This window comes from Dama dama, chromosome 11 (genome assembly GCF_033118175.1).
Source record: "Dama dama isolate Ldn47 chromosome 11, ASM3311817v1, whole genome shotgun sequence".
In the NCBI taxonomy this organism is placed as follows: domain Eukaryota; kingdom Metazoa; phylum Chordata; class Mammalia; order Artiodactyla; family Cervidae; genus Dama; species Dama dama.
This window is the reverse complement of record NC_083691.1, coordinates 89,166,870-89,434,474: the sequence shown is the minus strand read 5'-3', so window position 1 is coordinate 89,434,474 and position 267,605 is coordinate 89,166,870. Positions and strand designations below refer to the sequence as shown.

General features: G+C 45.9%; 4 protein-coding genes across 4 annotated transcripts; all 4 read left to right on the top strand.

Moving 5' to 3' along the window:
- The first annotated feature begins 53,469 nt into the window (after positions 1–53,469).
- CD207 (CD207 molecule) lies at positions 53,470–59,178 on the top strand. Its single transcript, XM_061155662.1, has 6 exons — positions 53,470–53,886; positions 53,984–54,100; positions 55,471–55,845; positions 56,405–56,556; positions 57,169–57,287; positions 57,769–59,178. Exons 1-6 carry the CDS (start codon positions 53,811–53,813, stop codon positions 57,917–57,919), a joined length of 990 nt encoding a protein of 329 aa, XP_061011645.1. The 5' UTR covers positions 53,470–53,810; the 3' UTR covers positions 57,920–59,178.
- Positions 59,179–66,262: 7,084 nt separating this feature from the next.
- On the top strand, positions 66,263–78,020 carry CLEC4F (C-type lectin domain family 4 member F). The gene is made up of 7 exons (XM_061156315.1): positions 66,263–66,375; positions 67,188–67,304; positions 67,608–67,703; positions 69,482–70,603; positions 75,446–75,597; positions 76,889–77,007; positions 77,610–78,020. Exons 1-7 carry the CDS (start codon positions 66,300–66,302, stop codon positions 77,752–77,754), a joined length of 1,827 nt encoding a protein of 608 aa, XP_061012298.1. The 5' UTR covers positions 66,263–66,299; the 3' UTR covers positions 77,755–78,020.
- A 13,349-nt stretch (positions 78,021–91,369) lies between these two features.
- Positions 91,370–105,236, top strand: FIGLA (folliculogenesis specific bHLH transcription factor). Its single transcript, XM_061156314.1, has 4 exons — positions 91,370–91,645; positions 94,569–94,721; positions 96,313–96,466; positions 105,182–105,236. Exons 1-4 carry the CDS (start codon positions 91,370–91,372, stop codon positions 105,202–105,204), a joined length of 606 nt encoding a protein of 201 aa, XP_061012297.1. The 3' UTR covers positions 105,205–105,236.
- A 9,233-nt stretch (positions 105,237–114,469) lies between these two features.
- ADD2 (adducin 2) lies at positions 114,470–228,085 on the top strand. The gene is made up of 16 exons (XM_061155661.1): positions 114,470–114,762; positions 174,587–174,701; positions 180,703–180,919; positions 182,610–182,748; positions 190,808–190,959; positions 191,386–191,466; positions 194,670–194,819; positions 195,981–196,124; positions 198,001–198,099; positions 202,617–202,793; positions 211,285–211,542; positions 212,444–212,563; positions 213,583–213,672; positions 215,656–215,803; positions 217,744–217,869; positions 224,437–228,085. The coding sequence occupies exons 3-16, from the start codon at positions 180,737–180,739 to the stop codon at positions 224,742–224,744; spliced, it is 2,175 nt and encodes a 724-aa protein (XP_061011644.1). The 5' UTR covers positions 114,470–114,762; positions 174,587–174,701; positions 180,703–180,736; the 3' UTR covers positions 224,745–228,085.
- The last annotated feature ends 39,520 nt before the right edge of the window (positions 228,086–267,605 follow it).

Sequence of the window (267,605 nt, the reverse complement as noted above, 5' to 3'; positions counted from 1 at the left end):
ATCTTTGTTCTGCACGTCAGTCTTTCTCCTCCGTGATTCTCTCAAGTTTATTTTTATTATTGAAGTAAGACGTGTCCGGTGTAGAAAAATTCTAAGCAGAAAGCAAACATTCGGTGGGAATCTTCCCGGCCCGCAAATCCCCTCTGTTCCCCGGGGCCTCGTGGGAGGAGGCCCGGGTTTCTGTTCTAAGAAGAATGGGCCAGCCACCTGCTCAACCATACCGGGTTTTGTCTGTCTTCACTCCGCTAAATTGTATTTCATGAAGGGTGGCTTTCTGTGCCAGTAATTCGGGTCTCCGCTCCGGCGTCCTCTTCAAAGGCCGTAGATGGGCTTTCGGGAATGCGCTCACTCCCGGGGCAGCCGGCTCCTTCTCCCGGAGATGCCGGTGGCTTCCCGAAGGGTCCCGTGATCCCGTGTCCACGGAAGTCGGGCCGACTCCCCTTTCCTGTCTGCGGGGAGAGCCCGGCAAGGAGCATGGGAGGGGGCTACAGGCCAGCTCCGGTCGACTCTTGGGAGTTCGCAGTCTTCCGCTCCCGCTCTTTCTTCTTTCTTCTCCTTCCCTCTTGGCAGTCTGAGGTTTGGCATCCCGCAGGAGTCCCGGCCCTCGCTACACTGCAGGCCTTGGAAGTCGGGTCCCGGCCTCCGTGACTGTGTGCGCAGGGATCCAGTGAGGAACGTAGAGCTTTTGCGCGCTGAGGCACAGTTTGCGTTGGGGGGGGGGGGGGAGTGTGGGTGTGGGTGTGGGGTGGGGGTGGGCTGGATCTCCTCACCAACCTCCTCTCCAGACCAGCAGAGACCTTGGCCGAGCCGAGCCGAGAGCCTGGGCGGCCCCTAAACTCAGGCTCTTGAACCGGGGGCCGCCTAGCACCCTAGCTCCAGCTGCCCGCCCAGGAAGCGAGTCCTGCGGGGCCACGGGGCGCCTACCCGTGCCCTGCTGGACTGCCTGCCTGGAATCCCAGCGGAGGAAGGCTGGGAGCGCCAGTGCTCCGCGCGGGAGGTGTGGACCACGCAGTTGGATCCTATACAGTAAGATCGGCCTTGCTGCGTGTGTGTATATGTGTGTCTGTGTGTACACATATACAGGTTGAAACGCTGGTTCTGCCGGGACCCTCCTGCAGGCTAAGTGGGATGCAGAGCTCCAGAAGTTCTGAGTCTGCCTTGTGGGAATTTTCAAGGATCCTGGATTCCTCACTTGACAGTGGGGGTGGGGGGGGGGGCGGCATTGTCCTGCGCCTGCTGCCTTCACCCTCACCGCTAGTTTCCAACCACCCTGTGACCATTTTGTCCTGGCCAAGACACTAGGAACCCTGAGAATTTACTCTGCCTCTCTGCCCCCACCCCCACCCTTTTTGTAAAGTGATCAGAGAACCTTAACTTGGGAGGTGTGGGGTGAGCTCAGAAGATAGAGGGCAGGGCGATGACCTAAACTGCTTTTTCAGGAGCTCATGCTCTGCCTTGGCTGAACACAGACAAACCCTAGGTACTGATCCGGCCCTTCCTGGGATTTAAAAGGCCCCCCGCAACTCAAGGCCCAGCTCAATTCACACTGTCCATCTCCCTTCGGCCTCAGCAGGTCTGGGGGATTAGTGACCTAGGGTGTTGGGGGATGTGCAGGTCTGGGCACAAACTGCTGAGTCCTGGACTGGAGACAAGTGACACCTTGCCACTAGGAGTTCCTGGGAAACTTGGTGGTTCAGGTTCTCCACTCACAGATGGAGTGTGGAGAGGATCCTCAGGAAGGGGCCACCAACCCCAGCTCCCCTCAGATGCCTCTTAGGACTAGGTTTCCAGAGAATTTCTTCAAGGAACCCTCTGAGTTGGGAAAAGAACCCCCTTGCCTGGATCAGTACCATAAGTCTCCAATTCCTTCCCACGCCTCACTCCATGTCAGGGAGTGAGCCTGTTCTACTCTTTCTTCAGGAACATTTCAGTCCCTCCCCATCCACCTTCTCCTCGCCTTTTGGTGTCTCAGTGGGTGAGACTGACTTCTGGAGCCTCTGTGTTGAGAGAGCTGGGGCCCAGTCACCTGTGGGTAAATAGTGGTTCTTTCCCACCAGCAGCTAAGGAATCCACCTGCGATGCAGGGAGATGCAGGGAGACACGGGAGATGCAGATTTGATCCCTGGTCAGGAAGATCCCTGGAGAAGGAAAATGGCAACTCACTTCAGTATTCTTGCCTGAAAAATCCATGGCTGGAGGAGCCGTGTAGATTATAGTCCAAGGGGTCTCAAAGAGTCAGACACCACTGAGTGACTATGTACAATCATGCACCCACGCTCAGCATCAAGGATTTCTAGATCAGAAGTGGGGTTCTAGGGGAGACAAGGGGTGTATGTAGGTGGGTGGGAGTCAGAGCCTGAGTTCCCCCAGGAGCTACTTATACCTATCTGCCCAGGCCCCTGGTCCTCCAATGCCAGTTGGCCTGCAGCTCTGGACTCTGGCAGGAGCATTCAACATCCTATTCTGGTGCTCAGAGCCTGCAACCTCACAGGTTTGGTCTTGACTCTGGTTGTTCCTCCATCTTTCATATCCCTTGGGTGCTCTGGCAGCTGGACAGGCCAGGTCTCCAGGCCTGGACCTCTGGTCCCAGCTCATCCCACTCCCTATGGCCTTGCCCTTGCTGAGGCTGGGGCCAGGCCACTCCCCCAGGACTGCTGGGGAGCCTCGTTGAGCTTGCAGCCAATTCAGGTGCCTTCTCCAGCTGGCTTTCTTTCCCATCTCTACCAAGCCACTTCCCTCCCTCAGCCTGGGCATCCCTCCAGCACATTCCCCAGTGCCTATAGGCTCAAGGGGTCTGGCTTCCTCTGCCCTGTCTGGATCTCCTTTCCACCTACCTCCTGGTTTGGGGGCCCTACCCAAAGGTCTGTGGGAGATCCTGGGCAGCACTTGCTTTGCCCCCTAGGGAATCCAGTCATACAGGTGATTGAATCTACTCAGTCATCACTGCTGGAACAGGGGTTCCCCTATAGCTGAAGGGCACTGGTGATCTGAGGTGAACAGGGAAGAGCATTTTGCTTGCACATTCAGCTGGGGAGCACAACACCTAGCTTGTAGAAAAAACCCATTCATCGCTTCCTTCCCCGAACCCACCTGTACCCCACCCTACATACCTGGGAGCCAGACCTCTGCACCTGCACATGAAGGAGGGAGCCACTGTCCACCGTCAGGTAAAAGGGATTGACATTTTAAAATGAGAGAGATGGGATGTTCTTGTTGATTTTTTTTTTCCTAATAATGAGATTATTATTTTTGTAACACAATCAAATGTATCTTTTCTGAGGGGATCAGCAGTGCTGAAACCCAAGGAGGGCAGTTCTAATGATAGGATGCTGGGACAGGTGCTGGGGGCAAAGTGATGCTCTTCATATTCCAGTGGTTAGGCCCCTCCTAGATCTGTAACCACCCACAGGATCAGTCACTGCAGTGTCATTGACTTATTCCAGGCAACGCAAGATGACTGAGGCTTGTCTGTGCTAGACGCACTCTGAGAATTGTTCAGGGAGCAGGACCTTCAGGGTGCTAGAGATGCCCTTCGTAGGGGTGGAGGTCACCCGGTATGGAGAAGAGGGACCCCAGTGGGCTGGGCCGGGGTGAAGTACAGGTGAGGTGGCGGAGATTCCAGCTGCTGCACTGCCTTCTGGGGGCGCCTGTCCAGCCAACTGGCATTTTTATTCCTGGCACCAAGTTGCTGCCAGTTCCAGGCCACTAGGATGGCTGCTGAATCCTTTTCCCCACCCCTGCCTCATCCAGTTTGGAGTCCTGGGGTATGGCCTGCACTCCTGAAAGCACCTTCTAGGCACAGCCTGGACCCTCCCCCGCCTCAAGATAGCACTGTCCTACTCCTCTCTGTCCTCTCCTCTGCTTGGGCAGGGACCCCAGCCAAGCTGCTGAGCTCCAGGGCCATCAGGATACCCACCCCAGTCCTGGTATATCTCACTGATGCTCATTCTGAGCCTGTGAGTCCAGGGTTCTATCGGGGAAAGCTGCTCAAGAGGAGCTGTGTGTTTGGCCAGAATGTAAGCAGGGCCTCCTGGAGTGACCCTCCTCAGATACCTACCTTGAAGGGCAGTTTGGTGCCAGCAGGGAGCTCCTGCCTTGAAGAAGGCCTTGGCCCAGGGCCAAGAAGGCTTAGGGGAGGAGGCAGAGGAGTTCTCAACATCTGTCCTGTATTAAATTACCTGGAAAACTTAGGCAAACTTGTGCTTGGCCATGGACCAAATGGCTTAAAATCTGGTTCCCTGAGGGCTCCCTCTATTTGAAAGTTTTCCAGGTGAAGCCTTCTTGTAAACCACTGAACTGGGCCAAGAGTGGGGGAAGCAGGTGTTGCCTGCCGGCTGAAAGAAAGGCAGGAGGAAAGGTCTGGGTTGGTCTTTTCTGTTGCAGATCTGTGCCATGCTTAGTCGCTCAGTCAGTCTGGTCGCAAAGGCTCTTCTGTCCATGGGATTCTTCAGGCAAGAATACTGGAGTGGGTTGCCATGTCCTCTTCCAGGGGATTTTCCTGACCCAGTGATCAACCCAGGTCTCCTGCATTGCAGGCAGATTCTTCCCCATCTGAGCCAATGGGGAAGCCCTAGTAGCAGGTCAGGGAGTAAGAAATAGTTGTTTCTGCCAAGACCTCTGGTGAAGTGGGGGAAGGGAGTTAGCAGTGCTGGGGGCAGTTTTGTGGAGGGGATCAGAGAGGGTGAACAGGCCTGGACAGGGCACAGCTGGACCCAACCTGAAGTGTCCAACTTGATCTGAAAACTCCCCCACCGGTAAGACGGTAAGACTCAGGGTTCTCTTGGGTAAGGCCACCCAGGGGTGAGGGAGGGGACCTAGTAGGACTGGATAGGTGCCTCGAGGTTCTAGGATAGGAAACTGGATTTGGGGGTCTTCTTTTCCCATCTGCTTTCTTCCGGACAGATTCCACCAAGAATGGTTACTTGACTTCCTGCATCTCTTCCCCAGATATTTCTCTGTGACTCTTCCTTGCTCCCCGCCCCCAACCTGAAGGTTTTGCAGCCTTTTCCTTCTCCATTTGCTTCTTTTCTCCTTCAGGTTCTCCAGCGTTCTTCCCTCTCTGGGTCATCGCTCCTTGCACTGCTCTCCTCCCTACCAGGCCAGCCTCTGGACCACAGCAGTCTCCCTCCATCCCCTCTTCATTCTCCCTCCCACCTGCTCTCCCTCTTCAGAGCCCTTATTTTCCCTCTTCTCTTCACTCCTCCCCTGCCTCTTCTTCTTGTCTGTCTTTGGAAATTAGGATCCTGACTTGCTCTTGGAGTTAAAATCAATGAAAAGAAACCAGAGACTTGAGAGAATCTTCTAAAAACAAAACAAAAGACTTCTTTCCTAAAAAATCCCTTCACTCCTACTACTGCATCCTGATTTTATATGGATCATCCCCTAAGATGATTGCACCTTCATTTGTTTTCTAGCAAGGGACATGCGGCTAACCTTCTGAAGGTGTGCTAGATTCATACTTTGATGAAATAGTCACAACTCGTAGCGTGGTGACTCGGATGCTCCATTTTGAAGAGAAGGAAATGGAGACCAGGATCAAACAGTGGATTCAAACCTGGGTGCTGGATCTTGGGGCTCTGCCAAGGCAAAAATCTCTTCACTCTTCCTTCACACTGAGAACCAGGCTCCCCTTAAACACAGATAAATAAGTACTCTCTGGGCCAGAGTTTCAAGGTTTCCATCCCCCAGCACAGCAGCTGGGGAGGTGCTTTTGGATTGAGAGGCAAAGCACCCTCGCAGGAAGCCTTAGCCTCTGTGGAGACTGGAGGAAATCAAGACTTGGAGGACTCAGGCTTTGAAAGAGCAGAGCCTCAACTGATGTGGACAGTGGACTTACCGCCTAGAACCCTGTATGTGTTATTTTTTTGTTTGTTTTTCCTGTTTCTCAATAATAGCTTTATTGAGGTATAATCAATATATCATCAATACATTTACAATTCAATGGTTTTTGTACATTCACAGGTATACCAAAATACATAGTTTAGGCACAGTTATACAATGTAGCCATTACCACAGTAAATTTTAGAATATTTTTACCACCTCAGAAAGAAACTTGTTGTTGATTATAATTAATAATGAGCTTAGTTGTGTCTGACTTTTTGCAACCCTGCGGACTATGGATTGTAGCCTGCCAGGTTCCTCTGTCCATGGGATCCCCTTCCAAGAATACTGTAATGGATTGCCATTTCCTCCTCAGGGGATCTTCCCAATCCAGGGACAGAATGCATCTCCTGCATCTGGCAGATTCTTTACCGCTGAGCCGCGGGGGGAGCCCTTGTATATAATTAATAAAGCTGTATTGTATATTTGAAAGTTCCTAAGAGTCGACCTTAAAAATTTCCATCCTAAGAAAAAAGTTGTACCCATATGTGATGATGGATGTTAACTACACTTATGTGGTGATCATTTTGCAATATATACAAACATGGAACCATGTCTTTATACCTGAAACAACTATATGTCAATTATATCTCAGTTTAAAAATGAAAAAAAAAAAAAAGAAAAAAGAAAAGAAACTTGTACCCTTTAGCTATTACCCACAACTTCCCATCCTCGCCTCAGCCCTAAGAAACCACAAATCTACTTTTTGTTTCTATGGATTTAGCTATTATGGAACTTTCATATATATGGAATCATATAATACATGATCTTGAGTCTGACTTCTTTCACTTAATGATTCGAGTTTGATTCATGTTGTAGCATGTATCAGAACTTCATTTTTTTTAAATGGTCAAATAACATTCCATTGTATGGTTATACTACATTTGTTTATCCACTCATTACTGATGGACATCTGATTGTTTTCATTTTACTTGTGTGAGAATGTGGGGGGTTCCCCTAGCTCAGGGTTCCCTGCTTGGCCAGAAGAAAGAGGAATTTTTCTGAGAGCAGATGGGGGAAACTGGTGAAGCTCAGGGAAGAGGCTTCCATTGACTGTGTGTCCCCATTGAATCCATTCCCTTCTGGATGCATCCTTTCCACTTCTGTCTAAAGAGGGGAGGCTCAAGCAGGATTGGGAGGCTTGTAGGAGTTACAGGCTCTGAAGTAAAGATTCAGAGCCTGTCTCTCCGCTAGGCAGGGCTGGAATCCTGGCTCTACTGAGACTAGTTCCTAATGGGTTGATTCATCTCACTGTGCTTCAGTGTCCTCATCTCTTAGATGGGGATAACATTAGTACCAACCTCCTGCAGCTGCTGTGAGGAGTCATCTAGTGCATGTGAGCACTTTATCCAGAATCTGGCACTCTGTGGGTCCTGGAGGAAACAATACTGACGCTTCTATCATTTAAGAGTTAAAGCTGAGAGCGCTGGGGGTCCTGGTGCCCACACTACTGAGCTTTACGTATTTATAGTTCCAGTCGTGCAATGTCTTAGCTCCCAAGACAGATTCCGCGGATCACCAGCCTCCTGGTGGCCTTTCCCAGGGAAGAAGGAATCAAGGATGTGAGGAACAGTAACCTGAACTGAAGATTCAGAGTCCTGCCCAGAGGCAGGGGCTTCATGGTGGGCAGGATTCAGGCCCTTCACCCTTCCCCAGGCATTTCCCACGAGGTGTGCCTTGGAGAGTGCCGGCAGCCAGAGGGCTCCCTTTTATATCTTTTGACATCTTTCCAATTTGTGGGATGCCATAATTAGAACGTACCCAGAGAAACAACTTCTTAAATGTTGTTGTTAGAATAGGTTTGAAAGCATTTTGTTTCCCTGCTTTCATCAAGGGCAGCTGCTGTCTTCCCTCCCCGAGTCTGTGCCTCGTGTGGCTGGCTGGTTGGCAGTGACTTACCAAGTTGACATGGCTCTTTTTGTCTTGACTGTGCCCTCCACCACGGTGCACACTCAAGGTCATCAACCACCCCAGTTCCCAGTTCCCAGCACAGGGAAAGCCGAGCATCTTGGGTCAAGTTGTACCCCAGAGTGGTCATTTGTGATCAGCATTACCAGCAGGCGGGGCTCCAGGCTGAGCTTGGTAGGGAAGCAAGGAAGCACAGCGCTGCTGGCACCCCATCAGTGGTGACCCTGGTTCTGGAGTCTCCCCTCCCTCGCGAGCCCAAGGCTTCCTTGCTCTTTGGGTCGGGTTGGGTCCAGTCAGGAGTGCCGTGAAGGACAGGATCACCTAGGGCCAGGGGTTGTTTTGTTGTTTGGTCACCAAGTCCAATCTGACTCTTTCGCGACTCAATGGACTGTAGCCTGCCAGGCTCCTCTGTGCGTGGAATTCTCCAGGCAAGAATACTGGAATGGGTTGCCATTTCCTTCTCCAGGGGATCTTCCCAACCCAGGGATTGAACTCATGTCTCCAGCATTACAGGCAGATTCTTTACTGGGCAGAGAGGTAGGGGGAGGCTAGAATTCTCCATCACCTGACTCAGGGCCAGGACATAGGAACTGCCTGGCAGTGGGTATTGGATTCCTGGAGCTGGGGTTGGGGAGGGGGGATGCTGGCAATGTCCTGACAACTTGCTAAGATCCTCTCGTGATCCCGTGACTGTCCCTTAGGGAGCCTGTTCCCCTACTCCCAGATGTTGTCAGGAATTTATACTTACTAAGAACAGTTTCCGAGAGCTGCTGTCACACTCTTTGGAGTATCTTCATTCAACAACTATTTACTGAGCTGCTACTATATGCTGGTATGGTGCAAGGTATTGGCGGACAGTTGTGAAGCAAATAGAGCCAAGTCCCCGAACTCAAGGTAGGGGACCTTGGAGTTTGATTTGCGGGGCCAGTCCACCTGGTGGTTCACAGAGATGGGTATGCCAGCGCGACTAACCACAGATTTGTTTTCCTGGCTAGAGAACCCTCTCTGAAAATAACTCTCCTTAAAGAGACTCAGCACAGCCTCAGCGGCCCAACTACAGTAAACGGAGGGCCAAAAAGGGAACGCATTGCCTCCTGTTAGGTTCAGTTGGCTGACAAAACAACAAATAAGCATACAAACAAAAACCCCCAAACATGCGGACCCACACCTTGGTTTGTCAGCACATACCATGTGCACTAATTTCATTAACTCTTTAAACAATTAGTTTTATTTTTATTTCCTAAAAGGAAAACATGAATCTGAGGGGGAAAAAAATCAAAAACAGCAAAAAGATTATAAAGTGCCAAGCAGGTGTCTCCCAGACCCCACTGTTCGAAGCCCCAAGTTGTAGCCCCGTATGGGACAAATATCAACCCTTCCTTCCTTCCCCTTAAAATAGGAATGAAGTCACTCTGTCCTCTGTTCTAGATCCTGCCTTTTCTGCTCTCGCCCGTGCCTTGGCGCTTACTCCTGGCAGCCGGGTCCGCCTTACCCTTTCTGCGCCCTCTCTGCTTGCCAGCCTCTTGTGAACGTGCCGGCTTCCCTACAGCGTCGCCAGTATGGGGTGTTACCTGAGATTTTGATCTTTGTGGGTCTGGTAGATTTTTTAAAAAAACAAAACAAAACAAAAAACGAATTCATCTAAGAGGAAACAGGGGAAAGCAAGAGAAGGGGAAAAAATGCTCGCAACACCGGGTCGTGACGTTCAGAGGGCGCGTAAGCGTGGGTGCCAGCCATGCGGGGCGGTGGTGGCCCGCGCATCACCGCCCCAGACGATCGGAGGCTCGCAGCCCTTGGCGCGCTTCAAAGCCGGGCAACAAGAGAGTGACGGCTGGGCGGCTGGGTCAGCGGGAATTAGCGCGTCGGGGCCGGGGCGAAGGATCGCCGCTGGGCGAGAGTTCAGGACAGGATTAGCGGGTTCAAAAGCAGGTCAGAGAGAGCTAAGTGAGGCGACGAGGTCCGTGGGAGGTCAAGGTCCTCGGCAGAGGCGCGCTCCGGGCCGGGCGCGGGAACGGCAGCGGGCGGGGACTGCGCACGCGGGCCGACTAGACCGGGAAGCTGAGGTCGGAGCGCGGAGGGGCTGGACAGCCTTCCGCGGGCTGGCCTCGTTCTAGGGCGGCCGCTGGACTAGCTCCCCCCGACCCCCACCCCGTGGTGTGCGGCCGGGCCTCGGGGAGCGAGCCGGCGGAGAGGTGAAGGCGGGGAGGTGAACCCAGACACCCGCCAGAGACAGCGTCAGTGAACACAGAGCAAATGTATCTGAGCTCTCTGTGCGCGCACGTGTCTGCGGAACAGGATTAGCCTACTTTTCTCTTAGATCTGTTCTTTTAAACTTTAATCCCATTTCTTTCCCTTAATTTTTTCAAAAAAAATATTTATTTTTGGCTGTGTTGGGTCTTCCTTGCTGCTCAGGCTTTTCTCTAGTTGCAGGGAGTGGGGGCTACAGAGAGTAGGTGCTCGGGCTTCTGGTCGCGGTGACTTCTCTTGTTGGGGGAGCACGGGCTTTAGGGAACACAGGCTTCACTTTTTGTGGCAGGTCGACTCGGCAGTTGCGGCTCCGGGGCTCTAGAGCGCTGGCTGAGTAGTTGTGGAACAAGGACTCAGTCGCTCCACGGCATGTGGGATCTTCCTGGATCAGGGATCCAACCGGTGTCTTATGCATTGGCAGGCAGATTCTTCACAACTGAGCCGCGGGGGAAGTCCTTTCCCTTAATTTTTTAAAAGAACTCCCCCCCCCCCCCCCTTTCTGGCAAGGGAAGAAAATCTCTTACGCCAACAGTTCGACAAACTGTACGGAACTGTGCTAAGACATTTCTTGCGGGGCTCTGTCCTTCCCCGCGGAAGATTTCCGTCGCCTCTGCTGCGGGACGATTGCGGAGTGTCAGGCCAAGTGTGCAGAGATAACCGCCACGTACAGCCCACACTTCTGTGAAGCCTGAAATGTATTAAGGGAGAGCAGGAGGGACAGCGCTGCCCCGAAAGAAGTGAGTGTGGCAGGGGTGTGTGTCCTGTGAGCCTCTGACTTGAAGTGGCTTTTTTTAGAGGATGAGAATGTGTTCATATACTACTTCGCTCTCTTGAAAGAGCTCCTCGATACTGATGGGGAACAATCGTGGGACTATCGCAAGGTGCGGAGTGGGTGCTCCACTCTGGAATTCTGGCGTTGATAGATAAGCAGACCACGGATGGCTCTCAGCGTCACTTGGCGGAGGTGACCCGGCAGGTAGCCGTCTCCAGTGTCCCCACCCACGGTCACTCCTTCCCCAGGGTCCTGCTTTTCCCTTCCCCGGCCTCGGCCTTTCTCCTGCCCTCCCCCGGGGGCGAGGCAGGCGCGGTCGGGAGCGCGGGAGCCAGGATGCTCAGGCGTCCGTCTCGATCTCCACGAAAGCAGCCAGCCTCTCTGGACTGGGCCCCTCTGCTTTTCCGCGGGGGAACTCTCCTGAAGAGTCCGCTTGTCGGGGCAAAGTTGGCCAGTCCTTGGGGTGACGGTGGTGGTGAAAGTCGTGTTGGAGCCCGGTCGGGGGGTCGTGGTGATGGGGGGCGGGGGGCAAGAGTGAAGATGGCAGAAAGGGAAAGAGCTGAGCGGGTACTGAGGCGGTGGGAAGGAGAGAGAAGCGGAGAAAACCGGGTCCGCGGAGCCCGGGAGCAGGAGCCGGAGCCGGGGTCGCCGAGAGGGGGAAGGGGCGGGGCCGGAAACCCGGAGGCCGCCCGCCGCCCGAACAAAGCGCCGCCGGCTCTCGGCCGGCAGTCGTGCGCCTTTCCCGGGTTTCTCCCGTCTTTAGATCGGGTCGGCAGATCTGCTGGTCCGGGTGGGGCCGTGCAGGCTGGGGAAGCCGGTCTAAAGGGACCGATCCCCGGAGATCGGTCCAGGCCAGCCGGCATTCAGCTCCGCCCAGGCAGGCTGCGGTCACCCGCGCGGGGGAGGTGGGCAGCGGGCGAGGGGCCCCTTCCTCCGTCCAGGTGCACTCGACGCCTCTGGCTTTGTTCCGAAAGACCCCGGGAACCTCATCTCCCGCTGCCTGGCCCCTATTCGACCGTCGAGGTGCAAAATACGTCCCTGCAGCTGAAAATACTTCTGAATTGAAATCGTATAAACAATGCTGAGAGTGTTCTCAATGCGGCTTCCAACCTCTGCACCCTGTTCAAAAGTTTAGAGCAACGATAATAGAATTGAAAGAAGGGAAAAAATATCCCAAGTGCTCAAACCTAAAATCATCACCCTCGTTCCTTATGAAAAGGGGAGAAAGTGTTTTTTTTTCACTACACACTTAATTTACATAATTTTAGTCAAGGTGAATGAATGTGTAATTTTGTGTTCAACCTTTGCTACTTCAGGTGTCTCCTACATTATTTGTCAGATGCTATAGTCCATATAATATGCTTTTCAATAGCCGAGTAATATTATGTTATGTTACTGTGTAAAATAATCATTCAATTGCTAGCTATTTCAGCGTGCCTAGTTTTGCAGCATTAAAATAATGCTCAAACCAAAACGACCAAATATATGGCTTCCTGATTCCGGGAGGATTCTTTTTTCAGGATCCTTACTGGGTCAACAGGAGAGGGACATTTTCATTGCTCTTAATATATTGCCGAATCGCTTTCCAAAGCAACCTGTACGGGCATTTATTTTCGGGTCATTATGGGCTGGTCGTGGTGCTGGCGATCAGGCCTTAGATCTTTTCCCCTGTGAAGAAGGGGAGCGCTGGGCTAGGGAGAAGACCGGGGTTCCTTCCCTTGCCTGGAAAAAGCCAGATAAGGTCTCACAGTGGAGGTGAGGGCCGATAGTCTCAGATAGGGCTTGCCAAGTAGAAATTGAGGGAAGGACAGCGTGACCTTCGCCTGCACCCTCTGGGCAGTGGGAGAGCTTTGCGGGTTTGGAGAGGTAAGTGGTGCCTTATGTTTTGCCTGGAGTGTCGAGCGTGGGTGGGAGAGCCCAGCAAGGTGCAGCTCGCTACCCCTCCAACGGAATCGGAAACCCTCATCGCTGGGCATTTGCACTATTTTAAAGGGTTGCCATCTATTAAGAGAGGCATACTTACATAACCATTATATTTAGATATTGCCTGTTTTTGAAAGGAGTTCACATTTCCTTATTTTAAAATACCGATTATCCTTTAAGAAACAATTCCTTCTCTTAGCCACAGTAATATGTATCTTAAAAGCAATAAATATATTACCTGATTTTTTCCATAATAAGAATATTACATGTATTATACGGTTAATTGAAAATCATAAGTTAACACAAAATTATTGTAAAATAAACAGACTGAAGTGTATACAGATTCCTCTCCTTAATCCTCCCTCAGAAGTAGTATGGCTGATAGTTACAGTGTTGCATATACAAACTGTAAGTTTTTTGTGGCAATGATTCATATTATCCTTGCTACTCTACAAACTGCCCTTAAAAAAATTATCAATAGGCCGTGTCATTCTTACATGTCAGCGGACCATAGCTCTATCTCATTTTTAATAGCTGTTCAGCATTTTTCCTCTGCTTAGAAACTTAGATAAATAATACATGAATGTCTTTTATATCATAAAACAAATCAAACAATGCCAGAATATAAAGATAAAACAAGAAACAATGTGGCTTTTTTCTGATGTTTCCCTTCTTCATACTTGCCTATCCCATTCCATTCCTCAGAAGTGTGGAGTCTTTACATTATTTTCTAAACCTTTATTTTAAAATAATTTCAAACTTATGGAAAAGTTGCAAAAATAGTACAAATAGCTCCAGCATACTCATTTCTTAGCTGCATTTGCTTTATTATTCTCTTTTCCTATGTACTTACAAAAATATTGTTGAAGCATCTGAGAATGTGACAGACACTATGCCTCTTTATTCCTAAACGCTGCAGTATTTCCTAAGAAAGGAGACCCTCACCTACATAACCTCACTATGATGGTCAAAATCAGAAAATTTAACACTGATTCAGTGCTATTATATAATCTTCAGGTCTTATTCAAAATTTGCCAATTGTCCCAATAATGTTCTTTATGTTATTATTTTTTTCTGCTCCAGGATCTAATCCAATATCATCCATTACACTTAGGTTTCAAGTTCTGGCTAGTCTCCTTTATCTGGGAACAATTCATCAACTTTTCTTTGCCTTTTGTAACATAGATTTTTTAAAGAATGCAGACCAGTCATTTTATACACATTATGGTTTCTTGTTTTATTTTAAACAGTCTGAAACTTACACAGAAGTTGTCAAGTATAAAGATCTTACTGCACCCAGGACCAATTTGAGAATAAATTTCTGACATATTCTTTATTTTGTATTTCCAATACAAGGACATCCTCCCCAATAATCACAATACTATCATCAAAACCATAAAATTAACATTATTGCTATCAACTGCTGAGATCAATTAAGCTTATCAATCATCCTGACAATGCCTCTATAGCAAAAGGATACAGTCGAGTTTGTTTGTTGCACTGAATCGTCATTGTCTATTCAGTCTCTTTCAGTCTGTAACTGATCATCTTGTCTTGACTTCCATGGCCAGTTATCATGTTGTAGAATGTCTGACAGTGTGGTTTTGTCTCATGTTTCCTCATGATTCAATTCAGATTATGAATTGTTGGCAAGAATATCACTTAAGTGATGCTGAATTCTTCTCACTGTATCTTAACCAAGTGGGGTATAATGATTAATCCCATTACTTTGATCAAACGAGTAAGGTAGTATCTGCTATGTTTCTTCCTGTAAAATTTTTTTCCATTGTAATTAATACATATTTTTCAGGGAGGAACTTTGAGACTATGTATATACTCTGCTACTTATAAAATTCTCTATTCTTTGTTTATGAAAAAATTCAATGGCATTTTATTGTATTAAATGAATTATAATTTGTTACTATCATTATTTGCTTCATTATTTACTTACTTTGCAAAGTGTCCCAAATGCAATCCGTGGGAGTCCTTTCAAACTGCCCTCTTCTTTTTTATTAAACAGTTTATTAAGATATAATTCATATACTGTCACCTCCTTAAACTATACAATTCAGTGATTTTTAGTATAGTCACAGAGTTCTACAATCAGTTCTAGAACATTTTCATCACTCCCTAAAGAAACCTCATACCCTTTAGCTATCTACTACTAATCTTCTCATGTCCCAAGGCCTCAGGCAACTGCACATTAATTACTTTCTATCTCTATAAGATATGCCTACTCTGGAAATTTAATAGAAATGGAATTGTACAATATGCACAGTCTTTTGTGACTGGCTCTTTCATTTAGCATAGTGCTTTCAAAGTTTATCCACATTGTAGCATGAAGCACTATTTTAATTTTAGGAAGCCTCTCCCAAGTTGGAGTCCCATAGCGTTTATTTTATTTTGAAGTATAGTTGATTTAAAATATTATGTTAGTTTCAGGTATACAGCATAGTGATTCTTTTTCTTTTTTTTTCCCAGATTGTATTCCATTATAGGTTAATACAAGATATTAGGTAAAAACTTTATTCACTTTTAGTACTGAGGGATATTTCATTGGATGCACATACCACAATTTGTTTACTCATACATCAGTTGATGGACATTTGGGTTGCTTCTACTTTTTGGCTATTATGAGTATTGCTGTTATGGATATTTTCATAAAAGTTTTTGTCTATTCAATATCTTGTATTAAACTATAATGAGAAAGAATCTGAAAAAGAGCATATATGACTTTGATGTACACCAGAAACTAACACAACATTGTAAATCAACTGTATTTCAATTAAAAAAAAGGTTTTGTGTGAGTGTATGTTTTAATTTCTCTTGGGTATATATCTAGGGTGGAACTGCTCTATCAAACAATGACCCTGTTTTAACTTTCTGAGCAAGTGCCACACTATTTTCCAAAGTGGTCACACCATTTTGCATTGTATGAGGGTCCCAGTCTCTCACATCCTGGCCAACACTTGTAATTACCTGTCTTTTTGTCTGTAGCCATATAGTCAGTGTTTAGGGTGTCTCACTGAAGTTTTGATTTTTGTTTCTCTGAAGACTAATGATGCTATCTTTTCATGTGCTTATTGGCCATTCACATATCTTTGGAAAAATGTCTATTCAGATCCTTTGCCCATTTTTAAATTGGGCTATTTATCTTTATATTAATGAATTGTAAACGTTGTTTGTATAATCTAGATGTAAGCCCATTATCAAATATTTCTTCTGGTTCTGTGGGCTGTCTTTTCACTTTTCTGATAGTGTTCTTTGAAGCACAAAGGTGTTTACTTTTGCCAAAGTCCAATTTATCTATTTTTTTCTTTTGCTGCATATACTTTTGGTAATGTAGTTAAGAAATCATTGCTAAATCAAAAGTCATGAAGATTTAGGCCTATAATTTTAGCTCATATTTAAATCTCATTCATTTTGAGTCAATTTTTGTATATGGTGTGAGGGAAGAATCCAACTTCATTATTTTGCTTGTGGATATCCAGTTACTCCAGCGCTATTTTTGTAAAAGACTACTTTTTCTCCATTGAATTGTCTTGGCACTCTTGTCAAAAAGTTCCTGTTTCTTTTTAACATGTCCTTATCTGAGCATTTCCTTACTTTCTAGCCTAAAATGCTTCATTTGCACTTTGTACTTTTCCATGCTCTAGCTCTTGAATCAGCCATTTCCCCAAGGAGTTCTGATTCTTTAAGTGGAAATGTCATTTAGAAGCTGAGATCTGGGTCCTACTCATGGCCGTTGCTACTGGGGGGTTGTAGCTACAAGACCCTCTTAGTGGACAGAACCAGGGGATACCTGAATGTACCTATAACACCTTTACACTTAGATTTATTGAGACCTATACGTTCACATCAATAGCTCCAATTTCGCCCCCACATCATGGGGCTCTCTCTAGTTTTCTTTATTTGTAGCTCCCTTCTCTGAAATGACAAACCTGGCTCCTAGTACCCTCAATCTGTTTATTTGATCACTTCCCTGGTGTGTAACCAGTTTCCTGTTGCCACCTTGCCTTTCCCCACCCCTGGTCCAAATGCAGGGGCCCTTCTCACCCTTTGTGGGCTCAGATACTCAGGACTGAACCACTGAGTCTCCCTACTTGGATCCCAACCCCCACTCTGGATCACTGTGGCACACACTCTGCCTGTGGACATTTGTCTTTCTGGGCCCCATCTAATGGCTTTTGAGCAGAATTTTCAGGAAGGAAGCACAACATGGTTTTAGAGATCCATCTCTGTTGCTCTGTGGACACTTAATCTGTTGCTTCAGACTGCTGCATAACACTCTGTGGTGTCTGACCATCGCATTTTAGTCATCTACTCTTCCAGGGAAAGACAGCCAGGTGGCTCCAACTCCCCTGCCACCTCAAATAATGCCACAGTGAATATCCTTGTGCAGTTTTCCCTTAAGCATCAATGGGAAATACCCTTGGATACCAATGAGTGAAATTTCTGGGTCACAAGACAAGAACATCTAACTTGCCTAAATACTGGCAGTTTGCTGTCTGGATGGCTGCTCCAGTTCACACTAACGAGGAGGGCACACAGGTTTCTGCATCCACATATCCCTTCTGCCTCTAACCTAGCGTGTCTGACTCTCTAGCTGCCAGTCTATGACACATTAGTGGATATTTTTTTTTTTTAATCTTTTTTTTTTTATTAGTTGGAGGCCAATCACTTCACAACATTTCAGTGGGTTTTGTCATACATTGATATGAATCAGCCATGGATTTACACGTATTCCCCATCCCGATCCCCGCTCCCACCTCCCTCTCCACCCGATTCCCCCGAGTCCTCCCAGTGCACCAGGCTGGAGCACTTGTCTCATGCATCCCACCTGGGCTGGTGATCTGTTTCACCATAGATAGTATACATGCTGTTCTTTTGAAATATCCCACCCTCACATTCTCCCACAGAGTTCAAAAGTCTGTTCTGTATTTCTGTGTCTCTTTTTCTGTTTTGCATATAGGGTTATCGTTACCATCTTTCTAAATTCCATAATTAGTGGATATTTTGTTTTGATCTTCATATCTCTGATTATCAGTAATCTTGAACATGTCTCCTAGTGCTTATTGGCCTTTTGACTTTCCTAGGTATGTCTGTAAGCATTTAGCTATGTTGGGTCTCTTTTCCCTTAAGACCAAAATAGATCTGACTCTTCATATTATTCTCCAGCTTTCTTCCTTCACTTAAAATATCTTGAGAATCTTTTTATCAGCCGCATGAAGATCTCCAGCTTGGGTGACTTATGAGGTGGTAAGCCATTTCCTTATTAATGGGTATCTGGGCTCTTTGAGGAGTTTCCACAAACAAATGCTTCCATATCCATCCTTGAATACACATCTCTGCACTGTGGCAGAATTTCTTCAGATGACTTTCTAGAAATGTCTTTGATTTAGAATGCATTTTTGAAGACAGCGTATTTAGTGAAGGTTTCCTTGTGGCTCAGACAGTTAAGAATCTACCTGCAATGCAGAAGGCCTGGGTTTGATCCCTGGGTCGGAAAGATCCCCCAAAGAAGGGCATGGCAACCCACTCCAGTATTCTTGCTTGGAGAATCCTCATGGACAGAGGAGTCCGCTGGGCTACAGGCCATGGGGTCTCAAAGAGTCAGACATGACTGAGCAACTAACACACACACACATAGAGGTGTCTTCAAGTCTGTAGTAGAAACTTGGGACTCAGTCAGACACAAGAGTTTGGGAAGAAAGGTGTCACGAGAAGTGCTCCTGGTTTGGAAAATGTGAAGGGACAATGAAGAGTTAGGTGGTGAGAACTGTCCCCAGGAAACAGACCTGAGCACACAGCCATAGTCAACCGTCTTGGACAGGGTATGCCAGGCAGTGGGGGAGGAGGTCCCCTGACAAGCTTCCTGAAACTGCCCAATAGACTCCATCAGGTCCAGAGTCAAAGTCTCTGGAGAGAGCCATGGGGAGTTGGGGCCCACAGATGGAAGTGACAAATGTTATATTTTCCCTCTTCCCCATTTCCCTCTTCCCTTCATGGCTCTGGAGTGTGAAGGTAGAAAATAGACATCTGCCTGATCACAGACATATTCACAGTCTGAATTTCTCTTCTCCATGGGGATTGGCAGGATGCAGTTTTCTGCCACGCATTGGGGTAGTTTGTCCACTGGACAAGGTCACCTGGCCCCGAAAGTAAATGGGGACTGAAAACCAGTCTAAGCTCATTTTCACAGAGGTGCTGAATGGGTTAGAGGGGAACCTGCCTCTGAGCCAAGACAGCCAGTGCCCAGGGCTCCATGGCCTCAGGCCAGACACATGAAATTGTCCAGGGGAGGGTCCCAGGACCTCTCTGTCACCAGCCATCTCTTTCTGAAGAGTGTGTCCCTTCCCAGCAGTCCCTAAGGGAGGGCAGCCCAGGCTCTCTGGGGGAGATCCCACCCTGTGGGGCCTGAGTAAGGCTGTGCAGTGAAGAAAGGAGGAGAATGTTCATAGGCTGCAGGAGGAGGCAACTGGGTTAGGAGCTTTCATCTTGCTTTCTTTGGCAGAGTTGAGGAGGACTGATTATATATACCAACTTCTGGCGCTTGAGTTAAAAATTAGAAAGAGATGGTGCGTGCTTCCTCTTCATTTTTTGGAATCCACAGCCTGTGACAGACACAAGCACAGGCAGGGTTAGGTGGAGCCAGAGACCGAAGTGTGTGGAGACTCAGGTGCAGGCAGAGCCCTCTCAGGTGGACCAAACAGCCAGTGTGGGCTCACGGGACCACTGGGGGCTGGGGGAGAGACCATCCATCCTTTCACACAGCAGGGAGGCTGGGCTGCCTGGATAGAGCAAAGCTCTGTGGGACTGGAGTGTTAGGGCCTGTCTGATTTGAACTGAGGTCTGAGCAGGACTTTGTAGGGCCCTATGCGGAACTCCCATAACCTCATCCCAACTCAGTTGCTTGGCTTCTGACTAGCTTACTGAATGGTTATTTTTACAAGGGCTGGTGCTGGGCCAGGTAATACCAAGATGACTGACTCCTGTCACCTACCCAGGGGAGCTCTCAGTGTGAGCTGCTGCGATGGGTCTAGTGAGGGGTGGAGGAGGAGACAGAAACACAGACAGGCAGTTATGATGCAATAAGAAAAGTGCTGATAAGGGCTAACATTATGATAAGCACTCATCATAGGCTTGGGAGCTCCATGGCCCCCACCGCCCTGATTTAATACACGGGGAAGCCAAGGCTCAGACAGGTTCGATAACTTGCCCGAAGTCTCACGGTGAACAGTGAGACTGAAATTCTCAGTCTCAGGGCTGTTTCCTTCGTCTCTGCGCCGTAGGATCCCTTGCCATACGTTAGTGACAGTGGGGCCAGCTTGTAACTAACTAACTACTCCGGTCCATGTGTGATGCGGACGTGCGCCAAGCATGCACACCACCGCGCTGTCTCGGGCCCCCTTTCTCTCTTTCTCCCGCCGCCTCAGTCAGGTGGCAGCCGGTCCCGCAGCCGGAAGCCGCACGCCCGTCGCCACCCCAGGGAAGCGGCCTCGTGGCTCCCCCTGCTGGCCGCGGACTTACAGCCGCGACGGCGCTTCCCCAGCGCCTGGTTCCCTGCGCCTGCGCTCTAGGTGGTGGGCGCCTGCCTCTCGGTTTCCCAGGACACCCCTCCTCGCCCTGGGTCCACGGTAGCCGTGGCGGGTGGGGGCCGGGGAGTGGGGGGAATAGCTCGGACAGGGGCCAGGCACGAGCAGCTGGTCTCCTGTCTTTGGTTTACTTGACTCTGCTCAGGGCCGGGCTCCACTCTCCCAGCTTCAGTCCCCCTCCCGAGGGGTAGGCTTGGGCCGCGACCAGGGGCCCCTGAGGACCCGGAGCCCAGAGGTCTGTGGCCCCGCGGGGAGCGTCATATATTCGTTCTGGGTATTGAGGGTCCAAGGATGATGGAAACACCCACTGTGACGTAGTGAACAATGGCAGCCCCCACCCCCGGCCGCCCCATGGCCTGACGTCACCGCCCCCCTCCTCTCAGGGACTAGAGGCCATTTTGAGTGTCGAAGAGGGGAGGTAGACGTCGCAGTAAGTGAGGCTGAATGACATATAGGAGAATAATTCTGGGTGTAAAGTACAAGCCTGGTGCTAGGAGGGTCGGGGTCACCAAGAGGTTGCACCTGAGCAAAGCTCTGCAGCATCTATTGGGGCCCACCAGGTGGACCTTCCCTGTGCAGAAGGGCTGGGGAAAGAGAGATGGTGGGGAGCAGTTCTGACATCTGGGTCTGCTCTGTTCCCGGCAGCAGCGCCTGTTTCTTTCCGGAGCTTCCGGTCGTACATCTTGGCACAGGGTGGGCAATTAGGTCCCTCAAGACCGTGGGGTGACAGTTCTCTACTGTGTTTGCCAACTTAAGAGAATCATTACCTTCACCTGAACAGATAAAACATGACAGCAGGAATGTGTCAGGGGAAGGTGGGTCCCCTTAAGGATCAGGAGGACAGGCTTTCCCAGACCCTTCTCCTGTCTTGTGGGAAGGACTTTTCCTGGCTGAGGGCTGTTGTCCAGAACAGTCGCAGAGGGGAGTCAGAGGCTGCTGCTGTCTTCCCTCAATCTGGCCACCTCGACTATTGCTTTCTGTGGCTCAATCTTGTTGTATGTGCAGAATTGGAGGACATGGCCCATGACTATTAATTCGTCGGTATATCAGAACACGGAAGCCTGGCAGTCCTCAGGTCCCTGGTCTGGGATGTGGTATGCCCCTGACCAGGACAGTGGCTACCAGGGGACATTGGTATGGCCAGATGTGTGGCTTGTGTGAGTGGGAATCATCTAAACTGAGCCTGGAGGATGCCGCTGGGAATTGGTGGTGTTTTACATCCAGGACCCATTTTAGCATAAAATGGAATGCTGTATTCCTCAGGGCCAAACGAATGACTGAGCAGGGGCCATGACAGATATGCTGGTAACTAACAGGTGGTAGAAAGTGACCAAGACCTTTAAAACAGTTGTCCCCAAAGGGAGCTGAGAGTTCACAGGAGAAAGGCAATCTTGTTGTGTTCAGAGAAGGCTGAATGAAGGATGTGGTGTTGTACTCATTGAGACATTAGTTGCAAGCTGGGCGATCCCTGGAACCTAAAGGTAAGACACTGTGTGTGTGCTTGAGATATTTATTAACTTGAAAAAGTCATATTTTAAAATAAAAAATTACCAAAAAAAGTTTTAACAGCTTAAATGCTCTACCCCAGTCGTTAGTCATTCAGACACCCTCCTCAGAGGCATTCAGTGTTACTTTCTTGTGTAACCTTCCAGGAGTGTCTGGTACATATACAGGTAAATGCACATATACCTACGCATCCACTCTTTAAACAGACAACATCATACTGCACTGTTTTGTACCCTGCTTGTTCACTTATATTTTGAGGATGGTTCTGTATTAGTACACGAAAAGCTGCCTTGAACTTAAGGAACACTGGGAGCATTCCTGCTGAAGCCAAAGACAGGGCTGTATGATTTTTGAAGTGAACTTGGAACTACTCCTTCAAACCCTGACATTAAAAACCTGCAAGGGAGTGGAGGTGTCAGTTTAACTTTGACAGACTATTATTTTAATTTCCATTTGCTCTGCCCCCACCATGATGCTTTGGGACACCACTGTTTGTTCCCTTGGTCTGTGAAAATAGCCCATAAGTCTTGGCAAGTGTCCATGGGGGTACTGTTAGTGCAGAACACAGACCTTGCTGGAGTAATGGGGAAAATCATTGACAACTGACTGGTCTCTTGCATTTATCCTCTATTTCAGCTCAAATGGTAAAGAATCTCCCTGCAGTGCAGGAGACCCAGGTTCAATCCCTGGGTTGGGAAGATCCCCTGGAGAAGGGAATGGCCACCCACTCCAGTACTCTTACCTGGAGAATTCCATGGACAGAGGAGCCTGGTGGGCTACAGTCCATGGAATTGCAAGGGATCGGACACAACTGAGAGACTAATTTTCACTTTTTTCTCCTCCTTCGCACTGCCTGGTCTCAGGAGAGACCGCTTTTGCCCAGTGCTGCTTCTCCATGGGTCTGAGGTTCAAACCTTGACTTGAGCAGTTTCCTGGTGGGGTGATAGAAAACAGACGTGATTACCTGTGGTTCTGGTGCTCAGAACTCAGGGCTCATCTGCTTCCTTTTTGTGCTCACAGGACTGACCGAAACTAGGGTCTGAGCTTCAGTTCTTCTTCCACACTCACTATCAGATGGAGTAGTTGGCATTATGTAGGCAAGATGAGCTCACAGGTCAAAATTACTGGACACCTGAGGAGAACAACTAAATCAAAAGAAAATAACAAATTAGACAATACATCTTTTGAAAAATTAGAATAGATGGACAACCAATAATTTAAAATAAGCTTAGGGTTTCCCTGGTGGCTCAGTGGTAAAGAATCTGCCTGCCAATGCAGGAGACACAGATTTGATCCCTGGTCCAGGAAGATTCCATATGTCTTGAAGCAGCTAAGCCCATGTGCCACAACTACTGAAGCTTAAGTCAAAGTACTAACCTCCCTTGGTGAACTTGGGAAAAAAGAGCAACTTCTCTGGACCTCAGTGGCTCCATTTTACATTAGCTAACTAATTTAACTAATTAATTATTTCCATAAATATTTGACTAGAGGATAATGGGAATAATACTAGCTAATAGTATAGGGCTGTTATAAAGAGTAATGCGTTAAAGCAGGTAAAATACTGAGGACAGTCCATGGTTACACTGGGCACTCACAGTATATTTGTTACTGTGTTGTTACTGCACTCTGAGCCCAGTGCAGAGCAACATGGTGAACATGATCCAGTGACTGAGGGAGATGCAGGTGGTACAGTACAACCAGGGCCATGCTGGGGGTGGCCTGGGAGATGGGAGAGCCCCAAGGGGAATCTGCCCTGATGAGGATTAGAAATATCTAAGCAGAGGCATCCGTGTCTAACCTGAGACTTGGATGATTCAGTGAGGTGGTGAAGTGGGGCAGTGAGGTTAGGCTGCCAGAGGCTAAGAGGCATTTCAGGCAGAGGGAACAGCATCTCCAGACACCTGGGGCCCAGGCAGTGTGTGCAGAGTGTGTGTGTGTGTGTGTGTGTGTGTGTGTGTGTGTGTGTGTTGAAAGCTGTGAGGTATGGAGCAGGACTTGACCTGTTCTGGCTGCTGTATAGAAAGTGGATAGAAAGCAGGGCTGGAGGCCTGGAGACCTGGACCAGATGCTATGACAGGAAGTGGCGGCCTGACCTTGTGGATGGAGAGATGTGAGTGGGTCCATTGTGTGAAGCAGGTAGAATTAAGTTAGAATGTGGGCAGATGGGGAACACATGTAAATCCATGGCTGATTCATGTCAATGTATGGCAAAAACCACTACAATATTGTAAAGTAATTAGCCTCCAACTAATAAAAATAAATGAAAAAGAAAAAAAAAAAAAAGAATGTGGGCAGAACGGAGGAGTGGAGGAATATCAGTCAGTTGAATAATGTCCCTTCCAAATTCATGACCACCCTCAACCTCAGAATGTGACCTTCTTTGGAAATAAGATCTTTGCAGATGTAGTTAAGGCAAGGATCAAGACAAATCACCCTGAATTCAATAATAACCTTAAATGTAAATGGGTTGAATGCCCCAACCAAAACACAGATTGGCTGAATGGATACAAAAACAAGACCCCTATATATGCTGTCTACAAGAGACACACCTCAAAACAAGAGACACATACAGACTAAAAGTGAAGGGCTGGAAAAAAATATTTCACGCAAACGGAGACCAAAAGAAAGCAGGAGTCGCAATACTCATATCAGATAAAATAGACTTTCAAATAAAGGATGTGAAAAGAGACAAAGAAGGACACTACATAATGATCAAAGGATCAATCCAAGAAGAAGATATAACAATTATAAATATCTATGCCCCCAACATAGGAGCACCACAATATGTACGGCAAACGCTAACGAGTATGAAAGAGGAAATTAATAGTAACACAATAATAGTGGGAGACTTTAATACCCCACTCACAACTATGGATAGATCAACTAAACAGAAAATTAACAAGGAAACACAAACCTTAAATGATACAATGGACCAGCTAGACCTAATAGATATCTATAGGACATTTCACCCCAAAACAATCAACTTCACCTTTTTCTCAAGTGCACATGGAACCTTCTCCAGAATAGATAACATCCTGGGCCATAAATCTGGTCCTGGAAAATTCAAAAAAATTGAAATCATTCCAGTCATCTTTTCTGACCACAGTGCAGTAAGATTAAATCTCAATTACAGGAAAAAAATTGTTAAAAATTCAAACATATGGAGGTTAAATAACATGCTTCTGAATAACCAACAAATCATAGAAGAAATCAAAAAAGAAATCAAAATATGTATAGAAATGAATGAAAATGAAAACACAACAACCCAAAACCTATGGGACACTGTAAAAGCAGTGCTAAGGGGAAGGTTCATAGCATTACAGGCTTACATCAAGAAACAAGAAAAAAGCCAAATAAATAACCTAACTCTACACCTAAAGCAATTAGAGAAGGAAGAAATGAAGAACCCCAGGGTTAGCAGAAGGAAAGAAATCTTAAAAATTAGGGCAGAAATAAATGCAAAAGAAACTAAAGAGACCATACCAAAAATCAACAAAGCTAAAAGCTGGTTTTTTGAAAAAATAAACAAAATTGACAAACCATTAGCAAGACTCATTAAGAAACAAAGAGAGAAGAACCAAATTAACAAAATTAGAAATGAAAATGGAGAGATCACAACAGACAACACTGAAATACAAAGGATCATAAGAGACTACTACCAGCAGCTCTATGCCAATAAAATGGACAACTTGGATGAAATGGACAAATTCTTAGAAAAGTATAACTTTCCAAAACTGAACCAGGAAGAAATAGGAGGTCTTAACAGACCCATCACAAGCAAGGAAATCAAAACTGTAATCAAAAATCTTCCAGCAAACAAAAGCCCAGGACCAGATGGCTTCACAGCTGAATTCTACCAAAAACTTAGAGAAGAGCTAACACCTATCTTACTCTAACTCTTCCAGAAAATTGCAGAAGAAGGTAAACTTCCAAACTCATTCTATGAGGCCACCATCACCCTAATTCCAAAACCAGACAAAGATGCCACAAAAAAAGAAAACTACAGGCCAATATCACTGATGAACATAGATGCAAAAATCCTTAACAAAATTCTAGCAAACAGAATCCAACAACATATTAAAAAAAATCATACACCATGACCAAGTGGGCTTTATCCCAGGAATGCAAGGATTCTTTAATATCCACAAATCAATCAATGTAATACACCACATTAACAAATTGAAAGATAAAAACCATATGATTATCTCAATAGATGCAGAGAAAGCCTTTGACAAAATTCAACACTCATTTATGAAAACTCTCCAGAAAGCAGGAATAGAAGGAACATACCTCAACATAATAAAAGCTATATATGACAAACCCACAGCAAGCATCACCCTCAATGGTGAAAAATTGAAAGCATTTCCCCTGAAATCAGGAACAAGACAAGGATGCCCACTCTCACCACTACTATTCAACATAGTGTTGGAAGTTTTGGCCACAGCAATCAGAGCAGAAAAAGAAGTAAAAGGAATCCAGATAGGAAAAGAAGAAGTGAAACTCTCACTGTTTGCAGATGACATGATCCTCTACATAGAAAACCCTAAAGACTCTTCCAGAAAATTACTAGAGCTAATCAATGAATATAGTAAAGTTGCAGGATATAAAAATTAACACACAGAAATCCCTTGCATTCCTATATACTAACAATGAAAAAACAGAAAGAGAAATTAAGGAAACAATGCCATTCACCTTTGCAACAAAAAGAATAAAATACTTAGGAGTATATCTACCTAAAGAAACAAAAGACCTATACATAGAAAACTATAAAACACTGATGAAAGAAATCAAAGAGGACACAAACAGATGGAGAAACATATCGTGTTCATGGATTGGAAGAATCAATATTGTCAAAATGGCTATTCTACCCAAAGCAATCTATAGATTCAATGCAATCCCTATCAAGCTACCAACGGTATTTTTCACAGAACTAGAACAAATAATTTCACAATTTGTGTGGAAATACAAAAAACCTCGAATAGCCAAAGTAATCTTGAGAAAGAAGAATGGAACTGGAGGAATCAACCTGCCTGACTTCAGACTATACTACAAAGCCACAGTCATCAAGACAGTATGGTACTGGCACAAAGACAGAAATCTAGATCAATGGAACAGAATAGAAAGCCCAGAGATAAATCCATGAACCTATGGACACCTTATCTTTGACAAAGGAGGCAAGGATATATACAATGGAAAAAAGACAACCTCTTTAACAAGTGGTGCTGGGAAAGCTGGTCAACCACTTGTAAAAGAATGAAACTAGAACACTTTCTAACACCATACACAAAAATAAACTCAAAATGGATTAAAGATCTAAATGTAAGACCAGAAACTATAAAACTCCTAGAGGAGAACATAGGCAAAACACTCTCCGACATAACTCACAGCAAGATCCTCTATGACCCACCTCCCAGAAATATTGGAAATTTTATTGCTTTTATTGGAAATAAAAGCAAAACTAAACAAATGGGACCTAATGAAACTTAAAAGCTTTTGCACAACAAAGGAAACTATAAGTAAGGTGAAAAGACAGCCCTCAGATTGGGAGAAAATAATAGCAAATGAAGAAACAGACAAAGGATTAATCTCAAAAATATACAAGCAACTCCTGCAGCTCAATTCCAGAAAAATAAATGACCCAATCAAAAAATGGGCCAAAGAACTAAACAGACATTTCTCCAAAGAAGACATACAGATGGCTAACAAACACATGAAAAGATGCTCAACATCACTCATTATCAGAGAAATGCAAATCAAAACCACAATGAGGTACCATTACACGCCAGTCAGGATGGCTGCTATCCAAAAGTCTACAAGCAATAAATGCTGGAGAGGGTGTGGAGAAAAGGGAACCCTCTTACACTGTTGGTGGGAATGCAAACTAGTACAGCCACTATGGAAAACAGTGTGGAGATTTCTTAAAAAACTGGAAATAGAACTGCCATATGACCCAGCAATCCCACTTCTGGGCATACACACTGAGGAAACCAGATCTGAAAGAGACGCGTGCACCCCAATGTTCATTGCGGCACTGTTTATAATAGCCAGGACATGGAAGCGACCTAGATGCCCATCAGCAGACGAATGGATAAGGAAGCTGTGGTACATATACACCATGGAATATTACTCAGCTGTTAAAAAGAATTCATTTGAATCAGTTCTAATGAGACGGATGAAACTGGAGCCCATTATACAGAGTGAAGTAAGCCAGAAAGATAAAGACCAATACAGTATACTAACACATATATATGGAATTTAGAAAGATGGTAATGATAACCATATATGCAAAACAGAAAAAGAGACACAGAAGTACCGAACAGACTTTTGAACTCTGTGGGAGAAGGTGAGGGTGGGATGTTTCGAAAGAACAGCATGTATGTTATCTATGGTGAAACAGATCACCAGCCCAGGTGGGATGCATGAGACAAGTGCTCGGGCCTGGTGCACTGGGAAGACCCAGAGGAATCGGGTGGAGAGGGAGGTGGGAGGGGGGATCGGGATGGGGAATACATGTAACTCCATGGCTGATTCATGGCAATGTATGACAAAACCCACTGAAATGTTGTGAAGTAATTAGCCTCCAACAAATAAAAAAAAAAAATCACCCTGAATTTAGGGTGTCCTTAAATCCAACGAGAAAGATTGCCTATAAGAGAAAACAACACAGAGAGACACAGAAAAGAAGGCCATGAGTAGAGAGACAGCAGAGGTTGAAGTGATGTTGCCATGAGCTGGGGAACACGTGGAGCCACAGGAAGCTGGAATAGGTAAGGAAGGATCTTGCCCTCAGAGCCTTTGGAGGGAGGGGCCCTGCCAACATCTTGATTTCAGATTTCTGGCCTCCAGAACTGAGAGAGAAAAAGATTCTGTTGCTTTAAGGCACCCAGTTAGTGGTACTTAATTCTGGCAGCCCTAGGAAACTAATAGAGGAGTCAGGTGGTGCTCAGGTTTCTGGTTTAGGTGACACGTGGGACATAAGGGCAGGGGCAGACTTGGTGGCTGGGGCGGGGACAGGAGCCATGGTAGACAGATGCTGAGGTCTGATTCAGGTTTTACTGCCTTCAGAGAGTCTGTGTGATAAGCAAGCGAAGGGAACCTTGGTGGCTGGATTCACGAGTCTGGCTTACTGATTCAGATTTAGATAGAGTCAGGGAGTGAGGGGAGAAGAGAGGAAGTTTACTCAGGGAGGATTTGTGTGGAGAGCAGGGAAGAGCATCAAGATTAGACCTACATGGAAGACCTACGTGGGGGAAAGGTGAAGGAGAGAGAGTCGTGAAGGTTTCTGAGTAGGAGCAGCCAGGGAAACAGGAGAAAAGCAGGAGTACGTGGGGCCACAAAGGCCGAGGGCACAGGGAGTTTAAAGGGGGTGGCGGCGGGGCGGGGGCAAGAAGGAATGCCGCAAATCTGCCTTTGCTTAGGTTACTGCAGCAGAAAACCACAGACTGGGCAGCTCAATCAGTAGACATTTATTTGAAGTCTGGGAGACTGAGTCCAGGGTACCAGCAAGGTCAGGTTCTGCAGAGGCCCTCTTCCTGTTGACAGACAGCTGTTGTTTCTTTGGGCCCTCACATGGTGGAGAGGGGGATCATCTTGCATGTTTCTTCTAATAAGGGCACTAATTCCATTCATGGGGCCTCCACCCCATGACCCAATTGCCTCCCAAAGGGCCCACCTGCCAAGAACATAACACTAGGGCTTAGGATTTCAACATTTACTTTTTGGGGGACATCAACATTCAGACCATAACAAAAACAAATGGGTCAGTTTTTCACTGTGACCTTGGCAAGAACAGCTTTGGTGGAGCAAGGATGTGTGTAGTCCCATCGCCACCTGACTCCCATTTTGGGGGACATCCTCACAACAGGGTGCCCTGGTGTTTTGTTTCTAGAGGTTCTAGATTCTCAGGACTGAACTTGCCAGGGCTTGGTGCTTTTAACAGTTGGTGGGAAAGAGGCCACCTCTATTCTGGCTAGGTCCCAAAAACCGAGACTGATCCTCTGTGTCTGCTCCTTGGGGATAAGGCCAGCAGCTATTTGTCTCCCATGAAGCCAGCATTTGTCTCTCTGTTCAAAGAATCTGGCAACCCTATCCTTTTACTGATGTCTTAATCCATTTATGCCCCAGGAAGGGAGGGGAGGTTTGGGATTAATAGAATTACTGGCCACATTTATTGAGGGGTCTGGAATCCCTGGAAAGCCAGAATTTCATCATATCTATCACTCAGCCCCACAGAATTGCAAGGAGGACCAGATTCACACTTAAGATATTCCTCTAGACAGCAGACAGTCCTGCTGTGCCCAGCCAAAGGTAACAGTGCCATCTATGGGTCACTGGAGGAGTGCGCCTGGGTGTAATTGTAATAACACAAAAGGAGTATCAACGGGAGGGCCCTCCGGAGCCCGATTCCATGCTCTTCTGTTGACTAAGGAGAAGTCAACTTTATAGAGGTGTGATTTTTGTTTAATGACCAGATGTTTGAAAGAAACACAAGAGATGGATGGACCAATATGTGAGCCTGAGTGTGCATTAGGGAGGGGAAAGATCCAGCTTGTGGATGACTGTGCCCTGCAAAAGTAGAGCTAAGTTTTTCTTTCCAGAATATGACAAAAAAAAAAAAAAAGTGATGGAGATGGGGTATGTAGGTGTGTGGCAGAGACAGTGGATCACAGCTTGGGGAGAAGTCTAGGGCTGGATGCAATCAAATGCAGCCTGAGAAATCAAGTCTGTGCAGCTCAGTTACTTAATAATACCCCATACTTGCTTACCAAGTGACAGACATTCTCAAAATGTGTATTAACCCTCACAGCAACCCTGTGAGGTTGATGATATCTTAGCTCCCATTATATAGAAAGGAATTAAAGCACTGGGAGGTTAGGTAACTTGTCCAAAGACACACAGCATGAGGAAACCAAGACTGCAGCTCCAGCATTGTCCAGTGTCCTTGATGTCTGCACCAACGTCTGTTGTTGTTCAGTCGCCCAGTCATGTCTGACTCTTTGTGACCCTGTGGACTGTAGCATGCCAGGCCTCCCTGTCCCTCACCATCTCTCAGAGTTTTCCCAAGTTCATGTTCATTGCATTGGTGATGCCGTCCAGCCATCTCTTCCTCTGACACCCTCTTCTGCTTCTGCCCTCAATCTTCCCCATCATCGGGGACTTTTCCAATGAGCCGTCTGCTGTACATCATTCTGAATGCATTGCCTGTTCCTTGCCTTTCAAACGGGAGCAGGGGGAGCATAACGTAAGCTGGTTTTGATTAAAGTGTTCATCAGCCAGGACAGCACTAATACAGCACTGAGTCCAGGGTCCGCTGAGGGGTGGCCCCCAGCCACAGGCCTTTTGGGGCTCTTGAGTCTATTTTTTTTAGACTTTACCCCATAAGGGATGGAAAATATGGGAGAATTTTAAGCAGGGGAGTGCCATGGTCTGATTTAGGTTTTAAAAAATGAATTTAGGTCTTCTCCAAGGGTGATGGACATGGGGATTTACTAATGACTAGGAATCCAGGGTGGTCTCCTGGCACCAGTTTGTGGGGGGTGGTTCGTGAGTGAGGAGGAGCAGAACAGAAAGAACCCAGGTGAACTGTAGTCAGATATCTTCTCTCTCACTCTCTGTCCTCTGCCCCCAGTGCCTCCTAAGGTGACTGTTCTGCCAGCATGCTCCAGAAGACAGCGTCACCTGGAGCCTATTCTCCATCTTGTTTCACTGGAAGAAGGACTAGGTGCTCGGTAAGTGGGTTGGGGGATCTGGTGATGTTCTGCTCAGTGGAGATGCACCATTCCACTTGTGCATCGCCCACATGTGGCTGACTAGGGATGCAGGGGATGGGGGCAGGGCCTGCCCGATGGAGCATGTCCTCCTGGCAAGGGCTGCTGGGTATCCTAGTGAGTACCTTACCTCCTAGTCCTGTGGACACCCCACTCAGCTTGGACACCCCACTTGAGAGAGTGCAGAGCCCCAGGCAAATGATCCTGTTGGTCTTTCTAATCTTGGAATGGGAACTAGGGTGGGGGCCTCCTCAGAGCAGCCCAGTACAGGGTACAGCAGACCAGGATGGGGCCACACTCAGGAGGGGAGCCTGGTCAGGTCTCCCTGCTCCTTCCTGAAAGTGCTCCCAAGGCATGTTCCTTCCTTTGGGACACAGCTTTTCTCTCTCAGCCCTTCTCTGCTCGGTAGTTATCTGCTCCCCTGCAGCTCCGGGGGAGCCCACTGGGGAAGATCTGGGTCTTTGGTTAAGCATCTTAGCAGCTGCTACCTTAGTGCTGGGTCCAGCTGGGGATGCAGAGGAAGAGGAAGCAAAAAGTGCTGAGAAGCGGGAAGATCATGAGAGGAGGGTGCTGCTGACCTCAAGAAGGATCTAGCAGCAGCTGGGGTGAATTCAGAGGAAAAGGCCTTTTGTAGGTTTTCTTGAGGCTCTTCTGCCCATCTAGGATATAGATCCTAGTTGAGGGTGGCAACCGTCTGACTGAGCTTCCTCGTCAAGTGCTTTTGGTCTCCTGGGGAATATGGACTCCATACACCTGGGTCTGTCCTGCCCCGGGCATAGCCACAGCAACATCTTGCTGGCCTGCAGGCAGAGAGCCAGGTGAGATGACCCATAGGTCCTTTCTGGAACGATCATCTCTCCTCTTTCTTTTTCTCATTTTGTTGCATGCAGCATAAATCTGAAACAAATGAGACCTTCAAGAAAAACGAGGAGGTATCTTAATTTGGCAGAAAGATTCGAGTCACCAGCTTGGTGAGAAGCTCACAGCAACCTTCAGAGAAATTTCATGCCCTTGAAGGTTTCTGCAAGACCCATTTTACCCCTTTTCCTCCTTAAGCTCCACTCTGCTAGACCTGGCCCATGGTGATCATGAAAATGCACCTGTCAGATCTTCAACTCCAGGAGGGTGATTGGTGGAGGTCCTCAGCTGCTGTACTCTGAATTTGTCACCTCCTTGGTGTTGAGGCCATGCTTCCCACCGTGGCTCCCAGTCAAAGGCAGAGTGCATTGGGGATACTAAGGCAGGACACCAGGGGATGCCTGGGAGATGTGAGTCTCCTTTGATGGGTCACTGGCTCCAGGATTGCCCATTGGCTTTGCCAAACACTCTTGGATGACCAGCATCCTGGGATAATTTCACCCAGCCTCCCCTCTTCTCTACTTCACTGGGGTCTTACGGCTCCTCAGCCTCTTCCAGCTCCTCCAGATATCCCCCCACAGGCATTTCACCCCATGGGCATTTCCCCTAATAAATTTATTGCTTGTTTCATTTTGTTTTGACATCTACCTCTTGGAGAACTCATTCTAACCTACTCCCCTTGCTCAAAGTGGGAACTCCCTGGGGCTTCCCTGGTGGTCCAGGAGTTAAGAATCTGCCTTGCAATGCAGGGGGCTTGGGTTCGATCCCTGGTTGGGGGACTGGGATCCCACATGCTGAGGAGTAACTAAGCCTGAGAGCTGCAACTACTGAGCCTGCGCACCACAACTAGCCAGTCTGTGCACCATGGTGAAAGATCCCTCACGATGCAACAAAGATCCAATGTGCTGCAACTAAGACTTGACAAAGCCAAGTAAACAAATGAACATAAAAAAGAATGGGGACCCCCATTTGGACTCTTCCTTTCTGAGTTGCCCATAGTCACTGAGCTGCTGGCAGTGAGGGGAGACAGGGATCAGGGGAGGCCTTTGAGGTACTTGGTACCCCAGAACAGAGGCCTGCCCTCCAGCCTCCTTCACTGGGACCTCTAAAGTCGGGAGATTCTCCATTCCGTGAGACAGCTAGTCTGTGATGGCCATGGCCCCGAATGGCATCAGCAGTGCATGAAGGACAGGGATGTTCATTGGCTCGCACTGGCCACTGCCTTCCCCTCATTCACTGCTCTTGGGACGTCAGTCATCCTCCCAAACGGCCTCATTTTGGGTGGTAGGTGTATGAGAGACAGGGAGGAGCTATCAGTGGTGTCTGCACTCCTTCCCCAGCCTCTCCTTCCCCACGGTCAGCTTCCCTTTTGTGGCCTCACAGGAAAGATAGTACTCAAGTAGCCTCAATATCTGGGAAAGCAGAGAACTGGGAAGGGCTGAAATTCTCCCACAAGAGGAAAGCCATGATGGGTAGCAGGGAGCCTTCACTAGCTTCGTTTATTCACTTATTTTAATTTTTAACACATTTATTGAATGTCTATTGTGTTAGACACTGCTAGTCATTTTTGCAGTCTCCACCATGAAGCTTTAAAGTCCAGGAGATAGGTACTATTGATTATTAATCCCACCTGGCTGAGATGACTTGCTCTGATGTCATAAAGCTGGGAGATTGGAGCCAAGATCTGAACAAAACTTGTCTAACTTCAGAGCTGCTTATTCATTTAACATATTTATTGGAATGGCTTACAGAGCTTATAGAACTTAGAGTTGAAGCCTTATTATGCTTCACCTACTGTCTTTGCCAGGAAAATCATTGATTTCAGACTCAGGCTGGGTTTGAACCTTTGCTCTGTCACATATTATCTGTTATCCTGGGCAGACCACTGGGACTCTGCTTCAGTTTCCTTACTTGTTCAAGGGGACCTAAGTGGGTCCAGCTTTGAGAGGTTGTTTTGGATGGATAAAAGTGAAAGTGAAAGTTGCTCAGCCATGTCCAACTCTTTGCGACCCCATGGACTATACTGTCCATGGAATTCTCCAGGCCAGAATACTGGAGTGGGTAGCCTTTCCCTTCTCCACGGGCTCTTCCCAACCCAGGGATCAAACCCAGGTCTCCTGCACTGCAGGCGGATTCTTTAACAGCTGAGCCACGAGGGAAGCCCTTGGATGGATGAGGCCATGTAATAATGTGTGGTAGGCTCTCAATGCAGATTGGACATGTCCTAAATAGTACATAAGACAGAAAGATGATTTTCATGACAAAGTGCACCTGGGGCACAAGGCTGGGCGTGGTGGGTGGAGCTCACGTCGCACAGTAAGTGTTGGTAAAAGCGTTGGCCACACTGGGGGCCTGGCTGGCCAGATAGAATACTGCCTGTCTCCAGTGCCTGGTGGTGACCTGGCTGGCATGTCTACATGGATGCTGTCATCTCTTTCACTTCTCCCCAGGGCTTCCTCTGCTGTCCTGACCGGCATCTTGGAAGGATCTTCATCTTGGCTAAGATGTATTTAAAACCCTTGATAACGCTGATCATGCTAATTTGAGCAATTTGACTCTGATGTGCCTTGGTGTAGCTTTCTTTATGTTTCTTACGCTTGGGGTTTGTTGAACTTAGACCTGTGGGTTATAGTTTTTAAGTTTGGAAAGGTCTCAGCTATTTTCCTTCAAAATTTTTTCTGTCCCCACTCTCCTCAGGAAATCCAGTTGGCTGCTTAAAGTCTAAAATCTACTGATGCTCTTCTCATTTCTTGAAATTCTTTTTTTCCTCTCTACTTCATTTGGGATTCTGTTGCTATGCCTTCAGGTTTACTAATCTTCTCTTCTGCAATGTCCAGTCTTTATTAATCCCATCTATTTGTGTGTGTGTGTGTGTGTTTGTTTGCTTGTTTAAATCTTTGACATTAGAGTTTTCATCTCTAGAAGTTTGATTTGGATCTTTACTTCGTGGTTTTTTTTTTTTGGCCAAGCCTTGTGGCTTATGGGATCTTAGTTCACCAATCAGGAATTAAACCCAAGCCGCCTGCAGTGGAAGCATGGAATCCTAACCACTAGACACCAGGGAATTCCTTCTACTTCATTTTTAAACATATGGAATACAGTTTCATGTCTGTCTTAATGTCTTCCTCTGCTAATTATAAGGGCTATATCAATTCCGGGTTGATTTTAGTGGGTTGATTATTCTCCTTATTATGGGTTTGGTTTTTCTGCCTCTCTGCGTATCTAGTAGTCTTTGATTAGATCTTGGACGTTATGAATTTTTCCTTTGTGGACACTGGATATTTTTACATACTTGTGAGTCTTCTTTGCTTTATTCTGGGGGTGCAGTAAAGTTATTGGGTAACAGGTCTTTTCAGATTTATCTGTCGTGCTTTGTGAGGCAGGTCCAGAGACGTGTCCAATCTCTACAGCTCAGACCACAACTTCCTGAGAACTCTCCCCAGGGCCCCGTGAATTAGGAGTTTTTCAGTCTGGCTGGTGGAAACAGACACTGTTACAGGTTTTGTGTGCGCACCACCCACTTTTCCTTCTAATCCTTTCTCCTGGCCTCTCCCTAGCCCTGTGGGCTTCCCTCCCGCGTGCGTGATTAGTGCTCTGCTGGGTGCTGCCGGGGGTCGGTGGTCTGCAGGCCGGGCGAGCTCTGTCTGTGCAGCCCTCTCCTCCTGGGTGCTCTGGCCTGTGAACTCTGGTGGCCTCAGTCTTGCTGAACTCTCAACTGTTTCCTCAACCCAGGGAGTCTGCTGGCTCTGCCTGTGCTGTGGAAACTCTCAAGACAGTAAATTGGGGCAGCCTTAGGCTCACTTCACTTGTTTCCTTCATCTCACAGATCACATCCTTCATTGCCTGATGTCCAGTGTTTTAAAGGCTGGTGTTTCCTGAATATTCTCTGCCCACCCCCTACCCCTTCTCCTCAGGAGAGGCAGGAGAGTAAACATGGACTCTGTTACTCTGTCTTGACCAGCAGCAGAAGACTTCATTCAACCACTTTAGTCTGAAACTAGACCTAGCCAAATTCCTGGATGGCTAAAGACACCACTAGAAGATCCTGAGCCATCTCAGTGGACTGGAACCCAGCCCCTCAGAGGTCACACCTGAAGGCATCATCCTCTGCACACCAGCTGGGTGTGGCTGGTATCACAGGCATGTGACATATCTGGTTCATGGTCTCACAATGGAGACCTTAAGCATACACCCAGGGCTGACACTGGCAAGAAATAATCTCTTCACCTAATAATGGGGCATCTTCTTGGTCTTGGTGAGGGGTCCCCAGAATGTGGGCTTTTGTATAGAGCTGCTTCTTACTTTCTATGTCCTCCATCAAGACATGTTTGCCCCAGGGCTCAGGTATCACTGTCAGAAGACAATAAACACTTGGCCCCAGGAGCTCCGGAGCACTTGTTGGCCCGGAAAATTCTTTCGTTCCAGCTGGGAGGGTTTAGGAGCAGCTACAGGGTTGAGCCCTGCAGGGAACACCTGCAGGCCAGGCTAGGCCACATCTGATGCACACATCCTGGGTTCCTGGTTCAGTCACCTCTCAACATCATCCCCAGTAGGGGCTGTCAAGTTGCACTGACAGAATTTTTTTTAAAAAAGAAAGCCATAACTTGAATCTAATTATGAGGAAACAATCTGACACATCCAGAATCAGTGGTGCTCTATAAGCAAGTGGCCTTAACTTTCTACAGTGTTAATGGCATGAACGATCAAAAGAGGTGTGTGAGTGATGGTGGGGGTGGTGAGGCTATTGTATGTTATAGGAAACTACAGAAGCATGACAGTCAAACACAATGAACCAACCTTAACTGGATCCAAGAGTCAGGAAACTCCCCTGTACAAGGGACTTTGATTTTAGACATTCATATACAGCTTAGATATTGCAGCCATGCTATATTCCTTGGGTGTGGCAATGGTATTATGATTATAGAGAGATTGTATTTATTTTTAGAAGATAAGTACTGAAGTATTAAATAATAGTACAAGGCTGAAATTTACTTTCAGATGGTCCAGCAAGAGAAAATATGTATATATACATACGTACATGGGTTTCCCATGTACGTATGTAGTACATGGCAAAGAATCTATGCAGTGGCAAAGAATCTGCCTGCTAATGCAGGAAATGCATGAGATGAGGGTCTGATCCCTGGGTTGGGAAGATCCCTTGGAGAAGGAAATGACAACTTACTTCAGTATTCCTGCCTGGAGAATCCCATAGATAGAAGAGCCTGGCGAGTCACAGTCCAGGGGGTCGCAGAGTTGGACACGACTTAGCACGCACACACACACATGCATATTATGCATACATATCAACATATACAATTCAAATCCAAAAGGAAGAAACAGGTTTGACATGTTTCAAAACATAAAGAGGGCTGGGGGAAGGAATGGTGAGAGATGGGAATGCAGAGACAGACAAGTGTCAGATCTTGAGTGGATCTGTTAGAGATGATAAAGATTTTTTATTTTCTTTTAAGGGTAATGGGCATCAAGGGAGAATCCCTTTGAAGCAACGGACTTGGTCAGATTTATGTTTTAAAATCCCATTATGCATCTCATTACTCCCCATACACCACAGAAATGTCCCCGGGCCCTTGAAGTTGCCACACCCACAGAAAGGGTTTTTGTTTCTTGTAGTATGTATCTGGTTCCTCACCCATCTCTCTGGTGACCAAACATGGGGCCTTTGTGGTCCTCATGGTTCTTGTCCCTGGAACCAGGGGCTTTCCTGGAGCCAGCACCCAGGAACCAGGGGATTTCCCTGCCAGGTCACCGTCTCTGGAGAACGTGACCAGACGTCACACCAAGGAAAGGGAAAGATGCCCACATCAGGCAGTGGTCAGGGTAGGGGGAAGTGCAGCCAGGGAAGAGAAACGGTTCTTCTGGAATCTACAGAGAGAACCTAAAACAAGCAATAGCACATTGTTGGCGGAAATTGGTATAAATGGACAAATAAATTCTAAGAATGGGGACTGGTTTCCTCTATTTTATACTGAGTCTTTGCATCTTTTCCCCACTCTGAGTCTCCTTGATGACATTTGACAGTATCTCTGATGTTCTGTCAGACCTACATCTGAATCTTCCCTTTTCCTTCCTGGAAAGCAAGGTTAGAGAAAACCACATAAGGTAGCGGTGTTTGTTGTAATTTTTCAGTCTTTAAAACTTAAGTTTAGACTGAATGACTGACATGTCTGACTCTTTGCAACCCCATGGACTGCAGCCCGCCAATCTTCTCTGTCCTCCAGTATCTCCTAGAGTCTGCTCAAATTCATGTCCATTGAGTCGATGACGCTATCTAACCATCTCCTCCTCTGCCACCCTCTTCTCCTTTTGTCTTCGATCTTTCCCAGCATCAGGGTCTTTTCCAATGAGTCAACTCGTCACATCAGGTAGCCAAAGTATTGGAGCTTCAGCTTCAGCAACAGTCCTTCCAATGAATATTCAGGGTTGATTTCCTTTAGGTTCATGTTCTTTAGGGTTGACTGGTTTGATCTCCTTGAAGTCCAACAACAATCTACAAAAGTAACTGGCAAATATTATATAAGAGAGTTTCTCCTCTATAACCAGAGGATCAGTTGTTAAACATCTATGAGCACAACATTATATATTCTATTCATTTGAAATTCTCTTTTACCCTCCCCCCTTCAATATTGAAGTTTCTTAGAATTTTCCTTTTCTCCTGGGCTAATGAACTTAACCTTGACAATAAGTTTAACTTTGAGCATGGTGCTCATAAAATAAAGATCTTGGAAATTTAAGGAGACAATATTCCCTCCTACAAAACTACAGGAAAGCAGACCTAGTTAACGTGAGTCCTGATAAAGAGATGTATTGAGAATATTCACAAAGAGCATTGGATTTATCCTCCTGCCAGTGAGAAGACTTGTTGAAAGTGTAGAATGCTGTTTTCATGTAACAAAGGAGTCTTTTAGGATGCTGGACTTCAGAGACTGTTATGCACTTTAACTCTTTTTAAAAAATAATTTTATTTTTATTTATCTTTTTATTTTTGGCCGTGCTGGGTCTATGTTGCTATGCAGGCGTTTTCTCTAGTTGCGGTGGGCGGAGACTACTCTTCACTTGTGTTTGCTCGGGCTTCTCATTGCGGGCTTCCTCTTGTGGAACATGGGCTCGAGGGCGCGCAGGCTTCAGCAGGTGCTGCATGCAGGCTCCAGAACTCGGGCTCAGTTGTGGTGTACTGTCTTAGTTTCTCTGAGGCAAGTGGGATCCTCCTGGGTAAGGGATCAAACGTGTTTCCTGCAATGGCAAGCGGATTCTTTACCGCTGAGCCACCAGGGAAGCCCTAACCTTTAACTCTTGAAAGTCCACTATCTAATTGGTTGTCACTCAATAGTTTGGTGCCCTGAAAACAATATTTACACTGATACGTGTATATATTTTTCTGAGTGCATACTTGCAAGGTTTTAAGTTAGTCCAGGGAAGGGCCTTTGGCATTTCCCTGCCTGCCTCCGTGTGTACGTTCCTTATTCAGAGGATCTGAGAGCGTATGAAATTTACAGAAGCACTTTGGACCATAGGCTGCTATGAGTATGTGGTCTCAGAGCTTGCTGTTCCGTTTCCTCGTCTCTGACGAATTTCCCCTTTCATTCTTCTCTGTTGTTGTTCAGTCACTAAGTTGTGTCCAAATCTTTGCCACCCCATGGACTGCAGCATGCCAGGCTTCCGTGTCCTTCATTAACTCCCAGAGTTTGCTCAAACTCGTGTCCATTGAGTTGGTGATGCTATCTAACCCATGTCATCCTCTGCCGCCCTGTTTGCCTTTTGCCTTCAATCTTTCCCAGCACCAGGGTTTTTTTTCCAATGAGTCGGCTCTTCATGTCAGGCAGCCAAAGTATTGGAGCTTTAGCTTCAGCATCAGTCTTTACAATGAGTATTCAGGGCTGATTTCCTTTAGGATGGTGGTTTGATCTCCTTGCTGTCCAAGGGAACTTCGAGAGTCTGCTCCAGCACCACAATGAGAAAGCATCAGCTCGGCAGTGCTCAGCTTTTTTTATGGTCCAACTCTCATTCTCCTCTATGCTATTGTAAATACTCAACTGCCTCTAAGTTTCCTGTATTCAAATCCAAGCAGATGATCTTTCTTAGTAAATTCCAGTAAATGATCTTTTCCTTCTAATTCATCTAACAACCAGAAAGGAGTGAGAGATAGTCACAAAGAAACTTGTGGTTTTCTAGGAGCCGAATAGTTAACCAAACCCACTGTCCCCAACCAAAATGAACAAAAGTAGCCTAAGGTCACACCAGCAGTGTTGAAAGTAGGAAATGCCGGGAACTTTGAAAAGTGTTATCTGGAGGCAACAGTTTGGACTCTAAAATTGCAATGAGATTATACAATCCAACGTGATTCTCCTGGAGAGTGTTGGTAGGGCAAAAGCAGGCCATACAGCATTCCGAAAAATTTCATTAATCCTGCCACACACTATACCAAACCCATTACCCAGTTCTGTTAATTCTGTTCCTAAATATATCTGGAATGCTCTCAATTTTACTGCATAGCCATATTTTCAATGGGTTATTTTTGGTATACAGGAAAGTTATTCATGTGGACTATTTTTGTCCATATGATTTTTAAACTCTCTTTTCAATTTAGATAAATCTTCCGGATGCTTATTTCCCATTTCATAGGTAAAAATGATGTCATGCAAATAATAATTCTGTCTTCTCTTAAAAGAAAGTTGGGACTTCCATTAAAACTGAAAAATGTTCACTGACAGATATAAAGAGAATAGAGAAACTTCATGTACATCTCAGTATGAAGATTATTTTTAAGGATACCAAATCTTCCTAAGTTATTTTACAGTATTACTAAAATTACTGAATTTACTAAAATTCAGCTTTGCTTAAACTCTCAATAGGACTTTGTTTCTGTAACCTGCCAAAGATAATTTGAAAGAACAAATTAAGAATGGCTAAGAAGGAGAAGGAAATGGCAACCCACTCCAGTGTTCTTGCCTGGAGAATCCCAGGGACGGGGGAGCCTGGTGGGCTGCCGTCTATGGGGTCGCACAGAAAAGAAAAAAAAGAAAGAAAGAAAGAAAAAAAGAATGGCTAAGAAAAGTTTAACTAATAAAAATGTTAATAAAGGGGGCCTGCCACATTTTAAAATATTGTGTAAAGAAATGATTAGTTTGGTATATTGAAAGAATTCTTAGGTGAATGAAACAGACTAGAGAGGCCCTCAACAGACCCCAGAATAAAACACTTTATTAATGTCAAACACAGGAAGCATCTGAAATTAATGGTGAAGGTACATATTAGTCAACAGAATGATGCAGATATTCTCTGCTTAGCATGGACACTTGTGAAGGGGCTAATGAGTCTTTCTGTAATTACACTGGGGAAGTGACAAGACCTCAGAGCAAACTAGAACTTGGAAATCTGAGGGAACTGGAGTCTCTTTCAGAATCTTCCTTTCATAGCTTCAGGGCAGTGTTTCTCAGTGAGAAGTGTCATCCATCAAGTAAGTGTAAAAGAAAAATGGTAATGGAAATTCTGGTATGAACAATGTTAAACAGCTTTTCTTAACACATAGTGTCTCAGAATCTTTAATAAGATCACAGTTACCATGAATCTCTAAGAAAGCCACAGAGCATGGAATATTTACCAAACTTACTTAATTTTGGATCCCTTTTTGGGCAAAACATATTTCTGGGCTAGTGTTCTCTGCAACACTTTGGGAAAACTGGATCCATCTTAGGAAGAAAGGAGCTATTTTGACGGGTATGACACTCAGGGTTCTTGATGGGAAACATAAGCCCATGTTTACATAATTTAAGCAGAAAAGGAATTTACTGGTAGGGAGGACTCCCCTGATAGCTCAGTTGGTAAAGAATCCTTCAGCAGTGCGGGAGTCCTCAGTTCTATTCCTGGGTCGGGAAGATCCCCTGGAGAAGGGAACGGTTACCCACTCCAGTATTCTGGCCTGGAGAATTCCATGGACAGAAGAGCCTGGCAGGCTATAGTCCATGGGGTCACACAGAGTGGACACGACTGAGCAACTTTCACAGCACAGCAATTTATGGGATGTTTGTGGCTCAGCTGGTAAAGAGTCCACCTGCAATGCAGGAGACCTGGGTTCAATCCCTGGGTTGGGAAGATCCCCTGGTGAGGGGAATGGCTACCCACTCCAGTATTCTGGCCTGGAGAATTCCATGGACTGTATAGTCCACAGGGTTGCAAAGAGTTGGACACGACTGAGCGACTTTCACTTTCACAACCCCTTGCTCTTAGATTCGACATGTGGAAAATGGGGCAGCATCAGGGAGGTTGGCTATGAGAGGACTCCCAAGATGTCCCTTGAAGACTCTCCCGTATCTCTGAAACCACATATTATGGTCTCAGTCACGGTGGTGGTATCTGATTGGCTCTGGTGAGAGGTTCTGGGTGTGTTTTTGATTCTCTGGGCACCTGTTTTCTTCTCCACGTGTGTGACTGACAGGCTCTGCGTCCTTCTCTAGACCCTTGCAGCCTTAGAGCAGTTAAACTACTGAGGCTAGAGGTTGGTTCTTTTGGCCACAAGGTGGCTCTCTTCTTTTTCCAGTTCTGGTTCAAGACCCTTAACTCTGGACAAACGCTGCCAGTCATCTTCATTCAATAATCATCCAGACTGGGCAACTCTTTCTTTTTTCTTTTTAAAGTATATTTTCTTTTTTATTATGTTTTTTTATTTAAGCATAGTTGCTGTACAATATTATATGAGTTGCAGGTGTACAATATAGTTATTCAAAATACTTAAAAGTTATATTCCATCTATAGTTATAAACTATTGCCTATATTTCCCATGTTGTGCAACATATCCTTGTAGATTATTTTATACCTAATGATTTGTGCCTCTTAATCCCCTGCCCCTATATTGCCCATCCCCTTCTCCTTCTCCCCACTGGTGACCACTAGCTTGTTCTCTGTATCTGTGAGTCTGCTTCTTTTTTGTCATATTCACTAGTTTGTATATTTTTTAGATCCTGAATGTAAGTGGTAACATACAGTGTTTCAGACTGGGCAGCTCTTGTCACGCGGCACTAAGCAAGATGTTTCCACACAGCATTATCTTACTTGATTTGAACTGGCACAGGTGATGGAGAGGGTCCCAGATCACCCACCCAACTAGGAAGTGGCAGAGCCAGAGTTTCATCCCAGGACTCATGATTTTACACTGGATTGATGGTTTTCAAGCCTTGGCTGCATGTGGGACTCACTTCGAGTTAATAAAGATATTGATGCCTGAGTCCCAACCCAAACCAGTTAAGCCAGGATCTCTGCAGGTGGGGTGCTGGCATCTTTACAAACATGCTCTGAGAGTGGGGACCACTGCCCTAGATCTCAGATGCACAGCTCTCCTTTTCCTCCATCGCTCCTACAGAAGAGAGCTCTGGGCGAGGGCAGTGAGCATGCAGTTCTCCTGTGGTTGAGAGTCAGATATATAGTGAGAAGTAGATTTATTTGTAGGAAATGCAAGCATGGACCTATATCTTTATACTATGTTTTAAATAAAAGCAGTTTGGAAAAATGCCATGTTTTACACCATTTCAAGCTACATTTTTCTTTTGTCACTGCTTCAGGCTTAATCAGGGATATAATTTATTTTTCTTACTTGCAAGATACCAAGAATTATCCAGAGAGAATTGCACTCCCCTACAGGGCAGGTACCATAGCTGTTCTGTTCAAGGTTGAGTTCTCAGCATCCATCACAGAGTTTGGTGTACAGGCACACGATACATTTCACTGGATGGATAAATGGATGCCTGAATGGATGAATGACAGGCAAGCTTAGCCACTTCTCTGGGGATGTTCCCCTTAGAAATATGATGAAAGACACTTGTTCTAAGCATTCTAGGTTGAAGCAGCAGTTTCAGGGACATCTCTAGTGAGCAGCAGGAAGCAAATGAAAGTTTTAGGTTCTTTTGGTGAGACTGACCCAGCTGAAGGGCCAGCTGGAGAGCTAAATGAGGGAAAAAGAAGTTGGTAACCTCAGTAAGATGGGAAAAGAAACTAAAAGTATAAAATTGCTGCCAAGAGCAGTTATCTTGTTTACATTCTGAAAAGTGCCCTTCAGAATGGAAATATTTGGGAAAAGAAGCCTGTAGTTAAGGTTGAAAAAGCAAGTTGGAGGGAACCAACTTGGTGTATAAAGTGAACTGTGTTACAATTTATGAGAATGTGGCCATACGTTGGGATTTTATCATTTCTTGGCGTAATGATTTTAGTTTGTGGGGGACAAATGTCCCTTTGTGGTATTAGAGATATTACCATGGAGTTTTGGTTTTTTGGAGGTCTTGTTCTTTTTTTGTGGGTTTGGGCACAGGTTTCAGTAGTTCATGCAGCACAAAAAAGTCCCGTTAAGACAGAACTGGACACTTGCTGGATTTTACTTACTCTGGATACTGGCAATTTTACTCCAATGGCCAAGCAGGATCCATGAGGTGAAGTACTAAATGATTATTGTACAAGTTACTTATGTATTATTCATGGAGGTGAAAGGTCAGCTCTCATTCCATACCCCCTCGCTTCTGGGGGAGGGGACCTGGGCAGGAGCAGTGTGAAATATGGATGAATAAACTATAAAATATGTGCCACAGTTATGCTGTTGTTGTCGTCACAGTTCCTCAGTTTCTCTTTGCTGACCAGTTAACTAGTGCTGACTGGTGATTCATTTACTAGTGCTAATGCCTTGTCCGTGTGGTGAAGGGGACAGTTTCGGTTCTGTGGATTCCCTTCTGCGTGTTCCTTCTTTCTCCACATAGGCTGAGGCTACGTCCACTTTCACTTCTTGTCCTTTCTCTGTTCACGGCGGTAACTGGTGGCTTTCCATCATAGCTAAGTTTTTTTTTTTTAGCATATGACAATTGTTTAATAGCCTCAATATTTCAAACATGCTTACAAATCATGAAGATGATAATAATAATAAACTCCATCCACAAAAGACAATAACATGTCGGAGAAAACACATGAAGTCTTCAGTAGTCTCACTAGTGATCAAGAAAATGCAGTATAAAAATTGACTATTATGTTGGTCCATAAAAAGGAATTACTCATTCCCACTGTTGATGACGGTCCAGGGGAAATGAACTGTTCTGTTAATATTGTATACAAATTTTTTAGAGCATTATTTGTCAAAACTTATCATAAATCTTATTTGTTAAAAGATATATGTTTTGGTCCAGCAACTATGCTTGCAAGAATTTATCCCAAGGAAAAATTATGGATACAGTACTGAGACATTACTGAAGGAGATTCTCTGTAAGGCTGTTCATAGTGCTGAGCGATGGAAAGCATTCTGATTGTTTACTAACAAGGAACTGGTTACATAAATCATTATAGTTATAATCCTAGGGATCTATTAAAAATAATATACATTTTTTATGGGAAGGAAAATACTCAAAATTTAGTTTCCATCCATCACCATACAGTGGACCCCCCTGACCCATTTCATCCTCCCTCCTGGCCCTTCCTCTCTGGCAATCACTACTCTATTCTCTGTGTCTGTTTGCTTGTTTTCCTTTGGTTTGGTCTGTTCATTTATTTTTTGTTTTTGTTTATTTTTTTCACCCACATATGAGTGACATCATATTGCATTTCTCTTTCACCGTCTCACTTATTTCACTTAGTGTCATCTATGTTGTTGGAAATGGCAAGATTTCATCTTTTATTTGGCTGAGTAGTATGCCATTATGTATATATTTATACCACATGAAGCTGCTTTATCCATTGATGGCAGTTAAGTTGTTTCCATAATTTGGCTATTGTAAATGATGCTACAGTGAACATAGGGGTGTGCATATCTTTTTATAATTTTATTTTTATTTATTCATTTTTGGCTGTACTGGGTCTTAGTTGCTGCATGTGGGCTCTGTCTAGTTGCAGAGAATGGGGGCTACTCTTTGTTGTGGTATGCAGGCTTCTCCTTGGGGTGGCTTTTCTACAGCATGCGCTCTAGGTGTGCAGGCTCAGTACTTAGGGCACACAGGCTTAGTCGCCTTGGGGCGTGTGGGATCTTCCTGGACCAGGGATAAACCTGTGTCCCCTGCATTGGCAGATGGATTCTTAACCACTAGACCACCAGGGAGGTCCTCATATATCTTTTTGAATTAGTGATTTTGAATTCTTTGGATAAATACACAGTAGTGGAAAAGCTGGGCCACATGATATTCTATTCTTGGTTTTTGGAGGAATCTCTACATTGTTTTCTGTAATAACTGCTCTAATTTACATTCCTGCCAATAGCCTATTGGCATTCCCTTTTCTCCTTATCCTCACCAACACTTGTTATTTCTTGCTTTTTTTGATAATAGCCATTCAAGGAGATCCAACCAGTCCATCCTAAAGGAGATCAGTCCTGGGTGTCCACTGGAAGGACTGATGTTGAAGCTGAAACTCCAATACTTTGGCCACCTGATGTGAAGACCTGACTCATTTGAAAAGACCCTGATGCTGGGAAAGATTGAGGGCAGGAGGAGAAGGGGATGACAGAGGATGAGATGGTTAGACAGCATCACCGACTCAATGGACATGGGTTTGGGTGGACTCCGGGAGTTGGTGATGGACAGGGAGGCCTGGCATGGGGTCGCAAAGAGTTGGACATGACTGAGCGACTGAATTGATTGATTGATTGATTGATTTTAACAGGTATGAAGTGATACCTCACTGTAGTTTTGATTTGCATTTCCCTGACAAATAGTGATGCTGAACATCTTTTCATGTGCCTGTTGTCCATCTGTATGTCTTATTTGGGAAAATGTCTGTTCAGCAACTCTACCCATTTTTTTTAACCAAGTTGATTTTTGTTATTGTTTTTGGGTTGTATAAATTCTTTATATATTTTGGATATTAATGCCTTATCAGATATATCATGTACAAATATCTCCTCCCATTTGGTTACCTATCTTTTCATTTTGTTGATGATTTCCTTTGCTGTGCAGCAGTTTTTTAGTTTGATGTAGTTCCACTTGTTTATTTTTGCTTTTGTTTCCCTTGTTTGAGGAAACATTTCTGGAAAGATATTGCTACGACTGAAGTCAAAGTGTGTACTGCTTATGTTTTCTTCTAGGAACTTTATGGCTTACAGTTAAGTCTTTTAATCCAGTTTCAGTTGATTTTTACCTATAGTGTGAAATAGTGGTCTAGTTTCTTTCTTTCTTTTTCTTTTGTATGAGGCTGTCCAGTTTTCTCAATATCATTTATTGAAGAGACTATCGCCTGGTATAGACTACCCACTTCAGTGTTCTTGGGTTTCCCTGGTGGCTTAGATGGTAAAGAATCCGCCTGTAATGTGGGAGACCTGGGTTCCATCCCTGGGTCGGGAAGATTCCCTGGAGGAGGGCATGGCAACCTACTCCAGTATTCTTGTCTGGAGAATCCCCTACAGTCCATGGGGTCTCAAAGAGCTGGATACAACTGAGAGACTAAGCACACATTCTTTCTCTTATATGTTCTTTGATTCTCTGTATAAATTAATTGTCCATATATGTGTAGTTTATTTCTGGGCTCTCATTTCTGTTTCATTGATCTATGTATCGTTTTCCTTCCAGTAACATGATAGCTCATTTCTTTTTAGTGCTGAATAATATTTCATTGTTTAGAAGTACCACAGTTTATTTACCTATTTATTATCACCCACTGAAAGCCTTAGACCTTTCATCCACATGTCAAGTATCAGACTCTATCTCTCAAACTTCAGGGATAAATACCAAACTTTCTGAATGGTTCTATTAAGGCCACACTAACTTAATAGAGGGAGGAAGCTTGGTAAGTACAGTAATGGCCACAAAAATGTCCACATCCCAATCTCAGAAACGGGAAGTATATTAAGTTACATGGTAAAGTGAAGCTATGGCTGCTAATGAGCTGGCTTTGGGAATTCCCTGGAGGTCTGGTGATTAGGACCTGGCGTTTTCACTGCCTAGGGTGTGGGTTCAGTCTCTGGCTGGGGAACTAAGATCCTGCAAGCCATGCTGCATGCCCTCACCCCCCCAAATAAATATAATAAAAAATAAGCTGACTTTAAGACAGGGAGACTATCCTGGATTATCTGAGTGGGCCCAATGTAAGAGGTCTTAGAAATGGAAGCAGGAGACAGAAGACTCAATGTCAGAGTAATGAATTGTAATAAAAACTCAACCTGCCAATGGATGCTGGCTCTGAGCCAAGCATTGTAGGGGTTAAGAAGGAGGCATAGATTCCCAAAGGAGGGGGAACTAACTCTACGTATCAGAAATGGAGATGGGAAGAACGCTGGGGAGAAGACATAGGAGCTGTCTATATATACTATACTATATAAATATATATATATAAATATTATATAAATATATGCAAGTTATAGTTGGATATCACTATGGATATAGATTAGGGTTTCTTAGGTGGTGCTAGTGGTAAAGAACCCGCCTGCCAATGCTAGAGACATAAGAGACTTGGGTTCGATCCCTGGGTCAGGAAGATCCCCTGGAGGAGGAAAGGGCAACCCACTCCAGTCTTCTTGCCTGGAGAATTCCATGGACGGAGGAGCCTGGCGGGCTACAGTCCGTGGGGTCGCAGAGTCGGACACGACTTAATGACGAAAGAACAGCAACAATAACGTGGGTACAGATGTAAATGAATCTACATATACATGTAGATGTGAAGAATGAGCTGTGTGTATACCTATGGTTTTTTTCCTGTATGGTAGATAATTTTTTTTTTCCCCTTTTTGCTCACCTGGTTTATTTTCTATAATGAGTACCATTAAAAAAGAAAAGATACAAAAATAAGATTTGCATACTTTTCCCCAGAGGCCGTTTATAGCTTTGAATTTGTCCTTCTCACTAAAGTCACAGGCAAGGGCTCTTTGACCTGGGTAGTTGAGAGCAGCCTCCTCTGCCTGGAACACAGTCATCCTTCCCAGCAGCCAGGCCGCTCACCCATACCCATACCACACTATTATGATCGGGCCAGATGGAACTGTCTGCTTACTGAGGTCTAGCCATGGTCACTGTGCCAGAGAAACAGTGCCCTCATCCAATGTTCTAAAAAAGAGGAGCTCATTCCCAGCATCAGGGGGGAGCTGGGGAGGCCCTGTGCAGTGTCTGCAGCCATTTTCAGTCTTGAGAGACTCTTCCCTTCTCCCTGTGATGATAGACGCTATGTTTTCCCAAGAGAAGCACTGCTTCTGAGGGACGGGTCCATGGCTGGCTTTCTCCTTGCAGCTGGTGCAGAGCAGGCATTCTAGGGGACAGGATGCATGAAGGGCCCCCCTTCCATTTCTTTCTTCTTGGTTTCTCTGTCCCATCCCCTGTTCCCAGGGCACATGTCCAGAGGATGGCATGACATCTTTTGGCATCTGGGATCAGCTGGTCAGATCCCTCATCACATTACACACAGGAGTCCCCTGTGAAGCCCGTGGAGCAGTCTGCTCAGCTGTTGTAACCATCTGCTTTCTCACTTCATTCTCCCCTCTCCTCCACCCCTCCTCTATTCCCCCATCCCCTCTCCCTGGTTTGATGTCCACTCTAGTTTCCTCTGTGCCTTGGATGGAAGGACTTGGATCACCATGCCTTGGAGATGACTATCAGCATTGCTGGGACATGTCAAACGGCCCGAATCTCTTTTCTACTCCCATTGATTATGCCCACAGTCCACCTTCATGCATGAGGAGAGTCCCAGCCAGAGAAGGGGAAAGCGATCAGACTGTTTCCTTCTTCCATTTTTATCCAGAGAAGGTCTTAGAACCCTGGGAGCATGGCAGTGGGGAAACAGAAAGTTGAGCACCGACTTCCTGTCTCTCATCACTGTAGTGATTTTTGGTCGCTCTGGACCTGACCCAAAACTCCTCCTCTGTTTGGAAGAGCAGGGATCTCCTGAGTGTCCAGGAGAACAGCCTACTTTCCTGGCTGGAAAGTGAGGCTGGGGCACTTGCCTTCTGCTTGGTCTTTTCTCTTCCTCTTTTCTCCTCTGGGCTGTTAGGCCAGGAGAGACTTAGGGCACCCAGGGAGACCTTAGGAAATACCTGCGGATAAGCATGATTAGAGGAAGGTAGCTCGTGATCCACAACTTTCCTGCAAAATGAGAAATGAAACTCCTTATGGCTGAGGCTTTTACAGAAATTGTCTCTGAAACCCCAGAGGGCCCACAAAATTGTGGTTGCTTCTTGCCCAGCTTCCTCATGCTGGATCAGCCTTTTGTCTAGCGATCAGCAGAACATCTACCTGCGGCTTCCATTTCCACCACTCTGAGTAGATGCCCCCAATCCCAGCCCCTTCTTCTCTACGGAGTCCTGTCCCATCTTGGCGAGGCTTCCAGACCCTTTCCTGGGGCCACTGGGAGGGCACATGGGCGTTCCATCAATAGCTCATGCTATGTACCAGCAGAGGTTTGAGGGAAATCAACTTCTCAACAGAAAGGGAAATGGTCAGACATTCCCTAGTGTTCTGTGGTAGCTGCTCTCTCTCAAGTGCCTCGGAAGGAGACCAGGACCCCAAGGGCACTTTCTACCAGGGTCTTGAGTAACCTGGATTCCTCTCCGTCTCCAGGCCCTGGGCTGAGGATGTGGGGCCAGGAACCAGGAGCAGAAAGGCTGAGGGAACTCTGGGATTAGACTGGGGAACAAGCAGGAGAGCCCAGAAACAGAACATTCTCACTCCTGCTAAGCCCTGGTAGAACCAAGGCTCTTCAACTAGATGAGCAACTTTAAGAGAGTGGGCATGGTTATCAATGTTCAGAGGCTGGCAGGGAGTTAGCTAATGTCAAAGCTTAGAGCAGACAGTGGGGCAGGCCTGGATGCTATTTGGAGAGGGAGGAAGTGAAACAGAACGATAGGGGCACAATTCTGTGACTCAGCTTCCTTCCCAGCACTTGGAAAGTATGGTGTGGAGTCCTCTTTGGTTTCCCTCAACTGGTCAGAAACAGCTCCCGTTTGAGGCCTTCTCAGCCTGCAGAGGGAGCTGCAAGGGGCCTATAAGTGCAATGAACTGGTCAGACAGGGAGGTGGGATCCTCTCAAATATCAAAGGCATCAGAAGCCCCTGCAAGTAGAGTTATTTCCTTGGTCCTGATCATTTAACTTCCAACCTTGGTCCCTGACACCAACCTGTTCTCCAACTCCACCGGCTCAGAGTCAGTGAGGCCAGGTCAGCTTCCTAGTCCTGTGGCCAGAGTTGTAGGCATATTTGGATAAGATTTAAAATCACTCTTGACTCATGCTTTTACAGTTGGAGGCTGTAGAAAAATGCAGTGGCTTCCAAGAGAGAGATTCCAGTCCACAGTCTGGAATTTCAGAGTTGAGTCATGATTAGCCATCACCTATTCCATTCATTTCTCTTTCATGCATCCATCCGTCTTCCACCCACCCATCCATCCATCTACCCATCCTTTCGTACATCCACTTTCTGTCCATCCATTCAACCATCCATCCATCCAATTATCTGAACTTCCTTCCTTTTTTCTTTCTCTTCATCTCTTCTCTCCTCTCTTTTCTATCTTCCAGGGAATATTTGTTTAGAATATGTTTTGTACCAGGTTTCTCAGATTTGCCAGACCTCTTCAAAGTATGAGAGGCTTCCCAGAAGAAAACAGTCCCTCAGAGAGGGGCACCGAATCATCCGCTCTCTGTCCTGGGCATCTCTCATGAATGAAAGAACAGCTCCTGGTCTGATGTTGCTGATCCTTCCCACTTTGTCTGAGACCCTCACGAGTGCAGGAAGCAGAGAGGAGAACCCCACTCTTCCATGTACTTTTGAATCTCAAGTCCCATTTTACAAAGGGATACTGGCTTCCCAGGTGGCGCTAGTGGTAAAGAACCCGTCCGCCAATGCAGGAGACTTAAGAGAGGCTGGTTCAATCCCTAGATCAAGAAGATCCCCTGGAGGAGGACTTAGCAACCCACTCCAGTATTCTTGCCTGGAGAATCCCATGGACAAAGGAGCCTGGCAGGCTACAGTCCATAGGGTCGCACAGAGTCGGACATGACTGAAGTGACATGGCACAGATCAACTAAGATGCCTTAACAACAGAAAGTTGAACATTTTATTGCAGTGGTCTCCTTACTGGTCTCCCTGCTTCCAGACCCCCCCACACCCTGATCTCTGCTTCTTACCGTAGTCAGAGTGATCTTTCTTCAATGTTCCTGTCCTTGTCTCTCTACTGCCTAAAGTCTTTCACTGGCTCCACATCACCCATAAGCCAGAGTTAAAGCTCCTTAACATGACCCAAAAGGGTCCTTATGATCTGACCCCAAGTGCCCCCTTAGCTCATGCCCTCCCCACTCTAGTCATATACTTTACACTCTAACAGTGCCAAACCACTTACAACTCCCCAGGCACACCATACTTCTGAATATGCTAGTCTCTCTACTTGGAACGTTTTACCATTGCTCCAGTCTCTGTACTTCCTTCGATTTGTGCATATTCTTCTATCAGTAAGTTTATCACCCTGTGTGTGTGAGCATGTTCAGTTGTGTACGACTCTTTGTGACCCTATGGAGCATAGCCTGCCAGGCTCCTCTGTTCATGGGATTCTCCAGGCAAGAATACTGGAGTGGGTTGCCATGCCTTCCTCCTGGGGATCTCCCTGACCCAGTGATCAACCCGCATCTCTGGTGTCTCTTGCATTGCAGGCAGATTCTTTACCACTGAGCCACAGGGGAAGTATTGTCATTTATTTGCTCAGGTCTTTCTTTTCTGGCTTCTCTGGTGGCAGAGACAGTAACGAATCTGCCTGCAGTGCATGAGACCGGGGTTTGATCTCTGCATCAGGAAGATCCGTGGAGAAGGGAATGGCAACCCTCTTCAGTGTTCTTGCCTGGAGAATTCCATGGACAGAGGAGCCTGGTGGCCTACAGTTCGTGGGGTCCCAAAGGGTCGGACATGACTGAGCAACTGACACTTTCACTTTCTTTTCTACTAGACAGAATCGAAGGGAAACAGAACTCAGAGAGGAAGGAGAAAAAGGACACAGGATGAAGATGGGTGAACTGTTTGAGTGTAAGGGCCATGATTATTCAGTTTTGTGGCTCAGTCCTGGTCCAGTGCCTGGTACATCGAAGGCACTCAACATGTATTTGTGAGGTGAAAGGATGGCTGGCTGGATGATGGATGAGGGCCATCTTATAAGAGAGAAAGCTTAGTCTGAGGACAAGATGGTTAAAATGTCCATGTAACAGATACCCAGAGAAAATGATGGCCTCTTCTTGCGAAGTCAGACTTCTGAGGAGCGGACTGGTCTGTAGCCTAGGAGAGGCAAGGTACCTAAGCCAGGAATGGGGAACTTTGGGATGACATAACGAACTCTGGGGGTCACTTCCCTTTTTGTCTGGATAAAAGGTCTTTGGGGAGACAGCTGGCTGGGAGCACCTGTCCCACCAGGGTGAGCGTGCAGGATGAAGACTGCTGACAGCGAGGTCCTTGACGCGCACTTCACAGTGGACAAACAGAACGTCTCCCTTTGGCCTCAAGGCAAGCATCAGCCTCTGCTCAGAGCCTGCTCAGGGCTCTGTGGGCAAACTTGCAGCTGGCTGCTCCTTCACCAAACGCTCTCCTCTGCTTCCTGCAGACCCTCCTCCCAAGACATGTCCGTCCCAGGTTCTGGGGAGACTCCTCACGGTCCGCACTGTGGTCGTCTTCCTGACGCTGGTCATGGTCACCTCTGTCCTGCTGCAGGCCATTCTCTGTAAGTCCCCAGCTTTGACCTGGCTCGGTCTTCCCCCAAGGCCAGGGGTCCTTCCCCTCTCTGATGGGCTCTCCCGCCTCTGGCTTTTTCATGTGTCTTGTTTCCTCCTCTTTCCATGTGCAGTCAGAGAGTTGGCAGTAAGACCAGCTGCTTCTCCTTCCTTTCCAATTCCGGGGAGATTTTCCTCACTGGGATCAGCATGCCTGTGCTCAAAGGTATGCTCTTTCGTTCCCAGGAAAGGTTCATCCCATCTTCATCCTGGGTCACTTTTCTCCTTCCTCTCCGAGCTCTGTGTCCCTTTGATTCAGAGCCTTGTGGTGAATCCCCAACAGTGAGTATAATGATTGCTGACCCCATGAGGGGCGGGGTCCCAACTGTACCTTCATCCCCAACTGACTAGGCCAGGTTAGGGTTGGGGAACACCTCCCCCCACCCCACAGGACCCTTTCTTGCTCTTTTCACTCTCCTGCTCCCACAAAGATCATGTCAAGGGAGATGCCCTACTTCTTCACTGGATGTGTGACTTATCTTTCTTCTTCTTCCTGCTTTGCCAAGCCTGCTTGGCCTCTGCTACTGGTAGAAGCTTCTTCCTCTCATTAGGTCTCCAGATAGCAGACAGAGGGAACATCTGTCTTCTCCCTTCAAGGCCCCAGGACACACTTGGACTTGGACTTAGAGGCTCTGAGTAGAATCTCCCCTGCTTTTAGTCCACTGGTATACTTTGGTTTCTTCTGTGGCCTGAGCCTGTAGCCTGAGCAGACAGTAACAGTGGGTAGGACAAGGGAAGAGGAGAAGTGGTTTCATAATTCTCCCTTCTCGTTTTCCTCTGGAGAAGAAATCACCTCCAGACAAGAAGTCTTCATGGCTGGCCCCTCTGATGGCCGTGAGGGACCTATGGACAGTCATGGGGGGGACGGTGCTTCCCTAGCTGTTGGGCTCTGTGGGGGTCTCTGGAAAGAGAGGGCTGGGAGTCAAGTGATGGGGCCCAGCGTGACATGAGAAGGATGACAAGGGGGTGACTGGAGGCATCTCATTACCAAATGTGCCTTGAACATGCAAAGTAAATATAGGACTGGATTCTAATCCTCTCTTCTCCTTACCTATGAGAGCCTCAAACAGAGATCCCGTGATTTACCAATCTTTGCATGATCTGCATCTGCCAGAGTCCCTGGCACATGGAAGGTGTCCATCCCATGTTTGTTGAATGAATACATTGTGACTGAATAGAGGGTAGGCAGCTGCTCCTTGGGCTGGGTCCTTGGGAAGCTTGAGCCCATACCTTCCCTCCCCTTCCTTTCATTACCCTGGGAACACCCCACTCCAGTCCCTGAGGGTCCCTGCAGCTGACCTCTTGACTTCCTCAAATTCAGATCCCTGGTTCATGGGCACAATATCAGATGTCAAGACCAATGCCCAGTTGCTGAAAGCTCGTGTGGACAACATCAGCTCCCTGAGTTCTGAGATCAAGAGGAACAGAGGTGGCCTGGTGGCAGTGGGCATTCAGGTCCAGGTGGTGAATGCCAGCTTGGATCGCATAAGTTCTCAGATCCGGAGGTTGGAAACAGGCTTGAAGGAAGCCAGTGCACAGCTGCAGGTGCTAGCAAGTAGTTGGAAAGCAGTCGATGAGTTAAATGCCCAAATCCCAGAGCTAAAACAAGATTTGGATAAAGCCAGTGCTTTAAATGCAAAGGTCCGGGAACTCCAGAGCGGTTTGGAGAGTATCAGCAAATTGCTTCAACAGCAAAGTAAGTGACCCAGAAAAGAGCATTGCAAGTTGGCCAGTAGCCCGTGGGACCTTATTAATCTCAGGCATGATGCCATTGGGCTGGTGTGTGTGGAGGAAAGCATGGGCATGGCTGGAAAGTTTAGAAGAGAGGGGCTCAGCACTGGAGTTGGGGAGGGCTTGGGGGCTGTTCAGGAGAGAAGGGACCAGGGACCAGCCGGGGCTCCCACACCAAGCCACAGAATATGAAGACATAGGGAGTCTCTCTGTCTGGGTCCAAACCTCACCATTTTCCAGCAGCTCCTGCCTAGGGCTCAGGGGCTCAGCCACTTGTGATGGTCAATGGAGAGACAGGTTCTTGATCCATCCTCTCTCACTCTCCCCTCTCTGAGCCCAGAGACTCTACCAATCTCAGACTTTCAGGATCTGAGGGACTGTCCCCATGCTCCTACACAAGGACCAACGGACCCCAGAGCCCAGCCCCATTCACTGTATGTCTGGGATCCTGCTCAGATACTCCCACCCACCCAGCACCAGAGAAAGCAGGAACACCAGAGTTCACATTTCACCCTTGTTCCCAGATGACATTCTCCAGGTGGTTTCTCAAGGCTGGAAGTACTTCAGGGGGCACTTCTATTACTTTTCTCAAATCTCGAAGACCTGGTACAGTGCCCAGCAGATCTGTATATCCAGGAACTCCCACCTGACCTCGGTGACCTCAGAGAGTGAACAGGTGAGTGCTGTCCCGTGGGCACTAGGAAGGGGGTATATTGATAGCTGTATCAGACAGGATGGGCAATATGATGCTTCATTGACAAATATTCCCAAATATCAGTAATTCTTCACAATCACTTCTCACTTACACACTCCGTGTCCACCAAGGGCCAGCAAGGGGTTTTGCTCCTTGTGGCTACTTAAGGGATTAGGCCAGAGGAGATTTCGTATCAACACACGTTTCCACAATTGCTGAGGTGAGAAAAGGGAACATGATACACGTTGGCCCTTAAAGCCTGGAAACAACACATTTCATTGGCCAAACACACGATGCAGTATTTGTAGCTTCAAAGAGGGCAGGATAGTGCAGCCTTTCCATGTGCCCAGAAAAATAGAAATATTTGTGAATAGCCTTAATGACACCATCTAGCCCAAGAAATCTTCTACCTGGTGAGACAGAATATTAAACAAGATCCTTTCATCTTAAGTGGGCCAGCAGAGCGGGTCAGAGTCAGAGTCAGGATGGAGTCCCAACCCTGTGTCTGAGGGTGCAGGGGCTGTGGCCGAGGGTGAAGATGCCCAGAGAGACAGATGCTCTGACGCCTTGTCTGTGCCTACTGTCTTCCTGCAGGAGTTTCTCTACAGGACGGCAGGCGGACTTCCCTACTGGATCGGCCTGACCAAGGCAGGGAGCGAGGGGGACTGGCACTGGGTGGATGGCACTCCGTACAACAAGGTCCAGAGTGAGAAGTAAGTCCTCAGAACCCGCTGTCCCAGGCTGACTTTCTTGGGCTGGGTCCGGGGCACGAAGAGTGGGGGGAGAGTCCCACTGACCCCAGGGTTTGCCTTTCTTCCTGTCCTTGATCAGCAGGAGCATTGACCAGAGATCTAGCTGATCTCTGCCACTGATTGGCTGTGGAACTGGGGACAAATCCACGGCTTCTCCATGCCCTCTGGGGTTTGGCAGCACGGCCGTGCACTCAGCCTTGGCAGGGACCTCATTCTAAATCTAGGTCTTTGCGCTGTGGGTTCCTCTAGGGCCTTGAGGGTGGCGGGCTGGTGTGGCCCTAAGCTGGGGGGAGATTGCAGGCTCAGAGGTTGACGGATGACTGGTCCTCTTCCTCTCAGGCATGAAAAAACTTGCAACCCTACCACCCTAGCCGAAAACTGGGGTTGAAGTCTCTTATTCATTCCCTGGAAATGCATTTTGCTTTGTTTTTTCCTTTGGTAGGTTCTGGATTCCAGGTGAGCCCAACAACTATGGGAACAACGAACACTGTGTCAACCTAAAGACTTCCGCACTGCGGTCATGGAATGATGCCTCCTGTGACAATACATTTCTTTTCATCTGTAAGCGATCCTATAAACCATCAGATCCATGACCGGACTGGCCCCTGTGCTAGCACTTTAAGCTCCAATGCTCATTGAAGTCAAGGAAATGCTCCTCTCTCCCTTGTCCTCCAAGGTGATTTTGAACCTTAATTTTTCATGCTTTAAAATTGTCCTGAAGGCATCCCAGAGTCCATCTGCCTTGGCTGGGAATTCTCTGGCCTCACAGTGGATATCCTTTCCCAGAGTCCATCTGTCTTGGCTGGGAATTCTCTGGCCAAAGGATATAGTGGATATCCTTTCCACTTCAGCTTCAAAGGCAGATGAAGTGGAAAGGATATCTTGGGTTGAAATGTGGAGGTGAGGGTAGAGAGAATGAGAAGTTTGCACTGCCCCAGTGAGATGGACCATGATACACCATCTGGGGCAGCACCCTGGGCGGGGGGTCTGTCCCTTTGGAGAAGCCTCAGCTTCACTGGGTGAAATTTGTGTACGACCATCCCAGCGATTCTCCAGAGACTGAGACTCTGGGCATTTCCAGCTGATACCCCAGAATTCCCAGTTGCCTTCCTAAGTGTTCTCAGTGGGAAGAGCTCTGCTCTTGGTAGGCCCTGTTCATGCCTTGTACCCATGGCCCCCGTCATCCTTATCCTCTGAGACCTGAGCCCCTTCCTCCCTGGGATAGGCTTGACTGGTTCAGGTCACGGGCTGAATGGAAACGTGTCTCTGCAGACCTAGACCAGTATCCACGTGCTTCTCCCTACCCATCACTTGCTGGGTGCTGCTCCCCGGGTCCCAGTCTGTCTGCCCAGCTCCTCTGCCTTGGTCCCTGGGCCTTCTCTTTCTTCTGCATCTCCTCTCTCCCCAGGGGTCGGGGGAAGCGGCCTTCAGTGGAGAGGGTACCCCAGCTTCATTAGAATAAAATGCTGCCTGGGAACATTTTCTTCCTGGGGGTACAGGTGGATGTGTGGGGTGGAGGGGACATTTGCTCCACTGGATATGAAGTTCTGGGGTGTCCTCAGGAAACATTTAGGGGTTCAAATAACAGTCAGAAAGTCCCAGCCCTGGAAATGCCATAAAACATGAGCAGTACTTATCTTTGGTTTTTACTGAAATGCAGCCGAATAGGACTGCAGTGTCTGGTGTGTCACCACCCTCTGGATGGTCTTTCTTCTTAGACATTCGTAGACCAGCTTCTGTTCTCTGGCTTTGCACTGGATGGGGAGATGCGTCAGATCTCCCATTCTTCACAGAGACCCTGATCACAGCCACCACGTCCAAATCTGCCATCCAGGGGCCGAAGCAGGAATCCAGGCTGCACCAGAGTGGAGCAGAGAGGAAGCAGAAAGGGGTGCTCTGTGAATGCATGGCAGGCTCAGCAGAGTGGCCCTCCTCTCCTTGGGGTCCTCGTTAGATGCCGTCTTTAGGGTCCTGGGCAGGGAGGATGTTTTTCTTCAGTGACTGTGACCAGCAGAGTGGTGTTATGGTTGTGAAGAGGCTGAAGTGGAGGGATATTAGGAGGAAGCTTGAAGGAACAGGGGGCATATGGGCTTTTAAAAAATGTGGTGATGATGAGGAATGAACAGTCAGTGATGGGGCTCATATGAGAGCATTTGTCCAAAGCTCCAGGGACGTCTGAAGTCTGGGGGGTAGGGGCACATCAGGGAAGTGAAGACCGGCGATCACACAGGCTAGGCTGTGTGGGCCCGGAAGGTATCTGCATCTTCTCTAAGAAATACTTGGCTGTCCTTACTCTTCATAATTTGAAGTGGCAAATTACGGGAGAATATTACTTCTTCCCGGTGTCAACTACCTGCTCACAGCACTAGCTGATGGAGAGATGAAATACAAGCTGTAGGCTCAGAGCTGCCTCTAGGGAACTATCCCATTGTGTTTCCAAACCCGACTCTGCTCTCCACTCTACTGTCACGCCTGACCTGTCAGTCACCATGTCTGGGCTGCCATGTTTTGTGTGTTCTTTATAATTAAAAATTTTAAAAAATTATTTCCTGGATGACTACTTTTTATTCACTTTTTGATGTGGTTTTATTTCATTTTTTAATTAATTTATTTTAATTGGAGGATAATTACTTTACAATATCGTGATGGTTTTTGCCACACATCGACACGCATCAGCCATGGGTGCACACGTGTTCCCCATCCTGAACGCCCCTCCCACATCGCTCCCCACCCTACCCCTCTTGGTTGTCCCAGAGCACTGGTTTTGAGTGCCTTGCTACATGCGTCGAACCTGCACTGGTCATCTATTTTACAAATGGTAATATACATGTTTTATTTATTTGTTTACTTTTGGCAGTGCTGGGTCTTTGTTGCTGCACACAGGCTTTCTCTAGGTGAGCGGGGCCTTCTCTCTGGTTGTGGGGAGTGGGCTTCTCACTCCGTGGCTTCTTTTTTTTGGAGCATGGGTTCTAGGCCCACTGTGCTGTGCTGTGCTTAGTCACTCAGTCATAGACTGTATGACCCCACGGACTGTAACCTGCCAGGCTCCTCTGTCCATGGGGATTCTCCAGGCAAGAACACTAGAGTGGGTTGCCATGCCCTCCTCCAGGGGCTCTTCCCACCCCAGGAATCGAACCCAGGTCTTCTGCATTGCAGTCAGATTCTTTACCATCTGAGCCACCAGGGAAACCCAAGAATACTAGAGTGGGTAGTCTATCCCTTCTCCAGGGGATCTTCCCAACCCAGGAATTGAACTGGGGTCTCCTGCACTGCAGGCAGATTCTTTATCAGCTGAACTACCAGGGAAGCCCGAGGCTTCAGTGTTTGCTGAGTATGGGCTTAGTTGCTCTGCAGCATGTGGAATCTTCCCAGACCAGGGATTGGACCCGTGTGCCCTGCATTGGCAGGCAGAGTCTCAACCACTGGATCACCAAGTAAGTTCCTGAGCTGCTGTATTGAGTAGCCTGTGACCCTGCCCCACACTCCAGCTTCCTCCCCAAGGTAGGCACTTGTCACTAGGGCACTGGATTCAAAGATTTGCATTGTAAGACCTAAAATTTCACTTATTGCCATGACATTTTTTGGGTCTTGCTGCTGCTGCTGCTGCTGCTAAGTCGCTTCAGTCATGTCCGACTCTGTGCGACCTCATAGATGGCAGCCCACCAGGCTCCCCCGTCCCTGGGATTCTCCATGCAAGATCACTGGAGTGGGTTGCCATTTCCTTTTCCAACGCATGAAAGTGAAAAGTGAAAGTGAAGTTGCTCAGTTGTGTCCGACTCTTAGCGACCCCATGGACTGCAGCCTACCAGCTTCCTCCGTCCATGGGATTTTCCAGGCAAGAGTACTGGAGTGGGTTGCCACTTTTGGGGTCTTACAGGGCCCCCAAAGCCTAACTATGGGTTCCTCCACTCTCACCAGATGTGTTCCCTGACCTGGCCAGTTCCCCTTGACTGGACCAGCTGATCTCCATCCAGTTTTCAACCTATTGGGTTCCTCTAACCTGCCAGTACAGAAATTATTCAAACAAGTCAGTCATGTCCTCTTGCAGGAACCAGGGGCACCTTATCGTCTTGCTGCTGCAAAGCCTGCCTCCCACAGCCCTTGCTGGTTCCCTCTGGTTTCAGGTGTAACCCCATGTGGCCTGGCATGGTGTCCAGTGTCCTCCTCCAGACTGTGACTATGTGTGACTAATAAGATGCTGTGAGTCTCATGTGTCCGGTGTAAGATGCCATGCGTTTGGCCACCTTGTACTGTCTGGGGCAAGAAATGCCTCCCTCACTGCTATGGACTGATTGAACCCACTCCCTCACAATTCTCATGTTAAAATCCTAATCCCAATGGGATAATGTTAGGAGATGGAGCCTTTTGGAGGTAATTAAGTTATGACCAACCTAGATAGCATGTTAAAAAGCAGAGACATTACTTTACCAACAAAAGTCCATCTGGTCAAGGCTGTGGTTTTTCCAGTGGTCATGTGTGGATGTGAGAGTTGGACTGTGAGGAAAGCTGAGTGCCGAAAAATTGATGCTTTTGAACTATGGTGTTGGAGAAGACTCTTGAGAGTTCCTTGGACTGCAAGGAGATCCAACCAGTCCATTCTAAAGGAGATCAGTCCTGGGTGTTCATTGGAAGGACTGATTCTGAAGCTGAAACTCCAATACTTTGGCCACCTCATGCGAAGACTTGACTCTTTGGAAAAGACCCTGATGCTGGGAGGGATTGGGGGCAGGAGGAGAAGGGGACGACAGAGGATGAGATGGCTGGATGGCATCACCGACTCGATGGGCATGAGTTTGAATAAGCTCCGGGAGTTGGTGATGGACAGGGAGGCCTGGTGTGCTGCGATTCATGGGGTCGCAAAGAGTTGGACACGACTGAGCAACTGAACTGACTGAAGTTACCAGAGTGAAGTCCTCACGATGTGATTAGTGCCCTTATAGGAAGAGACTGAGAGCTTACCTCTCTCTGCTTTCTACGTTTACAGTAAGAAGGCTCTCTGCAAAAGAGAAAGAGAGCCCTCCCCAGGAACTGTGTCCACAGCATCCTGACCTTGGATTTCCCAGCCTCCAGAACTGGGAGAAAGAAATTTCTCTTGTGTAAGCCTCTTAGTTCATGATGTTTTTGTTTTAGCAGCCTGGGTCGACTGAGACACTCACCACTGGGGTAAATAAGAAACAATCAGAACAAGGGTAGCGAGGAATCTCTGATTGGTTCTGATGTGAAGGGAGGTGTGGGACTATCTGACCACTTTTCTAGGAGAGAATTTGAACCTGGAAACACCTGGGGATTGAAGCAGTTAACAGAGAGAAGTCAAGCTGGAAGGCCCTGAGTTAGAGAAAGGCTGGCGGGATCACCACGGGGCAGCTGCAGAAACTCGGAATACGCAGAGGCTGTGAGGCAGAGAGGAGGAGCACACAGGGAATATATCTTGCAGAGAAAAGAGAAAGGTGCAGAGGTGAGGGTAGGCGAGACACAGAGGGTTGAGCAGCAGAGTGAAGGCCGGAGAGCCTGGCTGCTGAGGTTCCTGGCGCCACCCTTGCGGCAGCCAGCCAGCCTGACACTTCTGGGAGGGGCCCGCCACTCCCAGCTGATCACCCTGTGCTGTCAGGGGTTGATATGGAGGATAGAAAGCTTCTGGAGCATCTGAAGCTAAGGATCTGCATCTCCAGGAAGACAGCCCCGTACCACTCGGCAGAGACAGGGAAAACCAGTGTGAGAGGTCCCCACCGATGAGTGGCTCTGGTGTTAAGGGATCAGATAGCCATTTGACTTTTTCTGGCCCGAAAGAGAGAAATACTCTGCAAGGATGTAGTAACTTCTTGGTGCTTCTTCCTGCTGGCAGATGATGCTCTTGTAGGAGAAATGAAAGCTGGGAGCCTGGAGTGGGAAGGGCTTGGGCGCAGGGGAGGGGGTAAGAGGAGGAGTCCTGCTGACCAGGCCTGGAGGACTATGACCCTTCCCACCCCAGTCTCCATCCTTACAGCTGAGCAAGGGCTCTCTACAGTTCTGCTTTGGAAGCTCTGTCAGCTTCTCAGTCCCAGGAAACAGGTCCTGAGTTAGCTGATGTGGGCCCTTCCTGTATGTGGGGAAACAGAAACCAAGGCAGGCCCTTTCTTTTCCACTGCCACCCCTGGACGTCTGATAAGGCTCTTGAGGGTACCTCTAGCAGCCCCCCTCCCACATGGACACTCCTGGCGTCTCAGGCAGAGCTGGTGACTGACTTTACATTTTCCTGTGTCTTCTCCTCTCTCCTTAGCTTTCAACTGCCAGGAGGTGGCAGGATGGTGGATGGTGGATCTGCATTCTTCACTCACACATACACCACCCAAACACACACACATATACATACATATGCACACACAGCACACATATACACACATAAACACACATACACATATACATACACATCACCTACACATATTCACAGGCATATAAACATATGTGATCAGTCACTTCAGTCACGTCCGACTATTTGTGACCCCATGGGTATCTTGCTAGACTCCTTGGTCCATGGGATTATCCTGGCAAGACTGCTGGAGTGGGTTCCCACGGCCTCCTCTAGGGGATCTTCCTGACCCAGGGATGGAACCTGGGTCTCCTGTGGCTCCTGCATTGGCAGGTGGATTCTTTACCATGAAGTCACTTGGGAAGTCCATATGCACCTAAACACACATAGGTATGGACACATACACACATCCATATACACACACAAATATACACATACACACATATTTCACACAACACACATATCATACACACACACACATATCCCCACATTACTGTGGCATCATGAGCTGGGCATAGGCAAGCCCTCCTCTCCTCACCCTGCAGACGGGCTGTGCCCCTGGCTGGCTGTGGCTGTGTGGACACTGGCCATTGATGACACAGGCTGGACCCAAGTTGCTCTCCCGGCCTGGCCACAGGAGGAGGCACGTTCGGCCTGGCTTCTCTACCATGGAAGCTGGATACAAGGGCTGAAGGTGAAAATGGGAAAAAGCAACACAATTGGGATGGAACAGTCCATTTACAAGGTAACTGACATCTCGTAAATGGCCCACTGGTGAGATAGGGGACAAATACATAATTAGGTTTTTATATGTTAAAGAAAATGTGATCCATTTCAGTAAGATGGTAACCCTCTGAGGTGATGGGGGAGTGAGCAGTGAAAATCTACTGTCATCCTCAGAGCTGACTTCAGGAGGCCTGCCTTGACCAGCCAGGGTGGGTATTGATTCTGGCTCATTGGTCACCCCATGAGGGTGGGGACTTGGGGCTGAACAGCTCCCCTGGGACACCTCACTCCCAGGTCTTGGCCCTCAAGCACAGGCACCCTCTGACACAGTGTTCGTTTCTCCTGGGAGTTACAGGTCTCATCGTAAAGGGGCACATTGGCTTATAGAGCAATTTTGGCGAAGTCAGTCCTGAGCCTGATCAGCTCAGGGGAGCATGAATCCAATCACCTAGGGGTGAGATCTTGGATCAAGCTGGGTCCTGTCTGGTATTTTCTGACATAACTTCTGACACCAGATGTGTGGTGTTTTCTGAGACCAACCAGTTCTCTGACATCAGCTGAGTGTCTACTGCTGCTGCTAAGTCACTTCAGTCGTGTCTGACTCTACCACTCCATAGACGGCAGTCCACCAGGCCCCCCCGTCCCTGGGATTCTCCAGGCAAGAACACTGGAGTGGGTTGCCATTTCCTTCTCCAATGCATGAAAGTGAAGTCGCTCAGTTGTGTCCGACCCTCAGCGAGCCCATGGACCGCAGCCTTCCAGACTCCTCCGTCCATGGGATTTTCCAGGCAAGAGCACTGGAGTGGGGTGCCGTTGCCTTCTCCGTGGGTGACTACAATTCAATTCAATTCTGACACTCACCCATGGAGTGAGTTAGGGGCTCAGTCCCACAAGACAGCCCGAACTTCAGATACCTCGTGCAAGCAGGGTCTCCAAGCGACCACACTTCTGCCCAGCAGACTGCAAATCTGGGGGACCCCGTGACCCTTCCCAGCTTGATAATTCACTAGAATGACTCACAGAACTCGTGAAAACACTGTACTTACCATCACAGGCTAGACGGAGGATAAAAACAAAGAGCCAGATGAGGAGGAACAGGGGACAAGGTGAAGGACCCAGAGCATGGCGGTCTCTGTCCCCATGGAGTACGTGTGCAGTAGCCTTTTGGGTAGCTGGGCTTGTTCACCAGCCAGGAAACTTCTTGATGCTCTCTTGTCGTTTATGAGCTCTTATAACCCAACGAGAGAGGTGAGGGATTAGTCTTTCTAAGACTGTCTCCATCTAGAAGCTATCTAGTTGTCTGAGTCCCCTCATCAGCATGAACGCAAATATGGTTAAAAAGGGTTAGTTTTGGATAACAAAAGACATACTTGTCACTCAGAAAACTCCAAGGGTTTTAGGAGCTCTGTTCCAGGGACTGGGACAGAGACCAAATAAGTGTTTTATTCTGTTATAATCCCTTTCCCATCACGCCCGCTGTGAGGTCCTGAGTGGGCAGAGAGTCACCTTAGCCCTTCCCGTGACCTGCAGACACCTGCTGCGCCGAGCCAGCCTCCTCCTTACTAGCCTCCTGTTACTTAACAGAGTCTGAGGCTGGAATTAAGACTCAGCCATGGGTCACAAGGATGTTTTCCTATGCAAAGTTGAGAAGCAATCCTGAATTCCCTTCTAAGTGGCTGGTGAAAGGTGTCTGTGACTTTGGGGCCGAGGCTAGTGTTTGAGGCTACCCTGGAGTGCAGGGGTGGGGAGGTTGGGGCTGAGGGAAGAAGGAGGATGGGGGGGGGGGCGTGTGACTGGCACTTGGGAGCCTTGAGGGGAAGGGCCCAGATGGGGCACTTCTGCAGAGTCAGCAGCGGGGGAAGGCAGAGTTTGTAAGGAGTGACTCAGGAGCATATAAGCCCGTATCGCGGCTCCACTTCCCCACTGCTGGTTCACAGCGTGGCAGGGAGCTGCTCTGGAGGATGAAGGAAGCAGAGATGAGGGTTGACCAGGTCCACTTCTGCACAGACAACCCGAGTGTCTCCCTGTCCTCCCAAGGTGAGAAGACTGGGGCCTCAGCCTTCCTCAGCAGGGCGGGTCCGGCCTGTTGGGCCCTGGCCCCCCGCCGTCTTCCTCAGCCCTTGCCTGGCAGGCTCAGCACCGGCTCGGCTTCCCGAGTAAACAGGTGGGGCTGAAGGTGGGTCGGGCAAGGGCAGAGTGCCTGTGGCCCACGCCAAGGCTTCGCGTGAAATCTCCCCTGACTCTTTTCCCTGGGGGCTGGCAACCTGGCCAGAGAAGGAGAGTGAACAATGAATTCAGGGGGACCTGGTTTGAAACCCCATCTCTGCACACCGGGCTGGCCCCGTGAGGCCTCGGGAGCGCTGGGCTGTGATCTCTCCATTCTCTGTATACTCAGCCCCCAGACTCCCAGGCACAGCCCTGCTTAGGACACCCGCGTCAGCTTGTGGGAGCAGCAGCAGCCCCCCAGGGCTGTGAGTGTCGCTCTGGTCAGGATTCACGCAGCAAAGCTGGCCCTGAGACGCTGAGGTCGGGGTTCCTGCTGTGAGCCTCCCTCCCCCACTCCCTCCTTTTTGCTTTCGTTCAAATGATACCTTTGTTGTCTTCCATTGCGCCAGGTCCGTGCCCTGTGCGCACCCTCCAGGCTCGGGTGGTGGTCTTTTCGAGCCTTCGGTTGCTACCACAGCTTCCACAAGCCCTGGTGCACGTTCCCAAGTGCTCGTTGCCTTTCTGCAGGGTGAGCGGGGCAAGTGTCCTCAGTCCCATGGGGCAGGCCAGGAGAGTAAGCTGAGGGGCTGCGGCTGTCCAGCCCACACGGCAGCTCCTCCTGGATCCTGGCTTCTCCCCTGCAGGACTGGACCCCGCGGCAGTGGTTCCTGCAGCCCCCAAGATGCCCAGGCGTTTGAAGGCCACCCTGGCCTCTTTGGGTGTATTCATGGTCTTCTGTCTTGTGACTCTCTTCGTTGTGGGTAAGCTCCCGGGTGACCTGAGCCCCTCTGACACTCTCTCCTTCCTGCACACAGGCCCCAAAGAGCCCTAGACACTCCCCTTCTACTCCCAGGGGGGTCACTCCACCTCCAGTCCCAGGCCCAAACCAGGGCTTTCCCGGGACCCAACCAAGGTCGTTGTCCAAGGGGAGGTTCCCAAGGGATGAGGCCTGTGAGGGGAACTCTGAGGGGGTCATGGCGCCATCTCCTCCACCTCCTTCTGGAGCCCCGACTCGGGGTGGGGCAGCCTGGGGATTGTGCCGATGCGGGAATGGGGTATCTCAGCTCTACAGCACCCAAGACCTGCACTGGAGACATCCGCCTACTTCCAAGAGCTTCTGGGGGACAACCATACTGGGCAGTTTCTTGAGGAACCCGACTGTAAGTAGCCGCATGGGGGAGGGGAGGGAGCCAGAACCCTGGGTGCTCAGACCCCAGGACACATTTCTTCCTCCTCAATGTCCTCAGGCCCCTAAATGGTTTCCGTTCTCCTCACAGAAAGCCAGTATCTTTCTTTTAAACGGCTTTTTTTTTTTGAGGTACAATTGACACATAATAAAGTATACATATTTAAAGCATACAACCTAAGTTTTGACAAATATATAGATGCATGAAACATCACAATCAAGATAATGGACATACTCAACCTTCTGCCCCCAAAGTTCACTCCTGCCCTTGGCCATCCTGCCTCTCTCCTCCTCCCATTGTTCCCAGGCCACCACTGATCTGCTTGCTGGGATACAGATGGCTTGACTTTTTCTAGAGTTTTATATAAAGAGATCTAGAGTATGTACTCTTTTTTTAACCTTTGTCAGTCACGTGATTTACCAACATTTTTTTAAGTCTATGGCTTCTCTTTTCATTCTCTTAATAAGATTTAAGTTTTGGTGAAGTCTGATTTATCCATCTTATCTCCTTTATGGATTGTCCTTTTGGTCTGGTATCTAAGAAATCTTTGCCTATACCAAGGTCACAAAGACATGCCCTCAAGTTTGCTTCTGGAAGTTTTGTAGTTTGGGGGTTTTACATTTAGGTCTATGATTAATTTTGAGTTAATGTTTTGAATATTGATGCAAGATATGGACTGAAGTTCATTTTTTCTTTTTGCAAATGGGTGTACAGTCATTCCAGCACCATCAGTCGAAAAAGTTATCCTTTCTCCTTTGTATCTTTGTTGGAAACCAATTGTCCATATTTGTGTGGATTCTCTCTTCTGTCCCATTGATTTAAGGCCCTCCTGGTCTTACCTCAGCACAGTGGCTCAGGTCTCACATACCTACCTAGGTAGGGCTTTAGAAGTAGGGCAGGAGTCCTCCAGAAAGGGTCTCTGCTTATTCGGGTCCTTCTCCCTGTTTCTGAAAGGAGGCTGGAATGGGCACCTCACACCGTGAATGTCTGAGCTCACATTTTAGCTCATGGGTGCACTGAGGGTGCAGCTAGCTGCAGGGGGATTGGTGGGATGCTGCAGAGTTTCCTTGAATGACCCAACGACCAAAGCCTTTCACTAGGTTCTCCCATATCCTCAAATGGTTCGATAGGGACCCTTGCACTATGTAGCACTAGAGGTGCCATTGCAGGTCAGGGTTTGGTGTCATTGGAGGACTTCCACATGGCCCTGTATATTGAGCAGAATACTTCCTCCATGGGTACCTATTTTATTTTGTTTCTGTTTTCTTCCCCCCATGGATTTTTGATCAGAAAATGTCTATGTTTGCGGCCTACATAGTTTTTAGGAAGTCACAATTGTGAATCAAGAGGCTTCATGCTTGGTGTATAAATATAACATCCAACTAAACATGGGCTTGATTCATAACTGTTGTCTTTCCATAATGACCTATTAATATCTAATGGTGAAACTTCAGTGGAATTAAACATCAACAGCTCTCAGTGATCTAATCAGTTATTTTCAAGTTCAATTACAATGGCAGAATAATCCAGTAGGCAAGTATTTCAATCCTTCTGCTTCCTGGTTTACTAAGCAGACCTTTATTTCGTTTTTGGCTTTACATTCTCAGGTGGTCCAGCCCCAGGGCCTGGGTGGTTATTGGCTGCTTGAGGAGAGCTCAGGGTTGTGCTGCAGACATTTACCTTGGAGAATTTAAGAATGCTTCCCTACGTGATGGGCCTCTTTGGCTGCTTTCTCCATTTCCTCCCTCCAGATCCCTACCACTCAGTCAGGGTGGTGGACCTCCGAGAGGCTGTCCGACTGTTTAAAGGACATGTGGAAAACGCCAGCACCTGGAGCGTGGAGATCCAGCTATTGACGTGCAGAGTGGACAATGTCAGTTCTCAGATCCAGATGCTCGGCGGTGATCTGGAAAGTGCCAGTGCTGACATCCAGATGCTAAAAGGCCTCCTGAAGGACACCAGTACCTTGAGTTTCCAGACCCAGCTGTTAAAGAGTTCCTTGGAGGAGACTACTTCTGAGATTCAGAAGCTCCAGGGAGATCTAGAAGAGGCAAATGCTTCAAATTCCCAGATCCAGAGTTTCTTTAAAAGCAGTTTAGAAAACACTAGCATTGAGCTCCATGTGTTAAGCAGAGGCTTAGAAAATGCCAACACGGAGATCCAGGTGTTGAAGGCAGGATTAGAAACGGCAAACGCTGAGGTCCGATTGGCAAACAGTAGTTTAAAGAATGTTAATGCCCAGATCCATGTTTTAAGAGGTAATCTGGATAGTGTCAGTGATTTAAGGGCCCACCATCAGGTTTTAAGGAGTAGTTTGGAAAGCACCACTGCTGAGATGCAGAGGTTAAAGGGAAGTCTGCAAGATGCAAATGCTTTAAACTCTCAGGCCCAGACCTTTATAAGAGGCAGTTTAGACAACACCAGTGCCCAGATCCAGGTGTTAAGAAGTCATTTGGAAAGGGCTGGAGGTGAGATTCACTTGTTAAAAAGAGATTTGGAAAATGTCACTGCCCAGACCCAAACAGCAAACAGTCTCTTGGAGCAGACAGATGCTGAGATGAGAGTATTAAAAACAGAGCTGAAAAGTGCCATTGCCTTAGGTTCCAAGATTCAGGTGTTAAATGGTCTTTTGAGAAATGCCAGCCAAGAGATACAGACCTTAAAACAAGGAATGAAGGATGCTGTAGCCTTACATTCCCAGACCCAAATGTTAGAGAGAAGTCTGCAGGAGGCCAGAACTGAGATCAAGACATTAAGAGACGATTTGGGGAACACCGAAACCCTGACGACAACAATCCAGGAGCAGCAGAGAAGCCTGGAGGGCTTCCGCACAGCCTTGGCTTCACAGGAGCAGCAGCTCCAGAGGACCCACAGTAAGTGCAGTGAGGGGCCCGAGGAGGGCAGAGTCTCCTGTCTCTTCGGCCTTTTGCTTATTTCAACATGCATCCCCGGGAAGGAGTGTGGGTGCTGGAGAGGGGCTGGATCCAACCAAAGGTGATGTAATCCCTGCTTACTCTCTGACCAGAGTGACAAAACCTACATCTGGGAAACAAACGCGGTCTGGTGTATAATAGGGACAGAGTGTGCTAGCAGGGCCAGAAAGCCTGATTTCCAACTTCTGACTAGCCCAGATGCTGTGGTTTTTCTCAAGTTGTTCACCTTCTCTGAGCTTTCCTTTTCTCACCTGCAAAGTGGGGAAAATAATACTTGCTCCCCAGTGAGGATCAAATGACTTAACACATATAAAGCATTTAACAAAGTACAGCATTCCTGTATACATCTGACAAAAATTTCCTGAGGCCCTAGGATGTGTCAGGATCATAAAGATTAACAAAATGTGATGCCTGCCCTTGAAGCTTATAGGCGGGTGGAGCAGCCTTGCACAAAAGGCCTAAGAGGTGCAGTGTTGGGAGTATGTCTAAAAACTGTGGGGTGGGGAGGAGCAAAAGAAAGGACAAGAAGGGGTCTTCTCAGGGCTGATGTCCTTTGGTGCAGACAAGGATCTTCCAAGGAGGGAAGCAGTTTTCTGGAGGAGAAAAGATCAAAGATGCTTCAGTGGGAATTTGGCCTTTGAACTGAGGCCTGAAGGATGAGTAGGTGTTTTCTAAGCAGATAGGATAAGGGAACAGCAGGTCACAGGCATGGAGATGTGAATCTTGAGGTTCAAGAAACTTTTGGCAGGTCTGTCTGACTGGACCATGGCCATGAGGGCAGTTGAGGAGACGCAGGCCGAAAAGACAGTAGGTAAGGGTCAGAGCAGTGGCTTTCAAACATGTAATCACAGCATAAAATTCATTTTACATCATATTTGTTGTTCAGTTGCTCAGTCATATCTGACTCTTTATGACCCCATGGACTGCAGCATGCCAGGCTTCCCTGTCCTTCACCATCTCCCAGAGTTTGCTCAGACTCATATCCATTGAGTCAATGATGCCATCCAACCATCCCTAGTATAATTATGTGTCTCTCTCTCACACACACACATTTCAAAACGCAAAGCTTTTACCACATGAATGCACCCATATTTTATTGTCTAGTCTCCAAACTCCCTCTCCCTGCAACAACTTCAACAAAATCCACCAGTGGGTTGATGATGGCAGGTGAAAAAACACTGTGTGAGAAAGGGAGGCAGCTCTGCAGAGACACCAGCTACATGTGGAATGGCTCTGAGTTCGGGTTTCATCCTTTTGGAAATGAGTATTTGTCGAAGAATTTCAAGGAGGCTGACTGGATGGGTCTATAGACTGAGACAGGGAATAAAAGGAGAAGACAAGCTGTGAGGTTTGAGCATGCTGAATCTGAGATGCCATGGGGGTATTCAAGCGGCCATCACCTGGGGGCTGTCAGGGGTGTAGCAGAGCAGTCCTGCTGCAGACACAGATGCGGGACCCCTGGGTATGTTGGTTCTGGTTGTGGCAGTGGGAATGCAGGAGTTTGCATGAGATGAGATGCTTCATGAGAAGGAAGCTGAGGGTGGAAACAGGAAGTCAACTTTTAGGTGACAAGAAGGGAAAGAAGTGTTTTTGAAGGAGACTGGAGAAGGCAATCTCAGAGGCAGGAGGAGAATTTGGAAGTGTGCAGTTGGGGAAGCTAAGGAAGGAGAGCATTTCATGAACAGAGTGGCTGGTTCTGGTAAGTGTCTACGAGCCCCAGGTAAAGAAACCAATAAGCACCCACTAACTCTGGGCAGTTAGCAAGTGATTGGAATAAAGTTTCAGTGGAGAGTTGTATGTGGCCTGGAGGCCAGGCCACAGTCAGTGGGAAGTGAGAGATGAAGGTGCCCCAGTCCTTTAAGGGGCTTGGCTGAGAAGAGAAGACAGATGAGGCTGAGGTGAGGGAGATGGGAAGGTAGAAGCAGGGGTTAAAAAACAACCTGTGCCATCCATACTTATATCTCAAAACCTACACATTAATTGTAGATGTGGCAAATATTGAAAAAGAGAAAGATGAGAATAAGACAACTTGCATTTCTGTAAAACGTCTATTGAAAAAATAAGCCACTGCTAATATTTTGGTGAAATTCCTTGAGAGGGCTGGTCTAGGTTAGGCTAGGCTTGATCTGAGGGTGAGACAAAGGCACCAGCAAAGAGGGAGAAGATTGAAGGAGAGAGAAAAAGAGAGTGGGGGAGGGGTTGGGGAGACAGTGTTGGAACCTGGGAGACAGAGAGAGAGAGAGAGGAGAGAATGAAAAGCATAGCAGAGTGATTGGCCTTGAAGGGCTGGGACAGTACATGAACCTCTGAGGCTGGGGGCAGAGGAGGTGTGGAAGTGGATGTTCACCCAGGTTTGCAGATGTGGGTACAAGACAATGAGGGAGCAGATATTTAGTGATGTCTTTGTGGAGTAAGAGGTCCCTGGTCAAAGGTGACAGAAGAGGGAGAGCGCTGTGAGGGAGGGGGCCATTTGGAGCAACTGCTGAAATATGTGGCTGACAAATGAGGGGCTTGGAAGACAGCAAGGACCCGCTCTGCTGTTTCCCTCTGTCCCCATATGTCTGTTGGAAGCCTGGAAGTCTTCCCTTCTTGACATGTCTCCTATGTCCCGCCTGCTGTCCTCCTCACTCCCTCCGCCTTGCTCCTGCTTTGGTAGGGACAAATGTTTCTCCACCTTGGGGACACACTGGAATCACCCCATGAGTTTTTATAAAACTGAAGCCTGTAATCCACCTCTAGAACTCTAGAACTTTTCTTTGGGAGGGCAGGCGCTTATTCTGGGATGCAGCCTAGCATCAGAATTAAAAACAACAACAACAAAAAAAACTCCCTAGGTAGTTCTAATGGTCAGTTAGAGCTAAGAACCATTAGTTTAATTTTTTTTCTTAAAGGGCCAAACAGTTGATGTGTTGAGCTTCTGGCTGAACAGTCTCTGTTGCAACATCTCTGCTGTTGTAATGATTAAGCAGCCGAAGACCATCTGTCAACTGAAGGGCGTGGCTGTGTTCCATAGGTATACAAATTCTGTAAAGTAACTACCCTTCAATTAACAAATAAATGTTTAAAATTAAAAAAACTTCATTTGTGAAAAGAAGCTGCTGGCAGACTGTAGTCTGCCAATTCTTGGTTTGGACTGCTGTTCCTCAGACTTTGGAGTGTATCAGAATCACCTGGAGAGTTTGTTAAATGAAGATTGTCAAAAAACAATTCTGAATTCAGCTAGTCTGGGATGAGTCTGAGAACTGGCATTTCTACCAAGCCCCAGGTGCTAATGCTGGTGTACTTGGGACCACACTTTGAAAAACACTGGTTTACACACTCACCATCTATCATTCAAACATTGGTAACTGCGTTGTAACTGGTGTCTCTGGTCCCATTAAGATTGCCTTCTTCCTGTTCGGCAACCACTCCATCACGAGGCAAATCTGAGCATATCTTGATCTTTCTTCAAACCCTCCAGGGCTTCCCACTGTTCCCAGGAAAAAACCCAAACTCCTTCACACAGGATGTATGATTTAGCACTGGTGAACCTGTCCAAGTTCATCTCCCATCCTTTGTGCTTTGACCGTGTCTGCGTGCATGCCTAGTTGCTTCACTTGTGTTCAACTCTTTGTGACCCTATGGACTGTAACCCTTCAGGCTCCTCTGTCCATGGGATTCTTCAGGCAAGAATACTGGAGTGGATTGCCATGCCTTCCTTTAGGGGATCTTCCCTACCCAGGGATCGAACTTGCGTCTCCTACATCTCCTGCATTGGCAGACAAGTGCTTTACCAATAGTGCCACCTGGGAAGTCTGTGCATTGGCCATAAAGTACTTGAACAGATCAGGCTGCACCATGCTGTTTCACACCTTTGTGCTTTTGCAACGACTCTCTCCCCTGCCTGGAATTCTCTCCTTGCCCATCTGGCAAACTCTTTCTCAGTCTTTGAAGACTCAGCTCAAGTGAATCCTCACCTAGTGTCTTTCCTGAGCCCTGTTTTCAGCCCAGCTGAAGGAGACCACACGCCCTTTTGTGCCTCTAACATGCCATGGTTTCCAATTAATGCATCTTCAATACCATTTTTATGTCTATCTCATTTGCTGGACAGTAATTCCCTTGAGGGCATGAATCATGTCTAATTGATCTTTGTATAAAGGTTCCTGATTCACAGAAGTTAAGGTATATTGAATAAAAGAATACATGAATGAATGAGTCTGTTTTGGCACCATTTCAAGAAGCTGTGATTAGGAGGCTGTTAAAGAACAGAGTGTCAGGACAGAGGGGGATGAAATAGTTGAGGGAATCAGGGCTTGTGTTCATAGGATGAATCATTAGGGTCTGAAATTGTGAGGTCAGGCAGACCAGGGGTTGACAAGGTCCCAAGTGTGGTTCTTGGTGTGGACAGCTGAAGTAGATGGAGAATGAAGTCAAGGGAATGAGTGAAGATACAGGATGGCTGTGAACTCTCCCAGAAATGAAGGGAACTGAGATGCAGGGGACAAGCAGGTGATAGCAATTAGTTGGGAAATTGAGTAGTATAGCTAGGAAGCAAGAGCCTTGAAAGAGTATGGCTGGGTAGCAGAGCTGACTGAATACCCCTGGAGTGATGGAGCCAGATACCCCGAGCTGCTTCCCTGCTCTGTGGGGTAGTGGGCTGGGGGTGCAGCCTCCCAGACTGTGGCCCTTTAGCTGAGGGCATCAAGTGTTGCAGGGTCTTGTGACCCTCAGTGGTCAGTTCCTGGAGGGAGCAGGATCTGCAGCTAGCTCCTGGTTCTCTCTCCTTCCCCACCTTTGCTCCAGATCAACTTCTCCAGCTGATGGTGAAAGACTGGAAGTCCTACAATGGGAACTTGTATTACTTTTCTTCTGCCAAGAAGACGTGGCAGGAGGCTGAGCAGTTCTGTGTGTCCCATGGAGCCCACCTGGCCTCGGTGACCTCGGAGGAGGAGCAGGTCAGAGCTGTGGGCTTGGGGTGCTGCTTCTGGGACTGATGTGGGGTCAGGGGCTTTGTACTTTGGCCTTCCCCTCTTGGAGTGGCGTGGCAGTCCTTCACATCTCCTCTGTCAGTCAGGGAGCAAATATTTATTGAATTCTGATGAACATCTTGCACTGGAAGTATAAGCACTGACAGCAAACCCAATGTCCTCAGTGAAGGAGGGAGACCCCAGGGGGGCCAGCAGAAAGGAAGGGCAGAGGGAGGGGCGCCAGGTAACTGCCCTCAATGTGCTGGGTGCCTCCTTCCCCCTCCCCATTCCCTCATCTTCCTCTCAGGCTTCCTCTCTAGTTGTCAATCTTGACTTTAATGTCAGTTCATCTCATGGCTATGGAAGGCCCATGAGCAGACAATGCAGGCTTCTTGGGAAGGTCAGACAAATATATGAGTTTGAGGCCATAAAGACAGCTGAGCACCAAATAATTGATGCTTTCAAACTGTGGTGCTGGAGAAGACTCTTGAGAGTCCTTCAGACTGCAAGGAGATCAAACCAATCAATCCTAAAGGAAATCAACCCTGAACATTCATCAGAAGGACTGTTGCAGAAGCTGAAGCTCCAATACTTTGGCCACCTGATGCAGAGAGCCAACTCAATTGGAAAAGACCGTGATGCTGGGAAAGATAGAAGGCAAAGGAGAGGGGGACCTCAGAGGGTGAGATGGTTGGATGGCATCACTGACTCAACGGACATGAATCTGAGCAAACTCTGGGAGATAGTGAAGGACAAGGAGGCCTGGTGTGCTGCAGTCGATGGGGTTGCAAAGAGTCGGACACAATTTACTGACTGAACAACAACAAAGGCACCAGGGCACCAGAGTGGCCCATATGCCAAATGTTCTTTATCAGAATTTACTAAAGTTACTGACAAGGACCCCACTGTACATTTGGCCAGATTTAACTTACAGACCTACCCATCCCTTGTGGTTTTCCTGAGACTGTTCTTGTCTGTCTGTCAAATGACATGCTATTTTGTAAAACACATCTTAAAAAAACCATGGCCAGGTCTGTCTTTGTCCCAGGAAAGCCACACTCCTCATCAGGTAAACATGGAAGAAGCTGAACTTCCCTGAGGTGACCTGTCTGCTGCCCTAGCTCTGGAAGACCGGGGAGCCCATGGCGTGGGGTGCAGGTCCTGAAGCGGGGGCTTCATGCCGCTGGGACTGGGGAGAGCACGGCATGGATTCCTCTTCACGTGGCCTGGTGAACAAGCTCCTCACACGGGCTCACAGGACACTGCCTTTTCTCCACAGGCATTTCTGATACAGTTCACGGGTTCCGTTTACTACTGGATTGGCCTCACCGACCGCGGTACGGAGGGCCGCTGGCGCTGGACAGATGACACACCATTCGATCATGCTGGGAGCAGAGCGTGAGTCCTGCCTCTGTCTGGTGCCATCTTAGGCACTGTCTGGGACAGGTCTGTCTATAGACTCGGTCCTGCGTGTGCATCCCTGTCCAAGAAGTGTTAGCATTGTGTGTGATCTATGTGTATGATGTGCATGTGTGATGTGTGTATAAGGTGTGTGTATATTTGACTGTGTGGTTGATGTGTGTGGTATGTGTACAATGTGTGTGTACACCAGCATAGCTGTGATCCTTGCCTGGACCCCTTCACGGGGGCATCAGAATAAGACAGGTCCTGGGGCTGGCAGGCACCCTGCGATGGGGTATTGCTGTTTTGGATTTTTTTTTTTGGCCTATCCTATACCCTACCACGTAGGCCTGGGCCCGAGGAGCCTTGGCCCCATCTGAAGGCACTAAATATGAATTCTGGTGGGGGGCATTTGTAACTTTAGACACACTTACCATCCCTCCATTCTCAGTAATGGAGGACCACCTCAGCAAAGCCACCCTCAGGGCACCTGGGGCCACCAGGGGTCTAGGGACCCATGTCACTTCAGCTCCTCATGCCACAAGCAGGGGGAAGGGACACTTCCTTCATCAAGCAGAATGAAGCCCTCTTGTTGCCAGGTTTTGGGATCAGAATCAGCCGGACAACTGGCCACACGGTATTGAGCGGTCGGAAGACTGTGTCCAAGTGCAGCGGAAGTGGAATGACATATCCTGCTCTGCTCTCTGCAACTGGATCTGCAAGACGCCTGTGGGCCAGCTGTAGCCCAGGGGCAGGTGGGACTGAGGCCCTTCTCCACGACACCTTGGGAGCCGCTCAATCAACTGGTTCGCTGGGGCCTTCCATTCAGTCTTTGCTTTTCCTGACCTGTCCTTTTGAAATAAATCTTTGGAACATGTTCACCTAACGTGACCCAGCACGACCAGCAGCTTCTCAAGGAAGAAAAAAAGACTTGTGTCTCTATATCCCCTCGGCAACCAGTGCAGGGCTGTCAGATGGCGGCTTCTCAATAAATACTCCGATGAACCAAAGTTTGGACTTGTCTCTGCAACAGCCACCAGGCTCGCTTCTCCCTGCTTTGGTTCTCCTTCCCTCAGGGTCCCTTCTGTTCTGAGATAAGGATGTCTTTGTTTAAGGGCTTTATAGCTAGGCCCTTTCAGTTGGTTTGTTGCAGACAGCAGAGGTTGACCACAAACTACAATGACTGGGCAGCGTACATGTTCCCAGAAGTCATAGCCACCCAGGTGTTCTCGGCACCTCCTTTGTTGGAGACGGGGCTGGAGCTGGAATTTTCCAAGCCCTTTAAAGTCACTCCCCAAACTCATTTCTCCTGAGTGGCTGGCTTTACTGTCTTCAGACTGTTAATTCTCAGGGACGTTTCTCTGACTTTTCTTGCCCCCATTCACCCTTCCAGGGACTCAGCTTTCTGCCAGCTCAACTTAGAATGAGAATTTCTAGAGCAAGTGTTTTGCCTTAAATACTGGGGTCTTATCCTTAACGTGCCCAGGGAACCCAAGACACATTTCTAGAGTTCTTTCTCTGCCTTACCCTGCATTACTTTATACTCTGGCCTTTTTGGGTGTGTTCATGGTCTCCTGTCTTCTGGCTCTCTTCTTTGTGGGTAAGTTCCTGGGTGACCTGAACCCCACTGACTTTCTCTCCTTCCTGCACACAGGCCCCAAAGAGCCCCAGACACACCCCTTCTCTTCCCAGGGGAGTCACTCCACCTCTAGTCCCAGGCCCAAAACAGGGCTTTCCTGGGACCTGCCAGGATGCTTTATAGAGTTCTTTCTCTGCATTACTTTATACTCTGCTCCCAAATTCTAGAATGTCTGCTCAGTCTCCCCAAACTTACATCTTTCTTTCCTCAGCCTCCTGAGACTGCCACACCCTGTGTGGACCCTCCCCCTCTGCCCAGTTGTCTGGAAATATCCTCCAGGAAGAAACCCAGGAGGGTCGTGGGCTCATTCAATCAGATGCCAGTTCTGCTCTGCCTATTATCCAACCTCTGAAAACAACAGAGTTCATGTGTTTTGTCCAGTTTTCTGGTTGCTTACAGCAGAATGGCTAGTCCAGTGACTCCATCATGCCCGGAATTGGAAATCTGTTCTATCTTTTATGATATCTTCGGCTGAACTGGACCTTAACCTATTCGTGTTCACTTTTTTCCTTTTTGCTTTTCCTTTGGCCTTTTTCTTTTGTGGCTCCCAAGTTTTTTTTTTTTTTAATTTATCTTGGACCCTCCTCCTCTACTGAAGGATTGAAATAACATTTTCTACATTTCTTTTGGGACTTTCATAATTTTATTTTTACATTTATATTACTGAGCCACCTGGAATTTATTTTTGAGAATATCATGAGGTTGGCATCTACTTTATCTCAAATATCATTAAATCATAGCCCCTCTTTTTCACTTGTTTGAAAAGTCAACTTTTTACAACAGAAATTAAATACATTGTAAATCAACTATATGTCAGTAAAATTATAAAAACCCCAACTTTCTCAAATGCTAAATTCACTTTTTTTAAATTGATGAAATCCACCAATCACCAAGCGCCTCCCACAAACAGATCTAAAAATTTTTGAAAAAAGTTAAAGGGGGACTTGCCCTACTGGATAGCAAAATGTATTATAAAACTATAATAATTAAAGCAATGTGGTTCTCATTAAGGAAAAATAGAGCTCATGGGAATACAATCAATAAACTTGTAGTTACTCATCAACAGATGATGACTTAAGAAGATGTGGTATATATATATAATGGGATATTACTCAGCCATAAAAAAGGATGAAATATTGCCACTTACAGCAACGTGGATGGACTTAGAGAATATTATCCTTAGTGAAGTAAGTCAAAGACAAATGTCACATGATATCAGTTATATGTGGAATCTAAAAAAATGATACAAATGAAGTTATTTACAACACAGAAACAGACTCACAACATAGAAAACAAATTTATGGTTACCAAAGGGGAAAGGTATGGGGGAGGGGTAGATTAGGAATTTGGGATTAACATCTATTTCTACTATATAATATATAATATAGTATATATATATATCTACTATATATATACATATTGGGGCTTTCCAGGTGGTGCAATACTTTGGCCACCTGATGTGAAAGAGCCAGGTCATTGGAAAAGACCCTGATGCTGGGGAAGATTGCAGGCAGGAGGAGAAGGGGACGACAGAGGATAAGATGGTTGGATAGCATCACTGACTCAATGAATATGAGTTTGAGAATGCTCTGGGAGATGGTGAAGGACAGGGAAGCCTGGCATGCTGCAGCCCATGGGGTCACAAAGAGTCAGAAATGACTGAGCCCTGAACAACAGGTGGTACAGTGGTAAAGAATCTGCCTGCCAATGCAGGAGACTCAAGAAACATGTGTTTGATCCTTGGGTCAGGAAGATCCTTTGGAATAGGAAATGGCAACCCACCCCAGTATTCTTGCCTGGAAAATTCCATGGACAGAGGAGCCTGGTGGGCTACAGCCCATGAGGTCACAAAGAGTAGGACATGATTGACTGACTGAGCACACACGCATATATAAAATAGATAAGCAACAAGGACTTACTGTATAACACAGGGAACTCTACTCAATGTTCTATAATAACCTATATGAGAAAAGAGTCTCAAAAAGAACACACACACATGCACACACACACACATGCACACACACACACACGCAGACACGCACACACACCCCTATAACTGAATCACTTTGCTGTACTCCTGAAACCAACATGACATTATAAATCAACTAACCTTCAATATTAACAAACATTAAATGAGAAAGAGAAGAGTTTAACTGGTTCTCCTATTCTTCAGCCTGCCCTGCACCGCTGCATTTAGAGGTACTCAGTACTTTCAGGTGGTGAAGTTACCAGGGTTGTCCTGATGTTTATTCACTCTCCCCACTTCTGCCAGTTAGACTTCCATTTTCTCAGTAGCTCAGATGGTAAAGAAGCTGCCTGCAGTATGAGGTTGGCATCTACTTTGTCTCAAATATCTTTATCTCTTTATCTCTTTTTCACTTGTTTGAAAAATCAACTTTTTACAACAGAAATTGAATACAGCATTGTAAATCAATGATATATCAATAAAATAAAATAAAACCCAACTTTCTCAAGTACTAAATTCACTTTTTTTAAATTGATGAAATCCACCAATCACCAAGCCCCTCCCACAAGCAACGAGGATCAACGATCCCCTGGAGAAGGGAACGGCTACCCGCTCCAGTTTTCTTGCCTGGGGAACCCCATGGACAGAGGAGCCTGGTGGGCTACAGTCCATGGGGTCACGAAGAGAGACGCCACTGAGTGAGCAATAAACACACACACACACACAAGTCAATTACCACTCACCCACCTATTACCAGCTTCCAAGTTTTGTTGAAATTTCTTGCCTGCTGTTGATTTTTCTTTCATTCTCTTTGTCACTATGGGTTTTTCTTATTTTTATTTTTTTTACTGTCATTATAGTAGATTTTCAGAGCAAATAGACATGAATGTGTGCATTGAATCTACCCCTTTCAACTGGAAACTCATATTCTCTAATAAGATATTATGGTATTAAGGAAAGCTACTAATTTTGCATATTTATCATATATAAAACATGTTATTGAATACATAGATAAGAACTCTGGTTCTTATTTTTTCCCCTAGTAAGTTGCATTGGGTTTTATGGATAAACAACATTACTTGCAAGTAATGATAACTGTAATTGTACTTTTCTGGAATTTATACCATAATTCTTTTTCTTTTGTTATTGTATTGGTAAGACCTCCAGAATAATGCTATACAATAGTAGTGATAGCCGGCATGCTTGTCTTGTTCCTGACGTTAATGTGACTCTTTCCAGTTTTGCACTAAGTTGCTTGTCATTGATTTCTGGTAATTACCTTTCATAAAGCAAAGGAAATTTCCTTTAATTCCAAATAACCAGAGATAATCTAAATTAAGAATGAATACAGACTTTTGTCAAATGGGTTTTCAGAATACACCAAAATATTAATAAAAATCTTATCCCTTTACTGTTAGCATAATAAATTACATTAATAATTTCCTAATGGTCAATTGTACTTGCAGATTTTGAATAGAAACTGATTTGGTTATGGTATTATTTTATTATATTGCTAGATTTGATTTCCTGTTGGTTGATTCCTAGGTATTTTGTAGTAATGGCTATATTATGTGTGTGTGTGTGTGTGTGTGCGCGTGTGTGTGTGTGTATAGAGAGATGGGTTTATTGCTTTCTTTACAAGTATTTCTCTTATTTGTTTTAGGGTTTTTCTAGCTTACACAAAGTAAAGTAGAAGCCAGTATTAAATATGTTCCCCTTTCTTAGAATTTACTGAGATTTTCTTTGTGACCCAGTGTATGTTCACAAGTTATAAATGTTCCATAGGCACGTTTATTAGCTTAGGCTTGCAATTTTCATTATTCAGGTATTCTATATCTTCTTTTATGTTTTGTCTACTCAACCTATCACTTTTTCTAAGAGGATTTTAAATCTCTTATGTTTAACATTTCTCTATGACACCATTTTTTCTGATTTCTAATAGCTTTTGCTTTATGTATTTCAATGTTACTTTAATGTCTAAAGATTCATAACCATAATTATGAAGAATTTTACTTTTTATTAATATTCATTCAATCAAGGATTATTTATTGTGCTTATGTTATTCATAGTGCTTCTACCAAGCACATTTTTAGGTTTTGGGGATACAACAGGGAACCAAACGGATAAAAATTCTGGTCCTTTTAGAGCTGTCATTCTAGTAAGGAAGGGAGGAGTGGTGGTCAGGTCATCTGCTCCCTTCTCAGAGCCAGAGGAAGGAGTCCTGCAATGCCTGAAACCTGGATTTGGGGACCTTCTGGAGTGGCATCCAGCCCACCAAGGGTCTGTTGCCTAGAGCTAACAGAACAGGAACAGGTAAACGTGAAGGACTCTTCCCAGCTCCCTCTCCAGGGTCAATTCTCATGTCCAGGAGAGCCCTTTGTCTCCTCTAGAGAAGGTTCTGAAGGCTGGAATTTCCCCGAGAAAGAGAAAGGCAGAGGAATGGAGTTCTCTCTAAGCTGAGTGGAGCCATCTGGGGAGGCAGAGTGACTCTGCAGATGCGCTGGGGAAGTGGTCAGCTCGTCACCACGGGGTGCCTGTCCACCCCGCCGCCCCCGTGGGAACCCTGTGAAGCTGCCACTCAGATGGTCTAGATGGCAGCAGCAGGCTGTGACCGGCAATTACCGCCACCTGGGGTGTGCCCACGGCCTTGTCTCCCAGAGCCATGGTTTCCAGTCCTTCTCTGCATGAGGGCCCAACCTGAGGAGGCTGGGGTCTACACATCGTCATTTAGGGGAAAGCCAGACTCTGGCATGGGAGGAGAAGGCCTGGACTTCTCGGTTGTCATGAAATGACCTTTGAGGCCTGGTTTTCTAGAATAATTTCTCAGTCAGGAGAGAGAATGCATCCTGAAGGAAGACATTACCACCTTTTGAAGATAATGAGGTCACTAGTTTAGAGGAGAATGTATCCCTCCTCATTATAGTTGGAAAATCCAAGTGTCCTCTACCAGCTGATGTCTCAGCCCTTCATGCTCCAGAATTCTTATAACACTTGCCCCACATGCCCAGATCCTGGCCTGGGCCTCGGTCTGACACCCCTGTATGCCTACACCATGCCTCCTGGGGAGACCCTTGCCCTTTGTACTGCTTTCACTTATAAGGACCAGGTATAAATAGCTCCACCTGGATCTGCTACTATTAATAGCAACCTCTGCAGCACCCAGTCAAACAATCCCAGGCACTGTCAATGAAAGCCCCAGGCCTCACGAGAGTCACAGTAGAGTGAGGAGCTCTGGGCTGCTTTTCGGGGTGGTGGTGGTGATTTAGGACAGAACAAGGGGCTGCCACCTGGGCCTAATTAGACTTCCTCCTGCAGGATAAGCCCCGCACAGCAGAGTATTCCCAGCACAACTGTGCCTCTCAGCTCCCCTTACGCTCCCTCAAAGCAGCCTGCCCCCCACTTCCTCTTGCACCTCCCAGAGCCCAACTTGTGTTGCAATCTCACCCTTCTTTGAGCTGACGAGCACTTTCCACTCCCAGCTGTACAGATGCCAGACCAGCAATCTACACCCTTGTCGAGGTGGCCCCTCCCAGCTCCTCATGGCACCTCCACAGCAGGGTCTCTGGACCTCAGGACCCTTCAACCAGCTCTGCTCTTAGCTTCTGCACTCCTCAGAACATCCCTCTGCCTCTGTCACTGAGGATTTGTCTGTATAACAGCCGAGTTTCCAGAAGTTTGTTCCCTCGGGTTCATGAATCATCACTGCTGTTCTTGTAATCACTTCCAAGGGGTTGGGGGTCACCTGAGGCAGGAGAGGTTTGTGGTTATAGATCCAGGCTCTGGGGCTTCCCAGGTGGCGCTAGTGGTAAAGAATCTGCCTGACAATGCAGGAGACATAAAAGATGCGGGTTCAATCCCTGGTTCATGGAAGATTCCCTGGAAGAGGGCATGGCAACCCACTCTAGTATTCTTGCCTGGTGAATCCCATGGACCATTGGGTCACAAAGAGCTGGACACGACTGAAGCGACTTAGCATGCGTGTAGTTTTGCCCCTTTCTAGCTGGAAAAGTCAGTTACCTGATTTTGTGTCTCAATTTCTTCTCCGGTGAATAGGGTCCCTCCCTCTTGAGGCTGTTGTGTGAATTTAGAAAGTTACTGCATATGAGGAACTTAGAATGGTGCATGGGACCTGGATCCCACTGTATAAGCCTTAGCTGTAATTTTTACACCCATGGCCTGATGGACTCCTCACTACAACTCTGAGGAAGCTTCTATTAAAATCTCTGCTTTCTAGATGGCAAGGTGAGGCCTAGAGTTTGGATGACTTGCTCAAAAATCCTAGGAACCCCTGTGCTGCAGAAGCTCTTCTCCTCTGACCATAATGAACCCTCAGGCCCTGCTGAAGTCTCAGCTCTTCCATATGGCCCCACAGGCCCTCAGCTTCCATCTACCCCATTAGCGAGGCTGCCAGGCATCTTTCTGCATCAGGTCAGAGCTCCAGGCTCCTGGCTGTGGCCGAAGCAGAGAAGCACAAACGAGAAAGGCACGAACTGAGAGTCCCTGTGGGGGAATGACCGTGAAGCAGCTTTCTGGGGATGGAGCCTGTGGGCCTGTTCCTCTTCTCTGCTGTTGGTGGAGAAGCACTTCTGACCCACTGTTACCTCTGCTGAGGATGTGGCCAAGATATTAACCTCAGCTCATGCCCAGGGGCTGGAGGTGAGCTGTGGGGCACAGGGAGCAGTAATTCCAGAGAGGAGCAAGACCTGGGTGCTGGTGGGCCAGGTTAATCAGAGGCACTGGGCTGGGCCAGAGGACTTGGGATGGGGGTGGCCGAGACCGTGAGGAGAAAGGATTGCCGCGAAGACAGCAAACCTGAGCTGTAGGCTCATACCTGCCACTGACCAGCAGGATGACCTTGGCTAGTTACTTAGCTTCTCTGGCATTAATTTTCCCATTTATAAGTTCAGTTCAGTTCAGTCACTCAGCTGTGTCCAACTCTTTGTGACCCCATGGACTGCAGCACGCCAGGCCTCTCTGTCTATCACCAACTCCTGGAGTTTACTCAAACTCATGTCCACTGAGTCGGTCATGCCATCCAACCATCTCATCTGCTGTTTTCCCCTTCTCCTCCTGCTTTCAATCTTTCTCAGCATCAGGGTCGTTTCAAATGAGTCAGTTCTTTTCATTAGATGGCCAAAGAATTGGAGTTTCAGTTTCAGCATCAGTCCTTCCAATGAATATTCAGGACTGATTTCCTTTAGGATGGACTGGTTGGATCTCTTTGCAGTCCAAGGGACTCTCAAGAGTCTTCTCCAACACCACAGTTCAAAGGCATCAATTCTTTGGTGCTCAGCATTCTTTATAGTCCAACTCTCACATCTATACATGACTACTGGAAAAACCATAGCTTTGACTAGATGGACCTTTGTTGGCAAAGCAATGTCTCTGCTCTTTAATACGCTATCTAGGTTGGTCATAACCTTTCTTCCAAGGAGCAAGCATCTTTAAATTTCATGGCTGCAGTCACCTTCTGCAGTGATTTTGGAGCCCCCCAAAATAAAGTCTGTCAGTGTTTCCATCACTTCTCCATCTATTTGCCATGAAGTGATGGGACAAGATGCCATGATCTTTGTTTTCTGAATGTTGAGCTTTAAGCCAACTTTTTCACTCTCCACTTTCACTTAAATTAAGAGTCTCCTTAGTTCTTCTTCGCTTTCTTCCATAAGTGTGGTGTCATCTGCAATTTGAGGTTACTGATATTTCTCCCAGCAATCTTGATTCCAGCTTGTGTTTCATCCAGTTCAGCATTTCTCATGATGTACTCTGCATATAAGTTAAATAATCAGGGTGACAATATACAGCCTTGACATACTCCTTTTCCTATTTGGAACCAGTCTGTTGTTCCATGTCCAGTTCTAACCGTTGTTTCCTGACCTGCATACAGATTTCTCAGGAGGCAGGTAATGTGGTCAGGTATTCCCATCTCTTTAATAATTTTCCACAGTTTGTTGTGATCCACACAGTCAAAGGCGTTGGCATAGTTCATAAAGTAGAAGTATATGTTTTTCTGGAACTCTCTTGCTTTTTCGATGATCCAGCGGATGTTGGCAATTTGATCTCTGGTTCCTCTGCCTTTTCTAAATCCAGTTTGAACATCTGGAAGTTCACGGTTCACGTACTGTTGAAGCCTGGCTTGGAGAATTTTGAGCATTACTTTACTAGCATGTGAGATGAGTGCAATTGTGTGGTACTTTGAGCATTCTTTGGCATTGCCTTACTTTGGGACTGGAATGAAAACTGACCTTTTTCAGTCCTGTGGCCACTGCTGAGTTTTCCAAATTTGGTGGCATATATATATTGAGTGCAGCACTTTCACAGCATCAACTTTTAGGATTTGAAATAGCTCAACTGGAATTCCATCACCTCCACTAGCTTTGTTCGTAGCAATGTTTCCTAAGGCCCACTTGACTTCACATTCCAGGATGTCTGGCTCTAGGTGAGTGATCACACCATCATGATTATCTGGGTCATGAAGATCTTTTTTGTATAGTTCTTCTGTGTATTCTTGCCATCACTTAATTTCTTCCGCTTCTGTTAGGTCCATACCATTTCTGCCCTTTATTGAGCCCATTTTTGCATGAAATGTTCCCTTGTTATCTCTAACTTTCTTGAAGAGATCTCTAGTCTTTCCCATTCTATTGTTTTCCTCTATTTCTTTGCATTGATAAGAAAGGAAAGGCTTTCTTATCTCTCCTTGCTGTTCTTTGGAACTCTGCATCAAATGGGTAAATCTTTCCTTTTCTCCCTTGCCTTTCACTTCTCTTCCTTTCACAGCTATTTGTAAGGCCTCCTCAGATCACCATTTTGCCTTTTTTGCATTTCTTTTTCTTGGTGATGGTCTTGATCACTTCCTCCTGTATAATGTCATGAACCTCTGTGACAATAGAACTCTAACAGAGTTCTAATAGACAGAGAACTCTGTCTAGCAGATCTAATCCCTTGAATCTATTTATCACTTCCACTGTATAATTGTAAGGGATTTGATTTAGGTTATACCTGAATGGTCTGGTGGTTTTCCCTACTTTCTTCAATTTAAGTCTGAGCATGGGAGTAAAGTTTAATTCCCAGAAATATGGTGAGATAAAATAATACATACTATGTGATGAATAACATGTAATAATATTAATACACATTAATGTGAAAGTGAATAATATGAAACTCCCAAATTGATTTGGCTAGCAATTCTAGGCAAAGTGAAAGTTGCTTGGTCATGTCCCACTCTTTGTGACCCCATCACCTGCAAGGCTCCTCTGTCCATGGGGATTCTGCAGGCAAGAATCCTGAGTGGGTTGCCATGCCCTCCTCTGGAGGATCTTCCCAACCCAGGGATCGAACCCAGGTCTCCCGCTTTGCAGATGGATTCTTTACCCTCTGAGTCACCAGGGAAGCCCAAGAATACTGGAGTAGGTAGTCTATCCCTTCTCCAGGGGATCTGAGCAACCCAGGAATCAAACCGGGGTCTCCTGCATTGCAGGTAGATTCTTAACCTGCTGAGCAACATGACGGTATGTAGTCTTTGAAACCTTTTAAAATATCATTCTTTGCTTTCCCTTACTAAAGCTGTTGCTAACTGCTATCTCATGTCTTGGCTGAGCTAAGGAGATTAACAGGAACTGTGTTGGAGCCATGATCTAGTTGGTGTGCTGGGGGCTTCGAGCACCCAGGATGGGTGTTCCCGTCAGCTGGGTCCCAGGGTAATAGACAGGCAAAGACTGATGAGGTGAACCTGTTGGGGCAATTTCTCTGTGTCTGGGGGTGGCAGGTAATGTGGACCTTCCTTGCTCCCTTCCCCAGGTGCCTTTCTGCATTGCAGAGTCAGGGAGACCCCAAGCTCCATTTCCCAGAACCCCTTGTACCCATAGTTCTGGTCCGCAGTTAAGATGACTTAGCTAGAAACAGGTGTATGAGACTGGCAGCAGGGAATTGAGGGAGAGCACCCCTCCTTTGATCTGTGCCCGTGGACAAGCCAGGGTAAGGGGACTTGGGGTTTCTTGGCAACAGTGTCCCGGGCCCCTCTCCTGCCTTTGGAGGGTTGAGTGGCAGCTTCAGGGGTGAGGGCTTCCCACTGCCTGGCTGTGGCTTTGGTGGTGTGTCCTTGAACTCAGAGTTCCTCCTGCTTCTCCAGGAGGACTGTGTAAGCACCTAAGTCCCTAAATTAAGCCCCTTGGCATCTGCTTGGAATACCCCGAAGAGATTCTGCCATTAGAAGAGTTTTCTGAACCTTGACTGGGCGCATGGCCTGAGGACTTTGCTACTGTGAGGTTGACCCCTGCTGGATGGCAGTGATGGCAGAAGCCTCAAACGGGACAGCTTCATTTTGGGAAAATGACACCAAAAAGCAATAATGGAGGAGCAATGATTTGGAAGGAACCTAAGTGTTTGAGTGACCATGAGGAGCAGAGATGCCCTGCTTACCTCCACCTTTCACAGTTAGAGGCAAGAGAAATAAACTTTCTTGTTTATTATTGCATGATGGAAAGGTGTCAGCTTCTCAGCTCAAACTAGTTTGCGATTGCTCTCCTTCAGAACAGATGGCTCAGTTGAGGAATCAAACAGCCAAGGGACAGAAAATTATAGTTGGTGTTGATGGAGGGAAGAAGGTCTGAAGGAATAAAGTCTGGGTTTCTTACACTGGGTTCCTGGTCATACCAGCTTGCCTGCCTAAGGGTTTGGCAATAAAATAGAATAATGTCAACAATATGCTTTTTGATGCTAAGGAAAGATAAGTAACTAGGTAAACCAACTCCATTTTAAGCTTCATTCCCACACACTTGGCTCTTGCTGCCTTCTCTCTGTCTCCCAGCAGACAATACCAAATGAACCTAGAACACACACAATTGTTTTCCTTCTTCAAAAAATATATTTAAAAAATTACAAAAGTAATTTCATGCTAGTATGGAAACACAAGCAATATTGAAGATGGGATGCACAGATCAAACTCTCGGTTTCCAGGCCCACTGCTCAGGAGAACTGCAGTTAAGCACTTGGTGTATCCTCTTTTTTCCCTCCTTGCCCTGCCCTTGAAGGCAGTTGCCATGGAGATGGGGCTGAGGAGGTGGTTGATGTGACTAAGAAATTAGTTATATGTGGGAATTGAGCAAATAAGTAACCAGAGTCAAGTTTCTCACTGTTGGAGAAGGGAATTACAAATAAGGAAAGGGGAAAACTAGAGAGAAACCTGTTGGATTGGAATTAGAGGTATTCGTGTGAACTACTACTTTTAAAAGCTGTCTATCCATCTGCATACAGAGATAGACAAAGCTGTATGTTTGTGTATGCTTGTGTTTGCTTGTGTGCATGCTTACATCTATACCTTGTCTCCAAAAACAGCCTAGAAGCAATGACATCCCAAAAGGAATGAGTATCCAAACTTGATTTCTAAACCCCATTTTCCACTAAAAGGAGAATTGATCAATTTCCGGGCAGGGCATGGAAAATTTGAGATGAGCCTGGAATGTGTTGTCTTTTTGGCACAAGTAAGTAAGTGCTGAAAGAATGGTGGAGTCATGCTAAAAGGACAGAGGAGCCAGCTTGAAGGGGCTCCCACAGGCCAAATCTGGGACAATATGAACATTAAAATAAATAGTAATATGAATTACATCTTACTGAATAAAATAGAAATTCATGAGCTCCTGGTGACATTAACAAAATGAATCAGAAACTGGGGAGAAGGGAGAGCTCTTCTCCACAGGAGGCTGGTAATCATTTGGCAATTATCAGAGTGGTGGTCAATTCAGGCAGGAGTCAGTATTGAATGCTAAGGGTATCTCCTCACAAAATATTTATCAACTAAAAGGAAAAAAATGTCAATTAATGTGAAGAAGACTGGCAGACACCCCCTTGACTGGGTGACCATACCACATGCCTCCCGATATGAAGCACTGAGGAAAGTCCAGCATCTTCTCTGTGGAATCCCAGCCATAACGTCAGGACCGGGGCCTGGACATGAGGAAACATTGGACTGACCCCAGTTGAGGGACATCCTACAGATTGAAAGTCTTCTACTCTCTGAAACTGTCAAAGCCATGAAGACAGGACAAGACAAAGAAAACGCTTTAGAAAAAGAATAATGAAAATGATACAATTCATAGAGAGAAGGGGAGTGATGGAGCAAATGTGAAAATAGTTAACAAGTGGAGATCTAGGTGAAGGGGATACAGAACCTTTGTGTTACTGCTCTTGTAACTCATATGTTTCAAAATGAATTTTTTAAAAGTTGTCTGTGCATTCATCAATTTTTTTCCCTGGTAAACGTATATGTGTTCATGTTTATTTGCCTACACATGTAGACATATATGGCTTTCCAGATGGTGCTGGTGGTATAAAGAGCCCGTCTGCCCGTGCAAGAGACTTAAAGAGACGTGATTTCGATCCCTGGGTCGGGAAGATTCCCTGGAGGAGGGCATGACAACCCACTCCAGTATTCTTGCCTGGAGAATCCCAAGGACAGAGGAGCCTGGCGGGCTACAGTCCATAGTGTCGCACAGAGTCAGACACGACTGAAGCGACTTAGCATGCACGCATACATGTATCCAGTAGCTCAGGCCCCGACTCAGATTGGTTAAATCCGAATGTGAGGGACTGATACCCCAGCAGGTACATTTTAAAAAACTTCCCAGGTGACTCCGATATGCAGCCGATTTGCGAGCCAGCGCTGCAATCCAGGCTTCAGGGGAATCACGTGTGGAGTTTGTTAAATTGAGGGTCCCGGAGCCGCTTCCCCGGAGCAGGCAGGCACGCAGGTGCGCAGGGGGATGTTGGCAGGTGCCCGGGGCCCCGCCCCCGAGGGGCCCAGGCGCCCCCGGGGAAGGCCCAGCTGCCCGCCGCCCCCGCTCTCAGCCATGGACGCCGCGCCCGAGCTCCTGAGGGTCCCGCCGGCCGAGCTGCTGGACGACGTGCTGCGGGAGCAGTTCGGGCCGCTGCCCCAGCAGGCCACCATCTGCCGGCTCAAGCGGCTGCCGTCGTCCACCCAGGACGTGCAGTTGGTGCTGGAGCGGCGGCGCGTGGCCAACGCCAAAGAGCGCGAGCGGGTGAGCTCAGGCCGGCCCCGCCGGCTCCCCGCGCCGGAACCCGGCCGCCTTCCTCCAGGCTCCCCCCAGGCCCGCTACCACTTCAGACATTAGGGGGTCCGGGGAGCCCACCCCCCACCTTGGGGGCCCGGAGCGGCTTGGACCTCCCGAGGGCCATCCGGTTCCCCTCCACCCGCGCGGGGCTGGCGCCTCACCTGTGGCCCACCTGGAGTCGAGCAGGAAGCAGGTCTGGGGAGGCCGAGGGGAACCCCGGCCGCTTCAGGAACGCCTCCCGCTGGCAGATGCTTTAAACCCTCGGAGGCGGCAGGGCGCTTACATCTCCCTACCCCCTGCGCTGAGTGGGTGCTCGGGGCCCCCTTTACCCTGCGCCGAAGCCCAAATGGGGCGTGGGACAGGGGACCTAATGGAAGTTACTCTTTTGCTTACTTTCAACGAAGAATTTAAACAACGTCTCGGTGTGCACCCAGGCCCTCACTCAACTCCCAGGCCGGCGACTCAAAGCGGCTATTTTCCAGAGTCTGGCGGGTACGCGGTAAATCATCCACCCGGATGGTCCCGCGGGCGGAGTCGGAGCGCCATCTGCCGGCATTTCCTCCTCAGTATTTCTAGCTAAACTCCGACCCCAAACTTGTCAAATTCGGTCTCCTTTTGTCCTTTGCTGTCTTTGGGTTGCCTGGCTGCAGAGAGGATCTGAGCGGTGGAAGAGGGAGGGCGCACATTCTGACCTGGGACTCGAGGAGGATGCTCTTCGATGCCCTGCTGGGGGTGTTCATGCACTCTCCTGGACCCTTTAGTAACGTAGCTCCAGTCAACCAACTCGGAGCTCTGTTTGGGCTCAGGTGTGAGGAGAAAGAACCTAATGAGTGTAGAAGACTTCAGGGAAAGTTGGGAGCCCTTTATGATAACCCTGTGATCTGATGTGTTGATGTAGTTCTCGAATAAGGTTCTGTTCCTGTATTTGGCATTTTAAGTTGGGCTTTCCCCACTAGGGAGGAATTGCTTTCTGCAGAGAATCGGTCCTGGTGTTATCCACTATTTTAAAACTAATGACCTCATTCTTCTTTATAATGATGAAATTAGTACACCTGGAAGATAGGGAAATGACTAAACAGGGAATGGAAACACCCACAATGCAACTATAACGACCATGAACTGTCATTTTTGTTATATCTTCCTGGTCTTTTTCCTACTTATATTTGTGCATATATATGTGCGTGCTAAGTCGCTTCAGTCGTGTCCAACTCTTTGTGACCCCATGTACTGAAGCCTGTCAGTCTCCTCTGTCCATGGGATTCTCCAGGCAAGAATACTGGAGTGGGTTGCATGCCCTTTTCGAGGGGATCTACCTGACCCAGGTATCAAACCTGGGTCTCTTATATCTCCTGCATTGGGAGGCAGGTTCTTTAGTACTATTGCCACCTGGAAGCATATATATGTATAAAAATAATTTTATAAAATTGTGGTCACTTAGTATATATTTTTGTGCTTTTTTTTTCACTTAACATTATCGAAAGCATTTCCTCAAATTTCTAAGCAGAACAGCTTTTGACTTTATAGTCCAACATATAAATCGACTGCTTATCCAGCTTCCTAGTCTTGGGCATATATGCTTTTTTTTTGCAGCTTTTTACTGGTACAAAGATCTATATCCATGTCTGATAATTGCTTTCCAACAAAACATTAGAAGTGGAATTACTGGGATATAAGCAGTCTTGTGACTTTTGATACAGGTTGCCCAGTTGCTTTCTAGAAAAGTTTATTAATTAATTTGTATCCACTTTTACAGGCTATAGGATGGTTCCCTTCTTCTATCCCAATGCTCGGTATGATAAAACAAAAATGTTACCAGCTTGATACACAAAAAATGGTATCTAATTTCTGCTTTATTTTTTATATTTTTAAGTGGAAGATAATTGCTTTATGATGTTGTGTTGGTTTCTGCTGTAAATCAATATGAATCAGCTATAAGTATACATATATCCCCTCCCTCTTGAGCCTTCCACCCACCTATAATTTCTATTTTAGTCTGTAGTTCTTTGATTATTAAAGTTTGACATTTCATAAGTTTATTGGTTATCGTATTCTGCTGTGAATGGCCTGTGTTCATTGCCCAGTTTGATGTGGGGTAGGAGGGAGCTCTCAATATAAGTGAGTGGTTTCATGGTGTAGAGCCAGTTTTCTTTGAGGGCCTGTGTCCTCTGGCGAGTGATAATCAGGATTCCAGGCCTCCAGAGCCAAGGAATTAGACCCTGAAGATTAAGAATAAAGGGTACTTCATTCTGCCTTTCAAGTCTCCCCAATATGCAGACTCTCTGGACTCTAATACTTGACTGTATCGTCAACTCAGATTGGAGTGAGGTTGAAGAATGGTTGGCATAGTACTTGAATAGACAAATGTTTGTACATTTTACTCATTATCGTCAGGGCAACTTATTGAGGACTTTCTATGTGCTGGGGGATATGTTTGATGTGTAATTATGTTCCTTAACCAGCAGCTACACCACTACAAGGTGAGGATTTTCCACTTTGCAAATAAACCAAGGCTCGGTAATATGAAGTGTCATACAGACTTTTGCAAAGCTAAATGGTAGAGCTGGATTTTAATCCTTAAGTGCTGACTCAGAACTTTTAGCGACTACCCAGACTGCCTCTACTTTGCAGTGGGGCTGCTCTCAGAGGAAGAGGCCCACGTGGACCTCGACACCCTTTCCAGCCCACCCATGCCTGGTGCCAGGTTCATGCCGCTCCCGCTCCCCTTGCCAGGGACTGCACTGTGGAGCGGCAGTGCTTGGGCACGAGCCTGCTCGGCTTCATGGCTCAGACGGGAGCTGCGGAAACGAACCCTCACCACCGCCTTCTGTGGTCTGGGGAGCTGCCTTACAGATTAGCTTCCCGTGTGTCACTGAGCCTTCTTCCTTTCCAGATAAAAAATCTCAACCATGGTCTGGCCAAACTGAAGGCATTGGTGCCGTTTCTTCCCCAAAACAGGAAGCCTAGCAAAGTTGATATCCTCAGAGGTGCAACCGAATACATACAAGTTCTCACTGATGTTTTGGAAGAAGCCAAAGACTCTGAGGTAAAGGTTTTAAGAAGTTAGAACAATGACACTCACCGTTTTATTGAGCTCTTTCTAGGTGCAGGCCAACTTCTGCGTCTGTGCTAGTTGGTTTATACAATCCTCCGACCTAGTACGGATGCTGCTTTTACCGAGGAAGAAACCAAAATACAGGTAAAGGTCCCACAGCTAAGGAATGTCAGGACTGGAGTCTGAATCTAGGTCTGTGTGAGCTTTGGAGTCAAGTTCTGACCATCTGTATCCTTACCTCCTGTCACTGTCCAGAGCCTCTAGCTCTGAATTGCTTAGCCTTTGATAGGATTTTGATAGTAGGGACATGAAAGGAGGGTCCCTAAAGCCACGCTGTGGCAATGCTGTTCTTCAGCAGAACACACATCAGACAGGAAGAGGGGTGTCCCTTGGGAGAGGCCCTCCCTGGGGGTCAACCCTGCTGGAGAGCTCATTGATCTCCTTTGATGCCAATCTCATGGGATTTTGTGACCATTCAGTGGGACTACATAGGTGAACCTATTTTGTAAACTGAAGCACTGTAATGTCACCACGATTATTGGGACACATAGCTCAAGGGTCTCCATCAGTGGAAGGTGCAAACTGGATTCATGAGCTCATTCCATGGAAAGGCAAATTTGGAATGCTTGAAAATGTATTCCTTATCAGAGGAGGTAAGATATGAAGAGAGAAAAGGCCTTAGAAATGAGCCCTAAGGAACAGGAGGAGGAGGGGCTTATCAGAGAGGGGCAGACGGAGAAGCAAGATGGGGCCCTACAATCAGGGAGGGGGAATCTTGGGGATCCAAGTGTGGGAAGTTGTGCGTGGAGCTATAGGTGGGGCTGGGAAGACAACCAGGCGCAGCACGTGAAGGACAGGAGTGGGCTGGAGGCCAGCCTTTGGTGGGTGATGGAATGTTATTGGTAAATATCTGAAATCCAAACAGAGGGAAGTGGCAAGCTTCAAGTCCATTCAATCTGAAAGTCTGAGACTGGAAAGAGGCTCAAAAGGATGGAAGAACAATAACAATTGTTAGATCAATGAAGGTCTTTTCTAATTAGCAATGCGATCCTGTTTAGGGATTGAAGAGGACAGATAGCAGAGAGAGAGAAATATACTCAGGGACAGAAACAGACAAATGCTTAGTGGTACATTTTGGTTTCTTCCTCTTGTCTGCTAGTCCTATTTAAGTGACAACTGGGAGGATACATTCTGCATTGGTAGGGGGGATGGGTTGTCCTAATGGACAAATTGGATGGCTGGGTTGTAGAGTGGTTGCAGTATTTGCACAGATGCAGACAGCTACATTAGTTTTTCCTTGCACGTGAATCGCTTAACAGAAGTGCTTTGTGTGGTGTTACATAAAATACAGAATCTGTTCCATGCTGTAATCTTTTTAATGTAGTTTCCAATCACACAACATTTTAAGGTTATAGCAGAACAGAAACCAGTCTGCTGAGCAATGATCTTTCTTTCCATAATAACTTCAACATTGCTCTCATCACTTAAATAAAATTTCATAGGTTAAAACTTTGAAATATATTGGCTTAAATAGTCAAAATCTGTTCTATTATACTGTTTGACAACTAAATATGGTTTCTAGAAACGAGACCCAGATCATCAGAGCTATAGCAGCAGTACTTCTGAGCCACATACTTCCTCAGCTAGACAGCTATCCAGAGACATTATACAACATGCCGGCTGTGCTGTGGGCTTGAAGAATGAGAAGGAAGGGTCCTGGGCAGATGGTGGCAGTGGTGAGTTGGCACATACTTGTCGCCAGAGGGCAGTGTCTACGATGGGAATTCTCTCCCCAACCAGGAGTCTGCTAAAGTGTTTGTTCTTGAATAGTTATGTTGATATCCAAAAACTCATAAGACATCCCTTGGGCATGAGGTATTTTCCATGTTAAAACATGATGGAAACAAGATCACTGTGTGAAAGCACCTAGGTGGGCAGGTGAGTTTGCTAGTTTGAAAGATCTATTATGTTCCCAAGTTCATTGGAAAGCAATTTAAGGGGAAGGCAGCTCCTCCAGAATCACCCTGTAGAGACCTAAGCTTAATTTTTTATGACTCTGATTAATATGTCAAAAGGTTTTCTGGATTCTGAGGTCTCCAGAAAAAGAAATAAGTATCTTGCCCTTCATAAAGCTGCATGGTGATCCCGTGTACACACGTGCACACTCAGAGGCACATTTGTTTTTAAGTTGACCTTGTTGCAAGACAGTTTTCCATAATAACAAAGGAGTTTATTGAAACATTATGGCTTATTACTTTGCCAAACTAAGGAAACTGTTGGAAGGAGCAGCCTGCTTTTCTCCAAATCTAGGAAGTGGAGGTTTTGCTCTTGTGTCTCAGTGTTACATAGATGAGATCCCTTATTCCATTATTGCTACTGAAACTAGAAAGGCTTGCAGAAATCTGGAACTAAGCAAGTTGCTTAGTGTGGTATAAGGAACAGTGGGGGCTATGGAGTAACAAATGATGCTTGGTCGTGGGAGCTGGTTTAGGAGAGCAGTTGAGTGGTGGCTCTGGGGACAGAATGCTGAGGTTCAAACCCTGGTTTTAGCACTTGTTAGTGTGACCTTGAGTGAGTTGCTGAAGTTTTCCAACCCTCAATTTCCCCATCTGTAGAATGGGAATGATAATTATACCTATGTAAGGTACCCACTCCAGTGTTCTTGCCTGGAGAATCCCAGGGACGGGGGAGCCTGGTGGGCTGCCGTTTAAGGGATCGCACAGAGTCGGACATGACTGAAGCGACTTAGCAGCAGCAGCAAGGTACCTGTGAGATTCAAATGACATCATGTCAATGGAGTATCTAGCATAGTACCTGGCATGTCAGCGTTTACTTGGACTTCATGAAGTCGGCTTGCCTCACCATGAGTCATCAGTATTGACGGGTGAGCAGTCAACAGTGGGCCCCAGGCATCGCCACTCTGTAACAAGTGGTCTGGGTTTCCTCATGTGGCCATCACCAGTGCTTCACTCTGGTTTGAGGTCTGGCAGACTTTCTGCTGATTGGCTGGCCTCATTTCTGATCCGATTACTGTTTTCTAAGGATTCTACTTGTGCACATGCTCAGTCTAGATTTTCCAGTTCTGGCCACTTGAGATTTAAAACTTCCCCTCTCCCATCAACTTTTAGGAAGACAGAATTCCTCTTGCTACTCTATGAGCTGATAGGGAATGACTAAGAACAAAGGAAAGAGTGAACAGAAGCTTGAACCCGACTGCCTAAGTGAATAACAGTAACGCGTCCACAAATGTGGTTTGCGTGCGTTAGGTGCTAAGGCAAGAATCCTGCTTGCATTTAATCTTCACTGGTCCTTATCAGGTAGGCATCACCGAGTCATTCTCATGGTGAGATACCTGACTGGCTGGTCCTTCCTGCTAGTCGCCTTGGGCCTGGTACAGAGCAGGCCTGTGTGCCCTGCATTGCAAGGTGGATTCTTAACTCTGGCCCACCAGGGAAATCACATCACCATCATCCTTTGATCACTTCCTTTCTGGCAAGAGATGGTCCAAGCTCAAGCATCTTGTACTTTTCCAGCCCCAGCCTTGGAATCAACCTTTTATCAAGGACGTCCAATGGGTTAGCTCACCTCCCACCTCCTGCCCTCTCTATGTCATCTCCTCCCTCTGTGGCTCCTCTCCTTGGGTTTTAGCACCTAAAGTTGGTTTGCTAGAGCTGCAAAGCACGTAGACCAAGTGGCTTAAACAGCACACATTTGTTTCTTACAGTTCTGGAGGCTAGAAGTCTTACAGTTGAGGTGTTGGTGAGCTTGTTTTCTTCCGGCCTCTCTCCTTGGCTGGAGATGGCCTTGCCTCAGTGTGGGCTTACCCCTGGTGTCTATGTGTCCAAATTTCCTCCTCTTATAAGGACACCAGTCAGATTGGATTAGGGCCCACCCTAATGGCCTCTTTTTAGCTTAATCACCTCTTTAAAGGTCCTAAGTCCAAATACAGTCCCAGGTACTGGGGGCTGGGACTTCCACATGCGTTTTGGGGGCCACGGTTCAGCCCCTAACAGCTGACAGGCTGCCCCTCCACAGGAAACCTCTCCAGGAGGGACAGAGATAAAGGGGCCGAGGAACAAAGCTCAGGTCGGCCTTGATTTCCCAAAGAATCCTCATCAGGGAGTATTCTGGTTTACCTGAAAGGGCAACTGTTAATACATAGGTTTCAGGGTCCAGTCAGATACCCTAACTGGAGACATGGGGACAGCCATTGTGGCTCACTGGACTGAAATGTCCATGTCTAGAGGGGCTTAGGAACTGGGAGGCAGGTCTCCTCCAACTTCAGTCTGCAGAAGCAGCACCCGTTTTTCCACTCTTGGAGAGGATCTCTGAGGAGTGGAATCTGGTGCTGGCAGAGATCAGCACTTGGGGAGACTTGGGGGCTGGGGTTGGAAGAAGCTGTGCAAGATGAACAACATTCTTGAGGCCAGAGCACTAGTGAGGCACACAATCTGCTGATGGCAGGCAGGGAGGAGGAGAGCTGCTCAGGCCAGAGCAGGTTCACTGGGGACTGAATCAGCAAGTGCTTGTGTGTGTGGACAGAGCAGACATGGCCATGTGAAGCCACAGCGTCTGGCCTAGGGAGGGAGAGGCATTAATGTCAAGGTTCAGGGGAGGCTTGTTTAAACTGGGCTTTCAAGGTATAGGATTTTACTGTTTGGGGATTAGACTGGGTGGCATGATGTTCACTAATGACGTTTATCTCTTCTATTTGTCTCTGTGGCTTAGGCATTTCACATCAGGCAAAGCTCTGAATGTTGCTCAGCATTTCCTGTAATCCTGTAGAGACTGTGTCCCTGGACAAAGTCCACCCTCAGTGCTGAAGTGAGACACCAGTTGTGCTGGGGTCTGAGGGGCTCTGGAAAGGGATACATGTGTGAACATAAGTGCCTGTTGTGGGATCTGGATGTGCCACCATCCTACACATCTCAATTTTGGTCTGTCATAGGAGCAGTCCTTCGAAAGAGTTTGTGAAAGAAAGAAGCCTGGTGGGTGGTAGATTTCCTCGAACCGGGCCGCCGCCCCCCACACCACAGGTTGTGGTAATCTGTGTGTGAAATTAACCCCTGGGGACATTTCTTCTACTCGCAATTTAAGCTCTGCAATCAGATGGTCTGGCTAGTTGGGATGAATTTATTAGCATCCTGGGAAGGCCTTGAAGTGTCTATTGTTCTATCTTCCATCTCATGTTTTCCCCAGGTAGTGGTGACGTGTGGTAGCAAAGATTCCATACAGCACCACAGCAGTGGGGATAGAGGGCAGGAGGCTCTGGGATCTTCCCCAGTATTCACTGGTGTCCTAGTGTGCATATGCAGATGAGTTTAGTCAGCAGAATATTTTAAAAGATCGAACCTCCCTTTTGATGGGGTGGGTGCTCCTTGGTTTGTTAGTCCCCACCCCCTCTTCCTGCATCTCCATGTAGGCATTTAAGTTTTGCAGACCAGGGGCACTGAGCTCAGAAGGAAAGCTGCCCAAGTGGTTGCATTTGGCTCTGGGATGCTATTGTTTTCTAAACTTCGGAGGTTTAGGGGTTGGTAGTAGTAAAGAACCTGCCTGCCAATGCAGGAGATAGAAGAGATGTGGGTTTGATCCCTGGGATGGGAAGATAACCCTGGAGGAAGGCATGGCAACCCACTCCAGTATTCTTGCCTGGAGAATCCCTTGTACAGAGGTGCCTGGTGTGCTATGGTCCATAGGGTTGCAGAGTCAGACACGACTGAAGTGACTTAGCACGCACACGTGCTCTAATGATATGAATGCTAGTCATTCTCTCCGGAACTTTGGTAAGGTGAGATGTAGCATGTAGGACAGCGTCCATCTAACTTTGGAGTCATGCCACCTCTGTTGGAGTGGTCCCCAGGCTTCAGCTACTGAGGAAGAGATCCAACCAGAACCTGGGAAGACTGTCTTATTTTTAAACTAATTTTTACTGGAGTATAGTTGCTTTACAACTTTGTGTTAGATGTTACTGTGTGGAGCCAGCCATACGTATCCATACATCCCCTTCTGGACTTCCTTCCCATTCAGGTTACCACAGTGCATTAAGTTGAGTTCCCTGTGCTACACAGTGTCTTATTCCCAAGGAAGACTCTTTAAAAATTTTTTTTAAAAATTTTAATTGGAGGATAACTACTTTACAACACTGTGGTGGCTTTTGCCATGCGTATTGACATGAATCAGCCACGGGTGCACACGTGTCCCCCCCATCCTGAACCCCCCTCCCTCACCCCTCCCCACCCCACCCCTCTGGGTTGTCCCAGAGCACCGGCTTTAAGTGCCCTGCTTCATGCATTGAACTTGCACTGGTCATCTATTTCACATATGGTAATATACATGTTTCAATGCTATTCTCTCAAATCATCCCACTCTTGCCTTCTCCCACAGAGTCCAAAAGTCTGTTCTCTACATCTGTGTCTCTTTTGCTGCCTTGCATGTAGGATCATTGTTACCGTCTTTCTAAATTCCATATATATGCATTAATATGCTTTATTTTTTTGTTTTTCTTTCTGACTTACTTCACTCTGTATAATAGGCTTCAGTTTCATCCACCTCATTAGAACTGACTCAAATGCATTCTTTTTTATAGCTGAGTAATATTCTATTGTATGTATGTACCACAACTTCCTTATCCATTCATCTGCTGATGGACTTGTGGGTTGATTCCATATCCTAGCTATTATTGTAAACAGTGCTGCAGTGAACATTGGGGTATATGTATCTTTTTCAATTCTGGTTTCCATGGAAGACTTTTAAGGCCCAATCTGATCAGGTAAGAAGAAAATATTACAGGGATGACATAGTCTCATTTCTTTATGAAAATAAGAGAGGGAGATGTCTTTTGTTGGAAATTGGATTTTTCCGTGGGGACAAAAGATTGAATCAGTCATGGCAGCAGGTTTTGTCTGTGTGTGTGCAGGTGAGCATGTGGACGTGAAGCCTGGTGTGTTTGAGGAGATCTCTAGCTGCTATGTGCCTCTGAGTCTGTCAGTAAGCTTAGCATTTTCTGATAAAGCCAGTAATTTCTGTTTCTCTGACATATCGTGGGCATGGTGGTTAAATTAAGGTAATTTCTTATCTATTATGAACTTCTTGAGGGATTATTTATATGAGTTTTTTCTAATTTTTTTTTTGGCTGCGCTGGGTCTTAGTTGCGGTATGTGGGATCTTTTGTTAACTGTGGCATGTGAACTTCTTAGTTGCAGCCAATGGGATCTAGTTCCCTGACCAGGGATCGAACCCAGCCCCCAGCATTGGGAGTGTGGATTCTTAGCCACTGGACTGCCAGGGAAATCTCATTTATATGAGTTTTATGAAAGGTCCATCTCATTGATCCCACATGAATGTGGGAGACAATGACAAGAATTGGATGGAAGGGTCTCTCAAAGACCCTTTGCTGAGAGGGTCCTGAGAGGCAGAGCTTCTCTGACCTGCTGTGGGACCTCCCAGGGTCAGCTCTGGGTCAGCAGAAAGCCACCAAATGCTCAGCCCCTGACCACATGAGCCAGCCCCTGAGGGAGGTCAGTGGATCCTTCCACCCGCCACCTTGTCCCTGTTCTAACCCTGGGCTCTGCAGAGCACATCAGGGATAAAACGGACTCCAGGGACACGGTGTTCATGGCAGATCTGCTAGCAGGAGGGAAAAGGGGTTAGAAATACAACACAAATATTTTTCGGGACTCTTCAGTCCTCTTTGGCTCATTCTCTTCCTTTTTGGAAGAGTTTTCCCTCCAGGAATTGTCCTTGCGGCAGCTCTTGCCTAGAAGACAGGCCTGGATGCCTGCCTCCCTGGGGTGCTCTGAGGTGAGAGGAACCATGGGGCAGAGTCCCCCAAGCATCATGCTGCTCGGGCCAGGTGCCCAAGGGAGGAGACATGGGGCTTAGTGGCCAAAGCCCTGCTCACTCTAAAGAGCTTCGTTTACTGGAAGAATCATCTGTATGGCTCTCCCTCAGACATGAGACAGTGAGGCTGTCTTCTGAACAAGACTGGATTCTGGTCTTGGGGTCCTGGCTGGACTTTCACTCACTGAAGTGGTATAAGTGATTAGAGCAGTTTAGATGGGCAGAAAGGCCACTTTACTTCCTACACTGGTCTCCACTTGCTCTTGGGAACCCATTAAGACCCTTATCACTCAAGTGGTGGGAAAGCTCTTTTTCTTGCTCTGTGAAGGTCTGTCTTCTTTGAGTAAATACAGAATCAGTTCGGTGTTCGGAATGTCCCCTCTGGGGACTCCTGTACCTCTTGCGCCGTCTGCCTCCTCCCTGTCCCCCGGTACAGTGAGGAGGGTACCGCGTGGAGCTGCAATGGGGGCGCTCGTGTGTGTCTCTCCACCTCTGACCCATCTAATCCTCTGGCCCTGGTCTTGGGTGTGGTTGGGCTGACATTGGCTGTGGGTGTCCATGGCCCCCCTGTGGTTTCTTTTCTCTAAGCCACGCCATTCAGAACCCAGGCCTCTTTCGTCCTCCGGGCCTTCCTACTCCCAGACGGGCTATGTGGCTGCCCTCAGGTCTGTGGTCCTGAAGATGCCCCTCAGCCAGTGCTCACCCACTCCTCTGAGAGGCTGTATCCTGAGAAGTGGGTACAGATCCTTGCTTTCTTCAGACTCTACTTTGCCTCTGGAACTGTCCCCCATCCCTGGGTCAAAGCCCAGGATGGCATAGTACAGGGGCCCTTCCCGGGGATCAGGCGGCTTCCACATGCTGACCCACCCCTCCTCCTGTTTCAGTTTCATCTCCACTTTCGGTTGTAGGAAGTCTTCCCGCATCATATCTTGCCGCCTCTCTGCTCTGTGACTGCTGGGTGAGCAGCCAGCTGAGCTCTGCCCACCAGACCTGTCCCCTTGAACAAAGTTGGCCTCTTCCCAACAAGAGCCTTGCTTTTCAGACTATTGTGAAGCTTGGAACTGAACTCTCAGAAGCTCAGTGAGTGAGGACTTCTGGTCTGGTGTCTATTTACTTCTCCCCTCCCCATCACCCCACTCCCCAGCCTTGACTCAGTGGGGAAGGAAGAGTACATCAGAAAATGTGTCAGATTATAGAGCGATGCAACCAACAGCAGGAGGACACCTGCCTTGTTAAAGTTGCTGATCGGCAGGCTGGGTTTTATTCCTCAGACTACCCTCTTCTTGGACCTTCCAACTCCTTAACTTAGATGGGCCCAACATTTTTAAGTGAACTGTGACAATAAACATCAATAAACTTCAAGTTTTTGTATTCCAATACTTAAATATTACATTCCTGGAATTTTCCAGCTAACTTAAAGAAACTAAGACAATAAGCTATAATATGCTGAACTGTAGGCTGATAAAATGAAATTATCCTTTAACCCTCTAGGTGAACACAGTAATCCATGAATTTGTCTTCTAGGTTTAGAACATTCTGGTTGCGTAAAAAGTTAAAAGTTTTAAAAATAAAACTTCTAAAGCTAAATTTGAACTCAAGAAAGTTGATGACATGTATCATGGAAAGACTTGCTCAAGATCAGAAAAAATTGATACTTATTTTGTGCCAGGCACTATTCCTGGCGGTTTATACCTAATAACCTGTTTAATTTTCATAACCACCCTGTGAGGTACAAACAGCTATGTCCATTTTATATGTCATGAAACTAAGAAATGAAGTTAAGTCACCCTGTATCCAGTGAGTGGACAAAGGGTTGGGGTGTGAGATGTGGGAAATAGTCTTAAACCTTTTAATGGCCTTTCATGCTAACAAAGATCACCCTTTAATTGTAAATAAGTGGGCTAGGAAGTAAATAAATGCTTTTTTAAAGCTAAATTAAAGTCTTTGATTACAGTATTTCATACTAATATACTTTTGGGTTTCAGTTTCTGAACTGTCGGACCACAATTTGAGTGTCTTTATTTTTTTAACTCATGGATGTAAGTTGAGACTTCAGAAATTGAGAAGACCAAGGTTATCTTACTATCTTAAGCCACAGATAGAAGTATACTATTGATACTCTGCTTGCAAAATTTTCCCTATGAATTAATAAATTATCATAAGGTGTATAACATTGTACATATTTTTTATTATTCTATCATTGACATGTTAGAGGTTACCATGAAGTCTTTACAACAAGTTTTAATGGTCCATTAAATTATCCATGGGATAATTTTCTAATTGTTGGACATCTGTTTTTGGTTTTTTGTTCTCAACCTGATGTGTTTAGTTCTTTTTGTATTTTGTTTTGTTTTTAGGATAGATTCCCCATAGAACTGAGTCACAGGTAGGTATAATCTTGCCAATTAATAATATCGCCAGCTTATAAAAGTGCTGAGTCTGTAATATCCTTGCCAACAGTGAGATTGATTAAAATGATAGAATTTTAATGCGCAAAAAATGCAATCTTTAAATTTAAACATCTTTGATGACTAGTTAATTTTTATCTTCTTATTTGTCTCTGAACTGTTTCTATCTTTTGACCATTTACAATGAGCTCTCTTCTGTTTCAGGTTCCTTCAAGTATGAGAAGTGAAAAGGCTGGCCCAGGGCTACCTTCTACAGACGAATAAATACAGTCGTAAAAGTTTTAGAGTCTCTTTTTCTTAAAAAATTGTCATAATTCAAAGAGCAGCAATTACCCTTTAAATGTCCTTGACTGTCACAGAGCCACTTGACTCTCCTTTCTCAGTTCCCTTCCCCCAGCTAAGGCCGTATGGCCCCTCTGTGCAGGTTAGACACACAAGCGCCTGGAACACAAAGGCAGACTTCGTAGCGACTGCTCAACAGAGACCTAGCGCGTAATGAATGGGTCTCTTCTCCACACTTCCCTTATGATAGCTTGTTCTCATGATGATTCTGCAGGATGGGCACGATGATCGTGCTTTACAGATGGGGAAACTGAGGCACAAAAAGTGGACAGTCCACGAAGGCTGCCATAACACAGACCACAGGCTGGGTGGCTTAGTGGAAACTTATTTCTCACACTTCTGGGAGCTGGGAAGACCAAGATCAAAGCCTAAAGGGTTTAGTTTGCTTTCCCTGGCTTGCTGACAGTTGCTTTCTCTCTGTGTCCTCACAAGGTGGAGAGAGCACTCAGGCTCTGGTCTCTTTTCCTCTCATGAGAACACCAATCCTATCAGATTAAGGCCCCACCCTTTTTTTTTTTTTTTTACAAAATTTATTTTTAATTGGAGGATAGTTGCTTTGCAATGAAGACCCCACCGTTACAACCTCATTTAACCTTAATGATCTAAAAGCCCTGTCTCTGAGTACAGTCACGGTGAAGAGGATGAATTTTGGTCATTCTTCCATGACATGCTTTCTGGAGTGAAGAACACTCCCAGAGGAAAGAAGTGTTAGGGAGTGTTGTCTTAGAGGAGTAAACATCAGGTGTAGCTAGATGGCAATCATTTTCAGAGTGCAATTAAGCAAGAAAGAAGGGGAGAACAAGTATCTGTAGGTTGAATGGGTGGAGAGAATAAGGGCTGGGTAAGGGCTAACATGGGCTTCCCTGCTGACTCAGCAGTCTTAAAAATTTTAGAGAAGAATCTGCTGGCAATGAGGGAGACCTGGGTTCGATCCCTGGGTTGGGAAGATCCCCTGGAGAAGGGAAAGGCTACCCACTCCAGTATTCTGGCCTGGAAAATTCCATGGACTGTATGGGGTTGCAAAGAGTCGGACACGACTGAAGGACTTTCACTTTCAAGGACTAACATAATGGGGTGCCTCAACTAGTTTCTGCTACGTAATCCTGTCTCTTTTCTTGGCCTCTGCTGAGATGGTTAAGTCTATGAGTTGCATCCACGAGCTCTTAAACAATCGTGCACCTACACCCTTAGGGCTCTCTTCAGAGCAAGCTTTCTCACTTTTTGCACTATAGACACACTGAGTATTTTCTAAGTTTCTAAAGTCTGGTTCCTTTTTGTTTAACAATTCTGCCTTTAATTCATCTCTCACCTCTTGCATTTCAGTATAAGCAGTAAGGAGGACCCAGGTTGCACCTTCAGTGCTTTGCCTAAAAGTCTCCTCTGCTATGTATCTAAGGTCATTATTTGCAAGTTCTACCTTTGACAAACACTAGAATAAAATTTAGCCAAGTTGTTTGCACTTTATAGTAAGAATTGTCTTTCCTCTGGAGTCTGGGGACTCTCCACACCAGTCACATATTGTTCCACTTCTCTCTGTGTGGTTCTCCCCTCGTGTGGATGGGGTTACGGTTGCTGGTGGCCTTGTTTTAATCTATAATAATGAAACTGAGCGGGACCCTGTGGACCACCTGGGCATGGTAGCCTTCTGTGTCCCCTGTTTCTTGTGGGGAACAGACTCCAGCCTCCTGGACCTTCCCTGACTTCCTAGGGCAGATTCAGACAGTTGGTAACTGGGGAAGGGAGGGGATGAAGGGACAAAGGAGGAACAGTCAAGAAACTATACTGCAAACTTGGGGCAGGGTCCTGGTTCCACCTCAAGGGATACACACAGCAGTATCTTCAAGCTCTTTATAGAACTAAAACCCAACAAATGGAAGATGTTAGCATTCTTCATTCCCATCCCAAAGAAAGGCAATGCCAAAGAATTTTCAAACTACTGCATATTTGTGCTCATTTCACATGCTAGCAAGGCCATACTCAAAATCCTTCAAGCTAGGCTTCCACAGTGTATGAACCAAGAACTTCCAGATATCTAAGCTGGATTTAGAAAAGGCAGAGGATCCAGAGATCAAACTGCCAACATCTGCTGGAACATCAAGATGCAAAGGAATTCCAGAAAAACATCTGCTTCATTGACTATTCATAAGTCTTTGTGTGGATATCAACAAACTTGGAAAATTCTTCAAGAGTTGGGAATACCAGACCACCTTACCTGCCTCCTGAGAAACCTGTATGCAGGTCAGGAAGCAACAGCTAGAACCAGACATGGAACAATGGACTGGTTGCAGATTGGGAAAGGAGTACATCAAGGTTGTCTATTGTCATCTTGCTTATTTAACTTACATGCAGAGTACATCATGCAAAGTGCCAGGCTGGAAGAATCACAAGCTAGAATCAAGATTGCCAAGAGAAATATCAACAACCTCAGATATGCAGATACCACTCTAATGGCAGACAGCAAAGAGAAACTAAAGAGCCTATTGATGAGGGTGAAAGAGGAGAGTGAAAAAGATGGCCTAAAACTCAACATTCAAAAAATGAAGATCATGGCTTCCGGTCCCATCATTTCATGGCAAATAGATGGAGAAAAAGTGGAAACAGTGACAGATTTTATTTTCTTAGGCTCCAAAATCATTGTGGATGGTTACTGCAGCCAAGCACAAGCTGGAATCAAGATTGCCGGGAGAAATATCAATAACTTCAGATATGCGGATGCCACCACCCTTATGGCAGAAAATGAAGAGGAACTAAAAACCCTCTTGATGAAAGTGAAAGAAGAGAGTGAAAAGGTTGGCTTAAAGCTCAACATTCAGAAAACTAAGATCACGGCATCTGGTCCCATTACTTCATGGGAAATAGATGGGGAAGCAGTGGAAATAGTGTCAGACTTTATTTTTCTGGGCTCAAAAATCACTGCAGATGGTGATTGCAGCCATGAAATTAAAAGACGCTTACTCCTTGGAAGGAAAGTTATGACCAACCTAGACAGCATATTAAAAAGCAGGACATAACTTTGCCAACAAAAGTCCGTCTAGTCAAGGCTATGGTTTTTCCAGTGGTCATGTATGGATGTGAGAGTTGGACTGTGAAGAAAGCTGAGCACCAAAAAATTGATGCTTTTGAACTGTGGTGTTGGAGAAGACTCTTGAGAGTCCCTTGGACTGCAAGGAGATCCAACCAATCCATCCTAAAGGAGATCAGCCTGGGTGTTCATTGGAAGGACTGATGCTGAAGCTGAAGCTCCAGCTCCAATACTTTGGCCACCTCATGCGAAGAGTTGATTCATTGGAAAAGACCCTGATGCTGGGAGGGATTGGGGGCAAGAGGAGAAGGGGATGACAGAGGATGAGATGGCTGGATGGCATCGCCGACTGGATGGACATGAGTTTGAGTAAGCTCCAGGAGTTGGTGATGGACAGGGAGGCCTGGCGTCCTGCGATTCATGGGGTCGCAGAGAGTCGGACACGACTGAGCGACTGAACTGCAGCCACAAAATTAAAAGATGCTTGCTCCTTGGAAGAAAAGATGTGATAAATCTAGACAGTGTGTTAAAAAGCAGAGATATCATTTTGCCAGCAAAGGTTTGTCTAGTCAAAGCTATGATTTCTCCAATAGTCATATATGGATGGGCCTCCCAGGTGGCACATGCAGGAGACACAAGAGACATGGGTTCAATCCATGGTTTGGGAAGATCCCCTGGAGAAGGGCATGGCAACCCACTCCAGAATTCTTGCCTGGAGAATCCCATGGATAAAGGAGCCTGGAGGGCTTCAGTCCATAGTGTCACAAAGAGTCAGACACAACTGAAAAGACTTAGGACACATGCATTGCACACATGTACAGATGTGAGAGTTGGACCACAAAGAAGGCTGAATACCGAAGAATTAATGCTTTCGAATTACAGTGCTGGAGAAGACTCTTGAGGGTCCCTTGGCTAGCAAGGTGGTCAAACCAGTCAATCCTAAAGAAAATCAACCCTGAATATTCTTTGGAAGGACTGATGCTGAAGCTCCAATAATTTGGCCACCTGATGTGAAGAGCCAACTCACTGGAGAAGACCCTGATGCTGGGAAAGATTGAAGGTATGAGGAGAAGGGGACGACAGAGGATGAGATGGTTGGATGGCATCACCGACTCAATGGACATGAGTTTGAACAAGCTCCAGGAGATTGTGAAGGACAGGAAAGCCTGGCGTGCTGCAGTCCATGGAGTCACAAAGAGTTGGGCATGACTTAACAACTGAACAACACAGCATTCTTCGTACAAGAGAAGACCACCTGAGGCCAGGTTGAATGAACTAGAGAAACTCATCAAGATTACCTGAGACCAGATTAGAGAAGAGCAGGCCTTGCACACAACTTAATCTGTCAGCAACCCTACCTTTGAACTATTGCTGTAAAACTCACTAAATCCTCCTGGGTTGGGACACATAATTTTGGAAGAGCAGGAGTTGTGTCACCCTTTACCTTGTGAAGCAATAAAGCTATTATTTTCTGCTTCATGCAAAACTCTTGTCTCCAAGATTTGATTTGACACTGGCGCATAGAGGCAGAGGTTTGAGCATCAGTAATAAGACTATAAGTAGTTTCACTTGTTGTCCCATTTGGTCTTCATGACCACCCCAGGTGGTTGAAGACTTCATTTTCTGGGGCTGCTGTGACAAAGTACTGCAGACTGGGGGGCTTGAACCACAGAAATTCATCTGAGATCAAGAGATGGAGGTGTCAGCAGAGTTGTTTTCTGGATGCCTCTCTTCTTGACTGTAGACGACTGTCTTCTCCCTGTGTTAGTCTGTATGCACATTTCCTCTTCTTAAAAAGGCAGCATCCTATTGGATTAGGACTCACTCCTGTGGCTCAGCTGGTAAAGAATCTACCTGCAATGCGGGAGACCTGGGTTTGATCCCTGGGTTGGGAAGATTCCCTGGAGAAGGGAAGGGCTACCCACTCCAACATTCTAACCTGGAGAACTCCATGGACTCTGTAGTCCATGGGGCCGCAAAGAGTCAGACATGACTGAGTGACTCTCACTTTCATACAACCTAGTTTTATATCTTAGTTATTTCATTAATTTATCTCATTGTCTCTTTGAAGACCCTAACACCAAAAACAGTCACATTCTGAGGTACTAAGGCTTAGCATTTTAACACAGGAATTTGGGGGCACGAGTCAGCCCATACAAGAGGGCAAGTGCTGTTACCCTCAGTTCATAGCTTGGCCCTAGGGTCAGAGTCTTACCTGAGGCCACACAGTCCATGGGACCAGGATTGGCATCCCAGGCCCTGCACCCCCAGTTTCATTCTCTTTACACAGCAGGCTTCAGCCACAGGGTTGGCTGAACTTACTCTTGTGGGGAGAGTGTTGTCTTCAAGAGATCCAGACTTAGAATTTACCATTGATCTTGCTTTGAAAGCACCGTCTTCCCTGCTCTCTTCTATCTTAAATTCAGTCTCTCTAAAAGTAGGCCATAATTTATAGTTTATTTGGGAGGCAACTCCAGGAAACACCAGTCAAGGAGTGGGAAAATTATATAGAGAAGAAAAGCCAGACTATAAAAGCTGCATGCTGAGCGGTGATGCTGTGGGCATGACTGAGCGAGGGGCTCAGTCACGCTGGGAGACTGCACAGTGTGCCTTAGAGGGGTCCTCCCCACACTTCCGGAGCAGGGAGTCGGCCTCTTCATCCACTAAATCCTGATGGTCACTGGTTGATGGCCGATGCTCTGGGGTGTCAATTCCTCCAGCACCCCCAGCATGCTCTGGAGAAGGCCACTGATAGAATGCCTAAAGTGCTAAAGAGAGTGCTAAAGTCCTGGATTAGTTATCGATTGTTGAGCAACCTAAACTTTGCAACTTAAAATAACACATTTATTATAACAGTTTCTGTGGGTCAGAAGTTGTGCTTGGGCATGGCTTAGCTGGGCCCTCTGCTTCAAGGTTTCTCTCAGGCAGAAATAAAGGTGTCAATCTGGGCTGGGGTCTCAGCTGAAGGCTTGGCTGGGGAAGGGCCTGTTTTCAAGGTGATGTGACTATCAACAGAATTCATCTCCTCTAGAATGTTTGGGCTCATGGCCTCAGTTTCTAGCTTTTGTTTTTTTTCTTTTTTTGCCAGATACCACCCTCGGTTCCTTACCATGTAGGTCTGTTAGACACGGCAGTGTCTGTTACACTGCCATCCACTCTCTTTACAAGTTACTGCTGGCTAGAAACATTTTCATCAAGAGACTTGAAGATTAGAAATAATTTTATTGCATATCAGTTAGAAAGTCTAATTTTATCTGGCTACTGGAGGCTATCCAAATGTAATTTTCTGGGTTTGACATGGAGTCTCCTATACTTTTCTGTTCCTTATTAAGAGCCAGGCATCTTGAGCTTTCTGCAAGTGAGAGCTTGGAATTTTGATGATACTTGATGGAGCCAAGTAGTTCTGATTTCCTTTGTTGGATTTCAAAGTGAATTTGGAATTGAGTGAGAACTTCTGGAACTTCAACTAACATTTCCATATAGGCTATTAATATGGAAATTAATACAATGAAGTCTTGTTTGAAGTCTGACATTTGAACTAAAACTCATCATATTCAGATGCCATCTGGGAGAAACTGGAGGTTTTTTTTTTTTTTTTTTAAGATTCTCATGGCTAGAAGAGCAGAATCAAAGCAGAATCTTTTTTTTTTTTTTTTTTTTTTGGTGGGTGGAAGGAGAGTGAATCAGCCTTGTGGACTTTATCAGTATCTTATACTAGTTCTGCTTTTTAAAGTCAAATTTTTGCCCCCTCTGAGAGTGCATGTGCAAGATAGAAGTTAGGGCTCAGCTCTAGAGCCATGTTGCTGAGTTTGCATCCTGTCTTGGCCATCCACTAGCTATGAAACCTTGAGAGAGTTACCTAACCTCTCTGAGCTTCAATTTCTTCATCTACTAAAGAGGGTAACACTATTTCCACCCTTGCAGGATTCTTGTGGGGATTAAGTGAGTCAAAAATGCATGTAAAGCCTCTCAGAACAATGGCAGGAGCCAAAAAGAGTTTGCTATTATTAGTTTGAGAAAGCTTACTAACACACCAGGAAGAGAAATTTTTGAGTGATGGCAATGATCAAGGGGATTTATGAAACCTGCTATTTCTGGACTAAACAAAAATTCTCTATTCCCTTTTTGGGCTCTATTTCAGAAAAGGGCCTACCGTACCTGTGATTCCAGGGCTCCAGAGAAGGCATCAACTTCCCAGATATTATTGCTCAGCACCAATAGTGCACAGTTGCCTGAAGTGTCTCAATAAACATATTGTTTCCTGGATCTGGCCAGAAAGACCTCAGGTCCTGGTGGCTGAGCTGCTTGTAATTCTAGCAGGTTTTGATGGGAGAATGGAATAGGAAGAGAGCTTGTGACTCAGTGATTCTGAAGATGAAGTGGGAATAGATGAGAAGCTCTGAATGGGGAAGAAGTAGAGACCAGGGGCTGGAGGGGCTGGATGAGCTGAGCAGAAAGACAAAATTTACTCTGTTGTCTGAAATGCAATGCCTGCCAGGTGTCCTTGGGTTGTTATGTGGGCATTTTCTCCTTTTCTATCTATGTCAGTAGCAGCTGATGTAGTGTCTTTTCTTATACGTTAGTCTTCAAAGAATCACTAGGAAGAGACTCCATACTCCCGTGGGCTTCCCTGGCAGCTCAGCTGGTAAAGAATCTGCCTGCAATGCAGGAGACCTGGGTTTGATCCCTGGGTTAGGAAGATCTCCTGAAGAAGGGAAAGGCTATCCAGTCTAGTATTCTGGCCTGGAGAATTCCATGGACTGTATAGCCCATGGGGTCGCAAAGAGTCAGATATGACTGAGCAACTTTCACTTTTACTTTCCCAGTGCAGGGGGCATGAGTTCCATCTCTGGTTGGGGAACAAAGATCCAGGCCGCATGGTGCAGCTTACACACACACATACGCAGGATGGGGAGAAAACATTGCTCTGCAGATTAGCTGGGTGCATTTATCAAGCAGATCCCCCAAAGAAAACCCAACCAACAAAACAAACCCCCAACAATCAACAGTGGAGGAACAGAGATGGAGAAGATGCCTTGCAGGAGGTGAGCTCACACCTATGGGTTCCTGGGCCCAAATCCAGAGATGCTGACTCTGCAGCAACACTGTGTTAGGGTATGGTAATTTTTGTGGGGCTGTGGTACCCCAGAATCTTGAGGGAACCAGGGGTCACGATCTGGGTGGCAGTGAGCAGAGGCTTTTCTGGAAGCTGCACTAGCCCTGTCATGACATTTTTACAAACACCTAGTGTGAATGGTGATTTATGGGAGCTTTGGGGAGTTGATGGAGATTATGGGGGTCTAAGTCCCAAGCTAGGTCTTGACATCTCTACTCTCTGAAGCCTGCGCATTGAGAAACACTGTCAGAAAGTAGCAGTGGGAGGTGTCTTAGCTCTACACTATCATCTTACAGAGTAAGACCCAGAGAGGCCCAGAAAGGTTGAGTGCCTTCATCAAGGTTACACAGCTAGTTTTAGTCAATGGCAGGTCTGAGACTGTAACCAAGTATTCTTGTTCTCCATCCAGTTGCCCATTCACCAAACACCTGTTCCCCCTAGGGTGGGAGGCTGGGGAGGGGAGTGAGAGGAAGAGAGAGTGAGAGGAAGAAGTGGTGCGAATTGGAGGGAGGTGCGCCCATCATCCGGAGGGTCCGGTAAGAACAAACATTTTGCCCTTGTGGGAAATGGAGTCAGCATTACTGTAGGATAATTTTGGCTTCGAATTCAAACAGTCAATCATTTGCTATTAAAATGACGAATATAATTAATCTTCTAAAGCAAAACGTCCTTCCTGGACCAAAAAAATATTACAAGACTGTATTTCTTTTTAATCCCAAGGGATGCAACCTCCATCGGAGCTCATGTTTCAGATTTTCCTCCTAGTAACAGCATCTTCACATTGGCTCCGCTGTTCCGGGCAGCTCGTGGTGCAGGAGTGGCCGTGGGCAGAGGGCCTGGGCGGCGGGACTGCGGCAGCGCAGGCGAGCGGGCGGGGGCACTGCAGCACCGCGGCCCTCGGGCGGCCGGGCAGCGGCCCGCTAGAGGGGGCGCTGTGGGCACCGCCGAGCGTCCTTTTGTCAGCGCACTCGGCCGGGAGAGCGCTCATTTCCTCTCAGCCTCGTGCGGGAAATGGATTTAATTCTGACAGCAGAGCTGTAAGGGACGAGCGGGAACGAAAGCCTTTTGTCAAGGAGTGGCAGCCTCTGTTGTCTGTGATTACCACTGACGCGGAGAAGCTGCGCTGCTGGTGGAATTCCAGGCAGCTCTGGCCAGTGCGCGGCCGCAGGATGGGTAGAAAACAGTGCTCTGCAGATTAGCTGGGTGCATTTATCAAGCAGCTCTCCCAAAGAAAGCCAGCCAACAAAACAAGCCCCCAACCACCCGCAGCCGAAGACCAGAGATGGAGAAGATGCCTTGCAGGAGGTAAGCCCGTCTTGGGAGTGGACGCCGCGGGCTGGGCTTGGTTTTGCTTATTTTAATCGAATTTGCGACCCTTACAGCATCCTTCCACCGGGCGGGAGCAGGTTGGTCCAGATCGGTGAGCGTCTGTCAGTGAGTGCGTCTGCGAGGCAGCCCTTCCCCGCGGCTGTGCTTTATGCCTAAAGGTTTCCGTTGCTGATGTAACATCGGAGGTTCTTTGGGAAGCGGGCTGCCCATCGCTGGCCTCTGCTTGGAGGCGATCGGACCCACGCGCCCCGAAAGCAGCGCCTGCCGGGTGGGGCTTTCTTCTCGGTCCAGCCGGGCTGGCGGGCTGCGAGCCTCGCCGCATGGGGCCGCCCCTCCCTTCTCGCAGCTCTGGGCCGCCGCCCTCCGCGGAGCCGCCCGGCGCATTCTGCCGGGCTGGGCGCGCTTCCCCGGCCTCGCCATCGCCTTGGCGCCGCGGTAGCTGAGGGGTCCGCAGGTGCGGCGTCGGCAGCTGCCTGCATTGGGAGCAGGGGCGCTGGAACGTGAGCCGACCCCAATGGGTTTGAATTTTTACGCGACCGCACCACTTTGGAGGGAAAAAAAGGCCACTGTCCCCGAGAAGATCGGGCCAGTCAGATTATCTATTACAGTTTGTCTTCCTTCCCATCCCCTCCCCTGCCTCCTCTCCCTTCCCGCGCCCAGTAGGAGGCCACGCTCCACCCCGAGGCGGGGGCCAGCGTCTGCTTGTTTTGAAATCGCGACCACAGCCAGCCTACCTGGTGTTGGGGAGGAAGGGAGGGGCAGATTGCTTTAGGATGCTGATCAGGCGCTCGGGTCTAGCCTATTGTCTTGCCTTTTCTCCCCCTTTCTTTTCTTCTCTAATCTCCACCCCCAGACCAAAAAAAAAAAAAAAGAACAAAAAGGGGGTAGGATGAGGACAGAGAGACCGAGAGGACTGAGAGAAAGAGAGACAAGAAAAGAAGGAGGGGAAAAAAGCCCCAAGCCCACACCCTATCAAATTCTTCTGAAAATTGTCATTTGTCTTTGACACATGATTATTACCCATCTGTTTCTTCACGCCCACTCTTCCCTCCTCTTGCAGTTTGTTGGCTAAGATTCAACGGACTCAAATGAGCCTTATAAATACTAGAAATCAAATCAGTTTCCTAAAGGAACGTTTTGTGCTTTCTGGTTAGCCTGGAATGAGGGATTTCCAGCGTCCTGGCAGGAACAGATGATGGGAAAGGTGGACACCCTCCTTTCACATCTAGGGTGTGGATCTAGCGGAGATACAGGAGACGTTGAACTTGTGCAATGAGGGACATCTTCATAAATGGCATTTGAAAATGATGTTTCATTTTAAGGGGAAAATAGTTGGTAACACTTGAAGTGAAAGCGCTTTAAATTATAAATGAGTAGGACCAGGGAAAATAGCTGTGAAGTTTCAGACTTGCAAGTCACCCCTCCCACTGACATAGGAAGAATATATGTTGGAGATTTTAAAAAGGGGTTTAAGCTATTTAACATTTCTACTTTATAATGTTCTACCTTCATTCTGCCTGTGGACCAACATCTTGCCCAGATACCCCAATTTACTTTCACTCCCCATCTCCCCATCCTAAAAGGGTACAGTAAAAGAAAGCTTTTCATTATTAGTATGATGTCAATACATTTTGGAGAACCACTACAAATAAATCACCCTTTGATCCACAATCCATACCATTTCTGTAGCGAGCCCTATGTTCTTTCCTGTCCACCCAGTTATCTCACCTGATTAGAAATGTGCTTATCACATACAAAATATACAAAACTGCCTGAAATGACACATTGTATGTGTTTTCTAAGCTTGAGTTGAATTTGCTTTAAATATCAACATGGTGCTGGAATTAGTAAAACTCAGCTTTTCTTAAGAGTTTGCAGATGATCTAATGTGTTTGTTGGCAGAGGGTTTAGGATTAAGATTTTGAATACTTATGAAAGAGACTCCGATAAATATATTTATCACCTATCTTGTTCTACATGGAATTTAAGACGCTTTACAGAGATTCATAAAGTACAGTAAGACAGACTTAGAAATAGATGGGAAAGAAAAAGGAAACTAATGGTAGAGACATAAAACTGTGTTAAGAATGAGGCTAATGTGAAAATAAAAACATTTGAAAGGGAAAAGGGAAAAGTGTTAGTTGCTCAGTTGTTTCTGACTCATTGTGATCCCATGGACTGTAGCCTGCCAGCCTCCTCTGTCGGTGGAATTCTCCAGGCAAGAATACTGGAGTAGATAGCTATTCCCTTCTCCAGGGGATCTTCCTGACCCAGGGATTGAACCTGGGTCTCCTGCATTGCAGGCAGATTCTTTACCGTTTGAGCCACCAGGTAAACATGTGAGGGGCAAACAAATCCAACTCTGAACTTTCTAGCAACTCATACCACAAGGGAAGTTGACAAGCCCATGGTTCGTAGGCTTTGTTTATTCATGGACTCATTCACTCAACAAATATTCACCGAGGACCTACTATGCACAGGTTCTGTGAGGCACTGGGAAAAAAGGAGTGAAGCAGACAGATGTGGTCTCTACCCTGACAACACTTATAGCCAAATGCAAGAGATGGACATTCATGAAGACGTCTCTCAAAAGAATATCTGGTTACAAGATGTGAGAAGAGCTGTGCAGGAAAAACATGAAATACAAAATGTCACATGTCCAGAGATAAAAACACAGAATAAAAACTTCTGCAGAGAAGCATAACCATTCTTAATTCTAAGAGCAGAAAGGAACATTTTTCAGGTATGAAGCAGTGTTCAAAATAATGTCCTTGTCAGATGGGTTTCACTTTGCCATTTTTAGAGTATCCCTTAGTGTGAGGGATCCTGATATCACCCCCACAGTTCTCTTGAACCCCTGGGGTTCTGAAAATATTGTATTTTGAGGGACTTGTATATTCTCTAAAATGTAGTGGCTTTATTTCAGTGATGATCTTACATAATGAATATTAAAACTGTGTTCTAGATGATCTTCATGGCAACCCCCAAAACAATGCTGGGGCCTTTGTTTGCCTCTGCGTCTTCCCAGGTGGGCCAGGGGCAGGCCTGGTGGCTGGGCCACAGCACAGATGAGGGGGAGGGGAGTTTAAACTAAGATGGGTGTGTGTGTGTGTGTGTGTGTGTGTGTGTGTGTGTGTGTGTGTGTGTGTGAGTCTACACAGGGCACAGATTTGCTAGATTCAAAAGAACAGCTCCTGGCGACCACTGCTATACTGGCCAGGAATGAAGTTCTCCTGCCAATTCCACTTTGGCATGGACCAAGTTGCAGCAATTTATTAGCAGCAGGTGTTGCAGTAAAGATGCAAGGAAAAAGTTGCTGTTGCTGGTTTTAGAATAATTGGATTAGATCTTGATTTAATGCAGATTTAGTAATTTCTCAGTAAGTACCTTATGTCCAAAGCAATGAGACCAGCAATTTGGTATAATGGTTAAGAGGAGCCAGACAGCCTGACTTCAAATCCTTTTTTCCACTTCTTAGCTGTGAGACTTTGGACAAGTTACTCAACCTGTCTATGCCTATGATTATATGTGGATAAATATGCAGCATTGATTTCACAGTAAGATTGTGAGGACTGGAGGTATTACGTGTGAAAAACTATGTTCAATGGATGTTAGCATTCATACTATTTTTATTAATGAAGTGGCACTTCATTTACGGAAGTGTGCCAGGATGGTTTGGTGTCAGAATTTTTTTAATTTAATTTTTATTTTATATTAGAATATAGTTGATTTACAATGTCGTGTTAGTTTCAGGTATGCAACAAAGTGATTCAGTTATACATAAACATATAAATCCATCCTTTAAAAATATTTATTATTTATTATAAAGGGCTGCACTGGGTCTTCATTGCTGCCCCTGGGCTTTCTGTATTTGCAGTGAGTGGGGTGTGCTGTGGTGCGTGGGCTTCTCATTGCAGTGGCTCCCCTTATTGCAGCTCAGGGGCTCTAGAGTGTGGGTTCAGCAGTTGTGGGCTCAGTTGCCCCAAGACATGTACAGGTAACCCGTGTCCTCTACACTGGCAGGTGGTTTCCTAACCACTGGGCCCCTGAAGTCCTATCCATTCTTTTTTGATACCAGAATTTTAAATTATGATACCTGATTATCTTCAAGTAGGAAACACAGTTTTGAGGTTATTAATATTGCTTTGCATTGTTTATGTATTGTCTGCATTAGTACATTGAAGTAAATATTTAGGTAGTGGTAACATGTAGTAGGACTTCCCTGGTGGTCCAGTGGTTAAGATTAATGGTAAAGAACCCGCCTGCCAATGCTGGAGACATAAGAGACGTGGGTTTGATCCCTGGGTTGGGAAGATCCCCTGGAGGAGGGCACGGCAACCTACTCCAGTAGTCTTGCCTGGAGAATCCCTGTGGGCAGAGGAGCCTGGTGGGCTACAGTCGATAGGGTCACAAAGAGCCAGACACGACTGAAGCAATTGAGCGCAAACATGTAGTAACTAGACCTGAAGCCGCATCTTTCTATATGTTAAACCCAAATGGTATTTTAGTTTCATCAAAACAATATTATCTGTTGCAGTAAATAAAATTTATTAATTTGACATTTTAAAGTTGGATAGTTGTATTTATTTCCACATTCATTTTTGCTTCTACTTATATAAAAGTTACAAAGTTCAAGTATTTAGAACTGGTCTTTTTGAACGTGCATATTTAAGTTATATTTTAATAAAGTGATTTAGGTCAACCTTTGGTTCATAAGATTTTTTTTCAAAAAGGGTTTCTATAAAATTCAAGCATTTTGAATTGGGTTCAAGGACAGACCCAAGATTCTTGGAATAGAATTTTGAGTTTCTAGAAGAGAGATTGTGGCCCCAAATTTGACTCGATATACCTTGACTGACATAGTTTTAGCTTGAAAGAATTTTAAGGCAGTAATACCAAAGCTTGCCTCTGTCTTCAACAACAGCATCAAAATCCTTTGAATTCAAAGAGCATCTATGGAATGGTAAGCTTCCAGCAAAAATTCATCTTGGTCTATCTTCCAGGATAAACTACAAATGAAAGCTTTGTCAATATTATTGAGTGAGGTGAAACGAAAGTCTATTCTCTGTGGAGTACAATGTTTGTTTGGATTAAAACAAGTTTACTGGTTATATTCAAATCTATTTTAAAACTTTCTCCATACCTATGATCTGTCAAAGATTATAAGAAATATGTTAGTGTCCCACTATAATCATATTTTTGATAGCCTTCCTGTTGATATACACATATCAAAGACATATTCATTTATATAGACACAGACACAGAATTATATTTGATGGTGTGTTACTTAGAATCTGATTGCTTAGGACTGATGGATTTCCTGGGATGGAACATTTTCAGTGCAAACACTGGGATAGTGCCAGGCAAAGGAAGACAGATCTATTTTAGTTTTAGAGAACAGGGAGAAAACAGACCATAGGCCCAGATTCTTTAAGGATTCTCCAGAAGATACGGTGCAGATGGTGCCAACCAGCAGTATCCATCCCATGATTCAGTAAGGCATCCTCCTGGGAAGAGGCAGGTATGTTCTCCCAGTTACCTCCTAGAATAGTCCCCAGGCTCAACGCGCCAGGGCTGGAGGGGTTATGGTGTTAGGGAGAGAGTGAGGTGTAAGTCAAAAGGCTCTAAGAATGTTATCTGCACCTTCTACATTGAGTGACAGGGCGTCCAGTCTTGACATGTGCCAAGGGAGCCCCCAGTAAAGCTTCAAACCAGGTTGGTTTGCATCAACCGCACACTTGCAGCTAAAAATTAAGATACATAAATATATAGATAAATGCCACTTGGTCTGGCACTAAATATCCCTAACTTAGTTGATTGCCCCAGGGCCTCAACTCTCAAGCAACCCAGGCAGGACCTGGAGGCCAGAGAATTTAGGATGTCGTTTGCCGGAAAAAAAATTTCAGTGCTGATCCCCTGGAGAAGGAAATGGCAACCCACTCCAGTATTCTTGCCTGGGGAATCCCATGGACAGAGGAACCTGGAAAGTTACAGTCCATGGGGCTGCAGAGAGTCGGACATGCCTGAGTGACTGAGCACTATCATATTTGGAATTGTCTTCCCTGGGCTCAGCCTGGAAGTGTCTGGAAAAAACTTATCAAGCCAAGTAGCAAATTCCTTGGGTTTCTGTGAATAGAAGCACTAAGGACCATTTGACCCCCTTCGCTGCATCTTCCCACACAGAGAGCTGGTTGGACCAGGTATGGGCCTGTGAGGACCTGGAACCTCAGGGCTGGTAGCCATGTTAGGCCAAAGAGGGTCAGGGTGAGAAGAGATCACAGGTCATCCCCTACGCCCCTCATCAGTTTATAGAAGGAGCCACTTGGCTGTCTTGAGGTGGCCACAGTGATTCCAATTCTGTAACTTCCATGAAGCCCAGCTAGACTTTGGTCCCTACGTTGATGTGGCTGCCCTCCATCCTGCTGGTCTAATTTGCCTGGGCTTCTGTTTCAGTCAGCCATGCTGTCGGCTAGAAATCCGGCTTTCTTCAGAGCTTCCCACTTCTCTTCCCCACATACAACCTGACCTCCTCCCCTCCATCTTTCCAAAGCAAAAATCCAATCTTGTCACTCCTTTAGGATGAACCCCAAACTCCTTACCTACCTGGACTGCTTTCCTTCTCCTTCTTTGGAGATGCAGGCTGGACTTTCTGGACATTCCCCTTCTCCACCCATCCCCCACAGGCTCTTCCTTCCACCTTACGTGCCCTCCTCCTACTTTTTATCTGGCAAGTTGGCTCTTTTTAAAAGCCAATCAAACACACAACTTCTAGCAAGCCTAATTAAAAGAAAAACATGAACAATACTAGAAAGGATTTATGGAAGAAAAAAGAGATTTGAAATCATAAAAACATTAGGAATTATTATATCCTAACACGTGAAAATCTTGATGAAATGGACAATTTTCAAACAGAATATGAACTACTAATATTTACTCCAGAAATCAAATGCCATGTTCCTGGTTGGGAGAAATCAATGTTAGAACGATGTCAGTTCCTCACAGATTCTGTTGCGTGGATGGCAGTCTTCCTGGTAACCAAAAGTGATGCAAATTTGTTCCTATTTTTATTTTTCTTTGGAATCTTGAAAGGTGTAGTTAACTGCATATGCTCAATTGTGAATCATTTTATTGAAGGGAAAGCCAATCCTTGTGCATTTAAATGTCATTTATAAATTGTTTTTCTCAAAGAACAGATTAAGTTATTAAACTTTGAAATGCATGGGGACTTTATGAAGAGAGAATTTTATTTAACAGACATGATTTTCTTCTATATTATTTTATCGAGTATAATACCATTATGTTTGCTTTCTTTACTCTGCATGGCACCCATATAAAAATCTGTTGGCTTTTACTTTTAAACATCTATGGTGAAAGACATCTGAAAAATAGGGGCAGCTTCAGTTCTTTTCCTCTTTACTAGTGCCAGGTGGCGGAACCTCTATCCTGGTTTTCTCAGCATTCCTTTATTTAGAATTTATTCTCCTTCCCTCTCCACACTACACTTCTCTTAGATCTTTCCGACACCCTCATTTGTGCCCTAAATTAGCTACATCTGTTACCATAGTTATGCCGCATCCAGCTTAACCCATTCCATGCTAATTCTGACTGCATATTATATTGTGTGAAACTTCCTTTCTTGTATTTCATGAAACGTACCACTATTTTCCCTTTGTCACCTGTCCCCCAATTTTTATTGTTTCTAAGGCAATGCATATGTACAGTTAAGAAATCAAATAGAACTGAAGAGTTTCTAACAGAGAGCAATAATCCCTGCCCTGCCCCAAATCCTTTATCCACAGGCAAACCAATTTTAGCTGTGTTTTCTGTTCTGTTATAGTTACTTTGGTATCTCAAAATAATATGCATATACTGCTGTTTCTGAATTTATCAGCTTTGATCATCATGTAGTGAATTTCTGCCGTGAAAGTCAGGGATGTAGTTAAGGCCACACCTACATCTCTCTAGCTTTGTTCTCATCATACCTGTCACACCAGACAATGCATTTGTTAAAACCAGGTTTCTCATTCCACAGACTGTTGGTTGGGTCACTTGACTCTCTACTCTGTAAGATAAGGGTATCACCACTATCTTTCTTTGCCCACTTCTTCCTTCCCTCTAGTTGTGCATTTACTTGCATTATCAAAACCAAGAAATTGTTCATTCCAGTCCCATCACTTCATGGCAAATAGATGGGGAAACAATGGAAACAGTGACAGACTTTATTTTCTTGGACTCCAAAATCACTGCAAATGGTGACTGCAGCCATGAAATTAAAAGATGCTCGCTCCTTGGAAGGAAAGCTATGACCAACCTAGTGAAAGTGAAAGTGCAAGTTGCCCAGTCGTGTCCAACTCTTTGTGACCCGAGGACTATACAGTCCATGGGATTCTCCAGGCCAGAATACTGGAGTGGGAGCCTTTCCCTTCTCCAGGGGATCTTCCCAACCCAGGGATCGAACCCAGGTCTCCCGCATTGCAGGCGGATTCTTTACCAACTGAGCTATCAGGGAACCCCTGACCAACCTAGACAGCATATTAAAAAGCAGAGACATTACTTTGCCAACAAAGGTCTGTCTAGTCAAAGCTATGGTTTTTCCAGTGGGCATGTATGGATGTGAGAGTTTGACCATAGAGAGAGCTGAGTGCCAAAGAATCAATGCTTTTGAACTGTGATGTTGGAGAAGACTCTTGAGAGTCCCTTGGACTGCAAGATCAAACCAGTCAATCCTAAAGGAAATCAGTCCTGAATATTCATTGAAAGGACTGATGTTGAAGCTGAAGCTCCAATACTTTGGCTACCTGATGCGAAGAACTAACTCATTTGAAAAGACCCCGATGCTGGGAAAGATTGAAGGTGGGAGGAGAAGGGGATGACAGAGGATGAGATGATTGGATAGCATCACCGACTCCGTGGACATGAGTTTGAGCAATCTCTGGAAGATGGTGGTGGACAGGGAGGCCTGGTGTGCTGCAGTCCATGGGGTCACAAAGAGTTGGACCTGACTGAGTGACTGAACTGACTGTTCCATCATCATAGCTGGTCTTTATGATTTGTCTATTAGGTAATTCTAAAAGATGAAAACTGTTACAGTGTTCATTATCTAACTGGGTTGATATTGCTCACTGCATGATAAGTAACATGCTAGGATTTCATCTCTTTCTCACGGGCTCCAATATCTCAACCCTTGGACCACTAAGTGGAAAATGCTTCCAGGGTGAAGTTCAAATGGATTCTGTTACTCTGAGAGCACCAGTACCATCAGAGCTGCTCTAGTTCCCCTCCTGCAGTGCAGAGAGTTTCCTAAGAAGACTCACCCAGAGGTCAAGTTGATAAATTCAGAAACAGAGGTATGTGTATACTGTTTTGACATACAGAGGTAACTATAGCTGGGTGCCTAGCTGTGAACCAGTGTGTTGGGGATGGGAGAGGGGATGGGCAGGGTCTGCTCTTCCATATAGAGACTGCATTTGTGCCCTTGTGTTTAGTCTCTTTTTTAATTCCTCCCCTCCATATCACCTGCCACCTCGGAATCCAGAGCACTTTTAGGGCTCTGCCAGACAGATCATCTACCTCCTTGGTGCCAATATCCTGTGCCTGAAATCTAGGCTTCTGCCTTCAACCATTAGTCATCAGTTCTCCATCTGCTTTTTGTCCTCCAGAAACTTGTTGAAATCTCTTCTCTGTTAATGATATGCTTTTACTTTGTCATTGTGGATTTTATGTATTTTTATTCCCTTATGATCAATTTAAGGAGTTCAAGAAGAGAGACAAACACGGGTGGGATTAGTCTTGCCATCTTGAATTAGAAGCCAAGGACATTAATTTTCAATCAAGTCATGCATAGTAAACTATTGGCATGGCCATGATTTAAATTCAAACCCTGGTGAGATTTGCTTTTCCTTGTTATAGAAATGTTTTCAAATCTGTACAGTACTTATCAACTCAATTCCAATATTTTCTGCTCTCTAGAACAGTCCAGAAACATTGATGTATTCTTCTATTCAAAGATGATTAGCATTTAGTTTATACACAATTCTTATGAATGCAGTTGTTTCTTTTTAGCCACTCCAGAAAAGTGGAAATGGCAAATTAGAAAGAAGACCTTGGCTAATAGTCTAAAAGAGATTGGGGTAAAAATGAAGAGAAGATGAAAAGTTCTTCTAGGAACCTGTATCACAATTGTTGCCCAAGTGCTACGGAAGACCATTGGTCAGAGTTGACAGTACGTTTGATATAGACCCAGAAAGTAAAGAAGTCACAGAGAAAGTAAATGAACTTTCTTTTAGTGAAAGTAATGGGTTGTTGTCTCACAGGGGAGGGGCTGCTGGCTTTTTTTTTTTTTACCTGGTTGAGAAGGAAGGACTTGGGGGTACCAACAGTTCTTTGTTCGGAAAGTAAATCTAGAGTTATAAGACATAAGAAATTCCAGTTGTCTCCATGTGTTCATTTAATTTGGAAATTGTTGCTTCATTTTTCAGCCTTAGCAATGAACATCAAGACTGAAAACAGTTTTGGGAATTTTACTTCATCTATCTTAACTCTGTTAAAGTTACAGGCCATAAAACTGTCACCAGCTTTGAAGCCACTATCTGTTATATTTAATTCTGAAGTGAAGCTATATTAAGTTAAGGCTGTCAAAAAATTAAAATCTCATTTTCAAAGCCTATCATATTTATGGGGGATGTGATACAATGTCTAGGGTTTGTCTCAACAGAATCTTTTTTTCGTGGCAGATGGTGGGGTTGGAGGTGGGGTTGGAAGTAGCCCATGAGTTGACAAGTGTTGAGGTTGAGTGTAACTAATCACCTAAACTGGCCCTTTTTAGAGCTAAAGGAGGTGCTGTTAATAATTACAAGGGAACAAGAGGCATATCCAGGTGTCTCCTGGGCAAACCGCAGTCTACTCTGAAGCTAGGTGATAGGTCTTTTATTTTTTTGCTCTTTTATTAAAATTGGAAACTTTCATCTTAATCATGATGTTAAACATTAATCAACTTCAAACACAAAATGAAAATAGCTAGAGAACACTGTTAAATGACAAATTTATTAGTTGACTTAAAATAGTGGGACAAAAATCCATAAATTCTGCAACTGGGACATGCAGAAGGCAATCCTTAATTAAGCTGACAATGTTATAAAGCAGATCTATAGCCTTAGTTATGCAAGGGAGCCTTGTTTTTATTACTGTGAATTGGGTTCATCAAGATTTTATGGATGGGTGACTGCAGTCACAAGAAAGGTCAAGTCCATTGGGAAACGAGGAGCTGGGCCAGGAAAGCGGGGCTTTGATTTGCAGAGCAAGTCCACAATCCGATCTGTACCTAGCTTGATGTCCTATTTGAGGTTCTCCATTACCTGCTAAAATAATCTTTCAGACTTACTCAGATTTTGAGAAGAAGGTCTCCATTCCTGCTCTGTAATCCCCACGGTACACCATCACACAGGTTAGTCATGTGTCTACTGCTGTACTTGTGAGGTGGTGTAGGGGAGGCGTGCGGGGCAAGGCAGCAGGGTGGGCTCTGCCTTCCAGGATGTCAGTCACTTTGACTCTGCCAACCAGAGGGCCCAGGTGGCTATGGATCAGGAGGTCTTTTGTGCCCTTTTCAAAGAGGGGCTGAAATGGATGTTTGCCTGGCTCCTAGCTGGCACCTTGAAAGGAATCTAGAAATGCCAGGCAAAGCACTGCATCATATTCGGGTTCTTGCAAGGCTGGAAGGCTGTAGTGTAGGACTGGAAACCAGTTCTTTAAAAATGGCTTGCTCTGTTTGTGTTGCTGTGATCATTTCCTATCGTGTCTCCCAGTGATATACAGATGGTCACATTTTACTTTACTTACTTGTGCTTTTTTAAAAAAAGGCAAGCTTACTAAGGTATTATATATGTTATATATAATATAATATATGGATAATAAAATTCTCTTCCTTAGACGTATACTTCTGTGAATTTTGGTAAATGCATACAGTCATGTAGCTGCCACCACAGTCACCATATAAAAACATCCCCTCATGCCCTTTGAAGTGAATCTTCTCCCCTCACCTATAACCCCCGACAGCCATGCATCTGTTTTTGGTTTTGCCCTTTCCAGAATGTCATATAAATGAGATCATACAGTGTAGCCTTTTGTGTCTGACTTCTTTCACTTTGTGTAATATTTTTGAGATTCATCCATGTTATTACAAATGTTCGTAGTCCATTCTTTTGATTGCTGAGTAATATTTGCTTGGATGGCTGTGCCACAATTTGTTTAACCATTCACCCATTGAAGGACATTTGGATATTTCCAGTTTTTGATGTTTGTGAATAAAGCCACTGTATATATTGGCCTATCTGTCTTCGTATAAACATAAAATTTCAGCTCTCTTGGTTAAATACCTAGGAGTCCATTGCAGTATGCTAAGTGTATGCTTAGCTTTATTTAAAAAAATTGCCAAGTGGTTTACAAAATGACAGTACTGTTTTGTATCCCCACCAGCAACTTATGGGAGTTCTAGTTGCTCTGCATCTGGTATTGTTAGTTTTTTAACAAAATTTTATCTATCATGATAGGTGTGGGGTGGTATCCCATTGTGTGTTTAATTCGCATTTCCCTGATGATCAGTGCTGCTAAACATCTTTTCATTTGCTTAGTTGCCACAGTATCTCTTTTTTGTTTCATCTTGTCTTTTACATGTCAGCAGTGCTCTGCCATTCAAAGGTAAGCAGGGAAGTAAGGGGAAGCAGAGACTTAACAGGGGACGTGAGTGGGGGGCGGGGGGAGAGCTGCTAAGAGAAAGGTGATGCCAGGGAGTGATTCAGCTGGGGTACCTGATAATCCCTTCCACCACAGGCTGCTTCTGGAACTCTTCTCTGGAGGGTGATATGGTCTGTACTGTGAGGGGCTGCTCCTTAGAGAGGGAGAGAGGGAGGGAGGAAGACAGTTATAATAAGCCATCATATTGATTCCATTTAAAAAATTTGCTTACTTCAAGTTCTCGTCTTTATATTTTTAGTCACTAAATAAATACCTCTTTAAAAGAGAGACTTTTAGCCCAGATGGCAGCCCTACTGTTAACTGGGGGAAGGGAGGAGAGTTAAATAAAAGGTATTCAAGGAAATGGATATTTAAATTTGATTGACATAAGGACTGGAAAAGATACTGACACACTCATGTTTATGGCAACATTAGTCACATTAACTAAAACATGGAAGCAACCCACGTGTCTGTCTATGGATGAAAGGACAAGAAAAATGTGATGTATACATACAGTGGAATAGCGTTCCGTCTTAGAAAGAAATTCTGACATATAACATGGTTTTGAGGACATACATTAAGTGAAATAAGTCAATCGCAGAAAGACAAATACTCTATGATCCCATCTATATGAAGTACTGAGAGCAGTCGAAATCAGAGACAGAAAATAGAACAGTGGTGACCAGAGGCTGGGGTAGGGGAAATGGATGGTTATTGTTTAATGGCTGCAGAGTTTCAGTTTTACACGATGAAAAGATTTATGGAGTATATGGTGGTGATGGCTGCACAACATTATAAATGTATTTAATATCACCGAAATTTACTCTTAAGAACTGTCAGTTAAGATAGTACATTTTATGTTATGGGCATCTTACGGTGATGCACTTTTTTTTTTTTTTAAACTGTGATTGAGGTAAACTAGCAACAATGAGTAATTTATCACAGTTGTAGGTAGGTTTGTGTGGTTTAACTATAAATCTCAGTCAATTGAGAAGGGTTTACTGAATGCCCTCACTGCACAGCTGCTGTTCTGGGTGTTGGGAATGCTGGGGCAAACTAGAAGATCACCCTCTAGGAAGGCGAGAGAGATGCTAAACCTGCTAACAAAACAAGTGAATGGTCCCAGGCACTGATACTGTTATGCACAAGATAAATTCAGGTAACCAGAGAGGGAGTGACCAGAGGAGGCTGCTTTAGCCAGAGTGGCCAGCGAAGGCCTCTGGGGAGGAGATATTGAGGTGACTCACGGGGGTTAGTGGGATTGGGTTGGAGAATGGGGAAATGCTGGCTGATTGCAAGCATTTCATTGTGCTATTTGAGATGACACCATTGTCTGAGAGTGGGTGTGGGGAAGAATTGAGGAGAGGTGAAAGGGTGGGAAACGATCCCCTTGAAGAGTCTGTACAGGGGAAGAGCAGGTTGCCTGGCAAGGTTAAGAAATCATTTCAAAGGTGTGGAGGGAATTTTGAAATGAGTCCAGTCTGCTTGGTTGTGTGCAAGGGTCAACTGCCCAGATGCACACAGGAAGCAAGGTCGTGTAGGGTTTGACCAAAGGGGAGGCTCTGTGACGTGAGACTAGTGGAGGACAGAGGGACAGAGGCATTTTGCAAAGGTGTGGTCACCCAGCTGGAGTAGTTCATTTAAGCAAGATAAGGAGGAATGTGAAGGGTGGAGTTTGGGAGTAGATGGATAGAGAGAAAGTGAGTGGGAGGTCTTGGAGACACTGAATTCCTGGTGGAGGGGTATCTGAGTAGTTGGGACTGGAAGGGGGTGGTCAGGGAGTAGGGTGTGAACTCCAGATGTTGGAGGTGATGTTCTTGCTGGTGGCAGCAAGATCTAAAGTATGTGCCCATGGGAATGGGTGGCCGAGGCTGGGGTGAAAGGAGAAATAACTGGCATTAGAGGTCAAGAAAATGTGAGGTGGGGTGTTGGGTGGATCACTGCATGGCTGTGGAGACTGAAGCGGAAATCAGTAATGAGTAAGAATAGCATTCGAGGGGAAGACAGTCAGGAGGAAGGAGCTGAAGTGGTCCGTGAATCAGGGGAGTGACCAGGAGAATGATGGAGGGTAGCCAAAGGGAGGGGCAATGGGAAGTCTAGTAGGAGGGTGTTTTCTCCCAAGGCAGTGGGGTGTTTGAAGCCGTGGAAATAGATGGAGGTGGCTGTCAGGTGCGAGGAGGCTGTCTACCCTGTGCACAGACCCTGAATGTGTGAGGTGTGTGTTGTGAGAGCTGTGTGGTCAGGGGAGAGGCAGGTTTTCGATTTGGGATTTGGGGATCACAGGAAGGGAGGTATGTGAAGCTGAATTACGGGGTGCTGCAAAGAACTATGCAGTGTTCAATGAGATTGGTTTCCAAGCAGGAAAGGCGGTAACCATGGAGGCATTATTGACTTGGGGCTTGTTCAAAACTCAATTAAAGGCAATTAACAGTAGCTGGTGTTGTTTACCAATGTCCTCGTCTCGTGAGGGATCTCCTAGACCGTCTTGTGAATTGTGAGATGAGGAGGAAAAACTTCCTCTCTTGAAACATCTCGTGTGTTCATGTCATTGATTCCTGTGTCACCCCCAGCCATAAATCTCATGGAGGGGACAGAAAGCATCTGTCCTTTTATATCACTGTCTTGCTGCAGCTCTGCAATGATTCCTGTCTAGCCTTGCTCTGCTGACGGTGACCTTTAACGTAATAAAATGCTCATGAGAATAATGAGAATGGATGGAGAAAATGCACCTTCTCGTAATTGATGGCTCATGCATTAGGGCAGGAAGTTTTCTGGAGGAATGACGCATGTTATGGAAAAGCGTAAGGTTTTTTTAAAATGCTTAGCCAAGCGTCTCAAAAAAGCACCCTGACTACCTGGCAGTCCTGAATTGCTTACTTTCTCACTCTCCAAAGTGACTAATTCATTCCTCCTTTCTTTAAATCGCCTTCCCTCCCCACCCTACCCACCTTGCTGGGTGCCTCTGATTTCGTGGAGAAGCAAGCTGAGCGGCCTGCTTCTATCAGAGGCTTCCATGTTCTGCCCCTTCCCTATCACCTCAAAATATCTCCCTAGCAATTGGTCTTTCCCTTTTCTGAATCATCACCTTTCCTCTCTCTCTCCTTCTCTCAATTACAACATTCCCCTTGGCATTCAGGCATGTTCCAGTATCTCCTACCTATGCATCTCAGCTACTACCCCATTTCTCTATGTTCTCAGCAAATTTGCAAGAGTTGCTTTTGCTCCCTGTCTGGCTTCCTCTTCTGCACTGTCTGCACACAGGTTCCTTCTCTCTCTATACCACTGAGATGGCTCTTGTCAAGGTCATTGATGACCTCCATGTTGCAATATCTAAATACCTCTTCAGGCAAGAATACTGGAGTGGGTAGCCATTCCCTTCCCCAGGGGCTCTTCCCAACCTAGGGATCAAACCCGAGTCTCCTGTATTGTAGGCAGGAGACTTCACTGTCTGAGCCTCCAGGGAAGCCCCTAACCACCTCTACCCTGTTCATATCTTACCTGCCCCATCAGCAGCATTCAACACAGTTGACCACGTCTTGAAACATTCTATTTTCTGGCCTTCAGGAACCCTTTGTCCCCTGGTTTTCCTTTAGTCTCACTGACTGTTCCTCCTCTTCCTCGGTGTGGTTCCCCTCACCCCTCTATCAGACCTCTAAATATAAAGAGCCCCATAGCTCTACCCTGGGCCACTTAGTCTTCTTATAAACTCTCCATAGGAGAGTTCATCCAGGCCTTAGCTTCAGACTCCATTTAAATGCTGATGACTCCAAAGTCTCTCTCTCCCCAGAGCTCTAGCTTAGTGCTTCTCAAACTTTAACGTGCACCGGGGGAGTTTGTTAAAATGTAGATTCTGATTTCATTAGTCTGAGGCCTAGTGAAAAAAGTGAAAGTGTAAGTGAAAGTCACTTAGTCATGTCCGACTCTTTGTGACCCCATGGACTGTAACTCACCAGGCTCTCTTGTCCATGGAATTCTCCAGGCAAGAATACTGGAATGGGTGGCTGTTCCCTTCTCCAGGGGATCCCCCCAACCCAGGGATCAAACCCAGGTCTCCCACATTGCAGGTGAATTTTTTGCCATCTTAGCCACCAGGGAAGCCCAAGAATACTGGAGTGGGTAAGCCTATCCCTTCTCCAGGGGATCTTCCCAACCCAGGAATCGAACCAGGGTCTCCTGCATGGCAGGCAGATTCTTTACCAGCTGAGCTACCAGGGAAGTCCTAAGATTCTGCATTTTCAACAAGCTCCTGTGTGATGCTGGCACTGCTGGTCTTTTGAGTGGTATTGAGTGGTGAGGCTTCAGACTTGTAATCCCCCTCCTCCTTGACATTTCTACATGGATGTCCTACAGGCATCTCAGACCAAACCTCACATGACCCTGTTAGAGTTCTTGAGTTCTTTCCTCAAACCCACTTTTCTCTGCATCATATCATCCTCCCAGTTGCTCATGCCAAAAATCTTGGAATTGTCCTTGGTTTCTATCTTTCCTTCACTTGCTTATCCAATCCATCAGAAAATGCCATTGGCCTAGTCCTCTAAAATGTATCCCGAACCTTTACATTTGGCTCCACAATGTTAGTGGTAGCTGGCATTTGTTGAGTATATTCTACACATTGGACTTTATTAATAACTGCTATAGAAGGAATGTTTATGTCATCCCAATGTTCATATGCACATGTGTGTACATGTGCTGTCAGTTGGGTCTGACTCTTTGCAACCCCATGAACTGTGGCCCACCAAGCTCCTCTATCCATGAGATTTCCATGCAAGAATATGGGAGTGGATTGTATTTCCTGCTCCAGGGGATCGTCCAACCCAGGGATTGAACCTGCATCTCTTGTGGCATCTCCTTTGTCAGGCGGATTCTTTACCACTGATGACACCCAGGAAGCCTCATGTTGAAACCCAATCCCTTATGTGGTGATGTTTGGAGGGGGAGGACCTTTAGGAGGTGATTAAGTCAAATGGGCAGAGCCTTTGTGCATGGGGATTAGAGACCTCAGAGAGACTTCAGAGAGCTCCCTTGTTTCTTCCTTTGTATGAGGACACAGTGAGAAGACAGCTCTCCATGAACCAGGAAATGGGCCTTCACCAGACACCGAATCTGCTGGTGCTGTGACCTTGAGCTTCCCATTTTCGAGAACTGTGAGGAATAAACTTCTGCTGTTTCTAAGCCACCCAGTCTCAGCAGCCCAAGTGAACTAAGACAATGCCATACACTTATAGCCTGCAATGCAGGAGACCTGGGTTCAATACCTGGGTCAGGAAGATCCCCTGGAGAAGGAAATGGCAACCCACTCCAGTATTCTTGCCTGGAGAATCCCATGGACAAAGGAGCCTGGCCGGCTACAGCCCATGGGGTCGCAAGAGTCAGATATGACTTAGCGACTAAACCACCACCACGATTGTAGTTATCATGACCACCCTATACGGTTGGTGGGATTATTAATTGCATTTTTTTGGATAAGAAAAACTTAAAACTAGGTAACCCTACGTAGACCTGCAGTTTATTACTTTAAAAAACCTAATTCATTATTTTAGTTCATTTTTCTCCTTGTTGTCAACATGCTAGCCAACAGTGCTATTGATATAGTTAGGTACTTAGGAGAAAGGGTCTTATTTTAAGGTGTCTGGGTCCTTGGTAAAGCACAAATCTTACTGCAAACGAGCACAGGCAAGTGTCCAAAGGGTGTGTACGTTACAGAATTTATAGTCTCTTTGACTTCCTCAGACCATTTCTGACAAGGCCTATTTGCATTTAAAACATTTTGAAATATTTTTATCTGATAATTACAAGATCCTGAGGCACCTTATGCAGACACTGTGTCTTATGTGTCCTTGTGTTACTTCATTTCTCATGACATCACTGAATTTTCTGTAACCTGTGGGATACATTGAGAAAATGACCTTCAAGCTCCAAGGTGTACACTTTTCCTAGGTTTCCTGTGCCTTGTTCAGTTTAGAGAGTATCATTCTCTGTGTTGGTTATCACACTTTCAAAGTATGATGAAAAGCGGCTGGGGTTCAGGAAACAACAACGTACATAGTCAAGTAGATGGAAAGTCGTTCAGGTGAAGACAGTCTGAAGGATCTTGGGTTGTTTAGGTTGGAAAAGAGCAGGTTAAATTACAATTTTGCTCTGTTTTTTTTAAAGGAAATCTTTAGTAAACTTGTTTTCAAAATAACAACATATTTTGTATGTTTTGAGTAATTCTTTTTTTAAGTGTGAGTTTCTTTTAAGGGTGAGAAAAGAAGACACACATTCATTACCTAGCCGCTCCTATTACACCTTTCTCTAAAGAATCCGTATGCCAAGGCAAACATTACCCCAAACATACAATTGCATTCCTTTCTCTAGTTCAGTTAAAAGAAATACCCTAGGAATTAAGATTCTTATATATAAATGAACTCAGCTGTCTTTTATGTTTCCAAGTAACCTGTGTCAGATGTCACATTCATGAAACATTGAGGCTGGAATTCCAGCCTATCAAGGTGGAAGGGCCACGGAGGTCTACCAGTCCACTCTCCCTGCCTCACGCCCCCACCCCACCACCCTCGTACCTTCCAGAAGTCACTGGTTCAGGCAGATGGAGTTGAGAGAAGCCAAGGCACTCACCCAGGGCATAGCTGTAATTACTGCAAATCCAGGTTCCTGACAAGCTGCTCTTCAGGGCATTTTTTTCTAAATGTCAACCTCTCCTTTTTTTTTTTTTAGTGGCAGAGTTTTCAAGAGACTAGTTGATTTCCAGGAAAAGAGACAAGAAGAATATAAATCCATTTCAAGAATCTTTAAAATACTGTAGAGGAAATGGGTGGGGCTGAGGCCGGCTTTCTAGATGGCCAGGCTGCCATCTTGATCCTTAATTTTCAGTCCCGCGGGGGGGGCGGGGCGGGATACAGGGGAAAATTATGACAATTTAAACTTTGTTATAATATTGCAAAGTAGATTAGTTTCCTGCTTTAACAAAGTACTACAAACTGGATGCCTTAAAACAACAGAGATTTATTCTCTCATAGTTCTGGAGGGTGATGTCTGAGCTCAAGGTGTCAGCTGGGCCCTGCTCCCTCTGAAGCCTCGAATGGAAGGAGCCTTGCTTGCCTCTTCCTGCCTCCTGCTGGGGGCCCACAATCCGTGGTGCGCCTTGGCTTGCAGCTACATCTGCCCCAGCTCTGCCGCCATCATCACGTAGCCTTCTCCTCTGTGTCTGTGTGTCCTTTGTGCCTGTACGTGTCCAAATCTCCTTTTCCTTCTCAACAATCCCACCACTGGATTTAGTGGATTTAGTCTAATCCATTATGACTTTGTGTTAACTTTCTGCAAAGGCCCTATTTCTAAATAAGGTCACCGTCATAGAATTTGGGGGAGATACTCACTATTCAACCCAGCATGCAAAGTTAAATGATCTTATATCTTAACTTTTGCTAAGAATTTATACTTGGATGCCCCACAAAGACATGTTGTTTCCTTAGCCCAGGAGGGAGGGAGGGAGAGAGAAGTAGGGGCAAGAAGGTCCTTGATCACTCTTTCCCAGAGTATGCCTGGTTGAGCACTATTCTCAGGGAATGTTACATGAAACAAAAGTTTCCATGGTCAAGACAATTGGGAGGACCCTCTATTTTATCCTCCTCTCAAAGCATCACACATCTACGATGCACATTGTTGGGAAAATTTCTGTAACAAAGACCTGGGTTTACCCTTCCAATCCCAAATTTGATTGGACAGTGAGTTCTTTGTTTTAACACACTATGTTGATGGAGTATTGCCTCCATCTTCATGGAACAGGACACCAACTGCAGTAGCTTAGTCCAATAGGGGTTTATATCCCTCACTGAGAAAGGTCAGAGTTCGGCAGCGCAGGGTGGCTCAGTGGCTCATCATGGCACCAACGTGCCAGCCTCCTTCTGTCTCTCTGCTCTGTCATGGCGGTATTCTTTTTCTTGAAAGTTTACAGATCAGCTACTCCATTTCCAATCTCTCAACTGCCTTCTAGACAGAGAGAAGGAGGAGGAAGTGGTAAGGGAGAAGGGATAGCATTTCTATCAGGAAATTACACTTGCCCAGAAATTCCCAGCAGATTTCTGCTTACACATTATTGACTCGGACTGTATCAAATAATTACTTTTAGCTTCAGGGAAAGCTGAGAAATGCAGGTTTGGAGGGCACATTGTATCTTGGGGGCTTCCCCGGTGGCTCAGCAGTAAAGAATCTGCCTGCAATACAGAAGCCTCAGGAGATGCAGGTTTGATCCCTGGGTCAGGAAGGTCCCTTGGAGAAGGGAATGGCAAACCACTCCAGTATTCCTGTCTGGAGGATCCCATGGATAGAGGAGCCTGGTGGGCTACAGTCCATAGGGTCATAAAGAATCAGACAGGACTGAAGTGACTTAGCACACCTGCATATTGTATCTTGGATAAAACTGAAGTTCTGTTAGGAAGGAAGAAGGGGTGAACATTGCATGGGCAGCTGGCAATGACTGCCGCACACACAGTTCCCCATGGCATCAGTGACCAGGAGATCACCCTTGTTAAAAATTTGTCCCTACTGTCTTTCACAAGAAAATGCTTTCTGTGGAATTTCAGGTTTTTAGCATGAGCCTCCAAGTTTAATCCCACCAAACGTTTTCACTTAGGACAACTCAAGCAGTTTCAGAGCACCTGTAATTGTATGGCGCCATGCTACACTTTTAAATTATTAAATGACTTGATGTGTATTTGTACTCCTAAGCTAATTTCATCTTCTTCTATGTGCTCTAATAGATTTTGGAACTTCTGTTTCTAACAAGCCTAAGTCCCTTAAGTATATAGCTGTCATGTTTAAAGTAATATACTCTGAACACACTCTAGAAGCATTGCCAATTCTTCTGGCCAACATTTAAATCAGTGAACAGACAGAGGCTTCTGTCTTCTCAGAGACAATAGATGCTGCCTTGTGGCTCAAGAAACCTCATCAGTAGCAGTCTGCATTGTGGCCACACATTCTAATCATCAGGGGAGCATGCCTTCTTTTCCAGGTCGGATCTGCAATGAGGAGCCTCCCTTAGGAGACGGAGCCTCCTCCTCTACTTGATGTGGTCAGACGGAGCACAGGCAGGGAAGGAGGTGAGTTACTGCAGCGTAACCTAACTTAGCCTGATGAGTACAGCCAGCAGTAATGTCAAAGATAGAGACACAGAGACAAACAACAGATCCCAAAAGGGGTTTCCTTTTGATCTCTGCTTGAATCTGTGACATTTCTAATCTTACCTCTGCAGATGGGTGAGGCGGAGGAATGTTCTTCACGAGTGAGGGCCTAGTGGCCTGGGGGGAAAACAGTCAGAGATTGCTATGCAGTTCTCTATTTTCTGCTATGATTACAAGCTCTCTCCACTCTGAGTGAAACTAACCAATCTGGGATGTCAAACACCTGTTTTTCCTATCAGCAAAAGCATGTCACAATTTTATTTTAACTCATAAAAATTTTATGCCATTATGAATTTCTAAGAAAACACAGGTCACAGTGGCCTCATAGCCAGCGTGATACAAAGGCAGAGGCTGAAAGGAGCAAATGCCCTTGTCCCAGTTTCTCAGTTGATTTACTGTACAAAGAAAAATTGAATTTCAAATTTTAATCCCCTTTAGTACAGAGGAAATAATTTGTTTATCATTGATTAATGTTTTAGAAGGGTCAATCTGAAACTGTAAGTGGCTCAAAGCCATCAACCCATAAAGAGACTCTGTCCTTGGAACATGAAATGTGTGAAGAAGGTATAAAGAGAAGGGTAATGTTGCAGAAGATAGGATGAGTTTCTTCTGCTTGAGTGACATGGCATGATGGGAAAACTCGAGGCATGATAAGAGAACCTGAGGCATGTTGGGAGAACACTGAGTTATGATAGGAGAACAGGGGCATGATAGGAGAGCACATGCCGTAGATTTCCATATTGTAATCTTGAGGCTTGGCTTCCTTGTTTGCATCTACTGCTGAATTCTTCATTCCTGGGGTGCAGAGACCACTGGCTATATCTTTGCTGCCTCTTAGCACTTAGCCCAGTGCCTCATTTAGTCTTTAAAAGCTATGAGTAAATAAATAAATAAATAAATAAATAAAAGCTATGAGTAAAGTCATCACTCAGTGATGCCCAAGTAAATTGATCCAGAAACACTTGTCTCATCAAAAACATTTGGCTCCAAAGCTAAACCAGAAGCCTCAGGCTGTGCTCGCTGTGGGAAGCCCTGCCGGGGTGGGGGGCAGTTGTGCCTTGCTGGTAGATGCAGATGAGACCTGGAACTTGGATTGCAGGGACATTCCAGAGGCCAGCAGGGCTCAGCGGGTATCCTAGGGCTACACAGCTAGTAAACTACCAAATAAAGACGTGGCCCCAGGTATTTTGACTCTCAGGCCAGCGACTTCCCATCTCAGTCTGGGAGATGACAGAGTAAGAATGCCTGAATTAGAATCCTACTTGTCCCTACTTACTAACAGCATGAACTTGGACACATCTTCACTTTTCTTGCTCAGTTTCTTCATTTTGGTGGCACCTACATCATTCAAGATGTCAAGAGGATTAAAGGAATGATTGTGTGGATTTAGTGTCTGGTTCCACGAACTGTCCGTAAGTGTTAGCATCCCAGCTCTGTTACTACTAATTCTTTTCATTTTGCATCATCTTTAAGGCTCTGGAATGGGAAGGAAGCTGAACAGTATGCTAGGTACTGAAGAACATCATCAGAGAGACTTACCATGATAAATAATTCCACTCTCCACTGATGATGCTGGAATGTCTTGGAGGAGAGGCCTGTTCATCCTGCTTGAGACATCAGAGGAAACTTCACAAGGGGTTGACATTTGAACTGGGCCTCAAAACACAAGTAGAATACTCCTGCTTGATTGATTCCTTCTTGAAAGAGTCCTTTTAAGCACAAAAGCTATTTTTTAATTTATCGGATGCTATTTCATGAGTGACAATCACAGGTGTAGGCTCCCCAGCTCATTATTATTTGAGTTCTGTCAAGGGGATATTTATTATTTACAACTCTCCCCCACCATTTCCAAAGCCTGTAAGTTTTAAAAATGGATTTGTTTGATAGAGAACTTAGGTTTAAAATAGTTCTTGCTTTGTCCATAGTCTACATGGAGAGATGTTTGTGTAATGTACCTGGTTAATCTCTCTAACTATCAGCTACAGGGTTGGACTTATTTTATCTCCTGTCTGCAGGGTTTTTTGTTGTCCTTGGATACTCACCAGACATATGTCCCTGAGTGTATGCAAGTGATTAATCATAAAAATGATGACGTTCCTTGGAGTAATTGGATATTATCGAAAAGCATCTGCTCTCTTTCTCGAGAGGGAGGGGCAGGCGATCTCCTAGTGGGCACAGATAGCTGCTCTCCTTGGACAGAAGTGTTTGGAGGCAGTGGTCTGGCTGTGGAGGGGGATCTGATCTCCAGCATATGGCATTTCCCTGCTTTTGTGCTGGGATGTTAGAAATGCCATGCTAACCTTGGAGATGGGGCCTCTGGAGAGACCAGCACCCTTGCATCTAAGTAAAATTTTCATACTCCTGAGGGCTCCTTCCATAGCAGCAAAAATCTGTCCTGTCTCTGGTCTGTGCTTGGTGGCCCTGTCTGGAAAAGGGGTGTGGGAATAATAAAGAAAGCAACAGCAAACCTGTAACAAGGATGGCATAGGGTTACTTTGTAATTCACTTGAAATCTTGGTTCAGTTCCTTTCAGATCCAAAGTTTGAAAGACAAGAACCAGAGCACACATCCAGGTCCCCACCTTGTCCTGTTTAATTTACTAGTCTCCTAAATGATGCCAAATGCATGTACTTTTCTCCATCGCCTCCCTTTTTTACATTTTTTCCCCTGGGCTTCCCTGGTGGCTCAGCTGGTAAAGAATCCACCTGCAATGTGGGAGACCTGGGTTCGATCCCTGGGTTGGGAAGATCCCCTGGAGAAGGGAAAGGCTACCTACTCCAGTATTCTGGCCTGGAGAATTCCAGGGACTGTATAGTCCATGGGGCTGCAAAGAGTCAGACATATCTGAGCAACTTTGACTTCACAATTTCACTTCACTTTCCCCATTGCCCCCATGCTCCGAGTCCAATCCCCACCTTCCCCATCACTTCACTGTGGATGTCTGCCCCAGTATCCAACTGGTATCCCCCCACCCACTTGTGCCCCACCCCCTGCTCTGTGTTACACACTAAATCCAATGTGAACTCTCAAGATGCAGATTGGACCTTGCTATCCTCTTGTTTAAAGCACATTAGTGCACCCTGTTATTCTTAGGAAAAAAGGTGAAACTCCTGTCTGCTCCCATCTCATAGCACTTGCTCCCTTGCCCACTTAGCATCAGCCACACCAGACTTCTTTCTGCCCCTTACACTCAGCAAGTGCCTTCCAGCCTCAGGGCCTTTGCACTAGCCATGTCCTCTGCCTGAACTGCCCTTTCACAGGGTTTTTCTTGGCTATTTCCTTCTTGTCATTTATACTTCAGCCCAAGTATTGCCTCTTCAGAGGGCGTCTATCTCTCCATATATATGTATTTACATATATAATATACAGATATATATTTATATCTATACACACACATAATTTTTTAAACTATTTGAGAGTAAAGTGCAAACATAATTCATCTATTTCTAAATACTTCTGTGTGTGTTTCTTAAAAACAAAGACATTCTCTTATATAACCAAATGCAATTATTAAAACCAGGAAATTAACATGGGTATAATCCTATTATTGAATCTACAAATTCTATTAAAATTTTGTCATTGTTCCACTAATATTCTCTTATGCAAAACAAAACAATTTTTTTCCTGATCCAGTATTCCCTGCAGGATCATGGCTGTTTGGACTTCTTCAGCCTGGAATAGTTCCACAGTCTTCATGTATCTTTTGTAACCTTGACTTTTTTTTAAGGATCCAGGCCAGTTCTTTGGCTGCATGTTTTTCCGTTTGGATCTGTCAGCTGTGTTCTCATGATTAGGTTCAGGCTGTGCATTCTTGGCAGGTCTAGGTGCTGTGTTCTCCACGCATCCTCCCAGCTGGTTCACCCTGCAGTGTTTTCTGCCAGTCTTCTCTACTTTAACATTACTATCCACTCCTTGTAATTATTAATTACCTTGTGGGGAAGTGCTCTGAGACTGTGGAAACATCCTGTTTGTCATCATCGTTTTACCCTATAGATTTAGCTTCAGTGATGTTTCTTACTTGAAACAATTATTACCATGTTAGTTTCCAAATGGTGAAAACATCAACCTATTTTTCGTTTGTTTCTTTAGAGCCTATTTTCTATTTTTTTCAAAATTTTTACTCTGATAAAATGTAGATAACATCCCGTCTTAATCCTTTTTAGGTGTACAATTCAGTGATTGCCCTCTTTTAGCTCTTACCACTCTTGATTTTTTAAAAATTTATTTTACTGAGGTATAATTATTTACAATGTTGTGATAATTACTGCTGTATAGTTATACAGTTATACAATTGCTGTACTTCAGTTATACATATATATATATGTATACATTTTTCATATTCTTTTCCATTATGGTTTATTTCAGGATATTGAATATAATCGTTCTGTGTGCTATACAATAGGACTTGTTATTTACCTATTCTATATACAATAGTTTGCATCTGCTAATCCCAAACTCCCAATCCATCCTTGCTCTACCGCTCTCTGAGTCTTAAGTAAGTAGTTATTTATTATCTATCTAGGATGTAAACTCCTAGTATATCTCCCCTAGTGCCTAGAACACTGTCTGACACCTAGTCAGTAATATTGACTGATGAATGTTGTCGTTATTCAGTTGCTCAGTCATGTCCAACTCTTTGCAACCCTGTGGGCTGCAGCACTCCAGGCTTCCCGGTCCTTCACCGTCTCCTGGAGCTTGCTCAAACTCATGTCCATTGAGTCGGTGATGCCATCCAACCATCTCATTCTCTGTCATCCCCTACTCCTCCTTCCTCAATCTTTCCCAGCATTGGGGTTTTTTCAAATGAGTCAGTTCTTCACATCAGGTGGCCAAAGTATTGGCGCTTCAGCTTCAACATCAGTCCTTCCAATGAATATTCAGGGTCGATTTCCTTTAGAATTGCCTGGTTTGATCTTCTTGCAGGCCAAGGGACTCTCAAGAGTCTTCTCCAACACCACAGTTGAAAAGCATCGATTCTTCGATGCTCAGCCTTCTTTTTGGTCCAAGTCTCACATCCGTACATAGCTACTGGAAAAACCATAGCTTTGACTATATGGACCTTTGTTGGCAAAGTAATGTCTCTGTTTTTTAATATGCTGTCTAGGTTGGTCATCTCTTTTCTTCCAAGGAGCAAGTGTTTTTTAATTTCATGGCTGTAGTCACCATCTGCAGTGATTTTAGAGTCCAAGAAAATAAAATCTGTCACTGTTTCCATTGTTCCCCATCTATTTGCCATGAAGTGATGGGACCAGATGCCATGATTTTAGTTTTTTGAATGTTGAGTTTTAAGCCAGCTTTTTCACCGAGAACTTCCAGATGTTCAAGCTGGATTTAGGAAAGGCCAAGGAGCCTAAGATCAAATTGCCAACATCCACTGGATCATAGAAAAAGCAAGAGAATTCCAGAAAAACATCTACCTCTGCTTCGTTGACTATGCTAAAGCCTTTGACTGTGTGGATCACAACAAACTGTGGAAAATTCTTCAAGAGATAGGAATACCAGACCACCTCACCTGCCTCCTGAGAAACCTGTATGCAGGTCAAGAAGCAACAGTTAGAACTGGACATGGAACAATGGACTGGTTCCAAATTGAGAAAGAAGTACATCAAGGCTATATACTGTCATCCTACTTATTTAACTTACATGCAGAATACATCATGTAAAATGCCAGGCTGGATGAAACACAAGCAGGAATCAAGATTGCTGGGAGAAATATCAATAACCTCAGATATGCAGATGGCACCACCCTTATGGCAGAAAGCAAAGAGAAACTAAAGAGCCTCTTTACTGATGAATGAGTGAATGTAAATGACTGAATGGAGGAATATGACTCAGCAGCATGTGGCTCCCCCCATGTCACCCCCTCTGGCCTTTCCGGGTTCCTCCACTCTGCTCTGACCACATTAATGTTCCTTTGATTCCTCATAGTACTTCAAGGCTATATATTGTCCCCTGCTTATTTAACTTATACACAAAGTACATCATGCAAAATGCTGGCCTGGATGAAGCACAAGCTGGAATCAAGATTGCTGGGAGAAATATCAACAACTTCAGATATGCATATGATACCACTCTAATGGTAGAAAGTGAAGAGGAACTAAAGAGCCTCTTGATGAAGGTGAAAGAAAAAAGTGAAAGAGCTGGCTTAAAACTCAGCATTCAAAAAACAAATATCATTGCATCTAGTCCTATCACCTCATGACAAATACATGGGGGAAATGTGGAAACAGTGTCAGATTTCATTTTCCTGGGCTCCAAAATCAATGTGAACTGTTACTGCAGCCACAAAATTAAAAGACACTTGCTCCTTGGAAGAATAGCTATGACAAACCTAGACAGTGTATTAAAAAGCAGAGATACCACTTTGCCGACAAAAGTCCCTCTAGTCAAAGCTATGGTTTTTCCAGTAGTCATATGTGGATGTGAGAGTTGGACCATAAAGAAGGCTAAGCATTGAAGAGAGCTGATGCTTTCAAATTGTGGTGCTGGAGAAGACTTTTGAGAGTTCCTTGGATAGCAAGGAGATCAAACCTGTCAATCCTAAAGGAAATCAACCCTGAATATTCATTGGAAGGACTGATGCTGAAGTGCCAATACTTTGGCCATCTGATGTGAAGAGATGACTCATTGGAAAAGACTCTGATGTTGGCAAAGATTGAGGGCAGGAGGAGAAGGGGGTGACAGAGGATGAGATGGTTAGATGGCATCACTAACTCAATGGACATGAGTTTGAGCAAGCTCCAGAAGATAGTGAAGGACAGGGAAGCCTGGCATGCTGCAGTCCATGGGGTTGTGAAGAATCAGACATGACTTAGCGAATGATCAACAGCAATAGCCATGCTCTGGTCCACCACAGGACCTTTGCACATGCTAATAGCCTAGCCTGGAATACTTTCTCCTCCCTGTTTCATTATTGATTCTTATTCTTCCCTACACTGTCAGCACAGATGTCTTCAGAAACTGAGCTGTCTGTGGCCTGCTTTACTAGGAGGCCAAATTATCTAATGATAGGGAGTCCCAGCCCAGTGTCTCTCCGGCAGGGCCACTGGCATAGGTAGAGGTTCAGTTGTTTCTGTGGCTACTAGTCAGTGCCTGTTTCCTGCACCAACTTCCACCTTCCATGCTTGCCAGGATGTTGCCTGGTTTTATTCTCCCATCTACCTTTTACATAGTGTTTGCTGAATGTTATTTCCTCAGTTGAATTACCCAACATCTAACAATAGCACTTGTCCCTTTTCTGCAAGAGTTTTCAATTTGTGTGGGGATAATTGAACGAACAACTCAGCCAATTTAAATCTTCACTGTTTGGTAGAAAATTTTTGTCAGTGTGCTTTTAATATTATGAAATGTTTGACAGTGCTATTAAATTTTTCTTTAGCCTTTACTTCTGCAGATACTTACCCAGAGTTTTAAAGTAGTCAAATGCATTTTGTTTGGAAGGTTTAGTCCACATGCTTTCAGTTTCAATGCTAAATGACTTGTAAGCATGTTCTATTGTGACTCTAAATTGCCAAATAAGGCTCATTCAATTTATTAAAAATACCAACAAGATCTGTAAGCTCGGGTAGTCCTGTTATGTTTCAGAGGAATCTAGCTAAGTTTCTTACCAGAAAAATAAACTTAGAATACTTTCTTGCTTCATTTGAAATATTTAAACCAGTACTTTGCCTTAAACTTCGTTATGAAAAACCAATATTCTGGAGTTCACTCCCCAAGGTATTATGAGTAATTCTGAGAAGGGAGTATTTAAAGACAACGTCTTCATTTTCTTGGCACATTAAAATCTTTATTTGAAAGGCATTGCAGCCTTTCTAATAACTTGTGCTTGTCTCTTCTGTACACAGAGATGACTTTAAACAAGCTACAGTCACGGCTTCCAGGAGGACTTACTTCTGTGTTTTTTAAACCAAGTTCTTAAAAAAATAAACCTTGCAAATCTTTCTGAATTTTACAGACTTATTTGCAATTCTACACACTTACTGAGAAGAAAAAAACCCTTCCTCCTCTACTTGTATCAATGTTCAGTTTTGAAGTGGTCATCCTCTCTTATAAATGACCTCAGTTCAGTTGCGCAGTTGTATGCGACTCTTTGTGACCCCATGGACTGCGGCACGCCAGGTTTCCCTGTCCATCACCAACTCCCGGAGCTTACTCAAACTCATGTCTATTGAGTCGGTGATTACCTTGATGATTGTAATGTACAAAGCGGCAGCATAAAGAGAACCAAAATGTACCACCATCAGTGAAACTAAACATTTTCTGTAGAGCAGAGATGCCTCATGCTCACATGTGTCTCATGGTAATCTGACTCCCAGAGAGACAGGGTAAAAATACAACCAGATTCTACTTTTCCTATACCTGTTTATGAATTGTACATACAATGTACATATTATACAATTGCACGTACATGTTACTGTGTCAGGCAATGCATACAAAACCTTGCTCTATTCTTCACGGCCATCAAGACCTTCAAGGATAATTTTGGCTAACCAATTTCGACCTGACTGGTAGACTTTGGAAACTAACTGATTATAGCCTGTGAGTCTGAGGTGATAATTTTTATTTTTTGGTCTGTGCAATATGGCACACGGGATCTTAGTTCCTCGACCAGGGATTGAACCTGTGCTCCACTGCAGTGGAAGCGTGGATTCTTTTTTTTTTTTTTCTTTTATGGCTCACAGTTGTTTTTTAAAAAATTAATGAATTTTTATTTTTGGCTATATTGGAGCTTCATTGCTGCATGTGGACTTTCTCTCGTTGTGGAGCTAGGCCTTCTCGTGGTGGCTTCTCTTGTTGTGGGACACAGCATCTAGGCAAACAGGCTTCAGTAGTTGTAGCACATGGGCTCAGTAGCTGTGGAGCACAAGCTTAGTTGCACCTGAGCGTGTGGGATCCTCCTAGACTAGGGATTGAACCTGTATCCCCTGCATTGACAAGCGGATTCTTAACCACTGGACCACCAGGGAAGTCCTTGAGGTGATAATTTTGACCTGCTTAACTAATTCCTTAAGTACACAGCTCTGGATTCTCAGGTGAATTGCTATCTGACAGCAATACTAGTAATTTTATAGCAGATTTCTCATTTTAACACAGGCATAATAAGATCCATGGGCTTCCCTGGTGGCTCAGTTGTAAAGAACCCGCCTGTCAATTCAAGAGACTCGGGTTCAATCCCTGGGTCAGTAAGATCCCCTGGAGAAGGAAATGGCAACTCCCTCCAGTATTCTTGCCTGGGAAATCCCACGGACAGAGGAGCCTGGAGGGCTACAGTCTATGGGGCTGCAAAGAGTTGGACAGGACTGAGCAGCTGAGCATGCCTGCACATGCATAGCATCCTCTTATCAACATGCCCAACCAGCATGGTGCACTTGTGACAGTCGATGAGCTTGATGAAGTGACTCATCTTTGTCACTCAAAGCCTGTAGTTTACATCAGAACTCAGCCCCGTTAAGTAAGGGTTCAGGTGGGAGAAGGGGCTTCACCTGGCCCTGGAAAGAGAGGTAGGGCCTTGACCGTCATGACCCACAAAGGTGTTGCTGAAAGCTGAAAGTGTTAGTCGCTCAGTCATGTCCAGTTCTTTGTGACCCCATGGACTCTAGCCTGCCAGGCTCCTCTGTCTGTGGAATTCTCCAGACAAGAATACTGGAGTGGGCTGCCTTTCCCTTCTCCAGGGGATCTTCTCGACCCAGGGATTGAATCCAGGCCTCCTGCATTGCAGGCAGATTCTTTACCTGCTGAGCTACCAGCTACCCCTCCCACTTTCCCACAAAGATGCGCCACATCCCTTTGGTACCATTTCTTGGGGGCAGGTTGGTCCCCAGGTGGGTCGTGGCTCCTTCCCACCTCTCCAGTAAATAGTGGCACTTTGTATGCCAGCCCTAGTGTGAAGCAGCTGTCCTGAGCCAGGTGATGTGTGTGAACCAGTCAGAAAACAGATCTGTTCCTTCCCTTCTGGGGAAGCTAGAGCTGGATTGCTTTCTATGATGAGAATTGTGCTTCTTGCAGACTAGTTATCCCTGGGGCTTGTTGGAGCTATGACTCTCCCTAGAAGCTGCCAGATTAAATACTAACATCCACTGCAAATAAGCAGCCATTTTCTAAAATGGGCCATTGTTTAGTAATAGCACATATTCTTCCCTTCCTCCTATTACCCCTCCACCCATCCCCACCCCCTGTCTCACCCACCGCTGGCTGGATTGACTGACATCTCTCTCTTGCTACTGGTACATGTCCATTGAATTTAGGTGGGGGGACCTGCCCCATGACTTCCTCACTCAGAGACTTAAGCTGATGGAGTTGTCATCATCTGGAAATGGCTGGTGGCTGCAGCAGGAGGAAGGGTTCTGAAGTATTTATTTCTAGATGAACTCTTGTCCATAGTTTATTAACCACAGAAAGATGTGGCAAAGCCAAACTGGAAGAGAGTGGAAATTATCATTCTCTCCCATACCGAAAGGTAGAGAGGAAATGGATACTGGGGAGCATCACACTTGAGAGCCTGCCTCCCAGAGGAGCTGCCCTCTTCGTTAATAATTTGCCCTCACTAAACACTGTCCTGTCTCCCTTTATTGTCCCAAAGCACCACTAAATACAAGGCTTTTCTGCATGTCAGACTTTTAATCACAGGATGAGGTAGGCAGAAGGCATTTATAGCACGGGGCTGGAAACAGGTTTTACATTCAACGTCAGACATCAACGATTGTCAACATTTATTTGTCATCCTCCACCACAGGGAATTTGTCACTATCTGCTTCTTTCTCTAGGCCTCTGTTCTTTGCCGTGTTCTGTCCCAGTGCCCCTGCCTGTCCCTGCATCGCCCATCTTTCTGCATTCGCTATTAACGCACTACTTACTTCCTCTGCAGGGTCGTTTATCCCTTTGTTTCATCATCTTTTTCTACCACATTGCTGGTAAGGATTGATAAAAGAAAAACACTTGTGTCCTTTACTAACAACATTTCTGACACTAAATGTCTGACTTTTTCTTTCCCTAGCTGACCAATTCTCTAACCCTGGCTGGGTGTCTTGTAATTCAATTCAATTCTGGCTCTATTTATCTGAAGTAAGCATCAGATTCTACAAGTTAAGGGCTGAGTCCCACAGGGTTGGCCCCACTTCAGATACCAATCGCGAGTCCTGATCTTTGCATCTTACGATTGACGGGCTGTAAATCAGGGGTTCCCACAGCCCCCTCCTTGGGTTCCACAATTTGTTAGACCAGCTCACAGAATGTGAGGAATCACTTACTTAGTCCTTCAGTTTATCATATAATAAAGGGTAAAATGAACATCCGGATGAAGAGGTACTTAGCGAGGTCTGGAAAGGTCTCAAGTGCAGAGTTTCTGTCTGCGGAGTTGGGATACACCACCCTCCCAGCACATGGATACATTCATGCTCTCCCAACCCTGTACTTTAGGGATGTTTATGGAGGTTTCCTCCATAGGCATGATCGACTGATCGTTCACGTGACCTCCAGCTCCTCCCCCCACCTCAGAGGATAAAGGGTGGGGTTGAAAATTCCAAGATTCTAATCGCAGCTTGGTCTTTCTGGCGCTCAGCCCCCATACAGGAGCCCACCAGCAGTCATCTCTTTAGGACAAAAGATGCTCCCATAACCTAGGAAATTCCAAGGGATTTAGGAACCCTGTGTAAGATGTTTTTCCCACCACCATTGCTTAGGAAACTACAGGGTTTTAGGAGGTCTGTGTCAGGAACTGGGGGTGCTGACTACTATATATATTTCTTACTATTTCACAGCAAGGGAGACAGGAGCTCACTTTTCACATTTTAAGGATCCCATCAAAGAATTTCCTAGGCTAAAAAGCCAAAAAATAAAACAAAACAATCCACCCTCTCCACTATCTTGCTGAATAAATGATACTTCTCTTAGAATAAAGAAAAGTTTGGCTGAAATGTCTGTTTTAACTGGCATTTTTACCCTGCTCTAGCTGCTTGCAGTGAAATTGTTTTTTATAATGTTAATATACAATATACATTTTGCCACCTAAATCTACTGGGTTTCTGAGTTTGTATTGTGAGAATGTGGATAGTGAGGGATTCTTTTAAGTTTGATTAACCAACCTATTCGGGTTCTTCCTCACCCATTTTTTTAGCCTCTTTCACTTGTCATGGTTGAGAAACATATTAATGTCATCCATTATTACTGGGATCCCATTATTTTCTCACCAATTACCAATAGTTTTTGCTTTATATCTATAGTCCAATACTGTTTTGTGATGCATAATAGTTCAATATGTAGTACCCTGGACTCTGGTATCATATGAATGCAGGTCCAGTGTTCAGTTCTGCCACTAATTAGCTGTGCGTTCCTGGGCAAGTGACTTAAACTCTCTGGACCTCAGTTTGCTTTTCTGTAAAATGGGGATAATAATATTCACACTAGAAAGTGGTAGTGAAAATCAGAGGCAATCTGTGGTATGTTTACCAGAATTTGCTCTCTTTTGGCCTCATATGGATTTGAGAAGCTGAATCACAATCAGAAGAACTATTAGGGAGATGGAGTCAAAACAGGGAAACTTGTATTAACTCAATGTTTCACAAAAGTACTGAGTCTGGAGTAGTCTGTTTACAATTGGGATGGTCTCTCTCCTAAGTTGTACCTTTATGAGCATCCTGGGTGGAGAAATGATTCTGCCTCCTTCCAAGTTGATATCACTTAAGTATTCATTTAATTTTTTTAAAAAGGAGGCGTGAAGAGAATTAAATTCTCTTCATGTCCAAAATAAAGAAAACACTAAGATTTTCTGAAATGGACAGCTTCTCTGAAGGCATGTGAAAATTTCTTGAAGTTACATAATAAGCTAAATAACTTATCTCTGTACAGAGCACTCTATCACATCTTCTTTAATTTAGAAATGTCAACTGAATGCGGTGACAGACTTCAGGGGACTGTCATGCTTCTACCATGAGACCTGGAGGGGCATTTTAGAAAAATACTTAAAAATTGTTGGTCAGCACAGCTGAGGAGCTGTCATAAGTCTTCTGTCTGCTCCAGGGGAGCAGAATCAGTTTACATTTCACCATAATGTGAGGAGTCATGTGCGGAAGCCTGAGTTAACTGGTAATGTTTCTATGAAGATCTGGTTAAAACCGGCACTGTGTCTCTACATACATGACCACAGTGATATTGCGATGCTGGTTGATGACAAGTGCTCCAGGCATCTGCCCAGCTGGCCCACCTTCACTCCAACTACTGCCCCTGGGACACTCTCCTTGATGCCTTTGTGCCTCTCTGATGCTCCTTCCTCCTGAGGTAGTCTTTCTTGGGTGAGGGGACAACAGTCGTCACCATCTGACTGTCCTCAATCTTTCTGCTCCCCTGGCAGCTGAAGAAGACTCTGTAGTTCTGTGTACACGGCTTCTTCCCTTGCCATCTTGTACCCTCCTGGGGGGGAAGGCATGACTGCCCAGGCAGACGAGTTTGAATAAATAAGATGCTTTTGTAAGCCACCGTGCAAGGGCTAGCTTTGTTCATTCTGCCGCTGTCCTGTTCTTCTGGCTTCTGTGATGAAGAGTCGGGGATGAAGGCAGGGCAGGGGTCTTCCTGTAGCTTCCCCATGCTGACAAGAATCTATACCATCATCATCATTATTCATAACTATAAGACAATCACAATCATTGGGACAGCCAGATAAAGCACTGCTAGAAAAGAAAACCCAACTAATACTCTGAACTCGCGAGATAGAAATCAAAAAATTATTTCCTATAATCACCTCAGAATTGTGAACACTTTGTGTAGGTAATTTCACAGGATCTAGAGTAAGAATTCATTCATTCACGAAAACTCAGCAGATCCTCATCAGTCCTAGTTTGTGCAAACTGTCCTTCGAGGGCCGTGGAGGATGGAGAAAGGTGTCAGAAATGGATCCCTCACCTCAGGGATTTTGGTATGAAAAGACAGATAAACCATGTACCCAGGAGGTATAGTTCAAGGTAGAGGCTGCTCACTTCCTTTTTTTAAAAATTGAAGTATAGTTGATTGATAATGTTATGTTAGTTTCTGGCAAATTGATTCAGAAGTATATATATATGTGTGTGTGTGTGTCTGTGTATTCTTTTTCATATTCTTTTCCCTTATGCTTTATGGGATGTTGAATGTAGTTCCCTTTGCTATATAATAGGATCTTGTTGTAGTCCACCCTATGCATAATAGCTTGCATCTGCTAATCCCAAACTCCCAATCCAACCTCCCCCACCAAGTCTATTCTCTATGTCTGAGAATCTGTTTCTGTTTCATAGATAGGTTCATTTGTGTCATATTTTAGATTACACATATAAGTGATATATATGGTAGCTGTCTTTCTGTCTCTAACTTACTTCACTTAGTATAATAATCTCTAGGTTCATCCATGTAGCTGCAAGTGACATTATTTCATTCTTTTATGGTTGAGTAATATTCCACTCTGTGTGTGTGTGTGTGTGACCCATTCATCTGTCAATAGACATTTAACTTACTTCCATGTCCTGGTTATTGTAAATAGTGCTGCAAGAACACTGGGCTGCATGTGTCTTTTTGAATTATAGTTTTGTCTGGGCATATGCCTAGGAGTCTGGGCTTTCCCAGTGGCTCAGCGGTAAAGAATCTGCTTGCAATGCAGGAGCTGCGGGTTTGATCCCTGGATCAGGAAGATCCTTGGAGGAGGGTATGGCAATCCAGTCTGGTGTTCTTGCCTGGAGAATCCCATGGACAGAGTCTTGCGGGCTCCAGTCCATAGGGTTGCCAAGAGTCAGACATGACTGAAGTAGCTTAACACGCATGCCTAGGAGTGGGATTGCTGGATCACATGGTAGCTCTATTTTTAGTTTTCTGAGGAACCTCTGTACTGTTTTCCATGGTTGCTGCACCAGTTTACATTCCCATGACAGTGTAGGAGGAAAATCTTTTCTCTATACTCTCTCCAGCATTTGTCATTTGTAGACTTTTTAATGATGGCCGTTCTGGCTGGTGTGAGGTGAGACCTCATTGTAGTTTTGACTTGCATTTCTCTAATAATAAGCTATGATGAGCATCTTTTCATATGCCTAGTGGCCATCTGTATGTCTTCTTTGGAGAAATGTCTATTTAGGTCTTCTGAGATGCTCACTTCTGAAAGGGGTACTGACACAGCATTGGCTCAGAGAGTTCAGAAGATCAAGCCAATGGGTTGTTTCGGGGACAAGGTTGTCCTTAACAGATGTTACCTCAGGGCCCTTTAATTTATCTCCCATGCTTGGTTCTCACAGAGAACATCCCTAAAGTCACTGGTAGGTCTCTTCCCTATCTTGCTGGCTGTCAGTTCTCTCCTGTCCTTCCCTGTTTCCTTTGCATCTCAGCAGCCCCTCCCATGGTGGCAGCAGTATTGAGATTCTCCACCTTCCTCCCAGACCCTTGTCCTTCCCCTGACTCTACAAATGCCCCCATCCTCCCAGGAGTATTTTACCCGGTCCCCTAACCCCAGATGGCTTCCCTAGGCCCCCCACCCTGCTTCAGGTAGAGCACTAGGTTTGAACCATTGGTGGACCCCAGTGGGGTGACCCTTCTGTTTGTAGAAACGTGGGGGTAGATGTCTCGGAGGGAGAAGTACTGGGCTGGCTTTGGATGGTTGATCCTGCTTTGTGAAGCTATTCTGGTAGCATGGTCAATCTCTTGGTACTTGTCCCAGGCCCTTGTCAATTGTCCTCTCCCTTTCCATGTGGATAAACTAATATTTTCCCATAGATTTGCTCATGTGGCCTGTACATCACCAGTTGACTGGTTTGGACTGTTGATGGAGCCCCAACTCTACCACCCAATGCTAATGATTTTGTGAAAGGGTGTCCTGAGTGGGGAAGAGATGGCAGGCCCACCAGAAGAAGCAGGCAGAAGGCAGTGCTGACACCAGACCCAGACTTTCTAAATCTAGAGCTCAGAACAGACCGGTTTCCTTGACAACAGGGATGAAGTCTGCTCATCTGTTCCTGAGGGTGGGCTCTGTGTGTGTCTGAAAAGCACAGGGACTTGGGGACAAGAAAGGCGATCCTTTCTTTATAAGTATAGCAGCCCATTTCTGAGAACTCACCAACTCTTCCTGCATTATTAACAATATTAAAAACTTCCTAGGTGGCACAGTAACACCAGTTATGTAATCTGCACATTGGGACTCCAGATATAGAATCTTCCTTTCCTTTCCACTGCGTTGCCTCTGATCCTTATTTTACCAGACTTGCAACACCTTTTTGATAACGTTTTAGGATGTCAGATGAACATGGGCTCACCCCTAGCGCTCTTGGAGGCTAAATGAAAAGCATTTCTTGTTTCTTCAGCTAGTGATGCTTTGTGTGGCCAGGCTCCTGGGAGGGAATGAAAAGCTGATGTTGGCTCAAACCTACACTTGTCAGATGGCACCCTCATAAAGGCTTTGGGTTCTAAACCCTCATTCTTGATGCAAACCAGAGGACTCAGGCTAAAAGCGGGTCCATTTGTTTTGCCCACCAGGCCTGATTTCAAGCAGCACGTCCTGTCATGATGGAGGCTTGGTGTTTAATTCATGCACCACCCCTCCCTGCCTATGCATTATTAAAGCCTCTTTTTAAAAAGCAGTCTATGGATTGCAGGGGAGAAGCCTGCCAGCAGTGATTTCACATCTCCTGCAAGAAGTGACATCTGCTGCTAAAGAAAACTCAGAGAAAAGATTTTGCAAAATAGCTGATGGCAGATCTAATAAAGATGGCCCTCAGACCCTGCCTGAATTTATAAAAGCCGCTAATTTGTTCAAATGTGTCTTATTTTTTTGTGTGTCTATGTCAGAGAATGGAGTTCTTGAATGCTTGGTAATATAGATGGGAAATTTGAGTGGGGACTTATCAGCCAAGAGTGACTGTGACAAGATGGGAATTAATTAACAGGGGAAGGTGGATTCAGACAAATGTACGAACAGACAGATGGAGGCCGGAAACTGGTACCTTGCTATGAGGGACTCTTTCCTTGTGAGTTTCGCAGTTCTGTGTCTCAGATTTAGCTCCTGCCTGTCCCCCTCCCCCAGGAGCCAGGGGATGGGCTGTGTCATTCTAAAGCCCTTCTCAAGTTCCTTTGTTTCCCTGTCTTTCTGAGAGGAAAGACACTACCTCCCCCGCGCAAACTGTGGGCTCTTCCTAGGCTGAGTTCTTTGTTTGGAGGCTCCCTGGCCCCTGGGACCAAGTCCGCTCTGACTCTGGATGGCACAGGATGCTCCTCCCGGCCCGCCTCCCACATCCCTGCGGGCCATCTAAGGGTGGCTGCGGAGGAGCTGAGGCCAGGGGCTGTGTCTCCTGCCTCAGCCCTTCCCCTATACGGACCAAGCACATCACATGCTTGCGTTCGAGTCACAGACTCAAAAGAGCCCCTCGGGACTGGCAGGAACTCTGAACTCTATTTTGCTGCTGGGGAAATAGAAGCCCAGAGAGTTTCCGTGGCTTGCTGTCCATCACAGAGTGAGTTAGTTGGAGATCCAGGACCAGGGCTCTGGTCTCTTGAGTCTGTCCATTGCTCCTTCCCCAGCCCAGCCCCTGGAATGTCCGCTATCACCCTGGGTCCTCAGCGTGTTGTACACGTCAGGTGTGTGCCCAGTGATCAGGGAGGCTTTCGGTTTCATACATGCATGTGTGATTGCGATGGAGCCAGATATACATTGCATTCAGAAGTTTCTAAATTGCACAAAAAATTAATTGAGAACTTACCGTGAGCCTCGCATTGAACAAGATTCTTCTTTGTGGATCCTGGATTTTTAGAGACGAGCCTCAGGTGGGAGTGTCCCTGGCTAGAATCCAGTGCCATTTTTGATTGACTGACAATAGAGTTTTGCAAATTGTAAAGACCCATAGGTTTCATACTATATATTTTCTCACTGCTTCATGGCTTGTTTACAAAGCATTAACTTTGTTCTACCTTCCTCCAGAATCGTGGCCACGTCCTCATCTGTAACCTGTGCCACTTAATCCTCTGAACCCAGTGAAGGGAAGGGAAGGTTGAAAATATAGCTGTAACACCACTTGGGGGCACTGGGTCCAAAAGAATATCAACAGTGTTATGATGCCTGTGGTGCCTTAAAGATGAAGTGTGGAAACTGCCCCCAAGAATTTCCCTTCAGTCTGTGAGGGCGCAGAGCCTGCTGCCTGTTGAACCACAGGTCTGGTTCAGGGAAATGGAAGGTTGGTTGACGCAGCATCTACCTCCTGTTTCATAGGTGTTAGCAGGAAGATGCCTGGGCTGCTGGACGTGACAGGTGGGCTGGCCCTTTAGCAGATACTGCCTAATGAATGCAGCAACCTAGGGGCACATCAGAAAGCTCAGCATCCATCTCCGTAGGGGTCTGTGGCGTGACTTCCTCTTCCCCAGAGGCCCATCCATAACTCTAGCAAGAGACGGTGCAGCCACGGATGGTTGGTGGGCCTTCAGATATGGGATTGGAGGGCCTGGAGGAGCTGTCATTGTGTACTGGTCTGTTCCACCTCCACGTAACCACATAATCAGTTCCTAAAGGGCACCTCCCATCTATCAGACACTGTTCTTGGTGCTGGGATACAGTGAGGAGAAAAATCGGAGTCCAGAGTGCTCACTATTATGCTATGGAACCCTTCAACGAGGAGCAAAATCAGAGGGCATCCTTCCGTCTGAGAACTTCCACCCTCGTGACAGGTGGAAGCCTGTTCCAGTTCTTTATTTTTAGATTTTTCAAGAAAGACATTTCCACATGAGCTTTTCTTCTATCACATGCAGTCTTTCCTGTTATTTTTATCCCCTGCTTCAGTTTCAAATTTTGCTCATGTCTTTTCCTTTCCCCTCAAAGCCACAGCATCCTGAGGCTGTGGTAGGCATGGCGGGTGGGAGCCTGTCCTGGGAAGAGCCCTGGGTAAGCAGACGTGGCTTCCTTCCTCCCTTTTAGGCGCCCCAGAAAACTGTAGGTCACCCCTTTTCTCCACTCACAGGTGCCCAGGAGCCCTGTTACAATAAGTTAAGGCAGCCTGTATCTCCCTAAGTGTGCTGTGTTCTCCTTGGGTTCCTTGAACCTCAGATGTCTGCAAACTCCAGGCAGAAAGCCATCTCCTTAGGTCACAGTGATGAAGACAGAATTAACAAATAACCGACTGGCTTTCCAATTGGGAAAAGAGCTGACTTTTTAAAAGGAGGAGACATATTAGACAAATAAACCTCTAAGTAATGGGCCTCAGGCACAGAGGAGTGGGGTGAGGATATTGAGGCAGCCTACTGAGATTTGGGGCAGAGTGCTCCTTCCCCCCCACTCTAAACCTGTGGCTTAGGTGGCCCCACACACAGACAGGACTCATTTTGCTCTGTGACTGACTTTTTCATACAAGCACTGTGTGTGTCCATGTTTATTTCTTCTTGTTAGGTCACTGCTTTTGTTTTTGTTTTTTTTTTTTTGGCCATACCTCGGGGCATGTGGGATCTTAGTTCCCTGACCAGGGATCAAACCTGTGCCCCCTGCAGTGGAAGCATGGAGTCCTAACCACTGGATGACCAGGGAAGTCCCCATGGTCACTGTTTAACTTAGGTGCATCTGTGTAACTAACAGGGCTTCCTAGGTGGTGCTAGTGGTAAGGAATCTGCCTACCAATGCAGGAGACATTAAGAGACGTGGGTTTGATCCCTTGGTTGGGAAGATCCATTGGAGGAGGGCATGGCAACCCACTCCAATATTCTTGCCTGAGAATTCCATGGACAGAGGAGCCTGGCAGGCTCCAGTCCATAGGGTTGCAAAGAGTTGAACATTACTGAATTGATTTAGCATGAGTAACTAACACTGGTCCATTGGCCCTTTTGAAGTACATCAGTGTTCAAAGCACCTTAGGTGATGCCCAGCTCACATGTCTCCATCATCCAACCCCAGGGGATCACGCTCATTTTTTCCCACTCCATTCACACAAGGTAGAAGAGATGAGATGCTGCACATGAAGTATTCCAGGGCTGCAATTTGGAAAGGAAATAGGGTTCATTTTCTTGACACTATCTTTCACCGGTTAAGAATGGTGACAATTGCCTGTGGGACTCTGGAGAAATTATGAAGTGTTAATTAGCAGAAGCTCTGTGTATTTAAAATATGTGGGCATATTTAAAAAACGATTAAGTTAAACCTACTTTACAGAGTTGAGACACCATGTGGTCCAAAAATCTAAGGAGAGGAATTTTGCTGCATCTATTAAGAGAGATGTTTAAATGTTTCTGGAAACGGTCATTCTGTGTTACTTTTGATTCCTCAGACATGAAAGCTGAGGCACAGGAAGCAGGTGGTGACCTGGCTGTGATCACCTCCGTGTGTGTGCTCAGTTGTGTCTGACTCTTTGTGGCCCCATGGACTGTAGCCCGCCTGGTTCCTCTGCCCAAGGAATTTTCCAGGCAAGAATACTGGAGTGTGTTGCCATTTCCTATTCCAGGAGATCTTCCCGATCCAGGGATTGGACTCACATTTCTTGTGTCTCCTTCATTGGCAGGCAGACTCTTTACCACTAGCACCACCTGGGAAACCCTCCTGGGCTATTCTAATTGATGTGCCTCCATCTCCCAGAGTGAAGATTTAAATTGTTCTTAATTTCCAGAAGGTCTTTAGAATGTGAATGAATTACAACTGTGGTTGTTCCTTTGAAGTTTCATATTTCATAGTTGATCCCAGTGACTTGTGATTCTTTGGGCTTGAAAGTGAAAAGCAAGCACCCCCTGCCATATTCTGCAGAGATGAGGAGGATAGAGTCTGGAACCCAGTCCAGTCACTGACAACTAAATATTAGTGTGTCTTTCTTTGGACGCATCTCACCCTCTTGGTCTCAGTTTTCTCATTGGTTTAATGAAGTGGGAGAGTAGGGTTATACTGTATATCAGTCGGAGTCTAACAAGGAAAATAGGAAATTCTTCAAGTATCTCAAGAAAGGGAATTGAATGCAGGTCATTTATACAAGTAATGGAGGAAGTAAAACAGACAGGGCAAAGGGGAGGGAGTGAAGGGGAGGTACCCCAAGGTTAGCCCCAGCAGGACATCTTCTCTTCCTAGAGGCTGGAGGGAGAAGGTGAGGCGGTGATGTCACCCCAGTCCAGGGGCCGGGGCCACTCTGGAAGCAAGAGCTGGGGCCCTGGAGGGAATACCGCTTGATGCAAAGAGCCAGGGAAAAAATGCTTTGGCACCCCTACTCCCCCCACCCCCCTTCACCCTCCTCCTACACCCCAACTGATCTTGGGTCAGTGTCTCCAATTGTCCCCAACCCAGCAGGAAGCTGCCAGGGTCAGCAGAGAAGGCTGTGGCGTGGTCAGGCTGGAGTATCCCTGTAACTGACACTCAATGAGAGTGAAAAGTTCTGTGTGTCCTCAAGGGTGTGCTGATGGGAAAATCAAGCCAATAAGGTCACACTAGTCTTTTTTTTTTTTTAAAATTCAATTATAAAAATATTTATTAGAGTGATATGTTCTAGATACTGCAAAGGGAACTCATTTGGAAGTAGCCAACTTTATTTTTTCTGTAACTCTACTCTTCAAGATATGTTGGGACACAATAAATAAAACATTAGACACAAATGACTTGTATTATGAATATAACTTTCTATGTGAAGGTCACACTGGTCTTTATTGAGACTCCCCATCCCATCATCAGAAACAAATGTCTCCAGGGTGAACCTGCCCTATTCTGCACTGGACTTGCCTTTATGGAGAGGAGAAAAGGCAAGACCTCAGGGAAGGTGTTTTGGATGTGAGGAGGAGGGGTAGGTCCAAGAGGGTAAAGGATGAGAAGGAGGAGACAGAAAAGGGTTCACACCTGTGGGTAGAGAGCTGAACCCAAAGGGAAAGGGGTCAAAGGGCTTCACCCATGACCAGTGACGGTCGCTGTCTGCAAAAGTATGCTTCCGGTCATAAAGTAACTCACACAGGGCAGTGTCCATGGCAGGCTTTCCTGGAGTGTTTAACTGATTTTCATACAAGGCACCTTTTTCAATCAGGATCCATCAGACTGGGCCGACTGGACATCCCCTCACCTAAGGTGTTCTGTTCCCATAGAATGGAAGTGATGTCGGCTCTGTCCTCTCGGAGGTGTTGCCGCAGTGGAGTCTAAGGTGCCGACAGGCCCCCAGCCCTTTGCCTATGAAGTGAGGGGTCAGTGTGTGCTTTCAGGGCCCCCAGATCTGCTCTCTGGGATCCACCCCAGGCCCCGGCAGACGGGGGCAGGCAGTGGCCCTTCTACCAGGTCAGGAAGAGGACACCCATACAATCACATCCCAGGAGGTCTGAACCGAGGGCAAGAGCGTGGCTGTGGCTCAAGAGGGGAGTAAATAACCTGAAACCCTTTGTAAAGACTCCAGATCTCTCCTTTCCTGACCGTAAGGCCAGGAGCATGTGGAGCACGGCAACTTTTCCCGTTGATCTGGGCTTTTTTGCCTGCTGCCCTCAGGCCTTACACACTCTCCTCGCCTAATACGAGGCCTTCAAACCCACCGACGATGTTCAAGGACTTACCTCTCATTCTCTCCCCATCTCTCTTCCTGTCTCTGCTGCTTTACGAAGCCCAGAGAACCAAGGAGGCAGGCTCTGACGCTCAGGGAGGGGAGAGCTGGGGACAGTCATGCATTAGTCATTTTTGTCCTGACTTGTATTCAGAAATGAGCAATAGCTGGAAAAGATGTTAGCTTGATGACAAATGAGAGGTCCTGGAGCTGAGAAGAGGGCGAGAATAGAAAGATCTTGCCTAGGGGAAAAGGAGAGGCTGGGCTGAGTCAGGCCACAGAGGCAGCGGCACATGTGCAGGGTTGGGGCAGAAGGACAGGCCTGTCTGTCAGGCTGGGCTGGGCCTTTCATATAGGAGGAGCAGGGAGATGATGCCTTGGTACCAGGCTGAGGAGCTTGAAAGCCAAGATGACCTTATGCTGCTGTCCAGAAAGAAATGGCATAGAATCACACTCCTGTCCTCAGCCTACGGCAGACATGGAAAACCAGTCCTCATGTTCTTTCTGACTGAAGGCAGAAGGGGATTCAAGCTCTACAAGCAGCGCCACTGATCCATCACTGTTGGTGCGTGACATAAAACCTGGGGACTGTCTGGCTATGGACAGGGAGACATGGATGGTTCTTGTGAAGCATTTTAGACATGTAACCATGGGTGTGGACTGGATGGAAGGAGTGAGCGCTGAAAAGAGAGCTAAGTGGGGAGACGAATATGTTGCGATTTCTGGCCAAAGGACATCTGTGTGTTCTGCCCATTCCTACACTGAATTTGGTGGGCCAGCATTTTTTGTTTTCATTTTTAAACCTAGGCTTTTTTAAGGGGGTAAAGCTCCTCCACTCCCACCCTTATCCTGGGCACCCATGCAATGGCCTCTCCTCTCTATCAAACTGAACCTCTAGTTACCCAGTCACATAAGAGCTCAGACTAGGTTCCAGGCACATTCTCATCTTTTTTGGACCAAGTGTTTTTCACTCTATAAAAACATTAGGGCAAAAGTACTGAAGCAGAAGTCTCCATCAAGCTCATTGAAATTAGAAAACTGGGATTCTGTCATGATAGTTTCCATTCTCCCAGGAATAGTTTTGGGTTCTTTGTATGATAGGGCTAGGGAAACTTTTCTTCTTTTTTTCATCCAAAAGAATGAGACCACTTCTTGGTTGACCCTGTTAGAGGGTGATGGACTGGAACAGTCAGAAGCTATTAGCACTGGCCCGGTGAGCTGTTGTTCAATTTAGAAGCATCGACTGAACCCAGGGAGGCATCCCACCAGAGTTCAATGACTTGCATCCACTCTTTATGCTGCAGCTGAAAGCTAGGCTCCTCCACTCCCACAGTGGTCCTGCATGGTGACTGATTGCATCTACAAATTCCAAACTTTTGTTCTGGGGGTCCCCCTTGCCAACATGGTGCTGTTGATGACAATACGCTCTTGTACCCTTGCTACTCAAAGTGGGAGAGCATCAGCCTCACCTGAGAGCTTCAGAGAAATACACAATCTGGAGGCTTCACTCCAGACCTACTGATTGAATCAGCATCTGTAGGTTAGCAAGACTCTCGGGCAATGTGTATGCACGTTAGGGTGGCAGAAGCCTGAAACAGCTGGGGGAGGTCGGAAGTGTGAGCTCAAGGGGTCAGCAGGACGGCACTCCCCCCAGAGCTCTAAGGGAGAATCTTCTCAGTCCTCTTTCAGCTTCTGGTGGCTTCTGGCATTCCTTGCCTCGTGGCTGCCTCACTCTGATCTCTGCTTCCTTGTCTCCATGTGGCTTGTGAAGATAGTTGTAATGGGGCTCAGGTCCCACCAGGATAACTCAGGATGATTTCATCTTAGATTCTCAGTTTAAGTACATCAGTAAAGATCCATCTTCCAAATAAGGTCACATTTGCAGGTTCTGGGTGTTGGAGCATGAACGTATTTTTTGAGGGGAGGGGCCACTTTTCAACCCATGACAGGCCCCCTTAGAACAGTCCCAGGCAGCCTGCTTCCAGCCCCTTGCCATAGCTCACCCTCTGGAGCTGGTCCAGGCTGGTGCTCTGATTTAACTATACTGCTGAACACTGCCAAACAGTACCAGCATTATTGATGCCTTTCCTATGACAGACCTTGCCCTACAAATGGATGAATCCATTTGACTGCAACAACCCCTCAGGGTTGCAACTGTAATTACCAGCCTTATTTTATAGATGAGGAAACTGAGGCACAGAGTAGTTCAAGAACTCACCTAAGCTCTCATAGCTAGTATTGTTGAACTTGGGCTACAAACTCAGCAGTCTGTCCCAGAATCTGTGCTCTTCACAATATACTTCACCATTCAGAAGCATTATTGAGTGTTTCTGAAATTATGGAAGGTTCAAGAGGTGGTGGAGAGAGATGGCACCAGGTCTCACTTTTCAGGGAGGCAGAGCACAAAGAAGGCCGAGATACAGTGTGAGCCTTCCTGCTCCCACCCCACAGTGCCTGGAGGTTGGGGGACCCCCAGTTGTTGGTGCCTGGAGGATGGGGAGCACATTTTACTGTTCAGTGAGTGACTGAAACAGTGCATCCCATCTGTGTTAAAGGAGCACTGCATAGCCATGGCCAGGGACATTGCTCGGGGCAGGGACTGGCGGGGCCTCTCTCCATGGCCCTGCCAAGGATGGATGCTCAGATCTCTAGAGGGGACAGAATTGAGCCCCGCAACTCTGAGATGGAGCTCCAAGTCCAGAAGACCCAGAAGCAAAATCCAAGAGCCCAGGGGGGAGAACCACAAGGGAGATGTCACTAGGCCGCCTCCAGGTGTGCTCAGGGGAGCATCCCAGGCAGCACACAGCCCGACTTGAGCTCTGGAAGGCCCATGTGCACGGAGTATGTTTGTGGGGGGCAGGGTGCACAGAGGCATCTGTGCCTGGACAGGTGCGTGGTTTTGCTAGGATGCTGGCAGCTGAGCCACGCTCCGAATACCTTGTGAAAAGGCCCCCCAGCATGCAGGTGAGATACTTCTTGTGAGATAAGTACTGCTATGGCCACCATTTAGAGGTGAGGCACACAATGCCCAAGGTCTCATGGCTGCTCAGTCCCTCACCCCTCAGCATAGTATGGGCTCTGGAATGGCAGGCTCATGGCAGGGAAGTGCTGAGTACAGTGCCTGAGCATAGCAGTCACTATATATACCAAACCAGTCAATCCTAAAGGAAATGAGCCCTGAACATTCATTGGAAGGACTGATGCTGAAGCTGAAACTTCAATGCTTTGGCCACCTGATGGGAAGAGCCGACACTTTGGAAAAGACCCTGATACTGGGAAAGATTGAAGGAGGAGGAGAAGGGGGCCACAGAAGATGAGATGGTTGGATGGCCTCACCAACTCAATGGACATGTGTTTGAGCAAACTCCAGGAGATAGTGAAGGACAGGGAAGCCTGGCGTGCTGCAGTCCATGGGGTCGCAAACAGTTGGACACGCTTCCATAAACTAATAGTAGAAGCTCCAGATGAGTAGCTCAGAGGGGAAAGTGGAGCCCACCATTTACAAACACACCAGCCCCAAATCCACTTGTTTCTTTAGTATAGAAATTCAGCAGCAGACACAACCTGCCTAATTTTATTAAGCTCAGTTTCACAGATTCTTTGGCATTTCCTTGAGAACATCTGATGGGGCAGTCAGCCCAGATGTACACTTGCTGGAAGATGGTATCCAGACTGTGATTTAAAGACGCAGTTGTTCCACTGTCATGGACCACAAGAGGACTCATTGACCAACAAGCATGTAACATTTATTTATTTATTTATTTCATTTATTTTTATTAGTTGGAGGCTAATTACTTTACAATATTGTAGTGGTTTTTGCCATACATTGACATGAATCAGCCATGGATTTACATGTGTTCCCCATCCTGATCCCCCCCTCCCACCTCCCTCCCCATGACCAGCAAGCATGTAACATTTATTGAGTGAGCACTTATCTACCAGGCTCTTTGCAAAGCCTGTGCTTACATATATTGTCTCATATGATCCTCCGAGGAGGTACTCTTCCTCTCTTCATCTTACAGATGAAGAAACTGAGGTTGAGAGAAACTAAATAACAGCTGGAGCGATGCAGAGCTTGAATTCAATTTTGGTCCCTTAATGCTCTCCAGAGCCTGGGTCTTCAGCCACAATGCTGCACGGAGGAGTCAGTTTCCTGGGCGTTTGATGTATTAAGATGGCTTTAGGTGGCGCTAGTGGTAAAGAACCCACCTGCCAAGGCAGGAGATGTAAGAGACTCAGATTCGACCCCTGGGTCAGAAAGATCCCCTGGAGGAGGAAGCGACAACCCACTCCAGTATTCTGGCCTGGAGAATCCCACGGACAGAGGAGCCTGGAGGGCTACAGTCCACGGGTCGCAGAGAGTCAGATAGGACTGAAGCAGGTTAGCACAGCACGAACTCCTTTCCAGTTAAGTTACCATCTCACCCTATGCCCACTCCCCTAATAGTTCTTAATTTTCTCTCTGCTCCCAACATTGGGAAAGAGGCCAGGCAGACCCCAAGGCCGATCTGGGAGGGTTCTTAGAGTAAGGATACGGGGGCTGGTCGAGCACTTACTGTGTGTTAGTTCCCCTGGAGAGCACTTCCAGCCATGGAGGTTTTCACTGGCTCAGTGAGTCAGAAATTCAGGTGGATCTATTTCCGTTCTGTCTCATCTTGATGTCTTTTATGTTTAGCCTTCTCATCCTACTCCTGTCCCGCCTTGTGATAATACGGTCCTGTTTCACGGAGGAGGAAGATGCCTCCTCAGCAGATCATGGATGTGCGCTGATTGGGAGCTGGCCATGTCAATCTGCCTCGCTCCATAGATCCTGGAACAGCGTACCCGCCAGAAGCAGGACAGAGAGCCGACAAAACTTGTCTGCTGATAACCCTTGATTCAGTGTCAAGGGGCTCTCCCAAAGCCCCATGGCCTGTTTCTCTTGCCTCATCCCTTGGCTTCCCAATTTGGTGGACAACCTATCTCCTCCATGTGAAGGGCAATCTCAAAGTTGGTGACACTGACTTCTAAGATGGGTTCTCATACTTCATCAATTCTAAAGCACACATTTTCTCCCCACATTTCAACATCTCATATTGGGATATGTGCTCCAATTAATGATGGCAAAATTATAACTAGCAGTGGTTTTCTTAGTAATATTTAAAATGATGATGTGTCAATTAACAATGATATCCTAGATCTGGAGAAATGCAGTGATACCAATGTTTATTTTTATCTCTCAGTATAAAATCAATACCTGCACTTCTGTCTCTCTGCCTTCACTTCTGAGGCCTGTATCAAAAGTCTTCTTTGGGCTTGCTGTGTGACTAGCCTCTCATGTTATTTCTTTAAGCAGGAGACATCCTGGAAGTAGGCTGACTTGCGTTGCCAGAATCTGAGAGCCCTCAAATTGTTGTCCTGATGTTTACCTTTCATTTCCTCCTTCCTAAATCTTATCAAGAGTTTTACAAACTCTCAGGAAGTTATTAAGTGGAGGGTCATGTTTTAACAAGTGTAGGTTCACTTGTTTGTTTCTTTGAGTCCGATGTTAAGAGACTAGAATCATCTGCCTAGAAATGAGCTTGATTGAACTTCATTAAATTTTCTATAAAAAGAGCACCCATTTTATAACCTGGGTGTGAGATCGAGCTGCTTTTCTTGAGAGTCGTCCTTGTATATCTCTGATATTAAGTGGACTGATTATTGAGGTTGCTTTTATGGCCAGCTTAGTGCAGAAGTTGCCTGAAGGTAATATAAGTCACTGTTAATTATGTGTGCACCATATTTGATTTCTAGAAATCTGGTTTCCTGATCACCTTTTGCTAAAAGCTGGTTCCACTGTAGGTTGGATCTTAGGAGACTTGATTTCACCTTATTTGAGAATAAAGGAAAAGAAAAACAATTAAATGTGTTTTGAGAAAAGACACTGCAGAGAAGATAAATGATGTGGAAGACTCAAAAGAAGTACTTATCTCATAATAATCTGCTGTAGGAACCAGAAGAAAAGTGTCAGAAAACTATTTAGTAGCCTTGTGTGTATGTATGTGTTAGTTGCTCAGTCATGTCAAACTCTGTGATCCCATGGATGGTAGCCCGCCAGACGCCCCTGTCCATGGGATTCTCCAGGCAAGAATACTGGAGTGGGTAGCCATTCCCTTCTCCAGGGGATCTTCCCAACCTTAGTAGCCTTAAAATAGTTCAAAAAGACGTGGCTTCTAAGAAACAGGAGAGGGCAGTCATAGGAGAAGATAGACTAAGATGAAAAGGTCAGAGGTGAAATGGAGACACAGTAAGAAAAGTGTGCAAAAGATAAAATGTTCAATGTAGGAATTAGAATTCACACTATTCTGCTGAATTAAAATGAGCGAAATTGGAGATGATGATAGTAATGACAAACATTCAGAATGCCAGGAAAATAGCAGTAAGGAAACTAGTGAGAGAAAAAAATATGAGAAAATAATCAGAGAGCAAAGATTCAATGTATGGGTGACCGCTGATCTTAAAGGAGACACTCAATAAGTGAAATGGAGGAAACAACCATCGAGCTAACAGAAGGCAGTCAACCCTGTGCTAGAGAAAATGTGTGAATGTGTTTTTCAGGGTGGGCTACCTGCTACCGTAACCACCACCTCAGCCTCCCTGATCCAGAGCTCAGTGGGCTGCTTCAGTGACACCCCACCGCCTTCCGTCTGGTGGCTGCATCACCCTCAAGGGTCCCAGAGCTTCCACCGGACCCTCCGCCTCCAGCAGGGCGGCAAGGAAGGAGTGTGGAGGGCAGTTCTGCTCTTAACTGTCTGGGCAACAGGTGACGCAAGTCACTTCCGCTTAATCTCATTGGCTGACATCCCATTGGCCTTATTCAGAGGGAAGACAGGTAGGAAAGGTGGGTCCCAGGAAGAAAAGGAAGTGAGTTTGGTGAGTCCATGGCATTGTTCCTGACACATGGATATGCAGACACACATACAAACACGTACACAAGTTTAACCAGCTCTTTCCTTAATTTTGATAAGATCCATACCATACCGGATCACAGGGAGGATCACAGAGAGGAGTGGAAAGTTAAACAACGGGCCTGCTATTTTCTTCTGTCTTGTTTCACACACTGTGACACTGTGAGCCTGACTGCTCAGGCTTTGGACTGTCTTTGATGCATGTTCCAGGGGCAGTAGGTTCCCCACATGAGCCTTTGGACCCTGTCACAACGTGGCATGTTCCTTCCAGTTCCCGCCATCCCCTCTTTCTGGGCCTATTGACTCTCCTCTCCCTCCCCAAATCACCACGTCCCATTGAATCTATGAAGTTCTATAGTTTCCTCAGTCTGGAGAGGGGAGGGATGGTGTCAGATCTCCCTTTAGTCCAAGAGGCAAAGTGTTCTTATCATTTCCTCTTGTGCTCAGTAAGCAAATAAAATAAAATAAAACCAATTTTTAAAGCCTAACATAACAATTTTGACCTTAATATGCTAAAGGAGTATTTATTTCTACCTCTGTGGCCGAGAAAATAGTTTATTACACATAGAAGGACACACCATCCAATAGCTGTTCCCTATTGGCTGGAGGTGGAGTTGGGCGTAAGGGTAGTCTTGCCACACGAAGGATAAATACTCTCAGATTAGGTCCCAAAGCAGAACCAACCGTTTTATGTTCAAACTTGACCAAGGTGAAACCTTTCAAAATATAGCTCCATTGGTTTTTAGGTACAGTCTGGCCTGAAGGCAAAAGGTAGATAAGATGAACTGTAGATAAGTCACAGTTCCCTGTGACTGGATTCTAGGACAACCTGAGGTGTGAAACAGTGAATCAGAGGACGTGTCAGTTCAATTAGACAGGCTTTTATCCACATAGTATGCAAGTCTGGCACCTCCTCACCGAAGAAAGGAACTGCGTATTTGCTGAGCACAGCCCTCCTGCTAGTTCAGGACTGTCCCTGCATCACTGGGGTTTCCTGAACCCCCTTTCTTTCCCTTCACTGAAGGCCTGAAGTCCACATGGTCTTGTGATGGTGGCAGAGGTATCTGGCAAGTGGGTTAAATTCGTGCTGGAGCCTTGAGATTGGGGCCTCCCTGAACCCCACAGTTCACTAGCTTGTGCTGGAACACTGCCCTCACCCCCACACAGGGTTGAAATGCTGTCTCTGTGCATGTCTCAGTAACGCCATGATCCCCAGTAGCTCTGTGACTCTGATCAAGTCACTTCATTTCCCGAGCCTCAGTTTCCTCACCTGAAAAGCAGGATGAGGGGCCCTTTGCCATAGCACTGATGAGAAGGGCCAGGCACAGCCCCGATACCTATCTGGGTTTAACAGCTCCAATTTTTCGGTTCAAATAATGTCTTCCTTCTGAGGCTGCAGCAGTCAGGGGGTTAAAGGGTTCCTGCAGCCAAGGGGGTTTTTGGAGAAGGACAGAGATACTTCCTCCTTTCTTCTTTGACACTCTTTTCATCCTAAATGGTTAATCCCTTACACAGAACTGTGGAAAATTCAGAAGTAGGTGAAGAAGCTGATGATAAGCCTCAGCCATAATCCCATCACCCAGGGGCTTGAGCTTTCTCTTTATCTGAACAGAACAGGCAGGGTGTGGTCCCACCTCTTACTCAACTGTCTCCATTTACTCTGCAAAGTAACAGCAGCAAGGCCTTGACCAGTTCCTCCCTCACTTCTGGAAGCTTCATTTAGGGATCGGTGAGTTTGGGCTCTGACTTCAAGTCTCAGGCTTGAAGCAAATGCCCTGCTGTCCTTGTCTGGAGCTGACCCATGGGGCTGGGAGCCTGGGGCTTTAGAGGCACCCCCACTCAGGGGGCGGCCGTGCCCGTGGCAGACGTTGAAGCAGATGGGAAAAGACCACTTGTCATGTCTTTCCGCTGTGGGCTCGGGGTGCGGGTGATGCCGACTGTCTGCTCCTGTCTGGACGCCTCCCACTGGAAGTGGAAGGAGACAGGCACCTGCCTCCCTGTGTGCGCACAGGGCTTAAACAGATGTTAACAGAAAGTCAGACAACTTGAGCATTCTCTTCTAGACCTTCTGTTCCTTTTATAGCTACAAGGAACGACCCACAGAAATGTGATTTCATACTCCAGTGGTTACATTTACCTGGTCTTCAGTGGGACAGAGACAAAAATGACCCGTGACAGGGAGCGCCTTTCAGGATTGTCATCCCTGGCTGCTCTCCAAGGAGGGCGAATCCCACTAGAGTCTTTGCTGAGTAGGCGCCAGAGTGTGAGGGTGCAAACTGGAGATGCCCAGAGGGAGCTGAAGGGAAGAGGTTTGGGGGGGGGGGATAAGGGGGTGAGGCTGACCCAAGGGTGTCTATTTCCTTCTCCTCTGTCTCCCCACAATCCGTGTTATATTGTGGAGTTGGCTTTGTTAGAGCTGCAACCAATTGCTGGAATTCTGTCTTAAAATAGACAAGAAGAGTGGCTGTCAGAGAGGTCCAGTCATTTGGATTACATAACAAGAGGATATGTTATTTTAGAGAAGATGATTTAGGCGCTAGGGTGCCTGCCACACATGCCCCATTATCACTCAGCACCATACTCTGAAATGGGCTGCTCAGGGGTAGGTCTCCCCACACTGTTCCGAGCTCCCCTGGGCCCTTACTCACCTCTGGGACCCCAGGGCCTGGGCAGTGTTGCATTGCTGAGCCATTTTAACTCCTAATTCACTGCTCATGGAGTTTCAGTTCAACTAATATTTATTAAGCATCTACCTGACCCCAGCCCTACAGCAACACAAAGAATAGAGACATGTCAAACAAAGACACAGGCCCTGCCTGCTAGGAGCTTGTGGTAATAGACTGTTGCTGTTGGATGGTAAGTGGAATGAAAGAGGAGCATAATGGTGATGGGAGTGTAAAGGACAGGGGTGTGGAGGGAAGGCTTCCGGGAGGAGCAGACAACCTGAGCTGAAAGGAAAAGGCAAAGAAGAGAGTGCTCCAGGCAGAGACCAGGAAGGACAAAGGTGGGGACTGGCTGAGTGCCTTCCAGGTCCTGGGAACAGCCGCCTAGCATGCGTGATAGTCTGGGAGGGAGGGGGCAGGCACTGGGAGGCCCAGGGGGCTTTGCCAATGAGCTAAGAGGGACCTCATTCTGGAGGGTGCAGTCCTCAAAGAAGTGAGTGGCCAGAGACAGAAAGGCATGATCGTCAGTCTCCTGGTGGGGAATGGGTGAGTTTCAATTTCCAACATGGAGAATGCATTTGGTTTGAAAAAGCAAATTCAGAATTAAAATTTTATATTTGATAAGTATAAAGAGGAGAGCTGTCACTTTTGTAATACAATCTAAATTTTGGCTAGAGGCGAGAAATTAGAAAAAAAAAAAAGGTGCAAGAATGCTGCCCGGATGGCGGGGAGCCATGGATGGGCTGGGGGTGGGGAGGAGGATGCAGGGCAGTGGGTTAGATTTGCATTTTTAGAACAGCGACTCTCGCTACTGATTGGATGGGGTGTATGAGAAAGGAAAGACTAGGCTGAGATCATGAATGCAATTCTTTGCAGCCAAAGATGGAGAAGCTCTATCCAGTCCGCAAAAACAAAACCAGGAGCCGACTGTGACTCAGATCATGAACTCCTTATTGCCAAATTCAGACGTAAATTGAAGAAAGTAGGGAAAACCACTAGACCATTCAGGTATGACCTAAATCAAATCCGTTACGATTATACAGTGGAAGTGACAAATAGATTCAAGGAATTAAATCTGATAGACAGAGAGCCTGATGAACTATGGATGGAGGTTCGTGACATTGTACAGAGGCAGTGATCAAGACCGTCCCCAAGAAAAAGAAATGCAAAACAGCAAAATGGTTGTCTGAGGAGGCCTTACAAATAGCTGTGAAAAGAAGAGAAGTGAAAGGCAAAGGAGAAAAGGAAAGGTACACCCATTTGAATGCAGAGTTCCAAAGAATAACAAGGAGAGATAAGAAAGCCTTCCTCAGTGATCAATGCAAAGAAATAGAAGAAAACAATAGAATGGGAAATACTAGAGATCTCTTCAAGAAAATTAGAGATACCAAGGGAACATTTCATGCAAAGATGGGCACAATAAAGGACAGATATGGTATGGACCTGACAGAAGCAGAAGATATTAAGTGGTGGCAAGAATACACAGAAGAACTATACAAAAAAGATGTTCATGACCCAGATAATCACGATGGTGTGATCACTCACCTAGAGCCAGACATCCTGGAATACGAAGTCAAGTGGGCCTTAGAAAGCATCACCAAGAACAAAGCTAGTGGAGGCGATGGCATTCCAGTTGAGCTATTTCAAATCCTAAAAGATGACACTGTGAAAGTCACATATGTGAGCAAATTTGGAAAACTCAGCAGTGGCCACAGGACTGGAAAAGGTCAGTTTTCATTCCAGTTCCAAAGAAAGGCAATGCCAAAGAATGTTCAAACTACCGCACAATTGCACTCATCTCACCTGCTAGCAAAGTAATGCTCAAAATTCTCCAAGCCAGGCTTCAATTGTACATGAACCAAGAACTTCCAGATGTCCAAGCTGGATTTAGAAAAGGCAGAGGAACCAGAGATCAAATTGCCAACATCCATTGGATCATAGAAAAAGCGAGAGAGTTACAGAAAAACATCTACTTCTACTTTATTGACTATGCCAAAGCCTTTGACTGTGTGGATCACAACAAACTGTGGAAAATTCTTAAAGAGATGGGAATACCAGACCACCTGACCTGTCTCCTGAGAAATCTGTATGCAGGTCAAGAAGCAGCAGTTAAAACTGGACATGGAACAACAGACTGGTTCCAAATCGGGAAAGGAGTACATCAAGGCCAAATCTTGTCACCCTGTTTATTTCACTTATATGCAGAGTACATCATGAGAAATGCTGGACTGGATGAAGCACAAGTTGGAATCAAGATTGCCGGGGGAGAAATATCAATAGCCTCAGATATGCAGATGACACCACCCTGATGGCAGAAAGTGAAGAAGAACTAAAAAGCCTCTTGATGAAAGTGAAAGAGGAGAGTGAATAAGTTGGCTTAAAGCTCAACATTCAGAAAACTAAGATTATAACATTGGGTCCCATCACTTCACAGCAAATAGATGGGGAAACAATGGAAACAGTGACAGACTTTATTTTTTTGGGCTTCAAAATCACTGCAGATGGTGATTGAAGCCATGAAATTAAAAGATGCTTGCTCCTTGGAAAAAAAGCTATGACCAACCTAGACAGCATATTAAAAAGCAGAGATGTTACTTTGCCAACAAAGGTCCATTTGGTTAAAGCAGTGGTTTTTCTAGTAGTCATGTATAGATGTGAGAGTTGGACTATAAAGAAAGCTGAGTGCCGAAGCATTGATGCTTTTGAACTGTGATGTTGGAGAAGACTCTTGAGAGTCCCTTAGACTGCAAGGAGATCCAACCAGTCCATCCTAAAGGAAATCAGTCCTGAATATTCATTGGAAGGACTGATGCTGAAGCTGAAGCTCCAACACTCTGGCCATCTAATGCAAAGAACGGACTCATTTAAAAAGACTCTGTTGTAAAGTAATTAGCCTCCAACTAATAAAAATAAATGAAAAAGATAAAATAAAAAGACCCTGTTGCTGGGAAGGATTGAAGGTGGGAGGAGAAGGGGATGACAGAGGATGAGATGGTTGGATGGCATCACCAGCTCAATGGACATGAGTTTGAATAAGCTCTGGGAATTGGTGATGGACAGGGAAACGTGGCGTGCTGCAGTCCATAGGGTCACAAAGAATCGGACATGACTGAGTGACTGAACTGAACTGAACTGATGAATGTGATGGGGCTGACACTGGCTTGATTCAAGGTGTGGTGCTCTGGGTGGGAAGATATTTAGGACATAAAACCAGAGAATCTGGTGACAGTAGGGACACAGGGCATGAAGAGGGAGGAGTCAAGGCTGCCTTCTGGGGTCCTTGGTGGATGGCCAGCTGGGTGCGGGGGCAGGGAGGGGATGCTGGCTGGAGGAGGGAGGCTTTGGTGCAGGGCTGGCTAGACTGATGGTCCGTTTGGACAGGTCATTTTCAAGGTGGCTGTGGGACATCTAGGGGTGGGGTGGACAGAGGCCACAGTCTAGCGATCAGCCAGCTAGGGCTGAAATCCAGTGTCCTAACTTGTTCTGCCTCCCAGCCGGCTTAGCTACACCCTGAGAGTAGGGAGCAGGTGGTCCTGGGGTGAGGTTTGGGGGGGTGGGAAGGGGGTGGCCTCCCAGGAGGTGTCAGGCCTTCTCACTACATGGGGAGCTCCTTGCTTAGCTCTTCCCATGGGGCCTGGGTGAGCTTGGCCCTTGAAGCAGATGCTGGGGACGCCAAAGGCTGAGTGGAGTGGATCGTGACCCTGTCCTTGAAACCACAGCAGGCACAGCTCAGAGGGTTCTGTCTCCGAGACCAGGGTCCCCTGAGGCCCAGCTCTGCCCCAGGTGTTGGACTCTCCTGAGTGACCCTGGCATCAGACCTCTTCCTTTTCCCTCACCGAGACTTGCTGATCGGGTACCTGTCCTGGCCCTGCCCAGCCTGACTCTGCAATCAGAGATCTGACAGGTTTGGTAACAGAGGAGAATGTTTAAAATAACACATTTGCCTATAATACCTCTCAGGGCTATTTTCATTGTAAACAAGGGTTAATACTATACCCTAAGGAATGGAGCTCTAACAGTGGAATATCAACACTGATGGAGATAGGATGGGTATTAGTCAGTGTTCAGGGTATACTTCTCTGTGGGACAGATGTCTGTCTTCTTACATGAATGGAGCAGGTCCCTTTGGGGGACATTAATTCTCTCTGTGGATACAAGTAATAGTTCAGACTCTGAAAATCCAAGCCTTAGCAGGGCTGGGCAACCTCATCTCTGTGCCAGGGGCTGCTGGGGAAGGGGAGGAAGCTGGCACTTCACAGAAGACAACTTACCTGGCTGCAGGATTGGCCTTTAAGGCAGGCCAGTGGCTGCCCGCAGGAAGAAGAACATCCAGAGCTTTATCAGCAAACCCCGGGAGGCAGGGCTCCCATATTGTTAGGCAATGGGTGGAAGTGGCCTTAAGTTCTGGCACTGACCCTGCTTTCTAGCTAAAAATAAGACCCATGGATAGGAGAACTGCAGCTGGCAGCTGGACATGCAGAGCATAGAGAAGAGCTTTTGGAAACAACTGTCAAGACCCTAACTAGAGGGGTGAGCATCAGGACTGGACCCATCAGGGGCCTTCTCAGCCCTGGAATGCTGAGCCCAGGTTGCCCAGACAAACCGAGAGGTCAGTGGTGCCTCAGGGGTCACTCAGCATCCCGGACTCCCACAGGCATATCAGACCTCCCAAGATGAATTCTCCTTGCACCCTCCTTTCCTGGCAGATGAAACAAGACCGGCAGGACAGCACAGGTCCTCAGACCCATGGGTGGAAGTGGATCTGGGGGTGGGGATGACACCAACTCTGGGTGAGGTAAGCAACTCTGGGTCTGAACAACAGACACCCAAGTTAAAAAAAAAAAACCAAAAACCATAACTATCACATTTAAAAAAAAAGTATATTGATGATTAACCCTTTGATGACCTTGATCTTCAGGCTTTTTGGATTAGTGACTAGGATTTTTGGATCAGTAACTCGCCATTGTTTATAAGACATTAACTACTTTACATTCCTCCTTCAGTAGTCCTTTATGACCTGTTACTTTGATATTAGCTGGGGCCTTCCTTCCCTTTGAACTCTAGGTGACGTTGGCTTAAATCCACCAATTCATGGTCTGTGCAACTTCAAAACCCTCCCACTTTCCCAGGGTGTGATATTCTTCAGGCCTCTTCTGCCTCTTTGGGCTGCATCCAAAAATCAGTCACCCCAGCACATGTGGGTTTAGGAGCTGTTAGTGAAGTATTTGGGGGAGTGGGTTGTCAGGAAGGGGTCAGTCCCTCCCAGCCCAGCTGTGTCTGCACTTCTGGGCTTGCTCGGAGTTCCACCTTCAGCTCCCTCCACCATGCAGAGCAGCCACTCTCCCCTGCGGCCCCTTGGCGGTAGTAGGTACATACGTGCTTAGTCTTTGCGGCCCCATGGGCTGTAGCCTGCCAGGCTCCTCTATCCATGGGATTTCCCAGGCAAGAATACCGAAGGGGGTTGCCATTTCCTTCTCCAGGCGATCCTCCTGACTCAGGGATTGACTCTGCATCTCTGGCCTCTTCTACATTGGCAGGCAGATTCTTTACCAGCTAAACCACTGGCAAAGCCTGGGGTCCCTTGGCCAACATTCAGCAAAGGGATTTTTCCAACAACTCTTTTTGAAAGGAATTTTTACCCCAATTGTAAAGATAATGAAGCTTTCTTTACCTTTGTGTAGACAGAATCTGCTTTTAAAATAAAAATTCATCTTCAGTTCATTTTCAAGAATTCCCCAACAGTTCTTAAAATCAGCCAGCACCTAATGGTGCTGCAAAAACAGGGCAAAGAGCTGTGGTGGTACAAAAAACACCCTGATGTCTGTCATGTTTGTGTTTTCCAGTTTCTACCCGGATGTTTGAGGTCCTATAGATGTCATCGAGCTGGGCAGTGGAGCAGAGTGTGCAGGCTGAGTGCTGAGAAGAGGCAGCCTGGGGCAAGGCTGCTCTTGCCTCCTGGTAATCAGTCGGTAGTTTCTGGTGGTGAGGGGGAGGGGGAAGGGGTGAGACACAGTTTTTGGTTGTGAGGGGGAGGGGGAAGGGGTGAGACACAGTGTTTGGTTGGGTCCATTTCACCAGGGTGAGTTTCCAGACACTCAGGTCACTGCCATGAACTCCCCTGATCCCAATGACTCAAGAGCAACCATGTGCAACTAGAGATTATCATACTAAGTGAAGGAAGTCAGAAAAAGGCAAATACCATATGATATCACTTATACGTGGAATCTAAAATATGGCACATATGAACTTATCTACAAAACAGAAACAGACTCACTGACAAAGAGATCAGACTTGTGGTTGCCAAGGGAGTGAGGGTTAGGGGAAAAGGATGGACTGGGAATTTGGGGTTGGTAGGTGCAAACTATTATATATAGACTCGGTAAACAACAAGGTCCTACTGTATAGCATAGGGAACTATAACCAATCTCCAAACCATAATGGAAAAGAATATTGAGAGAATCATGCAGATATGTCTAAAACTGAGTCACTACGCTGTACAGTGCAGATTGGCACAACAATCATCAGTGATGCTTCAACGACAAAAATAGAGCCATCACAGCATCAGAAGGACCTCGGAGGTCACTGGTCCCACGCCAACAGGGCAGAGCCCCTCTACAGCATCCTGTGGTTACGCTGGCTCCAAGGAGAGCGCTCACCACCTAACGAGGCAGCCCGTCCCGTCTTCTCCTTACTGAGAAGCTCCTGCTGGTGGAAATTTCACCCTTGCACCCTTAGCTAGAATCTGCCTGCCTGCAATAACCACTTGGTTTCCTGGTTCTGGCCCCTTGAGGTTCTCAGGAATCAGCTTAATCCCCCTTTCACATGGCAGTCCAGCAGATATTTGGAGAGGAGGAATGAGGAATCTGGGGCCAGAGACAGGCCTGGTTGAAATCTCGACTCCACTGTGTGATCTTCAGCAAATTAGTTAACCTCTCTGATTCAGTCTTTTTATCTGTAAAGTGGGGACAATGTCTCACAGAGTTGTCCTGGGAATGAAAAGAAATCACAAGTTGAAGTTGCTTGTTTCATCACCAATTCTCTGACACCAACCGGATGTCCTACAATTCAACTCAATTCTGACACTACCCTGAGTGAAAAGGGCACATAAGAAAAAGCAAAGTCATGGACAAGACTCCGCCCACGTCAGAGGTGAGCTGCAGGTGTGGTTCTCTGACCACCTGCACTTCTGACCGACTTGACTATAAATTTGAGGGTTCTCACAACCTCCCTCTCGGTTTCTATGATTCCCTAGAATAGTTCACTGAAGTCACTGAAAGTGCTTGCAACTGCAATTGCAGTTTTATTGTAGAAGATCTAACTCAGGAATAGTCAAAAGAAAGAGCGCAGGGTCTGGGGGATGAGGGCATGGTGCAGACCTTCCACGCCTGCTCGTGGGATCGGTCACCACCCAGCCCAGAAATGTGCCTACCAGCCAGGAAGCTCCCCCAGACCTCGACGTCCAGGGTTCTTTAATAGGGGTGTGCATTGTTGCTAGGCAAAATTGATTTAGTCATTTGCCACTTGATTGAAAGCAATCTCCAGCACCTCTCCTTTTCTCCCTCTATGGTTGGGATGGGGCTGAGTTCCAATCCCTTAATTATATGCACGGTCTTTCTCAGTGGCCAGTCCCTCCCTTGAAATATCTAAGTTCCACATGTCACCCCATTTGCATAAAAGCTCAGGCTTGGTGAAAGGGGCCCATTATGACCAACAAAACACTCCTAATGCCTTGTGGACATTTTAGAAATCCCAAGTGCCAGGAACTGGAGCCAGAGGCCCCACATACTCTTTATGATGCCACTCCTGGCCCTGTAAGCACCAGCCTTCTGTGATCTTCAGCACCCTGCTTACATGCTTTTATTGCGCTCTCCAGGTTGACACGTTCCCACTATCTGGTCAGGGTAAAAAGCATTCTCATCAGTCTTTTTCTGGTTTTTCTTTTTGTTAATGTAGCTTGAGATTGAATCAGTTTGGGGACTAAAACATATAATTACAGTTATTTGGCATGCACCTGTTTACAATTTAATCATAAGCCTCTCATTACTCACGTTCCTCATGCTACGATGATTCTAGCCCCTAAATGACACATAATAAGCGCTAATAGCACTTGCTCTGCACCAAGCACCGTTTGAACTACTTCACGTACATTAACTCACCCAGTCCACACAACAACCTAAGGAGGAGTTAGATCCGGGATCGAACCTGGGTCTCCCGCATTATGGGCAGACACTTTACTGTCTGAGCCACCAGAAAATCCCTAAATAGTTGCAATCTCTGTTTAATAGCTGGGGAACTGAGGCACAGAGAGGTTAGGTAACTTGCCCAAGATCACACAGCTAAAAAAGGGCATAGCTGAGATTTAAACTTATGGTCTGGTTCCAGAGTCCTGCTTTTAACCACCAAGTTCTGCTGCCCACAGCTTTGATCACCTCCCAACATTTTGAGAAGGGAAGGAAGGAGCACAAAAGGATGCCTCTGGCTCCTGCTGTCATGGTAAGGGAGTCAGTGTTCCATTTCCTCCCTGCCCACTGGAGCACCCCGTGGTGGAGCAGCCCTGTGGGACTGGCCTCTAACAAGTGAAGGCCGGCCTAGGGGTTCCTGTCCATTGGGCCCCAAATGTCTTCATTCCTCATGCTTTGTGGGAGAGAGCTACTTCAGAGACTTCACAGATCGATTCCCGGAAAATCCAGATACTCCAAAAGGAAGGGAGAGGACCAGCCTTTTCCTGCCTGGATGAGAAGGACTTAGGCCAGGCAGGTTCAGTACCAGATGGTGCCAGTCCCAGAGAAGCTGACAGTTCAGACACATCTGGAGCTAGGGTGACTTGGTGTTACAAGGAACACAGGAATCTCCATGCCCACATCCAGAGTACCCATTGAGGGACTGCCTGTTGCTATTTTAAAAATAACATCAAAGATTTGGGGCTGTGACGGTGCCAAAGAGAAAGAAAATGGATAGGTGTGTATATGTGGGGGCAATGCCTCTGGAAGAATTTCGGTCTGCTGCACTGTTTGCCCAGAAGAATCTGGGTGGTGACCCCAAGTCTGCATGGCTCTGCTGCGTTCCCATGATGTTTGACCTTGTGCTCTCTTCTTCCCAAGTTCCAGAGATGAGGCTTGCTGGGAGCATGAAGCAGGTGAAGTATTCTTAACTCAACCCATGTGCATGGGATTGCCTTGAAATGCAAGGCAGTCATCAGCAGGTCATGTGTATTCTTTGCAGATGTTTCTCTTTTGGCATTTGGCTTGAGGAAGAGGCACTGGGGAGATGTGGGTAGAAGGTCTTTTGCTCCAGGAAACCTAGATCCTCCATCCTTCTGCCTTTTTCTACACGAGTCTGTTTCTCTCCCTACAGCGTCAGAGCTGGATGGGGCCCCAAGGTCCATTCTGTTCGTTCCCCCATTTAAGGATGGACAAAATGAGATCCAAAGAGGGAAATTACTTACCTGAGTCCATGAACAAGGGAATGTCAGAACTGGGGCAACACTGCAGCCTTCTTGTCTAGAGCTAATTCAGCCAGAAACATCCCTGACAGACTCAATCACTCTTTACTGAGATGAAGAATCTGGCTTTAAAATGTCACTAAGTACAATCTCAAACATTCTAGCAACCTGCCAAATATGTTTCAAAATGTCTCTTTAGAGAATGTTTGTTTCTGGCTGCCACTCCCAGGCCACTCCTTCCTCCCACCTCCATCTCATTGACATGGCTGGTAAGGATGGTGCTAACTGGGGGAGATCTGTTGAGAGCTTTCACAAGGAGCTGACTAATTAGTGACAGAATTAAGACCAGAGGTCATGGCTTTGTAGACTTGCAAAAGTGGGTTGTGGTGGCATTTGGACCACTCTTGCTGCCCAGGTCAAGAGTATGGACAGCCATGGGAAGTGGTGCCTAACACTAGCGTTAGAGGCTTTGTGCCATCTTGGCATGCTTGCTAGAAATGGTAAGCTCCTGGAATGAGTTTTTTTTTAAAAGTCTCTCAGTTGTGTCAGACTCTGCAACCCCGTGGACTATACAGTCCATGGAATTCTCCAGGCCAGAGTACTGGAGTGGGTAGTTGTTCCCTTCTCCAGGGAATCTTCCTAACCCAGGGATTGAACTCAGGTCTCCCACACTGCAGGTGGATTCTTTACAAGCTGAGCCAGCAGGGAAGCCCTGGAATGAATGCCTTCTGTTAAACGCCACAACCACAAACATTTATCCATGGTATTTCAACCATGGCTGCCCATTAGAATCACCCAGAGAACTTAAAAAAAATCCTGATAGCCAGGTCACACCCAAGATTAATAATATTAAAATCTCTGAAGTCAGTATTTTTCAAAGTTCTCCAGATGATTCCAAGGTGCACCCAAGCTTGAGAACCCCAAGGGTTCGGAGCTTCAGCTGACCCTTGAAGGACCTTGTCCATCTGTCTTCCCTTGGACTTGCTATTTGCCTTCCCCAAAGAACAAGAATGCAAATAACAATAATATCAATCACCTGAGTGTTCTGGGCTGATGGGATGGACTCCCACTTATGTCTCTTGCCTGTGTGCCCCTGCCTACCCTACTCGGAAGGACTGTAAGGTAGAGGAGTAAAGTGCTGACAGAAGATGGAAGAAGAAGTCACAGACTTCTCATAGACAACAAGAATATGCTATTTGGTGGTCAACAAGGCCTGTTCCATAATGAGCTGCTGACTGGAATGAAAGCCAAGGCTTGGGCTAACAGGATGAGCCTAAAGGGCAGAGCAGATCTGGTCTCCGGAGGCCAGGAGCTGCTTTGAGTGAACAATGGCAGCCCCACCTCCTTCGGGAAGGGAGCCCCCAGAGGCAAAGTGAGGGAGGGGCAGATTAAGGATGAAAGCCAGGTGCCTTGATCTCAGGTAAAGCTCTTTTGTTGGTATCTTCCTATTTGACTTCAAAAACTAGTTATTGTTCAGTCAAGGCACTTGCCTTCTTCTGCTGAGAAGGGGCTCAGCCATTTGGGAGAAGGCTGAAGCTCTGTAAGCCCCCACACCCTCCGCATGTTGAAGGAGCAAGATAACCCAGACTTGAGGGCCTGGCAGCGCTGACACAAAGGGAGACTGGTGGCCACAGTCCCACAGCTGGGAAGCCAAGGCTGAGTAGCTTCAGCAGGACCCCAATAAGGACATTCATTCACTCACCATTTAGGCATTTTAAAAAGCCTGCTTTAGTGGAAAAAATTAGTGACTTGTCCCCAGCCCAACCTTCCAAGGATGGCCCTAGTTCTCACTCCAGGTCCAGATACCCAGGCCTCTGGGCAGCCCGGCGTATCTTGCCCTTCAATCAGTATTCCTTCTTTCACTGTTTCTCAATATTCATTTACTGGGATTTAGAGAAACTCATTTTCCACTAATAAAAATTGAACACCTCCTTTCAATTCATAATAAGAAATGATTCTCCAATGAGACACGTTTTGCAGAAACAGATTCACCAGTAATTCTTTTCCCGAGGCGGGAGCAAAGTCAAAGTTGTGGGGGAAAAGAGCACCCACCGCTCAGCCTGTTAGAAGTTCCCCGTTCTCTTCTCAGTTTCGTGGATTTCCCACCGCATGTGTTTTAGGAGGCTTCTTAGAGGGTTTACATTTTAGATCAAGTACGAACTCGCAGTGAATAGCTTTACACTGTGTGGATAAGCATCACAAAACGCCCCTAAAGCCTTGCAGGTCGCGCTCGCACTGGGGGACCAGTCTACCTGAACCGTAGTGCGGCGCTCAAGCCCCCCGAGTCAGGCGGGGAAGGGCTGGGGAGCGGAGCCAGGGACAGACAGACCTTCACTTAGTCGGACGATGCATCAGCGCCCCCTACAGGCCGGCAGCCGCGGCGCCCTGCCTTCCAACCCGCCTGCCCGCTCACACTCTCCTGGGAATAGCCTCATCCCACTCCCCACCCCCAATCCAAGCCCTACGGCCCAGGAAGCGTGCACCCCGACTGGGAGCACCCTCCTTTCTACTCGGCAGGGATCCAGGAGTGGACTGCAAACCCGCAAGGACGATGAGTGAAGAGGCCGTCCCCGAGGCCGCCTCCCCGCCGCCCGCGCAGGGGCAGCAGTACTTCGACCGCTTCTCTGAGGACGACCCCGAGTACCTGCGCCTTCGCAACCGCGCGGCCGACCTGCGGCAGGACTTCAATCTGATGGAGCAGAAGAAGCGCGTCACCATGATCCTGCAGAGCCCGGTGAGTGGGGGTCTGATCCCCGCGGGCGGGGGAGGAGGGAGGAGGGAGGAGGGAGGGGAGGGGTGCGGAGGACGCTGGTGCACCCTGTGAACCCGAAAGTGAAATTGCTCCTCTTCACGGAGCAGTTTTCAGCTTTGAGCAAGATGCTCCGGCTGCGTGGGTATTTGAGTCTCTCCCTAGTCGCTGGCAGATGGCAAAACCTGGCTTATGTGCAGTTTATGGCTTGTGTTTGACTCCCTGGTTGGGGAAGGTGGGTCTGAGAAGCAGGAGCCCCACTTCAGTTCCTTGTGCCCCTTCTAAGCCTCACTTTCCAGTCTTCCTCTCCCTCTTCACCAAAAACTCTTAACGATTCCGGTAAACCAGGGGCCAGCGAGAGGCGCCACGTGGGAGGTCTGGGGCTCCTTTTTCTGCACACCGCAATGAACTCTGTCCTGGCACATAAGGCTTTGACACACCAAGGCAGGAGTGAAGTGGGCCTGAAAGCCCCAGGAGGCGGGGAGTAGAGAGCAGAGGGGCAAGTCCGGGTCACCCAGCCCTGGCCAGAGTCTTGAGGTCAGTTGGCACCTGCCTGGCACGGACACAGTGCTCTTCCCCAGGTGGTGCGTTGAGAAGGATGGAGGGTGGGTCTCCTGGCCCAGTGAAGCAGGGCGGTGATGCAGGCCCTCCGAGCTGGAGGAAGAGCAGTGTGGACAGAGGCAATGGGTCTCTCAGGGAGTAGAGCTGGCGGTCCTCAGGAAACAGTACATGATCCTAAGTGTTGGTAAGCCCAGGGTAGAGTGGCATCTCCAGTTACTGGCCAGGATGGGCTCTGCCCCAGTCCCTACCAAGGTATTGGAGAGCCAGGGCATGCAGTGGGCTGTGTGTGACCCGGCTGAGAGCACACAGTGAATGCTAAGGACGATGGGCCCCAGGTCTTGGTGACAGGTGACAGTGAGCTGGGGGGTCTGGAGGAGAATGCATTGGGATGACAGAAACCCTGTGTGAGACCAGAAGGGGTGGCCGTTGTGTGGTAGGAGCGGAGGCAGAGTTAGTACTAACTGAAGTTTGGGAACCAGAAGGATGGGACTATTCTCAGGCAGGAGACCGGGCCAAGAGGCAGTCATGCTGCTTCTGTCCTTTTTTGTAGATTCCTCAACACCTAAGTGGCTCACTATTTCCTCCTGAGTGTCACCTGGTAGGCTGGCATGCCCTATCCATGGCCTGATGGTCTGAAAAGCCAGGCTTAGAGTAGCAGGACATCAGAAGTGACCTCTGAGGTCATCAACTCCTTCTGTATAGGACCCACCACCCCCACCCCTCATAAGGAAACTGAGGCCCAGAAGAGCCATCAGCCTGACTAATGGACAGGAAAGATGGCATACTTTTGCATTCAATTCTGCTTTTTAAAATGTCTTTTAATTACTAAAGTGAAGTCCTGCTATGTCTGATGGAGGGAGGGGTCTAGACTATCACTAAGACATCAGAAGAACCTGGATTCTGGAGTACTGTCCCCAGGGCAAAGGGAATAGGATCTATTCCCAGCATCTCCTTGCTGCTCCCCACACAGCAGTTTGGGGAGGCTCCTGAGGTCCCAGATATGTGGCTCTGATCTAGCTGACCCAGGGGCCATGGGTAGGCACTTAGAAGAGGGGCCATCAGTATCCCTTCTGCTTGAGAAACACTGGGAGGACGCCTCGGGGGCCTGCTTCAGTCTTTCAGGGAGGAGCTGGAAGGCCTCATCCAGGAGCAGATGAAGAAGGGGAACAACTCCTCCAACATCTGGGCCCTGCGGCAGATCGCGGACTTCATGGCCAGCACCTCCCACGCAGTCTTCCCAACATCTTCCATGAGTACGTGGGGAACTGGGGAGCTGCCAGGAGCAGAGGTGGAGGAAGTGGGGGTGGGGGGTGGGGGGAAGGCACAGTAATAAGCAGCTCGGTTGCCAGGCTACAAAGTGAGTGGTACAGCTGCCTTAGCAGACCTGGGGGATCTGGGCAGCAGGGAAAGAAGCACCTAGCTCCGCTTCTAATGCTGCTTGTGATGTAAAGGCCCACGGAGAATGATCCCTCATGCCCAGAACTAGGAGGGCAGGGGGTGGTGGAGACTGAAGGGAGAACTTGGTCCTGGTTCTGCTGGGGGAGGGGGTAGTACACTGCAGAGAGGCAGGGCAACCTAGGTGTGACCCCACCACCCCCACCCCTCATAAGGGGATTAGCATAAAGGAAGAGTTTTGTAACCCAAGGTGGCCTCTGCCTGAGGCCCGGGCGTGGACAGTGGAGAGTGAGAATTCAGCTCCCTGTCGCTCTAGCTTTAAGTACAGAACCTAAGAAAATCCTAGTGTCCTCCTAGCACCCAGCTCTCAGGCGGCTCTTTTCCTCAGTCCCCTGGAGTCACTCCTTTGGAGATGGAGTTGGGAGGGGATGCAAGGAGGCCTTTGGAGCTGATGTCTCCACGCCCCACTGGACACGCCAACCTGACTCCATAGACAAGGGCCAAGAGCAGCCAAGGCTAGGTACAGACCCATCTTCTTTGGCTGTGAAGCTCTGCCCACAATCTTTAAGAAACAAACATTGAAAAATACTTCCCTCAATAAAATAAATACAGGATTATGGTTGAAAATTAGGAAAATAATCAAGAAAGGGAATTAAAAATCACTGAACTGTATCCTTACAACCAAGAATTTCTTATCAATGTTTTGGTGTGTGTCCTTCCAGCCTTTTTTTCTTAATACATGGAGACTATGCAAAAAATGCAATCACATTATACACACAAATTTATAGCCTTAACATATCTTGACTTAATTTTTCATGTAAGAAACATGGTTATATAACATACTTTTTGGTAGATGTATGCTATTCTATGCATGGTTGAATATGCCATATTTAATTTTAATCAGTTTCCCATTTTTGGACTTTTAGGTCATTCCCAACTTTTTGCTATTATGAATGACAATTCAAAAAATATCCTTGTCAATAAATCTGTGATTAAATCCATGACTATTTTCTTAAGATAAATTGCTAGAAGTAGAATTGCTAGATTGAATTATATGCATGTTTTAAAGATTGTCATGCATAATGCCAAATTACCCTGGAGAAAGATGGAACGAATTTACATTGCTACCAGAAATGCAAGAATGCCCATTTCCTCCACCCTGATCTGTTAGTCTGTTACCATGTTTCATCCTGATGATATGATAGATGATAAATAGTACTTTATGTTTTAGTGTGCTTTTATTTGATTACTAATGAGATTGAATATTTTCATATACATATTGGGCATGACAGAAAGAAAACCCAATATGCCCAATATGTATATGAAAATATTCAATCTTATTAGTAATCAAATAAAAGCACCCTAAAACACAAAGTGCTGTTTAGCACCTATCATATCATCAGAGTGAAATACAGTAACAGACTACAAATCAATAATAAATTGCCTGTCACACCCTTTGCCAATTTTTTATTTGCACATTCTTTTCTTGGGCTTTTCTGGTGACTCAGCAGTAAAGAATCTGCCTGCAATACAGGAGACATAGCAGATGATGGTTTGATCCCTGGATTGAGAAGATACCCTGGAGGAGGAAATGGCAACCCACTCCAGTATTCTTGCCTGGACTATCCTGTGGACAGAGGAGCCTAATGGCCTATAGTTCATGGTGAAGCAAAGAGTCGGACACAACTGAGCACACATATTCTTTTTTTACAGATTTAAAAATCTTTATAAAGTAAGGCTATTTCTCTACTCCCTATCAAATACACTGCAGATTTTTTCCAGTGTCTCCTTTGCTTTTTAATTTTTTCATGATATTTTTGTGTTGTAGAATAATTTCCATGGAGTTGAATCTGTTATTATTTTCTTTTGTGTTGTCTGCTTTTGATTGTATGCTTAGAAACACCTTCCCTATGTTTTATCATCCAATAAAATACTTTTAATTATTAATTTGCAATTTTTCTCAGCCATCATACGAGTTGATTCTTTAAAATAACTTTAGAAGTATTTTGTCAAGTCTCTTCATTCACCTCAAAAAAATTCCTTCTGGGATTTTGAATGGGGTTGCATTAAATGAATAGATTAATTTGGTGGAGACTTTATAAATGTTCAATTTTATATTAGAATGTAAGCTCCATTGGGGAAAGGATATTTGTATGTTTCATTCACTGTTAGAGTAGTATCCTGAACTTAGAAAAGTAGCTGGCATGTAACAGGTGCTTAGAAAATATCTGCATGAATGAATTTTAAATCTTTTCAGAAATGATTTGTCTTTTATTATTTAATTCTTTAATGTCCATCAGAAAAGATAGTAGCTATTTTTATGTTCAGTTCAATTCAGTCGTTCAGTTGTGTCTGACTCTTTGCAACCCAACGAACTGAGGCACGCCAGGCTTCCCTGTCCATCATCAACTCTCGGAGCTTACTCGAACTCACGTCCATGGAGTTGGTGATGCCATCCAACCATCTCGTCCTCTGTCATCCCCTTCTCTTCCTGCCTTTAATCTTTCCCAGCATCAGGGTCTTTTCAAATGAGTCAGTTCTTCTCATCAGGTGGCCAAAGTATTGGAGCTTCAGCTTCAGCATCAGTCCTTCCAGTGAATATTCAGGACTGATTTCCTTTAGGATGGACAGGTTGGGTCTCCTTGCTGTCCAAGGGACTCTCAAGAGTCTTCTCCAACACCACAGTTCAAAAGCATCAATTCTTCAGCGCTCAGCTTTCTTTATAGTCCAATTCTCACATCCATACATGACTACTGGAAAAACCATAGCTTTGACTAGATGGACCTTTGTTGGCAAAGTAATGTCTCTGCTTTTTAATATGCTGTCTAGATTTGTCATAGCTTTTCTTCCAAGGAGCAAGCATCTTTTAATTTCATGGCTGCAGTCACCATCTGCAGTGATTTTGGAGCCCCCAAAAATAAAGTCTCTCACTGTTTCCACTGTTTCCCCATCTATTTCCCATGAAGTGATGGGACTAGGTGCCATGATCTCAGTTTTCTGAATGTTGAGCTTTAAGCCAACTTTTTCACTCTCCTCTTTCACTTTCATCAAGAGGCTCTTTAGTTCTTCTTCACTTTCTGCCATAAGGGTGGTGTTATCTGCACATCTGAGGTTATTGATATATCTCCTGGCAACCTTGATTCCAGCTTGTGCTTCATCCAGTCCAGCATTTCTCATGATGTGCTCTGTATATAAGTTAAATAAGCAGGGTGACAATATACAGCCTTGACATACTCCTTTCCCGATTTTATGTAGTGCTTGCTGATTTCCTTTTTTAAATTTATTTATTTATTTTAATTGGAAGGTAAGTACAATATTGTGGTGGTTTTTGACATACATTGACACTAATTTCTTGTTAAATTTATTCTGGAAATTTTATGTAATTTGTCATTTTAAGTGATTCTCCATTCAGATCTTTTTCTGGTTATAGCTGTCACCTAGGGAAATCACTGGAGTTATATATATATAAATGTGTGTGTATTTATGTATATTATGTTTATATACATTATATACATTTATATATATATCATTGGAGTTATATATATATTATATATCATTGGAGTTTTTTAATATATATGTATATATATAGACTAATCCCTTATTATAATAGCTCTTAAATTCTATATCTTCTCAATGAATTCTTTTGGGTTTTGTATATAGGAAGAGATCACATAGTCATTTTGCATTCTTCAACATTTTACCGTTTGGTTTATTTTTCCAGTTTTCTTATTGCATCCATTAGAACTTTCAGAGCAATGTTTAATAATAGATCAGAGAGTAATCATCTTTGTCTTTTTTCTGACTTTAATGGTAATTCTTTTACCACAAGAGTTTGAGATAATTATTCTTTATCATGTTGAGGAAATATCTTTGTATTCTGGTTCAATAATAGGTTTTTCTCAGAAATGGGTATTGAATTTTATAAAATGCATTTTTGGTATATATTGATGTTTCTTTCCTTGATGTGGGTGAATTATATTAACAGATTTCTGAATATTGAACTCTTTTCATTCCTGAAATAAATCATTTGTGATTTTGATGCAGTCTTTAAGAATTACTCTTCTGGATTTGATTTGCTGGAATTTTATTAATTTTTACATCCGTAGTTACCCATGATGAAAAGCAGTTAACTTCTGGGGCAGCCTTTGTTTAGTACTGGTATTAAGGCTATAATTTCCTAAGATGAATCAGGGTGATCCCCACCCTCTTCTTTGCCCTGCCGCGGCTCAGTCACTCATTCTTGTCTGACTCTGTGAGCCCGTGGACTGTAGCCCGCCAGACCCCCCTGTCCATGGGATTCTCCAGGCAAGAATGCTGGAGTGGGTTGCCATTTCCTTCTCCACTTCTTCGCCCTAACGGAGCAAAAGCAATTAGGTAGGATGTCTCTACTCCTTGAAGACTTATTCACTTGTTAAGCTATCCAGATCTGAAATACTTGGATAACATCTTTTTTTCTGTTTCATCTAAAGTTCTTTAAAATTTTGTTTTTCTGCTTCTTGAGTAAATTTTGGTCATATTTATATAAAATAATTCATTTCACATGGCTTTAAAAACTACTAGTATGATTTACAATATTATTTTTATCATTTAAACTTTCTGCTGTGGATATGACCTCCCATTCTCATTCCTGGTGCTGTGTATTTCTGCTTCCTCCTTACTGGCAAATCCAGAGACTGGTTTATTCATAGATCTTCTCACATAAGCCAGTTCTTGGATTTACATATTGGTTCTTCTAATTTCCTTGTATTCTGATTCATTGATTTTTGTTTTTATACTCGTCAATTCTTTTCCATATCTTTTGTTTGGCTTATTTTAGTCTTTATATTTTTCTACAATAGAATAAAATGGATTTGATTTATTTTCATATTTAATACAATAATAAAGATATTTAAGGCTATGAATTTTTTTCTGAGTATAAATTTGATCTTGTCCCATAAATTTTGACATGTAGAATTTTCTTTATTGTTAATTTCTAGGTGGCTTGCAGTTGCTGTTTTGGCTTTATTTTTATTCTAAAATAAAATAAGTACCCTCTGGGAGTGTGCTTTCTCATTTGTTAGTGGTAGAATTTGTATTCTTTTAAAGGTTTATTGATAATGTCTAGTTTTATTGCATTACGTTTAGAAAATGTAGCCTACTTATTGTCTGTGTTGGGGATTTATGAGATTTTTTTGTGGCTTAATATCATATTTAAATGATACATGGATGTAGACTCTATCCCTGGGGCATAGTATTTAATTTATATCTTCACTTATCATTTTTGATTTTATAAAAAATTAATGTTGTGTTGTCTCCCACTGTATTTGATTTCTGTTCATTTCTCTGTATTTATGGCCGCTTTTGCTTTGTATATCTTGATAAAATGTTTTTCAAAGCATAAATGTTTTTATAGCTATAGCTCCATTATGGATTATGCTTTTACTCCATATAAAATGACCTACAAAATGGCTCTTTTTGTCCAAAAGAGTATTATTTTCCTTGGCTTCTACTTTGATCATATTATGACCTCTGTTTATTTTTTGTTTATAGTTGGCTGGGCTACTTTTGATGGTCTCTTTATTTTTACCAGCTTTGTGTCACTTTTAGTGTTTGTTTTTGTAAATCTCCTGTAGTATTGTCTTTTGGCATCTGTTGCCATAACAGAGAAATCTAAAACAGTCTATTATTTGTTCCTTTGTTGGCAACCTTTTTTTTTTCCTAGATGCTTGTGGAATTTCCCCCTTACCCTCATATTTCAGAAATGTTGTCAGAAAGCATTTAATTGTGGGTTATTTTTCTTTTGATGGAAGGCAGTAAGTCCTTATAGTTTACACACACACACACACACACACACACACACACACACACACACGTCTTTTTTCAACTCAAAATTTTTTCTTCTATTATATCAGTACTGACTACTTATATGCTTAGATGCCAGGGCTTCTGGTCTTTGTCCCATGTCTATCAAATTCTTGCTCATCATTTTCACGTCTCTGATCTTACACTCTTCCTCTGGAAAGAAATAGGGCTGACCAGCATTTCCATTGCTTTACTGATCGACATCTGCCAGGAAAACTATTGGATGCCTGAAAATCTGGTTGGTGCATGCCACGGTAATTGAGTCAGGGAATGTGGAGAAGGAAAATTCCGGGTGTCATGAGTCCAAGCCCAGAGAGGTTGTTCTTTGTCCAGCTCCATTCGCCTTAGGGTTTTGTTTGTTTCCTTTTTTTCTTCTCCTGTAGATTGTGTAGGTAGCTTTCTAGGGGTTTGGTGGATTTTCATCTCGGTGTTTTCTTAGGTACTTTGAAATAATGGCCCAGTTAGATCTTCACTTGATGAGGCTGATCAGAATACGCATCTTTTCCAAGAAGACCCTGAGGACAGAGGACTGGGGACTCCTGTGGAGCCCTCGGGTCTCTTCTGGGCCTGTGGGTGGGTAGTCCTCATGGGAAGCCCCACAGGGTTGGGGAGGGGGACTTTTAGGGGATACAGGACACAGAAGACATGATAGCAGGTGTTTTCAGACCTCTTCTGGCCTCCTGATCATCTCTGGGGACTCCACAATTATTTATAAAAGAAAGGTTCAAAGAACTCTCCCAACAACAGCTTCCCCCTATCTCCAGCTTTGCTTGGAGGCCTTATGCTTTTCATGTGCCTCCCTTCTTGCTGCCAGGGGCAAATACTTGTCTGGGGAACTAGAAAGGAGGCAAGGATCCTCGACTATTCAGCTTGAAATAGAAATCCTTAATTTTGAGATTTTGTTGCTGTTTTTCTTGCCAGTTCAGCCAGGTCTTTGGACCACTTATATCCCTGTCACCTTCCTGTACTGGACCCATGCCCTAGAGGCATACCACCACTGGTGGGCACAAGCCCTCTGGGGGCATCTTCCTGACATGGGGTGTTTGAGGCTTGCTCTGCTTGCTTTATGCGCTCAGTCCACCTTCATATTCACAGACCTTATCATTTCAGCTAATGGCAACCCTGATACGGGACATACATCGTGTGGTGTGGCAGTGAGGTTTGTAGTGATGCTGGAAGCTTCCGAAGAGCATTTTCATCCATTAAAGGTTTTAGTGGGATGCTGGGGAAGGCAGCATTGGGAGGCTCCCAGCCAGACATCATTTTAAGCCAGAACCCTTTCCTATTGATTCTTTTATTGTTTCCTAGACACTGATTAATTGGAGGGCTGGGGCTCAGATCCCCTCTTCTGGCTTCCCAAGGCATGCAGGCAGTGGTCAGCATGGTTCATGGAACAGACTAGACCTTTTGGGTGCCCTGAGTAGAAGACTATCAAACTCTCTAGGTTCATTTCCGTATTACCAAATTCCCAGAAAGAGCCATAAAGAACCAAGCAACTGCATGTCTGCAGGGGGTCAGAAGTGGTCCACCCTCAGCCTCCGGCCCTTCAGCCCACCACAGCCACATTGGCTTCTGGAGGTTTATGACTTGTCAGAAAAAGTTGAGGAATTTACCTCCTGGTTGACTTGGGTTTCTGTTTGCCCTTTTCCAAATCAGAGAAAAAGTTAGTTAAAACAATAGGATAATGCTTAGTAACTTCTTCATTAAAAATAACTATTAAAATGCACCCATGTTTCCACTCAGAAATTTATTTTTGCTTTTATTCAATGTCTATTTCTAGGGTTTATAGTCAGCTTGAGCTGAGAACCTTTCATTTGTGGCCTTGAGTCTGGCCATGGGTTTTGACCCAAAGCAATGCCTTTCTTCTCTAAAGGAGCAGAGGACTTTCTTGGGCACAACTATCCATTCTGTGGACGGTTTTCTCCTCTGGAGTCAGGGTCAAAGGATGTTGAATTTCCTGCCCACAGGAGTCTCGTGTATGGATGTAGTACCCAGGAGAATTTGGAGAGGGTGGGGGCAAGGCAGGGGAGCACAGATGTGAGCTCCTGACCTGAAAGCCGCCCTGTCCCCCTTCAGACTTCTCTATGATGACGCCCATCAATGACCTCCACACAGCCGACTCCTTGAACCTGGCCAAGGGGGAGCGGCTCATGCGGTGCAAGATCAGCAGTGTCTACCGCCTCCTGGACCTGTATGGCTGGGCCCAGCTGAGTGACACCTACGTGACGGTAAGGACAGCATCCGGGGCTGGGTGGGGCTCTGCCTATGGCCCCCACCAAATCCAGAGGGAGACCTCCTGACCCTTGGCGTGGCTGTTACACTGCTGGCCGTGAGCTCTTCCAAGGTTTCTGGCTACCTGAAATAGACAACCTGCCCCTTAGGTACTTCTCTGGATGTGGAGCCAGGAATTCCTGGATTCCTATTTCTAGGGCCACCCTTGACCATTGGGAGATTCCTCTTATAGCTCCATTTCCCTGACTCCAAATAAAGGCTGAGTCTTCTTCATCTCTCATGGGTCAGGAGGAAGTAAGCATTCTTGGGGTGGGGGGAGGTTTGTATGCAGTGGATTCAGGGGTAAAGGTGATTCAAGCACAGTATCGTTGGAGGTGGCCCCTCCCCCTCCTCACCACTGGGAACACATGTCTTTCCTCCAGCTGAGAGTCAGCAAGGAGCAGGACCACTTCCTGATCAGCCCTAAGGGAGTCTCTTGCAGCGAAGTCACAGCCTCCAGCCTGGTAAGTACAGTGTGACATCTCACTACCAAATTCTTGTTGAAATGACAGTACCATCTTTGCTCCGCGCTAGCCACTGCCATCTTGCCCTTCATGCAGTTTGCAACCTGGTGGGAGAGAGAAATCACGTGGACACCAAAACAAACTGTGCCCAGAGCATGATGTGACCAAGAGACCAAATGGGAGGTGAAGGCAGAAAGTACTCTAGGAGGGAGAGGGAAGGAAAGATGAGCCTAGAGGCCTCTGAGCCCAGGACTGGACTTCAAAGGCTGGGAGTCAGGAAGCCTTCCTGGCTCAGGGGTACAAAAGAACAATAGCCTGTGCTTTGTCCCAAAGCAATGCAAGGCTCTTCTAGTGCTGTGAGAGAGAGCTTCTGGGTCCCCTTTCTGGGCTGAGTTTTCAAATTTGCACGATGGCAGTGCCCACACACCCTATGGCCCTGGCGCTGTCCTCAAGAGGGGGGACTGTTTTCTCACTGGACAGAGGCACTGCATGGGACAGTAACTGTCCTGTTACGCTGCAGAGATTCTCGCGTGACAACAGTCACATATCCAAGGCCGAGATAAGGAGCACATGAGAGCAGAGAGAGCTCATCGCAGAGAGGGAAGCCTGAGCGGGCCATGCAGCCGAGGAGGTTGGGGAGCTGGGCTGAAGGGAAACCAGGGTCTGCATCAGACCCTTGCAGGTTTAAGTTCTTGAGATGGCAGGGTTGCTGCCACTTTCATGGGTCAGGCCACTCGAAAGTCATGTTCATCCTGTAAAATTCACTTAAAATAGCATTTTGTAAGAGAGGGCTTGTTGACCACCTTATGCTTCTGCTGGAACTAGTGTTGTCAGTAGCGTGTTCCTTGCTTTGGTACCACTTGCCTGCCTGGGCCCCTGGCTGGGTGTGGTAGGTGTGTGTGGAACTGCCCTGTGAGCTGCATTCGGCCTCTCCCCGTGCCGCAGTTTTAAGGGTTGCATGTCATGATTTTGCATGTCAAAGCTGTCATGATTTTTAGAAAGGAAAAATCTAGCCTGCTAATGTCCAGCAACCACCTCTAGTCAATAAGTTAGGCTAAATTAACTACCTACCAGCTGCTGGGACACTGCTCGTGGAGCAGGAGGTGTTTTCAGCCTAACGGTGTCTGGAGGGGCCTGTTTCAGGGTTAGGGTTGTGTTGAGTGATTTGGAATCTAAGAAGGAGGTGTTGGGGACTTCCCTATAGCTCGAGCGGTAAAGAATCTGCCTGCAATGCAGGAGCCCAGGGTTCAATCCCTGGGTTGGGAAAATCCTCTGGAGAAGGGAATGGCAATCCATTCCAGTATTCTTGCCTGGAGAATCCCATGGACAGGGAAGCCTGGCGGGGTACAGTTTGTTGGATCGCAAAGAGCTGGACGCGACTGAGCAACTAACACACACAAGGAGGTGTTGTGTGGTGCAGTGTCCGCCCGGCGGCAGTTCTAGGTGGCATGGGGGAGGGGGGGCGGGGGTGGTGCACAGAATGAGGCCAAAGCTGCTACTGGTGCAGTAAGGAGGAAGTCTTGGTCATCTACTGAGATGATCATATGGTTTTCATTCTTCACTTTGTTAATGTGTTGTATCATACTGATCAGTTTTCATGTATTGAACCATCCTTGTATTCCTGGGATAAATCCCACTTGATCATGGTGTGTTGTTCAGTCACCAAGTCATGTCCAACTCTTTGCAACCCTAAGGACTGCAGGACACCAGACTTGCCTGTCCCTCACTATCTCCCAGAGTTTGCCCAAATTCATGTCCATTTCATCGGTGATGCCTCCGACCATCTCATCCTCTGTCTGTATGGTCCTTTTAATGTGTTGTTGGATTCAGTTTGCTAGTATTTTGTTGAGAATTCTTCCATCAGTATTCATATTCATCAGTGATATTGATCTGTGATTTTCTTTTTTTGTGATATATTTTTGTGGTTTTGGTATCATGATGATGGTGGCCTCATAGAATGAGTTTGGGAGTGTTCATTCCTCTGCAGTTTTTTGGAAGAGTTTCAGAAAGATAGGTATTAACTCTTCTTTAAATGTTTGATAGAATTCACACCTGAAGCCACCTGTTCTTGGACTTTTGTTTGTTGGAAGTTTTTAATCATAGTTTCAGTTTCAGTACTTGTGATTGATCAGTTGATATTTTCTGTTTCTTCCTGGTTCAGTCTAGAAGGTTGTTCATCTCTACGAATTTGTCCATTTCTCCCAGGTTGTCCATTTTATTGGCATATATATTAATAGTTGCTTGTAGTAGTCTCTTATGATCCTTTGTGTTGGTCATTTTTGCATTTGTGCAAACTTATTTTTGCCTTTGTTTAGACATGATTAAGGAGTAGCTTTTGTCTTCTGTGTCACAGTCAAAAGTGGTCTTCTCTGATGATGATGTTCTGTGAGATTGTTTATGTTAAGCAGGAAGTGCTATGGCTTAGCTGTGTGCCAGGCCAGCAACGGCTGCCAAAAGTTGTGTGTGTGTGCGTGCATACATGCATGGGCATGCATGTGTTTTCACTGTAACACCCACAACCCCTTGGAGTCAAAAGCAGATTATGAGACTAGGGACTGCTCTCTCATTTGTCTTTTAAGACCTAGCTTTTGGGTGACTGGTAAATGGATGTTCATTATATTATCCTCTTTACCTTTGCGTGGGATTAAATTTTTTCAAAATAATAAGCTGGAAAAAAAGAAAAAAGCTCAGTTTAGATGCTACTTCCTCTGGGAAGGCTTCTCTGCTCTCCTGTTTCCACTGGGATTAAAGACTCATCCTATCTGCTTCTAGAGAATTCTGTGAATGACTCTCTCCTTGCACCTTGATACTCAAACTGTGGTCCATGGACCAACAGCAGGGGTATCACTGGACTCTTTTTGGAAGTGCAGACTCCCAGGCTGAGTTCTTGGCCTATCAAATTCGAATCTGCATTTTGATAGGATCTCCAGGTAATCCTCATGCATAGTGAAGTTTGAGAAACTCTTGCAGTTTTTGTGTTGAATTAAAATCGCCATTGTTTCCCAGTAGCCTGTGTGCTCACCCTTTGGGAAGGAACTCTTCCCCTGACCCCACCACCAAGCACATCCATTGCCCGTGGTGTGGTGGAGAGTAGACACTGGTGGGTGGGCATATGCCTGGCCTACCTGCAGGGAGGGGAGTGAGAGGCCTCTCCTTCTAGTGGTCAGAAGTCTCTCTTCCTCCTCACCCCTACCCTGGCCCAGATCAAAGTGAACATCCTGGGAGAGGTGGTGGAGAAGGGCAGTAGCTGCTTCCCTGTGGACACCACGGGCTTCTGCCTGCACTCGGCCATCTATGCTGCCAGACCCGACGTGCGTTGCATCATCCACCTGCACACTCCAGCCACGGCCGCGGTGAGTGTCAGCTCTTCAGCCAGCATTTCAGCCCCCATGGCAGCAGACCCATGGCACATGTCTCTCTGAGAGTCTCCCCACGGGGAGACGTAAGCCCCCGCAAGCTAGGAGCAAACTCACCATTTAATGCAGTTCTGGAAAGATTCCCTGGAACTCAGGCCAAGGTGAGGAGGGACACCCGATGTGGGAATCTCCTCCTCTCCATTTTTTCTGACTGTGGAAGCCTTGGTGAGGGGAGATAAGGTGAAGGTGTGTACTGTCGGCCCCCCTGTGTCCCCCAACTGCTGCATACGCAAACTGGCCCCACTCGCCCGGGTGATGCCACCTTCTGAGCCTCTGCTTAGGTCAGGCTGGCACCTGCGCCCTAGCCCAGGCTCTGGCATGGACAGATCTTGCTATGAGATCAGATGGTGGGAACCTGTACTGTGTCCACTTTTCACAATACGGGATGGGCTGAGAGCTGGGGCAGGAGGAAAGAGAACGGGGAGAGAACAGAGGGAAGACCGTCAAGGAGCAGGCTGTCCCCTGAGGGTCTCTGGACATTTTTCTATGTCTACCTGAGGTGCTGCAGTGCATCTGGAACGAGCAGATACCCAGTCCCCATCTTACCAATCCCCTGGCCAAACACCTACACGGGCAGAGCAGACCTGCCACTGACTTGTGATTTTTCTCTGCAAAATCACACTGGTTTACAAGCACTCAGACATTCCAAAAGTTAGACTGAGGCTATGTGATGTATTTGTGCCAAGTATGCATCTCTGCAGAGCGGGGGCTGATGTGAGGGACAAGATGACTGAAGGAAGGTGAGAGGCTCTCCCAATCTCTCCACGTTCCTTGATTTTAATAAAGGCCAAGGGTTGGCACATAGTGGTTACAGCCTGGGTTTTAATCATCTTTCCTGGCACTTGCATTGCCCCATTGCTAGAAAAATGGGAGCTTCTCAATGGGCCTCCCTGTTAGCAAAGAGTTGTGACTGTTACTGCAGCCAAGGGTGAAGGTCTCTACCAAGCCACCCCCTGGACCCTGGACACTGTTTCACTGCTGCCTGTCCCCAGGTAGAGCTTGACTGGCCATCTGAGGAGAGGGGACTATGACAGAGGGGCAGGGGTTGGGGGGGTGGGGGTGGAGTTGCTGCGCTAACCATTCCTTATCTCACTGAAGGTGTCAGCCATGAAGTGGGGCCTCCTGCCTGTGTCCCATGATGCCCTTCTGGTGGGGGACATGGCATATTATGACTTCAATGGTGAGATGGAGCAGGAAGCTGATCGGATCAACCTGCAGAAGTGCCTTGGACCCACCTGCAAGGTTCGGCTCAGCTGTTCTAAGAAGATGCTCTGGGAGGGGTTGTCAAAAACCCACATCACAAAAGGGATAAATATTCATTGGAAAAAGTTGCAGATAAACAAAAGCAACAAAAGAAAGGAAATAATCTTTCACCCTACCCTTCGATTTTGATGCACACTCCCATATCTATTCACGTAGATTTGCAAAACTAGGATTGTAAAACTCTGCTTTCCCCTTAGCAATATACAGTCAACTCCTCTGTAAGTTATTAAAATACTTTCTAATCACTATTTTAAATTACATGTCACCGAATGAATGACTGTTCCATCATTTACCTGAACAGTCCTCTATGGTTGGACGTTGAAAACATTTTTCTCCCCGAATTTTCCTTTAATATAAACAATTCCATGATGAAAATTCCTTCTGCTACACCTTTGTGTTTGCCTGGGATGGTTTCCTTAGGATAAATTTCTAAAGGATGCATAGTTTAACTTATTACCGCATAGTAACAGACTGCCCTCTCGTCCAGACGAGGCTAGTATGTATGAGAATGCCATTTTTCTATAGTCTCCTCAAACTTGAGTATTATCCCTTTTTTTTTTTTTTCTAACTTGACAGAACAGAATCTCATTATTATTGCTTGATTTAAGTCTGAAGATCTATTTTATAACAGCACATAATCAGGGCTGGTGAGCTTAGAAGGGGAAGTTTCAGAGCCAAGCCTGGCTTGATGGGTGCTTTGCCCCCTTCCTTGCTGCTGCTGGAGTCATCTCCCACTTGAGAATCCCTGTCTTCCCATCTCTAACATGGAGCAGAAATGCCTGCTACCCTCTCCTGCCATCCTCTGAAACCTCATGAGCAGAGCCAGGAGAGGGGTGATGTTCACAACCCTGAAATGCTACAAAAAGATAGGAGGCATTCGCTATCTGTAAAATCTTTTGTGAGCGAGAGTCATAGTCTCTTCCCATCTCTGTGGCTCTTAAGAGGAAAAAAAAATTCCAGCTGTTTTCAGCAAGAACAGGTGTGAGGACTAGGCCACTGGGCCTCAGCCCAGGTACTGGAAGGACGAATCTGATGCTTGGATTGCGTCCCAGCCCCCAGGTGGGTGTCACTTGGGTATTACTCACAGCATCCTTAAGGATGAAACCAACCAAGAAGGGAGGGTGCACCTGGACTTTGGTGTAAATTGATTTCTGTTTTCCCCCATTTAGATCTGCCTGCCCCTGGCTGAGTCAGAAACACTGCATCATCAGGGACAGCCTGGGTTCTGGTTCCAACTCTGCCCCTAATTAGCTGGGAGACTTTCAATTTCTTTAAGCTTTTATTTCCTTTAATGAGATAGAGTAGAAGGTTGCTATGGCCTCTTTCATGGAACTGTAGGATCTTAGAGCTGCCAGGCCCCACAGAGTTCATGGGGAAGAAGCCTGGGGCCGGAGAGGTGACCCAACTCACCTGTGTCTGCAGGGTCACCTCTTGGGGATCACTCCCTTGAATGTGACTCACAAGTCAACCCAGTCACAGGGGACAAGTTGGACCCTTGTATTTAACAGCAAATACACTTATTCACTTTAACATAACCATTCATTTTTCAGACTTCTAAGCTCGCAGGGCCTAAAAACCCAAGCCTTGCCCAAAGAAATCCATCAAACTATTCAGTCTCAGTTTTAAAAAGCATCTTCCATTTCTTCGGGTATATGCCTTAAGCATTCTTTTGGGTGGATATTAAAACTCATGGGGGTAGCATTGGGTTTTTGCATAGGGAGAGTGAGTGAGGAACTAGGGGGCAGGTGTTCTAGGATGGGATATGGAAATTGATCTGAATAAAATGAAAAATCTTTCCCTCTTAGTTGAAGTTTAGAAGGCTGAAAGTTTCAATTGGCTGTTTGCTCCTGTACAGATCCTGGTGCTAAGAAACCATGGAGTGGTTGCTCTGGGTGATACTGTGGAGGAGGCATTTTATAAGATCTTCCACCTACAGGCTGCGTGTGAGATACAGGTAAGCACGTTCCTCTGGACAGCGGGCCCAGGAGGGGCTCCGATCGGGGCCAAGGGGTAATGGTGGTGGCCCCATGAGCTGTGATTTAAGGAGACCTTTAAGTGGAGCCTCACCCTGTTTCTCTGCCTTATTCTTCTAAAGTTTCACACTCAGTTTTGTAGCTTTAAAATTTTTTATCACCCTTGTCCAACAACCAGCACCCAACTCTTGGGGGTCAGTTTTGAGGGCAGGAAGATGCCTGGGCGCATCAGTAGGACAGTGGGAGGTCTGTCCCATGCTCCTGTGTTACCTGGGGTGTCCCCTCACAAACACCACCCAGGTAGGTCTGCTTTTCCTTGCTTGGAAGAGGGCAGTTTGCAACAACCTTGAATGTGGTCCAGTCCAGAAAGAGAAATGGAGAGAAGGCCCAGGTGGAGTGTTGGTATGGCAGGCCTGGCACCAGGGAAGCCCCAGGGTGAAGTTCAGGGAGCCTGTGGTGGTCCTCCTAACTGGTAAAGGATGAGATAGAGGGTGGGTGGAGAAGCAATAGGAAAACACACATCCTGCAGTTTTATCAAATAAGATGGTGTTGGATAAGCCAAGCACATGCTCCTTCCAGTGCAGCAAGCCATCAGAGGTGAGTAGGGGGTACCTGCACAACTGACTGGGCTCCGTCCTTCCCAGCCCTGGGTTCTGTGCCCTTGGGTCAGGGACTTGCCCCCTGCAAGCCTCCATTTCCTGTTTCCTCAACTGTAGAACTGGGTCTATAGAGACCTTGTGAGGATGGCCTCTCAGACAAGGAGAGGTGTTGCTGGTGGTATTTTCAGGACTCAGTTGACAGGGCAGGCCAGCTGCTCCAGGGTGAGTCAGCGCTTTTGCAGCCCTTGTGGTGTCCCGTCTGCCATCTCCTGGCAGGTCTGGGCAGAGCAGTGTCCCAGGAAGACCGCTCATCCTTTTCTTGGTCGCTATGCCGGAAGAATGGAAGTAATCCTCAAAGCATCACTAGTGGAGGCTGTACAGTGGGACCTTTCTCAGTGGTTTTTAAAGGATAAGTTGAGAGGACAGTGATGAAGAGATGACCCCTCCCCCCATCCAATGATGCCGGCTCTGAACTCTGACCCCTGGATGATGTTAGAACCCTGCAGAGCTTCTGATAAGCCCACTTTCTCTTCTCCACATCTGAACTCTGAAGAGTTTCCCATTTTTCTGCAGAAGGAGGCTTCTATGAGAAAATAGCTCATAATAAAGCCTTATCTCTTTGCAAAGATAGCCCAGCCCTAAAAATGAATGGATAGAGTATGCCTCTGTAGGTTCTAGATCCCCAGAAAGGGCCCCTGTGCTATTTAATCAAAGGGAGGAAAGCCATCTAGATGGGCCTTCGGCTAGATGAAGGGCTGAGCTGCCCGCCACTCTCCTGGACAGCCCCTGCTGCTCCTCTTGGCCCTGCCTGCTGTCACGTTCTTTTCAGTTGGGACTGGTTCGATGTGACTTTTATAAAGTGCATCAGGCAATGGGGCAGATAACCCCAAGAAAGGCTCCAGTGTCTTTTTTCAGTGAGTGGAACAGGAAGGCTTCTAGAGGGAGAAATGAACTGGAAGGAGTAGAAGAAACACAGGAGAGATAGATGAAGGGTGTGGGTGGATGAAGGCTCAGAAGAGACCAGGTACCGGCAGCCTGCAGAGCTGTTGGGACTGCAGCCCCTGAAAGGGACATTTCCAGATGGATGAGCTGCCCTGGAGTTCTGCTTGCATCATGGGACTAATTTTCTCCCTCAATGACCTTGGCAAATAAGCAAATGTGTTTGTGGTCATTGCAGTAGTTCAAGGCTAAGAGCCTGTTCCCCTCTCCTGGGGACAGCATTCTCTTTGCTTTGCATCCATTTGGGGTTCCAGGAAACTGGGTCATCCTCTGTTCACAGAGGCGGCTACCTGCTCTGCTTACAGGCAGATGAGAAGAAGCTCGGGCAACTCTCCATCTGCTACCCATTGCCATGGAAACGCATAGGGGAAGAGGGAGGTGGGAGGAGGCAGCTCTTGCAAGGAAGTGGGCAGTTCTCTCCTCCTCCACAAATGACCAGTCCCCGGGGTACTGCTTCTCAGCGTTCCATGGTAAAGCCTCAGAATTTGTTTATCGTAAGTGTTTCTATGGCACTGTTTATGCACCACGTGCTGTTCCAAGAGCTTTAGGAATACCTTAAATAAGCCTCATGAGGTAAATATACTATTTGCATTTTACAGGGAGGGTAAATAGCTGCTCAAAGTTACACGGCAAGTAGGTGGCAGAGCCAGGATCCAGGCTCAGGCAGCCTGGTACCCAAGTTCTGTGTCTTAAACACTACATTGCACTGCTTCTCAGGGCAGTAAAAGCTGGTGGGAAAGGTCAGCTGACAGGCTGGGGCCTCTCCCCAGGGAGCTGGCACTTCAAGTCAAGGTTTCAGGGTCCCAGGGCTAAAGCCTGCCTTGACCAGGTAGGAGCCCAGGATGAATGTGGTAATTGATCAACCAGCTAGGATTCGCTATCTTTGAGAGTGTATTCCCATATGCTCAGCCTCAGAAGCCTCAGGGACTTCAGAATTAGAAAACAGGGCAGCAGAGGGCAGATCTGGGACCAGTGAATGAACATAATGAAAAGGTAGATTTCAACTCAATGTAATCTCTATCATCTCATTGTAACCCTTCTAACATTTGGACAATAATACTTTAGGCTGCCTCTTCAAGCATGGAGCTGACACCTTCTAGGAATATTACATAAGGACTCTTATTTTTTGTGAGAGTATGGAATAAATGGCCTCTAGGTGTCTATACTTGCAGGGTGTGGATTTATCTTTTTAACCTAAAAATGGAGGCTTCTATGGGACACATGCCTTGGATGAAGAGGGTGTGGAAAGTGCTTGTTCTTCTTCCTCTTCACAGACTGTTGGGGGTCACTGAAGCCTGGCTGACCTCCAGGAAGTCTCATGGGGCTGTATGTTACACTGGTGACTCTGATACTCTCTGGAATATGTCCAGGATCCTCAGCGCTTCATCAGCCTGGGTTTCTCATCAGGCTACATCGATTTCTTCCATCTTCAATAAAACAATAACTGACATAAAAACTGGAACACTGAAAGTTTAAATAATCGGAGCTGTTCCCCCATAGCATGCAGGTTTACAGGGGATAACAGATATTAATCAGAACACCAGGGTCTTGATGCCATGCTGAGTTGCTCAGTGTGTCCGACTCTTTGTGATGCTATGGACTGTAGCCTCCCAGGCTCCTCTATCCATGGGGATTCTCTAGACAAGAACACTGGAGAGAGTTTCCATGCCCTCCTCCAGGGCATCTTCCCAGCCCAGGACTCAAACCCAGGTCTCCCGCATTACAGGCGGATTCTTTACCATCTGAGCCACCAGGGAAGCCTGAGAATACTGGTGTGGGTGTCCTGTCCCTTCTCCAGGGGATCTTCCTGACCCAGGAATCGAACTGGAGTCTCCTGCATTGCAGGTGGTGTCTTTACCAGCTGAGCTGCTGAGGAAGGGTCTTGATATGCAGTACAAAACTTCAGCTTCAGTACTTACAATACTTGGAATCCACCATTTCTCTCTCTGTGTCTGGACTTACCCAAGAAGCCAAATCATAGCCAGTTGTATCTGGGTGGCAGATATGGGGAATAAATAGAATGTACTTTCAGATGAGCATGGAATTAGAAAATAAGATTAGTTGGATTCATGAATGTTTTTAGGATCATTCTAAAACTGCCTGTTTTATACACACACCTCTTGCACTAAAACCCAAAGTCCACTGCTTCTGGTTATCTGTATGGTTGTCTCCCCATGGAGCCTTGATAGTGGAGCAAACACTCTAAGCCTGTGGATGAAAGTTCTCCAAGTCCTATACAGGGCCTGCCTGTGCCTGTCAGCTGTTCATCTGTCTCCTTTTTCTGGGCTTCCTTGACTGGCTAAACCCATTATGGAGGATATTCTTCCTTTAGACCTGTTAATTCATCCCAACAGGCCACACTCATATTTTGTTGGCCTAGAAGCCAGCTTATTTCTTTCAAGAGACTTGTTTTTTAAGGGGAGCTATTTCAGACACAGAAAAATACAGAGAATAATACAATACCCACTCTCCACCCACCAGATTTAACAAATATCAACAGCCTTTTCTTCTTGGAGAAGTAAAATATTATAGATGAGAATTGAAGTCTCTTTTTTTCAAATTCCCTTGTTCCCTGTTGGCCTCTGTGCCAAGTAACTTTTCAGTCTTTTGCGCTGCTTTATTCTCAAGATTTAACCCTTGCTATGTCTCCCTAAAAACTGACATTAGGAAAGAAATACTAATACCTCTTCCTTGGAAATGGGCACATGCCCTACAAGTTTGGAGCAGCTTTCCTCTGGGAGGAAAAAACCAGATACAACTCAGTTTTCCAGAAATTTCTGTTTCTAACCTTCCCTGATCCCCATTCTCTGTTATGCACAGGAGCAGAGATGTGTACAGGGTTGTGGGTGTATACACACACATACGTGTGTGAGCTGATGGCTTTCTGCTCTTTGCCACAGGTGTCTGCTCTGTCCAGTGCGGGGGGTGTGGAGAACCTCATTCTGCTGGAGCAGGAGAAGCACCGGCCTCATGAGGTGGGATCTGTGCAGTGGGCAGGAAGCACCTTTGGGCCCATGCAGAAGAGTCGGCTGGGGGAGCATGAGTTCGAGGCCCTCATGAGGATGCTGGACAATCTGGTGAGTCTCCTGCCATTGTCCTTCCAGGCCAGTCCTTTGTGGCTTAGCCCCCCAAAACCAGTCAGTATGAAGCACTTGGTAGATGTTAGAACTGCCAGCATCACAGTTCAGCTGTTAAAGGCCCTTGAGTGGCAACTTGACTAAGGATTTGTGGTCATTCTAAAGTACTTGAGACTTCTCAAACGACGGCCTTTGCCACTCCCTTTCCAAGGGCTGTGGATGTCATACCTGCTGGGTGCCTTTTGGAGAAGGGGTAGGAAGCTACTGGTTGGCATGTGAGGTGGTAATCCAGCAAAAATCAGGACCAAGACCCTCTATCATATTGTGGCTTGGCTTACTCCTCTTTTGCAGTTAGCTCTGTGTTTCCTTCTAATCTCATGATTTTAATGCAGAAAACATAATAGCTTTGATTTCCCTATTTCCAATAAACAGCATTACAGCCCTATTCCTATTGTGATGAATCAACCAAACAATCAGGCGAAAAATTAACTGATATGTGACTAGAGTGGGCTTTAAAGGATCCAAAAGCATTATAAGACATCCTTCCTTCTGGAACTAACAGTTTAATTGATGATATATGACATAAACAGGAAACAATTCAAGAATAAGAGGAAAGCATATACAGTGAGGATCTAAGGGCAAGAAGAGGCTATGGCTTCCCAGATTGCTCAGAAGAGTGAAGATGTGCCCTATTTTTGCAACATTTCTGTATTTTTCCCCCTCCTCCTCACTGCTACTAATTTGGACCCTTTCGTTATTATGTCTGGGTCATTGCAATAATTAATCCTTTCCTTTTTGCTTCCAGTTCCTCCAAATCATCACCAGTTTATTACAGGTCTGACCACGAGGGTAACTTTATAGTACTGAAAGGTATAATTCACAATGAAAATACAACTCCTATTAACATTTGTGTGTTGAGTAATCTGTGGCTGAATAAAGCACCAGGACCAAATGGTTTCATGCAGAAATTCCCTCAAACCTTTAAGAAATAGACTATTCTTATGCTGTTTAAACTGTGGCAGAGAAGAGTGAAAGAAGGAAACCAGGTCCTAACAATTATAACACATTCAGACAAATCTCACTCTGAGTTGATGAAAAATGCTGCATGAAAACTAGCAAATAGTATCTGGCATAATATTAGAATAATAATACATGATAAACAAGTGAGGGCTCATTCCTTGTATTGAAGGATGGTTTAATATTATAAATCTAAATATATTTCATGATATCAATGAGTCAAAGGATAAAAACATATGGATCACTTTGAGATCAAAAGGTATTTGATAAAAATGTAATCTCTATTTATAAAAATAATAGCTGTTAAGTAGGCTAGGAAGTCATTTATTTAATATGATTAAAATTGCTTTTTTTTTTTTGTCAAAACAAACACCAGTTTCATGGTGAAACACTAGAAGAATTTCCATTAAATTTTGAAACTGAACAATGATTCTGGTCTCAGCACTATTATTTAATGTTGTTCAAGAATAATATTGAAAATCAATTCAAGGCAGTGAGATCTAAAAATAAGAGGTGTACATGTTGTAAAGAAAACAAAATTACTCTTCTTTATAGTTAGTACATCTATCTGCCTCTAAGGTTCAAAAGAATCAACCAAGAAAAATTAGAAATAATGAGTGCATATCAAGAAAAAAAAAAGGAGAAGACTCAAATCAACAAAATTAGAAATGATAAAGGAGAGGTCACAACAGACAATGCAGAAATACAAAGGATCATAAGAGACCTACTATGAGCAATATATGCCAATAAAATGGACAACCTGGAAGAAATGGACAAATTCTTAGAAAAGTTCAGCCTTCCAAGACTGAACAGGAAGAAACAGAAATTATGAACAGATCAATTACAAGCACTGTAATAGAAACTCTGTTCAAATATCTCCCCAAAAACAAAAGCCCAGGGCCAGATGTCTTCACAGGTTAATTCTATCAAATATTTAGAGAAGAGCTAATGTCTAGCCTTCTCAAACTTTTCCAAGAAATTGCAGAGGAAGGAATACTTCCAAACTCATTCTATGAAACCACCATCACCCTGATACCAAAACACACAAACAAAAAGAAAATTACTAAAAAAGAAAATTACATATATGCAAAAATCCTCAACAAAATTCTAGCAGACAGAATCCAATAACACATTAAAAGGATCCTATACCATGATCAAATCAACTTAATCCCAGGGATGCTAGGATTCTTCAGTGTACACCAATCCATCAATGTGATACACCACATTAATAAATTTAAAGATAAAAATCATTTGATAATCTTAATGGATGCAGAAAAAGCTTTCAACCAAATTCAGCATCCACTTATGACAAAAACTTCAGAAAATGGGCATGGAAGGAACCTACTTCAACTTAATAAGGGCCATATATGACAGACCCACAGCAAACGTTATTTTCAATGGTGGAAAACTGTAAGCATTTCCTCTAACATCAGGAACAAGATAAGGATGCCCACTCTCATCACTTTTATTCAGCATAGTTTTGGAAGTCCTAGCCATGGCAATCAGAGAAGAAAAAGAAATAAAAGGAATCCAGATTGGAAAAGAAGAAGTAAAACTCTCACTGTTTGCAGATGGCATGATACTATACATAGAAAACCCTGTAAGATACTATCAGAAAGTTACTAGAGCTAATCAATAAATTTAGTAAAGTCACAGGGTAAAAAATCAATACACAGAAGTACCTTGCATTCCTACACATGAACAATGAAAAATCAGAAAGAGAAATTAAGGAATCAATCACATTCACCATTGCAAAAAAAAAAAAAAAGAGAGAGAGAGAATAAAACACCTAAGAATAAACCTACCTAAGGAGACAAAAGACCTGTATACCAAAAACTATAAGACACTCATGAAAGAAATCAAAGATAACACAAACAAATGGAGAGATATATTATGTTCTTGGGTTATAAGACTCAATATTGTGAAAATGACTATACTATCCAAAGCCATCTACAGATTCAATGCAATACCTATCAAATTTCCATGGCATTTTTCAGAGAACTGGAACAGAAAACTTTACAGTTTGTATGGAAACACAAAGGACCCCAAATAGCTAAAGCAATCTTGAGAAAGAACAATGCAGCTGGAGAAATCAACCTTCCTGACTTCAGACTATACTATAAAGCTATAGTCATCAAGACAGTATGGTACTGGCACAAAAGAGAAATATAGACTGATGGAGCAAGATAGAAAGCCCATAAATCCATGCACCTGTGGGCACTTTATTTTTGACAAAGGAGGCAAAAATATGCAATGGAGAAAAGATCATCTCTTTAATAACTGGTGCTAGGAAAACTGACAGCTCCATGTAAAAGGATGAAAATAGAACTTGTCCTAACACCATAAACACAGATAAACTCAAAATGGATTAAAGACCTAAATGGAAGACCAGAAACTATAAAACTCTTAGAGTAAAACATAGGCAGAACATTTTTGGACACAAATTGCAGCAAGATCCTCTATGATCCACCTCCTAAAGTAATGGAAATAAAAATGAAAACAAACAAATGAGACCTAATTAAAATTAAAAGCTTTTGCACAGCAAAAGAAACCATAAACAAGATGAAAAGACAACCTTTAGAATGCTGCTGCTGCTGCTAAGTCGCTTCAGTCATGTCCGATTCTGTGCGACCCCATAGATGGCAGCCCACTAGGTTCCCCCGTCCCTGGGATTCTCCAAGCAAGAACACTGGAGTGGGATGCCATTTTCTTCTCCAATGCATGAAGGTGGAAAGTGAAAGTGAAGTCGCTCAGTCGTGTCTGACTCTTAGCAACCCCATGGACTGCAGCCTACCAGGCTCCTCCGTCCATGGGATTTTCCAGGCAAGAGTACTGGAGTGAGGTGCCATTGCCTTCTCTGAACCTTTAGAATGGGAGAAAATAATTGCAAATGAAGCAACTGACAAAGGATTAACCTCCAAAATATACAAGCAGCTCATGCAGCTCAATATCAGAAAAACAAACAAACAAACAAAAAATCAAAAAATGGGCAGAAGACCTAAACAGACATTTCTCTAAAGAAGACATATGAATGGCCAATAAAACATGAATTGCTCAAAATTGCTCATTATTAGAGAAATGCAAATAAAAACTACAATGAGGAATCACTTCACACCAGTCAGAATGGCCACCATCAAAAAATCTACAAGTAATAAATGCTGGAGAGGAAGTGGAGAAAAGGAGATATTCTTGCACAGTTGATGGGAATGTAAATTGATACAGCCACTATGAAGAACAGTACGGAAATTTCTTTAAAAAAACTAGGAAAAAAACTACCATATGACCCAGCAATCCCACTGCTGGGTACATATACCCTGAGAAAATCATAGTTGAAAAAGACACATGTACCCCAGTGTTCATTGCAGCACTGTTTACAACAGCTAGGACGTGAAAGCAGCCTATATGTCCATCAACAGATATAAACAAGAATATAAGCAAGATATAAGCAAGAATACAGGAGTGGGTTGCCGTGTCCTCGTCCAGGGGAATCTTTCTGACCTGGGGATCCAACCCGCATCTCTATGTCTCCTGTATTGGCAAGAGGTTTCTTCACCACTAGCTCCACTTGGGAAGCCCTGTACATACATACAAGGGAATATTATTCAGCTATAAAAAGGAACAAATCTGAGTCAGTTCTAGGGAGGTGAACGAACCTAGAGCCTGTTATATAAAGGAAAGTAAGTCAGAAACAGAAAAATGAATATCATATATTAATGCATATATATGGAATCTAGAAAAATGGCACTGATGTACCTATTTGCAGGACAGAAATAGAGACACAGAGAATAGACTTACGGACACAGTAGGGGAAGGAGAGTGGGACGAATTGAGAGAGTGGCACTGAAGCATGTACTTTACTATATGTAAAATAGATAGCTAACGGGAAGTTTCTGTGTAACACAGGGAGCTCAACCCCATGCTCTGGGGCAATCTAGTGGGGTGGGATGGGGTGGGGGCTAGGAGGGAGGTCCAAGAGGCAGGGGACATATATATATATACTTATAGATTCATGTTGCTGTATGGTAAAAACCAACATAGCATTGGAAAGCAATCATCCTCCAACTAAAAAAAAAATAATGAGTGCATTTAAAGTGGTCAATTATGAAAATATGTGTAACAATTAGTGGCTTTTTTGTATTTTAACATATAATAATGAATGTGAAAATATGAGAGAAAATAATCCTATTTGTAAATGCAGCAACATCATAAAGTTTTAAGCAGAAGCCCTTTAAAGACAGCTGTAAAATTTAACCAGTAGACATCAGAGAAAACCTTAAATCAGTGAAGAGCTATAATTTATTCTTGGTTAAAATCTTCAATAGGGTAAAGAGGCTTCCAAGTTAATCAATAAACTCAATGTAATTTCCTCAAAAGTGGAGCAAGATATAAGGACTTAGCAACATGTTCTTTCAGGTGAAATTCAGAATGGCTTGGAAAATTCTATAGTGATTACCACCACATGGTAAAGTGCGATAAGGCTTTAGTCATTGAAGGAAGGGGCATTAGTCCAGAAGGGACAGGCCAATCAGAGCTAGAGAGTCCAGAATCAGCTTAGAGAGTCCAGAAATAGATCCCCAATACATGAAAATTTAACAGGAGAAACAGCCATCTTATAAATCTGTGGGGAAAGATAGACTCCTAGCCCTGTGGGAAATGAACCTAGGGTGGCTTGCTGCTTTATCCTTTCAACAAGATAGATCCCTCATTCGCCAAAAATTTAAACATGAAAAGGAAATTCATATAGGTATTTAAAAACATAGATTAATGTTTTTGATGCTCTTGTGTTGGGAAAGACCTTGTCAAGAATGGCAGGAAAGTCTGAAATCATGATGACAAATATTGACAGTTATGATTACATTAAAATTCAAATTTTACATTTTTAAAAACCACCTCACCCGCCATGAACAAAACTAAAGTATGGGGAAAATATTTGCAACATCTCTGACAGTCAAAAGATCCATATCTTTACTGTAAAAGAAATAATATAAAAAAGATAAACATCACAATAGGAAAAAGAACTGAGGACACAGTTTACAAGGGAAGATATTTGAGGCCATTAAATGTAATTAAATATCCAGTCTTACTAGTAATCTAAAAAAGAACGAAACAAAAGTAGAAGGTTTTACTTTTAACCCATCTAACTGCCAATGATTTTTTAAAACCTCAACAATATTCAGTGTGGGGAAAGGAGATGAGAACTGGGAACTCCAGCACAATTGGCAGAAGTACAAACTGGTTCAGTGTCTTGGGAAGATGGACATGATAAATATATAAAAACTTTTAAAATAAATATGTAAAAACTGTGCACCCTTTGACTCAGTCATTTTCATTACTAGGCATTTATGTTAACTGCTTAAAGAAAAATGTGTAAAATTACTCATTTTAGGGTTGTTTATAATATTTTGAAATTAACAAAAGTGTCTTCCAGTGTTGGTTAGATAAATTGTGATATGTACATTCACTGGCATATTATGCAGTTGTTTAAAGGTTGCTGTGTATCTATGTTCAGTAACATGAGGAAATCTCCAAGACACATTGATGAACTAGAGAAGCAACTTATAAAGCTGGTTATGTAATAATACTTAAAATAGCCAAGATATGGAAGCAACCTAAGTATCCACTGATGGAAGAATGGATAAAGAAAAAGTGGTGCATATATATATAATCATCTCTCTATATATATATGATAGAATATTATTCAGCCATGGAAAGAAAGAAGTCTAACCATTTGAAACAATGTGGATGGAACTTGAGGGGATTATGCTGTGATATAAGTCAAACAGAGAAAGACAAATACTGTATGATCTCATTTATATGTGGAATTGAAAAAAAAACAAACCCCCAAACCAAAAAGTTCAAACTCAGAGATGCAGAGAACAGATTGGTAGCTACCAGGTATGGGGCAGAGAGAAATGGGTAAAGGATCAAAGGTAAAAGCTCCCATATAAGTGATCCTGGGGGTGTAATGTACAGCGTGGTGACTGTAGTTATTAATTCTGTGTTGTGTATTTGAAAGTTGCTAAAAGAGTAAGTAGATCTTAAAAGTTCTCATCACAAGAAAAAAGGTTTTAAGTATATAAGGTGCCAGATGTTAACTAGATTCATGGTGATCATTTCACAATACATACAATTTCTTTTTAATAGAAGTATAATAGCCACTCCAGTATTCTTGCCTGGGAAATCCCATGGACAGAGGAGCCTGGCGGGCCACAGTCCATGGGGTCACAAAAGACCTGGACACAATTTAGCGACTAAACAATGACATAGGTGATTTACAATGCTGTGTTAGTTTCAGGTGTGATTCAGTTATGCATAGAATACATACAAATATTGAATCACTGTGTTGTATACCTGAAACTAATGTAATGTTACATGTCAGTTATATCTCGGTTTTTTAAAAGGCTGCTTATGTGGTACAGTCCCATTTATATAGTGTTTTACATATTTTATGTATATTATACATTAATTATATAGTCTGTATATTTACATATGTGCATATGCATATGTATGCTTAGAGAGATGACTGAAAGGATTTTTAGTGGTTGTCTCTCAGGATGAGATTTTGCATAAAACTCATATTTTCCTTATGTTTTTTCCATACTGCTTAATATTTCTACATGGCTATGTATTTTTCTGTAATCCACATAATTTTTAATGCCACTTTAACTTAAAAAAAGATGACTGGCAGAGCTGAGAATTATTCCAGCAGCTGCTAAGATTCCTGAATATTCATTCTAAGTAACCGCCTACCTTTGAGGGATATGGTCCTTCTTAGGAGATAGGGATGTTCTCGAGTCAAATTCAGGGGTCCCAAGAAAGAAATAGTCAAGAAACTGCAGAGTTGAGGAAGGGAGGGCTACCGTTTGAATCAGCTGGGAAGCTTTTTAAAGTCCTGTAGCCCAGATTGCACCAATGTCCAATGAAATGGGCAACTCTGAGGTGAGCCCAGGTATCCGTATTTTCAAAGCTCCTTTGTGATTCCAGTGTGTTGACAACTACTGGACCAGACCCAAAGCTGGAGCTCTGTCTGGTCCACAAGATTTTGGCGACTTTCTCACCCCTGATCAAAGGGCTTGTTGGAGTGGAGAAAGGGAGGGGTTGGGGGACCAAGACAGGAAACAAGTAGAGAATCTGCCTGCAATGTGGGAGACCTGGGTTCAGTCCCTGGGTGGGGAAGGTCCCCTGGAGAAGGAAATACCAACCCACTGCTGTGTTCTTGCCTGGAGAATCCCGTGGACTGAGGAACCTGGCGGGCTGCAGTCCATGGGGGTCACAAAGAGTCAGACACGACTGAGCAACTAACAATTTCACTTTCTTCCAGAGGTGTGGCAAGGCCTGGGTTGTATTTTATTATGGAGGCTTTGGGTTAAACTTAGTCCTTTAGATGGAAGGGGGTGAAGTGTGTGGGCTGGCCAGCTGGCATGTTATTGACCATTTTCCCTACCTTAAGTGGTTCTATTTTTGTTCTTTTTAGGGTTACAGAACAGGCTACACCTACCGCTATCCCTTCGTTCAAGAGAAAACCAAACACAAAAGTGAGGTGGAGATTCCAGCCACGGTCACTGCCTTCGTGTTTGAGGAGGACGGCGCCCCAGTGCCTGCTCTGCGGCAGCATGCCCAGAAGCAGCAGAAGGAGAAGACCCGCTGGCTCAACACGCCCAACACCTACCTGCGGGTCAACGTGGCTGACGAGGTCCAGAGGAGCATGGGCAGCCCTCGGCCCAAGACCACAGTAAGGAGGGCAGAGGGGCTCCGCTGGGGAGATCGGGGTCAGAGGAGAGTGCCCGGCCACCTGTGTGGGTTAAGCTGCTTTAAAAGGGGAACAGAGCAAACCTCCCCCAGGCCTAGGCTAGTCCTGTCTCCCCTTAGGGCTTCCTACTGGGCGTCTGGGAGCAGCCGCTCATGCCTACAGAGCAGATCACCTGCTTCTTGTACCTCTGTGCTGAGTTTCTGGGTCCAGAGGGTGGCTGAACCAGGTCACTCTCAGCCGCATGAAAACTTTTTGCTCCCACACCCGGAAGGGCTTCCGGGAAGTTCAGGGGATGGGTATCCAACATTTGAACTGACTATCTAATGCAAAACCAGGAGGGAGGTGGGTACTTGCTTCTATGACATTGTCCTCTCCCATTATACCCTCTTCTGTGGACTTGCTTTAGGCATTAGATGTGTCGAAGAGACCTGCCCAGAGGTTGAATTTTTACAAATTTTATGCTCTTTCCCTCTTTCTCCCTCACACAAACACCACTGACCCTTAATTTGATTTTCACTACTTACTTTGTAAGTAGCTGGCAGCCAAATAGAATAGCTCTGCATTTAAAAACTGAAACTATCCACAAGTCCTCTTAATACGCGAGGGGCCGCCTGTCTGTCAAAACTGGTCACCGAGGCTCTGTCCCTCTGAAGTGTTTTTTAGGGCTGTTGATCAGGGGCTTAGTTTGGTTGCTGGGTCATCTGCTGCCCATCTCTGCTCTGGGAGACAGATATCCAACTGCCCCAAGAGGAGGGAATGTGTTTGTCTGGGCTTGCTGACCTTCCATGCAGGCCAGTCAGCCCAGCTCTCCTGGGGTGGACCACTGGGGTGGATGGTGAGCTGTGTGTCTTTGTCTTACCCACCGGGCCTTGTGTGTGTTCAGTGGATGAAGGCTGACGAGGTGGAGAAATCCAGCAGTGGCATGCCCATACGGATCGAAAACCCAAACCAATTTGTGCCTCTCTATACTGACCCCCAAGAAGTGCTGGACATGCGCAACAAGGTAAGGTATAGCTAACTGCCTCCCATCTCTCCTCCCATGAGGGTGTAAGGAGGGGACGTCCGCAGGATGTGCCCGACTTACCCTCGATGCCTCTTATGGGAAAGAAAAAAAGAAAGCATTAGTCCCTCAAGTCATGTTTAACTCTTTGCGACCCCATGGAATATAGCCCACCAGGTTCCTCTATTCTTGGAATTCTCCAGGTAAGAATCCTGGAGTGGATTGCCATTCCCTTCTCCAAGGGATCTTCCTGACCCGGGGGTTGAACCCAGGTCTCCAGCATTGCAGGCAGATTCTTTACTGACTGAGCCCACACAGGAAAGAAGCGATCATTTATTGGCCACATTCCAGGCACCGTGCTAAGTGCTGTGCTTTTTTCATCATGTGTAAACATCTAAGAGAGGGGTGCTAGCTTCAGACAGTAGATGTGTCTAAGAGGCCCCCAAGTTGAATTTTTACAAATTTTATGCTGTTTCCCTTTGGCTCATTTTCAAAATTGCAAAACCCTATATATTTATTTCTCTACCTTGGCTTTACAGTTCACTCACTTATTTTCTTCATGTTACATTAAATACCTAAGTTGTAACAGAACCACCTCCAATAGGCCAGGCATGCTCTCAGAGCAGTGTTTCAATGTGTGCGCCTCTGGAATGCAGATTCCTGGGCTACCCCCAACCCTCCTCCCACGGGTTTGAGATTTAACATGTATGAGGTGTCCCTCTCCCCCAGGAATCTGTGGTTTAAACCAATTCCTCAGGGGCTTTATAGGAATATTGAAAATTGAGAATCCCCCTCAAGGATCTATCATGCCTCGTTTCACTCTTCATCGCTTACAATGATCTTCTTAGAGTTCATGAGAATCTGGTGTTTTACATCAACTACTCATTCCCTGCAACAGCCATGGAGACTGGCTTAGAGTGGACGTGATGTGTTACTGTGTATGTTCACACCACACTGGGCGGCCTACTAAGTACGCCCTGCTTCTGGACTGCTAGCTCACTCTCCCCTCCCTTTCCACACAGATTCGAGAACAAAACCGACAGGATGTGAAGTCGGCAGGGCCCCAGTCCCAGCTGCTGGCCAGCGTCATCGCAGAGAAGAGCCGAAGCCCGGTACAGCAGACGCTGCCCCCGCCTGCAGGGGAAACGAGTTTGCTTTCTGGGTCTGCAGTGCCCGGGGCTGGGCGGCAGGACCCCTGAGCCCGTATATGCTCAGCTTTCCCTGTGATCTTGGGCGCTGGTGCTTTTGCTGCAAAACGGATGCTGTGAGGACTGAGGACAGTGTCTTATCGCCCCATGTGGGCGCCGGGAGGGCGGGAGAGGGAGCAGGGAGCAGCCCAATCCGCCCACCCGCCAGAGTGATAGGCTTGCCCTGTTCTCTTGTGGAACTCCTCTCTGCCCTCTGCCAGTGCTCAGCAGGGCGGGCTCGCAGGAGCAGGGCTGGCCGCTCCCAGCGGCTCTATAGCTGCCTGCTCCAAATGGTTCTGTCCTCTGTGCTTGAATATGGCATCATCAGGCCACAGCTCTGAGAGGATGCCCATGTGCTCTCAGAGCGCAGACATGTATATAAGGACGGGTGCTCCACAGGAGGGGGAGGGCCAGTGAGTTGCCTACAAAACCCACATGGCGTTAGAAAATACAAAGTTGTTTCCATGCTTGAGATAGAACAGTGTTTGTGTAGTGCTTAGCAAAAGGGGTAAAGGTCAGAGTTCTGGCTTGTGTTGGAAATCATTGCTGCTCATTGCAAAGTCACAGTGGCATCTTCCTTAGCAGTAAGGGCTGGAGCTGGGTGTGTGGAGGATTCAGGGACCATGCCTCTCTGTAGAGCAAACTGATGTCATGATTGCAGATGGGGCTGCAACTCACAAGATGAGTGCCCGTTGGCAAGGGAAGTGTGAAGGTCATGCCACCCCTCCACCCCACCCCAGCTCAGCCAAGAGGAGGGACATCAAATATGCTACAGGGTCAAGGATAGACATACCCACCCCATGATATTGGGGGGAGGTGAGAGTTCGATACAATGAGCAAAATTATTAAAAACTCTGCCATTTATACCAAGTGCTCTCCTTGGAGTCCCTCATCTTGGGATCTTGGTGTTGGACTCTCTTGTGAACCCCATAATTCCCTAAGATAGGCCCAGTGCTGCCCTTCTTTTGGTAGGAGCCCAGGGCCCATCATCAGAATACCTGATGGGCTAGAAACAGCCGGCCCAGAGTGCATGGCGTGGGTCAGCTGCTCTGGCTCACCTCCCTTGGGCTTCACTTTCTTTGGCTCCTCAGCTCCAGAGCACTGTATCCCCAAAGGCCAAGAGGAGGATGCTGAGTTAGGATAAAGGGATAAAGGGCTGTGGGGTCTGAATATTAGTCCCTGTCCTGGGCTAGAGGGGTCAAAGGATTCCCGGAGCTCGCATAAGGCCCAGCGGTGAGCTCTCCAGAGCCAGGGGCTCCCCAGAGGAGGTGAAACACAGTGATTTTGCCAGTGTCCCTGCAGGGACCTGCAGAGCAGGCAGGTTGAAGATCCAAGATTCAAGACCTTGACTTCCTTGAATTTAAGACTGTGTGCACAACAGAGCTAACAGTTTGGACTGAGGATGCTAGAGTCACTGTGTGTTTTTGCATATGACTTACTGCTGTGTGCTGTGTGGCTTGTCCTGCTGCTGGGGGAGGAGGGGTGGTAGGTGGGGAGTGGCTGGCTTGAAGCTGGTTGAACTAACGCTTTGCTTGCTGGGTTTTGGCTGACTGACTGTGGGCCGCTGACTGTATTTGCATAGTGACAGCTTGCAAGTGTCCACAGGAGAGATTGCAATAAAGGTGCATCTTCCTTTTCTTTGGGAGCATCCTTTGATTTTATTTCTGGGGCAGAGGGAGGTACCCCTGCATTCATCCAGGCAGTTGCAGAGAATCCAGGTCCTGGGGTGAGACAGCTGTGGGAAGGAGTGAGCAACCCCACCCCAAGGCCCTGAGCTGTTGCCAAGGAGCTGCTTGCCACGCTGTCCCTAGCAAGACCATGAGCAGCCACATGAGTCTGAAAGGAAGCTGGGGCCTGGGCCCCAAGCGAGGCGTTCAGAGGGCAACACGCTCTGTGGTTAACTTTCAGTCCACAGACAGCCAGCTGATGTCCCAGGGCCAGGCGGATGCCAAAGATGAATCCGAGGAGACGGCGCCCAACCCCTTCAGCCAACTCACGGACCAGGAGCTGGAGGAGTACAAGAAGGAGGTGGAGAGGAAGAAGCTAGAACTGGAGGGTAAATAACCCCGGGGGGTCGGGGGGGGGCAGTGCTTTAGGACCTGCTGGAGGGAGGGGAGAGCTTGGGGCACCCGGGAGGCAGCAGAGCAACTGAGGCCATCACTACCGCCTGCCCCCGTCCAAGCAGCCAGACCCCACTCCTTCCTGCCCACCAGAGCCCCCAGGGCTCCGTCCAGGCTTCTCTGCTTTGTTTTCAATCTTCATTTGCTTCCCTGTGTCTCTTCTCTCTCATGTCTTCAATTTGACCTCCCTGCCTCATCACCAAACAATATTCTTATGAGCATAATACTGTAATTCCCAGTAATGCCCCTCATGGCTCATACCTGGCAGTGGTTACACGGTGCTGCTGTGACCTCACTGACGCTCTCACCTGGGAAGGAGTTAATCCGTGTGGTGCTTGCTTAGAGTAGGGCCTATAAATACGGCCTAGGTCAGTAAGCACCAGACAAATGTTAGTTGTAATAATATGATCATTATTATAGTGATCACTGTTGTTGACGGATCTATCTGGTTTGGTATAAACCTGGCAATCAGAACTGTCAGCAGCCAAGGCCTTTATGTCAGAATCTCAGTCAAGCCCATCTGTCCACACTGACTCTTGAGAGCTTGTTCATGCTTTTGTCCCTTCCTGGCAGAGTTTCCCTTCTTGGCTACCTTATTCAATATTGTCTACACTTCATGCACCGTGGCAAACTTCTCTCCATCTAGGAAGCCTTCTCTGTTCCCCTCATGAGCTGTCCCTTCTCTTTGCTCTAGATGAACTTGGGGTCTAAGACACAGGACTTAGCTCTTGATTTTGTCCACCAGACAAGATGATGCTGAAAGCTCAGCTTCTCTCTGCACTGGTGCAGAATCAAATCTCGGAGACAGAGTTTTGGGTGAAGTAGATAGGAATAGCTTTATTGCTTTGCCAGGCCAAGGGGGCAATGGTGGGCTAATGCCTTCACAACTGTATGTTCCAACTTGGGGAAGATAGTGAGAAATTTTGTATTAATTGTCCAAAGAAGGGGTGATCAGCTTGTGGACATTCTTTGGATGGGTTAGTGGTGAGGTAAGTAGGAGTCAGCATTGTCAACCTTCAGTTCCAACTGATCTGGGGTCTACATGCTTGTGGGCAGCATATCATTATTAATCATTACCTTCTTCCACTTGGAAGGCGTTTCAGTATCTGCAAAATAGCTCAAAGATATGGTGTGTGTTTCCTCTGATGGGCCTTGCCCCAAGGCTGCTCTTGCTGTTTGTTTCTCCCTCGTCTCACCTCCTGTCCCTTTTATAATTAACAACAGCTTGAATCTCCCCATTGGAACTCAGGGAAGGTCATGGAGGTTGAACGAAGGTAGCTTCCTATAATCAAAGAAATGGGGGACAGAGAGGCCTTGTGCCCAGGAGTCCCAGAGGCCCCTGCATGGTATCAAAGGCTTTTATTCCCTCAGGGAAGGACCTTCTTCCACATCCCCTCGCCACCCAAAGTCAGCCATCTTCCGCACAAAGGCACTAGAAGAACCCTTGCCAGCTTGCTTGGAGTTCTCACGTGCCAGTCGAGGAAGTAGATAGAAAAATATAGTGCTTTTTGTCTCTAGAGATTGTTTGGGCTGAACATGTAAATTGCATAAATAGTATATGAGCTGCATACAAATGGTGGGCGGGAATTCCCCTGCAGTCTTGCATCCACATCAGGGGTAATATAATCCATCGAGGATGTGATTTGATGGAGGAGACAGAACTGGACTCTGACTCCTCCCATTTGCCTCGCCCAGAGTGTAGCAGACATTTTAAAAAGTGTGTGTGTTGGTGTGGGGGTGGAGGGGATGGGGAAGCAGCCAATTCCAGTTAGAAGAAATGAGGACCACGTGGAAGAAAGCATTGCCTTAAAGCACTGTGTCTGCGCATCTCTCGTCTCCCTGGCCTCTGTCCTGAGTTGCTTGTCTGTGTTTCCAGGAGAGAAGGAGCCTGCCCCAGAGGAACCCGGCTCCCCGGTGAAGTCTGCACCTGCTTCTCCAGCTCAGAGCCCGGCCAAGTCCGAGCCGAAGAGCCCTGCGGGCTCTCCCGCCAAATCTGTGGACGGTGAGTTGAGCTGAGCCGCTGGCAGGGAGGAGGCACCTCCACAGACCGAGAAAGGGGTCTGCAAGGGGTTGTGCACTGCAACGCCCCCGCCTTTTCACACACGCTGCCTTCCTACCAGAAACTCCTTCCCCTCTGCTGTTCCTAGGGATCCTGAAATAGAGGTTACCAGTTTTAAGCTTGTTCCATTCACAAGCTGTGACAACACACCTTACGGGTATAGCCCGGTCTAAGCAATGCTGAGTACGTTAATGATTGGCCCATAGCCGCCTCGTCTCCAACTCAGGCCAGACTGGCTGGTGGGCCTTTCTAGATGCAGCAGCCCAGTGCTTAGACCCTACTGTGCACAGGATTCACCTAGGCATCTGGTTTAAGTGAAGATTAAAATGTTAAAATTAAGATGCAGTAAGTCTGGGGTGGGACCTGAGGCCCTGCATGTCCAGCAAGCACCCAGGTAAGGCTGATGATGTCCCTGTCAACCTTGACTGTGCGTTGGAATCACCTGGGGAGCTTCACAGTTCCTGACACCTGCCAGGGTCCTACCCCAGTGATTCTGAGTTCAGTGGCAGAGGAGTGCAGCCTGAAGTGTTAAGATCTCTCTCCAGGTGAGTCTAATACATAGCCCAGGTTGAAAACCACATCATTAGATACTAGCTTATAGAACAGAGCTCTAGGCCCAACTTAACTGCTAACTAATGAGAACTCAACTGCTGATTTTAGAAGATCAGTCTCCATGCCTCAGTTTCCTTGTCTGTCAAATGGGGCTACTAATATTGCTTTTTAAGGTTCTTTTATGTATAATGGAAGGTATAGATGAAAACATACTTGGAAAGAGCAAAAGCATGATTTAAATATAAGATCCAATTGTAGTTATGATTAATTGTATAGGTTTGGTAGATAATAATAATATAGTCCACACCTCCCAGATCATGAAAGTGTCTTTAATGAGCTTCTGGAATCACTGTGGGGAATGAATGCTCCTCCCCTGGGTTCCCCGAGGCCCTTACCAGGGAGGGCTGGACCCCAGGCAGATGGCACCAGCTGGGTGGCCTGATGGAACCTTCCCCTTGCTGGGTAGAATGGCCAGACATGTGGATGCTGCTTGCATACCGCAATCCTGAGCTCCTTCTGTAAATGAGTTGTTGCCTTGACCACAGGCCTAGCGCTGCCAGAGGAAACCCATCTGCTTGAGGCCAGAGCCTGAGTGGATGTCCCGTGACTGTGTTCACTCTGTCTCGTCACAGTGTTGCCGGCCTGTCTGCACGATGTTTTCCTCTCTCTTCCCATTTGTGCCTTCATCAAAGGAGTTTCCTCTGATTCTGAATACCTGTCTCTGTTGGAAGTATAGAGATGCTGTTTACTAACTTACTCCAACACTCACAATGTGGGGAGGGAGGACTTTTTCAAAGGAAATAGGTTTCCCCTCAATTTTTAATTTGCAGTTCACAACCTTGCCTTTGGGAGGTTTCCTAAGTGTAAATGCCATGACCAATTCCACATGTGCTGTGCATGGACTAGGCTCTCTCTAAGATAGATACACTCATGCACACTCTGGTATTCACGTGGGGCACACCACCCACAAGCAACAAGCCCCCACAGTGAATGAACTGTGGGACCAGCTGCTGGGTGCTCCCCTCTGGCTGTTCCTGTGGCCTCAGGAGCACGTCTGGAGCCCATTCCTAATGCACGGGCCCATCTAAGGAGCCTATGATGTCTTCTAGGGCTGGAGGCCAGAGCCTGAATGACCTGGGGGCACAACTGCCTGATCTGGATGCAGAGAGCACCCAGCCTGCCCGCTGTCTGCAGCATCCCTGCAGCCAACTGCAGGAAGGCGATGCCACTGAGAGGAGGCTTCCATTTCAGCTCTTGGGAGCCCCTTAGAGCAAGCTCTGCTGTCCAGTGGTACAGAGGGCAGGAGGAGGAGGATGTAAGGGATGGGATCACTGCTTTCCCACTGCCTGAATTCCTGCTTTTCTCTGACCCAACTCTGAGCTCCATGGAGAGGCACATCCCAGTTGAGTGGTTAGAAAAGAGACTTTCTGAAATAGACAGAGTTGGGGAATGTGGACCTCTTTGGAGCTGACCTCATGTGATGAGGCCCAGTTGGAGCTGTCTAGGGTGACTATTGTGAGGTGGGGCTGGGTGGCTTGGCTATGCTGCCTGATGGCTTGCCCAGCTTCTCAGGGTGACAGGGCTAACCCTCCAAGCAGCATCTGCACTTTGACGTGTAGCTCACCTATTGGGTCAGGAATGGCTTTTCTCCATCTGTCACCATACTCTCAAATCCTGTTGTGCTAAATCACCTCACCATCACTCTTCCTCTGTCTCCTTGACTTCTACCTCCCAGTCTCTCTGAAAGAGGCGTTCAAGTCCTCCTCCCTCACCTCTGTCATCTCTGTCATCACCTTCTCTTTGACCAGCTCCTGACTGTCCCTGTCCCTGCCAACTCCATCCCCCCAGGAGCACTGGCTAGCCCTGCAAAGAAATAGCCCTGCATTTGACATTAGAAGTTCAGCTCTGTCACTGACTAATTTAGCCATCTCAAATAAGTTGCTTAAAAACACTAAAGAATGGGGAACTAACATGAATCCTTTCCTTTCTTAATTCACAGCATCGTTATCAGGATAAAAGGAGCTCCTAAATATAAAAGGATCCTGTACTGTGCTTTCATAAATGAGCTCTCACTGTTTTCTGTGTTCCCAGGGGTGTGAGAGATACTATACTGCTTGCTGTTTTAAGTCACTAAGTTTTGGGATGGTTTGTTATGTAGCAGCAGATAATTATTAAATCATAGCGCTTAATGAGAACCGGTTTATGGAAATTAGTTCTTCTGTGGGTTGACTAGGCTCAGTGGGTTGGTTCTTCTGCTCTACTGATGTCAGTTGGAGCTGCAGTCATAGGGGTGCCTGACTGAACTAGAATTTCCAAGATAATGCACTCACCTGTCAGGTGCCTTGGCAGGAATAGCTGGAAGGCTGGGCTCAGCTGGGACAGTGGAATGGCTGGGCCTCTTTGTCTGTCTGTCTCTGTCTCTCTCCATGTGATTGTAGGTACTCTTCATGTGGCCTCTCCATCTATGTTCCCATTAAGGTTGTTGGACTTTATACATGGTGCCTCAGGGCTCCCCAAACAGAAGCTAGCAGAAGCTGCCAGGCCTTCTTAATTCTTCAGCCTGAGGCTGGTTAGTGGCACTTCCTTTAATGGCATTTCCTCTAGTGGCACTTCCTCTGCATTCTGTTGCTTCTTCCAAGTCACAGGGCCATCCCATACTCAGTGTGGGAGGGGGCCACACTCAAGTGTAAAATTAGTATATTGGTAGTAGGTTTAGAAAAGGGCAAGATCATTGTCAAATGTCAAGGGAGGCTTGAACCAGACCATGGGGAGATATATGCTTGGATTGGCAGACAAGAGTATAGTGAGCTTTCCAGCAAGTGGGCTTTTCTGGGAAGGGACACTGGAGGACTGAGAGACAAGTGTTTGGATGCTGAGGGAAAGTGAGAAATCCACTCTGAGAGGTAAGTACCCAAACAAGCTTGCCATCTCCCTCCCAAAGCACCTCTGTTCCTCCTCCAGCCTCTGCAAGCCTTTCAGCTCTTTCCAACCCATGAGGGTGTAGATATTGTCCCTGACTGCCAAGCCCAGTCTTTCTCTGAAAGAGAAAGGACACTCTCCCTACTCCCTTTCCTCTTCGTCCTGCTTCCTGACCACCATCCTTGGATAGACACCCCCATTTTCCAGCCTCTACTTCATTCCACCCACTCCCACATCTGTCTCCTACTCCCAGAGCTCCAAGTGCCCCATCTAGGAAAGAAAGCCAGTGATTCTCCTTAGGGGATGTGAGAAGGTGAGTTTCCATTTGCTTCTAGTTACTGGGGCTCTTCCCAACCTGGTCTTCAAATAGCTGAAGACCCATCAAGTTCTGATCTTACCTGTTTTGGGCTTTTAGCAGAGGAGGGATCTGGACTCTCAGAGCTGGTCCTTGATGCTTTTCTTACTGGGGCCCAATAAGTCTTACTAGAGCCCTGTCCTGCTGCCCCTTTTCTTGGTCAGACACACCCTTCAGCGTTTTTGGTTTCCTCCAGGTGAGGGAGTGATGACCTTAATTTGGAACCTTACTTCTCCGAGGCCTGTCGCCTCCCAGCCCCACTTTGTATTTTCTGCTGCTCCCTGAGCAGTTCATCATGAGAGAGCTCTGTATACTGCCAGCGTCTCTCAGCTTTGGTCTCAGCATCTCTCAGCATGGTCTCATTTTCTGGATGGGGAAGAAGAACCTGGGTGTGTGCTCCTAAAGCAAGACACAGCAGAGGCTGCAGCTGTGGAGGAGGCTGCTGGGGTGGGCATGGGTGAACGGTGCTGTTGGAGTGAGGATGCCTATTACCACTAGGGCAGGAAGTGGTACATGGACAGAAATGGGGAGCCCTCTAATCCACAGTTATGTTCATGGAGCTAGAAAGCAGGTAACAAAGTCATCTGAGAGGGTGAGACTTGAGAAACACGGCCTCATGGGTCACCTAAGTGAGGGGCCATGAAAGGAACAAAAGTCCAGGAGATTGAGAGTGGGGACAGAGGAGGAGGTTCAGGAGGTAAGGGCCGGCACACAGGCTGCTGTTTGTTTACATGGTTGGCTCAGGCTGTGACAAGTAAGAAAGATGACAATGTGTGGTGTTGGCTTGGTTGGAATAAAACCATTCACATGTTCATTTGTTTGCTGATGCATTCAACCATTCATGGATTCCACAATCACTTTTTGAGTACCTCCTATGAGCTAGTTACATAGGTAATTAAACACAGTCTTGTCTAATTTATTCCAGTTTTGAGGGAGGGGTTAGACATTAAAAAGAAGTGATTGTTTTATAGTTGCTGTGATGGAAATTTGTATAGTAGGGGCCAAAAGGAGTGACACATTCTACCTGGAAGCAGGAATGGGATCAGGAAAGAGTTTAAGGGGAGGGTAAGACTCAAGCTGATTCATTGTGTGGGTGAAGGTTGGGGACATGGAGAAGATAGAGAAGGGTGGTCCAGGCAGAGGGAAACAGGCTGTGATGGCAGAGAGGGGTCCAGGGACAGACGGTTGATGAGGCCAAAAACAGGTGAGGAGAGGAGAGGAGAGTGGTCAGGGGGAAGGTTGTGTCTGGACTGCTTTCCTGTGTTCAAGAGCATGGCCAGTGATGACCATGGGAATGCACGGTGGGAGAGCGGGCTGTAAGGACCATAGGAGTCAAGGGATTTAGAGGACTTGGTAGGTGGATGATGGCAGGATGTGGGCCAGACAGAAGGAAGATGGGAGGCATGGCCAAGACCCTCAGTACTAAGAGAGGACAGTCCTCAGGAGTCATTGGAGAAGACTTTGGTTTGCCCAGAGAGTTAAACTAGCCCATTCTTCTGCTTTCTAACTGTTCCCAAATTTACCCGCCTCTTCTGTGTAACCAGATATTTCTTCAGTCTTTACCCTGTCAAGAACCCTAGTCCTTTCCCAAGATGTCTGTTTTGTCCCACTCTGTAAGTGACCTGCCCCACCTTCCCTAGCTATCCCTTCTACTTACACACATGCACACTCACATTCACACAATACAGTCATACACATTAACATGTACACATGTGTGTGTTCAACATGCGCACTCACACTTGTGTGCAATCACACATGCATACTCACACATGTACACTAACACATGCATACTACGTGCACACTCACATACATGTGCATGCTCACACACTTAGATACACATGCTCACTCATATGTGCATACGCACAAGCACACATGTTCACTTTCACACATATACATGCACACTCACACACAAAGTGCTCATGTGCACTCACATACAGACACATGTGCAAACATATGCATAATGCACACACACATGCACTCACACACACACTTGCACACTCACAGAAGTGCACACTCACACATGTGAATACTAACACCCAGCCACAGTCACAAATGTGCACTCATGCACAGACTCACACAGGGACTCACACACATGCACGTGCACACTCACGCAGATACACATGTTCACTCAAACGTGCATACTCACATGCACACGTGCACATTTCACACATGTACACTCATGCACACACAAGCACTCATGTGCACTCACATACAGACACATGACACATGTGCAAACATGCATAATGCACATGCACACACGTGCACTCTCACACACACTTGCACGCTTACAGAAGCGTACACTCACACACGTGCACACACATGCACATTAACATCCACAGTCACACATGTGCACTCATGTGCACACATACACAGGTGTGCACTCACACACATGACTCTCACACACAGATACACTCACACCTCTCAGTTTCACACAGTATAAAGAGCACATTTGGACATCATGACCCATTTACATCTGTAGACAAGAGCCCAGAGTCCCCAGCCCGCCAAGGGCCTGTTCTCTACTGTCTGAGCCCTGCCACTGCCTCCCCTGACAACGCCAGCCTGCCACTCCCCTGGCTCTACATTTCCCATATAGAATTGCCTGCTAATGGTTCTGTTAGCCCCAGACAGAAGCTCTTGTCTGAATGAAATCTAATGGGTCATGTGTTTGGATCTCTTTCTAGAAGAGCCTAAACTGACGGAAACAAGCAAAGCCACCACAGAACCAGAAGTGACGCAGCCGGAAGGAGTGGTGGTCAACGGGAGAGAGGACGAGCAGACGGTGGAGGACACCCTCAGCAAAGGCCTCAGCCAGATGACCACCAATGCTGACACGGATGTCGATACCTCCAAGGACAAAACCGAGTCTGTCACCAGCGGCCCCATGTCCCCAGAGGGCTCGCCTTCCAAGTCTCCCTCAAAGAAGAAGAAGAAATTCCGCACCCCATCCTTCCTGAAGAAGAGCAAAAAGAAGGAGAAAGTGGAGTCCTGATCCGCAGTCCCCTGGGGCTCCCATTTGTGTCTCCCCTACCCCTGCCCCGCCTTCTCCCATCTCTGACCCTGGAGGCGTGGGGCCGAGGAGGGGTCGAATAGGCCCTGGATCACACTCCGATGGGGAACTTAGAGATTGTCCCCCCCAGCCCCTCATTGTCCCTCTGCCCCACAGAAACCAGGTGACTTTCCCAAGGTCACTCAGCTAGTTCAAGGCAGAGCTCGCACTAGAATTCACGTCTTCTGGCTCGAGGTCCTGTGCTCCTTCCAGACACAACACTGCCTAGTCGTGGGCCACCCTCACAAGGATGCTGCCCCTGATCTGAGCCCAGGGCAAGGGGCCAAAGCCGGCCGCTAGCTCTCACCAACCAGGCCCCATTCACACAGGCTGAGGCTTCCCAGAGCAAGGTCCTTGTCCTTGTGGGAACCCAGTCTCTTGCTGATGGAGCTATCACTATATTTAGAAATCTCTCTTCTCTTTCCTGTAAGGTAATGGCCCTGCTGCTCACAGTACCCAGACAAATGGACCTCTCCCCTCCTCCAGAAGTTAATCCCTGTTCCCAAGGGCTGATGGCTTAGCTTGTGCTTCCCCAACCACTAACCCTGAGCTTTCTTCATGGAACCTCTGGAATGATGGCCAGAACAGTTGTAAGAGTGGGCAGGCATGAGGGCAGCCAGGTCAACCACAAAGCAGGGGATGGTTTGATCAATATAAGAAGCCAGGGACTTAACACATTTGAATTGTGCATCTCAGGCGCTTGAAAACTAAAACCAAATTTAGCTTAGAAAAAAACTCGTCTCATGCTCAGGGCTGAAATTTGGGGAAATTTTGATCTTCTGTTAGCTTTGGGTTGTACAAGGAGGATCAGGACAGTGTGGATATGTGACGCCTTTCCAGCATTCCTGACACTTGAGCAACACTGCTTGTCTGGTTTGCCTCCAGTCCAGTATTAGGGGTCCCCTGACTTTCCCTCAAACCTAGAAACCCTGGCTCATAGCCTGGAACTGGCATCTTACCCTTGGCCCCTTGACCTTGGCTCCTCTGGGTTATGGGTCCAGCAGAGGAGAATGAGGTGAGCTCTTCAGTATTAATCCTCTTGGATCAGCTTTCAGAGAAAGGCTTGGGTGTCCCTGGCCTTGTCACTGTCTGTCCATCCATCCTAGGGCCTGTAAGAGCCACAGCTGTTTTTGAAATGCCATCACTATCTTTCATACCTTTTGGTGGGACATTGATCTATGAGCATTGTTGGCTCCTAAAAAATAGACAATCCATTCTCTTTTAAGCACAGTGTCTTCAAAGAATATTTTCCCTTTCTGTCCTGAATATTGTCAAAGTATTTTTGAAAGTTCTTAATCATAGTTTTCCGCTTTTGAGCACTTACTACACACACACACTCACACACATACACACACACTATGCGGGCTTCACATACACTATATCCTTTAACTCTTGAGACAGTACTGTGATGTGGGTCAGATTATTCCCATTTTATGGGTATGAAAACTGAGACCCCCAAAAGATAATTGACTTGTATCAGTGACTTGGCTAGAAAGATCCAGAGCCTGGATTGAATCCAGGTCTGTCAGAGTCAGCGCCTTTGCACTTAGCAGCTGTGATAATCAGAAAACTTTAATTTCCAAGAGTGGTTGTTTTAGTCCAGGACTGTTTCGTTTCTGCAACTGGTTCTCCACTGCATAAGTGAAGGTGGGAGACCACCCACCTTTCCCCCATCAGTGCAAAGTAAGCTCCTGGTGACTGTCGGCTGTGGCTGGGCCAGTGTGGACTTCTGACAAAGGAGAGGCCAGAGCCTTCTGGTTGGGGCCAGGAGTACCATCCATAGTTGGTAAGGATGAGGCAAAGAAACGAAACTGACACATTACTAAAGAAAGCCCAATACTGAGTGTCCCTAGAGCAGATTCCTAACTGCTACCCAGACTCCTCTGTTTTACTTCTGAGTCAAATCTTGTGATGGACGACCCAGGTCAGAAACATCTGTGATGTGGGAAATGCCTTTCAAAGCCAATCCTTTGATGCCTTCTTTTAAAGAAAACTATTTCACATCCATCCATTCATCCTGATATTTGTTAAGGATCCACTCAGCGGCAGGCACTATGCTGACATTAAAAGAAAATAATCGTTGTGACTAGAATAGTCAGTGGCAGGTGGTGTTAAGAGCAAGGTAGGATGGACACAGCCACTGGTGCAGCTTTCTGTGTTTGAGTGACTGTGGCTCAGAAATAATCTCGACTGACTCTTTGCTTTCAACAAATTCTCTCTATTCTCTTTACAACAGGGAGGCCTCATTTAGATGAATGTGCCTTGCAGGAGTTTATGCCATGGGGCCACCTCGTATCCATCCATCTGTTCCTTCTTCATGTGTTCAAAAACCATGCATGAGCTTGGGTCATGGGCCAGGCCTGAGGACTGTCTCTGCCCAGAGGAGGTCTCCGAGTCTAGGAGGAATGTTACGGAATAGGCAAGGGTGTGGAGGTGGCATAAGGAGGCATCAATTTACTATCTTCCAGGCCAGAGAAACCTTCCTGCAAGGAGTGATGCTTGAGTTAGGTTTTCAGAACAAAGAGAAATTTTCCAGGAGGACAAGAGGATGAGCAGGACATTGGTGATAGTTGAAGTGCATGTGCAAAGGCCTGGAAGTTTGGAATGCCAGGTGCGTCCATGGAGTGATTCATTGTTGCTGGGACAGACAGTGTGAGGTGGGTGGTGGGCTTCAGTTCATGGGTGAGCAGGGTGGATTGTAAAGAAACTGGTAGAAGGTGTGGGGGAGCTAGACTTCCTCATGTATAGTGTCTGGCGCCGCTGAGGGCTGTGGTCAGGGTAGATCAAGAGCAGGTTGCATTTTAGAAAAATTCCTTTGGTGGCTGAGTGGAGAATGGAGTGGAGGGCGGGGGGGACAGTGCTGGAGGATTGGGAGGGCTCCATGAGGAGGCCTTTCTGAAACAGGTGTGGTGAGCTGCCTTACACTGCCTTTATCTTTATAGCAAATAGTGAGCTTGTAGTGCAGAATTCATTCCCATGAAATTCTCTGGAGAAGGCATCTGATGAGAACTTTACAGTGAGGAGAAGGGATAGTCAAAGAGCTAATGCTCAGTGCAGTTTTGGGTTCTGTTTCGTCTCGGGCTAGAGTTGCTAGGAGAGCCGTCGCGTCCCCCAGTCCTTTTCTCCTCCCCTCACGAGTGTAGGAAATGCCTGGTGGGGCTCAGAGGCCGTGCTCTGAGTGCTACAGAAGCAGGCGTGGGGTCCAAACAAGACCACAGGCTCTTAGGATGAGAAGAAGGGACATGTTCTTTGGCTCTGAATAAAAGTTTGGCTGAATACTTTGACCAGTTGTCTGTCTGGAGAAAATGTACATATGGGGAGCTCAGAATTGTTAGGCCATAGGACAGTTTCCAGTAAAGTGTAGCTATACCATGGAAAAGGATGAGAAAGTGTAGACAAGCAAGCTGTGGTCTGGATGCTGAACTGGGGAGCGGAGTGGTTTCTGAGCCTGTTTCCTTGGGAAGATGGGCAGGTGTGGGAGTGAGGAGGCGGAGGGAGAGATGCTTATAGAGACACAAGCTTGGCGCCAGTGGCTCTCTGTGTACGGGCTGGTACCCGACAGTGATGTGTGAGAGCATGCACAAACTTCCCTGAAACTTTGCAAAAAGTGCTGCCAAGAGACCAGGCCAGATTTGTGCTCCATAACAGCCTCCAGACCTGACCCAAGTTATACAGATAAAAGTAACCTCCCTCAACATTCCTGTAAAGAAGACGGGGTTCTTCTTCTGTAGACAGATGAATTCTTTTTGAAGGACTTGGTGGGAGGGAGCTGGATAAGAAGCCTGGTCCAGTAGGAACCCCACTGGGGAGCATCACTCTTATGCCACTGATTGCTCATGGAGCCCAGCCTCTGCCCCCTGCCTAGTGGTATGTCGGTCACTCCTGAATAGGGCAAGACAGTCATGCATGTGGCTCAGGGCTGTCATCACAGAGGGCTCCTACCGTCAACATGGGGAGAAGGGCCATGGGGCCACTTCTCCTGTTGCTGTGGGTTTGAGAGAAACATTCACCCAACAGCACAGTTCACTTCTGAAAGCCTAGAAGATGGAAAAGAAGGGTGGATTTTTCCACGGAGGTAGGCAGAGGGGCGGATGGACACATAGCCCACCCTCAGCCTCTGTGCCATCTTTTGCATGAGGATACATTTTATGCTGTAGCTCCAGGCAGGAGTATGCAGTTTTTGTCTATTGAACAAATGAAAAAAGTTACTGCCTTCCCCTAGGATCCTCGTGTGGGTCAGTGGCAACCCTCGAGGTGGCTGTACTTTTCAGTTGTCTCTCTGAACACAGAAGAAACAGGTCCTTTTACATCTTCTGTACCACATGAGCTCAAGCCTAAGATGATAACATTCAAAGAGTCTGAGAAGAAATGAAGGAGAGGACACATCTGTTCTCTCTACCTCCTTAGAAATGACAGGGATCCTCACAGTTCAAAACCTGAAGGGACTTTCTGTCACCACAGCTCCACATCTGTTCTGATAGGGGCGCTTTAGAGTGTCAGAGGCCTGAACTGACTCATGTGCTCGTTGGCTGTTTATCTGTGGGCAGGTCCACGGGTGCCACAATATGAAAAAATGTGCACAGTACACAGTAGGGTGATGAGCTCCAGACGTCCTGTCTAGGCATGGACGTGACCTCATTTTTACCAGAACTGAGTGCACAGGTAGAGGCCTGTCACCCATGCACACCGATCCCTCTTCAGCCTCCCACAGTATGAGGGTTTCAGGCGGGGTGTCCCTCTCGACCCGAGAAAGCGCCTTGCATTCTTTTCATACAGACAGGCTTCTCCTTTGGGGAATGATGAGGGAGAATCTTCGGTTAGGGTTTTCTTAGAAGTATAGAAGTTGTGGTTCGTGTTGGTTTGTACTTAGGTGGTATGAAGTTTTGCCAAATTGATATTTGGTGACCTTTGCCTTCAAGATTGCCCCCAGAGTTGAGTCATCACTATGAGACATTGGGGCCTGAAGACAGAGGAGGAGTGGTCGCCATTACTGACGTGAGGAGGGACTTGGGCGAGGCTGGCCTGGGGAAGCACCAGTGGCTGCCCCCGGGTAGTCAGCCCCCGACATTTCTCACCCACTCTTCCCAAGCAGCAGTGATGGGTAAACCCCCCCTCTCTCTTAGTAGTGTGAAGAAAATGAGGCCTTGAGGGGGTTGGTAGGAGAATAGCAAGAAAAGCCCTAATCTCTTTCCCCCAGAATCTTGTATAATTCGGAGACATGCAAAGGCCAGATCTTCTCTTTGAAAGTGAACCAGAAGGAGGAAGACAGGTGGACCAAGGACAGGGGCTGCATTAAGTACATCAAAGCCTTCATAAAATGGGAATAGATTTTGGGGACCCCAGCCCCTACATTTCAACTCTACCCCATGCCTATCAGTCCTGCTTTGTGGGTGATTGATCTCCACAGGCTGCTCCACCTTTAAATTTCTGTAAACTACGCTACACCGCTGAGCCCCAGCCCTCTCCCGGTGCGGGGGGAAGGGGTGCAGAACTAGTCCTGAGCCCGGCTGGCCTGGCAGGGCGCAGGGGCCCTGGTGGAGTGCAGTGTTCTGTAAAGCTGTGGATGGTCTCGGTGATACGTCTGTGTCTGACAATCGTCCTCCCCTTGTACATACCTGGTCTGTGTTTAGCTTTTCCTAGTATTGTGAGGTTTCAAATAGGGGTTCCATGTAAATACTCTTTCTGCTACTGAAATGCCAGCCCCCTGATCGTGCATCCTCCCCACAAAGGGTTTTGCCTTTACGCTAACACTTTTTGAGCCACTGGTGTGCAGATTGACTAGTTTCTTGGGCTTTTATTTTGCAATTTTTATATATATACACACACACATATATAATATAATATATATATATATATTTATGGGTTGGTTTTGTACAGTTTTCTGTTTGAATCTCTGAGCACCAAAGCTGCCCTTGGATTTTCAAGAGAACTTTCCAAAGCCACTTGCTGAGCCCCCGCTGCTTTGGTGTTTGTGGTGCCGGGTGATATCTCTGCCCCTGGATTTCTGTATGTATGTGCTGTTTTCTCACCTGCAGATATTACCCTAGTAAATCTACCATGCTTGGCTTCCCAGTGTGTGACCCCTCTCTGTCGGCTACCCAGTTTTTCCAGCTCTGTGGGGCTCAGAAGCCAGAGGGGTGCTACGTGGGATGCTACGTAGTTCCCCTACGTGGGAACTTTTATCCCAGAGATCTCTTGTGTGGAAAGTTGGATGTATGAATCATCGAGTTCTGACTGGGGAGGGAGGTGATAAAATGCTACAGTCTTCTGAGAAGGGAAAGGCCATGTGGATTTGTGAATAGCTCTGTGGAGGACAGTCCATTCAGATGGATTGGATGGGGGGGAGTGGCAGAAACAAACCTGTGGGTGGGCCCCACAGGGAAGCAGGGAACAAATTCACAGGCTGGAACAGAAAGAGGTTCCAGAATCAGAGACAGTGAGGGTGGGGTGGGGGCGCTAATGTGTCACCTTGAAGAGTGAAAGGGGAACAGAGATACTAGGGGAGAAAGAAGAGGCGGGAAGAACTGTTTTGCCCCTCCCAGCTCATCTGTACTCAAATAAGGGGCCCGGTGTTTGTTGAAGGTCCACACACATCAGTCAGGCTCTGTTTAAGCAACTTATAGCACCTCATTTAATCCCCATAAACTAACAGCACGATCCTATTAATATTACCCATTACACAGATGAGGAAACAGCCTCAGAAATTGTCTTGGGCCATGGGTAAATATGTAAAGCTCAAAAGCAAACCAAGTTCTTCTAGGTAACCCAAGTTCTTCCCCACTGCTCACTACCCAGTGTCCTGAGCAAAGAGACCTCCACAGAGACAGACTCAATCACCACTCCCAGGCCCACTGTTTCCACAATGCAGCCTCTTTTTGTATCCAGGTGCCCCAAAGTCCCCATGAGCTTCCCCCAGGAGCTGAGGCTCTCCCCTGGCCCAAAGCCATGAACGCCTCCTCCTCCTAAATTTCCACTGTGGTGACTAAAGGCATCCAAACATGGGGGCAGAGTGCCCTCCACCAGCTAGAAACACTGAGGATTTTCTTCAAATATCAACAACCTCAACCTCAGATATGCAGATGGTACCACTCTAATGGTAGAAAGCGAAGAGGAACTAATGATGAGCGTGAAAAAGGAGAGTGAAAACGCTGACTTAAAACTCAAATGTTCAAAAAATTAAGATGGCATCCCGTTCCATCACTTCATAGCAAATAGATAGGGAAAAAGTGAAAGCGGTGACAGATTTTATTTCCCTGGGCTCCAAAATCACTGTGGATGGTGACTGCAACCATGAAATGAAAACATACTTGCTCCTTGGAAGGAAAGCTATGACAAACCTAGACAGCATATCAAAAAGCAGAGACATCACTTTGCCAACAAAGATCCATATAGTCAAAGCTGTAGTTTTTCCAGTAGTCATGTATGGATGTGAGAGTTGGACCATAAAGAAGGCTGAGGGTCAAAGAATTGATGCTTTCAAATTGTGGCACTGCAGAAGACTCTTGAGAGTCCCTTGGACTGCAAGGAGATCGAACCAGTCAACCCTAAAGAAATCAACCCTGAATATTCACTGGAAGGACTGATGCAGAAGTTCCGAGACTCTGGCCACCTGATGCTAAAGGCCAACTCTCTGGAAAAGGCCCTGATGCTGGCAAAGATTGAGGGCAAAAGAAGGGGGTGGCAGAGGATGAGATGGTAGGGTGGCATCACCAACTCAATCAACATGAATTTCAGTGGACTCTGGGAGACAGTAGAAGACAGAGGAGCCTGTCATGCTGCAGTCCATGTGATTGGAAAGAGTCAGACATGACTTAGCAACTGAACAAGAAATAAAGTGCAAGAAGGAAGATTTAAGGTTAACCAAACATGTGTGAAAGGTGAGCCGGCCTGCTGAGGAGAGGGAAGGGACCCACAGTGGAAGCCAGATAATTGATAGCAGTGAGGGATGCCCAGGACACAGGAGGAGGAGATGTGGCCGGGGGCGGGGGCCGGGGGGCCGGGGACCTGGCCTCAAGGCAGAGAGCCAGGTCCAGGGTTCACACAGCTGGAACCTTATTTGCAAGGTCTCAGTAACAAGGGGAAGAAGAGATGCCTCAACCAGGATCCTGACAAGGGTTAGAGTGCTGGGACCCCAGCTAGTGCTGGCCACCCTAATAAATACGAAAAAGGAAGTTTTCAGTCAAGTTATTGCATGGTCCACTGTGCCACACAGATAACTAGACCACGAATCTGACAAAACGTAACCTTTAGATGCAAAAATCTTTCCTTTTCTCTTCCTTTGGATGTTTGGACAGAGAGCCATGCACCTCTGACGGGACTGTCTTTAATCAGCTAAAGATCTCACTCTTCCAGCAATAAACAGGGAGAATAACAGTGTGGTAGTGATTTAGCAGTTCAAATGCAGGAACCAGTCTGAGAAATGGGAAGATGTACTCCTCAGTGAAGCTGAATTACTACAAAAAGCAGGAAGAGGTTAAGAAAATCTTTATTAATATCCACTTATTAGAAAAGACCAGCCAGTCATGAAAAGGGAGCACTTTAAATCAAGAAAAATAAATTTTGACAATGAAAAACAATGCCATATTCTAAAATGAGGCATGGGCAGTCAAAGGTTGAATACCATCAATGAATGAGGAAAGCATAGTGTTCAGACAGGGAAGGATCCCAAGTCCAGCATTAGAAAAAATTAGCCAATCATGTCCAGTTGATTGGGAAATTAGTACAAGTAAATAACTCAAGAATGGAAGGACATGGCATTAAAAAATGGTCGTGAGCAATTAAATAAGTTTATACCTAAGTCTAATATTTCATTGTCAATTTAACAAACTGGAAGCAATTGTTTAAAAAGTAGTTATTGGAATACACACACACACACAAACACACACTTGGAACATCAGAGAAGTACAATATGCTAAATTAATCATTATTGATGAAAGGGATCTAATAGGTTATTTCATTTTTAAGACCGTTATGGAAATACTGGTTCAATTACATATAAGGTTATGAACTTAGAGATGATTTATAAAAATTTAGAAATAGTCTTCATTAAAAGGCCATATAAGCTTCCAAATTATTGAATAGAAAAATAACAATAGAAAATGAATCATTAGGAATCCAGCTAAGATGGAGTAACAGAGACAATTATCTTTCCAAAAAAAAAAAAAGTGAATCATTAAGAATCCAGCTAAGATGGAGTAACAGAGACAATTATCTTTCCTAAAAAAAACCCAAAAAGAAATGAAAAAAATATATGAAACAGGAATTTTTAAGACACTTGAAAATCATCATTCACTAAAACAAGATCGCTACCTTGCCTTTCCTCCCGCCCCATAACTGCAGTCTGCTAGGTCTCCTATGCCCACTACCAAAGATGTCCACTAGGAGGCGACGTTTCCTTTCTCGGCTTCCCATGAAGAAACAGCTCCAAGCAGCACTGTTCCATGTTTTGCCAGGCAGCCCCAAGCCGTGCTGTCTTGGGCTTTAGTACCCTTCAGTCAACAGCAAAGGAATCAGGGTTGAGCAGTGAGCCTCCTGACTCATCAAAGACCTAAGATATTGATTTCTGAGCAGCCCTTAACACTTATTAATATCTAGTACTCACTGCCTGGTTTCCGGAGTCCACACCTTTTGGGCAGCCTGCACGTTGGCCCAACTCATCAGAACCTGTTCTCCTGGCCAGGAGGCCACCCACAATAGTGAGCAGGATCCCAGCGCCCTGGAACCACACTGCTTGGACTGAATCCTGGCCCTGGGCTCATGAGCTCTGTGCCCTTGGGCAAGTCACTCATCGTCTCTAAGCTACAGCTTCTACATCTGTTAAAATGAAAAAATTTGGGGGGACTAATTTGGGGTGACTTGTGATTTTGACTCATACAGTGAGGGACACCATAAAATTTTCACTGCCTCAGACTTCTAAAGGACAGTTTCTACTATTCTTGAAACTAATGCATGGAGACACACTCACAAACACACAGGGAAATACACTCAACCCCACATAACCCTTCACACATAAAGCAACTACACACACACACACACACACACACACACACACACACACCTCTGGGATCATGCTAAATAAACTCGATGTCCTCAGTTTCCATTGTTTTATCCGTTCAGAAGATCCTGATTTCAGAGAGTGAAACAGAGCCCCTCCTCTCTGAAAGTGGTCTTTGCCTCCTATAATCTCTGCAGGGCCAACAAGGGGCCTCCCTGACCACTGTAACTGCTCTGGACGTTTGGGGTACAAGGCCAGAGTATACTGGAAGCTCACATCCTATATAGCTAAACATTTTAAGTTAAATTGATTCTAAATTCCTGCTTTTATAAAGATACATTCATAATAGGATGGAAGGCCAAGTTCAAATTTAGAATTCTTAATACTCACTGGAGTCCCCAGTGGGACACACACAAAAATGACACTGGTGGGGGGCGTATGATTCCCAGACTCTAACCACTAGTCTGAGCCTTTTGCTCCCAATGTGGGGTCCAGTTCATGCCACAAGTGGCACTGTGTGCACATGTAGGGACACCTAGACCTCACGTCCAGGCTCTGTACACACCCTCTGGGCAGACAGCTACCCTCTGGCCGTGCTCCAAGTCCTTGGGAAGATGAGCTCTGGGAAGAAGCTGCACGGACACCAAATGTGGGTCAGCAGCTGTTGGGGCAGGAAATTCGGAGTCCTGGATTTCCAGAGCACGGGGTAGCACTAATGGGCGTGTCCCTTTGGTCCTGCTGACTCCACCCCCATGGAGGGCGTGGCCAGGGAAAGTGTCAATGTGGGACACAGGGCAGCGGCCCGCTTGTTGGGGGTTTGAGGGCAGAAATCCTAAGGAGGGAAGAGTAAGCAGCGATACCCTCTGAGAAGTTCCTGAGAAGGCTCAACAGGTTCCATTAATTAACAAAACAAAAGCTCGCCACGGGCTTGATGGGAAGTGTTCTGCTATAACAGGGAAGGCAGACACTTGCCAAGGTCTGCTCTGAGGCGGCTGCTGGATTTGCCAGGTTTTATAGGGACCAAGGGATGTTTGCTTTCCCTAGGGTCTAAACACTGCCTGGGTTTCTGTGGGTGATACTGAAATGCAGTAAGACACCAAAGCCTCTCAGCGTTGAAATCTTAATGGTGAGCATTTCATTTCTCTCCCTTTCATTCGTGGCTACTGAAGCAGGATAAATACAGGCAGGAAACCGCGCTGGCCTGGGGGCTGGTTCACTGCCCGTCGGGCGCTCCCCCTCGTGTGGTCAGAACACAGCCTTTATCAGATCATCCAGGGGTGATCCGGCCCCGGACTAGAGCTTATTTTCCACAGGTGGCATTTTCAGATGGCTCCTTCCTGGTGACACTTAGGAAAGCACCTTTATCTTATCCTTTCGCCATCTCCCCAACCCCCAGGCTCCTTCTGGGAGGAGACCAGAAGCCTCTAATCCCAGCCTCTGCACGCGGAGGCTTGTTTGCACCACTACTGACAGCAGCATTTGCTCCCTGGCCTCTAGCTCTGGGCTGTCACTCGCTGAATTGTCTATAAATGTCACCCACGAGTCATAACTAACCTTGGGGTACAGATGTGACCACGTCTTTTATTTCCTTCGCATTGATTGTTCTGTCTACATATAGTCATGTGGGCCGACAGGCCAGCACTGCCCCCTTGAGGCCATCCCCAGCCGCCTCTATCTAGAGTTTCTAGCGTCCAGGTGGGGTTGGGTCTGAAACCGGGCACTCACACCAGAGGAAGACCACTGGGGAGACATGAACCCACTTCTGCCGCTGTGACTTCTGCTGAAGCTTGACATGGCTGTGAAAACGGGCCCCTTGTGCTCTGTCAGCTGACATCACCCGCAGTGATACTCCCACACTGGCCCAATTCCCCCCATCCCACACAGGGGCTTTCTGCTTGTTCCCCAAGGCACCACCCCAGGCTGGGGAGACAGGTCCTGTGGGGCATCCAGCCTCGGCCCCCACCAGTCCCTGGGATACCAGCCACACCCTCCTGAAGGGCCTGCTTTTTGGCCAGCAAACCTAGGTCAAAGACACCTTAATCCACCACCCAAGGGTACTTTTCTCACTTCGAGAGGCCGGGAGAACTGGTCTGTGTTGGCTTCTTTGCTCTCCCAGTGCCCTGAGTCTTGATGCCAACAGCCCCTGGCTCTCCCCCCCCCCCCGTTCTGCACACCATGGGCCACACCTGCTGGTCACTGTGTGTGAGCTGTATTCTCTCCCCAGGGCAAGAGGTGCACCCTGCCGCCCATTTATACAGTTGTAAGGACCACTGGCAAGGGAGTTTCCCTTAAATAACAAAAGTCAGCCCCACTGGGACTTGCCTCCTGCACTTCTAGACACAGAAGAAGGTGGCGAAGCCGTCCCATGCTCCTCCTTGTCCCAGCTGGGCTGTTAGGTGGTAACAGACTGGAGTGGGAGAGAGTGACTGTGGTCGCTGAAAGGTGACCAGTACCGGGGTCTTGGTGAGAGACGACAGCACACCAGGGTGGAGAGGAGGGGGGGCCAAGGGCCGGGCAGGAGCCTGATGGGCAGTGGCTCTGCTAGGTGGGAGACAGCCACAGTGCTCAGTACTCTCTTTAGCACCCAGTGACCAGAACCTAACCGAAACGAGCTTAAGCCAAAAGGGGGTTCACTAGGTGGATAAGTAAGTGCTCAACAAACCAAGGACAGCAGTGCAGAAAGTCAGGAAGGAGCCTGGGGGACGGGAATGAACTCATAGCCCCAGGCCACTCAACTTTGGGCTTTTTGCTTGTTCCCTAAAGCTCTATTCCCACTGGACTCACCACATTCTTTGTTGAAGACAGGTTTTCTCTAGGACCCTCTACCTCATACCCCTGCGTCTTTCACAAGCCAAGAAGTCAGGAATTTTCTCCATTAGTTCCATTTATAAAACCTTGGAGGAAGTCTCCGATGGTCCTGGCTGAGAACCAAGCCCATTCTTGGGGTCACTTACCAGAGCTGGGGGGTGAGTGGGACAGACCCAGCAGGGTTGTGAACCCATCCAGAGATGGGGAGCCCTGGAGGAGGATCGGCCTAGAGAATGTCAGGAGCTTAGCTTGGAGGTGCTGACATCCAAGCAGAGCAGTCAGGGGGTTGAATCTAGAGCTCCATGGAGAGGTCGGATTGGAGCTGGCACCAGTAACCGATGACCCAGCTTAGGGAACAGATGAGGCCAAGGAAATGGATGAAGAAAACAAGAAGAGAACCTTGGATGGGATTTCAAGGAAACCCCAGGCCATGGTAAAGGAGATGGTCTGGTAAAGGAAGCTGAGGAAAATACAGCCTGAGAGGTCTGGGGAACAAAAGGGTGTGGCCTGTGGAGACCAGGGGAGGAGGGGCCAAGAAAGAGGGCGTCTCAGCAGTGTCAGAGCTGAACGAGTTGAGACTGGAGACTGCCCAATGAGCTCAACGACCTGGAGGTGATTGGCAACCTCTGGAGGGATTTAATGGGGCAGAAGCCAGGATGGGATGGGAGGAGGACGAATGTTCAAGAGAAGGAAATGAAGATGGGGAGAATGGACCACACTGGGAAGAACTTTGTGAAAATGAAGAGAAAAGGACAATGGCAGCTGGAGCAGTGTGAGGGTTAAAGGGTGTTGGTGTTTTTACTTAATTTTATTAATTATCATTATATATGTGCAAAGTCACTTCAGTCGTATCTGACTCTTTGCAACACTAAGGACTGAGGTTCTCTGTCCATGGGATTCTCCAGGCAAGAATACTGGAGTGGGTTGCCATGCCCTCCCCCAAGGGATATTATAATAATATATTTTATTAAAGATTATGTATTATATATAAAATAACATAGTAAGCCATTTATTAAATAATACATAATAATAGTATGTATACTAACATGTTCTTTTTACTTATTAGTATATAGTATACAATACATATTATTAATATATATGTATATACATAATGGGCTTCCCAGGTGGCGCTAGAGGTAGAGAACCCGCCTACCAACACAGGAGACATAAGAGAAGCAGATTCGATCCCTTGGTCGGGAAGATCCCCTGGAGAAGGGAATGGCTATCCACTCTAGTATTCTTGCTTGGAGAATCCTATGGACAGAGGAGCCTGGCAAGCTACAGTCCATGGGGTCTCAGAGAGCTGGACATGACTGAAGTGACTTAGTCATGCATGCATGTACATAATATATAATACACATACCTCCATAATGTATAATATATAATGTATACCACATATAACACATAACACCTATAAGGATTATAATTAACATATTTTATAACAAGATCATGTAACACTAATTATGCAATTCTTTTTCTTGGCTATGTGGCATGAGTAGGATCTTAGTGTCCCAGCCAGGAGCCAAACCCACGCCCCCCGCATTGAGGGTGCAGAGTCTTAACCACCGAACCGCTAAGGAAGTCCCCATGCAATATTATTAATCATATGTCTTAGTCCATGACACAGCCTCATCTTAGACGCATGTCAGAGATATTTATTAATTTGTTGAGCGCCCCTGGTGGCTCACACGGTGAAGAATGCCTGCAATGTGGGAGACCTGGGTGTGATCCCTGGGTTGGGAAGATCCCTCTGGAGCAGGGCATGCAACCCTCTCCAGTGTTCTTGCCTAGAATGAATATTATAAGAAACACCTAACATAAGAACAGGACTATTGACAATAACTTACTATGTACAACTTCCCTCCATTGCCCTTGGCTTCCGCCATTGCAGGTACCAGCAACCCGAACCCCAGTCTATCATTCTCTTGTGGTATTTTCACACAGGGAACACTTAAGGACAGTTAAAACAAATGAACTACAGATATATGCAACAATATAGATAAATCATACACTGTTTATTAAATGAAAAAATTAAGCCCCAGAGGTAGCCTATAGTATGCTATCCTTTCAATTAAGTATATACATATAATATATAAAGTTAATTCATCAAGTTAAGAGCAACTGCAGCTAGAGACCAGGTCAAGGAGGGATGAATGAAAGGTGAGGTGGGTGAGCAGGGTTGCTGCAGAAGGTGAGTGAGTTCCTATCTGGTAACTTGCTGTTCCCTCTGAATCAGGAGGCAAGGCCATCTGCTGGGAGTCAGGGAAGAGAGAAAATGAACATGAGAGATGGGGAGAGAACAAAGAATGCTGACACTGCTGAGTGATAAGTGGGAGAATGTGCTCACTGGAGGAACCCTGGAGGATTGCCTGGCAGGGGCAGCATGATGGACATTAATTTGTAGTCTTTGAAATCTGTGCTGAGAGCACTGTTGCTGCCAACTCTCAGCTGCTGCTTGCAGGCCCAGAACAAGCAGAGTTGGGTGAAGCATGATGAAAGTTTGCCTGGTAGGGTACTGAAAAGATGGAGGGTCAAGGGAGTTTGGTTTGTTATGAACACAGTGCTGACGTGAGGGACTGTGGACAGAGTTGGAACTCGGGTAAGTGGAGGTGAGAGGAGTGTGGACAGGGAAGAAAGCAGAGGGGTCAGACTGAGGGCCCTGGTGATGGTGAACGAGGGCCAACGGAGGCCCGTGGACGAGCAGCTGGACGGCTAGAGGGGGGCACGTGAAGGACAGGCTGGACCCGGGGTGGTGACAAGCCTGGGCATGAGCCTGGGGGGAGGGACCGACTCAGGCTGATGGATGAGGAGACCCTAAAATGACAGATCTGGAGGAACAGCTAACACTGATGTCCTGACAGCAGGAGGTGAGGCAGTGCATAGCCAGTGGGGGGGGGGGGGTGTGCCCCTGACTGATGGGGACACAGAGGCCCAGAGTTGATGCCAGCAGTGGGGACAGGATAGCAGGAACCACTAAGAAAGGACTTCGGCTTTCCAGGCATTCACAAGGCAGGAAGGGCAATTGTCTGCAGGTGGAAATCAGGCCCAAGGAGGCCAACCCAGGCTCCTGGCCTTGAGGAACATCAGGGGAGAGCGGGCAAAGCATCAACTCCAGAGAGGGCTGCCCAGGAAGCAGGGACCTCGGGGGAGGTGAGGGGGCACTCACAGAAGATCGGGGAGAGGATGAGCTTGCTGGGTGTAGAAAGGAAGAGAGGCCTAGGGTAAAGGAGCCAAGAGGCACAGTGACGGGACTGGACTGGCTGGATGGTGACACCTGCTGAGATGGCTGGATGGGGTGTCCCAAGGGCTTAAGTAGGGGGCTACTGGCCTCTTGAGAAGGGCTTCACTCTCAGCAGCCTGGCCAGAGGTCTTTAGCTCCTAAGGGCTCTATGGTCACCATTGTTCAAGAAGGACTCTGCCTCCCAATGGTCTCCCATCAGACTTTCCTCTCCCAGCCCCCAGCTGCCAATGAGGGAGACCAGGCCTCGCGGCTCTTTCCCCATGGAGGAGCACAAGCTTCTTGGAGGAATAGGCCCATCTGCCTCTTCTCTGTAGCTCAGGGCCTAGCAAAGTGCCTGGCCCATGCGTGGGCCATGCAGGTGCTCAGATATTTATTCAACTAACCCAGAGCAGTAGAATATCACAGTGGGAGGAAGTGATCACTGAGATCACATAGTTTACTGCCCCTCCCTATCATTTTACAGATGAAGAAATGGAGGCACAGAGGTGACCCAGCTTGCCCAGATTCATGTTGCTACTAAATGCTGGCCTGTATTGGGCATGTCAAGTGATGAGATGCAGGTAAGGGCCCCAGAGCGGGGTTCTGGTCCAGAATGCTTGGATTCAAGTCCCAGCTCTACCATGTACCAGCTGTGTGCTTCCTTCATGCCGTCACCTGTAAACTGAGGAGCATAATAGTGCTGCCTCTTTGGGCTGTTGTAAACACTGATCAAGTCGGTCTGTTGAAAGCTCCTAGAACACAGCTGGACATGTCATAGTGCGTGTGTGTTCACTGTTGTAGCTGTATCACCATGTGAACCCTTCAATGAAGAAAAAAGTTCAGCAAAAAAGTTTTTTAAGAAAAAGATTGTAAAATCTCAGGATAAATGTTTGATTTTATCTATTTAAGTTTGCATTTGATCCTTATAACGATCACACAGACAATTATTTTTGAGGAAATCTTGCTTCATATCTGAAATTCTAACTACATAGAATATTCAACGGGCAGCAGTTTCTCTTGCAGGAAAGTTAAAAATGACGTGTGCCTCACCGTCCCCCAGGTTTGGGCAAGAAACGGCCTTCCCGGGCTCGCTGCACCTCCCCGAGGCCTCCAGGGGGCGCCCTCCCCCACACGAATCCACTCCCGGGTGAAGCGAGGTTCACACGCTTGCTTCAGATCCTTCAAGGACGGCCCAGGCCTCATGGCCCCCAGAGCGCAGCCAGCCCCACCAGCTGGGCTCCAGGACACCATCCTGGGTCCCGACTATCCTGCGTTCCTACGCCTGCCTCCTACCCTTCACCTTATCCTTCTTCGCCACGCAGCAGGGGTCTCCCCATCCTCCACCTCTCGTAACTGCTGCATCCAGCATGGTGTCCGGGAACCCTGGCGGAGGTGCGGCGAGGCAAACAACCCGCGCTTGAAGGGGCTGCCCTTCTCACTGCAGTGGGTGTGACGGGCCCGGGAGAGTTTTCTCCTGGCTGGTTACCTACAGCCACTGCGGCTGTGGAATCCTGATGTGCACCACCATTAATTACAAGATCAATCATCTTTTCAGTAGCAAAAGCAGAAAAGACACGGCTCAGCCCGCCCTCAGTTTTCTTCTTCCCTCCTTCAGATGTTTCTCATGCCCTGGGCACTGGTAGAAAGCAACACACAGAATATTATTTTTCAGTTATCTCTGAGGAGTGCTTTCTCAGAACTGATTAAGGGTAGAGTGGTTTGGCTTTCCTAGACTGAAGGATTCAGAAGCATGTGGGGGTTTTGAAAGGAACAAAATAACATTTTAATCTAGGACATTCTATGCTGTTTCTCCCACACAATCAAGCCACTGGAGATCTGACTAAATCTTGCACAAGGACCAGCAGCGGATAAGTTGGGCCAGAGGGAGAAGAGCCCGCAAGCGTGGGGTGGAAGGAAGACAGTGGCTCGGCAGGAACCTGCTCAGAAACTCTCTCTTACTCCTGTGTAACGTGGAACTTTCCCAAGAATCCACATACCGAGCCTCGCTAAATTTTCTTATCAACCTATCAGCCTTGGTTTTCCAGTCAGAAGACTTGCATTCACATACCAGCATCTCTACTTCAGTCAGTCAGTTCAGTCGCTCAGTCACGTCCGACTCTTCATGACCCCATGGGCTGCAGCACGCCAGGCCTCCCTGTCCATCACCAACTCCCAGAGTTTACTCAAACTCACGTCCATGGATTCGGTGATGCCATCCAGCCATCTCATCCTCTGTCGTCCCCTTCTCCTCCTGCCTTCAGTCTTTCCCAGCATCAGGGTCTTTTCCAATGAGTCAGTTCTTCTCATCAGGTAGCCAAAGTATTGGAGTTTCAGTTTCAGCACCAGTCCTTCCAATGAATATTCAGGACTGATTTCCTTTAGGATGGACTGGTTGGGTCTCCTTGCTGTCCAAGGGACTCTCAAGAGCCTTCTCCAACATCACAGTTCAAAAGCATTAATTCTTCAGTGCTCAGCTTTCTTTATAGTCCAACTCTCACATCCATACATGACTATTGGAAAAACTGCAGCTTTGTGGGTAGCATCTCTTATCAGCAGTCAATCATTCGCTCCAGGCCTTAGTTTTCTCGTCTACAAGATGGGCCCCCTTTTGTACCTGCCCCCTGAGGTATCATGCTAGCTTCCTGAGATAAAGCAGATGTAGCCCTCAATATCTGACACCAGCAAGTACTTCACAAAGTCTACAATTTCTTTTTTTTTTTCTTTTTTAAAAAATTTATTTTTTCCATTTATTTTTATTAGTTGGAGGCTAATTACTTTACAATATTGTACTGGTTTTTGTCATACATTGACATGAATCAGCCATGGATTTACATGTATTCCCCATCCCGATCCCCCCTCCACCTCCCTCTCTACCCGATCCCTCTGGGTCTTCCCAGTGCACCAGGCCGGAGCACTTGTCTCATGCATCCAACCTGGGCTGGTGAGCTGTTTCACCCTAGATAATATACATGTTTCGATGCTGTTCTCTCGAAACATCCCACCCTCGCCTTGTCCCACAGAGTCCAAAAGTCTGTTCTGTACATCTGTGTCTCTTTTTCTGTTTTGCATATAGGGTTATTGTTACCATCTTTCTAAATTTCATATATATGTGTTAGTATACTGTATTGGTCTTTATCTTTCTGGCTTACTTCACTCTGTATAATGGGCTCCAGTTTCATCCATCTCATTAGAACTGATTCAAATGAATTCTTTCAAAGTCTATAATTTCATTATTATTTTTTCTCCCATTTTTAACATAAGAAAACCAAGACTCCGGTTAGGTCATTTGCCCAAGAACCACTGTACAGGCAAGAGCTGAAGCTGGCACCCTATCCAGTGCTCTTTCCCAGAGAGCTGAAATGTCCTGCCATGGTGACAGCCACACGGGTCCTCCTCCGTGCGAAGGGAGGAAGGCGTAATTAATGCTTTCAGGAGATTCCAGATGCCTAGATGAAAAGAAGCACAGGCATGTCATTACCCAGTGTTTCTGTCTTATCGCGTGCTGTCTTTGAAGTTTGTTTTGGAGGAAGAACCTGATGTTTTCCCTGGGTATGGTCGTTATGGCTAGTCCCCTGAGGCCTTGGACTCACCATCATGCTTGCCAGCCCCTGGGCCCCCGCTCCAGATCTCCTGCAGTTGGCAGTTGTGGCTCCTAGCATGAAAGCCTACTGTCCACATCAGCTCTGGGCAGAGTTAGTGGTTCAGAGTTAGTGGCTGACAGAAGTCCTCCTCCCCACCCCCGGATGGCCTTCTTCACATAAAAGGCTTTGTCCTCCCATGGACTCTCACTGCTTCCCTCTCCAACAGTGTGAAGCCTCCCGGGGACGGTGGCGGGGAGTGGGGGTGATGTCACTCAACACAAAGGCCGTGTAACTCCTGACGACTAAGGGGAGAAGGGGAGGGAGGAGGGGGAAGTGGAGGCCTCAAGACAAACGTCCTCCCTCACAACTAGGGGGAAGGCTGAATCATGAAAGACATGAATCAGATTTATTCTCATGGCTTTAAAAATAAACACCACAGGGCCGGCGTGACCTGACAGCCTGTTCTTGTCCTCAGAGCCTGCAGTCTCAATTTAAAAAAGAGAAGACAGCATGTCCCAGCCCCGAAGACTGTGTCATCCTGAAAGGGTAAAACCATCGTGCTTGCTCCTCCACGGCGAGAAGGAAACCGGTGAACCTGCGCTCCCGTTTCTGTGTCACTGAGGGCCCGGTTGGGTCACCGTGGTGACTGGAGGGGATGGGCATTGCGTGCAGGCAGCCCCACGGTGCAGGACGAGGTCTAGCTTCTGGGGGTGTTGTTGCCACCTGCTTTCTCTAACCTCTCAGCCGAAGCTCATACCCTGGATACAGGGGATGCAGAGGTGTGGGGAGCAGAAGGAACGTCCATCCTCTTGGATGCAGATGAGGGTTTCTATCCCCTGAAGGCCCACCTTCACCTCTAAACTTTGAGTGGAGGGTGGAAATTCAGGAAGTGTAAGGGGGGATCCCAAGAAGGACATGTTCTCAAATATCTCCTCTACGGTCTTTCACTGAATTTGAAGTCCTGTGTCTGTTTTCACTGATGCCATTATTTATCTGTCAAAAGAATCTTTGATTCTTAAGAGCCTCTTTTGTAATGCAAACTCACCTCTAAGTGGTGATATTAAAATATTCTTGTCAGTGAGCTGGATGAGCTGACTTTATGGGGCAGGGGGCTGGCTGGAGTCAGGCTGTCCAGCCCTGAGAGAGGGGCAGCCTTATGACCTAGTGATAAATCTGCTAGGCCAGGGATAGTATATCTGCTTTCTGTGCTGTTATGTATTGAACATACCCTGCAGCTGCTGCTGCTGCTAAGTCGCTTCAGTCGAGTCCAACTCTGTGCGACCCCATAGACGGCAGCCCACCAGGGTCCGCCATCCCTGGGATTCTCCAGGCAAGAACACTGGAGTGGGGTTGCCATTTCCTTCTCTAGTGTGTGAAAGGGAAAAGCGAAAGTGAAGTCGCTCAGTCGTGTCCAACTCCTAGCGACCCCATGGACTGCAGCCTACCAGGCTCCTCCGTCCATGGGATTTTCCAGGCAAGAGTACTGGAGTGGGGTGCCATTGCCTTCTACCCTGCAGAGGTGTGTTCAAATTGTAACCCTGGCTACTTTGGAATATTTGGAAATAGGTTCATTGCAGATGAAGCTATACTCCATATTGGAGTTGGGTGGTCCTTTGATCGAATAGGATTGGCGTCCTTTTAAAAAGAAGATGTGAAGATAGAAGGGGAGAATGCCATATGAGGACATGAAGACCCCCAGACACAGAGAGAAGATAGCCATGTGAAGGCAGAGGCAGGGCTTGGAGTCAGGCTGTCACAGAGATTGGAGTCAAGCTAAGAAACTGCTGGGGCTACCAGCAGAAGCTGGAAGGGGTAAGGAAGGATTCTCCCTAAAGCCTTTGGAGGGAATGTGGTCATGACCACACTTTCATTGTTGTACTTCTAGCCTCTAGAAATTTGAGAGAATAAATGCACAGTGTTTAATGTCACCTGGTTCTTGGAACGTAGTTACAATAGCCCTAAGAAACTAATACACACACCTGCTTCAGAATCTGACTCACCAAGTGACAAATGTTGGCTCCTCTCAGAGATTCTGCAAAATCAGGGTGGTTGGACTGGATAAACTAGGATCCCTCCAGTTCAGCAGTGTTTAGGGGTTGTTCTGAGGCTAGGAAGACAGTTCATTCGTTCAGCTAATTATCTTTGAGTATATTCTGTGCCAAGCATGGGGGTAATGAGCAGGTCATTGCTCTCAGGAAGGTATGTCCTTGTCTCTCAAAGGAAGGATGAGACTATTAGAGAGGCCTGGGCATGGGCTAAAGCCAGGAGCCTGGACCCCTTGAAGCCTCCAGAGCAGGTCCCCAGGAGCTGGGAGGCCACAGTTAGACTTCTGAACAGGAAACACAAAGGGAGAGGGAAATTAAAGATTTCCTGAGAGGTCAAAAAGGAAATAAACTTCATTACTTCCAAGTCGATTTTTAAAAATTATGCAAACAAGTTCATCAGCCCCTGCACGGCTATTCATCTTTGACCTTCTGACTACATGTTTTATCTCCTGGACATTTAGTTTGACTGTATAGTTTGATTGGCTTTGGTATGTGTATTTTTTATGAAGTATTCACATGGTTAAGTTAAAATAAAACCAAGGGATATCTTTAAAAAAAAGGAAATCAGTTACATGATAAATTAACATGGCTGATGTTTAGGAAGATGTTAACTTGCATTTCTGTGTTGTCTGCAAATACTTAAAATTATAGTTATACTTTTCTTGCTTGTGGCCACTTTTTTATTCTCCCAGATAGTTTGTTCTTTGAAATAACATCTCACTTTAAGAAACATACACCTCCTGGAGAAGGAAATGGCAACCCACTCTAGTATTCTTGCCTGGAAAAGTCCATGGACAGAGGAGTCTGGTGGGCTGAAGTCCATGGGATTACATGACTGAGCATGTGTGCATGAGGGTGGAGGGAAATGGGTTGGTAGCAATAAAGTGGTAGAACTAAAAAAAAAAAAAGAAACATACACCTATAGAAAAATAAAAGGTGGTTTTGGAGGGGAGGGGAGGGGGGACTGTAGTTATTTTTTAAGCCTTACTTTTGGGTCAAAGAAGTAAAAAAAAGGTACCACAGTATACAGAGGCAGCCAGCCACAAGATTTGCAGGCAAAGGTGCTAGGAGAAATTAATCCATTTTTTAAATTAATTTTTGTTTTAACAGTGCACGTAGTTTCAAACATCAACTTGAACTAAACTGTTTATAAGAAACTATGACTCTCTGTTCCATCTTTTCCCCATGTTCCCCTCCCCAGAGGACACAGCTGCCAACTGCTCTTTTCCATGTTTCTCAATAACAGGTATATGCTGTTATCTTTTACTTTATCAATTTGTAGATGCTATCTACTGGCTTCCTATTATGGTAGATGAGGATCTAATTCTCTTACACCACCCTGCTCATCCCTCTGCTTCCTGTTTCCCCTCTTCCCTATGTAGTTAGATTACAGTTCTTAGATCAATAGTCGCTGTTTACATAACATGCTTAGACAAATATTATCCACAGCTGAGCATTGTAGTGCACTACGATTATGTTTCCTTTCTTAGCTTTTGTTTTATCTGTAGTTAATAATTGCCTTGGCTTTTGAATTTTTTTTTAATACTTAATTGCTAACTTACCCCACAATTTTCAAAAGCCTCTCAGAATATTTTTCTACAAGGCCATCAACATCAGGCAATCTAATTCTTTCTTTCTTTCTTTTCCTTTTTTTCTGTTGAAGCCATCCGTCATGAAGACCTGCTTTCTCCTATCTGGACATTTGCTCTCTAGCTCCACTGGACAACTATCTTTCTGGGACTGGATTTTCTTTGCTGTCATCCTTGGAACTATTTTTGGCTCTCATTTTTGCCTTGCATCTTCTGTTTCTTTGATGTCTTCCTCTTTTTTAGTTTGATACTTTATTTGAATGGAATAGATGCTCCAGTAGTCTCACCAGGTTGAAAACATGGTCCTGCAGTGGCGGGTACAGTGATGGCCATCCTCATCATGTCTGCCCTTTGAGTAACACTTCTCCAGTCTGGACAATTACCCTATGTATCTATTCCCCAGACATCCTTCTGGAATCTTCTTTCATCATATTCCTGGTGATTCTTTTAATTTCTTTTCTAACTTGAAATTAATTTTTTAATTAATGGCCTTATCTTTTTTGCTTTATTTCCAGTAGCTTCCAATGTCTTCCTAAGAAATGGTATATAGTAGGTAGAGTTTGTAGAACTTGCATGTCCACAAATGCCTTTATTATGTCTGTCCTCATATGTCATTGATTGTTGACTGTTATAGAATTCTAGGTTAGAAATAATTAATTTTTCTAGATTGGAAAAATTTTTAACTTATTTTTGTAATAATCTGGGGGTCATCACTCGAATTCCTTCTCATTTCCAGTGTTGCTATTGAGAAACCCAAAGCCATTCAGATTCCTCATCCTTTTAATGTGATCTAGTTTTTCTCTCTGGAAGCTTGTAGGATCTTCTCTTTGACCTCAGAGTTCTGAAATGCACAGTGATGTTGTTGTTTACATTGGTTTCCTGGGCTCTCACAGGGCACTTTGAATCTGGAAAGTTCTTCTGTTCTTTAGTTCTGAGAAATTTTCTCAATCTATTGTTGATGATCTATTCCTCTCAGCCTTCCCGGTTCTTTTTTGAAATTCCATTTGGTCAGATTTTGGGTCTCCTGTATTTACCCTCTAATGTTCTTATGTTGTCTCTCCTAATTTCCATTTCTTTGTCTTTTTGCTCCATTTTCCAGATTTATGCCCATTTAGCTCCAGTTCTTCTACTGAGTTCCTAATTTCTGCCAACATACTAATTTTCAAAAGCTTTTTTGTTATTAATGTTTTTGAATTTTAAAATGACACACTGCTCATCTTCCTGAGTTATTTCTGTATTATTGTTTACAATTGCATAGGAGTCTATGATTATCTCAAAATAAAAAATTAACTTAATTTTCAGGAAAAAAAATGACACACTGCTCTTACTTCATTGATAGCTTAAAAGAATAGTTTTCTCTTAATTTGCAATTACCTTGTTTACTTTAGATTGTTTTTCACTATTTATTTATTTGGGCTATTATTTCACTATTTATTTATTTATTATTTATTTATTCTCTTTAGCGAATTTCTCAGTGTCAGACAAATGTTGGCTGTCTGCTCTTGATTTGCATTTGGGTCCGAAAAGCTGCCTCAAAGTTCTGAGTACTTGAAGGTCTTGATAAATTTAAGCTTCCCCCTTGGAGTAATCTGAAGGGCTGTGTATTTGGAGCTTCCAACTCAGACCCTTTTCTCTTAGGTTGGTCAGATTCCCCAAGAAAAGTCTTCTCTCCCCACTGAAAGGGAGGGCTCTGAATGCTGATGTTTTTGGAGATGAGTGGCAAGAGTGGCCTGATGTTCTCAGCATTCAGTTGTATGTGCCCACTTCACATCCCTGTTCTCTGTGCAATACTCAAGGCTTGTTTTCCCTCTTTTTTTGGGGAGAAAAGCTTCCCGTCTTCCGCCATGGTGGGAAAAGGACAGCTACCTCGAGTGTGGAATAAAGAAGGAATTGAATCACTCTCAACAGAGTTCACCCCTTATTATTATCAGGGTCCCCTCTTTCCCCCTGGTCTGGAGCAGCCCAATGCTGCTTGTTTCTGAGAACTTTGAAGATTCTGTGGAATAGATCAAGTTGGTTTTTAGTTTTCTCTACAGATTACTTAAGATTCAGCTTTATCAGCTCTACTAATTCAGTTACCACTCACCACCTTCAAAAATTTTGTAGCTGTTGCCTCCTCTTGTTTCCCCTGTCATTGTAAGTTTATGTTTATGTTTTGTTTACAGATTTCCTTGCTGGGGAGAAAGCTTAGACATATATTATATTCAGTCACACGTCTTAACCCAGAAGCACTTAGAGATAATTTCCCAAGCCCAGTGATAATGTGCGTGCTTGTGTGCATGCTAACTTGCTTCAGTCACATCTGACTCTTTGTGACGCTATGGACTGTGACCCTAGAGCCTGCCAGGCTCCTCTGTCGATGGTGTGATCCTAGCAATCATCTAATTACTTTACGTATGTTAACTCATTTAATCCTTGTACTAACCCTAAGAAATAAGTATCATTATCAAATGGGGAAACTGAGGCAAAGAGAAGTTACCTCCCAATCAGAAAGTGGTAGAGCTGGGCCTCAAGCCCAGAAATTTGGCTCCACATCTGAACACTGTCTTACCTAAGGAATGTTAATATTTTTCTCTCTTACTCCAAATCCTGGTTACCAAAAGACAAAGAGGGATCTGGTTTGGATTCCCTTCAGTAGCTCTTTTCTGGTTAAATGACATCTTGGTTCACTCTGCCTATTATGTGTCAGGCACTGTTTATAATTCTCATTTAATTCTCATAGCATTCTTATGTGCAAGTCATTAATGGGGACTTTATACAGATGAGAACACTGGGGCACAGGGCTTCAGTGACTTGCTGAAGTCCCTTGTCATAACTGAAAGAGCCAAGATTCAAATTCAAGTCCATACGGCTTAAAAGCTAGGGAGGGCTCTGGGGTGTGCTCAGAAATTTTTAAAGTGTCTGTCAAAAATGAGAGATCAGAGTATATGCCATCACTCCCTTCCCACATGCACCAACAGTTAAATAAATATTTATTGTTCATTATTTTGGTTTTCCTCTTCAAGGATGCCAATTATGTGCATGTTGGATCTCATTTATCTGTATCTCATATCTCCAATTTCTTCTCTAATTTCTCCTCTTTTTAACCTTTTAATATTTTATTTAATGTTACTTGATTTTCTTATTTTCATCTTTCATGTCTCATTTGTTTTCTTATTTCTTTCATTTCAATCATGGTTTCATCTGTTTCACTTCTTTCTTGAGTTCTGTCAGTTCACTTCTCATCTCCTTTTATTGTTTCATCATCTTTCCCCAATCTCTTGCATCTCATTTTTGTTCTCTCACTTTCTGGAGATTATTGCCTTATTGCATTTTTTTGAAATTCATTGGTGAAATATTTATGTCAAAATTTTCACCTGCTCTCTGATGTCATTTTTAGATTCTTCATCTGTCATTTGCTTTTCCTGTTTCCTTCTTCTTCTTTTCTTCTAGCATTTTTGTAAAGAGCCTATGCTGCTTAATTTTAAATTACTCATCATTGGAGGAGGTAAGTTTTTCCTGGACTACCTATCAAATGACATCATGTGTTAGTGGGGCCAGGGTCATGTCCCAGAATAACTGGAATCTGTGTGTGTATACTTGTTTAGCTTTTATTTCTTCCCAGTTAATAAAGAAGGGTGACTGTGCGATATTTTTTGTTTGTTTGTTTTAATGTAAAGGCTCTTTTTCCCCCTCATTGCCAAAGAGGTAGACCACTTTCTGCAATTGTGGTTTACCAATATGATTTCTTATTCCGTCTTCTTCACAGTTTGGAATAAAACTAGATTCAAGGAAATTACTCTTGACAGCTAGAGTACTCCTTAAACATGTTTAGAAAAAAGAGACTTGGGTTTTGCCTGTCAAAGGTGCCTCTCATTTTTAAGAAGGGTGATATTGCTGCTTTTGCTGAGAGTTGTGGTCATGGCTTCTTCTTCCTCAAGCATCATTTCTCTGTATACTCCCTCCTCCACCCAACAAACTGTTTATAACTGTCCTTTGACCTATGTATGGACTGGTGCTTTAGCTGCCTCTAAATTTCTCTTAAAATGTCATTTGCATTTTTACTTCTCATTCTCCTTATTTGTGGATACATTCCAGGGAGTCGGGGGCAGGGGAGGGGAAGGTGACTTTGAATAACCATCTTCAAACCAGGCTTCCCCTCTAGTTGTTTTCTCAGGCCTATTGCACAGCTTCATATTGACCGAGCTGTGGTTAGGTCTGCCAGTTAATGTCCAATGTCCTGCTCATTCTATTTTTTCTCTTTTCTTTTGTACCCTTGTTGTTGCTGTCTTTTCCTCAAGAAATGTACATAGGACATGTACACTCCTTTGGGGTCCAAACTTTCTGGGTCCTCTGAGAAGTAGAGTCCAAGATGGGAATAAATGTGCTTGCATGAGGAAATTAGAGGAGCAGTTGGGTGAGTTCTGAGATCACAATGCAGGTTGGACCTGAGTGATGGAGAGAGGGAGAGGAGGTAGGGTAGACGTGTCCTAGACCGCCGTCTAATCAAAGGAAAGATTTGCAGAGACATTGAGGAGCCTCCTGTCTCCCAGAAATAGCCTCAGTATCTCTGTTACTTTCACTCATTGGCTGATAAATGTGTCCATGGATTTGAGACACAAAAGTGGGGCCCACATCAACTGTGTTCCCCATAATCAGAGATCTACAAGGTTTACTGTTGGGGCAGCCACACTTCCTATGCTGCCACAATATATCATCAGCCTGATGGATTTAGCAGTATATAGAATTCTAATTCAAATCTAGAATTATAAGTTCCCTTAGAACTTTGAAGGAATTAGATTCACTGTCATCTAGAATCCAGCTGTTGATAAGAAGTCTGATGTCAATCTGACTTTTGATTTTTTTTTTTTTAATGTAGCAATCTTTTTTTTTATATATTTTTTATTTTTTTTATTTATTTTTATTATTATTATTTTTTTTTCCAGTGGGTTTTGTCATACATTAATATGAATCAGCCATGGACATGTGACTTTTGATTTTTAAAGAACATCTCTTTGCCTCTTCCATCTTACTTGTGCGTTCTCTCCCCCCCCACCTCCCCACCCACTTCCCTTCCTCTTTCCCTGTCTCTGCTTTAGGATATACCTTTATTCCTCAGTATTTGGAAATGTGTTAAAGATGTGTGGCTGTCAATACTATGTGAACTTTTAAAAGCTGAAAACTACGTTTCTTTGGAGCCCTGAACGAGTTTTTTTATATTATTTGTTTGATCCACTGTCTCTTGTTTTTTTTTTTTCCTCTGTAACTGGTATCAGTCAGGTAATTGACCTTTAAATTTAACTGACCTAAAAAAGATTGATACTTTAAATTCTTTTATTTCTCAGGTTGCCAGCCTTTTCCCTTATGTTCTGGGAAATTCCTTTGACTTTATCTTCCAATTATTCTGTTAATTTTTTTCTAATTCATTTTCTGATTGTTCTTTTTTAATAGCATCCTGCTCTTGTTTTTTATCCATAGCCATACAACATGTCACAATCTCTGGGGATATTAATTAGAGGGTTCTTTGTTTTTGATTTTCTTCACTGAATTTCCTGTTGCTTTTGGAGTGATTTGTTCTGTTTGTATATCTTTATCACTGAATGCTCAGGTGTTTGTCTTCTACCTGATTATCATCAATTCCTGTTTAATAATGGGGAATGGTGTTGATTTTTCTGCAGAGCTGCCATGGGTCTCCTTGCTGATGTAGGCATGCAGCTGTTTTTCTCCCTAGGTCTCTCCCAGGAGCGGGTATGCTGGCTGGAGCTCTGCAGTGTTGACCAGGCTCCGCTGCAGGCATGCTGCTCTTTCAGATTAGCATGGAGATGGTCAGAACCGCGCCCCCCAAATGCGTAAGTGGGGCACTGGACTGGCCGGTGCTGGGACCCACCCTGGAAGCTGGTTTGGCTCCAGGAAGTAAGTCCAACATCTTTAGAGAAGAGCCTATAGTTTGGTGCCTGAAGTAAAATGCTGGGCTTCCTACAACCTATCTCTTAGCAATCAAGCTGAAAAGGGAAGTGAGAAGGGCCCGCTTTGAATTAACCTCTTCAGTTTGAGACTTTCCTTCTCACCCCTGCCCTCCATCATGCTAACTGTGGCCTGTTCCTAACCCTCTGGGGTTTCTTGGGGCTGTTGGCTTTGTCCTTTGCTGTTGTTTCCTCCTACATATTCTGGGATATTTGCTTCACCTGTTTATTCATCAAGTGTCTGATGGTCTGTCTCTTTATCTATGATAAATTTGTAAAACCTTGCACCTGTCAATGATCCCTTTTCTATTTTCTTCTACTATTAATGTAAGAGTTTATGCCTTCACCATCATTTCACTGGGGTTTCAGGGAGAAAAGAAACAAAGTGCATGTTCAGACTGCTAATTTGAACTTTAAAATCTCCCCTGGTCTACAGTAAGGAAAGAATTCGAATGCCTCCTAATTCACTTTACGAATGCTCGTGCTCTCCTACAGACTCTGCCTTCTCTGCCGCTTTCTCAGGGGAAGGCAGTTTTCTCTCACCTCCTCACCAGTGAGCCTGGCAGGGCAGCAGGTGGTCTCCTTGCTCCTCATTGCTGCTACTAGACTGACCTTCCCTCCCCTTAATAACATGTCATTAGATTACATCACCCGCTACCCCCTTGTGGCAGTCACACCTGTTATGATTTCCCTTTATCCCTTGAAGGTTTTAGCTCCTGGCTCACCATAACTCCCTATAACACTACTCCTTTGATAATGCTTTAATAGCCACACAGATGCTATTTTCAATATCTCAGTGAGCATGTTCTCCAATGTGCCTCAGTTACCTGCCTGACCTCGTCATTACCCATAATGTCAGCTTCAAGCACCTGCTCTTTGACCATCTACACATCCAGTTGACTTCTTCCAACACTCAAATTCCAATAATGCTTATCAGGTCTTCCAGTCCATTGACCCTGTTACCTTTTCACTACTCCCTGTGTTGTTATTTTCTGTCTTACCTAATGTAAACGCCATGATCCAAAGCTGTAATTCCTTCTTTAAAACTCTTTCACCGTCTGTCTCTTCACACACATCCCCTTTATCTGCAGTTTCACTTTCCATGATTTCAGTTATTACAGTCAGTTGCATTCTAAAGATGTTACGTAGAAAACCCCAGAATAAATAACTCATATGTTTTAAATTATGTGCGGTTCTGAGTAGCATAATGGAATCTTGCCCTGTACCTCTCTGCCCCACCCACTAACCCCAACCATCGACACTGTCCACTCCTCATCCTCATATCTCGGTGACCCAGCTCACCTGAAGCAGCTGATCCTCCCTCTCATACATCACATCAGCTCTTTTGTGGCGTAAGGCCCTGTGACAGCGCCTACATCATTCACCTCACTTCATCTTGTCCCATAGGCATTTTATCACCTCATATCATCACGAGACGAAGGGTGAACGCAGTACAATGAGATATTTTCAGAGAGAGACCACACTCACATAACTTTTATTACAGTATATTATTATACTTGTTTTATTATATTATTAGTTATTGTTAATCTCTTGCTATGCCTTGTAAGTTAAATGATCATAGGTATTTATATATATGAGAGAAAACATAGTAATATATAGGGTTCAGTACTATCCATGGTTTCAGGCATTCACTGGGGGTCTTGAAACATAATTCCCATGGATAAGGGGGGACTATTCTTGGAAAAATCCCAAACATAGTTAAATCCAATTCTCTGATTGCTTTACCTAAACCCACATAAATGACCTAGGCTGGTTATGAACATAGAACCATGTCGACTGGTTGCTCTTTACAAGTTTTATTCTTTTATTTTTCTTGGAGTTTGTAGCCCAGAATATGATGTATATGATATATCCTGATAAATGATCCCTGTCACTCAAAAAAAATGTGCATTCTGCTGTTGTGAGTGGAGTGTCCTAGGAGAGTCAAGTGGATCAAGTTGGTTGTGTTGGTCAGGTTTTTAGACTGGTCGTGATTTCCTACTTCCTTTTTCTATTGATTTTGAGAGCAGAGTGTTGCAATATCCGACTATAATCATGAGTTTGTTCATTTCTCCTTCCAGTTCTAGCAGTTTTCTTATCATTTCCTTTGAAATTCTGTCATTAGGTGCATATGTATTGAGGATGATGTGTCTTCATGGTGAATTGACCCTTTATCATTCTGCAGTGTCTCTGTTATCCTTACTTATAACTTTTGCTCTGAAGTCTTTCATTTTAATATTGACATCTCAGCTTCCTTTGATTAGTATTTGCATAGTACTAATGTATCATTTTTTCATCCTTTTTCTTTTTTAAAAAAGACTTTATTATTTTAGTCTTTGGCTGTGACGCGTCTTCATCACTGCATATGGGCTTTCTCTAGTTGCGGCCAGCCAGGGCTACTCTTCATTGTGGTGTGTGGGCTTCTCATTGTGGTGGCTTCTCTTGTCATGGAGCATGGGTTCTAGGTGCGTGGGCTTCAGTGGTTGCAGGTCCTGAGCTCTAGAGTGCTGGCTCAGTAGTTGTGGCACATGGGCTTAGCTGCTCCATGGAATATGGAATTTTCCCAGACCAGGGATTGAACCAGTCAGTGTCCCTTGCATTGCAAAGCAGATTCTTAAACACTGGCTCATCAGAGAAGTCCATCCTTTTTCTTTTATCCCATCTACATGTTTATATTAAAAATGGGTTTCTTGTAGATAGTATATGGTTGGTTGAGTCTTTTTTTTGTAATATAAAATCTGACGTCTGCATTTTAATAGGAGTGTTAAGACTATTTACATCTAATCTAATTATTAGTATGGTTGGGTTTCACTCTACCATCTTGTCAGTTGTTTTCTGCTTGTTCCATCTGTTCTTTGTTCTTATTTCAATCTTTTTCTGTCTGCTTTGGGATTATTTTTAATGACTTAATTTTATCTCCACTATTGGTTCATCAGTTATGTTCCCTTTAAAAATGTTTAATGGTTGCTTTAGAGTTTACAATGTATGTCTTTAATTATAGTCAGTCCCTTCTGAATGGTGTAAGACCTTACAACAGTATACTGCCAATTTCTTCCTCTGATTCCTTGTGCTATTTTTGTCTCATATTTTACTCTTACATATTTTGTAAACCCCACAATACTTTTTTTTAAAATCATATTTGCTTTAGACCAGAGGGTAACAAACTATGACTCTCAGATCAGTCACTGGTTTCTGTAAATAAAGTTTTATTGGAATACAGCCACACCCATTGTTTACCGCTACTTTCACACTACAGCTGTAGAGCTGAGTAATTGCAAGAGACCACATGGCCTGTGACACTAAAACCTTTACTATCCAGCTCTAACAAAATGTTGGCTAACCTCCTATGGAGCATCTCTGGAGCTCTTTCTTTCTTTCTGTGGATCTGATTTTCTGTTTGGTACTCTCTTCTCCTGCCTGAAGAATTTCCTTTAACATTTCTGCAGCTCTGTTGTCATTGATTTCTCTCAGCTGTTGTCTTTCTGGGGAAGTATTTATTTTGCCTTCACCTTTGAAGGACATTTTCACTAGGTGTAGAATTCTGGATCAATAGCTGTTTCAGCATTTTAAAGATACTGCTCCATTGTTTTCTGCTTGCATAGTTCCCGGTGAGAGTCTATTATAATTTTCTTTGTTCTTTGAATATTATGTGCCTTTCTTCTCCCTCTGTGCCTCCCCTTCACCCAGCCCCAGCTCCACAGATTGCCTTTAAGCTTCTCTCTGTAACACTGGTTTTCACCTCATAGTCAATTAAATTAAAAGGTGTCTAGGTGTTACTGGTTTTGTTTGGTATTTATTCTTGGTTCTCTGGGTGTTTTGGATCTATGGTTTGATGTATTTCATTTCTTTATGCAATGCTTTACCACTATCTCTTCTTCTCTATCTAAATGTTTCTTCTGCGCTATTCTCTGACTCTTATCCTCTTGTCCAAAAGAGCAATGTGGGGACCTGTCCCCATGTAGCCGTTGGTGATGCTCCGTACCTGCACTACGGAGTGGGGCCCTGTACCGTCCCCTGCCTGTCTTCCCTCTCTCCCAGGAGCACCCATGGAGGCCTGTGGGGAAAGTTTGTGAGTGAGAGCAAACTCTTCCTATGTCTGCAGCTCCCAGCTGTTTTGAACAGACACTGTCACCCACACTCAGCAGCTAGTTAAAACTTAGGCTCACTTCTTCTTCCCCACTGGTACCTGCTGGCCACCCCCTCCCATGGCCTACCCTCAGGTAACACAGTGAGAGCCATCTCTCCTCAAAAGGGCTTTTATTCCCCCCTTGCAGTTCCTGTATGTTTGCTTCCTTGTGACCTCAGATTTCTGATGGTTTTAAAAAAAAATTGTGATTGTGCAGCAGATCAGGGTGGGTGACATTTGTAATTTTCTGCACCGTAAGTGGAAGTGGCCTCTCCACTGAGTACCCTTTAAACTCCTGGCAGCACCCTCTTCACCGCTGCTGAGCAGTCCAGATTCGTCTCGCTGGTGGAATCATTCTCTCACTTTCCTGGATGACTGTTTCAAACTTTTCCCCCTCTCCTCCAGCAAACTCACTCTCCATTGATGAATTTGCTTCCCATTTCAGTGATAAAATCAAAAGAACCTCTCCACCAACTTCCACTATAATACTTACTCACCTACTCACTTACTACTCACTTACTCCCTCCTTTAGTGTGAAAACAATGTGAAAATTCATGTGAAAATAGTGTGAAAATTCATGACCCCAGCAGAGATCCATACCCCTAATTATCCATCAGATCCCACCCTCTCTCATCTACTCAAGGGAATCACTCCAGTATGTCCCCCGTCCATGCTCCTTTATCATCAACTTGCCCTCTCTGCCTCAAATAGCAACCTCTGCTTCCTTCTAAACTTCTCCAGGTGTGATATATAACAGAGGCCTGTATTTGTGTAGTAATTTTACTTTCTTATAATGGTTATCCTGGACTTTATTGCCATTTATAAAAATGGAAGAAGGCCTAATAAGCTTCCTTTGTATGCATGCTAAGTCACTTCAGTCGTTGCCAACTCTTTTGCAACCCCATGGACTGTAGCCCGCCAGGCTCCTCTGTCCACGGGATTTCTCAGGCAAGAATACTGGAGTGGGTTTCCTTCTCCAGGGCATCTTCGTGACCCAGGGATGAAACCCACATCTCTTATGTCTCCTGCATTGGCAGGAGGGTTCTTTACCACTAGTGCCACCTGGGAAGCCCAAGCTTCCTTTCAGTTCAGTTCAGTCGCTCAGTTGTGTCCGACTCTTTGCGACCCCATGGACTGCAGCACGCCAGACCTCCCTGTCCATCACCAACTCCCGGAGTCCACCCAAACCCATGTCCATTGAGTCGGTGATGCCATCCAACCATCTCATCCTCTGTCGTCCCCTTCTCCTCCTGCCCCCAATCCCTCCCAGCATCGGGGTCTTTTCAAATGACTCAGCTCTTTGCATCAGGTGGCCAAAGTATTAGAGTTTAAGCTTCAGCATCAGTCCTTCCAATGAACACCCCAGGACTGATCTTCTTTAGGATGGACTGGTTGGATCTCGTTGCAGTCAAAGGGACTCTCAAGAGTCTTCTCCAACACCACAGTTCAAAAGCATCAATTCTTTGGCGCTCAGCTTTCTTTATGGTCCAACTCTCACATCCATACATGACCACTGGAAAAACCACAGCTTTGACTAGACAGACCTTTGTTGGTAAAGTAATGTCTCTGCTTTTTTAATATGCTGTCTAGGTTGGTCATAACTTTCCTTCCAAGGAGTAAGTGTCTTTTAATTTCATGGCTGCAATCACCATCTGCAGTGATTTTGGAGCCCAGAAAAATAAAGTCAGCTTCCTTTAAACTTTTTAATTCTCTCAAATTCTATTTCTGTAGGCTCTTACATGTTGGCCTAGAGAATCCCATGGACAGAGGAGCCTGGCAGACTACAGTCCATAGGGTCGCAAAGAGTCAGACATGACTAAAGCAACGTACATAGCACACCGTTGGTAGACAAATCATGGAAAATACTCCTTACTGCCAGCAGAGGGCACTCTCATTGTGCCCACACTTTTCACAGGAAGTGTGTTCTGCAGTCCAGGTGAGTTTCCGTGTGGGAAACATTTGCCTGGGGTTTCTGGTTATAATATTTCCCCATCAGTCACCTGTTTAACTGGAATTTCCTGGAACGCACACATCTTCGCATATTTCTTTGTTGGTTGAGTTTGGCTTGAAGGGGAGGTTTCAGTAAATCATTGCTTCCCACCATCAGGTAAGTTCAGATTTCCTTAGCTTGGAAACCAACCTAAGCAGAGAGATAAAAATAAACATCATCTTGAGTAACTCTTCCTGGACTTCACTGTTATACTAATAGGGTGTTAATTAGTAAAGAGCACTTAGCTTTTTTACTGCCAAACTAAACAAGCACGCTTTGTTTTTGGCTGTGGGCCCTACAACTGCATCTCAAGGTGATTTGCAAACATTAATTAAATACTTCAGTGCACAGCCAAGTAGGAGGTATCATCAAGCCCTTCTCCAAGATGTGGAAAACAGATGCCCTAAGCCACTCTATGACTTATTGAAGGTTAGCATCAAGCTGGGACTGGATTTAGAATTCTGCAAACATTTCCAAGACTCCATACCCATTTCCCCAGACCTCTCCAGCAAGTCATCACCTTTGAGCAGACATGGATACCTCTTCCTTCAGCAGCAGCTACAGCATCAAAACGTACCAGGATGGTTCTGTGTCTTGTGCCTGCTTGTCCTGTTGATATCTTTTAAACTGTCAGCTCCGCATCTCCTAATATTTCTTTGAGAAAATGTGATCTTCAAGATCTTCATTGATGCACAGACTTAGCCTGATCATTTAGAGTAACTATGACGCTGCAAGTATAATCCCCACCATCATTTAATGTCCTCTCCGAAGAGGGAGGCTTTGTCTTTCCATCATGGGCAGACCCAGGTTCTGGCCCATGGAACTTGGTAGCTCAAGCGTGGGAAATACTCAGGCTCTGTGAGGAGTAAAGGGCTTCTTTCCTGAGTCTTCTATTTTCAAAACCAGAATAGCACAAGGTGGCCTTAGCAAGGAGCACCCTCCCTCCCCCCCCCCCATCCTGCCCCTTGCCGCCAGGCATTCCAGGACCCTGTGCCCAAGACAAACTATTTATGCTCTGCCCGGCCTGGGGGCTGTGGCTTACATGCAAACTGGGCCAGTTTCACAGACAAGGAGGTGAACCACCTCCCAGGCCCAGAGGCCAATCTGGCTGTTGGGAGTGAGCCCTGCAGAGTATCGGGTTCAGCACTTCAGGTCTGTCTACCTTGAGACACATACTGTAATTGCAAACCTGGAGCACCTGCAAAACACCCTGGGCTTTACTGTCTGCTTCCAGGTGTGATGTCAGGCTGACCTGTCCAGATGGACCTGGCTTCTGAGAGCAGGTTAATGAGCCCATTCCACTGAGTTAGTAGAATATTCTCAAAGGGGTTTCATACCAGATGAGCAGGGCTTCCCAAGCAGCGCTAGTGGCAAAGCACCCACCTGCCAAAGCGGGAGATGTAAGAGACACAGTTTCGATCCTTGGGTCGGGATGATTCCCTGGAGGAGGGCATGGCAACCCACTCCAGCATTCTTGCCTGGAGAATCCCGTGGACAGAGGAGCCTGGTGGGCTACAGTCCATAGAGTCCCAGAGAGTTGGACATGACTGAAGCGACTTAGCATGCATGCATACTCTAGATAAGTAGCTTGAACTCAGGATGTAGCGAGCCATGTACAGCTCACATGTGGCTCCTCCCCCAAGAAAGAACTCCATGAGGATCCCTCCAACTTTAATTAATGAACTAAGTGGGAATCTCCAGGGAATCCTGACCACCCCCGCCCCCCCACTGGATACTCAGCAAGGGCTGCCAAACTGGGATAAGAGAATTCACCTGTAGCTGTTAGCTCCCTTTCACCTGTTTCATTGCTTTCTTTACTCTCCTAAGGCAGAGCAGAACCCCATATTAATGAACCCATCACAAGCTGAGTCACCAGACTTTGGTTAATATAGGATTAGAGCCTTTAGCTGAAGCAGCTGATGTCGGCAAATATGTTAAGGGTTTCTGGAGCCCTTGGCAATATCTCCTATAGGTTTCCTGAATCACCAGCAGAATACAGAGGTAGGTTAAAGATTCTCAGGGGTTCTGCAACATCTGGATGCCCAAATCTTGCCAGAGTTGTGAGGTGGTTGGCACACACTGCGTGTCTCCCTGGACAGGACTGAAGCTGATGGTATGAATGACTGAGGGGACTCACTTGTGAAGATCATGGAACTCCAGCTTAATGGCCAGACAGCTTCCTTCTGCACAAATTAGGAGCAAATTTTGGTGACATTTTGCCACTTAATTGGCCCTTATAATTACTTCTGGAGTAAAGAGTTCTATGAGTGTTACACAGAGGGTTGGAATGTGTCCTATTCATTCTGCTAATGTGTGTTGAGCCAAAAGGAGGAGGGAGGGAAGAGAAAGAGGAGAGAGACTCCTAGAATTTGGTTAAAGCAGAAAGTTGAGACCCTAGGTTGCCAGCCTCATGCAGGCATAAGGCTGCAGAGATAAGGACAGATCTAGAGGCATCCCCAGGGCCCACCAGCTGTATGGATAGTGTGTACTGATTTATAGTCAAACCTCCTGCACAACACAACGCACAATACAAAAAAAAAAAGAATGAAATAATGCCGTTTGCAGCAACATGGATGGACCTGGAGGTTATCGTACTGAGCAAAGTCAGTCAGAAACAGAAAGACAAGTAGCACACAATACTACTTATATGTGGAATCTAAAATATGACGCAAATGAACATATGACACAAATGAATGAAACAGAAACAGACTCACAGACACAGAAAAAAATTGTGGCCGCTGAACCAAAATGAGAAGAGTAAGTATGCAGTTCCAGTGGAAATTGATAGTATTAATATTTGGCCAGAAGATCCAAGGAAAATGTGAATCCCATCTCACCAATCCCTTCTCCTGCTGTGAGCCTCTGGCGAGTGCATCCAAACGCCGAGAAGAACAAAAGGACACTCGTGTCATTTGATAGCTGGACCAGAGTCTGATGACCTCCTGTGCAGACCTTTCTAATCACAGCCCAGCTGGAACAGGCAGTTTAGACGCTCCCTCAGCCTGAGGCTCAGTCTTGGGGTCTTGTCCCCTTCTGGTGGGTTCCATGGCATAGGAACGTCCATTCATGTTGCTGTAAATGGCATTATTTCATTCCTTCTTTATGGCTGAGTAACAGTCCATTGTATATATGTACCACATCTTATTTATCCATTCATCTGAGAAGCCCTTGCTCTTAATACCTGTCCTATTCACTTCACTTAGACAAAAAAAAAAAAAAGCAAAACCAACAAAATGCTATTTTTTTTTAGCTACCATATTTAGTAAAAATTTTAAAACAGTAACCATGAATGGGGCAGCCACAGGTATCATGAGCCCAAGCCCTCTGGAAAGCCTTGCACCCACACCTTGAGTCAGCAACTTTGTTTCTGTAATAAACACACTCCAACTCTGAAATTTACTTTAAGAAAATAACTGAAATGTGGACATAGCTTTTTAGCCCATTCTCTTGCATATATTAGTCTCAGACAGGAATAATAATTTTCTCTTCTCCATTCAAATATCCATGCTCCATGTCTGGTTCATGTTTATGGCATTGTTTTAGAGCATCTAGCTCCAGGTTAACTGATTATAATTGTTAACTGTAACCCCACCCACTTCTCTGCTCACCTGTCTACCTACTCCCTTCAAATTCCTTCAGAAAGGAGAAGATGCTAATTTGATTGGCCAAATCCCAGGAAACTGAGAGTGCACCTGTCTCTGTCTATTAAAGGTACAGGCAGCCACCTCTGTCTCTCACTTAATGCACTAGAATCTTCGGCTGCACTCTGCCCTGCCCCCAACTGAGGACTGGGCTGAGCAAGCTGTTCATGACTTCCTATGCCATGGAACTCACCAGAAGGGGACAAGACCCCAAGACTGAGGGAGCGTCTACACTGCCTGCTCCAGCTGGGCTGTGATTAGAGAGGTCTGCACAGGAGGTTATCAGACTCTGGCTGCTGCTGCTAAGTCGCTTCAGTTGTGTCTGACTCTGCGACCCCATAGACGGCAGCCCACCAGGCTCCTCCGTCCCTGGGATTCTCCAGGCAAGAATACTGGAGTGGGTTGCCATTTCCCTCTCCAGTGCATGAAAGTGAAAAGTGAAGGTGAAGTTGCTCAGTCGTGTCCGACTCTTCGGGACCCCATGGAGTGTAGCCCACCAGGTTCCTCCGTCCATGGGATTCTCCAGGCAAGAGTACTGTGTGGGTTGCCATTAATTTCTCCGATTAGACTCTGGTCCAGCTATCAAATGACACGAGTGCCCTTTTGCTCTTCTCGGCGTTTGGATGCACTCTCAGGAGGCTCACAGCAGGAGGGATTGGTGAGATGGGACACAGGCTTCCCCTGGATCTTCTGGTCAAATTCTACCAATTTCCACCAGAACCATACACTTAATTCTTCTCATTTAGGTTCGGGCGTGCAGGATTTCCCTTTCCTCCCACGCGGCGGGATCAGAGCAGTCAGGATGCGCTTCTGGACTCTGCGGTCCCTCTTCATCCTCTCTTCTTCCGCGGGCACGTGTGGCAAGGGGCTGGAACTTTTGGAGCGCCCCCCGCCCCCCATCCTGTCCCTGCTTCTCTCACAGTCAGTCCGGAGCTGTCACCAAGGCGTGGGCTTCACAGCTTCGGGTGGCGCCAGGCACTAGGGGCAAGCCGGATCTCGGCGCCTCCCACCTCACCCCACCCGCCTCTGTTTTTTCCTGTTCCGGCAGGAATGGCCGGACTTTCCCTCCCACAGTTTCATGAGGGAGAAGGAGGCAGCTCCAGATTAAGTACGAAGAATCAACAAACCGATCCCTCTACCTGTTGGATGGTCTGCAGTCGCTGAGTATGGTAATTGCCCTCTGTGCGTACGCTGGGGAGAGAAGCCGGAGTCGAGGTTGGACTTCCGGGGCTGTCCCTTAGGGGCGTGGCCATAGAGGGCTCTGGGCAGTGATCTGGGGGCATCTTCCACCCTTTAGAGGCGGTGATGGATGTCCATCCTGAGTGTCTCCTTCACCCCACCAGACCTCAAAGGAGACGGGGAGACGGGGAGACGGGGATGCAAAGCTAGAGGAAAAACTAAAACTTATGGCGAAATCCTCACAAGCTATTTCGACAGTTTCATGCAGCATGAATCATTATAAACTTGTCTTTCATAGAAAATAGGTGTTGGGGAATCGTAATGGCTCTGATGCTTGCAAGGAGGGGCAGAACCATGGCCACCCAACAGCAAGCAGCTTGGAAGAAGCCAAGGCAACAAGTAAAACTTCCAAAATTCGGTATTTGATCACTATGCAAATTAATTTTTGGTAAGTTTGATCTGCTTTGGCAAGTAGCTAAAGCCTCTAAAAAACTTTAACAGAAAAACACCTTGTTTTGTCCTGATTTTAACAGGGCTGTCTCATAAGTTTTTCTGTTAATTAATATGGTAGCTGTTGGTTTTACATTTCTATTATTTTTACCATATTAAGTAAGTATTCTTCTGTATATACATTTTAAAGCATTTTAACCTGTATTTTGATTTTTAACAGTATTTATAGTTAAAGCTTTATTTCTCCAAATCTATTAAAGGAAATTACTCTAGCATAACCTTAGGGTTTTTTCCTCCTACACTCAGAGCTTTGCAAATGAGTCTCTTGGGAGAAGAGTAGGCATTTTGTAATTCACACACTACTTGCTTGCTATGTAAATGACAGGATCCAAGAGAAAATGGTTCTATTTCTGTTGTCTTTGGTATGTTTGTCAGAGACAGGAAATCCTAATAAAGAAAGCAAAAATTTGGTGGTTGTGGTGGTGGGGCATTTAGATTTAGATCTTAATTAGCCTTGATTTTACAAAGGCACGTTTTAAATTTACTAATTTCTGTTACCTAAGGAACAGTAAAGATAGTGCTGTTCATGTCTGGAAGCTGTCTAGATAGTAGATTATCACTCAGACAAGTAACTAATTGAAATTCACCATGAAGGGAAATTAAAATTAATGGCAGTTGTTCCTTCCAGCAGATTACGACATAGAGTTCACAGATCCATTTTAACTGCTCATAGCAATAAAAACAAGCCAAAATTGCCTAGACGGTCTAGAAGAAAGAACTTTTCAATATTTTTCCATCTCCCTTTTTTTCTTCTAATGTTTCCTAATTAGAAAATATTTTGAAATTCCTTTGTTCTCTATGATAGATTATATCCTCTTTCCCCAGCATGTATTTGTGTACCATCATCCTGTGTTGCAGTCTTGAAAATGATGATGACTACACCCTCCACTCTTTCCTGTCTTTTATTCCTAAGCACCACACAGTGTCCACTGCCAGGAGGACCTTCCCTTCCTCTATGATTGCCCAATAGAAACCCCTGGGAATGCTGGAGACTTTGAACCAGGATTAGATATTACAGAGTAGCATTAAAATAAGTGGGCACTTACCATGGAGCCCTGATAATCCACCATTCTGTTTTATTTCTTTAGGGTAAGTTTTGTTGTCTTCTCTTGGTCTTCTTTTTAACTGTGTTCAACAGTTCTGTGTACAACATATTATGTTTTGAGGCTTAGTGTAACTTCCAGAGTTCAACCTGATGTAACTCGAATCTGTTTCCTCTATGTTCTATTGTCTCAGGTTTGCTAGGATTCCAGGAATCTCAGTCCTTTCAAGGCTTTGATCAGGAGGTTCCCATCCAGCTTGCCTGAAATTTAAGCTGCTAGCCCTCCATGCTACTTTACCCTTGCCCTGACCAGTAGACTTCTTAGCAGTAGACTCTCTTCCCTTTGTGTGCACAGTTCTAGTCACACTTGCCAATGGAATTCATCACTGCAATTAGTCTTGCTTGTTTGAAAAGAATTTATGATTTTGGAGTTGAAAACAAAGAATCTGGTTCAAGAAAATAAACTAGCATTTAGAGACTACCTAATATACCTCAGATATGCACATGACACCACGCTTATAGCAGAAAGTGAAGAAGAACTAAAGAGCCTCTTGATGAAAGTGAAGCAGGAGAGTGAAAAAGTTGGCTTAAAACTCAACATTAAGAAAACGAAGATCATGGCATCTGGTCGCATCACTTCATGGCAAATAGATGGGGAAGCAATGGAAACAGTGACAGACTTTATTTTTTTGGGCTGCAAAATCACTGCAGATGGTGACTGCAGCCATGAAATTAAAAGACGCTTACTCCTTGGAAGAAAAGTTATGACCAACCTAGACAGCATACTAAAAAGCAGAGACATTACTTTACCTACAAAAGTCCATCTAGTCAAAACTTTGGTTTTTCCAGTAGTCATGTATGGATGTGAGAGTTGGACCATAAAGAAAGCTGAGCACCAAAGAATTGGTGCTTTTGAATTGTGGTGTTGGAGAAGACTCTTGAGAGTCCCTTGGATTGCAAAGAGGTCCAACCAGTCCATCCTAAAGGAGATCAGTCCTGAATATTCATTGGAAGGACTGATGCTGAAGCTGAAACTCCAATACTTTGGCCACCTGATGCAAAGAACTGACTCATTTGAAAAGACCCTGATGCTGGGAAAGATTGAGGACAGGAGGAGAAGGGGATGACAGAGGATGA

Coding starts and splice junctions, on each gene's coding strand:
- CD207 (XM_061155662.1), top strand. CDS start 53,811: ATGAAGACTGCTGACAGCGAGGTCCTTGACGCGCACTTCACAGTGGAC. Junction 53,887..53,983: donor CGTCTCCCTTTGGCCTCAAG/GCAAGCATCAGC, acceptor TGCTTCCTGCAG/ACCCTCCTCCCAAGACATGT. Junction 56,557..57,168: donor TGACCTCAGAGAGTGAACAG/GTGAGTGCTGTC, acceptor GTCTTCCTGCAG/GAGTTTCTCTACAGGACGGC.
- CLEC4F (XM_061156315.1), top strand. CDS start 66,300: ATGAAGGAAGCAGAGATGAGGGTTGACCAGGTCCACTTCTGCACAGAC. Junction 67,704..69,481: donor GTTTCTTGAGGAACCCGACT/GTAAGTAGCCGC, acceptor TCCTCCCTCCAG/ATCCCTACCACTCAGTCAGG. Junction 75,598..76,888: donor TGACCTCGGAGGAGGAGCAG/GTCAGAGCTGTG, acceptor TTTTCTCCACAG/GCATTTCTGATACAGTTCAC.
- FIGLA (XM_061156314.1), top strand. CDS start 91,370: ATGTTGGCAGGTGCCCGGGGCCCCGCCCCCGAGGGGCCCAGGCGCCCC. Junction 94,722..96,312: donor AAGAAGCCAAAGACTCTGAG/GTAAAGGTTTTA, acceptor TATGGTTTCTAG/AAACGAGACCCAGATCATCA. Junction 96,467..105,181: donor CTGGGCAGATGGTGGCAGTG/GTGAGTTGGCAC, acceptor CTTCTGTTTCAG/GTTCCTTCAAGTATGAGAAG.
- ADD2 (XM_061155661.1), top strand. CDS start 180,737: ATGAGTGAAGAGGCCGTCCCCGAGGCCGCCTCCCCGCCGCCCGCGCAG. Junction 196,125..198,000: donor GCCTTGGACCCACCTGCAAG/GTTCGGCTCAGC, acceptor GCTCCTGTACAG/ATCCTGGTGCTAAGAAACCA. Junction 202,794..211,284: donor TGAGGATGCTGGACAATCTG/GTGAGTCTCCTG, acceptor TGTTCTTTTTAG/GGTTACAGAACAGGCTACAC.